The sequence below is a fragment of the Periplaneta americana genome, chromosome 4 (genome assembly GCF_040183065.1).
Source record: "Periplaneta americana isolate PAMFEO1 chromosome 4, P.americana_PAMFEO1_priV1, whole genome shotgun sequence".
Taxonomy (NCBI): Eukaryota; Metazoa; Arthropoda; class Insecta; order Blattodea; family Blattidae; genus Periplaneta; species Periplaneta americana.
Genome location: NC_091120.1, coordinates 34,400,647 through 34,689,004, shown reverse-complemented (window position 1 = coordinate 34,689,004; position 288,358 = coordinate 34,400,647). Strand labels below are relative to the sequence as shown.

The following is a 288,358-nucleotide window of genomic DNA, read 5'->3' as shown; positions in this document are numbered from 1 at the left end:
TGATTACTTCGTGTAATCACAGACATTCAAGCGGGTACGAGGAGTTTCCTGTACATTGCTGTTTTTTTCATTCACGTACTGAAGGCAAGCAATGGCGGTATCATGAAGCTCTACAAACTCTGTCTCTACAAACAGTATGAAGTTGTTTCGTAAAGAATGAGAAGGAGAACTTTTTTTTGTTCTATCGGACAAAATGTAATATGTTTACTTTGCTCAACGGTTCAATTAGGAGTATAATTAACATTAATTGCCACGTTGAATAATGTATTATCATTATTATTATTATTGTTATTATTATTGACCACTAAGTATGTGTTTCTATAATTCTTCTGTACGTGCATGAATATTGATATTTTTAGATATTCTCTCTAGAAGGATAAAATTATTAGGTTTTATCTCAATTTTAATCTTCTTAATCTTCAGATGATGGTAACTGTTTTTAATTATTCATTTAATAATAATATTGTAGAAAAACTGATTCAATATTATGTGCCAACGAACTGTTAAACGTCAGAAATTGACATGTCTTGAATCATAGCCAGGAAGAGAAAGATGAGATAAATAAATGTAAGGAAGTCAGCTACCTAATGGGTTGAAATATCTCGTGCTCTGGAGCCTTTTAATAGAACAGAATTTCTCAAAAGAGTAATGATTAAAATAGCTTAAATAACTTGTTCATAAGAAGTTTTTAATTTTGAAAAACTACGAATTTCTCGACAAAGTATCGAGAGAAGAATCTATAAAATTCCTGGTTATATTCAAGAGAAAGGTTAAAAAAAGAAACAAGAAAAGTCGTATATTATTCACTGGCTCTTGATGATAACAGTGACATTACTAATACAGCAAACTTGAGATTTTTATCCGCGGGATTGATCAAGATGTTAGTACAGGAACCACCACTGTTTCTAGTTTTCATGCCAACTACCTTTCTTCCGTCTCCTTACTTCATAAGCTGTCTGTCACATGTAATCACTGCAGCTCGAGTTTTGATCACCGCTGGTCTAAGGCATCATGCATAGGATTCGGATTACGGAATGCTCGCTCGTTCGAGTGCTAATGGGTAAGAAATTTTCTGGTGAAAATTCGACCAGTGTTTGGGACCGGTATCCACCCAGCTGTGAAGGTTAAGCAATAGCTCAATAAGGGCCATTTGAAAATAAATAAATGAAATATAAATAATAATTAAGAAAAGAAGGATTTGAAGGAAGAAGAAGCGAGGAAACAGAGCTGAGAAGTTGTCTGAGTATAGTCCTGGTCAGTTTACTTAATACCCTAAGGGTGAAACATAACCATTTTCCCCATTACTACATAAGCTAGTGGATTATGGTGATTTTCTAGTTTGCAGGTTGAATTTTCTTTTGCCAACTTCGTTTCGAATTTCGATACTGAGAAATACTACAACTGGTAGTGATTTTATAACTGTTATGTTGGCAGCAGTGATACAAGTTGTCAGTAGTTTAAATTCTGAAAATTCAAATTGTTCTAGATTTCTGAGCCCATTACTCGAAGCTAGTGAAATTTGAACATACTAATAATTAATTAATATCAGTATTAATATGAAATTTGTTTAAACAAATAATAGTTATTGTATGTGTTGCTTTGTGTTGTGGTTACAATTTCAAGATTAGAGTCAGGTAGGCTAAGTGTAAATAAATATAACATATTTCGTGTGATACATGCCCTTGTCTGATCGATAGAAATATCATTTCACATTTTAATTAATTTATTTCGTGTTTGGACTTTTATTACAATAAGGGAGTAAATATTCTAAAGCATACATTTCAAAGTGGCATTCGTTTTCGGAATTCATACTAATCCTTTCACGTGATCAAAGAAAATACATTTTTAGGTTAGGTCTCGTGATTTGTAAACTGTTTAATCAAAGCAATCAGTTTCATGTTGTTAGACAAAATACATTTTAATATTAGATCACACACTAATCTACTAACATAATGTGCGAGAGGTTCAGAAGAAAAATATACTCTTTCACAAATTATTGCATTGAACCTTTTAGAAAACACCTCCCCAACATAAAGCTGAGATGTGGTAAATAAACAAGACATCGTTATTGTTAATGCATTATTATTTTATTATTATTATTTTTATTATAGTACATGGCATTGTGTGATTTTATCTTCTTTTAGCGATATCTAGTATTAGTTGGCAACATTGAAGAGACGGCCAAATTAGTCTTTCAGAAATTGAGGCAGGGAGATCAAAAACCCACTAACTCCAATTTTTGACAAAATTGAGTTATGGGCTGGATGATGCTTTTTAGTTTGTCCCGCATGCGTGGAAGGCAAGAATACACTAATATCGACATTCATCTGCATTCTGGGGGCTGTTTTAAAACTCGTGGAAGTCAGAACTCCACTTACTCCATGTAATAAGAGAGTTTTTACATTCCAAGCTTAATTTCCCGGTAGGTGGCAACACTATCGCTCAACCAGCTGAGTAAAGTGATACGATACCACAGTCTACTATATACAGTCGCGAAGCTTGAGGTGATTTTTTGCAAATCTCATGACAAAGCGCTCCAAGCGGTTAGCAACTAGAAACAATAGACTCTCCAGGTCGACTTTGGACTGTGTCGTATTTCCATCGAGTGCTAGCTCGTTGCGTATTTCACATTGATGCTTGTGAAATGTTCGTTATTGGTTGTAATGAAAAGGTTAATGGCTAAAATACAATAATTGTAATAATAATATTTTACTAGAGACGTAGAAAAATTAAGTTTGTTTTAATGAAATTTATTGATCACGTTTTATTTTCAATTCTGGTGGGATTATTATTGCATAACCTCATCCCACTTTGTTAACTACGTAAGCCTACACTACAAGTACCGGTACACGTAAGTTACTTCATTAATTCATATTTCCATTATTATTGTTGTAAAGGGAAATGAAAATTAATATTTATTGGTTTCATAGTTAATTATCGCTATAATCTTGAATTAGTGAAGCGTTTATAGTAAACTTCAGTTCGTTTTGCACAAACAAAAATAATATTAACCTATTTCTTGCAGGTATCTTCGAGTTTATGGTGGAATTTAATATACTTACTTACTTACTGGCTGTTAAGGAACCCGGAGATTCATTGCCGCCCTCAGATAAGCCCGCCATTGGTCCCTATCCTGAGCAAGATTAATCCATTCTCTATCATCATATCCCACCTACTTCATTAAAATAATAAATTAACTTTATGCATTTAATATTTCAATAATGGAAGGAAGGTGTTAATTTTTCCAAAAGAACACAACGAAAGTGTAACATATTTTGTCGTCTACTAGGAGAGAGATCTGCGATGATGAGGCGATAGTAGCAATCCTAGTGGTGGGCAACTACCCATGTTTGCATTTTTACTACATATTGAGCTTCGCGACTGTATATAGTAGACTGTGACGATACGGTATTCAGAATGTCACAAAAATCTATGAAATCCATGTAAGTAAGACTATTAAAGGCACAATATCGAGTTAACTTCCAGAAACTCAATACAGATGCATCATTTCCAGTCAACTAAAGTACAATTCAGCATTGCCATTGAAAGAAGAAAGTAAAAGGACTTGCAAAATTTAATGCAGTTTATTTCTGAGGAAAGTAGGATGAATGACCAAACTCTGTTTGCGGACAGTAATAATCTAGAATCTAGATGCACAGGAAGAACATGAGAGTGAGAGAAAAAACAGAATCTGTAACATGAATCAGACTGTGTTAACATTTTAATATTGTTTGTGGTTTTATTTGTGTATTTTGATGTGCTTTATGGTAATTTGTGATTTTCTGTCTCATATAGTTGAAATTTTAAAAATGTAGCAATGTTAATCTTAATAATAAACTTCAATTTTCTCGTATATTCCAATGTTTCATAAGGGAATTATGATATACCGGTACTTCTCTTTTTTCTTCACATGGCTCATATTTATTCACTTTTCTTAATTCATACACTGTGGAAGTCAGAAAACCACTTACTCCAGCAGTGTTTATTTCAAATTGTAGCGTAAGATAATGTAAAAATTTAGGTTTTGAAGTATTTAATTGCTAAAAAATGTAATTTTACACAATATTAATAGATAAATGTATAATATTTAAAGTTAGTAAGAGAAATAATAAGTTTTTTCTCTCTCCTGTAAAATTTGGTTTATTGGAGTTAGGGAGTTTTTGATTTCCCTGTCACAATTACTCTTACGCGATCCTCACTGTAGTTAAATTCAAATCCGAGACACACGTGGTGATGAGACAGCGAGGTGGCGCGTGACGAAGACAGTAGTTGTACGGTACTTAAAATTTATGGAACTCGTCTGAAATCAGTAAAAGCAAACATCGGAATGTGTTTCTCCGTTTGAACAATGGAAGCATAGCTACAATTTCACGAGATAATTTAATTTATGAGTAGTCATGTGAACTGTGTGATGCAGGCGCGGATTAATCAGGTTACGAAACAGACTAGCAGGTGTCGCCTGACTGAGTTTTGTCACATCGCGCTCCACTAAGCATTGCAGTGTGCCTAACCACTTCCAGCGTGAAGAGAGAGCCGTGTAAGGTTGCCTATGTCGCACCAATTTTCACATAATTTTTTATGTTGTATGACAGTACAATATCTTTCCTTCCTTAACTAATTTTTGACGTAGAATACGTCTTTTCCCGTACTGAGTACGGGCACCATTCAGGAATCAGTGGTGAAACAAAAAAGTTGCAGAATTTAAAATGCTTACTATAACAACTTTATGAGCCACAGCCAAATGCTAATGTTGTTAGTAGTTAGACCATGGACCAATGTAACTTATTGTCACCACGCCCAATGACGCCACCACCTCTCGTTAAAGACATGAGAGCGCCGAATTTGTGTATAAAATTAGCCGTGCTACTCTGCCTCGCTCAGTAATAATTGAACATCAGCAGCAGTTACGGACCTGTGTCACCACTAGTTTGATTTCTAATCGCAATTCAGAATGTGGGATACAGAGCAACGCACAGATATCACTTTTTTTTTTTTGCACAAATGAATCGATTATTATTGAAAGGTCACACGTCCACTTTTTTGACAGATTGAGTTATGACCACCATCTTATTCTTCTTAGTGTTGCGCACCGTTAGCCGAAGAAAATGCACAAGTATGTGCACTCTACCGAATGTTACAGTGGAAAGAAGTCTCCGTTTAGTATTGAAAGGGGACGTGTCCAGGACATGTGACCTATCAATAACAAACTCTCTTCTTTTCCCATCATTCTTTGCATGACTTACAATATTAAAATCTCATGATTCCATTTTTTGTTTACAACAGTTAAAAAATGGCGAGTAGTTGAATCATTAGGAAAAGGAGTGCCTAAAGATCAGAAAATATACTTTCAAATTTGACAGTATTCAGTGATGGTTTTTGATGCTAAGTCCCCGAGTACAGTGGTTGTATATGAATATATTGGTGAAGTAAAGTCACACACATTCAGTTTACTGCATAGAACTAATGGGATGTATTCTAATGACTTAAATTTACTTGAAAGTAAATCATATTATGGAAAAGTTCCAATAAATAGGAAGGAAGTTGAAGATGTCAGTAAAGTTATGCAGTATGTACAGTATTTCCTGAATACCTTCAATTTTATGAAGAAATTCCCCAGTGGCCGATAGAAGAAAAAAACAATGAAGATGACTGAAACCTTCAGAGGAACTGTTTAATGAAGAAACTTAAAAGCTTTTATACTTTTAAATTACTTTATTACAGATATAAGAGATATTGCCTTAGCAAAATAATGTTCTTAACAGTAAAATAATTCTTAAGTATTTGTTGGTCAATAATAGTTAAAACACATTTAAGGACTTAAAAATTATTTCATTATGTTTTACTTACTGTTTATTATTAAAAAGGCACAAGTCCATCGTTTTTTTTTGCAGTTAAGTTTTAGTGATGTTACCATTAGTTTATGCATGTAAATGTAACTTTACACCTTTGTCGTCGAATACAAATATTTGATTAAACTACAAAGTACCGTTAGCAAAATAAACAGTTCTTTGCTTCTGCTGTAAAATTGACAGAAGTGGTCATGTGACCTTTCAAAAATAATTGGTTCAAATCTCCTTCAGAGACATTAAGAATGCTTGAAGCTTTTGGTGAAGCAGCAATGAAAAAACGCAGGTGTATGCCATATATAAACGTTTTTCTGGAGATCGACCGGAGCGCTGATCGTTTTTGATAATGCGACGAACGAATGTCACACCAACAACAACAACAGCCAGTTGCCAAGCAACAATAACAATGACTATGATCTTGAAACTAATACGGAACAGGACCAAATATTATACGCAAGATCTTGCGTTCGAAGCATCTCAGAGTTTTCATCATTCTTTGTTAAGTCCGTATCTCTGAGCCGTAGATGACAACAGGCCGGACCAGTGTTCTATAAATTTTAACCTCCTTCATTCGTAAAATCATTTGGTATTACACAAAAATACTCGTTACGAGCCGTAACTGTTGTAGCTTTTGAGTCTCACCTCCAAGAAGAAGATACATGCAGCCAGAAGAAGCGAACGATAATTCAGTGAAAGTTAAATTTGTAGAATGTAACACATGAGTGCGTGACGCATGTTTTATGGCTCATTTCGACATTTGTCTTTGTGCCTGGGGCGTAACCACGTAAAAACAACAGGTAGAGCGAAGGGTGTCCTACACTTAGTCAATCCACTAATTTTTTTATTCCACTAAAAGTTTTATAGATGTGTAAGTTCACGATGGGCTTCGGCTAGCTCAGTTGGTTGAACAACTGGCTATGGATTAGACGCCTCAGGTTCAATCCTAGGTGGTAGTAGGATTTTTTTCGTTATCACAACGCCCTACTCCTATAAAATTGAATTGTGGGTCTTTCCAGCGATAAAAGTCTGTCGGAGTGTGATGTCGACCACGCACCTCATTTTGCAGGATAAATCAAAAGTCTGGAACCACCTTATTACAAAAGTGATGGTAAAAAATTTAGAGATGGGAAGTAAAAATGAAAAGAAGCGAAAAGTTCCAGTAAACATGGATTCCCAAACTAACGAAATAATGTCTTTTTTTTTTTTCTGGTTGAGGTCGCCAGTGAACCGAGCGCTTGGATAGGTAAAGCGGCAATATTTATGCTTCATATGTATGCCGCACTCTCCCCATCCCATTTCCTTCTAAAGTGTGAGACGATATCTAAACAGACGATGTGGCAAACGGTGGATAGGTAGTGGAGGACCCGTACCTAGATTTAAATCCTTTGGATTTCTATATGGGGTTATGCAGAAAGCCTAGCTTACACAACAGACATCACCACACCTGAAGAATTGCAATATGGGACTGTAGATTCCTTCCAGCCAATGAAGAATTACCCAGAATTGTTCGAGTGCATTCTTGGATCTTTGCAGAGAAGACTACACAGATGCTTTCAAGTGCATGGTCAGTATTTTGAACGACTGCTGTAAAATTCTTCAGTTAACATATTCATACTGCACTGTACCTTGTTAATGCACAAACTTTACTGTTTTTCAAACAAAAATGTTTTTTTGTGAATGTTTAATCACATTTCTGTGGTATTGAAGCCAAAATTATATGTTACTGTCTCATGATTGATAAATTAAATAAAATTGTCACTGCTTTTGTTGGAATTAGTACTTGGTATTCAGCGGTCCCCAACCAGCACAAAATGGCATTATATCGTAAACGGTTAATTTGCGGATCCATGTTTACTGAAACTTTTTTGCTTCCCTTCGTCTCTACATTTCATCCTTAAATTGTTGACCATCACTTTTGAAACACCCTGTATGTCTGACACTGTATGCTAGGTAAATATAAATGTTTAACAGCGGGGTTAATGATTTAACAAAGAGAGCCTTGATATGCAGCATGAAATGCTAGAACCAAAATAAAATAGACCTACAATACAAAATCTGGGCAAATTCATTCGTCATGTATGGACCAAGATTATACCATCAATTTATTAAAATAAATGCAAAATTAAGTGACTTTTTTAATATTTCTTACCTCTAATTGAGGTTCTGGTTGATATGTACATCTATTGTCGGGCAGTACATCTCACCTGACGATATGTGTGTCATAGGAAGAACAATTGTTTGTATACATCTGACGTTTGTTCAGTGTAATGTGTCTAGTTAACGATATATGCAACGGAGGGATAGGGAACTGGCACCCTATCCCATTTTCTCCTGATACCTTATTAGTGAGGTTCAAACCTGTCTTCGTACAGTTGACTAAACAACAACAATAATATTTCCAGTATGAGAGTTAAACGTTATACATAGGTCGAGAAAGAATAAAGTTATGTCTGTTAGAGGCAAATTTCGTTTTGCAGATTATAATTATTAGATAATTTCCAGTAAAATGTTTCTCCATTTGTTGAATATGATTACCAACAAATCTTGACGTATTGCATTCAACTTCCTTGGATTGTGAGATTTAAATTCTGCCGTGTTAAAAACCGCTCACCAAACTGCACAACTCCACTACAAACGTTAGCTCGTAATGGAACTGCTTCTGTACTATTCATATTGCCGTTATGTAGTTACGAAAGTGATTCATCCACACGTCTTACGAAAATACTGTGAGTTGTTTCTGTGAACCGAGTATAGTATAGCCTACGCAGAAGACCTCTAGTGTAACAGAATCGGCTGCACTCAACCTGAAAACTAGGCCTATATTTTGATACGAACTTTCTAGCCCTAATCACCAGGGAAAGGATTTATATGTAAATACATATTTACTTATAAAGCTAATATAATTTATATTTTGCATTATCTTTATGTTTCACAATGTGTAGGGTTGAAAAATCCTACTTTTATTTTCCATATTTTTCCATATTTTAGAGTTTAGTACATATTTTCGTTAATTTCCATATATTTTCCATATTTCATATAAAACAGTCCATATTATATTAGGTTTAACAATAAAACAAAACAAAATTCCATTAACTTTTAAAAATACATTTCAACAATAGAGATTTAAACACATGTTCAGTAATCCCTTTAACATCAGAGTTATTTGAAAATTAGCAGTCCTATCAAAAATGGGAAAGTAAGTTACAAAACTGTATTAATTTAATTTAAAATTTTTAACAGACTTCAGTTGTGCAGCTCAACAGTTAAATGCCAGTCAGAGTACACATAGGTTCAGTTTTGTAAATCATACTATAAAGACGGTAAATATGCCAAAAGTACGTCATTCAGTCAATTTAAAATCAAAACTAACAAGTTACATTTCAGAATTTAAAGAAGATGGTTTATCAACTGACAATAAAATATTATTTTGTAATTTGTGTCAGTGTGCAGTATCATCTACACAAAAGTTCCTGGTGCAACAACACATTACAACTAGTAAACATCAGGCCAACAAACAACTAAATTCCAAGCAGAGACAATTGTTTTTAACACAACCAACAACATCGAATGTAAGATCTGAGTTTAACATCGACCTGTGCCGTTCTCTCATCTCTGCTGATATTCCTCTCTACAAACTAAAGAATAAGGTCTTCAGGGAATTCCTTGAAAAATATACTCAACATACAATCCCGGATGAGTCAACACTTAGGAAGACGTATGCTCCATCCATCTACGATGAGACAATACAGAAGATAAGAGATGAAATTAAAGATAGTTCAATTTGGGTTTCCATTGATGAGACTCCCGACAAAGAAGGTAGACTTGTTGGTAATGTAGTTATCGGTTTGTTAAGTGAACAATATTCTGAACGAATTCTTTTACATTGTGATGTTCTAGAAAAGTGCAATAACAAAACTATAGTTAAACTGTTCAACGAAGCTATGGGTATCCTGTGGCCAAAGGGTATTATGTACGATAATGTGTTATTCTTTATTAGCGATGCTGCCCCTTATATGGTCAAAGCTGGACAAGCATTATCTGTTGTATATCCTAAATTGACTCATTTTACTTGTGTGGCGCATGCATTTCATCGTGTGGCAGAAGTGGTCAGAGACAATTTCCCTAAAGTAGATTTGTTGATTTCATCAGTGAAAAAAGTATTTCTCAAAGCTCCCAGTAGAGTTAACGTGTTGAAAGAAATGTACCCTGAAATTCCATTGCCACCAAAGCCAATTTTAACTAGATGGGGTACATGGCTAGAAGCAGTTGAATATTATGCCGAACATATAGACTCTATTAACAATGTTCTCCTTGCATTGGACTCTGAAGATGCAGTCTCAATTGATACTGCGAAAACAGTTACCTGTGACATAAGTGTGAAGAATGACTTAGCTCACATTCAGCATACATTTTCATGCATCATAAAAACGCTCAAAAGTCTCCAAAATAGGCACCTTTCACTATCTGAAAGTTTTGAAATTATAAATAGTACTGTGGAACAACTGAATCGTGGTAGAGGTAAAGTTGCAGATGCAGTAAGAGCTAAGGTGGACACTGTACTTTCAAAAAACCCTGGATATGAAGAACTACAAAAGGTTGTTGCTGTGATGAGTGGTGAATCAACAGTGAAGATTAACTTGGACTTATCCCCAGCAGACATTGTGAAATTGAATTATGTACCAGTTACTTCTTGTGACGTCGAACGCTCTTTTAGTCAGTATCAATCTATCCTCAGAGACAATAGAAGAAGATTCACTTTTCAGCACTTGAAAGAAATGTTTGTAACCTATTGTTATGGTAACAGACAATAAAAATTGTGTTTTGTTGAAACTACATTGGAAGATAAGGTACGTCCATTATATTTTTTGTTTAGTTTGATTAAAATGTACCAATATTTAACGTACATAGTCATTTTTTTATAATTTTAAGTCCATATTTAATTCCATATTTTGGTAAAAATCCATATTTAATTCCATATTTTGGTAAAAATAACTACATATATATTTACATATTTCATATATTTTTAGTCCATATAAACCCGTTCCCTGCTAATCACAAACCTGACGTTTCGTATTTTTTATTTATTTATTTTTTTTTTTTGTGTACACTTCATAAGATTATTGTTGCTGTTGTGTCAACTGTCCGAAGCAGATTTGAACCTCACAAATGTTACCAAGAAGGCGCCACTTATGAGGCAACTAGGTCAGGAGATAATTGGGTAGGGTGGCCAGTTTCTTTCCCTCTCCATGCTTTATAAAATTAAGCTCTTTTAATAATTCCGTTTACATATTGATATTCGATATTTAACAATGAATTCATTATTCTTATTTTCAAAATTTAATATGATATTTAAAAAAAATGCAGCGTTTCGATGTTGGGCAGAAAGTCAGAAAGCCATCTCATCCTGTCATCATCATCATCATCATCATCATCATCATCATAAATATATCATCACCATAAATTATTTGTAACTAGAGTATGTGGTCTTATTTCTGAGACGTATGGGATGGAAATATCAGTTGATAAGACTAAAGTACAGTAATGGGTTTCATAGAAAAAAATCAGCGAATATAATCAGCTTTTACAATAAACCTTAAAACAAATTTAATGTTTAAATATATAGACTATCATTTGAGATGTGAATTTGAAAAGGATATATCAGCAACATTAAATAGGTTTAATTATGCAATGAATGCTGTTATGAGTAATAACATTTTTAAACCCTCTCTTGTTCAAAAGCAAACTCGAAATTGAAGACTATAAAACATCGCCGAGAACAATTTATGATTTATGGTAGTGAAGCTTGGACCATAGTCTACGTAAATGTGATGAACACCGAATCACTGCCAATGAAATGAAGTTTTTAAGAAGAACTACACTGAATCAGACAAGAAGAAAACTACTGACGTTTTAGAAGAATTCAAAATTGACCCGGTTTTACAAAATCTTAAAAATTATAAGTAGAACCAAATGGATATCTCATGTCACTACTCTCCGTTATTGAAATCTGTAGAGTAAGTCGACGCATTTGGGTGGAGCCTATGATAAGCGAATGAGCGGAGCCTATCAGTGCGGAAGTGTATTGCGGGATGCATCGGCTCACGGCCGCTAAGGAGTAAGATGCGCGTTGTTGAAGGTGATAGGTAGGGTTGGCATTATAGAGCTCATCTTCAAGCAATGCTTTCCACCAAAGCGGTCATTAGACTGGCCCCCTCCACTCACCATTTGCGCAAAGGTCTTATTTCGGCTCCTATACTCTACAGATTCCAGAAACATAGTAGAATAATTTCTGAAAGAATACCTTGCCAAAAGCTAACTTATCATCCACGAGGAAAAATATCTTTGGGCTGTCCGCTAAAACGGAATGAGACGGTAACAGGCCACTGGGCCTAATACATGAAAAGAAGAAGGCGTCTGTGTGAACCGTTTCTATGACTGAAGAAAGATGTTCATGTGAGATTCATGAGACCCTTATTCAAACAACGCTCGAGCGCTTGCTTCAGTGTTTTGATTGATTGCTTGCGTATTATATACAAAGTACGAAAGTTGAACCCATTCTCTATAACAATACGCACGTATCATGCACATAACACTTTTGTACGGCTTCCGGCTGTCATGTATTTGTTAACGGATACATGCAAGGTCGGCACTGCTATTCGTGAAAATAAGAAAAAAATCTGTGCAGTGGAAGAGTGAACTTGAATAAAATAACATGACGATTGTGATGATGGTGAATGGACGTAGATTTATTGAGGGACCTTAACTAGTTTCCTGATTCAGTTCTGCTAATGTGAAATATGTCATATTACATTTTACTTCATTACGCTAGCATCAGTTCGTTAGGAAAAGACATGTACATCGGGACAAGAGGTAAGTCTATTTGAAAGGGAATTTCTCTTGTCGCTCTTGTTATTGCTATTCTTATTTTTATTAATATTAGTATTAATTTTTAATTATATACTTTTATCACTAAAGATTTGGTAAATTTGTTACATAAACATCGGACAAGCTGGGAGATATTTTTAAACATGATAAAGGGACACATCATAGCCATAACCAAATCACACAATACTCCACATACTGTTCTCCAACCAGAAGATTAACCGTGAAAGGAATGTGCTTACTATTGCGTCATCTATTGGAGCGAAGCAGATAGATAATATTATCGTTATAACGTCAGTTTAAAAACATGCGCGCCCCTGCATATGTTATTTTCTGTATGGAGAGATTAAAAGACTAGGGGCCGTATTCATAGACATTTTTAGCGCGGGTTTCCGGTGGATGATCAGCGTTTTTCGTATTCATAAACCAGTGTTAGCGATAGGATATGATTTGAATTCTGTACAAGTAACCAGTGGATAGCCGGGGCTAGCTAGCGCGTGCTGCGAAATGTCTATGAATAGCACCCTAGGAGATTAACTGTGATCTAATTTTGTAACTAGGGAAGTATAAGCATGTGTATATCAGTGTTATCGTTTGTGCTTTGAGAGTTAGCCAATAGAGATGCGTGTACCCACGTGTGTGACCTTATGATATCTTATGACATCAACATTCATTCACATCATTACCCCGCTGCGTCTCATTCCTCTGAGACTTTCTCCTTGTCGGAGTACAATACACAAAACACACCATCATCACCAACTACAACTAGAGCAACAAAGAAACAGGCGTGGAAAACATACATATTGAACCAAGGACAAAAAATTAAAAACATTATAACAGTACGAAATATATACGCAGACACAAAAACACATCCACAACATAATCAACACACAAATTTCAGAACGCACACCCTTTTGACACAATACTACCAATCACAAACGCACCCATCACCAACGCACCGTACGAAGAAGCCGAAAATAAGGAAATACCTCACTAGAAATTTGAAAATGGTCAAAATCAAACCGAAACAGGCCATTAACTAAGATAAATTACCAGTATATGTTCAATTAACACAAGAGAAAGTTGTTTATATAACAAATTTACCAAATCTATTATTATTATTATTATTATTATTATTATTATTATTATTATTATTATTATTATTATTATTATTGTTATTATTATTGTTATTGTTATTATTATTCGATTAATTAAAATGTGTTTCAGTGAAACATACAGCATAGTTCGTATAGGTCAGTTTCTGTCAGATGCGTTTCCAATTCTCTGTGAGCTAAAGCACTATCACCTCTACTTCTTAACTTTGCTCTAGAGTATGCCATTGGGAAAGTCCAGGATAACAGAGAGGGTTTGGAATTGAAAGGGTTACATCAGCTGCTTGTCTATGTGGATGACGTGAATATCTTAGGAGAAAATCCACAAACGATTATGGAAAACACGGGAATTTTACTGGAAGCAAGTAAAGAGATAGGTTTGGAAGTAAATCCCGAAAAGACAAAGTATATGATTATGTCTCGTGACGAGAATATTGTACGAAATGGAAATATAAAAATTGGAGATTTATCTTTTGAAGAGGCGGAGAAGTTCAAATATCTTGGAGCAACAATAGCAAATATAAATAATACTCGGGAGGAAATTAAACACAGTTTAAATATGGGAAATGCGTGTTATTATTCGGTTGAGAAGCTTTTATCATCCAGTCTGCTGTCAAAAAATCTGAAAGTTAGAATTTATAAAACAAGTATACTACCGGTTGTTCCGTATGGTTGTGAAACTTGGACTCTCACTTTGAGAGAGGAACAGAGATTAAGGGTGTTTGAGAATAAGGTGTTTAGGAAAATATTTGGGGTTAAGAGGGATGAAGTTACAGGAGAATGGAGAAAGTTACACAACACAGAACTGCACGCATTGTATTCTTCACCTGACATAATTAGGAACATTAAATCCAGACGTTTGAGGTGGGCAAGGCATGTAGCACGTATGGGCGAATCCAGAATTGCATATAGAGTGTTAGTTGGGAGGCCGGAGGGAAAAAGACCTTTGGGGAGGCAGGGACGTAGATTGGAGGATAATATTAAAATGGATTTGAGGGAGGTGGGATATGATGATAGAGAATGGATTAATCTTGCTCAGGATAGGGACTAATGGCGGGCTTATGTGAGGGCGCCAATGAACTTCCGGGTTCCTTAAAAGCCAGTAAGTAAGTATTATTATTATTATTATTATTATTATTATTATTATTATTATTATTATTATTATTATTATTTCCCTAAAGTTTAATTATCCTCTTAATAATGTGATAATTACAAGAAAAGATTGTATTAGAGATATTGGTGTCTTACTTGATTGTAAATTATATTTCCATGATCATATTCATACCCATTCTATAACTTATTCTTTTTTCACTTCTATGTGTCTATTAATTTTATACTATACGTTTGTTAGATTCAAGCTTGAATATGAATTTGTTGTATGGAACTCCATTACTTCCACTGACTCTGCTAAATTGGAGAAATTATTAACATGGTGAAAGGAAAAAAAAAAACATTTTTATCTGCCTCCATCAGAATGCTTGTTAGTTTCCTCATGAGTGATGCCTTATTGGTGTTACGAGTAGGGCTCGGAAGTTGATGAAATGACATATTTTTTTCTGAGACATCACAGACAATGCAGATTGCAATATAAACTCGTTTCATCCACACCTGTGGAGTAAAGACTGGTTCACAATAAACCGGAAACGAGAATCGGAACGAAAACGAAAAAATGTGTACATTTAAATATGAGTATTCACAATTAACGAAAAGCTTGCCGGAGCCCGGGATCGGGAACGGAAAGTTGGCCAAGTTTCAACTTCGGCGTTCACGTTTCCGATCACAGCCCACTAGATTCATTCTATTGCCATCTAAAAGCTATTTTATCGTCGTATATTTTGTAGCAAGAAGACATAACCTATGCATTATTTTGTTCTGTGCTTTGCATCATGGAGCAAGTGTTATTTGATGAGATTCTAATATTGAGTGTTGAGGAAAATCCTCACGTTTACGATAAGCGGCGCGCCTAGTATAAATATGAGATATAGCTGCATCTTTGAACACCGATCGTAAGTGAATCATATTTTATTACTGTATTACATGTTCATGCTTCAATTCAATAACTACTGCTGTGTTAATTTTTGTTCTATTACAAATGTTTCTTCTCTAATTATTTTACGTCATGGTAGACTTAAAATAGGTTGTGATAATAAAGATGCATGGGCATATTTATAATACCGTACCTAATGAAATGTTTCAGTTGGAATTTCGAAGTTGCTTAACCTGTGTTTATGTTGGCTGCCTTGTACTCATAAAAATACTCCATTGATAAATTATACGCAAATAACATCAGAATGCGTAATATCGACTTTACATATCGTTATTGACATGCATATCGATATGCATAGTCGTCTACGTTCTCGGTTTATTGTGAATCAAAAATTTTCATATTCACGTCCTCTGCTTCTCGCTTTCATTCTGGTTCTCGTTCCCGGTTTATTGTGAACCAGCCTTAACGGTTAGCGCGTCTGGCCGCGAAACCAGGTGGTCCGGGTTCGATTCCCGGTTGGGGCAACTTACCTGGTTCAGGTTTTTTCCGGGGTTTCCCCTCAACCCATTATGAGCAAATGCTGGGTAACTTTCGGTGCTGGACCCCGGACTCATTTCACCGACATTATCACCTTCATCTCATTCAGACGCTAAATAATCTAAAAGTAGATAAAACGTCGTAAAATAACCTACTAAGAAAACCAATAGATCCTACTATTATTTTGAGTTCTTTTTTACATTTTTTGGTCTGCTATTGTTTATTGGTCATTTTGTAGGAAATGTTCTACTTTTTGTTGCTTCTTCTTCCTTCTTCTTTTGAACGGACTTTTTTTTTACGATGTAATCGTAACCTACATACATTTCAGAAGTAATTGCAGATTGTGTCATGCAGGAATTTCCTTATGGTTGCAACAACCTTAACTCTTGATAACGTGTGTGACATGATTGTCCCCATTCAACGTAACAGTGCAAATATTGCAGCTGCAATGCTCGATTGTATCTTACAAGTGAAGACTACTGCATCTTTAGCAGTTTCTCAAGGCTTGCTGGCGGATCCTAAAATTAAGGTACGTTTGTCATATATCAATGGTAACTTTTCAATTTTCGCAACAACATTAGCATGACCAGAGAAAAGAAATGAGAACATTCATTTAGCTGTTAAAGAGATTAAAGACTTCGAAGAACACTTGCAACAGTGAGTAAGAAAAATTGGACAAGAGGTTACAGAGAAAATGAAAAGTATTGGAAAACAACATTGAGTATCAGTCAATGTCCAAAGTCGAGTAAGTTCTGCAAGGTGAAGATACTGACTTCAGTGTTTTTGATTAAGATTTTTCACCAGCGGACTTTGGCCACTTGAAGTACAGTGGAAGCTCTTATGTTCGACATGTTATAGTTCGACCGCTTACGTTGGAAAATTAGATACGCCCTTATACGGGCACTAAGAAATGGGTTTGCCATTTAAATAGGAATTGGTTCTGTGTCTTGTAGTGATACTTTTGTTAAAGGAAAACAGAATATTTTATTGATTAGGACATCGATATTTAATCATTGATTTTAAATTAATGAACTCTTCTTTTTCTGCAAATCAGGCTTTCAGGTATAACTCCCTGTAAAGTTGATTTGAATAATTTCGAGGGAAAAATTGTTCCGGGGTCGGGCATCGAACCCGGGACCTCGAAATTATTCAAATCAACTTTACAGGGAGTTATACCTGAAAGCTTGATTTGTATAATACACGTCACTGTATGTTACAGAAGTCCACACTTGTGGAGTAACGGTCAGCGCGTCTGGCCGCGAAACCAGGTGGCCCGGGTTCGAATCCCGGTCGGGGCAAGTTACCTGGTTGAGGTTTTTTCTGGGGTTTTCCCTCAACCCAATACGAGCAAATGCTGGGTAACTTTCGGTGTTGGACCCCGGACTCATTTCACTGGCATTGTCACCTTCATATCATTCAGACGCTAAATAACCTCAGATGTTGATACAGCGTCATAAAATAACGCAATAAAATAAAAAAAACGTTACAGAAAACCACAATTTAAATCACACAGAGTTAGTGTGCACTCAATGTTGGTTACTTGACGGTTGTCAGCCCACTTTGAGGTCTGTGGATATAGAGGCAAAAATTGGATCGGTGTCTGGTAGAGTTCCCGGGTAGCTCAGTTGGTAGAGCGTTGGTACGTTTAACCAAAGGTCCCGGGTTCGATGCCCTGCCTCGGAAAAATTTTTCCCTCGAAATTATTCTTCTTTTTCTATTTGAGAATTGTGCCGTTTCTGAGACGGAACTGTCGAAATCCACTGTGGTACTAGAAGCGCATACACAAGTCTCGGGGCGGGCAGGAAATGTAAGTAGTACTGTATTCGTTGTTGGATAACCAATAAGGATTTGTATTCATTTCACCTGCTAGACCCACTACCCTTATTGAACTGAACTTTCAATTCTGTTCAGACGAACTTAGGAGAGTCCACTGTATGTTTTACCATGACGTCAGTTGATGTAGAGAGGAGGTTTTCAACATACAGGAATGTTTTTCAAGACAATCGGCGATCCTTCAAACCCGAGATTCTACGAATCGTTATTATCATCATCAATATCATTATTATTATTAAAATCTTGGTCATTTTCTTAAATTTTTATGTCATATTTTCACTAATTTAAGATCATTTTAAGCCATTTTCCTGTGATTTTTAGGTAATCAACTTCCTAGCCCTACTTTTTTTTATTACAACACGAAATTATATTATATACAACTATAGCAATAACAAAACATTTCAAACAGGCAATACTTAATAAAATAATGGTCCCAAAACAGTGTTGAATAATCTGAGTAAGAATCACCTAGTACAACAACAGCAAATATTCCTGTACATATGATACAAATATTATACTCCTACATATTACAATTCATACAAAAAACATTGTGACACTGTAAGAGTATATGTATTACTTTGTTCAATTCAAAATAATTTTCAATTTCTTTACTTAGTGTTATTAGTTATCACAGAAGTACAAAAAAAAAAGTCTCAAAAAGTTAAATAATCTTAAGTACGGTACTTGTTTTTATTTTATTTTATTGGGTTATTTAACGACGCTGTATCAACATCTAGGTTACTTAGCGCCTGAATGATATGAAGGTGATAATGCCGGTCAAATGAGTCCGGGGTCCAACACCGAAAGTTACCCAGCATTTGCTCGTATTGGGTTGAAGGGAAAACCCCGGAAAAAACCTCAACCAGATAACTTGCCCCTACCGGGATTCGAACCCGGGCCACCTGGTTTCGCGGTCGACGCGCTGACCGTTACTCCACAGGTGTGGACCGGTACTTGTTAAACATAATAAATAATTATAGTAATCATAACAATAATAACAAAAATGTACCCCAAAAATATATTCAGTGATCATATTACCAGTCAAACAACAACAATTACTGTACTGATATAGAAAATGAAACCCTTCCTACATATTACGATTTTATGAATTCATACTTTTATTACATTATTTCCATATAAGTGTGTGGTCATTGCCTTAACATTTATTCCAATATTGTTTCCATACAAAGTGCTAATCGCTTCACAATAGCTGTCTGTGTTGTCTTTGGTTTATAATAAACACTTTTTAAGAGGTTCCAAGCAGTCTCCGGCCTGATGACTAAACATCAGCTTCTTCGTTAAACCCCACTATAGCTCCTGTACCTCAACAGACGATGAAATATCATAGAAAAATAAATCTATAGGCCTACGCGCGAATATTGGTGCGTTTTTCTACGATCTGGTGCGATCGGTTACTAACAATAGCTATAAATTATGCCTGGACGATGATGGACTTAGTCACAGCGAGTGCCAGGTGACCTTGACTGACATAACGACCAGTTTTTCTCGGTTTAATTAGTGTTCGTGCCGTGGAAGGTGGTTCAGAGTAAGCTACCAGCACATTGCACAGGTAATTAAAAAGACAGTGCGTCCTGCAGCTTAGCTGATGCGTTAATTGTTGTTTTTATACTATGTAACAGTTCGCAATATATAGCTAAGTTAGTTTCTTGCTATACAGAAACATGATGTGGCATTATGGCTTGGTCAGCCCATTGCCAAACCATCACCTTATGGAAGAACTTGACCTCAGAGCTTTGACCAAAAGTTCCGCCTTGTAGGTTGCCAAATTATTGTTTTATTGAAGTTTAGCGCAAGAATTGATGCGTGGAAGCTGACTCGACAGTTCGCACGAAATAATTATCTTCGGTCACCATTAATGATTTCAGACTTATTTTCCCGAAAAATGGAAAAACAGCTGTGGAGACTGAATCGGGCCGATCCCATACTTTTTGAAGGCGCGACACACTTTTTGACGAGACTTCTGTATGCGACCCCCACTACCGAACGGGAAAAATACAAATTCCTTTAAAATCAAAAACAATGATCATTTTACTCAAAATTAATGGATACCATCCAAAGAACGGCCAAAATAGAAAGATATAATGCAACAATGACACCAAATATTATATGAACATAATTTCTAGTAGCCTACTTTACTGATATTTTTGAACACTTATACACTTTGAATAGTACGAGTTCATGACACCAAGATGTTAACATGATAACAGCCAGGGATAAAATCAAAGGATTTGTAAAAAAAACTTGATTTCTGGTGGACTTGGTTGACAAAAAGGAATGTGATGCATTTCAGTGCATTAAAGAACTCCTGAAAAATTAAGCTACATGATACGACAAAATACTGAGTTTGTTTTTGCGAATATGTAATTAAGTTTTCACAATTCTCAACAACAGCTTTTTGAGTGTTTTCCGAAAGAAATTAAAAAAACGACAGTCACAGAGATGATACTAAATCCATTTTTAGACACTTGCGTTCAACTGGCTGGAAAATATATGGGGAAAGGAACTGGCCACCCTACTTCATTATCTCCTGGCCTAGTTGCCTCATAAGTGGTGCCTTGTTAGTATTTCTTGTGACGTTCAGGCCTGTCTTCGGATAGTGTACTAAACAAATATATATAATAAATTAATTAATTAATTTTATTGAATTATGTACATACTTAATGGTCGAATGTTGAAAATAGACTTTTTCGCAGAGTGCAGACCAGTTGTGGATCAAAAGAATGCATTAATGCCTAGAGCTTCCAAAATAAAGTTACACTTTTTATATTATTTCCAACCTCATAGTTATGCAAAATAAGCTTCTCGTGTATGATTGTCATCAAAACAAACACGAAAAAATCTCGTTGAACTTGAAAGTAATAACACTGTGTGTGTATCGAATGCAGAGTCCAGATTTGAGAACTACTTCATGATAAACATACACATTAATCGCAATAATATAGGCCTACATATTTTTACTTTAGTGCAGTGGTCGACAGCACTCGCTGAAATGGGTAAAGGGTAAGCGGAGCAATCCCGTGTGCCCCGTCGTGCAGCAGGAAGAGGTAGAGAGCATACCCGCTAGCAGCTACGAGTGCACCATAGTGCAGTGTGTTCTCCGCGGGTGAGAGACGCTAGGTCCAGGGTGCTCTGTGCTGATGACCGCTGCTTTAGTGTATAACCACTGAATTATGATTTTTTTTCTTAAGTTATATGTTGTTTATGTTTCTGAACGCAAATGTATGTTAATATTTTTGTTTTATTTTGTGAATAAGGAGGACTGCCGACTATAGCTTGCTTGACCACAAAAGGAATGAACTAATCACAAAAGAATTGAAAATTACACCTATTCATGAACATCTCAACCACTATAGACAAAAATGGCTTAACCATGTCAATAGAATGGACCGTTCCAGACTCCCAAGACAAATTCTCCGCTATATACCACATGGAAGACGATCTTTGGGACGCCCCCTGAAAAGATGGACGGAGACCGTAACAGGCCACTAGGCTTAATACCTGCAAGGACGATGATGATGATGATTATTATTATTATTTTGTGAATCATCTCGCGAGCCCCCTCGGCTATTTACACGACTCCCAGTTTGGGAACCACTACTCTATAGATATTCTTGTATAATTGTTGATAATAGTAATATACGTTACAAGAGCGGTATGTTGACGTTTTCATGGTCGAGGAAAAGATTGAAAAAGCGAAACGTAGTTGAGCTTTTTTAATTTCCGAGAACATGAAAACAAACATACCGCTCGTATATCGTACATTATTTTGTGCGAAGATCGTTTATTACATACCTGAAATACTAATTTCTAATTAGTTGCAATGAAATATCCATGTTGTTTTCTGTTTAATGACGGCAACTTCGGAAAACCAAAATATCTTTCTTCAACATTGTTGCTATAAAATGTTTTCTGTGTTTACTATACTCCAGCAAGCCGTGATATACGTCTGTCTTTTTTTCCCCCAGTCTATAAATGCGAACTTAAAACAAACGGTAAGGTTATGTAATGATTTATTTTTCATTTTAATATTTTAACAATATTATTTATATAACATATTGCAGTAATAACATCCGCATCTGGAATCTTGTTGATTTTTTCACGGCTTCCTTAATGTTACTTGTATCAGGAATGCAATAAGTTTCGTGGAGTAGTAGACTTCACTTAATTTTTGCAAATATCTGAAAACAATAATTAACATTGCAATTTAGGTGAAATTGCAGTGGTAAGTTTCCAATTTATAATTATTACTATGTTAAAACTCTAAAAATAATATGTTAAAAGCCTAAGCAGTAAAATGAATGTCGCGCATAAGCGGTAAGAAGAGGGAAATTGTTGTGTGTGTTACGTTGGAAATACTGAATGTGGTATTTCACACTTACCGCGTATTGGTTCTGTGCGGAAAACAAGCAAATACGCACGATCTCGCACAAAAATTATTACAATTAGGTAGAATCTTTAATCCCTACAAACTGTAGTTGAATTTGAAGTGACCGTACAGAAAGCCGTGTAAATGACTTGGTCGACAGAATATTTTGATTCGATGTAATTTTTATATCATGCAAGCTTGGTGGAGGGATATGCAAAATCCCTGAATAACGCACTCAAACAGAAACGATCAATCATATCGGTTGCACTGGAGTTTCGATTATCTCCTAAACCCCACGGAAGTTGAAGCTCTCGTTTAAGATTTAATGTCAATCCAGCCGTCTGAAATTTCTTTGTTTTACAACTGGTGGAAAACTACATCGATTCCGAGAGGCCTTTTCTTCCAACAATGTGGACTTCCTCTGACGTGTCTTTGAAAAGAACCACTTATTATTCTCGTCAGTTTTCCACGTTAATATGTAGTAGTAAGTTCAGTGTTCCACATCCTAATACAGGGAGATTATTGTACTGCAGGACTCCACTCAGCGGCTCGGGCGGCATTCGCCGGAGCTTATTAGCACAGTCTAGTACAGCAAGCGCATTTTTCTGACCTTGACGTCGTGCGCGGGCAGTAAGCGCTAAGTATGGAAAGAGGAAGGGTTGTGTATATGAATAAGCAGCCTGTAGGATTAAGAAAACAGTGGTGCACAAACTTCAAATGGAACGTGAAATTTTATGTCATTATTTTTATATGGCTTCTTTCTGTTTTATATTATCTATATTGTCTGTAAAATAAAAGTACTAATACCAATTTCTTAATATTGCAGTTTTATTTTAAATCTTAATAACATAATAAAGAGATAAGAAGGAATATTCACATAAATTCCATAGTAGTACAACTATACTGTACTAAATGGATGAAACACATCATTCATAAAGAAAGTGATATCCCCCCCCCCAAAAAAAGAGATTAAGTATGACATGATAAGCTGGAATTGATATTGATATCTTTAGCCTCATAAAAGTAATCAATAAACTAATCAAAACAATATTACAGTACAAAGCAAAGTTACCTAGGTACTGTATACGTTTTAAGTGTAACTAATATTCCATAACAAAACTCTTATCGCATTATGCTTTTAAGGTGATATTGGTGAGCAACTTCCTATCATCAGAATATTAAATTAATTTCTCGAAATGTGCTGAAGCTATAGAGCTGACATTTTTACAACAGATGGGCACGTATGTCTTGCTTATGATGTAACAGTAGTTGCTTTGTTAATTCATTTCCTTACAAACAATTTCTATGCGAATATTTTCAAAACTTTCAATACACTATCTTCAGTAATACTTATTTACGGTATATTAAATTTACGAAAACATTCTGTAAGGCTACTAAATAGGCCTATATCTGAAAATTTCATTTTTCTATAAAGAAAGTTGAGAAAATATTTCTTTTGAACAAAAAAATCATACTTGTGAAAAATGAACATTAAAATTAAAACTTACATTCTTATAATGCACTTATACTTCTCAGACAAATCTAAAAATTAACATGGATACGGTTTTAATAAGTTCTCTTCCCTTTATCTATTGAATCAGTGCTGGCCATCCCTGAATATAGCTCGACCAAGCGGCATATACCACCTCTTTCGTCTGTCTCTTTCCTTTCCGCTGTAAAGCGCTCAGGCTCTCCTGGGCTTTAAAGCGCGCGCTTGCTCCTGTGGGCATCAAATTCACATGCCTGGCCTAGGTCCAGTATAGGTCACGAAGCTCAATACGTAGTAAATATGCATCCATAGATAGTTGCTAACCACTAGGATCGCTAATATCGCCTCATTACAGACAATGCAAAATAGTACCGGCATAGTCTATTGTTCCTAGCACACTCACAACTCAAGTTTCGTGACTGTATATACTAGACTGTGTTATTAGCGTCTGCCTTGCATTTCATACGCGCTCCGTTCCACAGCGTAATAACTTCCCGTTATTTGTTGATGCACTGAAATATGGAAATCGACGCGTACAATGCCATCAATACTGCAACAGCACCAAAACGTAAATACAGATCATGTTTAAATAATCAAAATCATATTCTTTTAATCTATAATATAATAAGTATGAGCCTACATTAAGTAGGATGAACTTTTTAAAGAATGTGGTATATCATTACGCTAAAAATCGAACTATTATTTATATGAGGTTTAATGATGTGTGCGTATTTGAAGGGAACCGTATGTTTTCTAGTAAAACCTATGCCATATTAAAAATACGATATTTACACTTCTGTTAAAGATAGGTCGGTGAAACTTCATTCACTAAACAGGCCTCAAATTACACATACGTATGTGAAAGTTAAATCTGTGGTGCTATTTGGTTTACCATCAACATAAATTCTAAATAGTCCATGATTAGTACAAAATTCGAAAATTATATTTTGACAGAATTATATCAGTACACACAAACATAAAAACTACTATTCAGTTCTTGTTCAAAATTTTATGTGTAACTTTTTTTAATTGGTTACTTAACGACGCTGTATCAACTACTGAGTTATTATGGGATTGATGATAGCGAGATGGTATTTGACGAGATGAGGCCGAGAATTCCACATAGATTACCTGACATCCGTCTTACAGTTGGGAGAAAAAACCTCGGCTCAAGCGGGAATCGAATCCACGCCCGAGCGCAGTTCCGAATCGGCAGACAAGCGCCTCAGCCGACTGAGCAACGTCGGTGGCTTTTGTTTGTTGTCTTTACCTTGGTTGATATGTGAAATGGGTTCCTTTGTTAATTAGTGGCATCAGCATCAATTAGAATAATAATAAAATTAATGGAGTTTTAATTTTCGTATAATTTCTTCATTAACTTTACTTTAATTGAAACTGATACCATAAAGGAATTCGCCTCCCGTATCAATCAAGGTATGAACAATAGAACATAAAATTCTGAACAAGATCTGGATAATAGTTTCTATGTAGTAGCCTATGTAACAGTAATATACAGGGTGATCCGTTTGGGTATGGATAAAATAAAAACACCGTAAAACATTTACTGCTAAACTTTATTTGTTGAAACTTTGTGCATACAACACTGAAAGATGGTAGATTTCTCAGAGCTCAACATGACCCCCATTGCGCACCCTGCACAACTCATAACGGTGATGCAATTCAGCCCATATCCGTTGTAACATAAGAGGAGTGATTTGTTGAAAAGTTTGAGTAATTTTTACTCTCAGATCATCAATGTTCCTGAGTTTCTGTGAATAGACAATGTCTTTAACAAAACCCCACACGAAGAGGGGTTAGATCTGGGGAGTTTGGGGGCCAAGTCAAGGGATAGCTGCTTCTCGTACTGGGTTTCGCCTGCGACCGCTTGCATGTTTTTTTAGCACAGAACCTGTTTCTACAAATGTTCGATACCACAATATTATGGAATCGTACTTAGGTACATTAAGTACACCATACTCACATCGAAATTCCCTTTGAGCTCTTTTAACACTCTCAAATTTAGCATACCAAAGAACACATTGTGTCCGCTGTTGATTTCTAGTAGCCATTTTAATCATCTATGATTTTCATTTGTCCTTTCATATTATAGATTGTTGATTGTCATATATGGAAACTCCCAACTTTTAATCATACAATATAACCAGCAAGAAAATGTTCCTACTATCATAATACGGTAGCTTTATAATAATAAATTAATATTATCCATATCCAAGCGGATCAGAGTGTACATCAAAACATAATTTTCAAATTCTGTACTAATCATATCTAATACGTATATTAATTATGCCTAAACCAACAGCTTCATACGTTTAGGTCTCACACGTGTGTATTATTTTAGGTCTACTTAATGAAAGGTAAAATTCAATTCACCTATATTTAATAGAAGTGCAAATATTAGAGTAAGGGAGGGTATTGTCCGATACCATTTTGATGTTTCAAAATAAAGGTTATTGAAAAAAGTTATAACTGGAATTACTTAGTATTATAATAACCTCTTGGGGTTCCTGCAGATTGTACATGAGTATTAGGTAATTTACATAATATGTATTTGCTGTATAACTTGCAAAGACAAAACAGAAATAATATCATCACTGACAGAATGGGAAGCTAATGTCGGATACATTAGACATTATTATGTAAGAGGTATGATAATGCATTTAAAATAATATATTGCATATCAGAAACTATTACAATAGTGTTCTGTTTAGCCAACTGATATGCAAACCTTTTAACATCATTTCTGGTTCATCCAAAATATTTTCTCTCCATCATTAACACATAGTCAACTAGCTTCTCTTCAAGTGAAGCTGGGAGTATTGGCTTTCGTCCAAGTTTCGATTTAACGGCTTTGGTGGGCTCAGAGTTGGACCGTACATAATCAAATAATGTTGATCGAGGTACATTGAATCTTTTGGAAGCAGCAAGATAGCCCATTATTTTCTCCCGTACTGCAACAATGGCATTTACCATATCTTCAGACTTCCATTTTTTTTAGACTGAATCCCTTTTTTCTTTTACTTTAGGCATCTAAAAATATCAGAAGAAGAAACAATTCGTTACTTCATAATATTCGATTAATTAGAAAATTAATAACTTACATTAATTAAAAATACCCATGAGTAAAAATGTAGTGGTTTGTTATAGAAAACATATAAATGGGTTTAAGGCAGCTTTTATGTAGCGAGCAGCATTGAAAGACAGCCGACAATGCCCTCGGATAGTATCCGACATTGCCCTCGGCTAGTATCCGACATTGCCCTCGGCTAGTATCCGACATTGCCCTCGGCTAGTATCCGACATTGCCCTCGGCTAGTATCGGACATTGCCCTCAGCTAGTATCCGACATTGGCCGACTCTTCACAAACAGTAAAACAAGCCAGCTGCATGAAACATGTTGTCGATAGCATTTCTGCATTTAGAGAATTAAGAAGCCTTATCTATGGTATATCAAACAGTGCATACCATGTTGTGTAAATATAAGAATAACTTGTAACGAATAAATCACATTACTTACCCTCAAAAAGTTTTGCAGAAACGTTGAAAAAACACTATTCACACACAGTGAAGCACTCAACAGTAATGGTTATTCATGCAGATGTTCGTCTACTTGTAGAGAACGTAATGCATTATTTTCACATCAGATTGCACCATTCGATGGAAAAGAAATAAGTTATCCGAGATTATCCGACATTACCAGACCTATCCGACAATCCCCTCCCTTACTCTACATATGTAATACGGCATAGACTTTCCTTGAAAATACAACTGAATCACTACCCAGTGCCCTTAAGGTTGTGCTCATTTGAGGGGCTTTTATGAAAAGACCTGTAAACATGTGAAGACGATTTGGCGGGGGGGGGGGAACTTACCATATGCATATTTAATGACTCCCGTCTGTTACGTCGAACATCTCATACGGATGCGAGATGTTTCCCACGACAAGGTCATATTAAATATCAACCGGAGGTCTTTAAAATTTGATGATTTTAATATAAGTGTTATTATATAATGTAGTCATACAGGAAATGAAGCTTAAAACTACGCAGGCACTATTCGTTAAGACTATTTTCATTTAAATGGTAGATTTTTCACTCCAGGCACCAAACATTAAGTACCGCACCGTGTGATCATTTTGGAATTTCCCATCTTGAATAATTTTAGATGCGCAGGGACACAATTTTAAGGAAAAACATTTCGATTTAGTTTTCGAGGGGAAAGTTCAAAACCACTGCTGATTAAATTTTCTGTTTCATCCCTCACACCTACTTTTGAATTTCAAATTGTACTCTCTATATTTTCTCTCTCTTTACGGAGGAGAGACCCAAATGCTTACACTGTAGCCTGAGGCTTTTTGTGCTTACCATTCCTATTTTGTGAATGATACTTGTAGCCGAACGGCCGCGCTCTTGTACAAGTACAGCAAGCCGCACCGTGAACTTAACCTGGGCATTGGTAAAGGAAAAGGCGTTTGAATGTTATTGACAAAACAAAATCCCTAAAATATTATTTTTAGCACGTTGTTCCTCTTTATGTGTATTTTATTTCCCAATTCTAAGTTTATACACATACATCATGTACATTATACAGGGTGTAAGGGGTATAAGTACAGTCTAGTATATACTGGGTGTTCATTTCAAAGTGTGTCATGACGTCACTGTTGTTGGGTCACCGATTTGAAGCGAGTTTCAGCTTATATGTTAGAGAAGTTGCCTATTATTTAAGGCGTTCTTCAATCTGAACTTGAGAACGTGTACGGTATAACTTGAACGTCGTAGCAACAGATGGCGGTCTGTACGGTCTGTGTGCTACCATAACCTCTTTCGAACTGTGTTTTGCGCCGGCAAGTCGTACGCAGGGTATTTGTTATCATCGGTTGCGTACGGTAACATTCCACAACACAAATCAAATGCTCCGTGTTCATGTTTACCGTCGAAGTTAATGTCAACAAATACGTAAGTAATCGTCTTAACCCTCTCCCCCATATCCCGACAGTAAGAAAAAAACTCACTTCAGTACGTGTTTCCAAACAGTTCACATTCTTGCCACTACTGGCGTGACCGTACGTATCGGTAAGTAATCTTCAGGATGAACGCCGTACTTGCTAGGCAACTTCTCTCGCATTTAGGTAATACGCCTTTGCGGAAGTGTAGGAAGATTGAATTCTCTAGGCTCATCGGATAGCCACATGACGACATACAGCGAGCCATGACACATTTTGAACTGAACACCCAGTACAGTCGCGAAGCTCAATACGTAGTAAATATGCAAACATTAGATAGTTGCTCACCACTAGGATCGCTAATATCGCCTCATTACAGGCAATGCAAAATAGTACCGTCACAGTCTATTGTTTCTAGCACCCTCAAAATTCAAGCTTCGTGACTGTATATAGTAGACTGTGGTATAAGTGTCATTATTTTAACTGATTATTATTCCTGTCATAAGGAACAAAAAATGTCCTCACAATTTTTTTTCTAATTGCAATATTTAACTAATTACTAAATTGTATTATATTAGGCGTTTGGCAACGTTGTTGGATGGGGAGGAGAGGGTTTACAGGTACAGTACAGCTGAAGCGGGGACAGACATACAAAACAGTTGATCTGTTCCAATGCATGGGCAACTGTTGTTTACATAAAACGCGCAGCAAATACAAACTTTCAATCTCATTAATAGAACACTATGGCAAATTTCCATTTTATTTAATAATATTGCTCCATTTTTATTGTACGTCTAACAATAAACAATAATGGTTTACTGCACAAAATCACATGAACGTTTTTTTCTAATGCAAAATTTAATCTCGCCCGCTTCCGTAAAGCAGTATCATTTTCAAATAAATTTAAAGTTTGCAGTTTGTCATATTTTAGACTTGACGAAAAATCATTTCTTACAGATAAACCATTCGTAAGTGATTGTCTAAGTTCAGTTTGTTTTCGTGTCAATACGAACTCGTTAAATTATATTTGATAATTGTACACACCGATTTATATCAGATTTTCCATGTGTCCACCGTCGTTGATGTTTACTATTTTCGAAACGGGGTAAGGGAATCCCAGTTTCTAATAATCGTTGAGAAACTGGTACAAAAGTACCTTCTTTGCGGAAAACGTTTACAGTACATCCTTCTTGTTGCACTTGAATTACGATGACTTTCTCCATAAATTATTAACATATCATGATATTCCAGAACTGTAAATGACATTGTAAATTGTTTATCGAATACCTGTACTGAACTGCCATCCGCTCGGCAGGAGACCTATGGACAGGGAGCTTGAACTCAGCTGATCTGTATGACTGTGCAGAGTACGTCCTGCTGAACGTTGTCACGTCTCTCACGCCAGAAAATTAACAAATTTAAGCATGCATTATTATTTAATTTCACGAAAACGTAATAGAACACAAATATTTATTTAAACTAATATTAATTCTTTGCTAGATGTACCTACTGATGTAACGGTATAAGCAGTATAATGCAAGTAAAATAAGGAAAGAAATATTGTTTTCTGGGAAAAGTATAAAGTTTTGATTCTATGTAGTATGGACATTTTTTGATCTTGTAGACTGTCCCAGACGACTGTGAAAAGGACAGCACTTATACCCCTTACACCCTGTATAGCTACGCCATTTTTTCTGAAGTTATATTTTTGACTTAATATGTTTTATTGTAGATTTATTAATTTGTCATACAGAATAATACTTGTAATATTGACAATTAATATATAATATTCTCATAGCTAGCAGTGCATATGTCTGTACAGATTACTGTGCACTTAACTGCGGAATCCCGGCCAAATAAGTCACTCAGCTGAGTACGCTCCTAGTATAATGGCAGTTGACATTGGACATATACGTCAGCATATATGACTAACTTGGAGTCAGGCCATAAAGGGAAAACATTAAAAGGAGGAAGGTTCGAACTGGTGCTGTGGATTGAATTCGGCTTAGCTCAGTGGTCAGAGAGCTTAGTACGTAGAACTAAGGACCCGGGTTCGATCCCCGGCGCCGGAGCGAATTTTTCTCCTCAAATATTAATTAATATGTTTTGCTTGTAAACCGACGATAATATGAAATAATTGATAAATGAGTCCCGAGATCCAACGTCAAAATTACCTAGCAATTCTGCTCACTTTGTTGAGGAAAAACCCCGGAAAAATTCCAATCAGGTAACTTGTCCTACCAGACGTAATACAGTTCCTTTATTATATCTGTGTTGGTGCGCGACCGGTAAATTTCAAGTGGTCTATATTGGTTAGAGTAGGCCCACAGTCTACTATATACAATCGCGAAGCTTGAGGTGATTTTCTTGCAAATCTCGCGATAAGCGCTCCAAGCTGTTAGCAACTACAAACAATAGACTGTCCACTGTCGACTTTGGATTTAGAGTCGACTGTGTCGTATTTCCATCGAGTGCTAGGTCGTTGCGTATTTCGCATTGATGCTTGTGAAGAAAAATCCTAACATCTATTACTTATTTTACTTCTAGATGCAAAAAGTGGTTAATAAACAGCAGGAGGGAAGATCTAATGACAAAGAATGAAACATATCTTTATAATAATATAAAGTTTTGCTCTCTTCATTTCGAAAACACACAATTTATGAATGAAAACAAAAATAAATTAATCTGGAATGCAGTTCCAACTTTATTTGATGTTTCAAATAAACCTGTTCTGTTATTACCTGCAGCTGAGAAACAAAAGCTCTGCATTAATTGTACGTCTGTATCAGCTGATTCCTTGAATAATTGTACATTTTCGGACAACTTAGGCCTACTTTTTTTTTTGCAAAGGATATGTTTTTAATTATAACTGTTAATTCTGTTGCTATTTTTATTTGTTACTTTACTAAAAACGTAGAAAAAGTAAGTCTGTTACAACGGTTTATTTCCAATTCTGGTGTGATTATTATTGCTTAACCTCATCCCACTTTGTTAACTACGTAAGCCTACACTACAAGTACCGGTACACGTAAGTTACTTCCATTAATTCATATTTCCATTATTATTGTTATTATATTATTGTTGTAAAGGGAAATGCAAATTAATATTTATTGGTTTCATAGTTCATTATCGCTATAATCTTGAATGAGTGAAGCGATTATAGTAAATTTCAGTTCGTTTTGCACAAACAAAAATAATATTAACCTATTTCTTGCAGGTATCTTCGAGTTTATGGCGGAATTTAATATACTTCATTAAAATAATAAATGAGCTTTAGCCATTTAATATTTCAATAATGGAAGGAAGATGTTAATTTTTCCAAAAGAACCCGACAACGAAAGTGTAACATATTTTGTCATCTGCTAGGAGAGATCTGTGATGATGAGGCGATAGTAGCGATCCTAGTGGTGGGCAACTATCCATGTTTGCATTTTTACTATATATTGAGCTTCGCGACTGTATATAGTAGACTGTGGTAGGCCTATTAAAAAGCATTGCAAACTTCTGCTATCTCTCTTCCTCTCGCCGCAAACTAATCTTTCACAGAGGCAGAAATATAAATAATTTAAAAGCACTGTAACAGTTACTCCACAGCGGTGAACACACCCTATCTTTAGAGATACAGAAATGTAACAATGTTGTATAAAGGTGGATTAACAAAATTACGGATCACTTTGTTATTTCATGGTCATACTTGTAACTCTTTAGACCACATGTGCATTATATTTCTGCACAGTGTAGACTGTAGACCATACCTGGTTCACGATGATGATAACTGATAAATGTTCTTGATGCCATTACTAACAAAATAGTGAAATTATCTACTTCTTAATTCATAATCCGTCATGGCACCTCTCATATTTCCAGGCCGCTAACTGCTGTAATGAAGCATGCTACGTGTCTTATGGTGAAACATCTTCGGCATTAACTGTATAAAACCCGCTTTGGCAACGGCTTTCGAATAGTGTAACAAAAGAAGTTGGAAAGCGTACGTACGTCAGCTATGACGTAAACGTATTCATGCTCGTATTTTGCCACTCCGGAATAAGAGCATCCGTTACTTCTGTTTCGTCCATGCAATGAGACGACTTGTATACTGGTCTTAGGTGCTTTATTTTTTGCTAAAAGGGTAATACAGTTAAATTCTCGTCAAGAAGTAGGCTATGAACATTTTGTCGGTGTAGCTACATTTTATAGAATATTTTATTTACAGATAATTATATTTTTATCCCTTTTGTGGTTGAAACGTTTGGATCATGGTGTAGTGAAGTCAAAGCTCTTATCTCCACCAGAGGCAGAAGTTTAGTGCAGCTTTCTGGGGACCCTCGAAGCAGTCAATATCTACGTCAGAGCATTGGTATCGCCATTCAGCGCGGTAATGCCACAAGTATTCTTGCATCCTTCCCCGAGTCCTCTTATTTAGATAAAATTTTCTTTCTTTAATTAATCAATTTATATTAATACACCATAATGTATTTTATTATACTCTGATTCTGTATACAGAAAATTTTTCGCTAGCAGAGTTAACACCATAAGGTCTTATCTTCCTCTCAGCCAGCCTTACTGAATACAGCACTGACATAATACATATTTAAATTATAAATATTTACAGTACACTAAAGATTCTACAGAAAGAGCCATTAGTTGAATTCTAACGACTAGTGTATTTAATTGTCTCTATTTAAGAAATAAAAGGTATGCGAAAAAGTAATAACTTGATTTATGAGCTAATATGACTCAATTCAATCTAGCCTATATAAAGAATTATAATTAAGTTGCGTTAGCTAATTAGTTAAATGATTAAAATTAATTGAATAGAAGTTTACTGCAACTTTGCTGTAATGATCAAAATATAAATATAAAATATATGGATATAATGAGAATAGCATTTAACCACTAGAGGTTTCGTATTCTATTTAAATAAATTAATGGTAATAATAATATGTTAAGCAAAAATTTATGTAATTTTTATCTAAATGAAGTCATTGTCCGACAACCCATTACTTCAGTCGGAAGCGAGTTCCAATTTCTAGCAACAGACACTGTACAGGATGAAGAATATGAAGATGTCTTGTGGCAGGGTATAATGAGTAATTTGTTGTGATGAGACATGATGCTTAGTTGATAATGTGCGGGTAAATTTTGAAATAGGAAGTCAAGTAAATTGGGGTAACGGTGCGTAGAATTTGAAATAAGAAATTAAGAGAACGTTGGGCTCGTCGATCACTTAGTCTTGAAGACAAGAGTTCGGAAAGACGGGGAAACACGATCATACTGTAAAAAAAATAACGAATATTGTAAATGTAACGGACGCACGCATTTTGCACACGTTGTAGACTGTTGCTGAGATTTGTATTTAGGTTACTTAAGTCCACACCTGTGGAGTAACGGTTAGCACGTCTAGCCGCGAAACCAGGTGGCCCGGGTTCGATTCTCGGTCGGGGCAAGTTACCTGGTTGAGGTTTTTTCCGGGGTTTTCCCTCAACCCAATATGAGCAAATGCTGGGTAACTTTCGGTGTTTGACCCCAGAATCATTTCACCGGCATTATCACCTTCATCTCATTCAGACGCTAAATAACCTAAGCTGTTGATAAAGCGTCGTAAAATAACCTACTGAAATAAAAAAAGTTACTTAATATAAAATCGCAGTACTCGTGTGGCGTGCCGAGTGTTTGTACAAGGATTAATTTTAGTTTATCAGGAAAGAAGTACTTCAATCGCTGTAATAAATGAATAACCGTATTTATTTATTTATTTATTTACTTCTTTATTTATTTATTTAATTACTTATTTATTTACTTGATTATTTATTTACTTACTTATTTATTTATTTACTTATTTACTTATTTATTTATTTATTTATTTACGTATTTTTTACTTATTTATTTACTTATTTACTTACAGTTTTTTTATTTACGTATTTTTACCTATTTATTTACTTACTTTACTTATTTATTTATTTATTTATTTTATTTATTTCGTTTATTCATACGTTTGTTTATTTCTTTCTTATTTCTTTATTCATTTGTTCGCTAATTTATTCACTTATTTACTTATTTTTGTTTGTTTGTTTGTTTGTCTCCACATTTCAGAAGTATTAAATCCACCAAAATTTTAACGTCGAAATGTTTGTAATTTTTGTCGTAGGCCTACTTTGCATTTAAATGGGTACCCTTCATAAAATTTTGTAGACAAAAAAGTTATTCTTTTTACGATACATAATGAACCGACAAGTCAATACTAACAAATAAATTATAAAAAGAACCTTCATTTGACTGCCTATTTATTAAGAATCATTCAATAAGTGAACAGCATGTAAAAACAAGTAGTGGCTACAAATACTTTCGCCTTATCCGGCATCATCAGCTAGCATAAGAAATTAAATATATATGAACGTAAAAATAGCAAGTACACCAAATAGGCATCTTAAAGTATCATAGAAACATGTTAAAAGAGCTTAAACAACACTGAGTTAATAAACATGTATAAGAATGGTGAAACATAAAATGGTGTACTTATAACGTGAAATATCAGGTGAGACAAGTTAAAATTAATTAGGAATTCAAAACCACTAAATATTAGAATGTGAGTCACTGTTCGTGTGAAGCATAATGACTTAGTACCAATAAATTAAATTCGAGTTCGTGAGGTAGGATGTTGCCGGAGAAAAGCTTAGGGGAGAGTTGGGTAGTATCGGACATCGGGTAATATCGGACAGTGCGTTTCTTTAATCTACCACCAGATCGTTGTACCTGAATGACATGGTTACGTTTCTATATGCGACATCACAGAAACGTAACCATGTCATTCAGGTACTATCATCTGGTGGTAGATGAAAGAAACTCAATGTCCGTTATTACCCGATGTCCGATACTACCCAACTCTCCCCTAATGATAATATTCTCCTTGTAAACATTCTTGTAATCATTCTTGTACACATTTATTAACTCAGTGTTGTTTAAGCTCTTTTAATATGTTTTTTATAATACTTTAAGATGCCTATTTAGTGCACTTACGTTCATGCATAGGCCTATTTAATTTATTATGCTACCTGATCATGCCGGATAAGGCAAAACTACTTGTTGTAGCCACTACTTGGTTTTACATGCTATTCACTTATTGAATGATTCATAATAAATTGACAGTCAAATGAAGGCTCTTTTTATCATTTATGTGCAAAAAATTATTTCTGTATTTCAACCCACTTTTAACTACAACATTTTATTTGACTATTACACTTTTACTACGTCATACTACTTTTGACCAATAAAACGGTACGAAAGGACGTCTTTCAACCAATCATGGCTGCTTATCGCACAATTTTATCGCGTCCCTAGCATTTGTTTTTTTTTTTCTCACTACCCTAGCATTTGTTTCTTTGTTTGCCAACATTTCAAACTGCATTGGTCTGGACGTCAAAAAAAAAAAAAAACCACACACACACACACACAAATTACAAAACACTCCAGTCGATGCCCAGCACTTTCAAATATGACTCGCATTGGCATTCAAGAACAAGAATTAATAAAGATCACTGGTCATAGCTATGAATCTTCCCTGAAACCCTATTTACAAATAAATGAAGAGCACCATTCGGAAATTCCGAATAAGTTGAGGAATACACCATGTACATCAACGAGTTCACTCCTTTTACGCACACGTCCAATATAACATCAACTGAACCACCAACCACTAAAACATTCAAATTTGAAAATTGTACTTTCAATAATTGTTTCTTTTAAAATTATTCATGTTTATTTTTTATTTCAACATCGTTAATTAAAACGTTTCTTGTTTATTTCATCATCCCTAACTAAAACTTTTCTAACACTCGCTTATATTACTTAGGTTACGTTTGTTATAGCTTCTGCTATATGATATTATGGATAGTCACGTATCAGAGATTGTTTAATACTAAGATTTATTGAAAATCATCTGTCAAGTGACATTGATTACTGGGATCCGGATGATTGAAGTGGAATGCAAATGTTTTAATAAAAATGAAACTGAATCAACAAAGCCTTCTTGACTAGTAACCGTCCACAGAGTTCAATGAAGATTCTATAGTTGGCACAACTGATAACAAGAAAACAGCTACTGCCATCTAGAGTAATGTTGTGATGGTACAATAATACATTTGAAGACAGTTTTATTTTCGGAAACCAATTAATATTTTATTGTATTGGAGTACTTTGTTACTTCTAATCTTTATATACTTTCTTCTAATCCTGTAATAGGCAATTAAATCCCACTTGAGTTTTGATTTTCTCTAGATAAATCAAAACCTCTAGTGAGACTACTGTTGATAAAACTGTACAGTTCTTTGTCGTGTACTTAAAAATATGAAATCATAACTCCCTTGAGCTGTTCCAGCTAAAGAATTGATTCTTTCATAATAGTCTTCAATTTTGAACTTAAATTACAATGGAATTAGGCTATCAGAAAGTTGATACAGAAATAATTATCAACCTAGTAGGGATGATCTTAAACTTTTTCCGAACACTACAATCTACTACTGAGGAATAACGATTAGCATGGCTGACCGTGAAACGAGCGGGCCCGAGTTCAAATCCTAGTTGAGACAAGTTACTAGTTGATGTTTTTTCGCCGTTTTCCCTCAATCCATTAAGAGTAAATACTGGGTAACTTTCGGCGCTCATTTCGCTGGGATTATTACCTTCATTTTGCTCAGACGTTAGATAACCAACGCAGTTGTTAAAGCGTCGTAAAATAAAATCATTTAAATCATTGTACCGATAAGTGATTATTAATTTTCTTATATTTCGTTATATTTAATCATTATATACACTAAGATGATTGCGTTATGTCAGCTAGAAAGTAAATTATGCATATCTTAGTAATTTATTTATTTATTTATTTATTTATTTATTTATTTATTTATTTTGCTAATAATTGTAACATAAAATATAATCACAGTCTACTATATACAGTCACGAAGCTTGAGTTTTGAGGGTGCTAGAAACAATAGACTGTGACGGTTCTATTTTGCATTGCCTGTAATGAGGCGATATTAGCAATCCTAGTGGTGAGCAATTATCTAATGTTTGCATATTTATTACGTATTGAGCTTCGCGACTGTATATACTAGACTGTGATATAATATATACAGAAAAACTTTAGCTCGCCCCTGAAAGAGTAGAACTCGTGCTCAGGGACGGATTCCTGAATTGAAATTAATAATTATACAATACAATTTGTCTTATGTCTACTATGCAATTATAGCATAGGTATAAATTTAAATGTACAATTTTTCAATTTTTATAAAATCCATACCTAACTTTTTAAATTTAATACTAGAACTATTAGAATTGACAAGATTAGGATATTTAAATATAAATTTGTTATATATTCTTGGGGCTAAATTACTACTATGATTAAATACTGTAAAGTGTTGCATTTTGGTTCAAACAATCTTAAAGAATTCATACCTTTTGTTTCATAACTATGAGAATACAATTCAAAATTATTTCGATTTTTATGTATGAATTTTATTAATACAATATAATAAATTTGTCTTACGTTAAGTACATTAACGTCTAAAAACAAATTCTGAGCTGGAAAATCAATAGGTTTATGAAGACATATTTTAATTATTTTCTTCTGTAATAAATAAAGTGGATTAAAATTGGATTTAAATGAACTACCCCATCCTATAATTCCATACATAATTACCGATTGAAATAAAGTTAAATATATTGTGCGTAATAAACTTATTGACAAGTAATTCCTCAATAAAACAAAATAATATACTATTTTACGTAATTTATTACAAAGGTAATTAATGTGTTGGTTTCATTTTAAATGATTATCGAAAATTATGCCTAAATACTTAACTTCATAGGACTCTTTAATAATCGGACATTTACACTGTATAAGACAACAATCAGAATTATGTAATTTAATACTTAATATACAGGGTGTTTAAAAAATACGGGGCATAATTTCAGGTATGTATTTCCCACATGTAGACAATCAAAATAGTTCATTACAACATGTGTCCGGAAATGCTTTATTTCCGAGTTATGGCCTTCACAACATTGAAATTCACCGGAACTATACCTCATGTTTTAGAAGACACTCCACTGATCAATCGTCAACACATTCACTTCTTGCATGATGGCGCTCCTGCACACTTCAGTCGTACGGTTCGCCGGTACTTGGATCGAAGGTTTCCTGATCGATGGATAGGTAGAGGTGGCCCAATTGCTTGGCCTCCACGCTCACCTGATCTGAACCCTCTCGATTTCTACTTGTGGGGCCATTTAAAATCATTGGTTTATTCGTCTCCGGTGCCTGATTTGGAATCCTTTCGGAATCGAATTGTGGCATGTTCTGAGGACATACGCAATACTCCTGGAGTTTGGGATCGTGTTCGCAGGTCAATGAGACATCGATGTGAGGTCTGTATTCAAGCAGGAGGTGGACATTTTGAACATCTTCTGTAATGACAACGACCTGCGGAAAGAAAAACGTTCCGGTGAATTTCAATGTTGTGAAGGCCATAACTCGGAAATGAAGCATTTCCGGACACATGTTGTAATGAACTATTTTGATTGTCTACATATGGGAAATACATACCTGAAATTATGCCCCGTATTTTTTAAACATCCTGTAGAATAGTATAGAATATAGTAATGGGATCGTAGATACAGAAACTGTTTCCTTGTAGTTCACTCTTAATTTAAAAGTCATCTGGCGTTCTGCACTGCAGGTCGTGGTAACTTCGTGCACGTTAGAGTGAAGTCGGGACTCGAACGCTGAATCTGCTTTATATTATGCTTTACGTTAATAATCCTTGAACTTTGTCTGAATCGGCGTTTTCTGATCACTTCATGAGAAAGTTAAGTAACTGACTACAGTGTAGCATGAATATAACCAAAGAAGGGAATTACATTAGAGCGGCGACTGCATCATATCACGCTAATATAGAACGTTCTCTGTAGCTTCTAATAATAGCTTGATAAATTTAATGATCATAATCTTCATTCACGAGTTAGATCATTAGATGTGTCTCGACTTCAGCCCATCGCTTCATAGGCCCGCCTACATCTCGTTCTCCTTGTATTGTATTATTTGTTTAGGATATCTTTCTCCATTCATCCTGTTTATGTGATCTTTCCAGTTTGTCGATATGTTCCTATTTTGTCTGTTATTGCAAATATTTCAAGACCTTGTTCGCGTAGGCTTCCGCGGCTGGTGTACATGGAGTGTGGATAAGCTTCAGGGCTTCTACGAGCTCGCAGACTATTTCCTTATCCAACAACTGCTCTGAAGATGACCACAACACAGCGGTCGAAACGTCAGCCACTAACACCAAGACAACGCGGTAGAAGCCCTGAAGCTTATCCACACTCCATTTCAAGATCTTGTCTATTTGTATGTTTTAAATTCTGTCTTCCCTCGTACAGCTTTTAACAGAAGATAAAAATTCGTTTTCTGCTGCTGTTATCTTACACTTTGTTCTTTCTGCACCCAAGATTACTGTAGAGGCGTGAGTAAGACTGGTAGTCCGGATGTTTTATATAATTTTAACTGTCTATTTTGTTGCTTTATTTAATGATCGTTTTATCGTTCCACATATTCCTTGAAATGTTTCTATCTTATTCATTACATCTCTGTCGTATTCAAATGAGATGTCACATCCTGGTAATTAAAACGGCTTACTTGTTCGATAATTTTGTTTTCTATCCCTATTTTGGATCTAATTTGTTGTTTGCCTTGGAATGTCATAACCTTGGTTTTTTCAATGAGCACTACTGCTACTCCTGCTACTGTTACTTCTGCTACTACTATTACTACTGCTACTTCTACTATTATTATTACAACTGCTTTTATTATTACTACTGATACTGCTACTACTATTACTACTGCTACTACTATTACTACTGCTACCACTATTACTACTGCTACTCCTGTTACTACTACTATTACTCCTGTTACTATTATTACTACTGCTACTCCTCCTACTACTATTACTACTGCTACTCCTGTTACTATCATTAATACTGCTACTCCTACTATTATTACTATTGCTACTCCTGTTACTACTATTACTCCCGTTACTACCATTACTACTGCTGCTACTATTAGTACTGCTATCTCTGCTACTACTATTACTACTGCTACTATTGGTACTAGTATTACTACTGCTACTCCTGCTAATACTATTACTACTGCTACTCCTGTTATTACTATTACTATTGCTACTTCTGCTACTCCTGTTACTACTATTACTACTGGTACGCCTATTATTACTATTACTACAGCTACTCCTGCTACTACTATTACTACTGCTACTTCTGCTACTACTATTACTACTGCTACTCCTGTTACTACTATTACTACTGCTACTCCTGTTACTACTATTACTACTGCTACTCCTACTACTACTATTACTGCTGCTACTCTTGCTACTATTACTGCTGCTACTCTTGCTACTATTACTGCTGCTACTCCTGTTACTACTACTACTGCTGCTACTCCTGTTACTACTATTACTACTGCTACTCCTACTACTATTACTGCTGCTACTCCTGTTACTACTATTACTGCTGCTACTCCTGTTACTACTACTACTGCTGCTACTCCTGTTACTACTATTACTGCTGCTACTCCTGTTACTACTATTACTGCTGCTACTCCTGTTATTACTATTACTACTGTTACTATTATTACTACTGCTACTCCTACTACTATTACTACTACTCCTGCTACTACTATTACTACTCCTACTCCTCTTACTACTATTACTACTGGTAGGCCTGTTACTACTATTACTGCTGCTACTCCTGTTACTACTATTAATGCTGCTACTCCTGTTATTACTATTACTACTGTTACTATTATTACTACTGCTACTCCTACTACTATTACTACTACTCCTGCTACTACTATTACTACTGCTACTCCTCTTACTACTATTACTACTGGTACGCCTGTTACTACTATTACTACTGCTGCTCCTGTTACTATTACTACAGCTACTCCTGCTACCACTATTACTACTGCTACTTCTGCTACTACTATTACTACTGCTATTCCTGTTACTACCATTACTACTGCCATTCCTGTTACTACCATTACTACTGCTACTCCTGCTACTATTATTACTGCTACTCCTGCTACTACTATTACTACTGCTACTGCTATTACTTCTGGTACTCCTACTACTATTACTACTGCTACTCCTACGAAATACTGCTACTGCTATTACTTCTGGTACTCCTACTACTATTACTACTGCTACTCCTACGAAATACTGCTACTGCTATTACTTCTGGTACTCCTACTACTATTACTACTGCTACTCCTACGAAATACTGCTACTGCTATTACTTCTGGTACTCCTACTACTATTACTACTGCTACTCCTACGAAATACTGCTACTGCTATTACTTCTGGTACTCCTACTACTATTACTACTGCTACTCCTACGAAATACTGCTACTGCTATTACTTTTGGTACTCCTACTACTATTACTACTGCTACTCCTACGAAATACTGGTACTGCTCCTATTAATATTACTGTATATAATACTATTTCTTTGTGATAAAAATAACACTAATGAAAGAATGGATGTTGCATTAGGCCTATATTAATCAGAGAGAAAATTGAAAAGATCTCACTTGTAGTTGTCAGCTAAGAACAATTAAGTCGAATATTTATTTCAGACGTATTCCACATCTTTTTCATTGACAGAGCGATTCCTGTCAGTTCTTCGATCGCTCTTTCCAGTTATAGTAACCAGTATTTTATTAAACTTACATTATCATATCGTCTCTGAGTAGGCCTACTCTAATTCAAGAGAAACCACAAAGAATGTCCTAGTTAAGCCAAGACGATCGTGATCGTGACGCTACTTCAAATTTTGGTAGTCACGTTTAAGATTGTTGTTAATTTAAGTGACAATTTAAGTCCTTTACTTAACAATGCTTTATCAACTGCGAGTTATCTAGTGTCTGCGGTGCTTTGGCGAGATGAGTATGAAGTTGTGTATTGTTGAGATTATCTGGCCTTAGGTCTCTCGTTTGGGAAACCCTAGGAAAAATCCAACCAGTAAATAACTCAAGCGAGACTGAAAACAAACGCCCGGGCCAAGGTTCAGAACACGAGTCCCACAGCACCAAGCCGGTGGTTCATAATCGCAAAGTAAATATCACACAAATATGCCTGAAGGCAACAATTTCTACTTCCAGTCTGACTTCGTGAAAGTCCTAGTACTAGAAAAGACGTTGATGCCTTCTTTCCAGTATTATAAGCATCAGGTGCGCAGACTTGCAAAATAGCTTGAGGGGCGTTGACTCGTCTGAGGGCATACATAGGTGGCTTTTGCGTTTAGGTAGGTCAACGCAAGATATAAAATCCGAAGTAGAAACTGCAGCACACGCTCAATGCCGCTGCGGGCGACGACCTCAGAGCGATATCACACGGGATTGCGTATCGTGGTTATCTGGAGGCCTCGACCAGCTGCGCCGCGCCGCAACAGTGTGGGCCTTCTGTCAGGTTCAGCGATGTCAAGGCCAATATCGACCCGATACCAGTTGTAGCAATCACCGTTAACTTTGATGGATTATCCTTCACCTATGGCCGTGTGCACCATTCTCGATCATCTAGCCCGTTTATCAGCAATCACGGAAACATGGTTAATTCTTGACAATTATCAAGTTACAGATGCGGTGCACCGACATTTTCCCTCGATCAACTCAATACCGTCAGCTGACGGTACGCTCGCTTGAGAAGAATCATCTGAGCGCTAGGTTACCGCGTATAAAACAGCGAACGAACGCACTCTGTGAATTATCGCTTCGTTTTTGTTTGTCGGACTGTTTCAAACATCCTCGCAGTTTTCAAATAAGTTTCAATAATCATGGAAGAAAAAATGAAAAGAGCACCGAACTTCTCACAGTTCGAAGTGGGAATTCTTTTAGAACTCGTCAGCAATTCTGCATCGATATTAGAGAATAAAATTACTGACGAAAGTTCTCACCTAACCTCACAATTCAACATGAGTTATACGTGTTTACATAATTCGACATAATTTATACAGTGGTTATTTCATATTATTAATAATAATTGGGAAAATTTCAGTATACGGAAAATTTCAGTGACAATTATCTTGAAATAGGCTACTAAAAAGAGCAGATTTGTTTGTGTTTGTCGAATGCTCATAATCTTGCTTACGAAAAGACACATTTCAGTGCCAAGAATTTAATTGGGAAAATTTCAGTATACGTATACCTCGCTAAGAATTATTAAAAAAAAAAAAAAAAAAAAAAAAAAGCAATTCGTCTGTGTATGTCGAATATGCATCATCATGCATACGAAAAGGAAGTTTTTAGTGCCAATTTATTTTGTGTGCACAAGGTTGTAATTTTGGAGTAAAAGGGAAGGGAAAGTATCCTTGTTCTGAAATTTATCCATTTATGTTGTGTTCACAAGGTTGGAATTTTGGAGTAAGAGGGAAAGGAAGTTATCCGTGTAATTTCTCTTAATTCAAGCGTAAATAGCCTAATTGTCCAAAACGTCTTGTAGGTCCTAATAGTTTCAAACGGCAAATCTATAGCTAATAAGTGATAATCTCGCATTCTACAAAATGGTAATTTAGTTTTACTACATTATTACCAGCATAGAATAACTACTTTATTATTATGTTAACAAAATTGGACAGTTCAAATAATATTTTGTCTTCAAGTAAAGTCCCGATCTTCCAAAGCAGAAACAAATATAAAACATTAGTCTATTTTGAGAAAAAAACATTTTTATTATTCATCTACAAACTTACTCTTTTTACAATAACACCAATTCTGTTATTTCCGCAGTGATTTGCGTGTTCAAGATACAACATTTCATCTTCAATTCCATCAAGTAGTACGTCAAATCATGCCGCCATTTTGGTTTTCTCGTCTTGACCATGTTCAATTTAAGATAATCGGTCCCACACCCGTGATCATATTTGATCATCAACTCGCTTGTTTAACTTTGATCGAGATTGATACTCCGCAAATTGGCGTTGAAGATGGTCAAGTGCCGACTTAGCCATAGTCAAATTTTAATCGAGAATGGTGCACACGGGCACTAGTCATTCTTCTTCATCTCCTAAAATTCAGTCAAGTAAATGTATACTTTGCCGAGCACAATGTCGGCACCTGAGAAGGCCTAATCAATAAATTCTTACATTATCTCTTCAAAAGAAAGCTTTCTATTTAATTCCCGCCTGGGTATTAAATGAACGCTGGGACTATCTCACGGTTTCTTCAACTTTTGTTAAAATGCACCTAATATAGCGTTAATTAACTGTAAGTTAAAAGTATAAATTTCTGTTAAAAATATTGCGTTTCTTCAACTTTGCATTTCACATTTTAACATTCTGTTTGTTAACTCTCTGTTAGAAGCAGAGATTCTAGAGTTTAACCATAACCTGTAACCAAGTTTCTGTTCTGTTTTCTGAACTCTGACAATTTATTGCGATTTTCGTTTGTTTCCGTTGTTTGATTCAGAGATTTCTATTCTCTCAGGTTTTATTTCTGCTTCTTTCCGTCGTCTGTATCACAGTAACGTGGAGCGGCGTATTGGTATTGCTGTTGTGAAATGGAAAACACTACAAAAAGAAATCGTGTGACTAATTTCTCTTCGTTGGAGAGAAGCCTTCTGCTGGAAATAATTTCGCAGTATAAACCAATTAATGAGAATAAACAAACAACCGGATCTACGTTGAAAGCGAAAAGTGAGGCTTGGCAGACTTCTGTTCTGTCAAATCACTGAAATCATCCGCTCTGTTTATGTATTCATGGATATCATTTTCTAAATAATCAAGATATAAAAGTTCAGCATCTAACACACCAGCCATATTAAATACTTCTATGCTAACAGATAGTTAAATGATTTAGCTGCATGAAATTGGGCAGTTAAATTAACATGGGTTTTAACAGGCTTGTTAGTACTAACATGAGTTGAAGAATGCTTCATCTGTTAAGTTTACAGTTAAAATGGAATGCCACACTGTTATAATTTAACAAAGGTCGAAGAAACTGGGCCTATGATCGGTAAGCTGACAATGTTAGCATACAGCAGGTGTTATTTTGATTTGAAATATGAGCTTCCATGTAACAATAAAATGACTTACAAGCTTTAATTCTGCTACGCACGTGCGACAACAGAGTTCTGAGTGATAAAACGATCAGAGAACTCTACTTTCCATTACGTAGGCCTATTACTTATATAGTCAATTACCCGTTGTTTTGGATATTATACGAATTAATATAAAACGTTTGCGTCATATGCGCGCTTGTATTAAATTTCTCAGATTTCCATACCTCGAGTACGATACAAAATTGTCGCCCCGGTCTATGGCCCATGTTGACCCATGCGTAAATATTACACTGGCGCATCCACACTATGCCGATCGGCAGGGATCGGCATTGCCGCGCGGCAAAGTCAATCGGCTTTGTTGAAAATGCTTCGTACGTCCACACATGAGTTAGCATCAGTCGGCATCAGTAATTAAAATGTGCGACGAGGAGGACGTTCTATTGCCTCAGCAGCTTTAATAACAATTTTAAGTGCCAAACGCTGTAATTTCCGAAAGTATATATTTTGGGTACGTCCTAGTCTCCAGAGTCGAAAGATATATCGTGGAAGTGATCTGATGAAAGACTTGATATTGGACGATGTAGACCAGTTAAATCTCGGGTACAGATGTGGAGGGGGTTTCAGAATTTTTTTTTTCGAATGTCCAGTGCTCACTATGATTGGGCCGAAAATCAGCAAGTGTGATAATTCATACAGGAAAGCCATTCCTGCCAATGAGAGTCTTGCTGTAACGTTACGGTTTCTTGCAACAGGGGATTCCTACCATTCTCTCATGTACATACTTTTAAGATTTCGAAGCAAGTGATTTCAACTATTATTCCAGAAGTGCGTGATATACTTATAGAAGCTCTACAAGATTTTATTAAGATAAGTGAATAAAACAACAAACATTTGTATAATGGGTTTATTTATTAGAAAATCCACACAGTGAAATAAAATTTACATGACAATTATTGCAAGTGAACATAATAAAGATTGACGAGAATATTATCAATTGAATCACTATCCATAGTTTCTGGATCGAGAGATTCTGTAGAGGGAGAAGCATCAGAATCTGATATAGGGACTGAACAGTGAGAGGAGACATTGAGTAGCACGGGAGCGAAGTAACTGTAGAATTTGGAAACACTGGTCATATTGTGCTTGAGGAAAACCAAACACTGGCATTTGCGAATTCATGGAGGTTAGGTATTGGGGTCCTGGTGGATTGTTGTACTTCCCCATCTCTGCTTCGAATAGTGTAGCGTTTATTACATGTTGAACCAGGATCCTAGCATGCGGTGGCGAGAGTTTGCATAATTTCATTGCGACATTTTCGACAAACATAGTGTACTCATCTCTTTCTTGTCTCCTTGCCATAATTTCCCTCATAATTGAAAGTGCCTCATCTTGCTGCATTTTGCTCGTTCTTTTCCTTTCTGTGATGCAGTACAGCCTTTCTCCGGAGATATAAATGCCCTTTTCTTTCCTCTACCTTCGGGTTGCGGCGATGGCTCGGGTGTCTGGTCTTCATGTTCAGGAAGAACACCTACATCAGGTATTTCTTCTGGCTCTGAGCTCTTCTGAACCTTACAACGAACATTTTGTTTATAATCAAATCATTTCATTGTTTCAAAACTCCAATTTTTTATTTTAAATTCAAATTATATATATATATATATATATATATATATATATATATATATATAACAGCTAATATTTCTTTATCATCTTTTTTTCAGATGCCCCAAAATGAATCTGAATGGAAAATGATAGCAAAGGTTGTGTGATAGCAATGGATGGGAAACATAAATTTGCAAGCTCCAATCAACAGTGAGACTGAATATTTTAATTATAACGCTTTCGTCATTATTGTCTTATTTGCAGTAACCGAAGCAAGTTACAACTTCACATACGCAAGTGTAGGATGCCAGGGAAGAATATCGGATGGTGGCGTATTCAATAAGATGAAATTCAAGAAATATCTAGAAGTTAACGCAATTAATCTTCCACCAGCCTGCGCCCTTCCATGGAGAACTGCTGGTACTCTGTTTATTTTTCTTGCGGATGATGCATTTCCCTTATCCCATAACATAATGAAACCATTTCCTGGAGTGCAAGACTAAGGATCCAAGAACAATATTTTTAACTATCGATTCAGTACCTAGAGGACGTAGAGTTGCAGAAAACGCTTTTGGGTTAATATCTTCCGTCTTTCGAGTACTTCGAAAGCCAATGTTATTGGAACCGAACACAACAACAAAAGTAACACTAACAATACTTTATGTGCACAATTTCCTCAGAAAGAGTACGTCAAAGGCCATTTACAATCCGACTGGAACATTTGATACTGAATGTTCGATTACAGGTGAAACTCTTCCGGGAGTATGGAGACAAGAAAATTCAAGTTCGCAAGGATTCATTAATATTCCCAGAATGCCTCGAAGAAATACAGTGGATGAACAGACAGTGAGAAATGGATTTAAAGAGTACAGTAGAACCTCTATTATCCGTGGTAATGAAGGAGACGGACTGAACGGTTGATCGAAAAAAATCGGATAATCCTTTCCATGAAAAAGTTTGTAATTTCCTCCAAGGTCTTGTATTTAACTCGCTAAGTAGTGGATCAGAAGTTCACTAATTTAAGACTGGTTGTCAACGACGGGTTTTTAGGCGGCAAGGAAGCCCTTTGTAATGACTGTCTCAGGAAAAATAGGAATAAAGAGGTCTCATGTTGTAGATTTACATATTTTTTTTACACTTTATCCTTGTTTATTTTATTAAATCGCCCAGTTGTAACTCCAATCTCGTATTCTGATGCGAGATGAGCCACAGTTTCTCTTTCTCAAACCATCCAATTATTTCCATTTTTTTCGATACTTAGCAACAAGTTTTCTGTTAACACCCGTGGCTATGCAAGTTATATTATAGAACGGCAATTCGTACAGTAGACAATGCTGTGTAACGATAAAAGCTCGTAATAACACTCTCTAGCAAAAACATATGTAGAACCTAGTAATATGATGTACAAAACAGTACTTCATATAAGTTATTTATTTCTGAAGAAGAAAAAAAGATCGAGAAATAGACCGTCGGATAATCATCTAATCGGTTAATAGGTGACGGATAATCGGGGTTCTACTGTACTTTATTTCTCCTGAAGGGAAGTTGGACTTTCAGTAAAACATGAGAAAACAGCCTATACTACGTTAGAAAACTAGTAAAATTTGAATATGATTATACATACCTCTGTGTCTGTAACTCCTCTTGGTTTATTTCTTCTTTCAGGAACAGCATACTATCGTAACAGAACCATTTGCTTTTATAGGAGGTATCACTACCGGAACCCGACTTATTGGTGTCCTTCTCCTTTTCCACTTCCCTAGTAAAATGGCTTAGCAATTTTTTTTCTCACAATTTCTTCTTTGCCAACACCGAAAGAGACTGTGAGTTCCATAAGGGCATCGTGTCGTTTATTACGGTCTTTATATCCACTGAGCCTTCAAACCCATAAAACAGTACGACTGCGATATAGATCAAGTAATTTGGTAACGTGTTCCTTGGACCGCTCCATAGCGCAAACAGTGCTCACATTTCACTGATTCATACTGATGCCACGCGGCACTGGTCGGCACGTCCACACATGCAATTCGGCTCGGCTTCCTTTCATGGAGACCGACATCAGTCGGTTTGAATTCGGCAAGCCGCTCGGCACAAATCGGCCAGTCGGCACAGGCCGAACGATACGTCCATACCTATTTCATATTGCCGAGCGGCACTGCCGATCGGCATAGTGTGGACGCGCCTTTAAGGCGATGCGCTACTGAAATTTCTAAAATCCACAAATTTTTAGCTAGAGAGTTGAAATTTTTACTGAATTTGCGTATCAATATCATAATCATACATTATAAATTTCAGTTTTTTTATCATAAACATTTTTTAAAAACTGAAACTTATTTTTTTTTTATTTTCTTGGTGAAAATTCTGTTTATAAAAGAACGACTTTTTAATCTAATTTTTTCTTAAAGGTACCACTGTATATTGTGCAATGGAACATTAGTAATGTCCTACTCTTAGGCCTATTTGTTCGTTTGTAAAAAAAATTCTCCAATGATCAAGCGTTAATAAAACAATACTGCTAGCAATAAAACTACGCTGGATACAGCCAATCAAATGCTCCAGTTCACAACACAGATATTAATAAATAAGTATGCTTCATCACTCTAGCTTTAACCACTGAGAAATAAAATGAATACTTGTGGTTGAAAACGTAGGAAATTTATTTGTTAAGATAATTAGCTAAATTTAAAGCTTTGGTTACATATAACTCGTACATGAACACAACTTCTACTAGCGTAATTATGTAAAAGTAGGGTCTATACTTGTAATTAAGTTATTGACGTAAACTTTTCATCAAACCGTTCATTTTTAGACCGAAAATAAAAAATATGATAAAACTTGTTAAAATTCGACTATTTTCAGTAGCGCATCGCCTTAAGAAACAACGCTAAATGAAAGTAATAGAACGATATTTCATGTAATTGTCGTTTAGTCAACTGTCTAAGACAGTTTTGAACCTCATAAATGACGCTGATAATTAACTAGAGCATTACAATAATGCGGGACTTTGAGTATCCGAGTACGCGCAAGAAGCGGTATAAGTAACAACGATTTTCAAGTCAATGTATTTCGTAAACGAGAAAAAAGCGAAATGAACTATTAACACCACGTTTTTTAACGAGCTTGAATTAGCTTAAATGTGCGTTTTCATTAAATTCAAGTACCATGACCTGGGACGGTTCCCTTGGAAGTCGTTAGGGCCTCGGGAACTTTATTTTTGTGTAATACTTCCTACAACTTCGATTGGTCATATTAACGCTCTGTGTATGTACATACCCCTGATCTGTAATGTGATCACGCCCCGCGTTCAAGGTCAGACATTTCCTCTTCATGTTGTGATAAGTCAGATGATGTGGCGACCGGCAAGGTCAAGGAATTCCGGCTTCTGGAGCGAACGCGCAGTGATCATGATGATTGGGGAACTCTGCAATGATAAATCTGTACTGAATCCAAGGGCAAAGTAGCTTCCTTAACGTCTCTTCCGCGTCTTCTTTCTATCTGGAGCACAAAATATGATACAAGATACGATATATATATCAGAGGCAGGCAAGATGTAAGGAGCAATTGAAGCAGCCTGCATGGCAACAAAATGGCAAGGTAGGGAGAACAAGAAATACATCACTGATATATATATATATATATATATATATATATACACGGTTGGTTAAGGGGGTGCCTGACTTCACGGCGATTACAGAGTTTGTTTTGTGTTACAACACGTATTTTGTCCGCCTGTATGATACACTGTGGGCGGAATTCATAGTCGTCACTTATAAATGAGTGAACCCTTAAGTGGTTACTTATACTCATTTCTAATTCATAGTTGTCCCTCATTCACATAATGAGTGATTACTTAAGTGAGCTGATCTGTACCCTTAAGTGACCACTCATTTTCAAAATGGATACTGAGAATGATTTTGAGGATTTTGTGGAGTTTGTTGAACGAAATGAGGAAAATATACGTGTCCCAAAAAGGTATATTAGAGACATGGAGAATCCTCTGGAAATGTATAGTGAACTGAAATTTAAGAAGCGATATCGTTTTCAGATCAATTCGAAGTTGTTGCTCTAGCCATATTGATCGTTATTTATTTATTTATTTATGTCTATAACAGGGCAAAGCCCCAATTACAATAGACAGTACAGATATTTGTTAAAAAAAACATAGAATTGCATATAACATGAAAAGAAGAGATAAAGCAGATACAAGTGTAATTACAAATTAAAAATTAAAAAAAACAAGTAGATACTACCTACATAAAAGACACAGATCTACATATAAATGAAAAATATTAAATAAAAATAAATTAAAAGGGGTTAAGTATAGATATCATAGCCAAAAATTAAAATGTAGCTATAATTGGCAAATTATAGAGTAAATATAACACTATGTTAATAAATTCAATATACAGCATTATATAGTAGGCCTAATAGGCTTAATTTATTTATTTAAGAAATTCACTACTACAGAACATGTGTTCCAATTAGTAGGATATCTGATTATAACTATAACTAACATGCAACTAGAATTTAAAACATCATGAAACTATTGCTGTATATAACTTATTCAGTACAATAATATTGATAACTGGTTGTTATAGCAACTCCACATGTAGAGCTGCTTTCGATTAGTTCAATGAGAGTCAGCTTTTGTTATGACGTCATGTCCGGCAGCTGTAAGTGAGCACTCATTACGTGAAAATAAGTGTTGTCTATGAATTCGGAATTGACTTAAGGGTTCCCTTATTATAAGCAAACACTTATTACTTAAGGGTTCACTCATTTTTTAAATGACGACTATGAATTCCACCCTGTATGTTGTGTGGTAGACCTATACAGTGTGTTAAAAAAACATTCAGTATTTTGAGAGGTGGTAATATTCGTCAAACAAAGAAGACAAAATCTAATAAACATGGGTCCTAACATTAATAAAAAATACAGTAGGCCTATGCTCTTTCAGATATTAAGAAAAAATTTTCAGATACTAAAAAATGCTACAGGGTGTCGTTTAAAAATGTTCTCGTCGTTATAACTCTCACAACAATAGTCGCAAAAGTATTTTGTTTCCATGAAATTAAACATCTAAACAGACCAGTATTGGGCTTCCAGGGTCCGTTTCGAGACTAAATTTGATCAGATCATCTCCTGCCTGGTCTTCTAATATCATTTTTTCCTATGGGCTTGTACTGTGATGCCAGTTTTGGTAACCTAAATCCCTCCATTCTCTCAAAATGATTTTTCCACTGTGACCTGTATCTTTCTTTGTCCGCTACAATATTGGTCTCCTCAAGCATGATTCTTATATTTTCATTTCTAATATGATATATTCTGTAGGATCCTACTAACGGTATTATTTCATTTGTTGAGCTTCTAATTGTCTTTTATCTTCCTTTTTAATACCCAGGTTTCAGAGCCTAAAAGTAAAGTGGGTTTTGATGTTATTTTATATAATATTAATTATACAGTCCTAGATATGAATTTTCCAAAAATCTTCTGTTTGTTCCGTTTATTTTATTGAAGTTATTAACTCTTAGAAGTCGGAAGACTTATGCCACTATTATACGCAAATGTCTAACTCTTAACCAAGGGTTCGCATACCTGCATAATCGGGTAAATTCGTGTTAGGTTCGTTAGTAGAGCGGTTTAAGTCGCACAAGATATGTCCGGCCAGCATATCGTGCCTAAGTTCGCAGGTTCACGTCCCGGCCACTGCAGTCAATTGAGCCTGTGATAAAGGATGGGGAGGGCCCATGTAAAGCAATCGGTGTAATGGTACGCATGAAAGCTGACGTGGTTTCAGTTGACTGCAGTTGAAATGATTTTGCTCCTTTTTTAAGAAACAAAATTACAAAAAAAAATGTTTTAATCAAGTGCAATGTCCTTAATGTTATATATAATTAAAGAATATCAACGTATTTTATATATAACATACAATTTATAACATATTATATCACGTCATGACCATAATACTAGCTGGTCACTATAATGGATGCACGGCTCCAAAAGTTAATTTTATTCTCCAGTTTGTTTTCCTTATGTCTGATATTATATTTGTTAAGTACTTGAAATTTCTGGCCTGTTCTGTCATATTCCCAACAATAACTTTTTATACCGTATTATTTATTTTCCGTAGATGAAATTATTGGGGATCATCAGTGTGGTTTTAGGCGTAATAGATTGACTATTGATCAGATTTTTTGTATTCGACAGATATTAGAGAAAAAATGGGAGTATAGTCCTAAGGGTACAGTACATCAGTTATTCATAGATTTCAAAAAGGCGTATGACTCGGTTAAGAGAGAAGTTTTATATAATATTCTTATTGAATTTGGTATTCCCAAGAAACTAGTTCGATTAATTAAAATGTGTTTTAGTGAAACTTATAGCAGAGTCCGTATAGGCTAGTTTCTATCTGATGCTTTTACAATTCACTGTGGGCTAAAGCAGGGAGATGCACTATCACCTTTACTTTTTAACTTCGGTCTAGAATATGCCATTAGGAAAGTCCAGGATAACACAGAGTTTGGAATTGAACGGGTTACATCAGCTTCTTGTCTATGCAAATGACGTGAATATGTTAGGAGAAAATCCACAAACGATTAGGGAAAACACGGAAATTCTAGTTGAAGCAAGTAAAGCGATAGGGTTGAAACTAAATCCCGAAAAGACTAAGTATATGATTATGTCTCGTGACCAGAATATTGTACGAAATGGAACTATAAAAATTGGAGATTTACCCTTCGAAGAGGTGGAAAAATTCAAATATCTTGGAGCAACAGTAACAAATATAAATGACACTCGGGAGGAAATTAAACACATAATAAATATGGGAAATGCCTGTTATTATTCGGTTGAGAAGCTTTTGTCATCTAGTCTTCTGTCAAAATATCTGAAAGTTAGAATTAATAATACAGTTATATTACCGGTTGTTCTGTATGGTTGTGAAACTTGGACTCTCACTTTGAGACAGGAACAGAGATTAAGGGTGTTTGAGAATAAGGTTCTTAGGAAAATATTTGGGGCTAAGAGGGATGAAGTTACAGGAGAATGGAGAAAGTTACAAAACGCAGAGCTGCACGCATTGTATACTTCACCTGACATAATTAGGAACATAAAATCCAGACGTTTGAGATGGGCAGGACATGTAGCACGTTTGGGCGAATCCAGAAATGCATATAGAGTGTTAGTTGGGAGGCCGGTCGACCTGGTTGGCAAGTTGGTATAGCGCTGGCCTTCTATGCCCACGGTTGCGGGTTCGATCCCGGGCCAGGTCGATGGCATTTAAGTGTGCTTAAATGCGACAGGCTCATGTCAGTAGATTTACTGGCATGTAAAAGAACTCCTGCGGGACAAAATTCCGGCACATCCGGCGACGCTGATATAACCTCTGCAGTTGCGAGCGTCGTTAAATAAAACATAACATTTAACATTTGGGAGGCCGGAGGGAAAAAGACCTTTGGGGAGGCCGAGACGTAGATGGGAAGATAATATTAAAATGGATTTGAGGGATGTGGGATATGATGGTAGAGACTGGATTAATCTTGCTCAGGATAGGGACCAATGGCGGGCTTATGTGAGGGCGGCAATGAACCTCCGGGTTCCTTAAAAACCAGTAAGTAAGAAAGTGTTATTTATTTTCCTTCCATTGCCATTGTTTTTGTTTTTTCCTCTTATATTATCATAAATTACTTGGAGACATTTAAGGGGACTTGGTCATTATCGCATGCAAAATAATGGTAAAAATAGCCTATCTTCAAGCAGTTCATAACTATAATACTATTTATCAGAGATTTTTCATTTTTGTTAGCTATGTGTGTATACATTTTAAGCTATAAAATGAAAAAGAATGGTTACTCTAGAGTAAATGTCTATCCTTAAATTATTTTTTTAATTAAGCACATTTCTTTTTATAAATTCATTACTTGTCTGTAATTAGGTACACTCTATTCACTTATTATAGGACATGTTGAATTAAAAATTTGACCACCTACTGCTAATAGATACCAAAACATATCCTACTAAAATTATTCATGTATCTGTAATATTATGGGCATAGGGCTTATAGCAATCATCACCGTCGGTAAAATAAAAAAAAATGACGAAGATTAGTATAAGCCCTATGCCCATAATATTACAGATATTTTAATAATTTTAGTAGGGTATGTTTTAGTATCTATTAGCAGTAAGTGGCCAAAAATTTTAATTCAATGTGTGCTAAGATAAGTGAATAGAGTGTACCTAATCACAGGTATGTAGTGAGTTTATATAAAAAATGTGTTTAAATTAAAAAATTAATTTAAGGGTGAGATTTACACTAGATTAACCATTCCTCTTTCATTTTAAAGCTTAATGTGTATACATATATCACTAAAAAAAATGAAAGAGCTGTGATAAATAGTATTACATTTATGACTGCTTCAAGATAGGCTATTTTTACCATTACTTTGCATGCGATAACGTCCAATTCCCCTTAACAGATTGTGGGCTGCTTTCTGTAATTCATCTTTGGTTCTATGTAATAGGACTTGGTCATCAGCATATAGTAGAATGAGTGCTATAATATTTCGCGATAATTTAATCCCTGAATTGCTTATTCCCTTCCATTCTTCTATTACTCCATGAAATTACTCCTTTGTAAATACAAGGTTTGACATGTCTCATTGTCGTTTTTTTTCCCCCCAAAATCTCTTGATTCAAGTTTAATTATGCGTTTATGTTATTATGCGTTACTTCTATAAAATCCTGTTTGTAGTTTAAGCAACGAATAGAAGTACGACAAAAGGACTGATTTCTCTCACTTCGATCACAATTCTTGTGTCTGCGATGAAGCGACACAAATACTAGAGCAGAGAGTGATAGTCGAACGCATGTAAACTTTAACGGCTGGCTCCTTATCGTACATCACTACTTCGAGATGCAGTGAGCATAAGCAGTTCCTAAAGGGGACCGTGTCAGACTTCCTCAAGATAAGATGATGAGTAGGTTCAAGGTCTTTCCTAATGTGTTTGTCTGGGAAACACTGTGTGTGGAAGGATAACGGGTTACGAGCCAGGCAGCTTTCTGTGAGAACATAGTCTCAAAGCCGACTTGTGGTGTACCAGATATCTTGTAACTTACATATTAACACCAGAATTCGTGTTTCTATAAGGGAAGTTCCTTGTTATCGCATGCAAAATAATGTTAAAAATAGAATACTTTCAGGTAGTCATGCATAGAATACTATTTATCAGAGCTGTTTCATTTTTTTGATCATGTGTATACACTTTAAGCTTTAACCCCTTCAGGCTTGATGTACATTATAATGTACATTGTTTATTTTTTTCTTTTTTGGAATGTCTTCGATACTTTTAAATGTTTTGAAAAATTCAGTGTGATATAAATGGAGAATATTATTTTTGAAACATTTCTATATCTGAATTAAAAATAGAATTTAAAATTTTGGGGCCCCAGGGATCAAAATTGTCCCCAAATTTTGATTTTCTGTGAAGACTTCATTTGGGAATTTTAGATCCCCAGAACGATTATGTAACCAGTTTTTTTCAATTGTTTTAATATAAATTCAGGTCTGAAGGGGTTAAAATACAAAAACAATGTTTACTTTAGAGTAAATCTTTCACCTTAAAATAATTTTTGAATTTAAACATAATTTATTTATAAATTCACTATATGCCTGTGATTAGGTGCACTCTATTCACTTATTATAACACACATTGATTTCAAATTTTAGCTACTTACTGCTAATAGATACTAAAAATCTCTACCAAAATTATTAACATGTCTGCAATATTAGTCTATGGGCATAGAGCTTATACCAATCTTCACCGTCAAAAAAACAAATATATATATATATATATATATCATTCACTTTGCTAAACACTTTCAAAACTGTATTATATTGGTGGCTCATACAAAATCCTTTTTATAGTGTAGTCTTATAATACTTCTGTAAATGTAACATTATTGTATTTGACTAAACTTGTATTATAATTTGTACATTTGACTATATCCATAGCACCTACTTGATGGTTATGACAAAGGTTTCACAAAAAATGGTAAACAAATCAATTTCGTTTTTTTTTTTTTTTTTTGTATAAAAATGTTACTTGGATACTTAGGAAGTTAATAGTAAAAGGGTTTGTTTGTTTCTACGTCTTCTTTGCGTCCCAGGAGCGATTTTTATATAGATCTGATCCATACGTCAGTATTGTATCCTCTTTCACAAATTTGCCTTTTTTTTTCCGAAAGTGGTTGTTTAGTGCGCATGTAGTTTTCAACAAATTCAACTAAAATGTTCGTACGTGTCCATGCATTTATTATCTGAGTTCTAACATTGAGAAATCTTAAGTATCTTGAAAATTAAGAGCTAGAAAATATTATGTAAATTTAAAATATGAATGAATAAATAAATACCTGATTTTCAAAAACGTATCGTGCCTAAACTAAACTAGATATTATGAATTTCTCAATGTTAAAATATTTCTAGTGAATCAGGATATATACGAAAAAAAATGAACGTGCTATATTCAAATGTAACATACATGGAACATTTTTATTTTAGGCCTAACACTAATTTGTATAATTAAAATAAAATTAACTCCGATTAAGCTAGACATTTGCATACACTTTATTCTTAATGCATCTAACAAACGGTTAGAAATGAAAAAAATCAGATTAAAATATTGTAAACATTTTAGAAATCAATCCTAGTATTCTTTAACGTTACCGATAAATTTATGAGCAATGTTAATTGTAAATACATTTATGTAGAGGGATCCCAGAAACTCGTTAAAACCGGTTAAGTCCACGCCTGTGGAGTAACGGTTAGCACGTCTACCCGCGAAACCAGGTGGCCCGGGTTCGATTCCCGATCGGGACAAGTTATCTGGTTGAGGTTTTTTCCGGGGTTTTCCCTCAACCCAATATGAGCAAATGCTGGGTAACTTTCGGTATTGGACCCCGGACTCATTTCACCGGCATTATCACCTTCATCTCATTCAGACGCTAAATAACCAAAGCTGTTGATAAAGCGTCGTAAAATAACCTACTAAAAACCGTTAAAATATCAAGTAGGTGTTAAAAATTATAAAATCATCCGTATTATGGCTTCAAAGTTAGAATTGGTCATCCCAGTGTCTTTCAGAACGTTCTTTCTTCTCTCGGTGAAAACCAATATTCAAGATAGCAAATAGCACGAAGGTCGTGGATTTAGAGAAGATTTTATCTTGGAGAATATTCAAAATTCTTGTGTATACACTTTGGAATGCAAATCAGGACCTGCGTACGTTGCCGACCCCGCCAATACGGATGGAGTTGCAAACGAAGTGCTTCCTCCCACTTGCGCATTACTCACCGTCCGAGACGGACTCGCCCGGAGGGATCGCATTAATTCAAACCGGTGCGGTGGCAGGTATTCGAGATTCAAATTGGTCGCTGTAAACAGGATCGACAAAAAAAACTGAAGACGTCCGGTTCGTTATTTTGTTAGCATTTCCTCTCTTTAGTCACTTCTTTCGCAACTCATATCCTGTCTTCTTTGATGTTTTTACTCTTCTGAAGGCTTGAAATTTTTATCTTCTGGGCAAATTTGACCTTTTACACTGGAGAGAGATACATGACTTAAGGTCCATTCACAATGAAAATTAAACATAACGTAATCTTTAACTTAAAAATGTAAAAGTTACAGTAAAATCAAGAAGTCATACCATCATTCACGATGGGAACATAAACATAACCGCAAAGATACTTGGTAACCATGGAAACATAACAACGACTTAATTTCCTCATATTCTGTCGTATACTTCAGCGCACCACAATTGCGTATTGTTTGCAAATCACGTAAGCATAAGCATGAAAGTTTGGAGTTTGCAAACTTTCATGTTAACGTCTAACGGCAATGTTAACGTCAGTGTTTATGTGAATCATTGTGAATGATCCCGTTTGGTAACCTGACCGCAAACTTCTGTGTTTATATCACGGTTATGTTTAATTTTCATTGTGAATGGGCCTTTATTCTCTCCTGGAGCAGCCGGGACGCAGATCTCTATGTAAGATAAAGTAAGACATGGCTGACAATATAAAAAAACTATAGCCTGGACGTCCACCGCTATGGAGTAACGGTTAGTATGTCTGGCCGTGAAGCAAGCGGGCCCGGTTCAAATCCTGGTTGCGACAAGTTCCCGGATTGAGATTTTTCTCTCAACCCACTAAGGCCTATATTACACTTTAAGAGATTCTATTATATATATTTTATCAAACTTCTGTGCGCCGTATACTTCGTTAGACTATGCCGTGTAGTTTAGAAATTACAGGAGCGAAAAAACTGGCCTGAAAATGTGTGGAGTGGCAACCTAGTAATGTACCGAATTTACAGACATCGAAGTAATTATAGATTATAAAATGTCATTTAAAGATAATTTAAATTATTTTTCTGATTGGGTGAGTCGGGGTAATTTGGGTATAGTGAGGTAATTTTGGTATGTTACAATTTATTAAATAACATTTTACTTAGGCTAATCTTCAAACGCATGCTAATTTAATATATATTGTCTACTTCACAATTGTCTATCCTGGAGTGTTAAAAATTTGTGTTGGAGACACTGATACTGCCTGCTTCTTGTTTGCCAGTTTATGAAATTATTCATCACATTTAAAACAATAATGTTGGGAAACCAGCTGTGATATATTAACCAAGTTCATGTATGTGTAGATCTACATTACAATGTTTAGAACATGTTTTTAATAAATGTAATATGTCATTCATAGTTTGTTTGTAAATTACAGTTTATAAACGTGGGGTAATTTGATATAATTATAGGTTAACTGGTAACTAACCTAGGTTTCGTTCCGAATCATGCCACCTACACAAATTTATGAATTGGTGAAAGACAAATATCTGAAGTGTTTTCTGTCCCTGATTTTTGTGCTAACTTATACAAAATTGACTGGAAAATTTTTACCATGATAACGGTAGTTACTAGTTATTTACTGGCTTTTAAGGAACCCGGAGGTTCATTGCCACCCTCACATAAGCCCGCCATTGGTCCCTATCCTGAGCAAGATTAATCCAGTCTCTACCATCATATCCCACCTCCCTCAAATCCATTTTAATATCATCTTCTCATCTACGTCTCGGCCTCCCCAAAGGTCTTTTCCCCTCTGGCCTCCCAACTAACACACTATATGCATTTCTGGATTCGCCCATACGTGCTACATGCCCTGCCCATCTCAAACGTCTGGATTTAATGTTCGTAATTTTGTCAGGTGAAGGATACAATGCGTGCAGTTCTGCGTTGTGTAACTTTCTCCATTCTCCTGTAACTTCATCCCTCTTAGCCCCAAATATTTTCCTAAGAACCTTATTCTCAAAAACCCTCAATCTCTGTTCCTCTCTCAAAGTGAGAGTCCAAGTTTCACAGCCATACAGAACAACCGGTAATATAACTGTTTTATAAATTCTAACTTTCAGATTTTTTGACAGCAGACTAGATGACAAAAGCTTCTCAAGCGAATAATAACAGGCATTTCCCATATTTATTCTGCGTTTAATTTCCTCTCGAGTATCATTTATATTTGTTACTGTTGCTCCAAGATATTTCAATTTTTCACCTCTTCGAAGGATAAATCTCCAACTTTTATAGTTCCATTTCCTAACAATAAGCCATGATAACGGTGTAGGTCTAAACTAAAAAGTCTGTTTTATACCCAAATTACCCCAATCTACCCAATTCTTTATGTTACGTTATATTTGTAAATGAAAAATAGTTTTCTTCGTATCTCGATTCTTCGATTACGTAAACAAACATGTGAATAGAAGCAGATGCAGTGTCCACTTTTATAACTGATATCGAGGCAGGGACTAATATACGATTTCTGACTACGGCGGCATATGTAAATTCTCATCTAACTGTGAAACTAAGCCACTGTAAAATAATAAAACTACAGATTACATAACCGACTGCGTAATAGGAGTTGAAAGAAACAATGTAAATAGAAAGCACCACGTTGTTTTCTGTGAATACATATGAGGAACCATAGTAAAGTTACAACTAGCGTAACCAAGGAATTCAGGCAAGATAAAATCTAAAACCTGTTCGTTACACAACGCCCAGATTACCAAGGTGCAGGTGTTGATGTCTCAATGGAAAATTATTAGAATGATTACCCAAGTTTTAGGTTCATTGTCATGTCTCGATAGAAAATTATTAGGATGATTTTCCAAGTTCTAGGTTCATTGTCATGTCTCGATAGAAAATGATTATCCAAGTTCTAGGCTCATTGTCATGTCTCGATAGAAAATGATGAGGATGATTATCCAAGTTCTAGGTTCACTGTCATGTCTCGATAGATGATGATTAGGATGATTACCCAAGTTCTAGGTTCATTGTCGTGTCTCCTAGGTCATTGTGATGTCTCGATTAGAAAATGATTAGGATGATTATCCAAGTTCTAGGTTCATTGTCATGTCTCGATAGAAAATGATTAGGATGATTATCCAAGTTCTAGGTTCATTGCCAATGCTTGTGTTATGCGTTGCTTAAAGCAAATCGGTCACAGCACATGAAACAAAATTCGTAAGTACAATGTTGTTTTTTTAGGAGTGTCCTTTTGTCCATTCCTTGGTTAAAAAACCGACAGAAGACATTCACAAAAAGCTATCCTTCCTTGTTGTCTTATCAGGTTGGGACACGGTCACGCTTGAGACAACATTGGACAAACATGAGATCTAAAGATAACCCACCACGAAGAAAAAGTAGAAATGTCCAGTTCTATGGCCAGGGATCAAACCAAAGTCATATAGTTTGTTACTGTATGCATTTTTACGTACCTGCAGAGGAGTACACAATTCTACTTGAAGGAGAAACTTGTTTCTTATACATTGTAAGCAGTGATTCTATGTAGTAATATTATTAGTCACGGTACACTTAATGTAAGAGCACGTAATTTACTTTAATTACTAAAGTTATCGTGATTCTGTGAATGATCTTCAGACATCACATCTTCCTTTTTAATTAAGCAATAACGCCTATTGTAATAATGCATATTACAATAAATAATTTTAAATTTTAAGATGGAAGGTGAGTTGGAAGAAGAACATTTTGGCTTCAGGAAGGGAAAAGGTATGAGAGGTACTACTGGACTGCTGCGAAAAATCGGCGAAAGATACCTACAGAAAAATAAAGTAAGCCTATGTAGTAACGAGTATTTATGGACTTGGAAAAAGCCTTTGACGGAGTGGATTAGAATAAACTTAGAAAAAATGGTGTGAACTGGAAGGAGAGGAAGCCAATTATAACATGAAACAACGAGTCAAAGTCAGAGTAGGAGACGAAATATCAGAGGGAAGTGAAATAGGGAGAAGAGTGCGACAACGATGACCTTTATCACCTACCCTGTCCAACATCTACTTGAAGGATTTAGTGAAGAACTCTTTTCAGAACATGGAAGATGTGATAGGAGGAAGAAGAGTAAAGTGCTCCAGATTTGCTGATGATATGGCGTTGTTAGCAGAAGAGAAGATGATACTAAGGGATATGCTACTGGAGCTAAATTACAGCTGTGAGCAGTATTTAACATCCTTGATTACCTACGTGTCTTATGTCACAACTTCAGTGGCAATTTTGGTTGAAACTTCATAAAACAGGATGAATATATGCAACTTCAAACTCCATGTTAATACAGAACATTATAGGCCTAATAATTACACAGTGATGGTTTTGGACTCATAATGAAAACAGCCTAAATGTAATTTTCTGCATTATTGTGGTGACGAAATCCCATCAGTATAAAAAAATGGTCACAAAATGTATATGATGACGAAATATCTTCGGTGACAAAATCTCCTCAGTGACAAACCTTGATGACAAAATGTATTTGATGACTAAAAAAAACTAATGTCGAAAAATAGGTGACATATTATAACGGTGACGAAATTTCCGGTTACGAAATGCCCTAGACCCGTTTTGAGTACCGGTATCCTCTTTTTTCCATTATTGACCGGAGTTTGTTTTGGTTAATACTACCGAAGGCTTTTTCATAACCTACGAAGGCCAGGTGAGTCCCTAAATCAGTGGTCGTCAGCATTCGCTGAAATGGGTAACGGGTAAGGAGTGTATCCGGACTGTATCGCAATATGCACCGTCGTGCAGAAGGTAGAGAGAGAAAGCATACTGGCCAGCAGCCATGGATACCCGAGGGTGCACTGTGCTGAAGACCGTTGCTCTTAAATTAAACAATCTCCGTTTATGGATGATCTCTCGTAAGGTGAAGTACTTGGAAATAATTACAACGCATTAATAATGAGTAATTATAATTGAATTTTATTGCGTATTTATACCAGAATGATTAATTAAAATAATAACTAGTTGCAGGACGGTGGGTTGTTGTTCTGGCTGACTGGCTTTATACAATGGTCGATGTTATCCTAGATATGATTCTCTTGTATTCTGATTTTCTTTTCATTTTGTATGGCTGTTATTTGGTAATTGGCACGGTGGCGAAGTTTATGGTTTAATTTCGACGCCATGCTAGCCGGATGCGCTGCTTGTTTGGAGCTCTTGATGACTCTGATGTAACGTAGAATGTGACTGCGTACGTGAGAACCCTATTCCTAATGTAGAGTAGGCCTGTATCAAAAGTTGAGAGGCACAGAGGGAGACATTAAGTGCAAAGTCTTGTTCTTCAGATATGCTGAAAAAGTTGGCATAACAGCGAAAATAAAACAAAAGGCTTAGATACTACATAAGGTACTTAAGGTTTTCAAACAGTAGTCGACTTTGTTACTATTAAATCTAGAGTGCAGAATTTGTTGCAAGTATCCAGAAAAAGATAACATAGGCTATTGATAGTTATAGAATAATTCTTTAATTTATTAGGCCTACTTGAAATGCAGGATCTATGGCCCGGATCCTAGTATTCCACTTGTTCTCCTAGTATTTCCTTTCATCTCCTAGTATTCCACTTGTTCTCCTAGTATTCCCCTTGTTCTCCTAGTATTCCCCTTCTTTTCTTAGTATTCCCCTTGATTTCGTAATATTTCCCTTGTTCTCCTAGTATTCCCCTTCTTTTCTTAGTATTCCCCTTCTTTTCTTACTATTCCCCTTGATTTCGTAGTATTTCCCTCGATCTCCTAGTATTTCCCTTGTTCTCCTAGTATTCCCCTTCTTTTCTTAGTATTCCCCTTGATTTCCTAGTATTTCCCTTGATCTTCTAGTATTTCCCTTGTTCTCCTAGTATTCCCCTTCTTTTCTTAGTATGCCCCTTGATTTCGTAGTATTTCCCTTGTTCTCCATGTATTTTCATTGTTCTCCTAGTATTCCCCTTGTTCTCCTAGTATTCCCTTGTTCTCCTTGTATTCCCCTTGTTCTCCTAGTATTCCCCTTGTTCTCCTAGTATTCCCCTAATCTCCTAGTATTCCCCTTGTTCTCCTAGTATTCCCCTAATCTCCTAGTATTTCCTTTCATCTCCTAGTATTCCCCTTGTTCTCCTAGTATTCCCCTTGTCTTCCTAGTATTCCACTTGTTCTCGTAGTATTCCCCTAATCTCCTAGTATTTCCTTTCATCTCCTAATATTCCCCTTGTTCTCCTAGTATTTCCCTTGTTCTCCTAGTATTCCCCTTGTTCTCCATGTATTTTCATTGTTCTCCTAATATTCCCCTTGTTCTCCTAGTATTCCCCCTGTTCTCCTAGTATTCCACTTGTTCTCCTAGTATTCCCCTAATCTCCTAGTATTTCCTTTCATCTTCCAGTATTCCCCTTGTTCTCCTAGTATTCCCCTTATTCTCCTAGTATTCCCCTTGTTCTCTTATTATTCCACTTGTTCTCCTAGTATTCCACTTGTTCTCGTAGTATTCCCCTAATCTCCTAGTATTTCCTTTCATCTCCTAGTATTCCCCTTGTTCTCCTAGTATTCCCCTTGTTCTTCTAGTATTCCACTTGTTCTCGTAGTATTCCCCTAATCTCCTAGTATTACCTTTCATCTCCTAGTATTCCCCTTGTTCTTCTAGTATTCTACTTGTTCTCCTAGTATTCCGCTTGTTCTCCTAGTATTCCCCTTCTTCTCCTAGTATTCCCCTAATCTCCTAGTATTTCCTTTCATCTCCTAGTATTCCCCTTGTTCTCCTAGTATTCCCCTAATCTCCTAGTATTTCCTTTCATCTCCTAGTATTCCCCTTGTTTTCCTAGTATTCCACTTGTTCTCGTAGTATTCCCCTCATCTCCTAGTATTTCCTTTCATCTCCTAGTATTCCCCTTGTTCTCCTAGTATTTCCCTTGTTCTCCTAGTATTCCCCTTGTTCTCCATGTATTTTCATTGTTCTCCTAGTATTCCCCCTGTTCTCCTAGTATTCCCCCTGTTCTCCTAGTATTCCCCTTGTTCTCCTAGTATTCCACTTGTTCTCCTAGTATTCCCCTAATCTCCTAGTATTCCTTTCATCTCCTAGTATTCCCCTTGTTCTCCTAGTATTCCCCTTGTTCTCCTATTATTCCACTTGTTCTCCTAGTATTCCACTTGTTATCGTAGTATTCCCCTAATCTCCTAGTATTTCCTTTCATCTCCTAGTATTCCCCTTGTTCTCCTAGTATTCCCCTTATACTCCTAGTATTCCACTTGTTCTCGTAATATTCCCCTAATCTCCTAGTATTTCCTTTCATCTTCTAGTATTCCCTTTGTTCTCCTAGTATTCCCCTTGTTCTTCTAGTATTCCACTTGTTCTCCTAGTATTCCACTTGTTCTCGTAGTATTCCCCTAATCTCCTAGTATTTCCTTTCATCTCCTAGTATTCCCCTTGTTCTTGTAGTATTCCCCTTGTTCTCCTAGTATTCCCCTTGTTCTCCTAGTATTCCACTTGTTCTCCTAGTATTCCACTTGTTATCCTAGTATTTCCTTTCATTTCCTAGTATTCCACTTGTTCTCCTAGTATTCCCCCTGTTCTCCTAGTATTCCCCTTGTTCTCCTAGTATTCCACTTGTTCTCCTAGTATTCCCCTAATCTCCTAGTATTCCTTTCATCTCCTAGTATTCCCCTTGTTCTCCTAGTATTCCCCTTGTTCTCCTATTATTCCACTTGTTCTCCTAGTATTCCACTTGTTATCGTAGTATTCCCCTAATCTCCTAGTATTTCCTTTCATCTCCTAGTATTCCACTTGTTCTCCTAGTATTCACCTAATCTCCTAGTATTTCCTTTCATCTCCTAGTATTCCATTTGCTCTCCAAGTATTTCCCATGTTCTCCTAGTATTCCCCTTCTTTTCTTAGTATTCCCCTTGATTTCGTAGTATTTTCCTTGTTCTCCTAGTATTCCCCTTATTCTCCTAGCATTCCCCTTGTTCTTCTCTAAATCCCCTTGTTCTCCTAGTATTCCACTTGTTCTCCTGATATTTCCCTTGATCTCTTAGTATATACCTTGTTCTCCTAGTATTCCCCTTGGTATCCTAGAATTCCCCTTGTTCTTCTAGAAATCCCCTTCTTCTAGTATTCCCCTTGTTCTCCTAGAAATCTCCTTCATGTCCTAGTATTCCCCTTGTACTCCATGTATTCCCCTTGTCCTTTTAGAAATCCTCCTGTTCTAGAATGCCCCTTGATCTTCTACTATTCCTCTTGATCTAGTATTCCCCTTGGTCTCCTAGTATGTCTGCCACTCTGTGCTACACAACACCGTGATATCTTTCGTACGTTCTGGATTCCTCGTAGCACTTCAGCACTGTTGAAAGACAGACAGGTTAATTCTTCCTTTCTGTCTTCCCTTGTTTGACGCACCTGGTAATTTCGTGATTCTGAATTTCATACCATGACACAGTTGAAAAATATGTAATTCTTCTGAAGGTCGTTTATGCCATTAGCTGCGAAATGACGAAATAGACGAGGAAGTAACCTCCTGAAATGGGCACATTCCTATTCTGTTAATTCATCAACTGTCACTGGAAGATGAAGATTAAGAATTCGAAAAGAAAAAAGTAGACGAATTAATCCGGTTGTATTTAGTTTAGTCAGTAATTTTATAGACAGATTAAAACACGAGCCATTATTTATTTCTAGTCGGCGCTTTCCATGTTTCGTAAACTCCACAATTCTCATTAGCTTTAAAAGAAATAGGTCGGATATTTTATGACGATTGCTATAATACTATAACTGCTGTAATTAGCTATGCCTTTTGTCAGTGGCGGCTTGTGGTTATAAATACCACTTTCAGAAGCACTTTGTATCATAAAATAAAAACCAGTAATATTAGAATGTCATTCTAAGAATTATTTTAGGAATTAGATGTCGCGTCTTTCAAAAATGGCGCCAATATAACAATTTAAATCGTGAGAATGATATAGTCCTAAGCCACAAAGACAATATTTCACAGGAGAGAGTATTAAAAAGTTTATAGTGCAATGTGCGGTATCATAGTTAAGTTTATTTGTCAAGCAAATTTTGTTTTACAAGTAGCTTCCCCATACATGTAAGACATGAACTGGCATAAAAGGCTACAGTATTGTATTGAATTTATTTACATTCCATGGTGTTCATACATCCCTTCACAGCTAGAATATGGAAAATGTCAAAAAAATTGCAGTAGTTCTACAAAGTCTTAATTATAGTCACAGTCTAGTTGAAAATATATTATACAGAAGAGTTTTACAATATATTAGTTCAACATAAGGGGTTAATATCGAAACTTACTTAATACAAGAATAAATTTACCTACAGAATAGACGGCGTGAGAAATTAGGTCTTCTTTAATTTGGCCCTAAATAATCTTATGCTTTTGAGTTTGATCTTTTATATCCATAGAGAGATTATTAAAAATTTTTGCTGCCATATAACGCACTCCCTTTTGATAGCATAATAGATTTGTCGATCGAGTATGAAAGTTATTTTTTTACGAGTGTATGAACTGTTGCATTAGTTACAAAGTTTTCAGGATTACATACGAGGAAGTTTATTAATGAAAACATATATTGACAAGCGATGGACATTTATTTATTTATTTATTTTATTTATTTATTTACTTACTTATTCATTCATGCATTCATTCATTCATTCATTCTGGTAGAGTTAAGGCCATGAGGCCTTCTCTTCCACACTACCAGAAGTAAAATACATTATGAAACAATGACAAAAATAGTACAGTAAAGTCACACTTAAATATAAAATCATTTTCAGGCACATTAGCAAGCTTACATAGGCTATAATGAAATATTAACTAAACATGATACATAATTAAGTTATGATACATAATTAAGTTAAGTTAATTAAGTTATTTGTAGTTTCTTGAAAATGGTCCTACACGATTCCCTAGATTTGGCACCTACTATTTTTCTAATTAGCCTACTCTTTTTAGTAGTAGGAATATTCTGTTGCTATCTGTAGAATTTCCCCAGAATATTATTCTAAAACTCATTACCGAGTGAAAGTACGTTAAAAATGTGGCTTTGAATATTTAGGTGCAACAATCCTGGTGAATATATTATTATTATTATTATTATTATTATTATTATTATTATTATTATTATTATTATTATTATTATTGCTGCTGCTGCTTAAATAATTTTTCGATTTACTCGTTTGATTTAAATAATAATAATAATAATAATAATAATAATAATAATAATAATAATAATAAGAATAATAATAATAATAATTATTATTATTATTATTATTATTATTATTATTATTATTATTCCCAAAACCTTATTTTTGGCATCATGGACGATGAAAAAGACTATTTCCGGAAAAGATTTTTTCGATTACAGTAACTCCTCTATTCACAAAACATGACGCTACTTATATTTTATGCATGACTGCAGAACTTACTGCAAGTGTTCCACTATGTGCCAAAAATCTAATGGAACACAATTCCTTTTAGGCTCACAGACAGAGATTTCGCTATAGCCTGACATCAATCAGTTGCGGTCTTCATACGGTAACACGAAATGCTGTTCAGGAATGTGAGATAGTTTACAACGCTCCTTATCTGTTCATAATCCTCAAAGATTGAAGGAAGGACTCTATTCTTGAAGTAGGTGGCGATGTTTTGTTATCGGATTTGTCAGGTGTCTTGGTTTTTCAGACAACGGTATAATGCAGTTCGTCCTTCGAAGACAGGTAAATAGATTTTGAAGGCCCTTGCAAGGCGGAGAGTTTTCGGCTCTGAGCAAAACAGTTCTTGATGCTGGACAGCTTTTGGCATGTCTGCTGACTAGTTTGAATATTTGCTCGATTTGAATAACGGCTTCCGGGAACTTCTCGAGTTGAAGCGTGAGTCATAGTATTTGCTTACCTCCACGCTAATGCATATTGATAGAGTTGCACTGGATACAGCGACCTTGTGCAGAGTCGTATTCCACATCAAGTGGACCTTGCCTGACATCGCAGCCTCTCAATCAAAACTCTAAATTTTGAAATTCCGAAACTATTTTGAAGTATCTGTGTCTGTCGTTTTCCCTCTTTATATCTGCGATAATTTTTAGTTCTATTCCATCATTCCGTATATTATTTTCAGTCCCATCTTACTTACTTACTTATTTACTTACTTACTTATTTACTTACTTACTTACTTACTTACTTACTTACTTACTTACTTACTTACTTACTTACTTACTGGCTTTTAAGGAACACGGAGGTTCATTGCCGCACTCACATAAGCCCGCCAATGGTCCCTATCCTGAGCAAGATTAATCCAGTCTCTATCATCATATCCCACCTCCCTCAAATCCATTTTAATATTATCTTCCCATCTACATCTCGGGTCCACACCTGTGGAGTAACGGTTAGCGCGTCTGGCCGCGAAACCAGGTGGCCCGGGTTCGATTCCCAGTCGGGGTAAGTTACCTGGTTGAGGTTTTTTCCGGGGTTTTACCCTCAACCCAATATGAGCAAATGCTGGGTAACTTTCAGTGTTGGACCCCGGATTCATTTCACCGGCATTATCACCTTCATCTCATTCAGACGCTAAATAACCTAAGATTTTGATAAAGCGTCGTAAAATAACCTTACTTACTTACTGGCTTTTAAGGAACCCGGAGGTTCATTGCCGCACTCACATAAGCCCGCCAATGGTCCCTATCCTCAGCAAGATTAATCCAGTCTCTATCATCATATCCCACCTCCCTCAAATCCATTTTAATATTATCTTTTCACCTACATCTCGGCCTCCCAAAGGGTCTTTTTCCCTCCGGCCTCCCAACTAACTCTCTATAGGCATTTCTGGATTCGCCCATACGTGCTCCATGCCCTGCCCATCTCAAACGTCTGGATTTAATGTTCCTAATTATGTCGGGTGAAAAATACAATGCTTGCAGTTCTGTGTTGTGTAACTTTCTCCATTCTCCTGTAACTTCATCCCTCTTAGCCCCAAATATTTTCCTAAGCACCTTATTCTCAAACACTCTTAACCTTTGTTCTTCTCTGAAAATGAGAGTCCAAGTTTCACAACCATAAAGAACAACCGGTAATATAACTGTTCTATAAATTCTAACTTTCAGATTTTTTGGCATCATACTGGATGATAAAAGCTTCTCAACCGAATAATAACAGGCATTTCCCATATTTATTCTGTGTTTAATTTCCTCCCGAGTATCATTTATCCCATCTGTAGACAAAAAATGTCGACATAGGAAGGACTTCTTTTAACGGCATATCTGTCCGGAATATGTATCATATGTCTTTCTCGTGTTAAATTTTATCGTACCTGGTTAACATGACATGTCTGTTATTGACCTTCTTCAGAACTGGTTGTTGCTGGTCTTGGCGCAGTATGACCTGCGCTATATCCGAATTCACAGTATAAATTACAGTGCTATATTTAGGCTTGTAATGTTGGCGACCGATTAAACAAGTTGACTGCAGCATGATACATAGGCCACGGAAGTGAGCTAGTATACGAGGAGATTGACTTGGTTCTGCGATCGATTAAACGAATAACAAGTTGCACATAAATCCGGACAGCTCTAAAAGTAAACATACGCTATATAGCAGTCTTGGAATGGTGATTAATATTTGCGGGCGAGAGCTATTTTATGCCCGCTGCGCACGCGCGGAGCTCTTTTACCTGTAAACATTGCTAAAGGATGTACATATCTTAGAACACAGCGCATCATGACGGAACGGAAACGCTTAAAGCTTTCAAGGAAGAGTGTAAGATACAATATGTATGCTTCGAACATGGTGATGAAGTCCAATGTTTGTTGTGTAAAAAAAAATCATTTGCAAAAGAAGCAAAACATAAAACGGCATTATGAGACGCAACATGAAAAAATATAGGCATTATTCAGGAGAAGAGAGAAATAAATTCATTTCGGAATTGACATCGAAGGTAAATTAATTTACATTTGGGTCAGCAGATAGTATCTAGATTCCTTTTATTTCTATATTTTAAATGTATTGCTGATTTTTATTTTTGGTAGGTTATTTTACGACGCTTTTCCAACATCTTAGGTTATTTAGCGTCTGAATGAGATGAAGGTGATAATGCCGGTGAAGTGAGTCCGGAGTCCAGCACCGAAAGTTACCCAACATTTGCTCAAATTGGGTTGATATATAAACCCCGGAAAAAACCTCAACCAGGTAACTTGCCCCGACTGGGAATCGAACCCGGGCCACCTGGTTTCGCGGCCAGACGCATTAGCCGTTACTCCACAGGTGTGGACTGTATTGTTGATGTTTTATTTGTTGCTTGTTTCTGGATATTTACTTTTATTAGACTACGTGTTTCTTTAATTTAGAAATAATATTTTATCTTTGATTGCACTTTAACTTATACTATTACTAAACTCAAAATGCTAATTCACTTTTATTCCAATAACTATTTTCAGGATTTTTATCAAATATGAACTAAATATTTTGAAAACTTTGATGCAAGGAACTTTTTTAGTAACTTCAATATAAAATATACTTAAAAATATAATTTCAAAACTATTAGACCTAATTGCACAAAATTTTGTACAGTTATTATGATATTATTATAGCTCTGTTTATATAGTTTAAATTTCACAAATTTTGGCCGAAATTGTGGAAGTTTTAAAAGTCATACATATCCCCTTAAATGATTGACCCCAAAAATTACGACGACTCTCAATATCTTAATTTAATAAATTTGTTTTTTTCGTGTTACATGCATCTCACAAATCACTCTAAGAAAACTCATTACATAATCACGACTGGAGAGTAAGGACTACATTTTCACAATCACACAATCAATATACTCTATTTCAATCAATATTGCCATTATTATTTTTTCAACAAATACTCAAAAGTACTTAGAGATCACACACGTCGAGCAGGTAAACCCTATTAGTTTCTCCTAACCAATGAAGTGAAGTATTTACATAATGAATAATTGCTTTTAACAATAAAATGGTTTACATACAATTAACTTTTCCTATTTCTCTTTTTGTTCCTAAAAACCCTTCCCTTTGCGATTTGTTTATATTAAATAACTGAGTAATTAGCCCTATTACATAGCCAGAAATTTAGTAACGCAAGTTATTGTAATAATTGCTGCCTTTATTCGTTGCATGTGCATGTACATCCCTGTTGTCTGTTACAGTGAATGCGCTATGCGCTCGTGATCAAGGTCGAGCTCTTCTACCATGATTGGGAGCTAATATCGTCTCATCCCTGCTATATAGCATTACAAAGATATATTTTTACGTACCTTTCGTTATGTGCAGAAGAATTATCATAGAATTATTTGTGGGTTTGAGTTTTCTCCTTTCTTTTCTTGTGCTACAATGTCTCTGTACATAATATCGCTTATCACTTGTATGTTTGTATTACATAATTTACATGTAATGTTCCCGTCATTCATTTCAAAACACTCGCCAAATTCTGTGTGCGCCTGAGAACCTTTAACCTTCAGCATTAATATTCAGCAGGTATAATGTTTACGCATGCTAGAGTAGGTCTACTTACTGCTGAACGCATGGTCAATTTGAAACCACCGTAACACATCCTATCGATCCCCAACATTACAAGCCTACTTATATCAGGGTTACAGGTATATTCTTTTTTGGTATTTTCTATCATATTCATTCCCATTTGTATTAGTACTACTTTCTTTCAACAAATGATATTATGCACACAATCTTTAGTATGGCTGACCAATTAAGATTCTTCCACAGGGTGATTCAGAAGAAATAGTAAATATTTAAGGTGGCGGTGATAGTATGGTCTATTGTGAGTTTAAAAATATAGAGACCTATACAGGATGAATCGTAAATAATGTAATTAATTTCAGGGGGTTATCCTTTGAGATATTTCAAACAAAAATTATAATAGAATTTTTCTCATTTTTTTTTTCATCCTTTTCGAGATAAAAATTGTTTTATATGAAACAGTTCAAAGCGTGTTTTGGTAAAGCCATTGAATGAATTCCCAATATACTCAGTCGATTTAAGAGAACAGTGTATTGTGATAATAAGCGACTGAAAGAATTTTAGTTTTGTCCTTTAAATGTGCAGAAATTTGATCCGAATAAATGTAACATTGAAAAATTACTTTGCAGAACGAAAAGTTAAGGCCCATTCACAATGAAAATTAAACATAACGTAAGCGTTAACTTAAAATGTAAACGTTACGGTAAAATCACATCATTCATGATGGGGACATAATCATAACCGCAAAGGTACTTGGTAACCATGGAAACATAAGAACGACGCCATTTCCTCATATTCTGTTGTATACTTCAGCGCTCCACGATTGTGTACTGTTTGCAAAACACGTAAGCATAAGCATGAAAGTTTGGAGTTTGCAAACTTTCATGTTAACGTCTAACGGTAATGTTAATGTCAGTGTTTATGTGAATAATTGTGAATGATCCCATTTGCTAGCCTGGCCGCAAACTTCTGTGTTTATGTTCCGATTATGTTTAATTTTCATTGTCAATGGGCCTTTACATTTGTCCGAATCAAATATCTACCCATTAAAAATTGGACACATATTTATACAGAGTGATTTATATAGAACTAACACATTTCTTTCATTAATTGTTTCAAAACGAATTGTGCTAGCGACAACTTATTATACCTAAAATATAGAGGAATTTTGGGAGATTATTTACCTCTATAGCAAATGTTGTCCGGCATTGTCAAATCCGGAGATCTCGGTGGCCGCAGGTTCCTGGAAATTATTCGGTCGTCAAATAACCGGACAAATGGAACCATGCTTCATCTGTGAACCATGTGATGGACAATATGACAGGATTTTGCACAATGAACGTCTGAAACCAACGACAATAATTCAATCTTTTATCCTTATCTGGTTCCTGTAACTGATGAACAACCGTAACCCTATATGGCTTTAGGCTCTCTGACACATTGAGTAGGTGTACCCTGTCTCCTGCGACAAACGTCTTAATGATTTTTTGGGTGACTGCTCCATCAATTACAGCTACTCAAAGGGCATACCAGAGAGAATTTGGTGTTCGCAATCCTCCAAAAAGAAACACAATACTGGGACTGGTAAACAAATTGGAAACAACTGGATCTCTGGTGAGTGAAAAGGGCAAGCATCGTTCATCTAGGCTTCCCACGGTTGTTGTTGACGTAAGAGCACAACTGGAGCAGTCACCCAAAAAGTCATTAAGACGTTTGTCGCAGGAGACAGGGTACATCTACTCAATGTGTCAGAGAGCTGCGAAAAGTCAGGCCTAAAGCCATATAGGGTTACGGTTGTTCATCAGTTACAGGAACCAGATAAGGATAAAAGATTGAATTATTGTCGTTGGTTTCAGACGTTCATTGTGCAAAATCCTGCCATATTGTCCATCACATGATTCACAGATGAAGCATGGTTCCATTTATCCAGTTTTTGACGACTGAATAATTTCCAGGAACCTGTGGCCACCGAGATCTCCGGATTTGACACGCCGGACAACATTTGCTATAGAGGTAAATAATGTCCCAAAATTCCTCTACATTTTAGGTATAATAAGTTGTCGCTAGCACAATTCGTTTTGAAACAATTAATGAAAGAAATGTGTCTGTTCTATATAAATCATTCTGTATCACTTTTTTTTTACTCAAAACAGTCCATATTACCACCCTCTAAAATATTTGCTATTCTTCATTAAACACCCTGTGTATCGTAAATTGTCTCTACGAAGACATTCTACACATGAACTAAGAAATCGTCAAACTGAAGGACATCCATTACTTGCTGATCATATGTTAATGAAACTGTTATTTTAACGATCCGTTTCAAAATTGATGACTGTTACGATCTTCAACAAAATCTGACTGAGTCCACACCTGAGAAGTGACGGTTAGCGCGTCTGACAATGAAACCAGGTGGCCCGGGTTCGAATCCCGTTCGGAGCAAGTTACCTGGTTGAGGTTTTTCCGAGGTTTACCCTCAAACCAATATGAGCAAATACTGGGTAACTATCGGTGTTGGCTCTCGGACTCATTTCACCTTAATTTCATTCAGGCGCTAAATAACCTGAGATGTTGATACAGCATCGTAAAATAACTCACTAAAAGAAAAATCTGACTGATGTTGGTAAACCCTATCGTTAAGACTGAGAAAAGACAAAACATAAATTCAAAATGAGAGTCTTGTTTCAAAACTTTCAAGCCTACAGGATGTGAAAAACCTATTCTTACGCAGTTTGTGAGGTAATAAATGGAAACTGAGAAGGATCTATTAAGGTTGGAAGTATGGGTAAAAAATGCGTTATTTTTTTAATTACCCTGCTAAAGTAGTAAATTCCATAAATGTAGTGCCTGTAATGGTATTTTACCACATTCATTGTACTGCAATAGGTTGTAGTAAAAATTAAAAAAAAAAAACCTATTACACCGGCTTGGGCAGATATCGTGAATGACTTTCTGGTTGGTTCTTAACTATTTACACCAAGACTTCACAACATTATTAGATCTTTCCACAAGAAGTGGCATCAGAATTGTTAGAAAAAATACCATTGCATGTAGGCCTATGTGAATTTATGTACTTCCAACATGATGAGCGGAAGCCGACAACAACTCTGAGTAATGTTTGGCAGGAGACGGATCGAAAGTAGAGGATCAGTTTTCTTGTCTCCCAGGTCTCGAGACTTCTCACTTGGATTTCTTTTTTGGGGGAAATCGAAGATGATATCGATCGTGTTGTTGACGTTCACAACCATCAGAGACGTCTTTAGAATTCTCAATCGATACAACAGTCTTAGCTCCGCAAATAATATACTCTTTTTGTCTGCAGTCTCAAAGTAGAAATATTAAGTTTTTTAGTAGATTAAGTCTCTCTAGTTTTAAGTAATCGATGTGTAATTGCTCTAAGGCCAAATAAACTCAAAACACTCTCACAGCGTATCTGTAATCTTAAACACTAAATTGCAATGTAATTATTCTGTTCCAGACCCATACGACTGAATTCCCACAGTGAATATTAAGATGGGGACGCCGTCTAGCAACATGGTGTGGGACTACATAGTCTTCGCAGTGTTCATCCTCGGATGCTCCATGATCGCCATCTACAGCAAGTTCGCAGGTCCGAAAGAGAGAACGAAAGCGGACTATGTTTTCGCAACGGGGAGAGTTTCAATGGCCGCCATGATGCTTTCGATAGCGAGGGGTACGCTGGGAGTGAGATCATTTTTAGGTGAGAAACATTAAATTTGTTGTTTGTGTAATAATGATTACAGTTTGTAATGGCAATGAATCAATAATAGTGGAATCCTGTAAATTATAATAATTAAAATTATTTGTCGAAGTGCCTCAGTGGTAGAATACTAAATTCGCATTCAGGATGTCCGAGCTTCAGATGTCGGTGTCGACGAATGTTACCATAGTTTTTGGAGGTCTCTTCAATCACAAGTACTGTAGGAATTTAAATACGTGTTAAAAAGACAAATGCCAGATTATCTCCCACGTCTTCTCCAAAACAGATACAGAAACTGATTCACAAGACTTGAATAAATCCATAGTTGTACACGCTGGACATTTCTGCAGACTACTCATATATAGCCACTAAACTGCAATCTATGAATAGTAGACGGGAACACAAAGGTAAGAACATGTCTGGGGTGTAGCCGGTAGGTAGAATTTAATAATAATAATAATAATAATAATAATAATAATAATAATAATATTTATTTATTTATTCCAATGGCAGGTACATGGATAACTTATCTTTTACCTAAACACAACCTCAAGATTAAAAAAAATAAATAATAAAAAAAATAAAAAAATAGTAATAATAATAATTTATTCAACCTGGCAGAGCTAACACTCAACCAGGAGTAAAACTGCGTTACAAAAACACTACAAATTTACAGAGTACACTACAATTTTACACACAACAAGTAAGTAGAAATCAGACATAATACATAACATACAGAAAGAAACGAAAAAGCATAATAAAATGTGAACAACAGGTCAAAATAAATGGGACTAAGTATAAAAAAATAAGACAATTATTAATAATAATAATAATAATAATAATAATAATAGTAATGATAAAAAATAAGAATAGTAATAATAATAATAATAATAATAATAATAATAATAATAATACTTACTTACTACTGGCTTTTAAGGAACCAGGAGGTTCATTGCCGCCCTCACATAAGCCCGCCATAGGTCCCTATCCTGAGCAAGATTAATCCAATCTCTACCATCATATCCCACCTCCCTCAAATCCATTTTAATATTATCTTCCCACCTACGTCTCGGCCTCCCCAAAGGTCTTTTTCCCTCCGGCCTCCCAACTAACACTCTATATGCATTTCTGGATTCGCCCATACGTGCTACATGTCCCGCCCATCTCAAACGTCTGGATTTTATGTTCCTAATTATGTCAGGTGAAGAATACAATGCGTGAAGCTCTCCGTTGTGTAACTTTCTTCATCCCTCTTAGCCCCAAATATTTTCCTAAGAACCTTATTCTCAAACACCCTTAATCTCTGTTCCTCTCTCAAAGTGAGAGTCCAAGTTTCACAACCATACAGAACAGCCGATAAGGGGTGGTCCTCCAGCTTGGGGGTTGGGAGAAGGGCTAACAACCCATCACCGTAAAAAACAGTTTGTTACGAAACCTAACGGTAATAGTAATAATAATAATAATAATAGTAATAATAATAATACTAATAGTAGTAAGAAAATAGTCCAATGAATACAATATTTTTAGGTACACACAGTAAGGAAAATTATGATTTTATATATATATATATATATATATATATATATATATATATATATAGCTCAACTTATCACATTATAGATATACCATTATCGGAAAATATGAATACAAAAACATAAAATAAGTTAAATATCACTGGAACATAAAAAAAATGTGAATACGTGGAAATATGCAATACAACGCTTGTCATAATAGTAAGTTAGTTTCGCAACTCGTCATAAGATAATTTCTAACTTGGATTTGAAAGATTTCAATGTTCGGCAGCCCTTGACTTCAGGCGACAGAGAGTTCCAGTGACGAGAGGTAGCAATTTCTTGGTTACTTGCTGCCCAAATTCGTTCTGGGAAACAAAGTGCGGTTTAAAATAATACGTGACTACTGAATCAGTATTTGGTTATGAATAAATAGTAGAAAGAAGGCAAGGGAATCGAATATATCCCTAGAAAACATATCTTTGTCATGACAAATTTCACTTGAATCTCCCGAGACTTACACTCAAGTCTCTGAAGTGGAAAGCCGTTCGCCAAACTGTTGTATTTTATATTGCAAATTAAACATGAAATGACCTTTGTAAAATTTATTCGTCAACTTCTTTCTATCTGCAGGAATAAGGAGAAATTTTAAAGCACTATGCTAGCCCAACGGCACAAATTTTTAACCAGACGTCAGGTTACATTTGCACCCGGATGTTTCTTACTTTTTACTCACACTGTTTTCCCACACTTCCATAGAAAGTAATTCGGTGGTACGTGTCATAGTTTTCTACCCACGGTCACTTCATCATCTTAATAGCTTAGGAAATAATAATTTATCATTGTCTGAGAAAACTTACGTTGTAATGTTGCGCACAAAGTTAGGTTCTTCTTTCATACATAACTTGCCTGGTGAAAATATAATCAAGAGTTCCCTCCTTTGCTTCCTCTCGGTGGGCTAGTCTCAGAGCAAAGTCCTGACTTACATTCTAAAGGACCAGAGTTTTATGCTCGAGGTCGGTACTCTGTCAGAATTGTTACTCGTTGCTTTCTACCGACATGCAGGGAAAGTAACCTGCAACAGAACGCCCGGCTTCTCCCGAGTTCTCATTCTTCTCGTTTACCAGGTTCTTCTCGTTTGTGTGTTGATGGTAGTAGCAAGGGAATCCGTGTTTCGTTATAATTATTATAATATATTTTTATTTATTGTTATTATTTTGATGCAAGTTATTCCGGTTTATTACCACCTTCTCCTTCACTGGGTTTCCTTCACTAGATTCCTCTCCTTCACCGGGTTCATCTCTTCTTCTCGTGCGTCGTGTTCATTTCCTTTCGTGCACTTGGTTCATCTCTTGTTCTCGTGCACCATTTTCTTCTCTTCTCGTGTACCGGATTCATCTCTTCGTCTCGTGCACCGGGTCCATCTCTTCTTCTCGAGCACTGCGTTCATCTCTTCTTCTCGTATAGTGCTTCATCTCTTATTTTCGTGCACTATGTTCTTCTCTTCTTCTCGTGCACCAGATTCGTCTCTTCTTCTCGTGTACTGGATTCTTCTCTTCGTCTCGTGCACCGGGTCCATCTCTTCTTCTCAAGCACTGCGTTCATCACTTCTTCTCGTATAGTGCTTCATCTCTTATTTTCGTGCACTATGTTCTTCTCTTCTTCTCGTGCACCAGATTCGTCTCTTCTTCTCGTGTACTGGATTCTTCTCTTCGTCTCGTGCACCGGGTCCATCTCTTCTTCTCAAGCACTGCGTTCATCACTTCTTCTCGTATAGTGCTTCATCTCTTATTTTCGTGCACTATGTTCTTCTATTCTTCTCGTGCACCAGATTCGTCTCTTCTTCTCGTGTACTGGATTCTTCTCTTCGTCTCGTGCACCGGGTCCATCTCTTCTTCTCAAGCACTGCGTTCATCACTTCTTCTCGTATAGTGCTTCATCTCTTATTTTCGTGCACTATGTTCTTCTCTTCTTCTCGTGCACCAGATTCGTCTCTTCTTCTCGTGTACTGGATTCTTCTCTTCGTCTTGTGCACCGGGTCCATCTCTTCTTCTCGAGCACTGCGTTCATCTCTTCTTCTCGAGCACTGCGTTCATCTCTTCTTCTCGAGCACTGCGTTCATCTCTTCTTCTCGTATACTGCTTCATCTCTTATTTTCGTGCACTATGTTCTTCTCTTCTTCTCGTGCACCAGATTCGTCTCTTCTTCTCGTGTACTGGATTCTTCTCTTCGTCTCGTGCACCGGGTCCATCTCTTCTTCTCAAGCACTGCGTTCATCACTTCTTCTCGTATAGTGCTTCATCTCTTATTTTCGTGCACTATGTTCTTCTCTTCTTCTTGTGCACCAGATTCGTCTCTTCTTCTCGTGTACTGGATTCTTCTCTTCGTCTTGTGCACCGGGTCCATCTCTTCTTCTCGAGCACTGCGTTCATCTCTTCTTCTCGTATAGTGCTTCATCTCTTATTTTCGTGCACTATGTTCTTCTCTTCTTCTCGTGCACCAGATTCGTCTCTTCTTCTCGTGTACCGGATTTTTCTCTTCGTCTCGTGCACCGGGTCCATCTCTTCTTCTCGAGCACTGCGTTCATCTCTTCTTCTCGTATAGTGCTTCATCTCTTATTTTCGTGCACTATGTTCTTCTCTTCTTCTCGTGCACCAGATTCGTCTCTTCTTCTCGTGTACTGGATTCTTCTCTTCGTCTTGTGCACCGGGTCCATCTCTTCTTCTCGAGCACTGCGTTCATCTCTTCTTCTCGAGCACTGCGTTCATCTCTTCTTCTCGAGCACTGCGTTCATCTCTTCTTCTCGTATAGTGCTTCATCTCTTATTTTCGTGCACTATGTTCTTCTCTTCTTCTCGTGCACCAGATTCGTCTCTTCTTCTCGTGTACTGGATTCTTCTCTTCGTCTCGTGCACCGGGTCCATCTCTTCTTCTCAAGCACTGCGTTCATCACTTCTTCTCGTATAGTGCTTCATCTCTTATTTTCGTGCACTATGTTCTTCTCTTCTTCTTGTGCACCAGATTCGTCTCTTCTTCTCGTGTACTGGATTCTTCTCTTCGTCTTGTGCACCGGGTCCATCTCTTCTTCTCGAGCACTGCGTTCATCTCTTCTTCTCGTATAGTGCTTCATCTCTTATTTTCGTGCACTATGTTCTTCTCTTCTTCTCGTGCACCAGATTCGTCTCTTCTTCTCGTGTACCGGATTTTTCTCTTCGTCTCGTGCACCGGGTCCATCTCTTCTTCTCGAGCACTGCGTTCATCTCTTCTTCTCGTATAGTGCTTCATCTCTTATTTTCGTGCACTATGTTCTTCTCTTCTTCTCGTGCACCAGATTCGTCTCTTCTTCTCGTGTACTGGATTCTTCTCTTCGTCTTGTGCACCGGGTCCATCTCTTCTTCTCGAGCACTGCGTTCATCTCTTCTTCTCGTATAGTGCTTCATCTCTTATTTTCGTGCACTATGTTCTCTTCTTCTCGTGCACCAGATTCGTCTCTTCTTCTCGTATACCGGATTTTTCTCTTCGTCTCGTGCACCGGGTCCATCTCTTCTTCTCGAGCACTGCGTTCATCTCTTCTTCTCGTATAGTGCTTCATCTCTTATTTTCGTGCACTATGTTCTTCTCTTCGTCTCGTGCACCGGGTTCATCTCTTCTTCTCGAGCACTGCGTCCATCTCTTCTCGTATAGTGCTTCATCTTTTCTTCACGGACACCGGGTTCTTCTCGTGCACAGAGTTCTTCTCTTCTCGTGTACCGGATTCTTCTGTTCTTCTCGTGCACCGGGTTCTTCTGTTCTTCTCGTGCACCGGGTTCATCTCTTCTCCTCGTGCACCGGGTTCTTTTGTTCTCCTCGTGCACCGGGTTCTTCTGTTCTTCTCGTGCACATAGTTCATCTCTTCTCGTCCGTCAGGTAAACATGTAAATTACAAGTCATCAATGCTTAATCGGTTACAACTCTGAAGGCAGACTTTTATTAATAACTCAGTTGTTTGAAAAAATAATATGAGTAGTGTGAGTACACATTTTCAATGGCTATTTACTTGCATTTAATTTTGTTGCATAACTTGAGTTTAAGTAAATCTTCACGGCTTTCAAAGTACCGTATCTATGGCGTTACATAATTGTGGAGAATATGACGTAATAACTTACTCAACTTCCCACATTTGCATGAATCATATTTGCTTCCATTTTTTTTCTGCTGGTTTGATGTTCACTCCACAACAGATTCACCACTTCCGATATGTCAACATGGCCAAACAGTCTACTAATAGCGAAGTAATACGAGATAGCTCATTCCCTGAGAATTGAGAGAAATTACTAATTTTTACTTTCTTTTTATTCCAAGTAAAAGTAGTAAAGATAGATTCAAAGACTTTTCATGGCAGTAAAGGTTTTCGGCATCCGTGATATTGGAAAAGTGGTTTTGGGCAGGCTCTCCATCAATGTGCAGTGATTTCTTCTGCACTGCTGGTCAGATTTTGTTCAAATTCAGTATCCACGAATCGATTTGTCGTGGATTGATGCACATGAAATAGATAATAATTTTAGTGAAAAAAAGTTGGTTCTTTGTATGAAATGAGGACTTACAATGGCGAATCACTCTAAAAAAATCGTAATTCTTTTTCCTTTGATATTTTCTATTACGTAGAATAAAGTGACAAAATAAACGTTACAGTTCCTATGGAACTAAAAATTATTTCCTCCGAAAAATTGAGTATTACATACAAGATTATTTCAAACTTTCGTTGTCTTTTTAGTCCAAGTTTTTACATCTCTGTCGCCGGATGATCACATAGACAAGGAAGCGTTCCTCCTTACAGAAAATTATAGGCTTGTTAACGGTTGTAAATCCACCTTCCTTATTTGGATGGATTTTCACACAAGCAATGAGTGGTACAGACATCTGACTGACATTCAACTCGAAAAGAAAGGAGATTTTCATAAATAAAAACTTTAGAAAATATTATAACATTCGAATGTGCTACAGAAAATCTTTTATGTGCAATTTTTATAAATTTAATGACATATTCTGCTTAAGAGGTTAGGTACAGCTTGCAACAGTAAATTTTTTTGAAATATTCAACATTTTTTTACTCCATTACTGTATCTTGTACAGTAATAAAAATTGGTATGTGAAAAACATTGTCCTTCTGCTTTATGAAAAAAAAATATTTTTACGATTTAAAAAAAATATTTATATATTTTTTCAAAATTCAAAATGGTGGCAGGTTACTGTGCAGTGATGAAGCGTTTCATAACTCATAAACTTGTTAACTTTTTCATGTTCTCTCTCTTTTATTTTAGTGCTGAAACTCATGTTTACAATATCATGCTCTTTCAACTATATTCATTAATAAATAATATTTTTTTTATTTTGTGTTACAGAAAATACTGATATTTGATCATTTTTTAAATGAATTTATTTTTCATGAAACAATCTATCAAAGGCAGAGTTGTGATCTTGCATCATATCGTAGATACGACATGCATAAATACACACGAAAAATTTCATCACAGAATGTTGGATAGTTGTTGAGTTATGTGGAGAAGCTTCATCGCTGCACAGTGAACTGAATTTTGAAAAAAAAAAAATGTAAATAATTTTTTTAAATCATAAAAATATTTTTTTCATATAGCAGAAGGACAGGGTTTTACATATACTAATTTTCATTATTGTACAAGGTACAGTAATAGAGGAAACAAATGTTGAATATTTCCAAAATTTTACTTCTGTAAGCTGTACCTAACCCCTTAAACAGTACAAAATAATTATATATGTGAAGTCAATTGACTGAGTGATATATAATTTGCAATATGATTAATGAAGTGTTACAAAACCTGTAAAAGCTATAATGACAAATTATATTTGTCATTTTGGTGAATCACTTTTTTTTCTCTTTCAGGATACCCGTCGGAACTCTACTACAGGGGCAGTGCAATGTGGGAGACGTTGTACGGGATGATTTGTGCTTACCCGATAGTAATTTTTATATTCGTCCCGGTCTACTACAGCTTGGGAATAACTTCAGTCTACCAAGTAAGTTCTGTGGCTCATTCTGATAGCAGAAGGACTTTTTTTTCGACTTATCATTCATTACATCGTACTGTTGTTCAGTTCGTTAATGCTTGCTGCACTGACGCAGAGAGGAGGGTTTTGGGGGTTAAAACCCCTCCAATCCCCACAGAAAAAAAAATGAAAAAAAATACATAAATAAATAAATACCGTTAAAGTTCTGCAAAGTGACTTACTTCCGGTAATAAACAACCAGTTTACAATAGTGACAGCTCTCCATGTAGCTACATGTACTCCTGAAAGGTCCCTTTTATCACTAAAAACATTGAAAACTTATTAGGAAGAGCACAGGGAAGGAGCACCTTAATGGACTGGCTCCCATGTACATACATGAGAAAATTTCTGTAAACAAAATTGAGATGCTCGAGGAAGTACATAGCTAAGAAATGTAGAGGTTCAAAATTATGTGTCCGGTTTAAAAGTAGTAGCAGAATAAAGCGATTTGTAGTGTGAAAGATAAACTCGAAATGTTTCTTTGATGGTACGGTACTATTATGTCGTGATAACGCATTGCGCATGTGCAAACAGGGTGTTAAAAATAACGTTTACAACGTTTCAGGGATAATAGAGGAGGTAAAAAAAATATCTTGTGTGACAAAACTTTGGCAGATGCGCCGTTTATTGTGTACGTAAGTGTTAGTATAATCCATAAAGAACAAGACCAATTGTCGTTTTAGAGGTGGTGTTCAAACCGCCGTCCATTGAAGGCATTGCACAACTGGTACCTTCGTACTATGGAGTGTCTGGAAAGCTTAAAAAGGCCAGCATTGTCTCTAATAACATGTGAAGCTTCAACAACGCGAGCAACTAAGTCTTCTGCCGTGTCGATCAGTGTCTCATACACAAAACGTTTCAAGTCTCCTCACAAAAATAAATCCAGTGGGGTTAGGTCCGGTGATCGAGGTGGCCACGGTACCGGCCCACCCCTGCCAATCCAACGATCGGGGAATGTAGCATTTAGGTGGTTTCTGACACGACGTTGAAAGTGTGGAGGGGCACCGTCATGCTGAAACCATATTCGTTCTCTGATGTTCAATAGGATATTTTCTAAAAGTTCCGGTAGGACGTCGCGTAGAAAAACAAAATAATTACCACACAGAGACTGTTAGGCAACAGATAAGGCCCTACAAGGTTGTCGTGCACAAACAGAACTAACCAGTGTGTGTTGTGACGGAAGTCAAATCATCTAGCTTTCAGGCCATCTAGCGGCAAAACGGCGCATCTGCTAAAGTTTTGTCACGTAAAACAGAGGTTTGTTTTTACCTCCTCTATCATCCCTTAAACGTTGTAAACGTTATTTTTAACACTCTGTATATCCATTCTGCATCTGTGGCCTGTGGACTCCGCAGCAAATGGTTTTCTGCTTTTGTTAGGGACCTATATAATCCGATAAGAAGTTCTGTCTCATACAATGGAACATTGAAGTTTGTTACCGTATATATTATAGTCAATTAAAAATGTTCAGACTTCCACAGAACTAACCCCTGCCTACGCCACTGCTTGCAGAATTAATACAACTCCTGAGTCAATTTCCAGTAGGAGAGTCTATCTTGTGATGTCTTAAAACTTCCGAATCCAGCATTCCGAAGACCCGTATTTACGAAGGACGTTATTTCCATGTGGTCTTCAGTCCGAATGCCATATTATCGAATCCGTATTTCCGACACATTTATTACGAATGCTACATTTTCGAAAGTTTTATTTCCATAATTTCTGAATGCTTAGTTCATTGTTGGGTTCCATTTTAGTCTGGCATACATGTCCAAAAGAGCATTGAAATAATAGTAATAATAAACAGTTGTAAGTAAGCCTACATTATACATTTGCTCGTTGTTTCTATCTGGTGCTACTTTTTCGCAGTCCACTATGTATAACACTATAAATTATAGCCTATAACTTAATATGGTAACACCACTGTTACACTGCGAGGCAGTATCGTCCAGGAATATGATACAAAAATAGCAAACGCCTACTGGACTTCTTGGAAACATTAGGACATCAATTCACACTGTAAAAAATCCTCTATTACGAATTATACATTATATACGAATTATTGCTTTCTCTGAGATTCTGGCGGATATGTATAATAGTGGCAAAAAAAAACCCAGACCGACCCTTGTAGCTGATTTCAGAGCCTTGCTCATCCAGAGCATGATATACTGGTAACCAAGACTTTCGTGGTTCGAATCCTGCCTGGGAAGGAAACTTTTTTTTTGTTCCTTATTCACATTTATTCCCAATACTTTTCGATTGTTAATAAAATGCATGTCCTGGGAATAATAAGTTAATTAAGTAGTAAAATATCGCTGCGATGTTCATTTGTCCAGAGTTCAAACTTGATTGCCAGATTTGCAGCAACGAGTTTTACAGAAGAGTATAATAAATATAAATAAATGCTACACTGAGCTTTCAGAATTGCTCTATTACTCTTCATAGGAGAGTTTCGGATATATAGCGTTGAATACTTCTTACGAATCCGGCATTTCAGACGTTTACTCTGTTAATGAAAACAACGAGTTATATAAACATATAGTAAGTACAATAGAAACTGCAATAATTTAAAAGAAATGTCCCTGTTATTGCACAATCTTTGTAATCATGTTCGTCTTGCTTCAGAACCGGAGGTCCGTTACGGTCTCCTGCCGCCTTCTCCTTGGCTGTCATGAGCATTCTTTGCTTTCAGCTTGAAGAATCCTGCAAATTAAACTCATAATGAACGGGAAATACACGCGGCTATTCCGTCTTCAGGTTATTTCCATCTGTTCTGTCAGGAGAGCTGAACCAAGCGTCACGACTCAAGTAGAGAAATTTCTCTTATATTTTGTGAAGGATCGCTATTGGCCCAGAGAATATTTTAGGGGGTTAACGACAAACAAACGTTATTCATGTTCATACTTCTGACCCCTTTCCCCACTGTATACAAAATTCACTACGTAGTTAAAAACGAGGCGAGAGCGATGGATTTTGAGGGGCAGTAAAATATTTAGCATGTTTTCTTCGGGGAGAAAAGTAAAGCTGAGAGTTCCGTGCTCTATATTATATTTTTACAACTTGTAAAAGAAACCTGTCCGTTGTAGAGCGCTGCAGTAAAATTTGTCGGTCATTTCCGTCCACATTGAATAATCTCTGCAGTTGAAAACGTTAAATGGTACTATTGCCGCTGCCGATGGATATTGCTACTTCTACTACGAGTATTAATCACTACTATTATTACTACTAATACACAGCTTCGCCTATTCAGTAGAATGTATTCGAGTCTAAAGAAAGCAGCAAAGCACTACAACGTGGTTTGTTATTGTGACGAGAATCAAAGTTCTCGCATAGCGATAAGGTATCATGTCATTTTTTTTCTTGTTAGGAGAGAGGGAGAGAACATCCCACGCACTACGACCTGAGGTCTATTGTTCACCCCCTATATGGGATGAGTTGCGTGCCCACCGATCCTCTACGCGCACCGACCTAACCACTTCACCCCCTTAACGACCGGTCCCTACAGCCAACAGAGTTCATGTACCACTCCTGCTTCGGCAACTCCCCCAAGGCTTCCTCAACGATCCGAGGCGGAAGTCCTCCCCTGGGTTCTGTTGCAGAAGCTAATCGTCATCGCATGAATACAATCCACGGAGGCCGGTCGAGAGAGCCAGCAGCTTCGGAGGGCCGCCTGTAGAGCGATCTGAAAACCAGAAGAAGTAACGGGATGATGAATGAAAGGATGATAGGGGAGGAAAGGAAGTGGCGAAGATGAGTGAGGTTCCAATAGCCTGATAAAGTTACCTGATATTTATCCATAGGAGTGAGGGAAAAACTCCGAAAAAAAACCTCACCAGGCAACTCGTCTCGACCGGGGATCGAGCCCGGACCCGCTGGGTTCGGAGTTAGACTCGCTAACCTCGCAGCCACAACGGTGGACTATCATGTCATAAACATGTTCATGTCTGAGTATTTCTGACAAAGTAAATATTATTCAACGCCTTGAAAACGGCGCAAATATTAAAGATATCGATGGTTATTATTATTATTATTATTATTATTATTATTATTATTACTATTGTTGTTGTGTTGTGTTGTGGGAATGTCCATAAAACTGGCATGATGTTGCAGTACCTGGACCTGCGGTTCAAGTCCCGCCTTGTGCGCTGCATCGCGTCCTTCACGTACGTGATACGCAGTCTGCTCAACCTCGGAGTGACCGTGTTCACCCCCTGTGTGGCTCTCAAGACTGTCATCGGCCTGCCTTACTGGGCCTCCATTCTCAGCATCACTGTCATAAGCATCATCTTCACAATCATGGTAAGTTGCTTGCTCTGCTTACCAGTCAGGATTCAGTTTTCGATATTCGTATGACACAACAAAAAGAGTTTTACTTGCATAAAATTAAAGAAAATGTAACTGTTTTGTCAGAATTTATTTTTAGTAGGTTATTTTACGACGCTTTATCAACATATTCGGTTATTTAGCGTCTTAATGAGATGAAGGTGATAATGCCGGTGAAATGAATCCGGGGTCCAGCACCGAAAGTTACCCAGCAACCAGAATTTGTTGTACCGTGTATAAAATGTATTTACATAACATAGAGAGTATACTTTAGCCTACTAGGCCTATTAGAAAATATATTCTTCTCAGCGTTTTTGTCGCTTAAGACATAAAGAGAAAAATAGGATAGTTCAAACGGTAGGCGCGTTTGATTATCTATAGTCTCGTCGCTCCTATTTCCGGCAGCTAATCACGTTGCAGGTCGGCTACATTTAAACGTGTGCGTCTTGTGATCCGCTGATGATGACATTATGCATTTCCTAATACTTAATATAGTCGCCCGCCATTTTGGCTCTTTCGTTGGCGTTCGCAGAAAGCACACGAGGACGTTATTTGCCGCTCAATTATTTGCTGAATTACAGTGAGTTTGATTTATTATCATAGGAGCTACGACATGATAATGTTTAACGGTGCGGCAAATAGATTCCTCGTCTGGTAGCTCGGCAACGAAAGAACAAAAATGGCGAACGATGCTACCTACCTAGACTTTATAGAGCCTTCACTTCCTAAGACGTAAGCAAAGAGGAGGAGTCATGCCGGGAATAACAGCGTTGCGACTATAGTTGTTTTCTTTCAGAATTCTTTTTACCAATTATCAGGCGAATGATAAGTAATCACATGGTGATTCCTCGACCCCATCTCACCATCACCAATTCCATCGACGCTAAGTAACATACCAGTTGATATAGCGTCGTTAAATAACAGACTGAAAAAACTAGGTTTTTTATTGTTTAAGAAGCAGGACCTATGAAAACACTTCTTTTTTGTACCTGTAAATTATTTAAATGGCTACAAATAATGAGAAATCTTGGAAAGTACGATTAAAATGTTAGTTCGAATTTTTGGCCAACCACGAGTCATAAACGTTAAAAAAAAAAACCTTCGACACAAATGCATTTTCTAGTGCTCAAATGAAAGTTTATGAATCGCTAACAAATCTGTGTAAGGAAATTTTGAAAACACTTGATTGAGAGTTTTTAAAAGTTATCAAATATCACATTAACATCTAACTTCTTAAATAAAAAAAATTATATTTGATACAAAAATGAGTCCACACCTGTGGAGTAACGGTTAGCGCGTCTGGCCGCGAAACGAGGTGGCCCGGGTTCGATTCCCGGTCGGGGCAAGTTACCTAGTTGAGGTTTTTTCCGGGGTTTCCCTCAACCCATTACGAGAAAATGCTGAGTAATTATCGGTGCTGTACCCCGGACTCATTACACCGGCATTATCACCTTCATCTCATTCAGACGCTAATAACCTAAGATGTTGATAAAGCGTCATAAAATAACCTACTAAATTAATTAAAATTACAAAAATGAAATGTAAAAAGTTCCCGACTTGAAATTTTTTATTAAGCTTCGTTACAGGTATTACGAAAATTTCAAGTGAATATTCTACAATAGTGCCAGAGTTATTGCATTTTGAACAGTGAAAAATACAGCATTCTATTCTATAGAAATGCGAAATACGAAAAGAAGAAGTTTATACCGTTAAATGTCGAAGCGCATGACCAATTTTAAAAAAATCGTTGTTTAATGACAATTAGGTTTTCTTTAATAATAGCTACTTAAATCAAACGATTTTGTTTATTAAAAACAGCTTTTGTTCTTTCATATAGGTCCTGCCCCTTTACTTTGTTCCATCATTTTTACTGAAGTCTTGTTTGAGAATGAGAATAAAAATAATCAATTTAGGCTACAAATATATAATATTTATTTCGTATAATTAAAAGTTTACTACTTAATCAATGATAGGCCTAATCAATTTTTGGGCATTAGTTCAACAAGGAACTATGACAAAATTCTAAATTCCAGAAATAAACACGGTGAGAAATCCGTACGTGATGTTTTTTTTTTACTTCTACGTTTCAGGGAGGTCTGAAAGCCGCCATAACAGCTGATGTCGTCCAGGGTCTTACAATGATTACCTGCAGTCTTGCCATTATAATCCAAGGTTGTATACAGAACGGAGGCTTTGGAGAAATAATCAACGTGTCCAGTGAGCGTCAGCGGCTTCAGTTCTTCAAGTACGTAACCACAAGATTTACTCTTAGTCTGTATTAATTAATTAAACATGTAGGGCCGTATTCATAGACATTCTTAATGCGGGCTTTCGGTGGATGATCAGCGAACTAACGTTTTTCGTAGTCATAAACCAGTGTCAGCGATATGAAAGAGTGTCTTTTAATGTGTATGAATCCTGTGTAGCACGCTCGTGGCGCGGGCTAGCGAAATGTCTATGAATAGCACCCGTATTCTCTACTAGCCGTACCCGTGCGTTCCGCTGCACCCGTTAGAAATAAATATAAAGTAATTACATAATTAAAATAGGACATTTGACCCAGGGAACATTCGTGTTTGATAGAAGGATAAATCGTTTATTATGTTACTTAAATTGTATTAAAAAAATTAAAATACGATCATTTTGATCCAGAGACACTCATTTGGTCATAAAAATTATTTTAGGAAATACAGGAAACGAATGCCTATCAAGTTTTCTGTGCGTAAGAAGGTATTTTAATCTTACCTGTCCTCGATTCGTTCAGAAGTTACTGTAATAACATTATAGCATTATGTCCATCTAGAGAAACTACACTTTCCAATGGTGAATTAATAATTAATTATACAATTCGGTTAATTTAGCTTCCGATATTAGTTCATACAAACACAGAAACATTCTCTGTAGGCTATGTTTCATAGCTTTCGATTGTTGTTGTCCAAGGCCCCTTATAGACGAAGTCATTTGTTTTTTATTTCATTACACCGCCTTAAATGGCGTTGTTATTGTAATTTTGAAACTCATTTATCTCATTAAATATCAGTCCTATCGAAATTTTGTATGGAATAAAACTTATCGGACATTAGTTTTAAAGAAACGTTTGCTATGTAATATTTTTCATGAAAATTAATAATAAGGGAGATATTTCGATTTATTTAATTCAAGCCCCCTTATAACCGCCCTAGTAAATAAAATATTTTGAATGCCATATAGCCTAAATTCTAAGTTACAACGAACTTAATTTATATTCCAATTTTCATATAAATCGGTTCAGCCATTATCACGTGAAAAAGTAACAGACAGACAGACAGACAGACATACAAACAAAAATTTCAAAAAAGCGATTTTCGGTTTCAGGGCAGTTAACTATATATGTTAGGACCAATTATTTTTGGAAAATCGAAAATTACCAGAAAAATTTCGGCTACAGATTTATTATTAATATAGATTAATATCCAAATTCTTTGAACGAGAAACTTCATTTTTATAGGGTAATGTATGCAATTAAATTCCACCAGTTTGTGTGTGTTGATTATCTTCTACTATTGTAGACTGTTTTATTTCTTTATATTGCGACAAAGATTGGGTTTACGACTCTTAAATTGTTAACAGTAATAAGGATGTGAAAATCGTGACGCTAGTACGTATAATTAAGGTAATTCTCTCTAATTCGTACAAAATTACTTTCCATCGCATTATGGAATCATTTCTACTTAGTCATGCGGTTATACGTCCCAGAGATTTACAACTACCCTAAGAGTAGGATTGCAGGACTAATGAAATATAATTTGAAGGCGGGCTATCACATTAAATGCAGTGTTTCTTCATTTGACTCTGTGACCTCAGATGTACTGCAGCAAACAATTCAATAAACTGTACTTGTTATAAACACACGTTACATAACTACGAAATGCCGGTTTGAACTAGACTGTGACGTTATTTAAGGATCCTTTCACACTAGACCAGTAGTTGCCAAACTTTTTGAAGACACGGTTCACTCTTGCGCCGAGGCTTTGTTTGCGACTTCACACTACCATACCAGTTGGGTTATTTAACATCGATTGAATTGTGATAGCGAAATGGTATATGGCGAGGCCGAGGATTCGCCACAGATCACCTGACATTCGCCTTACGGTTGGAGAAAACCCAACTAGGTGACCAGCCCAAGTGGGAATCGAACCCACGCTCGAACGCAACTTCGAATCAGCAGGCAAACACGCTACCGCCTGAGCTACGCCGGTGGTGACACTGACATGTCAGTTGAGAGATTTGAACTTATTAGGAGAGACCGGAAGTTTAGGCATTATGAATCATTAAAATAGGCAGGCAAAAAGGCATCATAAATAGCTAAAATAGGCAGGCAAAAAAGGCATTATAAGTAGCTAAAATACGCAATAAAAGGCAATTACAAAAACCTTGCAATAGACCCACAACCTTGCACTTTCCACAAAGGGATTTCGGCAGCAAGAAAAGCTTTAAGTCGAATGCAAATTGAGATTTTCGACTCGATATTGCAATTACTGTTGGAAGCAAAGCAATCTTCTTTCCAGTAGCCTTGGAAAGTGCATTTTTGTGTTTGGTTGTACTGATATGTTGCGACATGAAATATTTAGCTAAATAGCTACAACAACGTCGCAATGAAAACTGAAAGAAAAATAACCGTTAAAAATAACGTTAGACCTGCACTCATTGTTGCCTTGTCAAATAAACACAAGCGATAATTAAAACGCTTACTATTATACACATTTGCACTGCAGCACTCACTGTTGCAAAGAGAATATGAACTGACTGAAAGACAATAATATACATTCGGTGAAGTCACTTTCATTGTAGCGGTTATGGATATAAATTAAAATATACCTGTAGGCAATTTTTAATAATAAATTAATAAATAATAGATAAATAATCAAATAAAGGCAAAAAAGCATTATTTTGTAAATTAGGCATTTATATTAGAAAAGGGCAGAAAAGGGTAACATAAAACTGTGACGTTTCAATCACAACAGTAATATACGTTACAAGAGCGGTATGTTGACGTTTTCATGGTCGAGGAAAAGATTGAAAAAGCGGAACTTAGTTAAGCCTTTTTAATTTCCGAGAACATGAAAACAAACATACCGCTCGTGTATCGTACATTATTTTGTACGAAGATCGTTTATTACATACCTGAAAGACGAATTTCTAATTATTTGCAATGAAATCTCCATGTTGGTTTCTGTTTAATGACGGCAACTTCGGAAAACCAAAATATCTTTCTTCAACATTGTTGCTATAAAATGTTTTCTGTGTTTACTATACTCCAGCAGGCCGTGATATACGTCTGTCTTTTTTTCCCCCAGTCTATAAATGCGAACTTAAAACAAACGGTAAGGTTATGTAATGATTTATTTTTTCATTTTAATATTTTAACAATATTATTTATATAACATATTGCAGTAATAACATCCGCATCTGGAATCTTGTTGATTTTTTCACGGCTTCCTTAATGTTACTTTAACAGGAATGCAATAAGTTTCGTGGAGTAGTAGACTTTACTTAATTTTTGCAAATATTTAAAAACAATAATTAACATTGCAATTTAGGTGAAATTGCAGTGGTAAGTTTCCAATTTATAATTATTACTATGTTAAACGTCTCTAAAAATAATATGTTAAAAGCCTAAAGCAGTAAAATGAATATCGCGCTTAAGCAGTAAAAAGAGGGAAATTGTTATGTGTGTTACGTTGGGAATACTGAATGTGGTATTTCACACTTACCGCGTATTGGTTCTGTGCGGAAAACAAGCAAATACGCACGATCTCGCACAAAGGTATAATTCGTACAGATTTACTTTCAAAATGAAGATGGATTTAACACATTTAAAAAGGCATTCTGACAAAGTTCCGGTCTCTGCTTATTAGTTTACCAGAATAGTAATATATCCAAGTAAACTGTACTCATGCTGTGTCCCGCCACTGTAATGTACTGGGCCATATTTTATAAAAACAAGAAAGCATTGAAGCTATCGCTTCTTCCTGAGATGTGGAGTGACTCTCACCCCTATTTCCAACCTTTCTTATATACGATACAGTGATGTACAAGATTAAAAAAAATATATATTTTTGGATGTCGAAGAAATGATTCGATTAATAAACTGGAATAGATAAATTCCGATATTATAGAAGTCGAGCAAAAAAGTGAAGAAAATTGAACTACCGCACATCTGTAAGTGCAAATTTGACTCTTCACTTCAACGTTATCAGTGACTCGGCAAAGGCGACGAAGCATTGATATGCGTCAGGTGTTGCGGACAGTATCTGCTCCTGATAATATAACAATGACGGCTGTAAATTTTATGGTTCTTCATGTCACACGCAATTGACAAGCCATGCAGGATTTAAATTTCCAAGCGAATTACATAGGCCTATGTTCGTATGTTTCATACATATGATGTGTTATTTTTATGATCGGGATGGTCATAGGAGTCTAAATTTTTCCTATAACAAAAATTAGCGTTTTTCTCAACAGTTTTGAATATGAAGAGTCTGAGGTTCTCAACACCGTGAAATAAAATTACTTTGTTGTTGTTGTTGTTTGTCGTTTAGTCAACTGTCCGAAGACAGATCTGAACCCCACAAAGTGATACTAAGAAGGCACCACTTATGAGGCAGCTAGACCAGGAGATAATGGGGTAGGGTAACCACTTCCTTTTCCCTTCCATTGCATACATCGCCTACTAGCTACATATTACACTAGTCAGACTTCAGATGTATACAAACAATTGTTCTCCCTCTGACACATATCGTCAAGTGAGGTGTACTGTTGATAATAGATGTGCATATCAGCCAGAACCTCAGTAAGAGGACAAAATTACTTTATCGCACGCTTAATGGTCTACTATAGGCTACATTCTGTCCGGGACGAACACTAAGATGTCTATCGGTAACGAAAGTAACCAAAAAGTAAATAATACCTGTAACGAAAGTAACCAAAAACTAACTAATTTAAGCAATTGGTAAAGAAAGTAACGAATTTAAAAGATTCGAATGAACATAGATAACGAAATCATGCATAATAGAGTGAACGTATTGTAGGTAAGGAAATCATGCATAATATACGGTACTTCTGTTTCACTCATCTCGGCTAAAGTGAAGCTGAAACAACTGCAGTTGCAAAAACAAATGTCATTGATAGGAAAAGCTGAGGAGTTGAAGCAGTGGCGTATACTGGTTAAAGAGTTTGGGCTACCGCTGACTCTATTATTACACAAAATATATCTAACAATTACTTTAATTTTAATTACTATGGTAAAACTAATAATACAAAATTATTACATTATGTTATATTATAAACTTTTTCTTTTGTAATTTCCTTGGGCTACCGCCGGTAGCCCCGGTAGCCCGCAAAATACGCCCCTGAGTTGAAGTCCATTGAAATGAAGATCAGAGAACATCAGTGTTTTTTATCGTGCTTATGAGTAATTATTAAGTTGTATTAACTGAAGTGTAACTTTTTTCACAATTTCGGTAGACACCCTGCGATAAAAAAGTTTTGTAACTCAACAACCAACAAATGTATCCAGATGTTGTTTCTTATAAAAGACAAAGGAACTCTCCAAATCCTTGTGTTGGACAAGGCCGTGGTCCACAGGTAACACAGAGATTTTCTCTGGGAGCTCCGATTCCCTGTGACATTCCAACAAATCTCATCATCTCATCTCATCGCGGATGTAGCGTAGAACAGCCTCCTATGGCGCAGACTATGCAACTACTCTTTCGGTAAATTGATCTACATAACTGGTTTCATATAGGTGAATGACGAACAGTCAAGTACCCGCCATTAGTAAAAAAAATAATTCGGTGCATTTATTTAGTTAATGAATTGCAAAACTGTCTTATCGATTGTACTCCTCTTGGGATACCGTGTATTATGATGACTAGAGGGCGGATCTGTGTGCGTTGACTGAAGTTGGTATGCATGGACTGTGTTGCTACTGCTCGCGTCGCGTCTAACCTGTTTCGTTTTCTAACCGCACACCAACGAGTTAGAAAGAGAAACCGCACACAGATCCGCCCTCTAATGATAACATTACGTCATCAGGTCGTCTGAACATATTTAATGAACAGAAAAATTTGTTATTTTAATAGTACATTATGGAAAGAGCCTATAATGGTAGTAATTAAGACGCGAGTATGTTTATGAAACGAGCGCAAGCGAGTTTCATAATTTTCACACGAGCGTCTTAATTACCATTATAGGCAAGTTTCATACGACTTTTTATGCTCGACCATATTTCTAACTTGAAATTATTCATAAGTATTCATATTATTCTTATCTGACTGGGGAGCGGAAGTGACCTTGTGCTATATCTCATAAATTGTGAGATGTGCGCAGACGCGAAAGTATTGATTTTTTTCGAGGAACAAATGTCATTGACCTTGATATAATCTAGACAGTAAAATGAACATTAATCTTGATATAACCTGGAAATTGGTTTAGACATTGAAAAACGAGATGACAAATTGAATTTATTTTAATATTATTTACAATTAACGCTAATTATTATAGTAACAGAACATAACCTTCTGCGACAGTATTGGATTTCCAGCCTCCGTGACATTTCGCTAGTTGTCTTTCGATTGCTTATCCGAGAATAATCGATACTTGCGTTTTCATATTGCTACAATGATGTTTTCTGATTGGTGGAACACCTGAACTTTAATGAATAGGTGTACTTTAATGAAGTCCATTAAAGGGCTACTACCAGGTGTATAATTACTACATTTCGGCATGGTCGAGCATAAAATACATTTTGTTTCTGTTTAGTTTAGATAATATTATTTATTTTTCTTTACAGTTTCGATTTGGATCCCACAATTCGTGTAACAACTTTGTCTGCCCTTTTTGGTCAACTCTTCATGTCTTTATCCATTTTTGGTTGTCAGCAGAACTTTGTGCAAAGATATTGCAGCATGGACTCTCAACGAGCTGTTACCAAGTACGTTTGCTATGTAAACACACACCTATTGTAATTCACAAATAGATGTATTACATTTGCTTACATAAAAACTAACTGTAAATTTAGTTTTCCTGCAAACAACTGGTAATTAATACAGAATGAATGGGTTATAAATGCTGTCAATGCACAAACTGTGAAAAATCTGTTTAGTGAAAAAAGTCCGTAGAGAATGTTCATTAATATGCTTTACCTACAATTCTCCATTTTTGAGTTGCGAGAAAATATGTGATAATATTGAAATGACTGAAATTTTGTAACTTTTAATTCTTTGTTGCTATCAAATGAAACAATGTTGTTTTAGGAAATGAGTGGAGATTATAAGCATGCAGATTTATAGGAGATACTTGTTTTCTTCTAACTTCAATAACAAACCAACAGAATTAAATTTCTGGAAATTCTTTACTTCTAAAATACACATAAGTAAATTCCCTGATGTAATCTTTGAAATAGCTGATATTGTCTTAAGCACTTTTGTTGCACTATTTACGTACTATTTAATTATCTGAAAATGTATTTTTTGTTAAGGCGATATCTCGTCTATTAACTGCATTTAAAAGTAAATTTATTTTTCATTCTCTAATTAATTTTTATTTATACTTCTTTATTATATATAACACTTTGTTTTAAAACAATAATTAATTTCTGTAATTCATTTTAACGAATAGAAAATTAAAATCATTATGTATGTATGTATGTATTTATTAACACTACAATTGGCTATACACCCGGCGGCAAAGATATATAATATACAATAATACCATTACAATTATACAATAATTACGGCAATAAAAGAAAAATAAAATAAAATAAACCTAAATTTATTTCTAACTATAAATAAATAGATGAACTTAAAATGTATTTAACAGGAAATAACTTTAAAACGACATTTAATTAATTTCAATGAATATAGTATGAAAATCATTAGATCTATCATGGATTTTACATTTCCTGAATACAAGGAACAATTCATTTTTAAACCAGTGTTTAATTAACAATGTCACATAAAAATCTTTATTATCATAGGCTTTACATTGCTTTATATAAGGAATAATTTTAAAACAATGTTTAATTAATTGCAATGAATATCACAATGAAACTATGATTCTGGACTTCACATTTAAAGCAATCTGTAATTAATTTCAGTGAATATCACATGAAAGTCATCATCATTAACTTCACATTTGCCGAGTATAAGGAATAATTTTAAAACATTGTTTAATTCATTTTAATGAATGTCACAATAAAATATTGTCCTGGACTTCAAATTTAAAGCAATCATTGTATCTTTTCAGAACTATGATGGCCAACATACCAGTGATTACCGTTTTATTCAGCCTGTCATGGGTTACTGGAATGGTGATTTTCGCAAGCTACGCTGATTGTGATCCTTTGAGTTTGGGTTACATCAGTAAAATTGACGAAATTTTGCCATTTTATGTGGAAGACAAATTTGTATTTCTGCCAGGACTTCTGGGGCTCTTCATGGCCAGCCTGTTTAATGGAGCTCTCAGGTACCTACTTAACGAAATCCTTAGCTATAGCTAGTAAAATATTGACAGAATGAAGTAGCCTATACCGAAGTTTGAAAACGTTGCATTTGCAACTCAGTGAAGAACAATGTTGGCGGCATAGTTAATAGGAGAATTAATATTCTAAATGTGCTGAATGCCAATTTTTCAAATTTAATTTTATTCAATCTAATTGAAGGACATCCATATGAAAATATAATACTAAATTGTCTTAGTGTGAAAGCAGTATGTAGTGTATGTTTTTGCACGATCGTGTTTTTTTTTGTACTTGCAGCTATTGTTGTTAAGCCTTAAAAGTTGTAATTCCCATATAGAAACTTTTTTTTTAGAGAAAACATTCTTTATAACATAAAACTATGCTGAAATAGATCCATTACAGTACACTTATTGTTACTTAGTTACCATTACAGTGCAGTTTTGCGAATACTTTGGTATAATATTGCTCTAAATTTTCAAGGAAAAATATATTATATTGTCCACACCTGTGGAGGAGTAACGGTCAGCGCGTCTGGCCGCGAAACCAGGTGGCCCGAGTTCGAATCTCAGTCGGGGCAAGTTACCTGGTTGAGGTTTCTTCCGGGGTTTTCCCTCAACCTAATATGACCAAATGCTAGGTAACTTTCGGTGTTGGACCCCGGACTCATTTCACCGGCATTATCACAATTTCATTCAGACGCTAAATAACCTAGATGTTGATACAGCGTCGTAAAATAACTCAAAAAAATAAAAATAAAAATATATTTTATTTACAATTTTAAAATTATGATCGTGCAAAAAATGTTGTATAATACACGTTTGTGAAGTGCATTACAAAATGTCGGAAATTGAAAAACTCGCTCTCCCCGTTTTTCAAACTTTTTCTCAATTTCGTAAAAAGCACTTCTCAACCTTGTATCGTAATATACTATTGTGTAATCTGAAGATGCTAAAACTAATTTAGCTAATGTTTGTTTGGTTTTGATAGTCTTTCAGTTTCCAACCTCAACTCCTTAGCAACGGTCACTTGGGAAGATTTCGTCAGCCAGCTTCCTCAGTTCAGAGATGTCACGGACAGAAGACAGCTGCTTTTAATTAAAATAATAGGTATGTTGCGGCATAATCACGCTTGTTTACTCAATTTTGACAAAAATTGCAGTTTCAAAAAAAGTACATGTATGTATAAATAAGTGCTGTTTGTTGCTATAATATATTTATTTTCATTATAATACGCATAGATTAATTTATTAAGCTAACAATAATTTTTATTTATAATTAATTCACTCAAGGGCAGATCTTTCACTGCAAACCCAGCATTTGTTTGCAGTTTTTCTTGAAAAAGATAAATATGGTAGCTTCTCTTTGCTTTCCGCACACCACTCTCTCTTTCGCATCTTAGAAGTTCCCGGGGGGGGGGCAACGTGGAGATGAAGAGTGGATTTGAATAATTAAACCCTCAGGACTTCAACGAAATTCACTGCTGTGGTTAATTGTTAGTGCTATAATGGTTTTTAACCCAGTCAGAGACCGAAAAATCTCAAACATTAATAATTGTTTAATTGCAAATCATTGTAGATCTCCTTGCTTGTTTGCTTTATCACTTAGTCATTCATGAAACTGCTTATCATATTTGTTTTCTTGCTTGTTTATTTACGAGCATTTTATTCTTACGTTGCAGGGTCATTGTATGGACTTGCTATCATGGGCATTTCTTTTGGAGTTGCCACTCTCTCTGGTGTAATTGAATCTTCCATGCTGATGACCTCGGCCACAAGTGGACCATTGCTTGGAGTGTTCCTGCTAGCAATGCTGTTTCCCTGCGTTAATTGGAAAGTAAGACGATTTTTACGTATTAGTTCTAGCAGACCCCCCTATAGGAATTGTGAGCAACCCCCTACTAACATTTGTCGCGGCTCTTCCCCCTCGCCATTATTTTAAGGAATGTTGAAATTTTATCAAGTAAAGAGATAGGTTTGGAAGTAAATCCCGAAAAGACAAAGTATATTATTATGAATAATTTCAAGGGAAAAATTGTTCCGGGGCCGGGTATCGACCCCGGGACCTCTGGTTGAACGTACCAGCGCTCTACCCGGGAACTCCACCCGACACCGTCTCAACTTTTCCCTTTTATATCCACACAACTCGCGTGGGCTGACGAAACGCCAGAGACCCACAACGAGTGCACACAATCTCTGTGTGTCTTGGAATTGTGGTTTCCTGTTAACGTAACGCAAATCTAGTCTTTCCTGAAATTGCACTCGTTGTGGGTCTCTGGCGTTTCGTCAGCCCACGCGAGCTGTGTGGATATAAAAGGGAAAAGTGAGACGGTGTCGGGTGGAGTTCCCGGGTAGAGCGCTGGTACGTTCAACCAGAGGTCCCGGGATCGATACCCGGCCCCTGAACAATTTTTCCCTTGAAATTATTCAAATCTGCTTTACAGGGAGTTTCACCTGAAAGACTAGATTTGCATAATATATGATTATGTCTCGTGACGAGAATATTGTACGAAATGGAAATATAAAAATTGGAAATTTATCTTTTGAAGAGGTGGAGAAGTTCAAATATCTGGGAGCAACAGTGACAAATATAAATGATACTCGGGAGGAAATTAAACACAGAATAAATATGGGAAATGCCTGTTATTATTCGGTTGAGAAACTTTTATCATCCAGTCTGCTGTCGAAAAATCTGAAAGTTAGAATTTATAAAACAGTTATATTACCGGTTGTTCTGTATGGTTGTGAAACTTGGACTCTTACTTTGAGAGAGGAACAGAGATTAAGGGTGTTTGAGAATAAGGTGCTTAGGAAAATATTTCGGGCTAAGAGGGATGAAGTTACAGGAGAATGGAGAAAGTTATACAACACAGAACTGCACGCATTGTATTCTTCACCTGACATAATTAGGAACATTAAATCCAGACGTTTGAGATGGGCAGGGCATGTAGCTCGTATGGGCGAATCCAGAAATGCATATAGAGTGTTAGTTGGGAGACCGGAGGGAAAAAGACCTTTAGGGAGGCCGAGACGTAGATGGGAAGATAATATTAAAATGGATTTGAGGGAGGTGGGATATGATGATACAGAATGGATTAATCTTGCTCAGGATAGGGACCGATGGCGGGCTTGTGTGAGGGCGGCAATGAACCTCCGGGTTCCTTAAAAGCCAGTAAGTAAGTAAATAAGTATGTTGAAATTTTATAATTTAAATGCAGTACTAAGACAGCAAGCTAAGGAAATTTTATTACAATGTCTGGCAATCTTGTTTTGTTATTGACATTGAAATACTACTTCGGCAAGATAAATAAAAAACGCTCAGTTTATAAACAAGTTTAATAATGAGTCTCATGGCCAGTTTGTCCAAGTAATGTTTAATTTTGCTTAACGAATGTTAAATTAACAGTCTGTTTATTTTTAACGTTTTGTTAATGTATTTTCCATTTGTTCAGCATAATTTTGTTTAAGATAACCAACACTTAACTATAACGTCTGTTAGCACTATTTTAACTACTCAACAGCAGTTGATAATGATTCTACATATGTAAGACAATTTTTGATTGGCTAAAATTAATCTTTAAATTCTATATTATAGAGTTAGTTATGAATCTTGCATAAAATGATAACGTGTTATAGTAGGCCACGCTTCATAAACAAACAGTTGACAAATGAAAGTTGTAGGTGACGTGCTGAATAATAATTACAAAGTTAGGTTATATTTCCTCATTGCTATTATGGATACGAAATACGAAAGAAATAAAATAACACTGATGTATTTAAACAGTCCAAAGTATTTCTTAAATGTTATATTACCAGTCATATGCTAAACATTCCCTACAGAGAGACAAAATATTAATTTCGCAACTTCTGTTCGAACAGCTGTGGAGACATCGGCCATATTTAACTAACTGTTAAACCAGTTAAATGCCCGAAATCCTACATTTAAAATTAACAAACTGTTAACAGTCTGTTTAACCAAACTGGTGTTGAAAACATACAATTTTATTAATTAACAAACTGTTTAGAGTTTAACAGTCGTTAAATTTTCTAACAATACTTGGATAAACGGGCCATTAAAATCATAAAAACATGTAATTTTAAAAATAAATGTAGACATCTTTTAGTAAAATGTTATAATCAAGTCAGTTTAGTAATAATAATATTTTTCATTTATTTAATTTATTATTTTATTTATTTATTTATTTACTTACTTACTTACTTATTCATTTGTTTATTTACTAATATTTATTGTGCTGTGCAACAGCCAGGGCCAATAACAGTTCAGCATAATAATAATAATAATAATAATAATAATAATAATAATAATAATATATTCAAATAAAAATATACACATTAAAACACAGTGAATTCTGAAAGAGCATTGCTCTTGTTCGAGAGTCACTGCAATAGATGCAAACATTTATGAAAGCTACAAAGCTACAAAATGTCAATGATTTTGCCTTGAAAAAAGAAAGAAAAAATGTAGCCAGTACAAAATGTAGAATCATTAAAAAATGATTAATTAAGGTACCGTATATTTAATAAAGAACAAAAATGATAAATAAAATCCAGTAAAAACAAAATATTGAATCGTTTAGTAGCCTATTTATTAATTATAATTAGGAAAGAATAAAAAGCGAAAATGCAGTAGAACCATTTACTAATTGTTAATTACAATAATTATAATTATTATTGTCGGACCATCGGATCTGTGCCCCCGTAAGATATGCGAACTGAACCCTAATTCCTTCTCAGCCTCGGTAATTCATTTCTCTCCTTGCATTCCTATCTCTCTCTTTTCTATCTCTCTCCCTTTCTCTCCCCCACTATTCACAATATTGAGCCTTCTTGCGGGACAGTTTATTTGCACTTGCAGTCCACTTGAATACTGCAACACGGAGTCACAGTGGTGAAAAAAATATTATTAAGCAAGTAATAGCATTTTGCGATGAAGAGAAACAAACAGGTCATCTCTTTTCTATAAATAAGGCAACGATAATAGCAGCTGCGATCACTGGTGAGGCTTATTTTATTTCAATTGATTACGTATTAAAATTACTTACTTACCTAATACAGTACTAATACAATATGTTATGTAATTTATATAGGCAGGTCAGAGCGCCTAATAAAGAAAATCAGGAGAGAGGGAGTCTGTGCAGGAGATGAAAAGTTAGAATCACCAGGGAAGAACAGACCAAGAGAACCTTTAATTATTGTAGATCATATGAACCGATGTATATTTTAAGAAAAAAGATACAAGAATTTAATACCTTGCAGAAAGAAGTTCCGACATTGAAGAAATTACTGAAATTACTGAAGGTTGCGAGAGAAGCAATAATTTCCAAGGTTGGAGAGAAACGCTACGGAAAGTGATTCGAGAGATGCGATTTAGGTTTAAAAAAATGTAGAAATACAAGATGTATTTTGATTGAAAGAAATGATATTGTAGTATGGAGGACCAGTTATTTATGACAACTTTTGACGGAAGTTTGGCAACATCCCTATTCGGCAAGGTTCGTGGCCTGCTGTTTGACATTGTGGGAGGAAAGCGGGTGGAATGGAGTGAGTACAGGCGTTAACTTTTTCAAGAACGACAACAGCGCTGAAGGGGCACAGTCCGATGGTCCGACAATAGTAAAGGATAAAAATAGTAAATTGCACTCTCACGAATGAACATCTATTTGAAGGCTCTGTATTATAAATATAGCTACATACACGTTAAGTTCACGTATAATATATTACTTGTTGTATGTTACAGGGAGCTGCCAGTGGCATGATAATCAGCCACATCGTCACTCTTTGGATCACGTTCGGCGGTTTGACTATTGACAAGCCCCCAATTCAGCTGCTGCCTCTGTCCACTGCTGGATGCACAAATGATTCGTACAGCCATGTTATTTCTCCAGGCGAAATCCCAGTACCATACTCACAGTCACGCTTTGAATGGGCTAACCACAGCAACTCGGAGCAATCTCTGTACAACTACCGCATTTTTAACAACATATCCACTGATATGGAGAAAGTGGTACCCATCAACAGAGGACCCGAGTAAGTTGAAGATATGTTCATAAGTTAGAATATAACTTTATATCTATTTATATCAAAATGTTATTGTCACTAAAGAACTTGAATATTTAAGTAAACAAATACATCACTGTGTTAATGTCAAACTTCGTTTGTATTTTACCTCAATTGATTAGTTTCGATGTGGTTTACACCATCTTCTGAATTCTAGTGAAGTTCCGTGTGAAGGACATTGATGGCAAATCCACTCTACAGTGTCAATGAATTTAGCAACATTACGTTTTAGATACTATTTTGTTTTAACCTCATGTAAGTGACAAATCTGTACATTTTAACCTGACTTTATACTATTTCTTTTAACACTCTTAACTTGTTTTTGTAATTATCTGGTGATATTGTATATTTATTTTTTATTTTATTTCTACATTTAATTTGCTGAATGACATTAAATTCATCTATCTATCTATCTATCTATCTATCTATCTATCTATCTATCTATCTATCTATCTATCTATCTATCTATCTGTCTGTCTGTCTGTCTGTCTGTCTGTCTGTCTGTCTGTCTGTCTGTCTAAATCTAATCTTATCTTATCTATCTAAATCTAATCTTATCTTTATCTATCTATCTATCTATCTATCTATCTATCTATCTATCTATCTATCTATCTATCTATCTATCTATCTATCTATCTATCTATCTATCTATCTTTCTATCTATCTATCTATCTATCTATCTATCTATCTATCTATCTATCTATCTATCTATCTATCTATCTATCTATCTATCTATCTATCTATCTATCTATCTATCTATCCAGCCATGCATCCATCCATCCATCTTCCGGTTTCCTGTTATTGTATTGGTAGGGTGTGTCCATGATTGGTAATGTTGTAACAAAGAGGGTGTGTGCTTTGAAATTCAGTTGAGTGTTGAAGATGTGTTGTGCGTGTGTTTTTTGTGTGTTTATAAGTTTCGTATTGTTCTAGTGTGTCAACTTACTGTACAAAAACATCTCAACACACAGACAAGACATTTAAACAGGCCTAAAACTTAACAGGTGTATACAAACTAACATACAGTAGTTGTAACGACTTCTACATCGGACAAACGGGAAGATATTTTCAAACACGATACAAGGAACATAGGTTTTTTAAAATTAACCAATAGATAGATTTAACGACGCTGTATCAACTACGAGGTTATTTAACGTCGATGAGATTGTTGACAGCGAGATGGTATTTGGCGAGATGAGCCCGCGGATTCACCATTCACCTTACGGTTGGGGAAAACATCGGGAAAACCCCAACCAGGTAATCAGCCCAAGTGGGGATCGTCCACACCTGTGGAGTAACGGTCAGCGCGTCTGGCCGCGAAACCAGGTGGCCCGGGTTCGAATCCCGGTCGGGGCAAGTTACCTGGTTGAGGTTTTTTCCGGGGTTTTCCCTCAACCCAACATGAGCAAATGCTGGGTAACTTTTGGTGTTGGACCCCGGACTCATTTCACCGGCATTATCACCTTCATTTCATTCAGACGCTAAATAACCTAGATGTTGATACAGCGTCGTAAAAAACCAATAAAAAAAGCGAGGATCGAACCCGGCAGGCAAGCTCCTTAATCGACTGAGCCACGCCGGTGGCTGGAACATAGGTCTATCACAGCCATAACTAAGTCACACAACAATTCAATCTACGCAGAACACATCAGAAACTCCAACCACAACTACAGCAATATAGAAACTTACATGCAAATCCTACACATTCAACCAAAAAGCCAGAAACTCGACACAGAACAATACGAAATTTTATTTAGTTGGTTATTTAACGACGCTATATCAACTGCTATGTTAGCGATATGATGATATTTGGCGAGATGAACCCAAGGATTCGCCATAGATTACTTTGCATTCACATTATGGTTGGGGAAAATCTCGGAAAAAACCCAATCAGGTAATGAGCTCAAGCGGGGCTACAATACGAAATTTATAGATACACAAAAACAGACGCACAGCACATCCTCAACATTCAACTGAATTTCAGCTCACACACCCTTTTCGATACATTACCAATCATGAACACACTCCACCAAGATGATAACAGGAAACTGAAAAATAGCGCGGGAACTCGCTAGGATACAGAAGATAATGCACACATCGAAACTAGTCAATTAAGGTAAAATACAAACATAGTTTAAAATTAACACACTGAAGCAGTGGTGATATTCGGCCGGTTCGGGCGAACCGGTTGTTGAACTATTTCTAGGTAATATTTGCAATTACCGTATATGTTTAACATACGCAGATATGAGAGAACTGGTTGTTAAACTATTTCTAGGTAATATTTGCAATTACCGTATATGTTTAACATACGCAGATATGAGAGAACCGGTTGTTAAACTATTTCTAGGTAATATTTGCAATTACCGTATATGTTTAACATACGCAGATATGAGAGAACCGGTTGTTAAACTATTTCTAGGTAATATTTGCAATTACCGTATATGTTTAACATACGCAGATATGAGAGAACCGGTTGTTAAACTATTTCTAGGTAATATTTGCAATTACCGTATATGTTTAACATACGCAGATATGAGAGAACCGGTTGTTAAACTATTTCTAGGTAATATTTGCAATTACCGTATATGTTTAACATACGCAGATATGAGAGAACCGGTTGTTAAACTATTTCTAGGTAATATTTGCAATTACCGTATATGTTTAACATACGCAGATATGAGAGAACCGGTTGTTAAACTATTTCTAGGTAATATTTGCAATTACCGTATATGTTTAACATACGCAGATATGAGAGAACTGGTTGTTAAACTTTTTGAATATCACCACTGCACTGAAGCAGTGTATTTAAATAATAAAACATTTATTTAGTGATACATAATAGAGACAATAGAGGAAGACAAATTGCAAGCATTACGGAAATATAAATAATAAGTTTATCAAAATATGTCAAGAATATGTGAATGGTTACGAACGCCACATTAAAAAACTCGTATAACACAGGTTAGTACTAAGTATGAAATAATAGTACATTATGCAACGAGCCTATACTGATAGTAATTAAGAAGCGAGTATGGATGTTTATGAAACGAGCGCAAGCGAGTTTCATAATTTTCATACGAGCTTCTTAATTACTATTATAGGCGAGTTTCATACGACTTTTTATGCTCGACCATATTTCTAAATTGAAATTATTCATTTTATTTGTATCTAACTGACCTTGAGTAATACCTCGTAAATTGTGAGATGTGCGCAGACGCGAAAGTATTGATTTTTTCCGAGGAACAGATGTCCACATTGACCTTGATAGCCTATAAGAACCTACAGAGTAAACTAAATATTAACTTTGATGTAATATTGAAATTAAATTAGACATTGAAAAACGAGATGACAAATTCAATTTATTTGAATATTATTTACAATTAACGCTAATTATTATAGTAACAGAACATAACCTTCTGCGACAGTATTGGATTTCCAGCCTCCGTGACTTTTCGCTAATTCTCTTTCGATTGCATATCCGAGAATAATCGATACTTGCGGTTTTATAACGGTACAAAGCTGACTTGTCATTGGCTGAGTTTTTATAACGGTACAAAGCTGACTTGTCATTGGCTGAACACCTGTACTTTAATGAGTAGGTGTACTTCAATGACATGCATTAAAGGACTGCTACCAGGTGTATAATTACTACATTTCGGCATGGTCGAGCATAAAGATATGACTGTGTGCATGCTAATATTAATCGAAGTTACACGAATAACAATACGCGGAAGGTTACGGATAGATAATGGCGCAGTCTGTGCCGGCCATGCAGTACTGTCTTATACGCGTTTTCCTCGCCTAAAGTGGAGCTGAATGCTCTTTATATTCATCATTATTTTCTGTTCACGAGTTAGAAATGTACGAATTTGTTACACTTTGGAACTGTTACTAACATTTTTTTTTCTTTTTCCAGGGATGTTCTAACACAGCTATATTCCATAACATACATGTACTATTCACTGATCGGTTGTGGGATTACAGTTTTCATGGGAATAATCATCAGTTATATCGCTGGTAAGTGTTAATGATTTATTCACACAATATCATATTCAATTGTTGCTTTCGCACTTTACAGTCTACTAAATTTCACCAGTACCCAGTGGCCAGCTATGTATATTCATTCATTCATTCATTCATTCATTCATTCATTCATTCATTCATTCATTCATTCATTCAGTGTTCTGCCCAAGGGCAGATCTTTCACTGCAAACCCAGCTTTCTCTAATCTTTCCTATTTTCTGTCTTCCTCTTTGTCTCCTCATAGACTATTACCCGTATATCTTAACGTCGTCTATCATCTGATATCTTCTTCTGCCTCGAACTCTTCTCCTGTTCACCATTCCTTCCAGTGCATTCTTCAGTAGGCACTTTCTTCTCAGTCACTATGTATATTATATTATACTCGGTGTTCATTTCAAAGTGTATGTATGTATTTATTCACACTGCAATGGGTATATACCCGGTGGCAGTGATAACTAATTTCACTCAAATAAAGACAATAATAAACACAATTAATAAAAAATACAATTAATAATAATACTAATAATTAATACTAACAATAATTAATAATAATAATAATAATAATAATAATAATAATAATAATAATAATAATAATAATACCTGGGAACATCCTAAATTAAATGAAAGTGTGTCATGACGTCACTGTTGTGAGTCAGCGATTTGAAGAGAGTTTCAGCTTTTATGTCAGAGAAGTTGCCTATTATTCAAGGCGTTCAATCTGAACTTGAGAACGTGTACGGTATAACTTGAACGTCGTAGCAACAGATGGCGGTCTGTACGGTCTGTGTGCTACCATAACCTCTTTCTAACTGTATTTTTGCGCGGGCAAATCGTACGCAGGGTATTTGTTATCATCGGTAACGGCTTCATTCCACAACACAAATCAAATGCTCCGTGTCCATGTTGACTGTCGAAGTTAATGTCAACAAATATGTAAGTAATCGTCTTAACCCTATCCCCATAAAGAAAAAAAAACTCATCTCAGTACGTGTTTCCAAACAGTTCACATTACTGCCACTACCGGCGTTACCGTACGTATCGGTAAGTACCCTTCAGAATGAACGCCTTACTTGCCAGGCAACTTCTCTGGCACATAGGTAATACACCTTTGCGGAAGTGCAGGAAGATTGAATTGTCTAGGCTCATCGGCTAGCCACATGACGGCATACAGAGAACCATGACACACTTTGAGCTGAACACGCAGTATATTTAACGTAAATATATTGATTGTAATGCCGCTTGCATAATTTTATGTTCCAGGAACTTCCCCGGAAGATGCATATGATGAAAAGCTTATTCATCCCTTGGCACTGAAAATCAGTACATTGTTTCCTGGAAGACCTCGCAGATACGTCCAGGACAAAATCACAAGCCCAGATAAATTCGGCAGCAATAATTCTGAAATTCTTCAAACCAGAGCTGAACAAAAGCCATGCGACTTTTCAAAAGAACCTACATACCGTGCAACGGAATTCACAACTGCCTGTGAAAAGAGTCCCATATGACACCTCTATCACTTGTGTCAAACGTTCAGTGTTCATTGTCTCTGACAATTGAGAACTCTCACATTACATCTTCCATAATGGAAGCTATTCAGTACTTAGACTGGGGCAGCTTGCGTTGCTAGGAATAGAATGTACAAAAGCAGAGCCAGTTTCGAGAAATGAAGGCAAAGATCTGTTGCATCTAGCAGTAGGAATCGCCTAAGAAGAAGTTCAGTTGCATTTCTTTATCTGTATGGAACCAAAGAAGATTGTTGTGGTCAAGTTGAATTGAAGATAATTTAGGTGATGTTGAAAATCTGTGGATATTATTTGCCATAAGAGTATATATTTCTAAAGATACTGGTGATATATTTATTTTTAGAAATGTTCAATAAGGTTTCATACAAAATCAAGTAGACCTTCATGGTATTTTGCTAACATAATGAAGGACTTCGTAATTTTCCCTTAGTGACGAGAAGACAGATGAGGGAAGTAAAATGTATTATATCAGGGAGCACGGCCTTCTTTGTGCTGACAGGACAATAATTATCAAGGCCCTAGGATCTAATGTGGTTATATGTGGTTATATGTTCCATCATTAACCTACACAGCATGTTAGACTTTTTAATACAGAAAAACAGCTGTAGTATTTCGGCATGTATTAATTATTATTTTAAATGGCTTTAAGATGCAAACGAGATGCCTTTATTATGTACAAAGCCCCTGGTGCAGTGCCTATTTAAAAATGGACGTTTATAGGCCTACGTTAAATCGAAAAAAAAGAGTGTTTTAGTAGTTATAGTATATTAAGAATTCCAAGGCGTCCTCACTTTAAATATTTTGAGTCCGCTAATACAAGAAAAAAGTACTGAGTATCTTTTTTCTAATCCCATCACCACATCTACGATATATTTCTAGACTACGCGTTTTATTAATATTCTCATAAATGTATTTAATTTTAGTAAGTATAAAAGTCTTTCATTAAGTAAGTTCAAACAATTTTGAGTTCTTCAGTCGGCAGTATGGTGTGTTATGAACTTTAGGCCTATTTATTATGACAATTATGTACTAGTATTGTTACGTACACTGGCTCGCAAAACTTTTGTCCTATGAAATAATGTGGAAGTGAACTTTGTGAGATATTATGTTGGCAATATGTCTACATACCCCACTCTACATGTCCTGGGAAGGGAGGTATTTGAACTCTGAGTTGCAGGTATTGTAGGACCATCGGATCTATGCCCCTTCAGCGCTGTCGTCGTTCTTGGAAAAGTTGACGCCTCTACTCACCCCATTCCTCCCGTTTCTCTCCCACTACGTCAAACAGCAGACCACGAACCTTGCCGAATAGGGATGTTGCCAAACTTCCGTCAAACAGTGTCATGTCTTTTGAATATTGCTTATAATAATGTAAGGTTAATTATTACTTATCCATAATTTAATTTAAGTAGGTCTAATGACGCTGATTGACTTATGCAAAATGCTATTACTTGCTTAATAATATTTCTTTCACCACTCCGTGCTACAGTATTCATGTTGAGTTGACAACACTGGACTGCAAGTGCAAATAAACTGTCCCGAAAGAAGGCTCAAAATTGTGAGTAGTGGGGGAGAGAAAGAGAGAGTGATAGAAAAGAGAGAAATAGGAATACAGGGAGAGAAATGAATTGCCGAGGGTGAAAAGGAATTAAGGTTCAGTTCGCATATCTTACGGGGGCACAGATCCGATGGTCGGACTATATATACCTACTCGAACCAAAGACAACCTTTTAGAGCAATAACGGTATATGTAACCGACAGAAATAAAACATTGAGACTATTTTGCACTGAAATATTTAAAACGTGTTTATTTTTCTTGAGTATTATATAATGTTCCAGGAATTTTTTTCATCTTCCCTCCACGTATAAATACCATGTTGGATCATAAACATAGAATAGATCACATCGCGTTTTGACAAGAATATTATGAACATACATGAGAAAATGTAATATTTTCAGATTAAAAAGATTTTCTCAAACGCTAGTCATAGGCCTATTCAGATATTTCGTCCTATTGGGTCCACAAGGTTCCAGCAAGAATTATGTAACATCAACACAATGGAGTGGACGTATTTCTGTCACTGTTTGGGGATGGATTTCCAGGCTATGAGGAGGAACTCTATGTAAAATTGATTTCCCAGCAATATATCCACATACTGGAAAATACAGAATGCTATCTAGCATGCATATGTTGCAACCTGATATAATTATATTTTTTTCAACAGGACAATCCCTCCATCTACACATCTTTGTTGTATCGGATACGGTCCCAATAACATGTTTGGTGTTGAAAGCACAGACATTTGCTATTTCTAAATGCTTTGCTAATCTTTTAGTTCGTTATCCACATTTTCGTTTCATTACTATATGAGAGTAAGATGCAAACCTCTTTTTTATGTGTGCAAAATGTAAATTTAACTGCTGTATCCTACGGGATATAATTGACAATCAAGTTTTAAATTAAATTTGTCTTAATAAAATTATTTACCCGATTTTTTAGAATATCAATCTAGTGATTATTAGTGCCACCTTTAGGGTCGAATTCATAGTCGTCACTTATAAAATGAGGAAACACTTAAGTAATGAGCATTTCCTTAGCACTTATTTCAGATCGTATTGCAGAGACGCTACTCATTCATATACTCTGAGCATTCCCTTGACATCGAAAGAAATATGGCAACATGGCTATACGTGAGCGCTTTCCTACATTCAATTGTTTTCCAGCGCCTTCTAATTGTTAAATCGGCGTTATTGTCGTACACAAATACAGAAGTAAATATTATAGAGCTAAAAATTATACAAAATGTCGAGAAAGCATTTTACAGAAAAGAAAGAAGTGAGCTAAGATAACTAGTTATGAAATATGGAGATATCGTCGAAAGTAAAAAAAATTGATAATTATTGTTCTCTCCAAAAGAAGAAATTGACATGGAACAAAATTGCAGTTGAGTTTAATGCAAACTCCGGACATATTCCTGTAAGTAAATCATTTTAATTTATTGTTCAGTTATTTTTATACTAAACAAAGTGGAAGTGATGTAATTACGCAAATTTTAACAGCTTATTCCTTGGGTACAATACAAACAAAAATGCAAATAACACTTTGTTGGGACGTGAATAGTTTTCGAAAAAAAATGCCACTTAAATCTACTTGAAATGCCGCTGTATCATAAAATCTCAAAGCAACCAGTACTTTCAGCAGTGGCGAAATCGGTAAGCCTCATGGTTGTATTGTGAATTTAAATGAGAGACACCAGAATATTCACAACAGTATTCTTGTCGAAACGCTGTCTCCTCTTAAATTGTTGATCATTATACATCTCTAAAGGGTTTTCCATATCTCTGATATATCTTTTGCTTGCCGAAACTCATTTTCATGTTAATTATAGAACTCAATAAATTACATTAAATCATCGTCATCTCTTGTATACCGAATCAGCTGATCACAATGCATATGAGGAAACACTTAAGTAAGCCGACAAGCTACCTTATTTGAATAAGTGTTCACTTCAGTGGGATTTATGAATTGAAAATTATTATAAGCAACTGCTTAAGTGTTTCCTTACGATAAGTGTTGACTATGAATTCGGGCCTTAATGAATGTAATTTTATAAGCGTGATGTTATTAGTTATTACCATGACAACAGCCAAAGAAAAATGAGCTGTAGGCGCATTATAACGCAAAGAACCGTGGTGTGACTAGGAGCTACAAAATGCCGTGTTTATTAAATTTATCTGTATCACTAGACCACTAAGTAAACATATTCTCTTTAAGTTTACTAAGTAGCTTGGTTCAACTTTTCTGTTGTGAGGAGGGGTGGTTTTTATCTGCGGAGAGACTACCTGCCGCCTACGCTAATGTCCTAGAGCAGGACGAATCTTCCATTCGTCCTGCCTAGAGTGAGTACTAATACCAACTTAAGAACGAGAAAAACTGTACAGTATATGGGACAAAAGTTATGCGAGCCAGTGTACATCAGTAATGCCTCACTAACGTACTCATTCTTTATAAGTAAACTCCAACATACTCATCATGCTTTATAATGTTCCTTAGAGACTTCTATGTTATTTCATTCCTCCTTTCTATGATGAGGACGGAAACGGTATGTTCCTCCAAAATATTAGTATATAAGAACTTAGAAACCTCATATATATTTTTATTATTGTGTAAGCCATAACTCCACTCAGAACATTGTTACTTCGCCTTACGAGACTAGGAAATGCTTCAGGGTTTTAAGTCCCTGATAAGTAGTTGTGATCAAAGAAGACAAATAAAGCATATTTTGTACAAAAATACAGTCTTTCTTTCTTTGTGAATTTCTGTAGGGGAGATCGGGGCAAGTTCGGCACGTTAAGCTAAACATTCATGTAAGTATAACAAAAATTCAATTTATGTTTCAAAATTTTAATCATAAATCCAATTGGTATATTTATATTATGTATGTGGATTAGAATTTACAAAAAGTGAAGCATTGAATTACTTACTTACTTACTGGCTTTTAAGGAACCCGGAGGTTCATTGCCGCCCTCACATAAGCCCGCCATTGGTCCCTATCCTGAGCAAGATTAATCCAGTCTCTACCATCATATCCCACCTCCCTCAAATCCATTTTAATATTATCCTCCCATCTACGTCCCTGCCTCCCCAAAGGTCTTTTTCCCTCCGGCCTCCCAACTAACACTCTATATGCATTTCTGGATTCGCCCATACGTGCTACATGCCCTGCCCATCTCAAACGTCTGGATATAATGTTCCTAATTATGTCAGGTGAAGAATGCAATGCGTGCAGTTCTGCGTTGTGTAACTTTCTCCATTCTCCTGTAACTTCAGCCCTCTTGGCCCCAGATATTTTCCTAAGAGCCTTATTCTCAAACACTCTTAATCTCTGTTCCTCCCTCAAGGTGAGAGTCCAAGTTTCACAGCCATAAAGAACAACCGGTAATATAACTGTTTTATAAATTCTAACTTTCAGATTTTTTTTACAGCAGACTAGATGACAAAAGCTTCTCAACCGAATAATAACAGGCATTTCCCATATTTATTCCGTGTTTAATTTCCTCCCGAGTGTCATTTATATTTGGAAGCATTGAATTAAACACAAAAATAAATTAAAGATGCTACATTTGCCGAAGTTGCTCCACATTTTGGGGCATCTTCGTCAGTATTTGTATCCTCAACAAAAAACGTATTTCCAAGTTCAGATTTGATTTGCAATATAACAAACTATCATAGGGCTAAATTTAACATCTGCACATATCACAAATGAAGTGTCCAAATACATTTTCCATATCTGTACCTAATCCTGCGCCCATGACTTGCACTCTTTACACGTAATCCATTCTTCCTGTGTAAGTTCATATTGTTCGCTGCAATATATTCAAAATATTTCTTCGTCTTCAGTGTTACGTTTAATTCTGTGTAGCTAATCTTGTATTTTTTGTTTGTGTTGAAAGTGTGCTCTATATCAGGGTTGCAGAACTGGAGAAGAGAGAGGTGGAAGCAAGGGAAAAGAGTTTGTTCCCCTGTCCACAAGGCTGGAGCCTTATTAATCTAAAGTTACGGTATATGAAATCGGCCAAATTTTGATATCCATTACTGGTAATCGCCACTGCACTAATTATTTGCGTCAACGCTTAAGTATAGCTATTCAACGCGGAAATGAATGAACGTTTTAGATACTCTTCCCGAATTCAGCCCTTTGGATGAAATTTTCCTTCCTAAAGGCCCATTCACAATGAAAATTAAACATAACCGTAACATAAACACAGAAGTTTGCGCCCAGGCTACTAAATGGGATCATTCACAATGATTCACATAAGAATTGATATAAACATTACCGTAAGACGTTAACATGAAAGTTTGCAAACTCCAAACTTTCATGCTTATGCTTACGTGATTTTCAAACAGAACACAATCGTGGAGCGCTGAAGTATACGACAGAATATGAGAAAATGGCGTCGTTATGTTTCCATGGTTACCAAGTATGTTGCGGTTATGTTTATGTTCCCATCGTGAATGATGGTATGACTTCTTGATTTTAATGTAACGTTTACATTCTTAAGTTAACGCTTACGTTATGTTTAATTTTCATTGTGAATGAGCCTTTAAAATTTATTAAGTATTCTGTGCGTAAGTTTATTTAGTCTACTATTAACATACGACAGAAAATCAGTTTTTTACATCCGAACAAAAAACTGGTTTTCTATACCACATGAATTAATAGTAAATTACGTAAAAAACGTAACAAGTAAATTACCTACATTGCCAACCCTGCTCGTAACAGTATGCCTCATTGCACCTTCTACTGGATCCTCTTGTTCACTCGTTATATTGGAAGGAGAATGTTTCTGCAAAAAAAAAAAATACAAGGAAATAAGTTAATTCCTGAAGAGACAGGAGTTGAATTCATTGAATTGACTACTATGAATAACCACTGGCTTGTAGAAACTTGTTCAGTAGGAATGTACTGTAGATTAGGGGTCGTCAGCACAGAGCACGCTGGGGCTAGCCTCTGTTACCCGCGGAAAACGCAGTGCACTATAGTGCTCTCGTAGCTGCTAGCGGGTATGCTCTCTATCTCTCCCTGTTGCACGGCCGTGCACACGGGACGGCACCGCGTTACCATTGCACATTTCAGCGAGTGCTGACGACCACTGCTGTAGATTGATATGCGAGTATACCCATGTCGTTATAATCTTCCGCCTGACAGCTTTGCGTAATGTTGGTAGCGACAGATGCGACGGTGCCGCAATGACCACTCACTATACAACAGTAAACATAATTTATGTGGAGTTTGATATTCTGCTTAATTAATTCAAGTGGCATTTATTACGTAACCACAGTCTACTATATACAGTCACGAAGCTTGAGTTTTGAGGGTGCTAGAAACAATAGACTGTGACGGTACTATTTTGCATTGCCTGTAATGAGGCGATATTAGCGATCCTAGTGGTGAGCAACTATCTAATATTTGCATATTTACTACGTATTGAGCTTCGCGACTGTATATACTAGACTGTGACGTAACTCCGTCCTTAATTGCTGCTTTCTTAGAGAGACTTAAAGTTTTTGATGTCCGATGTATTACATGATCTGCAGGAAACAAATTCCTTCTTCTGCTTGTAAAATTGGAAAGTCATTCGCATCAATTTTGACACCTATTTACGCAAAGAATTCTCACTACGTCTTTTGTGAACGCCATTTGTTTTCGCAACATTTCACAGCAGCGCTACAAATTATTTATAACTTTATAATAAAAATCACAAACGCACGTGGTAGTAACTCAGCATGTATCAAACCGACAACACAGCAGAGCTCCGCGTAGCAGCATGAGGCAGCTGATAGAAAATGTTACGTTCTGATTGGTTCAAAAGGCTACCGCACAGCGTTCTTCAACTTTTTAATAGGAAAAGTTACGCAAATAATAACTGTCAAGTGCAAGGTTACAACGGTAAACAGATTGAAAGGAAGGAAAGAAGTTAGTTGGGTAAATGGATGAATGTACTGTATATATACAGAATGTTTCAAAAATACGGGGCATAATTTCAGGTATGTATTTCCCACATGTAGACAATCAAAATAGTTCATTACAACATGTGTCCGGAAATGCTTTACTTCCGAGTTATGGCCTTCACAACATTGAAATTCACCGGAACATTTTTCTTTCCGCAGGTCGTTGCCGTCAAAGGAGACATTAAGAGGGCACTCTGACAGTTCATTCCGAGGCGAAGGTTACATTCAGTGTTGTGTAGGCGTTAGACTGTGCGACATGTATTCAAATCAAGAGCTGGCAGAGATACACTTCATGTACGGTAAGGCGGACGGCAATGCTGCGCTGGCTCGTCGTTTGTACCAGGAGAGGTACCCACAGCGACAATGTCCAGATCGGAAGACATTTGTACGTCTCCATTACCGTCTGTGCGAGTATGGAAAATTTAACTCTCCTGGTTTGGGAAGGAGACGACCAAGATCTACAACTCCAGAAGTACAGGAGGAGATTCTGGAGGCTGTGGACATGACTCCTTCTATCAGCACACGAAGGGTAGCGTTGCAAGTCAATGTTCCTCATACAACTGTCTGGAGACTGTTGAAAGAGTATCAATTGTATCCTTATCATTTGCAACGTGTACAGGCCCTGTCACCAGCAGATTACCCTGCACGAGTTAGGTTCTGTCAGTGGTTCTTGCAGCAGTGTGGTGTAAATCCGAACTTTCCTGCCTTAGTATTATTTACAGATGAAGCACAGTTCACACGAGATGGCATAACAAATTTCCACAATCAGCATGTATGGGCGTATGAAAACCCACGTGCAACTGTTCCATCTCATCACCAGGTGCGGTTCTCCCTCAACATGTAGGCCGGTATCATTGGTTATCGATTAGTTGGACCACATGTACTTGTAAACAGACTTACGGGGCAGGCGTACACAAACGTCCTGGAAAACACCATACCTCATGTTTTAGAAGACACTCCACTGATCAATCGTCAACACATTCACTTCTTGCATGATGGCGCTCCTGCACACTTCAGTCGTACGGCTCGCCGGTACTTGGATCGAAGGTTTCCTGATCGATGGATAGGTAGAGGTGGCCCAATTTCTTGGCCTCCACGCTCACCTGATCTGAACCCTCTCGATTTCTACTTGTGGGGCCAGTTAAAATCATTGGTCTATTCGTCTCCGGTGCCTGATTTGGAATCCCTTCGGAATCGAAGCATTTCCGGACACATGTTGTAATGAACTATTTTGATTGTCTACATGTGGGAAATACATACCTGAAATTATGCCCCGTATTTTTAAACGCCCTGTATGTATGTATATATATATATATATATATATATATATATATATATATATATAGATTGTTTGGTAAGCATATACATTAATAACTTGATTGATCCTGTTTTAGCCAAAGAAGGATGCAATTAAAGATGTACAGCCAATATTAATAGCAGTTCAAAACGAAGTTTTCAAGCATATAGAGCGAAGTGCAGTATTCTGCTTTGGGCACATCGGTTCCAGGAAGTTGACAGCGTGAGTCTTTGGTACATTTTAAAACCTGTATCAAATTAGCCCGACTTTTTTTAGTGTATCATATTAGCTCTACTTGACTCCATTGAAATTACATTGTTATATCTATGTCCATGTCTAAAAAACAAATTTTGAATTGGGTTGGATCATTCTCGAACCGTCTGAATGATATTCAATTTTATTTTTCGGTAGCCTAATAGAAATGCTGATAAGAATACTTGGATTTTAATGGCATATGACCATGTAGTATTTAATTTGCCATTTTGTATACTATGCGAACTAAATAAAATTATAAATATGTTTCATGGTATTCGAATAAAAAATGGAGAAATTTATTAAATCCCTTGGATTGCGTGAAACGTCTTTATTCTTGGCTTATGTCGTTTTTAGGTTATGTAAATATCGATTTTTAGGATTAAATAAACTCTACCACAGGCAGGATGAGTAGGTTTACACCCTATTCAATAATGATAATATAATGCCCCGAAACGGATCGTGTGGAATGACGCAATGAAAGCAGAGGAAATGGGTTGAGAAATAATAATTAAAAAGTATGTAATGTGACTGCAAAATACGTATTACTGGCTCGATTTACACATAGCATGCTGATAATGGGAAGATACAAACTAGGCCTACCATGTTTTTTTTTTAATTATGTATGCAATCTGCAAACAGTGTTGGAAGACTCAACTAGTGTGCAATTGCAGATTGTTCGTAATTTTTATGTACCATCTGTAGTATTTTAAAAGAGAATAGGCCTACTTTTTATAGAATCAGCAATATTTTCTGTATTTTTCCCATAACGATAAAATGAAATAACTGACAATTTTGAAGGATCTTTTGGTAATGACTAAACATTTTGGGGTATGCATCATTCTTTGTTTCACCCGCTCGCCACGTTGAGGCACAGGATACAGAGCATTAACAATAAGCTGTTAAATCTATGCAGGTGGTACATCGATATAACAGTCCACTGATTAAGAGCGATTAATACCGGATGATTGAGAAACTCATCTCAGCAAGGTCACGGAATATGAACCAATAACTCTTAGGATCGCCAATATTGAACAGCTTATATAACTGAAAATAAGTTACTTGAAATAATATGACAGGGTTTTGTGGTTTTTCTGTTCACGAACATTCTGATATGCGTAATTTTATTACAAAGAGAAGAAAGTACAGAGTGTTCGACAAGTCCCGCATCATAGGCGATATCATAAAATTTGTAGTGTGTGGAGCTGGCTCGACGATAACTTCCGTAAACGGTGGATAGGACGCAGAGGACTCAGAGAATGGACTCCAAGGTCTCCAGACTTAAACCCCTTTGACTTTGCCTTATGGCGTTATCTGAAGGAAAAGGTGTACGAAGTAAAAGATTCGTGATCTGCAACATATACGAACACGGATCGAGGAAAAGTGTCGTGAAACCACCACTGATATGTTACACTGCATTCTCAATAGCATGAAGTTTCGCCTCCAGACATGTTATGGCCTTGGAAGCGCTCATATTGAGCACATATAATTTACCCTATGATGTGGGACTTGTCTGACATTTTGTATAACGCTAGGGCAGTCCTTTATCAAGAATGCTTTCTGACAGTGGTTTCCTGCACATTCAACATTTTTTGCTGTTCCCAATAGTTTAAGATGAAAATACATTCGGTGATGCGATCTATATGGCACTTAACACCCAAGCCAAAAAATATTTTATTAGATTAAAGTTGAGGTGCAAGACAGAATAAAATTTTGTAAGTTAAAACTTTTTTTTCAGTGGATTGTGGTGTACCGCCTACATAACTTTGGCAGCTTGTTGTTTATCGTTTAAACTCTGCAGAGCGGGACCTGAAAAGAAAAGAAACAAAACAAAAAAAAAACAATGAAAAACATGAAAACAAATGAAGGATTAGACTAAACATTCAACTGGCTGTGATACATACCTTTCTCATCTTCGTATCTTCTTCTTCTTCTCAAGTTAAAATTGCTATCTATTACGCGTTTTTGTAAACTGCGTTACAATTTGAAAAGAAAGTAAAAGTTAAACACCGATTATTTAGAAAAAAAACAGAACGTCAGCTGTACAAATGTGTCAAAACTCTATGAAGCCTATCGGTCTCTAAAATAAATTATGAACATGTATAATTTAGTTAGCGTGATATTATACCTATCCTGTTCCTATTTGATACGTATATTACCTCTATTTACTAATCCTAACTGTCCTGAGAGAGCTTGCCAAAAAGGAATTTATAAACTCTATGCTCTCTCCATCACGCATTGGTTATAGTACTGAGAAATCAGTGTTGTCCTGTGGAGAAAAGACACAAACATATGAAACACTACAGGCACATGCACTTAACACTAATGTACTTAACCTGTTCCTGTGAAAAGAAAACAAACATATACAACACTATTCACACATCCACTTAACACTAATGTACTTAACCTGTTCCTGTGGAGAAAAATACATAAGTACAAAGAAAAATATTCTTTATTTAACATTTACCACATGTTCTGTACCTGTAAAAGTAAAGAAAATACACAATAAAACTCTACTAAATGTGTTAACATGGAACAAAAACTTTATCACTGGCCTTTATCCAGTCCGATGACTTCTTATCTTCACAGCGTACTCCAATAATCCCTAGGAACATTTCAGCATACTCCGATAATCCAAATGTTAGGCGCAATAACACAATATTCTTCACACACGCGACGCGGATGAATATCATATACGCCTGCCTGCCTCATCACTTACCAAATTCACTGTGTTTCATCCACTTATCACTTATTGTTTTTACTCACCTAGACACATATTTGTTTCATTTATTAACACTTTTCTTTTTCCTCATTCATCTAACACAGTTTCATATTTCATCTATAACACATCCACTATTTTTCCCAAGCTAGACTAACACGATTGCCTGTTTCGCCTACCTAACACGCCTGTCTATTTCGACTAACATTCCTGCCTGTTTCGACCTACACGCCTGTCTTTTCCGACTAGGCCTAACACGCCTGTCTATTTTGACTAAAACTCCTGCATATTTCGACTAACACGCCTGTCTATTTTGATTAACACTCCTGCCTATTTCGACAAACACGCCTGTCTATTTTGACTAACACGCATGCCTATTTTGACTGACAGTCCTGCCTATTTCGCCAAACACGCCTGCCTATTTTGACGAACACTTCTGCATATTTCGACTAACACACCTACCTATTTTGACTAACACTCCTGCCTATTTCGCCAAACACGCCTGCCTATTTTGACGAACATTTATGCATATTTCGACTAACACGCCTACCTATTTTGACTAACACTCCTGCCTATTTCGACAAACACGCCTGCCTATTTTGACTAACACGCCTGCTTATTTCGACAAACACGCCTGCCTATTTCGACAAACAATCCTGCCTGTTTCGACCTACACGCCTGCCTATTTCGACAAACAATCCTGCCTGTTTCGACCTACACGCCTGCCTATTTCGACAAACAATCCTGTCTGTTTCGACCTACACGCCTGTCTATTTCGACAAACAATCCTGCCTGTTTCGACCTACACGCCTGTCTATTTCGACAAACAATCCTGCCGGTTTCGACCTACACGCCTGCCTATTTCGACAACACTTCTACCTCTTTCGATATATACGCTTGCCTATTTCGACAAACACTCCTGCCTCTTTCGATCTATACGCTTGCCTATTTCGACAACACTCCTGCCTCTTTCGATCTATACGCTTACCTATTTCGACAACACTCCTGCCTCTTTCGATCTATACGCTTGCCTATTTCGACAAACACTCCTGCCTCTTTCGATCTATACGCTTGCCTATTTCGACAAACACTCCTGCCTCTTTCGATCTATACGCTTGCCTATTTCGACAAACACTCCTGCCTCTTTCGATATATACGCTTGCCTATTTCGACAAACACTCCTGCCTCTTTCGATCTATACGCTTGCCTATTTCGACAAACACTCCTGCCTCTTTCGATCTATACGCTTGCCTATTTCGACAAACACTCCTGCCTCTTTCGATCTATACGCTTGCCTATTTCGACAAACACTCCTGCCTCTTTCGATCTATACGCTTGCCTATTTCGACAACACTCCTGCCTCTTTCGATATATACGCTTGCCTATTTCGACAAACACTCCTGCCTCTTTCGATATATACGCTTGCCTATTTCGACAAACACTCCTGCCTCTTTCGATCTATACGCTTGCCTATTTCGACAACACTCCTGCCTCTTTCGATCTATACGCTTGCCTATTTCGACAAACACTCCTGCCTCTTTCGATCTATACGCTTGCCTATTTCGACAAACACTCCTGCCTCTTTCGATCTATACGCTTGCCTATTTCGACAAACACTCCTGCCTCTTTCGCTCTACATGCCTGCCTATTTCGATAAACACTCCTGCCTTTTTAGACCTACATGCCTGCCTATTTCGACAAACGCGCCTGCCTATTTCGACAAACACGCCTGCCTATTTTGACGAACATTTATGCATATTTCGACTAACACGCCTACCTATTTTGACTAACACTCCTGCCTATTTCGACAAACACGCCTGCCTATTTTGACTAACACGCCTGCATATTTTGACAAACATGCTTGCCTATTTTGACTAATACACCTGCCTATTTTTACTAACATGGCTGCCTATGCTCGGTTACCTGAAATAGCACAATGCCGTATAAAATATGTGCGTGTTTATTTTGTAAAACTCAAAACTGAATAGCCAATATTATCCTTAGTACTTGATATTTAACGTCACAATAAATTAATTCCATTATAAAACATATTATGAAGAAAATGAAATGGGAATCAAGTGAAATAGGCCTAAATTTGAAAGAGTTCGTAACAGATGGACAAAAATGTTACGTTTAATTGAAATAATCGTAGAACTACAAAATTATCCATAATGTTTCAGCATGTTGCTTTATTAATGAGTATTTATATCATATCGTTGCAGGAACACCGCAACATAATCCAATAAGTAGCAAATAAAGATCACAGAAGATGTGTAGACTACAAGATTAAGAAGAAATAAACGAAGAAAAAAAATTACGAAGAAGGAACTAATAACAATAACGAAAAGAGGATAACGGAACTGAAGCGGAAGTGAAGAGTTTGATGCATTGATGATTCTGCTGGAGGCCCTTGAATAGTTCATAGCGTTTAACTGAGAAATAATGTGCGATAGACTTTAAATAATTCGTTGGTAATTAATTAAAACATTGTGGAAATACAAATTTGACATAATTTTCCTTAATGTTGTTTGTGTTTCTGAGTCTTCATGAGCCTTTGAAGGAATTCTGTAATATAACCATCAAAGAAGTCGCAAACGAAGATCACAAAAATAACACTCTGCAAGATCTTAGAGATAAAAACGAAGAAAATAATAATACAAATATGAAATAGACAACAAAGATTACTAAAAATAACAACAAAATAGATTGATGGGGATGATAACGAAAAGAAAGAGAAAAATATTCTGATGCAGTGATGATTTTGTTGATGGTGTTTTAAACAACGATATCGATAGCAGAATGGAATAGTTTGTGCCCCTTATATTTAACATACGGAGTATCTTGAAAGCAGTTATAAATTTTGTGTGGTGCAATCCTTCTGGACACGTTATGTCGAAAATTCTAATCAAAACATCATGCCCAGTACATTTACAAGTAAAATGTTCATGTACCTATTCATTATATCACGCTTACGATCATTTTTATGCAGTGGATGTTTTTGTTAAATAGGATAATAATTGAGATACAAAATACTATGGGAAATACTAAACTGAAAGTTTGGTAACAGAGGAACGTGGATGAAACAGATCATAATATTAGGCTATGTTAGTTGATATGTGCCGGCCATGCAAAGAAAACTACGAAAGACGAGAGAAACTACAATAAACCCACGCCAGAAAGGAAGAAGAAATGTTAGTTGTTAGTAACTAATAGGTAGATGATCTGTTCAATGCACGTTCGTATTACCAAGAAAAATTTTCAGATATGCTAAAAATAATAAAGTTGATGAATTGATCATTTAATTTATAAGAGAGCGAAATATAGTAATCTCAGAATAAAAGTCGGCAAATTAATGCATTGGGACACAGTTCCAATAAGTAACCTTCTAAGAGAATAATGCTGGAGACGACTTACATAAAGTATTATTTATTATTATTACACGTCTAAGTTAACTGAACTTTTTTTTAGAAAAATGTCTCGCTTAATCCACCAACATAAAGTTAATTGGCATTTTTTTTAAATGAGTGCCTACCTCTTATATAGTTTAGATGAATGTAAAAAATTATTCATTTGACTTAATTAAATTATTTTATTTCATTACCTCTAATAATTAGATTTCATGTTCCTATATATATATATATATATATATATATATATGATTGAAAAGTCTGAACAACTTCATGTGAGGCACTGATCAAATTATGACATTGAAGATTGACTGAAGGCGCCCTTCATGTAATCGGATTTTGCGAAGAATAAAAACTAAAATTTCCTTGAAAGATCAGCAAAGAAAAGTAAATGTTTACTCAGGGCAACAAACCAGAAATTGTCAATGAGCATTACTCGCATAAAGATCTATTATGATATAAAATATAGGTAGATTTTTAACACTAGAATATGAAAAATCAGGCTCATGATTTTAAATGCGACAGTTTAAAGAAAAATAACATGTCGGAAATATTCAAATTATAATGATCATGTGGATAGGAGACCTCTGGAGATTGAAAAAAACTATGAATATTACAGGAACAAGTACTTGATGATTGATGTTGATGATAATGATGATGATGACTACGACGATGAAGACTATGACAACGATGATAATGGTAAATTATAATGTAGGCCTACATAGCAACTATTATCTTCAGAACACCTTTTAATGTTGTATGAAACCTTACAGATAAAGTGTGTTGTTACGTACGTAGACTATAATTAACAAGTAATTTTAAAATAGGTGATGACGCTGATAACACTGTCTACCCTATCTCTTCACTAGAAACCTCCTGGAAGATCACATGATCTAGCACAAGTTGGTAGCAATAATGAAACTAGAAATGATGAAATTAATTCCAAAGTTCTTTAGCACTGACACGAAAGTAAGAAAAGTGAAAGAATATGTAAATTTCTTTGGAAGTTAAATATATCAAGTAACAAAAATTCAGACTCTTCTAAAGCCAGATTTTTATGAAGTCTGCTCACAAACACAACCTTAGAATTTACAGTTATGTAATTTCAATTTACTTGAAATAGGATTAATATTTTTTTCTGAAATTGTCATGTTTCTTTTTAATATGTTCACAAATAAATGCTATACACGATGAATAGAATCCAATGTCATTATAAATGTATCTACAAAACACACAATATGCGAAACACGCCTCTTATACCTTAATAATTAGTTCATTAAATAATAACTAAAAGTTTTAATCAAGTAGAGGCATACATATCAAAAGTACAGCCACTGAAGAACTTCCTTCCTTGATTTAGTTGCCATCGCAACAAAAGTTTATCTTTAAGGTTTTTTTTGCGTTAGGGAGGAGTGTTTTCTCTGAACCAAAAAAAAAAAAACCAAAAACGAATATTTTCCTAATAAGCGAGTATTTCCTCTGTATTAAATAAAAATTGAGTAAAAATTAGTATTTTATTGTAGACCAAAATAAAATGGAGTAATTTTCCTCCTATAATTAGCGGCATATATACACATCCCAAGCCAATGGTTCTGGTTACTTTAGAGCAAAAATTACATATATTAATTAGCCTCCTTAGTTAAGGTGAGATCACCAAAGTGTCACCACTAATGACTTTTAATATTCATAACAAATTGAATAAACGCAGTAACTTATATTCATAATCTTACCTAAGTTTCTTGGCAGACAGGCAGGAGGAACGTTTGCAATTAAGAAAAACATGGCCGACGAAACAGATGCGTATTGTTGGCGCCACAAACTATGCTGCAGGAGTTACGAACTATTTCTAAAAACTGTAAAAATATTAACATTTTACAAACAATATTAAGGTATATAAACACAATGTATTATTCAAAATTTCTTGCAGATACTGATAAATTATAAAACAAATTAGTAATTAGTAAATGACCATACGTAGTGGGTTACTGCAAGTCTGTTGGCGCTACTTTATAAAAAAATCGAATACGGAAGATGGCGTATCGCGCACTTACTATACAATTTGATGTTAAGTCAGTAACATATACGATTTTAATAAATGATTTTAGAAGAGGCTGTAGAAGTTACAAGGAATAAACTTAACCGTTATTTAAACAAGAATAATTGGTGAAAATGGCCCTAGATATGTAAATTGCCAACGAAAATCAAAATAACTTGAGTTAACAAAGCAACGACATTCACAAAGTAACATGAAAGACTCGGAAACTAATTTTTAAATTTTTAATTAGTTGATTTCGAACGAATGGTATTTCCACATTAAAATACAATTACAAAACAATTATAATTAGCGTTACGTAAAAATTATATAACTAACAGAAATTTAGACACTCGTAACAACTTGATAGATCTATTAGGCCTACGCAGTTTGGTGCGAATTCAACATATACCTACGTACGATATATTATTCATAAAATAATTATTCTTACAATGTGATTGTGATTTTATATATAATTATATCACAACGAGTTTTAGGTAATCATTTACGTAAATGTACAACAACTATTCCTAAATATTTACCTCATCTAAATAATCGACGACAGGCAGACTTCGGGTGCTATGAAACACTACCAATAAACTCAACGGCAAAATGGCCGCTATCGAAATTCCAAATAACGCGAATGGACTCTTGAAACTAGTTTACAAATAGTTAGCCTAATTCAGAACTTATGTTTTCATACTAAAAATAAGCTTGCCGTTCTAAAAAAATACACTTTTACAAAACAATTATAATTATTTGCGTTACGTACAAGTTTTAGAAATTCAACAGGAATTTATACATGCCTATTTACTTGATATTATGGTAATGGATGAATTACGCGCCATCGAACTCAACGTACGTAAGTCTATACTGTATTAAGAAAATAATTATTCTCACTATGTGATTATCACAAAGAACTTTTAGCTAATTAATAACAACAATGTATAACAATTTTTAAATTTTTACCTTATCTAAGTTACTGAAGAAAGGCAGGCCTCGGGTGCTGTATATAAATCACAACCCTATTGTATCGAACTCAAAGACGAAATGGACGAGCAAGAAACCTAAAAAAAGCATTAATATTTCTTACCAGTTCAGTTAATACAACTATTGTGTTATTAAGATAACATACACTATTTATCAAAAGGCAAACGACATGAAAAAATGACTGAATGTACTTCTAATTAATACGTAAAATTTTAAAAGGCAAACTACTTTGTAACTAATTGTTACAGCGGATTCATAGGCCTCTAGTGTCACACGCAGATAACACTTTTCTAACAACCTAAAGCTGACGATGAATCGTGTTTGAGGTTTACATAGTCCTCATATCCACCACGTAAATGCTTGAATAGCAATTTAAAACAGATCACGACTGCCTCCCGAACTCGCAATCCCACACTGTTCTGTTAAAATAGAGACTGGATTAGTTCTACTCTTGTGAAAGTTACAAAAGCCGAAAGTTCTAAAAGCAATACTCTTAACTTACGGAAACTGTACACATTTGTTGACATAACACGGCAGTGGTAGAAAACGGCAACAGAGAACGGTGAACTCGGATAAGCTAAATCTTGTCCAGCTGCTTACCTATCACAATATCATAATATGATATGACGAAAATCGAACCGGATTTCCTTGCTGAGAAGTCATAAAGACTAGTTACGACTGAGTTCTATGTTGATGGTGTTAATGATGATATACCTAATGATAATGCTTTTTATGATATTGATGATCATATCTTCGATAATATTCTCATTTCCACACCAGGAAAATCAACATACGGATACGGTAGATAGAAACTAGCGAGATACTTGTAAATAATTCGACTACAATTTCTCGAAGTTCAGATTCAAACTTCGTCTCTTTATGGCACCCTTGAGAAATTCTATTACTTTCTATCACTTGTAGCTTAATGGTGTAATAATGCGTACGTTGTTCAATATTAACTGGAAAGCTATAAACTCAATAAGGCAGCAGTTTACAGACAGAACACTTTTGAACAGACAACTCCACCAAATGGAGTGACAATAGACAGAATATGCTTGCCCATTGGTCAGCGCACGCACGCACACACGCATGCACGTGCATGTTGGTGCAGAGAGCCCGGTGACCGTGAGAAAATCTGCGATCTAAGAGTTGGACCGATGAAGGTACTTACTAGTATTGACAGAGAGTTCTGTGTGACACAATTCTGTCCATGTGTTACCAGATCTACCTAACTTTATTTCCCTCTGCGAATTTAATTTTTCTACCTTCTTTTTCAGTCTAGCCTACTTTCTTAGGAGGGAACTGGGTAGATAGTAGGTATAGATAATTAAAAATCACATTTTCGGCTTCTGATCATAAAAAATTTCAGAACTTTTTCTAGATTAGAAATATATGAGCTTGTAGACTATTACTATTCTTAGACCCTAAACTGTCTTTTAAATAGGTCGCACCTCCAATTTAAATGCCAAATAAGAAATGTAGATCTACTTGTAGTAGGCTTATGTATGTGGATAAACTTCCATTAATACAATGCAAACAGTTGTCTAGATATATTAGAAAGTAGGCCTAACCATTTTAGTTTTCTTTATTCTTCACTTGGCGGACAGGCCTATTACTTTGACGAGGAACGTCTGTGTTCGAGGCACAAGAGAAGAAAGGTTTAATTTGACGTCACTTGTGGTAAATGAAAACACGTCTTCGCAAGGGAATTCGGGCCCGAGAAAAACTGAATATGTGAGCTCCAAACCTGTTGGCCACTTGTCTCACTCCGAGTTTTGATGTTCCACTGGAGGAACTCGAGAACTTTCAAGGGGAAAGGCAAAAATGGACCTAACCTAATAGCTGCCACATGAAAAGGGGGAGAGAGAAGCATGACAGAATAGCACTAGAACAAGGAACGCTGGGAAATCTACAAAGCCTGCACGTTGAAAGGTTCCGAGTCCTTTCGCAGTGCGAATGGAATTCGAATAAACCCGCCCATGTATGATCTGCGATGGATTTCTCCAATGCAATTCCATCAGGATTATAACAAGATTTATTGATTTCGCTAGATAGAAGTATACAGAAATTGATGAGTTATCTTGAAAGTGCATTAGGCCGATCAATCTTATGTGATCAGGGGTTCTACCAAGCTGTTCTGTCTTTAATTGTATGCAGTATCAAAGTAGAAGCATGAATATGTTGAATCAATAATAAATGCATCATCATCATTATCATAATCATAATCGATGTTCAAGTATTGACTTCACTGGCCTGTTACGGTCTCTAGTCATCTTCTTTTAGGACTTCCAGGAAGTCGACGACTTCTTGGTGTATATGATAAGAATAATTTAGGAAATCTAAGGTTGTTCATTCTAGCCACACGATATTTCCACTGAGTTCTATAACTATGTATGTAGCTAATCAACAATGTCTGCAATGGAAGGGGAAAGAAATTGGCCACCCTACCCTATTATTTCCTAGATTGGTTGCCTCATAAGAGGTGCCTTATTGGTACCACTTGTGAGGTTCAAAACTGTCTTCGAACAGTTGACTAAACAATAACTATGAATGTATTACAAAATTGGTTCAACTTTCAGTTCCTTCGTAAATGCATGAACGGGTTATCCAAATCTTTCTCCATAAAACAATTCTTGTTTATTCATCACAAAGAAAGTGCATAAAATGTTAAATTGATTATTTACACCGATGACACATATGTATAATGACATTATCGTGAAAATTTTATACTTTATTCAACAGCAAAAAAATGAATTTTTAAAGATGATACGCGAAATTTTAAGAAAATTATCACCATGAAAAGACGGTTATGTGCATAGCTATTAATAATGAACAAAATAATGAATGCATTGATAAAAGTGTAAGAAAATAGAGAAGATGAAAAAATTAGACTCACGCAGACGTGCGCAGAGTCCGTGGTCCGGACGTGTGAAACGCGTTGCGTCATCTGGTGGCTTGAACTGGAATAGACATCACAGCAGCATCTAGTGGCTCGCAAAGGAAACTATATTCAGAATTCGCCGGCTCAGTCGCCCACCAAGGACAAAAGCAGTGATGTCTAATTTGCAGAACCTATGAAGAAAACATTGAAGACGAAGATAGACCCAACAACTATAAAAGTAGGAATAAAAACCTTTTTCTTCTTCTTCCATATCAAGGATTGGGTAAATCCCGTTCTGAAGCCAAAGACAATCATATTGTTATCTCCATCTTTTCCTTGACAGCCCTATATCCCTTATGCCTGAAGGTTTATAAAAGTAAACTTGCGGGGGTACCGGTAGGCTATCAGGGGACATTCTCCTTTTATGGTTGTACCACTTATTCTGATATTTAACAACTGCTTCTATCATACTACTTCTTACGATAAGTTTTTTCTAATACAGTAAGCTTACTGGTAGTATCTTCACTTTTTATTTGATCTTTCAGGTTCACTCATAGCAGCGATCTCAGAAATTTCATTTCTGCCGTTTCAATGCGACTTCTGTCAATTGCTGTTAACATCCATGTCTCACTGCAATAACGTAAAGAGGGTTTTAAGACAATATTATGGAGCTTAAACATTATTTTCTTTGACATTTTTTCTCCAAGTATCTTAAGACATCCCTTTAGTTCATTATATTCCTGTACATTACTTTCTAAATCTATATTTGTTATACTGTAATTCGAAATATCACACTCCAAATGTCTAAAAGAGCTTGTTCAATCAATTATACAGTTGTTAATGACAATTTTAGTTCTTTTATTATCTTTACCTTGCATAGCCTTGTCTTAATGGATATTTCATATCGTATTGTTGAAGAAAATATATAAAAATGAACGTGAATATGTATGTATGTACGTTTTTATGTTCTCTATACAAATCTACACGCTTTGACCAATATGTGCCAAAGTTTGCACATTTAATCTTCATAACTAGGAGAGAAACATAGGCTACATTAAAATGGACGTTACATTGATTAAAAAATAAATAAAAATAAATACGATCAAACATTCATTTGCCCCGTTTTTCGCAAAAGGAATCGAATGTGTAATTTTTTAAGTCCTGCCACTCTCTAGGCCTCGCCAAAGATGTCGTCTGTCATCAAAGGATGTTTTAAGCGGAGAGAAAATTTTGCCTATATAATTTTTTTACAAAGACTTGTAATATTTACAGAAGCTATACCGGTATATTAAATGTTGAAAGAGAAAAAGCAGCGATGAAGTCAGTAGAAAGCCCTCTGTTGACATTTAAATCAAGAGAAGAAATGATCCATGTTGAATCTTTCGTACACTACTTTTAACACTTGAATATAAATAATTGATCAAATTCTCAACACACAGATCAATTGGATACTTTAAAGTAGAAGGGTGCAAAGTGCCAAAATGAAACATTGGAGATAAGATAAAAAAATTTAGCTATAAGAATAATTGTACACATATTTGTGTCATGTTTTTTTTACTGATAGAAAACAGCAATAGTACAGTGTTTACTCATTAATAAAAGTGGTATGTAAAGACATTGTTTCTCCATATTTAGTTATGTAACACAGATTGTGAAAAGGGTTAAGTAATGGGTACAGTTGCAGTACAATGGTGCAAAGTCCAATACCTATTTTTTCCTATTCTGGAGCAATTTTTACTCACAGATCTGCCTGTAGAACTGCCTATGCTCCTCATTTGGAAGATAGGGAGTCATTGCTAGTAGATCCCCCTTCTGTTTTCAGTAATTTCCCTATTTTATGCTTTAACTTGAAATAATGCTGACTGCACATCTTTCATGTTTTTTTTTTAATGGTATGCACTGCTTCATTATCATGGGACTATTTCACAGAAACACTACCTGCTTTACTAACATCATACTGAATGCAACATGCCTTAGAAATATTCAAGTTCTTGATGGAAATTACTGTAGTTGATCACCAACATCTTGCATATTAAGGAAATATGACTCTAGCATTGAAATGGTTTGAAATGGTTTTACAACTTTAGAGTCTTGTATGATTTTAAGCAGGTCACTAGGAATGAAGACTGCATTGTATCACATACACAAACTCCAAAGTTATAACGTGAAAGCTGACATCTGTAAAACATTTCGCTGTGTGTAAGTTTGGGCACAAACATGACCTGTTGAAGATCCATTGCATTCTATGATGCAGCTCAATAGGGTGCTTACCGTCTGAAACTGCATGGTGCTGGCAATGTAACATCTAAATATCTCGCTTAAGAAACACAAGTGGATGTAGCCTCTTTCATACATCATCCTCCTAGGCACATTGCACTTTTCTGCATAATAATTTCGTTTTCTATGATTTTGGCACTTTGCACTTTTCTACTTTAAAGTATCCAATTTCAGAACACACACACTATTTGACACCACATTTCAACACTTTTCAACAATCGAACGCACCCACACAACAGGCAGCGAAGTTCGAGATGATGCCAAGATCTAGTAGGCTCTGAGGATGGTGTGAAGAAGCACCGAAACAGCTGTAAGCCGCACATGCTTACACAATTAACACGAGTAAGATCGCCATTTAATCAATTATTTAGAAGAAGTGAGTTTCATTAACAGTGATCTTCTTAAGATGGAGGAAAGGTGACTGAAAACTCTTTCAGGAACAGGATCAGAAACTTCTACTCTTAGCAGCTAACTATTTATTAGAGTGGACTACACAATAATGGACTGGTTCAGAAAATTGAACTGGAGATCTTTTAAATACCCTGACGATTTGAATTGGCACAATGTGAAAGAATCCTACAGTACGCAAAAAGACACACTTTCTGCATCAAGTCACTCATCAATGAAAATAAATTTTTTTATTATTTCACCATTTTGAAAGTGTTTGTAGCTGAAGAAAAAATCAGAGAATGGGACAGTGCATCTAAAATTGTTACAGCAAGATGGCAGAAAACTTTCACAGACTTAAGTAAGGAAACCTTGACTCATATTCCAATGTTGTTATGCTTCAGCTTGAGTCTGCCTGGCTCAAATGCTCCTATTGAAAAGATTTTCTCTCAGATGAACACTTTGTGGGCTAAAGAGAAAAAAAGGCTTCAGGTAAATACCATCAAGCCAATTTTGTTCTTCAATGTTTGGTACACTCTTTTAACACTTGTATAATCACTGATTAAGAATGACTTCTTTACTTTGTTAATATTATAAAATACCTGGCTGACTAGTTTTGACTTGGTATCCGTCATGTCTGTAGGCTTCGGACAGTGACGGACACCACATCGAAACTAGTCAGCCAGGTATTTTTATAATATTAACACAACACAGTAAAGAAGTTATTGTTAATCAACCAATTTTGTTGTTGAAAACATATTACAAAGATCTTACTTATCTGAAGTTTTTTGAAATGTTATATATGCTTTTAAAATGATTACTAGTCTGTGTAGCTCTACTGATGAATTGTATATAGGCCTACTGTAAATTGAATGGTAGTCTGTATAGCTCAATTGATGAATTGTACATGCTGTAAATTGTATAGTAGTCTGTATAGCTCAACTGATGAATTGTTTATGATTATAAATTGAATTAATCTACTTAATATTAATTGCACAAATTCGTATAGCTTAATGAAAGTATGCTTGTAAATTAAATTATTCTGCTTACTTTGTATTGTATATATTTGTATGGTTTTGGCCGATGAATTTTATATGCTTTAAATTGAATAGTAATCTGTATAGCTCTGTTGATAAATTGTTTGTGTTTGTAATTTGAAGTAGTTTGCATGATATGTATTATCAATTTCTGTATATCACAACTGGTTGAATTGTTTATGCCTTAAATTTAATTAACTTACTTGTTTTGTATTATACATATAGCTCAACTGATGAATGATCGTTTGCGTTTGTAAATTTAATAATCTGATTGGCTATGTATTGTATACTTTTAGTAGAGCCATCGATGTAGCTCAGTCAGCAGACTCGCTGGGCTGCTGATCCGGAGCTGTGTTTGGGTTTGGGTTGGATCCCCCTTTGGTCTTTGGTTTCTTCCGAAGTTTTCCACAGCCGTGGGACCAGTGGCGTGTGGTGATAAATAATTCTGGTGGTGCACAAATATTTATTTTGATTATTATTATTATTATTATTATTATTATTATTATTATTATTATTATTATTATTATTATTATTATTATTATTATTATTATTATTATTATAGGTACTAACTACTACGTAACTATTAACATATGTTACGTAGGTATAGATTTAGCCTACATCATTTTGTTAGTCAAGAAATTGCAGTTAATCAGTTTCCTGTGTAGGTCCAGTAATAGCAAAGTAAAGTGTTCAATTTCTATTGCATCATACCGTAAATAATATTGTTTTCGCTATAATGCGTTTTATAACACAGTTCACAAGTTCACAAGCATTCGATACATGTGTCGTCTCATCAGCCTTAACTGCTAAAAAGTCAGCAGCTTTCTTTATTTCTTTGAAATCTCATCATGGCATACATCAAAATGGCTTGAAGGACTTCGTTCTGTATAGTGTCTGATGTGCTCTTAAACACTGTTCCTCTTTCCAAATGTTCCTTAAGAGTGCGTCTAATTCAGAACTGAAATTGACGAGGCCAAGAAAAATACTAGCGTTCAAAGATGAGTTTCCGTCTTCGTGACCTCTTAAAGCCAACAAAAAGCTCCACAAAACCGCACGCACTTATCTGTTCTTGGTAACTTTATCATTGTGAAGTGCAACAATCCAATTGAATCCAATTGTGTCTGTATGTTTGTTTGACCCAACACTGCTAATTTAACATTACAGAACGAAAATCAAAATTATTTAGTTACTACGCACAGTCCTAAATTCAAACAGAAAAATAAATACAATTCATAAAACGTACTTGTTTTTGTCAATGAATGTTCGCCGTCGAACAACAGGCAAGGAAAACAAAATACATCATCTTTTATATTGCAGCCACATATTGCATTTTTCGTAAATCCGAATGTTGAATTTTCTTGTCACTTCTCTATTACTGTTCTTCGTCACTTATATTTTAATTCATGTGTAGGTTTACCTAACTTCTTTACTTTGATCTTTTCGTGTAAAGGTTTTATAAAAAATTACAGATTTGAAAGATTTTGCACACTATTCATTGTAACATTTATGATGGAACGAGCTTGAGAACACATCTGAAAGTGCTCCTAACCCCTCCTACGCACACTGTACTGCCTCCCTACCATGCTCCAAAGCCTGCCATGAAACACTACTACTGCGCATGCTCGAATGGAACAGTGTGCCGCAAGTGTCGAGTAAACCTAAGTCCCAGGCGTCAACAAGAACAGTACACGTGCAGTGTTATTTTTACATAGTATTATAATAAAGAATTATGTCGCTCACATAGTCTACTGCAGCTCATTGATATAACTTTAAAAACATGTGTTATTTGAAGGGGTGGTGCACTGCTCCTGTGCTCCTTAAGAGAAATCGCCACTGCGTGGGACTGAAGCCGGATGGTCTATGGCGAGTCCTCGGCATCAACCCCTTTGATTTGATTACCCCCTTTGATTTGATTACCTGGTTGGGTTTTTCCGAGGTTTTCCCCAACAAAAAGGCAAATGCCGGGTAATATTTTGGCGAATCCTCGGACCTCACCTCATCTCACTGCATCTCGCCAAAATATTGTAAAAAATTGCACAAAATTGTAAAAATTGTAGAAAATTACTAAATTGTAAAACTGTAAAAATTGTAATTGTAATATTGTAAAATTTTGACTTGTTCCACATCTTAAAGCTTCATTGCTCATGTAAGATCTATGGAATAAAATAAATGAATGAATTCTGATATCATACTCTTGAAAGCTGTTCACCCTTCCAAGAAATATCTTAGCCCCCCAACATCCAAACTGAATAGCCGCCCAAAACAAGGTTGTGACTAGTAAATACGAATTCTTCAAAAATGAGAAAAAACACATTGCATTTTACATACTTTTAATTTTTTAGAGCAAGGTTAACAATCAGACATATGTGTTGATATTAATAGGAGTAGTACAAGTATTACACATAGCATATCACTAACAACTATTAATTACGAAAAAGTCTACTTATGAGAAATGAGGATTACAAACTTGTTCTGGACGGCTATTCAATTAACAAATGCATGTGACTGACACATGAATAACTGTTGTTGACAAAGACAGCACTGTGTTTACTTGACAACAGTACAATATTATCACAATTTTTGTAAAGCAGAATTTAAGTTGGTTTTATTTGTTAGCTACAGTTATCAATGAATAATTAAATTTAGCGAATTAAGTTAATTTTCAATTAGAAAACGTCCTATGCAAATTCTGAGGATTGTATCTAAACATTAGACCTGTATAAATTAAGCCTAACAAATACAGTCTACCGTAAAACCCCAAAAACTTAAATATAAGCCCACACTTTATAGACCTGCAATGGTATTAACATGTATTTGGAATCCCTATATTGTAAGGTGTAAAAAAACTATTTATATGGCATTACTGATAAACCACAGAACCAAATCGCTAAAAGTTAATAATGGTGAAGTTAATAAATATAAATAAATTAAGCTTCCCTTATGAAAAGGTTGCCAGATTTGACAAAGCGTATTACATATAATTTTTAAACACACCTAAAAGGTAAAATGATTTACGTTTGAAACGGTTAGGGAATCGGATATATAAAACGTCAGAAAAATTTACACCTAAGTAGCTTTTGTGCTCATTTGCAGTTAAGCAAGGGATAGTAGTATCATCACTATCAGATATGTTAGAATGATTTGAATGCTATATCAATCAATCAATCAATCAATATTCCCATCATTCCTAGGTGGAACATAGGGCTCTCAGAAAGCTTCTCCATCTGACTCTATTCCTGGCCAATGCCTTAATCTCACTCCATGTCTTCCCCATCGTTTTTGCTTCTGTGAGAACAGTTCGTTTCCATGTTATCTTGGGTCTGCCAATTCCTCTGCTGCCCTGTGGATTCCAATCCAATGCCTTCCTGGCGGGGTCATCTGGAGGTCGGCGAAGTGTATGTCCCAGCCATCCCCACTTCCTATGCCGAATTTCAAATTCAACTGGTTTTTGTTTAGTTTTTAACCATAGGTTTTCGTTGGATATCTGGACCGGCCAGAATATTTTTAATATGTTTCTCAAACATCTATTAATAAAAACTTGTAGTTGATTGATAATAGTTTTGTTATTTTTTAATGCTATATACCCGAGAAAAAGTAATAGCTATGAATTGATTGACATTGATATCTAAACCAATCAATAGACATCGGTTAAGATAACTTGAAATTTCCATTATCACTTCCATACAAGTGATTTCTCAATATCTGAACTGATTCTTTGAGGGCACTAATGGCTATTTCCTTCACAATGCTGTGTATTAGCCCTAGGTTTTTACATTTGTTGGCAAAGAAGGAGGGTATGGTACCCCGTGCTCCCACCATCAGACCTATTACATCAATGTGGGACAGGCTATATTTATCTTTATAGAACGGAATTGTTGGTTCAGAGATGTGTTTCTTTTCACTGTTCACCTCATGCGGCTGATCTGCATGTGTCTCAAATCTGATGGTAGGATCGAGAATGTATGTCGAGTTGTTCTTAATGGTAATGATATCAATTCGCCGAACACTTCCTTGTGTGGCTAGTCCCTGCACCTCTTGATGGAAACCCTACTTCCTTCAGTGCCTCGGACAGCATAGAACAGACAATATGGTGACGGATGTTGTGAAGGGCCTCACTATAGGGGCAGAAGCCAAGGAGATACAGAGATAGTCGTCTGCAGTGTTCTGATCGCTAATATAAACACTGTCAAATTAATAAATTAATTATGCGGAAAATTCTAATTCTTGTTCAAAGTTCGCGGTTCGACACTTTCTGCTAGAGTTCCTCGATAAATCGAAGAACTCGACTTCTTCTGCTGAGTTGCAGCGCCAAGCGGCAATATGTGCAACTGCATGTTACAGTTTTCATCTGCATTGACAGAGGGCCTGACTGTAAGAATCAAGAAAGCAAGGAGATGAATGCGCTGAATGCGTCTTCCGCGTTAAAAAGAAGTTTAGGTTAACTGGTTAGTGAAGGAAGGAACTAATATTTATGTTTGGAAATGGTGGATGAAATTCTGCGTTTGTGGAACTCGTCGTAACTGCATTTCGTAAAACTATTTTTATACAGAGATAGTCGTCTGCAGTTTTCTGATCGCTAATATAAACATCTACTGTTTATTCTTGGCGCGAGGAAGAATATGAATATGTGAATACAGTGTTTGTGTCGACGGAATATGGTAAAGGATAATGTGATTATTACTGGTATCGGCTGTGATGTGTTGGAATCGTTTTGTTGATTTTTACGTCGTTATATGAAGTGTGCCTGCAGCCGAAGAAACGAGTTATGTCGCAAGAGCAATCCAATTATTGTAGTTAGGATGTTAGTGGCGTCGTGGATCGCCCTAATAAGCTGTTTGATAACGTGCATAAATGGTAAGTAAATTCAATGTCAAAAAATAAATCTCGTATTGTATTATATATGGGATCCTGGCAATCGCACTCCAACTTTCTTCGTATTGTCGGGTATTTTGTTTTGCCCCATGCATACGGAGATTCATGTGGGTAGGTCGAATAGGGATCATGACATCTACAGTCTTCAACATGGATTGCAATGTATAGATGTATATAATGCCTTTAAAGTGACATGTTCTCATTGTTAAAGTTTGTCATTAGCTAGAAATGTGTGCAGGTTTGTTATTATCTTTAAAAATATTGAGAGTTAGGATACGAACTTTCAATGATGATTCAATTTATTTCAGTAGCACCTCTTAAGTAATAATTTAATGTGTTTGGAATAATAGTCTGATTTCATATTTTATTATAAAGCAACTACTGTGATAATTACTGTAAATATGAGTAAACTAGTAGTAAATAGGTCTAATTGAAGTTTATGTAAGTCTGTTATAGGTTACCTGTATTATTGAGACGAGTGTGTAAGTAATACATTGATATTGAAACAATTTTGAGTGAAACGCCTGAAACTAGCCCTGAGGTAGTTCCGGTGATTTCGGAAGTGAAAATCGTTTAATTTATAAGGATTTTATTTTTAGAGAGCAGCTGCAGTTGCAACGCGAAAGTGCCTAAACTGTCACAGATTCATATATTGTATATACAATTATATGCAGGGTGTATAAGTGAAGTACGAAGAGAACTACCTCAGCACTAGTTTAGGTTTAAATTTGGAGATATCATTCACCTTAGTGCGATATTTTTTCATTGAACTTTCAATTTCAAGCAATTACACAGCTCTTAAAGACGACCGTTCTTTTCATAGTTAATGCCACATATTGATGTACCTTCTGATCTTTGAGGTAAACAGATTGCATTTGGTGGAATTTTGTTTGATTTTAGCTACATCAAAAGTTTTGGGGCAAATTCCCTGACATCGTTTTGAATTGTTCAAATGAATCAGTGCAAATAAAGTATTACTTGTGGTCAATTTCAAGTGTAGGCCTATCATAATTGATACAGATCTTTTCACTTGCTTATGGTTTTGTTTTGCACTGTAGTACACTATAAAGATACAATATTCTAGCTTGTTTAATGTTAATAAGGTGATGGAAATATTTCCATAAATATTTTTAGGCTGCGTTGTTACTTCTGTCATGTATCAGTCAACTTACTATAGACTGTATAACACACGTAGGGCTAAGTTATTGTAGAGTTATTGGTTATCACGTTATATAGCCTACTACTGGAGCTTTGCAACAGTTTCTACATTCTAATTACATATAGGCTACAATTAAAGATTAATCTTTCTATAGGTCTAATTCGTTTGTTGCTATAGGCCTAATTGAGGACCGTTTTTGCAAAACTTGCTGACCGAAAAAACTAAATTTTACAGGAGAGACAAAACACTATAGTAAATAAGTTTTGCTGTAACTCTCACTTATAGCAGAAAGCAAGTTTTGAAAAAACGATCACACTTTGACACACTATAATGAAGAGAAATAACCCAATTTTATTAAGACGCCTTGAACATCATGTAGAAGCCTGCCTTATGTTAACGAATCCATCAAAATCTCAATCTGCAAATTTTGCAGTTAGCAAGTTTTGCAAAAACGGTCCTCAACGATTCACACTCATATAAGAGTGAGTAGCCTATTACCAGAGTTCAAGAAAATAAGTAAACGATAAAACTATAGCCCGTCATGACGGCCTTTTTTTTTTTTTTGTCTTCTTTCTTTTCAAAAATGGTCATGTATCATGGTTTTTCAGAAATTAAAATTACTGTTAGTTGAGGGGATTATTTAAGTGATATGATATCATATCTTTCATTCGTATTCATTTGTAAATTGGGGATTTTTAATGAAAAATTAATTATATAAATTTGACACAGAAGAAAATAATTAAGTTACCATTCGTAATTTCTAAGAACAAAATACAAAATGACTTACATTTCGCAAACGTAGCACAATTTACACTTACCTATATAGACTATAGATCTACCAAAGAGCGTATATGCAAGGCACACTAAAAGAATGAACAAACCAAACCTAACCTGTCACCTATCATCAAATTTACAAAAACTCGCTTCTTGTGTACCGTAGCCTATATAGGCTACCTGTCTACGAAAAAAAAACGTAGGTACATGAAAGACATATGAAAAATTTGAACAAACCAAACCAACCTATCACTGATCCTCGACCTTACAAAACTCGCTGACTATTGTATTGTACTGTAAGTACTGTATTGTATTTATTTACATTCCATGGTATTCGTACATCGCTTCACAGCTAGAAAATGGAACATGTCAAAAAATCTTAATAGTACTACAAAGTCTTAATTATCGTCACAGTGTAGTTGAAATATATAGGCTACAGAAGAGTTTTACACTATACTAGTACAACACAAGGAGTTAGTATCAATACGTAATGCAAGACAGAAATATTCATGAAGCGTTGTTGAATGTCATAAATTCACCTGCAGAATAGAAGGCATGAGAAATTAGGTACTTCTTTGATTTGGTCCTAAATAATATTATGTTTCGAATTCGAATTTTTGTGTCCATAGGGAGGCTATTAAAATTTTTTTCTGCCATGTAACGCACTAATTTTTTATAGCCATATAGCCTTACCGATGGAGTATGAAAGTCATTTTTTTGACGAGTATTCCATGCTATGGCCTGTTGCATTAGTTACAAAGTTTTCACGATTAGCCTACATACGAGGAAGTTTATTAATGAAAAAAGTATACTGACAAGGCATGGGCATTATTTATAGTTTTTTGAAAATTTTCTTAGATTTGGCACCTGCTATTATTCTAATTACTCTTTTTTGTAGTAGGAATATTATAATACTGTTACTACCTATAGAATTACCTCTCTACCAAAAACTCACATTATTACCCAACCTGGACAGAAAATTACATAAAAAATGTGACATTAAAATAAAATCAAAACTAGGCTAGTCCAAAAAGAACCAAAACTGACATAAACTATTCGTAGGCCTATCTTATTTGATACATCTGTAAAATTCAGAAACGTTATTAGTCATTATCTGGAATCTAGACTTCATCTGAAATGAGTTCATTGGATTACAATTTGAGTAGGCCTACCATAGTTTTGAAGCGAGATCAACTGCACTGTCTGTTTCAGTTTAAGATAGATTGAATAGCTGCTTTAGGGCCTCAAAGAATAAAAGTCATTGTGAATATTTTTATCCAAGATTTTAGATTTTTTACTTTCTCATTAAATTTCTTTGAGTCTAGTGAAATGACTTGTGCCACTTGTTCTCCAATTGCATGTGTTTGTGATCTTTCATCTTACTTTAATCTATTCTTTAATTGAAGAATGTTTTTGTTTCTTCCTAACGAGGTACCAGCTATCTATGTGATAATAAGAACCCATTGCAGTTCAGTATTTCATTACTACAAGTAGAGTTTCGAAACAAAGAGATATTTTGCTATGTTCTCTTGTTTCACTCAATTTTTTTTTTTTTGTAAATGTTTTTATAAGTTTCAAGTTGTGGGGAGTAACACTGGACTGTAATGAATGTTTCATGCTAGCACTCATTTTACTGGAATTTTTATTATTTTTGGAGGGGGGGGGGAGTGGGAGGACTTGTTTCTCAATTAGTTTCTGGAGTCATAATAAAGATTATTCTTATTACAAAATTATGGTATGTTGTTTTGGCAATTTGAGTAATTCTGGATGTATTTGAGTTGTGGTACGTATGACCTCAAGTGGAGTTGGTTTTAATCCTGTGATGATCCTCATTTTTTGGTTCTGAGTTCTGGTCCATATCTTATTTTGTTTTCGTAAGATTATCACATGATAGAAATAGTGTGTGATACTAAGGGTTCCTGTTGACGAAACCCATTTTGTCTTCATTTTGTAACATTTTTAGGAATTATGTCTGTTGCTTTTCCACTAACATTTCTAACGTACCTACTATATTAAATTGCTATACAGTGCATAAAATTTAAAAACTTACAGTTATGCAACACTTCATCTGCCTTCATCTGTGCTAAACTGACTTCTGTCATGTGGCCTGCAAGGTGGTCTCAAGGGAGTATTTGAACAGTCATTCATCATTATCATTAATCGACATCACATTAAGAATAAAAATAAAATACAGAGGTTATTAAAGCATTGACAGCTAAGAACGAAATTTATTAGCCTTGTTATTACTGGTACCCTGTGCATTTCGTCTCTTGCAGTGAATTTCTCAGTATGTTTTCCTGAAGCTGTCACAGAGTATGAAGTTTTGTCTTGGCATGCCCTGTGTGGTCTAAGAGGGATGAAGTTACAGGAGACTGGACAAAGTTACACAACACAGAACTGCACGTATTGTATTCTTCATCTTACATACATACATACATACATACATACATACATACATACATACATACTAAGTGTTCTGCTCGTGGGCAAGTCTTCCACTGCAAACCCAGCATTCCTCTTAGTCTCCACATATGATCCACATGTCTTAATGTCGTCTATCATCTGCCCCAAAGTCTTCTCCCGTTCACCATTCCTTCCAGTGCATCCTTCTGTAGACAGCTTCTTCTCAGCCAGTGACCCAACGAATTTTTTTTTTTTTTTTTTTTTTTTTCATTCTGACCAGTTTCAGCATCATTCTTTCTTCACCCACTCTTTCCAACACAACTTCATTTCTTATTCTGTCTGTCCACTTCACATGCTCCATTCTTCTCCATATCCATATTTCAAATGCTTGTAGTTGTTTCTCTTCACTTCATCGTAGTGTCCATGTTTCTGCCCCATACAATGCCACACTCCACACAAAGCACTTCGCTAGTCTCTTCCTTAGTTCTTTTTCCAGATGTCCGCAGAAGATGCTTTTCTGTTAAACTAACATAATTAGGAACATTAAATCCAGACGTTTTAAGATGGGCAGAGCATGTAGCACATATGGACGAATCCAGAAATGAATATAGGGTATAGTGTTAGTTGGGAGGGCGGAGGGATAATGACCTTTGGGGAGACCAAGGCGTAGATGGGAGGATAATATGAAAATGGATTTGAGGGAGGTGGGATATGCTGGTAGGGACTGAATTAATCTTGCTCACAATAGGGACCGATGGCAGGTTTATGTGAAGGCGGCAATGAATCTCCGAGTTCCCTAAAGGCATTTCTAGTAAGTAAGCCCTGTGTTTAGTATTTTCCCAATGTAAAAATTACAAGGAATCGAAGTTACAACATGTTTCTACTTATTAATCTTCCATCAGACATCTTCTGCTGTCTAGTACATATCTTCCTACTGCCTGGAGCTTTTATTACGAGTTTTCATTATATGTATCGCACTGTGTTTGCTGGCCCTGATTAAAGCCTAAGATGACACTCGGTATAAACGCCAAACAACTGGACCTAAAGCAGTTTTCCTGTGAATGAAAGTTAAGTTTTCTGCTGGGTCTGGTAGTCGATAACGAGTGAGAATTTCTTTTGTGGTGATCATATGATTGGATTGGTGTTTCAGAGTTACTGACACCAGCGAATGTTATTTATTATTCTCATGTACTCACGCCACCACCAATACAGTTCCACAACTATTGCCATCATCACTACCATCAACACCTCTGTCAGTACTACTGACACTATCACATCGGATCACATCACTACCGCATCAGATATGATCTTATCTATTTCCAATGAAAGCGTCTTCTCAGTTTTATTTCTACCAGTTGGAAACTATAGAATACAAGTTTAATTAGGTCTATTCATTGCAGTAGTATAAAAAAATTGTTTACATAATTAAAGATGTGGAAATACAAAGTGTAACATTATTTGTACCTAACGATTTTCTTGTCTTTCTCTTATAATTCAATTAAACATTTTGAAAATGAGAAAGTTGACAGCCTGAAGTTGGATGAGTTACTGCCCAGCCTTACATATTTGCTGGACAGAGGTGTTTCCATTGGTGACTGTTTCTTGATGAACAAACTGAAGAATTTTTGGTCAATTAATGCATGTTCAGTGGGTGCAGGTCTTTGAGAATACTGAAGAGTTCGATAATTTTTTTAAGTTTTGAAGATTTGTAAGTTTTAATTAGCAAATTCTTGTTCATTTCAGAATTGGAAGAGTTTTCTCATTAATCAATGCTCAGTGGACTGATGAAAGAAATACACTACCGATTGAGTGTGTCCAAGGTCTTGTTGCTGTAAAATTCAGCCTAAAACATCGTAATTGCCTACATTTTCATAATTACTTACTTTCTAGGCCAGATTTACTGCAAAAATTTGTTCATGTCGAAAGTATTAGGCAGTCAGGGAAATTCATAATGATAAGTTGGCTATATTGGTTTTATAAGTAGGCCTAGCCTATTTTAAATTTAATATCTCTGTATCTGTAATTAAGAGTAAATTGTCCTCCTTTTCACATCGTTGTCCTCTTTTATAAAGTAAACTGCCCTTGCAAATCAAGATTTCAGGTATAACTCCCTGCAAAGATGATTTGAATAATTTCGAGGGAAAAATTGTTCGGGGCCAGGCATCGAACCCGGGACCTTTGGTTTAATGTACCAACGCTCTACCAACTGAGCTACCCGGGAACTCTACCCGACACCAATCCAATTTTTCCCTCTATATCCACAGATCTCAAAGTGGGCTGACAACCGTCAAGCAACCAACTTCGAGTGCACACTAACTCCGTGTGACTTAAATTGTGGTTTTCTGTTAACGAACAGTGACGTGTATTATGCAAATCAAGATTTCAGGTATAACTCCCTGTAAAGTTGATTTGAATAATTTCGAGGGAAAAATTCAAGATTTCAGGTACAACTCCCTGCAAAGATGATTTGAATAATTTCAAGGGAGTTTCAATTTTCCTTTGAAATTATTCAAATCATCTTTGCAGGGAGTTATACCTGAAATCTTGATTTGCATAATACACGTCACTGTTCATTAACAGAAAACCACAATTTAAGTCACACGGAGTTAGTGTGCACTCGAATTTGGTTGCTTGACGGTTGTCAGCCCACTTTGAGGTCTGTGGATATAGAGGGAAAAATTGAATCGGTGTCGGGTAGAGTTCCCGGGTAGCTCAGTTGGTAGAGCGTTGGTACGTTAAACTGCCCTTGTCTGGAAAAACTAATCTGGCGCCCTGTTTAATTTGCTGATCAAATAATGTACTGTAATTTCATCTTTGAAATCTCAAGGAAATTTGTCCAAATTATCTTCTGCTCCCTCTTTCTTTGCTATCATATTGTTTTTACACGGTTGCTAAATAGCCTCAACCATTGAAATTATGTATGAGTGAAAATAACGAAAAAAAATATTAAAAAGTGAACATTTTGTTTTTAACTCCAAGAAATAAAATAATGTTCAGTTTTCTAAGTCTGTACTTATTTTGTCCCTATGGCAATTTAAAGCCCTCAGGACGAATTTAAAGGGACCAGTGCGTGCGTATAGCTGCAGTCCTTTAAACTGACACTCAGTTGTCATTCTAGCAGACTGTTCTTCATTCTAACTAATTTTGCTTTTCATTCAGTTCATATTTCGCGCTGTTATGTAGGAGAAAAATGTGTGTAGTAGACCTATATAGTAAGGAAGGATATCGATAATATAATATATAATTTACATCATTGGTCGTCAGCACTCGCTGAAATGGGTAAAGGGTAAGCATAGCAATGTGTTGTGCCCCGTCATGCAGCAGGAAAAGGTAGAGAGCATACCCACCAGCAGCTACGAACGCACCATAGTGCAGTGTCTTCTCCGCGGATAAGAGACGCTAGCCCGAGGGTGCAATGTGCTGATGATCGCTGATATACATGCTGTATTTTGATACTCGTTTTCTCGACTTTTCAATTTTCAACATTTTGTAACATTCAAAATGTTCTAATGAATGCAGTTTTTCTCCAATCTCAGTGAAATTTTGCACAGAAATCGACAAAAGCATGTAAAGTAAAGTGACACATCTGTTTTCTTCTGCTATTGGAAGTATTCACATCACCATGTGTTGAGGATGCAATAAGTTTGGAAAAATTGAAAAAGTAACAACTAAAAGAGTAAATATTTTTTCTCAAAAAGTAATTGGAAAAATATGAAAAGCATGTGCATTCAGTATTTTATATACATCTACCTATCAGGAATAAACTAAATAGGCCTACACATTTAAAGAAAAATTATGTAAACTTTGAAAATTGGGATAAGCTTAATTATAAGTAAACTAATTGGAATATCAAAGTGAAAATTTGTGTATTGCATGTCCACATTATAAGAAATATGTCGTAAAAGTTTCAGATTAATTTGTGTAAAAATTCAGAAGTTAGAAATTTCACAGATCCATAACCTTAAGCGACAGTACAGGCAACAGGTACTTCTACTGAACTGTTTTTTGCATTGCCAGTTCAGTCAACCTAATTTGTTAACATTACATGAATATCGGGTATGTGCTTTAAAATGTCTGTGAAAAAAGTTTTTGTTTTTAGGAATTTGAATTTCATTATTAATTGAAGTGGAAAAAATTTGGAAACTGAGACGTATAATTTGTAGTTAATGTAACAACATTTCTTACGCAGAAGGAAGAAAATTATTAAAAGCCGGCATGAAAGAAGTGGCTTCATCAGTAGGCCTACTGTAAAACAACGAAAAAAAATTTACATTTTAATTTTCAACAACCAGTATTTAAAAAGTGGATCATAGTTGATTCCAGTCATCTTTGTTGTGGAGTAACATGCTGTTGCTGTCCATTGTGCATCGTGAAAGGTGAATGATGATTAATGGTGGATTGTTGGCAGAACAAACGGGATTACCCACGGGAACTGTCCTAAACATGTCTTTGTCTAAATATTCTACTTGAACTTATCTCAATATGAACTCCATTCGCCAACGTTGAAAGTCATTCATCTAGACTGATACTTACAATACACAAATACAGAAAGGATAGTAGCATTCGGAGCCATCAGACTCTGTTCCATGCTTGCACTATACCTAATGCAATATTGTTTTGCAACCGAGAAAGGGAGCCAACTTCATTCTGGTGGATTAAGCCACAGAAATGTTGCAGCAGACTGGACGAACAGTTCCCTGGACATTGGATTGGTCAGCGTGGACCAGTAGAATGGCCGACCAGGTTTCCAGATTTGACACCCCTTGATTTTTCTTTTGGGGTTACATAAAGAGCCTGGTATATGAAGAGCAAATTGAGAATGTGACATTTAAAGAACAGTATCAATGAGGACACTTCAAAGTCATACTTATTGCATTTAAGAATGATGAGATTTTAAAAGACTGTATGGGCTATATGAAAACGATCAGTAAAAAACCTCGCATTTTTTAATACTCTAATTTTTTCCCTATTTATACAAGGTGCTGAGGAGAGTGCATTTGCAAAAATATACTATCGAAAGTCAAACGGTTTTCGTATTGTTGAGCGACAAATTTAGCGTATTTTATAAAAACAAGCCTCTTTCAGCACTCAGAACTCTGGAACCGTTTACTGCAGAACATTGAACGGGAGCTCATTTTAAAGCTGACATTTGGTAGGTTATGTTAAGAAGTAATCTTTATTTTTATTATATGCAGAGAGACAGATAATCTGATTTTACTTACTTTTAGGCTTTTTGCCCATTTGTAAAAATGTAAAAAGATATTGAGAAAAAACCTTGCATTATTAAGAGGGATTCGGCATTGTTTTCTTAGTGGCTCGGCAGTAAGTTTCGAGGGTATTAAATAAATTATATTCACACGCCTAGATTTGAACGAAGCAGTACCGCATGCACTGGCCGAGAGATGAAGATAAGCGGGCGTTAGGCGTCATTTTACTCCTGTGTTTATGAAAACTTGTGATAAAGCTAGCCCAGCTATGCGCTACTAGACGAAACATCACGTGTTTGTCTCCTGGCCTTGGTTGTCTCGGCTAGCTCCCGCCTCACAGTCAGCTGGTTACTTCACGCGCGTACTATTTATTTTCTTTATTTGATATTTTCAATACTTTCTTATCAACGGTGCACCAGTAAAAATATGTATTTATTTGTACTTTTAATGCGGAATCTAACCATATATTTTAAAAATATTTTTTCGTGGGCAAAGGCGTCTTAATGAAAAAAAAAAAAATCTAAATTTCTCCATTTCCATAAAAAGTAAGAAAAACTGTTTACATGTCAATATAAACTTTAATTTCTCAGCATGAAAATAAACCATGATTTTGATCATTGGGTGAAAGGGTTTCGGAGCCACAACAGTTTAAAGTTGCTAATTTTATGAAAATACGGTACATTTAAATATTTTTAATTTTTAATTTGAAGTTCTGATGCCTCAAACTTTGCACAAAGCATTGTATCACAGTTGCCAACGAACAGAAAAAGTTTCATTGTATTTAAAAATTGCAAGGTCAATTTTCTCTATATTTCGGTGCTTTGAGATGGAATAGCCCGTATGCATGAACCAAGAGATCTTCAAACTGACGGGTCGTCAATCATTTGTTAATAGGCTATATCATTACGTTTTTATGAAACAGCGTTTTATGTTGAGGCGTTCGATAACTGATAGTTGTTAATTTAAAGTTTCTTGAAGTAAAATCTGACGAACGTTGGTGGAACCGGCCGTAAATCTTACATCTTTAGGTAGGGTCTTCGAGCAGAGAACTTATACCTGCATGTTCCTCTGCGTCTGGAGAATGTGCTAGACTGGAGGGGTGGAGGAAGACTTCTGTAAACAACAGAAGCTCTCTCGAGAGTTTGCCGTACAGAGAGAAGCGAGAGAAAGGAGGGGAGGGCCAGTGTACTAAAACAAATCTGTTGTGTACTGGCAGCCTGTCCGGATCCCAGACTTTCGGCCACAAATCATACTGTTACAAAATCCCCAGTGTTTTGGTATTGCGTAGAGAAACACTTTTATTGCATGATGTCTTCCCTTACGGCTTACATGATTATAGTCGCAGTTCTTTTCAGAACCAATACTTGAAGGCAAAATACATTAGTATATTATCATATATGAAGAGTCCACTGCAAGAATGATGGGTGTCACTTTCTTGTCGAAAATGAACCAAGACTGTCAATGCATAGCTTAAGCCATATAGAATGTACATACAGAGTTACAGTATATGGCATTAACACTGATAGTCATTGTCCAGTAATGATCGGAAAATCACAGTTAAACTTTGAGCGCTAAGCATTTCAAACTTTCAATTGCTTCTCCTGCAAAATGTATTCCAAATGACATCCATCATTCTTGCGGAGGACTCTTCATATGGTATGTCAGTAATTTTCAATTAGGCAAGGAACAAGCCACGGACCCTCAACTTTCTAAATTTTTAATATTTATAGTTACCTATGTGAAGCAGTTTTTGTAGAAAAAGTGAATTAGTTAGAAAGAGGCCAATTTAATTTCACAGGCAAACAAAATATGTTTTACAACTACTGGGGGAAATCATGCTTTCCTTTTTCCTGAAAAATCTTTTCTACATCCGATTCAGTATTTCATATTTTTAGTCTCATATCTTTGGAGCAATAGTAACAAATACAATGACACTCGAGAGGAAATTAAACGCAGAATAAATATGGGATAAGCCTGCTATTATTCAGTTGAGTGTTTGTCATCCAGTCTGTTAAAAAAAAAAAAAAAAACTGAAAGTGAGAATTTATGGTGATCGAGAATAAGGTGCTTAGGAAAATATTTGGGAGGGTGAATTACAGGAGAACGAAGAAAATTATACAGCACTGAACTGCACGCATTGTGTTCTTCAGCTAACATAATTATAATAATCCGTGGCGCTACAGCCCACGAAGGGCCAAGACCGACCAGCCGGCTGCTGGCCTCACTGCCACATGCCGAAGCAGAGGTGGACGATCATCCGACCAGAATGGACGTATCGTGTGGTTAGCACGATGAGCCCCCCAGCCGTTATAGCTGGTTTGCGTAACCGGATTTCGCTACGTATCGTAGCTCCCCAAGTGCATCACGATGCTGGGTGGGCACCGGTCCCATACACTGGCCGAAATTTCATGAGAAAATTTCTTCCCCCATGAGGATTCGAACCAGCGTGCATTCCGTAACGCGAGTCCTAGGCAGGATGCCTTAGACCACGACGCCAAGGCGCGGGACACCTAACGTAATTAGGAACATTAAATCCAGACGTTTAAGATGGGCAGGGCATGTAGCACGTGTAGGTGAATCCAGTAATACATACAGAGAGTTGGAAGATCTGAGGGAAAAAGATCTTTGGGGAGGCCGAGACGTAGATGGGAAGATAATATTAAAATGGATTTGGGGGAATTGGGATATGATGATAGGGACTGGATTTTGATGTTGCTCAGGATAGGGACCGATGGCGGGCTTATGTGAGAGCGGCAATGAATCTCCGGGTTCTCCAAAAGCCAGTTATAAGTAAGTCTCAAATCTACATCAACATCGAGGCGATTTCTATGCTTGTTTTTTTATGAAGCAAAATTTCCAAAATGTTGAAAATAAGAGGAACTACAGGTTTGAAAGTTCTTAATCTAATTACAGTAGAACCTCTCTTAAATCGAAAACATCGGATACTCCGTACATGAAAGAGTTTCATGAATTAAGTACATAATTCTTACAGTTTGGTAATTTTCTCTGTTGCCATGTGTTCAACATGGGTTTTTAAGGGTGTGATGGTTGTTTGCGGAAAGATAGGAATAGCTGAGTTCGCGTGCTGTAGATTTACATAAATTATACACTTTATCTTTGTCTTTTATTAAATTTCGCACAGCTGTAACGCCAATCTCGTATTATGGTGCGACATGAGCTACAGTTGGAGAAACCTCTGAAATATTTTGTACTTTTTTCGATACTTAGCAAAACACGTTTTCTTTTGACACACATGGAAGATGAATAATTTCAAGGGAAAAATTGTTCCGGGGCCGGGTATCGATCCCGGGACCTCTGGTTGAACGTACCAGCGCTCTACCACTGAGCTAACCGGGAACTCCACCCGTTGTGGGTCTCTGGCGTTTCGTCAGCCCACGCGAGTTGTGTGGATATAAAGGGAAAAGTTGAGACGGTGTCGGGTGGAGTTTCCGGGTAGCTCAGTGGTAGAGCGCTGGTACGTTCAACCAGAGGTCCCGGGATCGATACCCGGCCCCGGAACAATTTTTCCCTTGAAATTATTCAAATCTGCCTTACAGGGAGCTTCACCTGAAAGACTAGATTTGCACACATGGAAGATATTTTGCATAGAAGTTATACATTACGGTCATTCAAACAATAGAACAAGGATGAATGGTACACAAGTTTGCAATTCTGTGAAAGTTCTTGGATTAATTTCTTTTAAAGCAGTAGTGACTATTTTACAAGTTGGGAAAAACAACCCCTCCCACAAGTAACATTTTCTGTTCTGTTGCTGGCAATGACGACATTCCTACTACATAGCCTACTGTACAACGATAGAACATTGTAATAACCATCTCTGGAAAAAAATGAGTAATAATATAATGTAGGGAAGACTGTTGTACCTTTGAACATTTTTTGTTTCTTATTTTGCTGCTACCTAGAGGACTCAAACTGAAGTAGATTGCAGAGAAAGCCGCTAAGTAGCTCTGGTCGTAGTTTCGGTTTGATTTATTGCAAAGTGTGAGTTCTGTGGGGGGGCGAAACAATTTTTAGTACCAAAAGTAAATATGTATTTCGTTCATTATTATATGTTTTCTAACACGAGACCAAATTGTATTTGTGACTATCAATCATGAACAGTGTGTTCTCTATCATCTGGTGAGTAATGACATATATGTTAATTTCCATTTTTATTCGTACCTCTAGTTTTGGCACCCATATTTGTTTAAACGTGCACCCTCTTGTACCTTTGAACACAAAACATCTTGTACCATGGAACATGTTCCAAGGTACCGATACTATCGGTTTTTTTTTTTTATTATTTTAAGATCATGCCACGAAGTAAGTCTGGAGATAAGAGGGCTCCAATTGATCCAGATGCGTTGAAGAAACCTGGTGAAGCCGTTATGGCTCCTCCAGGAAATAAAATCTCAATCAGAGAAGCCTGCACTGGTTTATAATGGCAGATACATTTTAAATATGATTATGAGTTTTTACAGCTATATTCCCACCTATATTCCATGTGTTTCAAGGTACAAGAGAGTATGTTCCAAGGTACATGAACCTTTGAACACATTACATATCCCGACATTTTATTTTTTCCATCCTTAATAGATCTACAAAACAGGAAAATAGATACAGGAAGTTCTAAAGGAATCTTCAATAATTATTTCAAGGGCTTTTTAATTTTAAAAATTTCATTTCCCAAAATAAAAATAAATAAATAAATAAATTGTGAAAAGTGTTCCAAGGTGTACAACAGTCTCCCCTATAGTATTTCTTACTTTTTCTGCGAAAAAAGAGCAAGAGGAAGACAGTCGGATAATTCGCCGATCGGATAATAGGGTGACAGATAACTGTGGTTCTAACTGTACGTACAATGAGGAAAATCGTCACCCAGAATTATTCTAGTGTACATAATAGAACAATGTAAATCAAGATTTCAGGTATAACTCCCTGTAAAGTTGATTTGAATAATTTCGAGGGAAAAATTGTTCCGGGGCTGGGCATCGAACTCGGGGCCTTTGATTTAACGTACTAACGCTCTACCAACTGAGCTACCCGGGAACTATACCAGACACCGATCCAATTTTTCCCTCTATATCCACAGACCTCAAAGTGGGCTGACAACCGTCAAGCAACCAACTTCGAGTGCACACTAACTCCGTGTGACTTAAATTGTGGTCCCGGCCCCGGAACAATTTTTCCCTCGAAATTATTCATAATAGAACAATGTTTCCAACAAATTGCCACATTTTAAAATTTGTGCGACTTGGTCTTTCGCAGATAGAGTTAATTGCGTAACATCATATTCAAAAATAATTATTTGCCTTTGAGTTTTCAGTATTTTGTACAGGGACATAATTTCTCAAGCTATGCGCTAAATCACGCATGTAATTAATGATATAGGTACGTTTAACATCTGGTAGAAATTCTTTATCAGTAAACTCTAGAAATACTTCCAGTGTTCGGATATTAACGATGCTACCATCTTTAACTCGGCTTGTCAATTGTTGTAATTATTTAATTACCGCCTCACTTCCCTCTTCAACATAAATCTTCATATAATTAACTTGAAGCCTAATCCTGAGAGTAATCTTCTTCTTCTTCTTCTTCTTCTTCTTCCTCCTCTCAGTTTCTCTCCCTTTTAGATGTATTTACACGATCCACGCCACCCGGGCCTTACAGGGCCGCGACCTGTCGGGGGAGGAATTAATCTATGGATCACATACATACTTTTTTGACCACACAAGGACATGGAGGGCCTCCCCGGATGAGGGATCAGCTGAATGCCAGGGCCACCTCCGATACAACACAAACATTTAAGACATTACACAGCATTCACTCACACATATGAAAGGATTAAGGGAAGGATCACCGTCCATGGCCGGACTTTCAAGAGGTACAATCCCGGCATTTGCCTGGAAATAACTGAGGAAACCATGAAAAACCTCAGTTAGGATTGCCGGCCCCTGGGATCAAATCCCGGACCTCCCGAATGCGAGGCCAGCCCTCTACCACGCCGTTAGCCCGCTCGGTTGAGAGTATTCAAGCATGCCATAATATCTAATTAGGATGACGTACACAATTACATAACATTTGTTTAACAGCGGAAAATTTTGAATCTGTAATTTTGTTGTGTGAAAAGTATCGCGGACCCTCTGAATGGGTTACGTGAAATTCTGGGAGTCCGCGGACCACCAATTGGGAATCACTGAAGTCTGTTAGTTCATTGTCTGTCGAATCATTTCTATTCATCGTATATTTATCATTAAATCACACGAACTCTTATAATGTTTATTTTATAAATTGTTGTTAACGCAAATTGTGTACTGGTCCTGAGAAAAATGGCCGGACTCTTGTTCGAGTCAAAATGCAAAAGTAGAAGTTTTAACACGTGGTTCACTCGTCGTTTCAAAGGAAAACCGGTATGTGGCCTCCTAATCGATAATAATCGAATGTGAATTGAATGTCACTCGGATCTTCACAACGCCGTCTGTGGTGTAGCCACCTAGTATCTAGAAATTTGGTCTCATATGCTGCAGATGGAAGTTCGGCTGGAATAGTTTTTTAATTGCATTTTTTTTTCATTTCCTGAAATTTATCACTTGTAAGTTTATACGATTTTGTTGTATGACACACCATCAACACAGGACAGTATTAAAAAAAACTCTAGAACTAAACCACGTTGGTAAAGTCTTTGAAAGACAAGAGCATCTCCTGAAATGTCTGTGTATATTAAAGGCTTGCGCAAACCAAGGAGAATGCTAACACGATCTATTCCACACTCGGATGGCAATGCAGTGATACAGACCAGCACACGAGCAGCCTGCGCGATCAGTTGGGTGGTCAGGCAAACAGATCGCACATGTAGGGTTGATCGCCCAGTTTGCCTTATCTTCCCTCGGCTGATGGTACACATTCTTAAACTGTCCTTTCATCTGGATCATTCCATGTAAAAAAGTATGTTTTTGAACCATGATGTCTCAAAAGTTAAAAATATTGTAGTAGGTTATTTTGTATGTTCTAAATATGAATTTCAAGCAATACTGTATTTATATCTTTCATAGTTTGGCAGCAATCAGAATTTAAAATATTGGTTTAACAAAGAACACTGTTTTATTCATTGAAGTTTTCTTACTATGTAAAGGAAGATGGAAAGGTGATTTTATTGCAATTCGAAGAAGGAGAGCCTTGTTTATAAATGCCCTTAAAATGAAAAAATATATATATGTATATATATATATATATATATATATATATATATATATACAATTTTTTAAATAGTTACCCACCGTAAAATAATTTTAAAAATGTGGAACACAAAATGCAATTCATTTTTACAGACGAAAAAACATGTGTTTAATTCTTTAGGGTATATTGATTCCACTGTGAAAATTTTAGAATGTTGACTTAAATATCATGTCAGTTTTTAATAAAAATAACTCACCGGAACAAAGGAGCTCAGCAGGTAGGCTCTCCCGTCTTACAGAATGTTGCGAGATCAAGGTCTGGGAGACGGACGCTTGAGATTACTCATCGTTATGAAGTCTCGCGAACGCTGCGACCGCCACACATAGCAAGCGATTTTTAACTGTCTGAACAAAAATTAATAATTTTATTAATTTAATTATTCACAGTTTTTTGAGATAAAGTCATAAAACTTGGGAGATGGATTAGGAATAAGATTACCTTTAATACGAATGAAATTCGCATCAATTTAATTTGTTGCATTGAAATATAAAACTATTTCTTTTTTTAAATGAAAGGTTTTATGAGCATGACTTAATATTATTCGGATTAGTCTTTAAGGTATTAAAATATGGTTATTCAGGTTTACAAAGGCGTCTGTTTAGTTTAGATGACACTTCATATAGGGTGTCTAGAATATTTTAAATTATGGATAACATGTAACTGCCTCCCATTTGTCAGTCATCCGTATGACTAAAATATTAATGATATGGCGGTCATAGTTGTTGGCAGTTTAATTTATTTTCATAATAACATTATTATATTAAAAGCCCAAAAAAATTCATGACACTGCTGGCATATTCTTAAATTTTGTATGGAATGACTCATTTTTCTTGATATGTTAATTTCATGCACCCATAGACCTATTCTACGGCGTTTCTTCCTATTAGGAAAAAAATTATGGTCTGGACAGAGAGAGAAAAATATTCAATTTATAATGTTCTGTGGTATCACGCTGTACATTAAGTTGACGAGATATTTCAATTTTTACAATACATCTATAAATGCAGTTATTTTCATCCAAGACAGCTGCTGTTACAAGAAGACTTTTCTTCAAATTGAAGGATCCTGCCCTCAGAAAGCTGTTCGGTCGCGGAGATTTCGCGTTGGTGTGTGCGCCTAAAAGTTCCCAAGTTTGTGATTGCGTTCACATTCGCAGTCGCCTTAGGCCTTTAAAACGCGTTCTCCTCAACGCCTTGGAAGAAACGGTCATATGCAACCCCTGCGATTGCCATGAATGACAGCTAATTCAGAATGTCTGCGATGCCCCGACAGAAAGGCCAGATTTAATTTCATGTATAGTACAGTCCATGCCCTAGAGATTGGAGGAAGTCATCCAATGACATGAAAGGCTTCCTACCAAAAATGTGGCTTTTTTTAAAGAGTTGTTTTAAAGTAATTTATTTTAATTATTGAAGATGATGTCGCCCTCGGTAGCGTAGTTGATATAGCGCTGGCCTTCTGTGCTCGAGATTGCGGGTTCGATCCCGGCCAAAGTTGACGGCATTTAAGTGTGTTTAAATGCGACAGGCTGGTGTCAGTAGATTTACTGGCATGTACAGTAAAAGAACTCTTGCGGGACAAAATTCCGGCACACCGGCGACGCTGATATAACCTCTGCAGTTGCGAGCGTCGTTAAATAAGCCATATATTTTTTATGAAGATGTTTTTATTTTGTGTCACAGTTATATATTTTCTGTTATAAAATAATGCTTTCCTTCTTAGCTTCCTATGCCAGTGTGTGGATAAGCTTCAGGGCTTCTACCGCGTTGTCTCGGTGTTATTGGCTGACGTTTCGACCACTGTGTTGTGGCCATCTTCAGAGCAGTTCAACACTTAACCTTTTAATATTTCATCAGTAACATGTAGTAACTTATAATGCCGTTTTATGTTAGACAACCGTTTTCCTAGTAATACTTGTGAACAAATTATACATTTAATATTCTCATCATATTGTCAGCAAAAAAATGCATCCTCCCATCCTACTTGAAACTTTCGTTTTTATAGAGATACATGGTTTCGAGAGAGACATTGCGACGATACGCCACTCGCAGGTTAGAGACAAATACACATGGAACGGAGTTTGACTCCAGTGAGTGAGAGGGTGGGGGTTGTAGGTTGGAAGCAAGGGAAATTAACTGCGAGCCACAATGTGCTCGTGAGTCGCATTTTCGCCACGGCTGCTTTAGAACATGTAGGCTGTTACCAAACGTATCTTTGAAAGAAAATCCCTATGCAAGTGACTCGATTCCGTGAATCCTTGATTAGGCATGCTGTGCGTGAGCTAAGATGTAGAGTTGTAGTGAATGCCTTTTCATTATGATGATAACTCCGCTACTGCTGCTATGCCATAACGATTTAAAGACATAACTTAGTTTGAAATATGTTATTTTACTGCTTAATAATGTAAATTAAATCGTATTAAGGAAACATAGACCTAACAGACAATCATTTTATCTACTTAACTCAGTTCTGAAAATCAAACTCCCATTTCTGCCTTAAAAATTGATATAATTACGGAATTTTTTAGAACTTTCTTGGGTAAACTAAACATTACTAAATGTATACAATTATACTACATAGGTTTGCAAAAAAAAAGTATAATTAAATAATTAACGGATGGCAAAACGTAATAACGGACGAAAAAAATTATGTAGGCAACTCCAAAAAAGTACACTTGTACAAGTAAAAAAAAAAAAATGAGTATAAACGCTATCAAGTTGTAGGCCTACCTATTTATTTATACTAATTCCATTACCCTAATTCCTCTATAGGCGTTACACGCAATATAGGGTTTTCCTCAAATTTCCTGTCACTTTTTCATTCTAAATATTTAATTTATCTTGTTCCCGTTCATGTCAGACTATTGTCTTTACGTTTGTGCGTTGTGGTTGTGTCCCAAGGATCGAAGTCGGTGACTTTGTGTGATCGTTTCTCGACGGCACTGCATCCTCAACCTCGTCAACAGTGTTGCCAACACGTAAATTGTGTCCCCGTCAGTCTAACACCTGGAAATTCGTCAGAATCCTTCAAAAATAAAAGAAGACACACTCAATATATCTATATACAAATAAAAAGCAAATTTTAACACAACTTACTTACGAACCTTGATTAAAATAATAATTCGTCAACTTCTGACTTGATTACGAGGAAATCGGAAACGGTGGATTCTTTAACATGGTACGGCACTGGCAGGACTGTTCAAAGAAAAGGTAAAATCCCCCCAAAAATTAAACAATTAAAATTACAGCAGCTAAAAAAAAAAAAAATCCAAAGACGATATAAATCGTAATTTCCGCCGGAAAATCCATCCGTCACCCGTTGAAGCTATTCTTTTCCCGTCCGCTACGTTGAAATTCCGTCAGTTTTGACGGAATTTCCGTTCAGTTGGCAACACTGCGTCGTAAAGCAGAGCATTACGCTATACTTCTCTCGTCACGTTGATGCGGCTGCATTTTGTATGGAAAAGTTTAATGATAAGTTGACATTATCCATCTAGTGGAGTGAAGTTCTTATCTGTCAGACGCTTTTGTTCGAACTTCCTCCTATGCTGCAGAGATAACCCTTTGTGCGAACAGATACTTTACGCCTCCATGCCTTTGCACGTTATCACCAACTTCCTGTATCTTTGACGTTTCTAAATTTGCTTCTCGATCTCTCTGTGATGGAATAGTAAAAGGAAACAATTCTCTATACCAATAGTCGTCAGCACTCGCTGAAATGGATATCGGGTAAGGATTGTATCGGAATATGCATCGTGGTACAGAAGGGAGAGGGAGAAAGCAGCCATAGTTGGTGCGGGCGATCAGTTGAGAATAGTCAGTTGCTGTAGACAAGAATTCTAATTTCCGCACGGTTAAATATTATCGTGTCGTAGCTCCTATGATAGTCAATCGCGCTGTAATTTTTAGGATCCATAGAAAAATGTCTAAAGAAAGCATAGAAAAAATTCGAAAGCAAAATCTTTTTTTGGAAAGTGAGAAAAAAATACTAACTTCGAAGTGACTTGTTCAAAATAGACATTGACACCCTCAAAAGTTGGTGAGCGGCAAACTTTTTTATTTTTCACTTTAGTTGGGAGGTCAAAGCGAGAGAAATGTTTAGGAAGAATGAAAATTAGTTTTAAAATTGGTTGCTATTCAAAATCTTTACTAGTTTCCGTGTTACTGCGAATTATTATTATTATTATTATTATTATTATTATTATTATTTGGACTGAAGCTGTCTTGTTTAATTTTTCTGCCCTAGCACAAGAACCATTCCACTTTAAGCCTATCAAGATTTCATGCTGCTATCTGGATTTTTTTTGTTTTCAATTTCTCGGGCACTTTTAACTCTAAAATAATTTTGATTCGTATATTTTTTTTTCTAGTAATCTAATTTCGGCATATATTAAATTATGAAATTTTCGAAAAACCGCTTGTACCAATTCCTCGGATCTATCTCCGGTTCTAATCATTCATATTATTTAGTCTTGGGCTCCCAGGGATTTCCAGAAGTCCGCAGAAGATGCTTCTTTCTCTATTAAGAGTCCTTGCCATAGCTGTCCTCCGTTTGACTTCTGGCAGCAAATTGTGTTACTACTACAGTACATCCTAAGTATTTGAAGCTATCCACTTGTTTCACTGCCTTATTTCGAATTTGCAAGTTAAACTTTCTTCCGATAAGTATGGTCTTTGTCTTGTTTGCATTTATCTTCATTCCATACTGCTAAAAGATGTCATTTATCTCCAGTAGCATATCTCTTAGTATCATCTCCTCTTCTGCTAACAATGCCATATCATCAGCAAATCTTATGCGCTTTATTGTTCTTCCTCCTATTATTACCCCTCTCATGTTCTGAAAACAGTTCTTCACTAAACCCTCCAAGTAGATGTTGAACGGGGTAGGTGATAGAGGGCATCTTGTACTCCTGTCCTTGTTCGACTTTTCTCTGACATTTCTTCTCCTGTCCTGACTTTGACTCGTTGTTTTATATAAAGCTTCGGAATATGTATGGTAAGATTTTCCTGTGTTAAATTTCAACGTACCTCGTTTACATGTTTCGACCTATTTATGAGTCATCTTCAGAACTGGTCGTTGTTGGTTTTGGCGCCACTTGTTCTGTTTTCTGTGAGGGTGTGTCCCTGTGGTATAGTGTAGAGTCAAAGCGTGTGTGTGTTTTGAAGTTGAGTTGTGTGTTGAGAATTTCGTTGGGGTGTGTTTTTGTGTGTCTGTATATTTCATATTGTTCTAGTGTGTTAGTTTCTGGCTTTTTGGTTGGATGTGTAGTATTTCCATTTCTGTGTTGATATCCCTGTGGGTGTGGTTAGCATTTGTGATGTGTTCTGCTTATGTGGAGGTGTTTTGTAATTTTGTTATGGCTGTGATGTGTTCTTTGTAACGTGTTTGAAACGATCTGCCTGTTTTTCCTATGTAGAAGTATGATCGTTAATCGTTATGCTAACCACACCCACAGGGACATCAACACAGACATGGAAATACTACACATCCAACCAAAAAGCCAGAAACTAAACACACTAGAACAATATGAAATATACAGACACACAAAAATACACCCCAACGAAATTCTCAACACACAACTCAACTTCAAAACACACACACTCTTTGACTCTACACTATACCACAGGAACACACCCTCACAGGAAACAGAACAAGTGGCGCCAAGACCAACAACGACCAGTTCTGAAGATGATCCATAAATAGTTCGAAACATGTAAACGAGGTATGTTGAAATTTAACACAGGAAAGTCTTACCATACATATTCCGAAGTGATACAGTGTTAAAAGTTGTGTAATCAAGATGTATTTATATAAAGGTTACTGAATAGCCTCCTCTCTTTCCAGTCCACACCAGTTTTCTTCAGGATCGTCATAAGTTTATTCCAGTCCACTCTGTCAAAAGTCTTTTCCAGGTCCACAAATACTTGTTCGCAGCACTACAATTGCATCTCTCGTACATTTTCTTTTTAAGGGGAGGCAGAGGTGAATATTTCAAAATCCACAAAATTTATCCGATTTGTTTGAAATTGATCATGGATACTAAGCATGTTATTAGTAATGGACATACCAAGTTTCAACTTTCTAAGTACAATAGTTCTGTAAATATTAATAATTTTATAAAACTTTATACCGTTTGATATAAAATGCTCCATGCACCATATTGTAAGAAATTTTCAATATTTCTTTTTATTTATATGTTCAGAGAAGGTATATAAATAATGATAAGTATTAGTTTATTATGGGAATAATATAGTAATATAGTTTATCTTGGTTTTAATTTCATACTTTTAAGCGCACAAAATCAAAAACTACCATCGGAATATGAAAATAAAGATAATAAAACTGGAAAAAACCAAATTTTCATTTTTTCTTCAGTTTTGTTCGAACATTTCACCTCTGCCTCCCCTTAAGAAGTTTTTATAGATCATAGCTCTAGGCATCATTAATAAATCTGCATAAAGTCTCGTCGTATACAAATGTGAAAATGTTCTTAACAAAAGAATGAAAATATTGCAAGTTATTCTCAAATTCTGGTAATTTTCTGGTAAAGGATTTCGACTTTGAGCTACTGGAGCAATAAAGTAACTTTTTGTTTATTTTGCAAATAAATTTTAGTGCGATTAACATTACATATTGTAGCCTAGCAAGTCGTTTAATTAAGCATGCAGCTAATTTCTGCGAACTTGTTTGAAGTTGACCATGACTGATTACTATTCGATCGAAGTAACACATTATTTGGAGTTAAGCCACTCGCGCATGGAACTAGTTTCTGTGGATGGTATGTTGGATAATGTTGACGTCACAAAGGGAAGCCGACAGCCCCATGCTGGTGTTGAATCGGGCGGCAGCCTCTCGCATCTCAGGTTGTTAAGGATCAGTCGGGAGGAGGAAGGATACTAGCGTTAGACCTTGTCTATTGTATCACCTCCAATGTAAATTTCTCTTGATTGTAAATCAAGGCCATAACCTCAACTCAGTTCTTTATGGGGTACCAAGAATATCATTAAGATGCGAGTTTTCGTGATTAGTTAAAAAAGAAAGGTTTTTTTTTGCTGTAATTTAGTATATCTAAAGCTAGAGGAAAATAATGGAGATGCGAAACGTGTGGAAAAATCAGAGTTCGTTAAATTGAGTATCCAATTAAAACAATGGGTCTAATGAAAATGACATATTCCTTTGCATTTAAAGATAAGTGCACTATCACCTTTACTTTTTAACTTTGCTCTAGAGTATGCCATTAGGAAAGTCCAGGATAACAGAGAGGGTTTGGAATTGAACGGGTTACATCAGCTGCTTATCTATGCGGATGACGTGAATATGTTAGGAGAAAATCCACAAACGATTAGGGAGAATACGGGAATTTATACTTGAAGCAAGTAAAGAGATAGGTTTGGAAGTAAATCCCGAAAAGACTAAGTATATGATTATGTCTCGTGACGAGAATATTGTACGAAATGGAAATATAAAAATTGGAAATGTATCCTTTGAAGAGGTGGAAAAAATTGAAATACCTGGGAGCAACAGTAACAGTAGTATAAATGATACTCGGGAGGAAATTAAACACGGAATAAATATGGGAAATGCCTGTTATTATTCGGTTGAGAAGCTTTTATCATTCAGTGTGTTGTCAAAAAATCTGAAAGTTAGAACTTATAAAACAGTTATAATACCGGTTGTTCTATATGGTTGTGAAACTTGGACTCTCACTTTTTTTTTTATTTTAGTAGGTTATTTTACGACGCTTTATCAACAGCTTTGGCTATTCAGCGTCTGAGTGAAATGAAGGTGATAATGCCGGTGAAATGAGTCCGGGATCCAACACCGTAAGTTACCCAGCATTTGCTAATATTGGGTTGAGGGAAAACCCCGGAAAAAACCTCAACCAGGTAACTTGTCCCGACCGGGAATCGAACCCGGGCCACCTGGTTTCGCGGCTAGACGTGCTAACCGTTACTCCACAGGCGTGGACGACTCTCACTTGGAGAGAGGAATATAGGTTAAGGGTGTTTGAGAGTAAGGTGCTTAGGAAAATATCTGGGGCTAAGAGGGATGAAGTTACAGGACAATGGAGAAAGTTGCACAACGCAGAACTGCACGCATTGTATTCTTCACCTGACATAATTAAGAACATTAAATCCTGACGTTTGAGATGTGCAGGGCATGTAGCACGTATGGGCGAATCCAGAAATGCATATAAAGTGTTAGTTGGGAGGCCGGAGGGAAAAATACCTTTGGGGAGGCCGAGACGTAGATGGGAAGATAATATTAAAATGGATTTGAGGGAGATGAGATATGATAGAGACTGGATTAATCTTGCTCAGGATAGGGACCAATGGCGGGCTTATGTGAGGGCGGCAATGAACCTCCGGGTTCCTTAAAAGCCAGTAAGTAAGTATAGTTTCTCTTATTAACTGTGTTGTGCCATCTGCCAGTAATAATCGAGTATAATAGAGAAGGTTCAAAAGGCAATGAATGGAGTGAATAAAAATTAAGTAAATACTTGTATTAATAGTATTAAGTAGTTACAAGTACTAGTTATTTTCTTAATTTTGTGTGAATCTTACTAGTACTTGTAAGCAGTCAATACTGGTTAAACTCCAGTAACTACTTTCTATTCAGTTGTACAAACCGCACAATGTATAGTGATTTTTTTTTACTATACTATCAACACTGATTACTTAAAACTGGCTGAGTCCACCGCTGTGGAGTAACGTTTAGCGTGTCTGACAATGGAATGAGCGGGTCCGGGTTCAAATCTTGCTTGGGAATAGTTACTTGGTTGAGGTTTTTCCCGAGATTTTTTCTCAACACATTAAAAGCAAATGCTGGGTAACTTTCGACACCGGACCTTAGACTAATTTCGCTGGCATTATCATCTTAATCTCACCCAGACGCAAGATAACCATCGCAGTTGATAAAGCGTCGTGAAATAACCAGTAAATAATTGGTAGTGGCTTTTTAAAACAATCAAGAGTGTAGGATGAGATTCATATATTCTAAACTCTATGTTCATTTAAGAAATTTTAACAGTAATTTATTTACCAGTATCTGTTTTCAGTAAGTTAATGAATTTTAGTTTTTCAGTATGAGTACTGACTAAGAAAATAGTGTAATGAAAATTATACTTAGGCTACTTACAAATGGCTTTTAAGGAACCCACAGGTTCATTGCCGCCCTCACATAAGCCCGCCATCGGTTCCTATTCTGTGCAAGATTAATTCAGTCTCTATCATCATATCCTACCTCCCTCAAATCCATTTTAATATTGAAGGGTTCAGAGCCATAGTGGGCCAAGCGCCATTTATTAAAAACGGAGAAAGCAAAGGTTAAAATCAAGTGAATACCACAGTTTAATGAAGATTGACATATCATTTAGTTTTAACGTGTATACTCTATGTTACTTGCTATATTTTTTATTTTGTTTTATTGAGTTATTTTACGACGCTGTATCAACATCTAGGTTATATAGCGTCTGAATGAAATGAAGGTGATAATGCCGGTGAAATGAGTCCGGGGTCCAGCACCGAAAGTTACCCAGCATTTGCTCGTATTGGGTTGAGAGAAAACCCCGGAAAAACCTCAACCAGGTAACTTGCCCCGACCGGGATTCGAACCCGGGCCACCTGGTTTCGCGGCCAGACGCGCTGACCGTTACTCCTCAGGTGTGGACTACTTGCTATATGTTTCCATTGGATTATGGTAATAACTTCATTTTAACCCTTGTTTTCTACGGCTTTAGTAAATGGCGCTTGGCCCACTATGGTTCTGAACCCTTCTATTATCATCCTATCTACTTCTCGGCCTCCCCAAAGATCTTTTTCCCTCCGGTCTCCCAACTAACACACTATATACATTTCTGGATTCACCCTTACGTGCTACATGCCCTGCCCGTCTCAAACGTCTGGATTTAATGTTCCTAATTATGTCAGGTGAAGAATACAGTGCGTGCAGTTCTGCGTTGTGTAACTTTCTGCATTCTCCTGTAACTTCATCCCTCTTAGCCCCATATATTTTCCTAAGAACTAATAAAAATTATACTCAACTTTAATTTCTTCAAATGGTAAAGAAGTATTCAGTATTGTTAACTAATGTCAGCTTCCTCACGTTAAGATTGCTAAAGAAGTCTTATTTTGTAACAATATGCAACAACTTTTGATAAAACTATAACTGTGAAACAGTTGAAGAAGAAAATGAAAAACATGAAAAATGAGGTTAAGGCAGAAACTGATAGGAAGCTACCGGTAAGGAAATGATGAAAGCTGCCGGGAAGGAAATGATACAGTTTAAACTTTTTGAAAACATTCCACGGGATATGTTGACATCATATGAAAATATTGTCTTCCGTAAGGTTGCAGGGGCGTTGTGTTTTGGTGTGCTTGTTTCCAGCTTTCGATTGATGTACTCATTTCCATGTTCAAATGACTTCACTACTCTAATACGAGTGAATTCAAATTACACAAAATTATAGCACAAGCCATAAGAAAAGTTGTAACGATGTCCCCAATCTAACCTAACAGCATTGATGTCATTGCCTGTGGGGAAATTTTAGCCACAGATAGACTACTCTAACAATTTGGGAAGAATAAAGCTTATTGTCTTGCATATTGTTGTGCAGTGAACACCAATATTTTAACAACACTAATTTAATAGCCAGGACCATTTAAAAATCTAAGACGAATTTCCATAGTATGTTTGCTGGTTAAGGTATCGCCACAGTCTAGTATATACAGTTACGAAGCTTGAGTTATGAGGGTGCTAGGAACAATAGACTGTGCAGGTACTATTTCGCATTGTCTGTACTGAGGCGATAGTAGCGATCCTAGTGGTTAGTAACTATCTATGGATGCATATTTACTACGTATTGAGCTTCTTGACTGTATATACTAGACTGTGGTATCGCCTCATAAGTAAGATGCAAGCCACTCCAGTTATACCTCCGTGAATCTAAACAAACTGCGGTAATCTTCTCGAGTCTTGACTCGTTCTCTGTTCAATTTATGCCTTCTTACGTTCATGAAAGTTATTATTATGGATAAAGTATTGTAATTACTTCAAAATATAAGCATGGACTATACCATAGTTGAGCATTTCATAGTACTTACTGGCATAAACAAGCAAATACTTTTACTCACATAATGATTAAACTTAATAAGTAGGTATCAATTATACCAGTATTTCCTTACAGTTGCAGTACTTACTGATAAATAGTAGTACATATTGAAATGTTTTATCACAAGAATGCAAGTATTTACTTAAAAACTAGCAGTATCTAATAGCACTTACTACCTTCTTATCACTCCACCCAATGTTTGCATTTCATTTACGGGTTTATCAGACGGGAATCGAAGTATCATGGAGAGCCGTGTCAATCACGTGTGTTGCAGCAAACTGACAAAAGGGTTACTAAACGCAGATTTTAATCTGTTTTGGAAATCTGTTTATTTTTCTTTTTTCAGCTTTACAATCCGTGTAACTTTTTGTGTCTTAGTACAAAACGAATTTTCAAACTGGATACCACATAGTTTTTTTTTTTTTTTTTTTTTTTAATTTCTCTTGTAAGAAACCATGAAACTGAGAGACCGTCAAAATTATTTAGTGATCCCTATTGATGACACAGTTCATATTTTAGCGATATGTTAAAAACTTGACAAGTCAATTTCACGTTCATCGGACAAAATCTGACGAACGTTGATTAAACCGTCTTTAACCCCAACCAAGGATGAGAAGATTTAAACGTTGTAGAAGCCACAGAATTTTCCAATGCCAGAACTGTGATGTTGAACTATATATTAAATGTTCCGTTAACCCTTAAATTGACAAAGTATCCTGTAGGATACAACAGGTTAATAGGCTATCTATATATATAATTTGAACTGGTAATGGAAATTACGGAAAAACGGCTGAACGGATTTTAATAAATGGCTCCTCATTTTGAAGCTTGGAACCCAAAGTTTTTCGGAAAAATAGTAGTTTTCAGTGAAATGTCAATTTTCCTACATAATTTTCCTATTTTCCAAAATCCATCTGTCGTCTGTTTTGAGAACTAGCTAATTGCATTCAGGAGAAGCGAAGCGAGCATCAAGTCGGCCGTGTTACATTTCAGAATAAAACAAAACACACACTACAGTAAACAATATTACACGAAGGCCATGATCTGCAAGAATCCTGACATATTTAGAGCTCAAATTAAATTGGTTATTAAAAACTTAACTTACTAAAAATAATTTACAGGTTCGATTCTGTGGTGTGTAATTTTCTGGGTACAGCTGTGTATTGGATATTAAAAACTACAAAACTTGAGGTGGTTTGATGACATTATTATTATTAGAAATGAAATATTATTGTAGTTAATGCCCTGATGTGACTATTTTTCATTAATTATACATATTAATGCTATATTGATGATATGAAAGTGAAACGTTTTGGGGTTATATAAGTAGATGTAGAGAATTACTTAAATTAGATTTTGATTTCTATATTTTACTGAGTGGCGGCTATATAGTATATATAGTGTATGTTACTGAAATCTATAAAACGTACGTAAGATAATATTATTAAAAATCAAATATTTTTATAGTTATTAATCAAGTGGGGTTGGGTCTTTTTCATATATTTAATGGCGGTGTGGTGTAGATATTTATATGCGTGGTTCTCTTCAGTATTGCCTCGAGAGAGAGTATCTTTCATTATTATGGAAGGAAATAATTAGAATGTCTGGTATTCTTCATTGAAAATAAATCTGAAAAATGTTTATTTGAACGTCTAATGAACTTAGTTTGCAGCATTTGCTGCACAAGTCACTAGTATGCTACAATTTTAATAGGACAATATAAAAAAATTGGTAGGAAAATTAAAATTTCACAATATTATAATATTGTACAATAAATAAATAAATATAGCTTCCCTTATGAAAAGGTTGCCAGATTTGACAAAGCATATTACATATAATTTGGAAACACATCTAAAAGGTAAAATGATATACAATTGAAACGGACATTGCGGTAGTTTTCTTTACAGTCCGACAAGGTTTAATAAACTAGTGTGAGAAATGAAGTTTTGCCAATTTAAGGGTTAAATTATAGTCGAAGTGAAAATAAATAGCACCCTTAATTTTTCACTAAGTTCTTAACAGTTTTTATTTTACTGTTTCTTCATATATTAGCTCATTGTAATCAGTTCACATTTTGTTAATGTTTCATTCAGTGATAATGTTTTTGTTAATTTTATTTTCTGATAAAAATTAAATGTGCATGGCTATGTCTTGCTACTGTAAGAGCCTATAGGTGTCATATGATATCGGGCATTTTTCTCAAGGTATGTTATATTTTGTAAAAAGTCTGTGTTTGATATATTATTAATTAGGCTAATAATTGAATTGAATAGAGTAAAGATTAAGAAAAAGTCTCCAATAAAAATAATACAGAATTTTCAGAGTTAGGAAATACCAAGATCGAAACAAGAATTACAGTGGTGTGAGTGAATAGATTAATTAATTAATGTGTGAATGTTAAAAATTAACTCATACGCATAGGATCGACTGATCACTCGCTTCTGGATCACTTAATGTACGATTGTTCAAATTTAACTCATGCGTAGGTATTACCGATCACATGTTTCTAGATTATAGTATCGGCTCCGAAAATCGACTCTCATTTTGTAGACCCTTAGAACAAGGTGTATAAACTATTAATAACTGTAGGAGGGGCTATCAGCTGAGCTTAAATATTTAAACAGCGTACCACGCCCATATTTACACACAGAAGCTACTAAAATTGTGTACAGAATAAAACACCCTTTTACGTACGATAACTGTGTAAACAATAGACTTGTCCTGTACAAGCGGAAGAAACAATTAAGTTAAGCGACCGGAGTTGATATGCATGCCTAGGGTAACACGAGATGACTGTGAGAGACGACATTGCCGACACCCCGCTCAAATGAAATATTACACCAAATTGAATCCGTCCTTCCTGCGTATTTCACAGCACTGCGCGTGCATGTGTGAAGTTTTAGCATTTCGTGTACACAAAAGAAGAGACTAACTGGAAGAAGCGAACTGAAATAAGTGAGGACATTACAAAATGGTCAGAGATCCCTATGATAATCATGAAAAAAAGCTGAACATACTGCCAAACTCGACATTTGACTTAAATTTCAAGGCGAGAATATCTACTTGTCCGTTTAAGTAAAGTAGTAAACTGGCCGGTTATCGCCAGCCGCATCACCGAAACTCGTATAACTTACCCTGAAACCTCTTCTTCCTAGCAAAGGACATTAACAACCACTGAATCACTTAGGCACGGTACAGTCCACTGTGTACCCAAATGAGCTGTATTCATTACACTTAATCGTAGTTTCATATTTGGGCAATAAGTCGGCGACATACCACTGTATCCTCGGACCCAAAAGAGCTGCACTTCATTATTTCTGGATACAGTTTCAGGCGTTTTCAGGGTAACCCTGAAACTTCACCTTTTTCAGAAAGTGATAAGAAAAGACAAGTAGATGGAATAGTGCGTATTGTTGGTTTGAAATTTGTTGAGGAACACTGGAGAACTCAAAGTAAAACCCTAGATCATATATGTAACCAGATAGGTCGGCCTTATTGGCTTTGACGTTAACAGCTTTTGTCAGGTTTACTACGCTGCCATCTAGTTGTTACATAAGGAGTCATGTCATAATTCCCATTTGAATTGCATTAGCGACTGTACTGCCATCTCGTCTTCGTTTACGGCGGATGGGTGGCGATCCTGGCGGTTGTTCTCTTCAAAGTGCTGCCGATTTTAACATAACGATGATTTGTCTGTTACATATATGATCTAGGGTAAAACTTTATTCTTTCACCTGGTACACCAAAAGTGTCATTTCGCGATGCTTAGGGCAGATTTCGATTGGAGGATGTAGACAGATAATTTAAAAACAACAGGACTGATGGAAAAAATAGCAAATACTCGTACGAACAAACATAACAAGGGATTTCAGGAAACGCATTGTGAAATGAACCTCTTGTATAAAATGTAGAGAAAATTCCGTAGTAATTGCTGTGAATGATACCGCTTTTCATGCGACTTACTTCATGGAGGTCGCGGCTTTTTAGCCGCCCAGAACAACACATGGAGCTTGGTTCGATGTTCATGCATATGATGTGCAAAACAGTCATGTCCTGTGGTTAGTGGAAATTGTGCTACAGTTTCACTTCTAGGGGAATTTGGAATGCTTCGTATGGTTTCTCTCGTCTCTTTTCCTGATGTTTTTATTAATAGTCGATTCTGACTATTGGATTTGAAGATGTTATAGGTATATGCTTTTTCTGTACAGAATAAATTGGTCTGTTGTTTAGCCGCAGAATATTTCGTCGTTGTTCTGCAATAACTTTTATGTGCAATATATACAATTTTTCAGTAGGAGGAAAAAACACATTTATTCATCCTATGGCAGCCGTACATAGGGGATTGTGAATTATTATATTTTCGAAAGAAAGAAAGGAGGTTTTATTATTTGCTGTATCACTATTTAAGCTATTTAATAGAGCAAAAATCTAAAAATCGATAAATATTTCACATAGGAATTGTTGCAGGAACGACGACGATTTGAACTTCTCCTGGCTAGAACATCAGCGATCTCGTTGACCTTTATTCCACTGAAGACTAATGAATTTATTCTTGGATTTTAACTGCTTGTAAAGTATCTAGCTTTGTGGTGGAAATCTACATTTGCTATTGCTTCATTGGCTGATATTGAGTCAATAAATGGGACTACGTTGTCTCTTTTTTGTGGAAGTCACATTATATTTAATATAGATTAATCTGTAATGATAAATAGTTTGGTTAAACCATAGAGCTTCTCCTCCTAATTAAGGATCGTAAAATCTATTTAAAGAGTAAATCCCGAAAAGACAAAGTATTAGTATATGATTGTGTCTCGTGACCACAATATTGTACGGAATGGAAATATAAAAATTGGAGATCTATCCTTCGAAGAGGTGGAAAAATTCAAATAACTTGGAGCAACAGTAACAAATATAAATGACACTCGGGAGGAAATTAAACGCAAAATAAATATGGGAAATGCCTGTTATTATTCGGTTGAGAAGCTTTTGTCATTTAGTCTTCTGTCAAAAAATCTGAAAGTTAGAATTTATAAAACAATTATAGCCTATTACCGGTTGTTCTATATGGTTGTGAAACTTGAACTCTCACATTGAGAGAGGAACAGAGATTAAGGGTGTTTGAGAATGAGGTTCTTAGGAAAATATTTGGGGCTAAGAGGGATGAATTTACAGGAGAATGGAGAAAGTTACTACACAACGCAGAACTTCACGCATTGTATTGTTCACCTGACTAATTAGGAACATTAAATCCAGACGTTTGAGATGGGCAGGGCATGTAGCACGTATGGGCGAATCCAGAAATGCATATAGAGTGTTAGTTGGGAGGCCGGAGGGAAAAAGACCTTTGGGGAGGCCGACACGTAGATGGGAGGATAATATTAAAATGGATTTGAGGGAGATGGGATATGATGATAGAGAGTGGATTAATCTTGCACAGGATTGGGCTTATGTGAGGGCGGCAGTGAACCTCCGGGTTCCTTAAAAGCCATTTGTAAGTAAGTAAGTAAAATCTATTTAAAGAATAAAAAGTATGGCGCGTGTTCCTATTAGATGTAGGCTATATTTATTAGATTTTGTAGACATAAACTTCAGGCCCATAGTAACGAATTTAGATTTATTAGTAAGCTAGATATTTTATGTTATGCCACTTTGAAATCGTACATAGGGAAATCTCCATTGAAGTGCGTTATTTTGTACACGAAATTACGACTTTTTTTATGGGCACCCAGCCATTTTGTTTTCTTGTTGAAAGGTCTGCATGTCGTTATAATAACCGTAGCCACAGGCAGCAGCCGAAATAATGAAATCAGCCTTCTTTGAGCTTTGCTCTCGTCTGTAAGTGGAAGACTCCGAGAAGCTCTTCCCAGCCCACTGATAGTTTGACTTCAGGCCATTTCGTCTTGCCCCCGATTCATCTTATTTGTCATGTGAAGGATTAATCTGGTTAGCAGAACTTCATATTTCAAAGACCGACGCACAACTGCGTTGTATATAATCATAGAAATTGAGTAAAGTGGCCAGTCCGCTTATTACCGTTCACGTTATGCATACAAAGGGTATCTGCCTGAGATTAAAACTGGTCTATCTCTACAGAGGCATCGGAACTCCTCTCTGCGTGCAGTTAATGTGTGGTTCGAGGACGGACACTTCTCCGACAAACGTGAAGAAGAAATTAACGTCCCATCGGTTAGTTTTAGTACATGCTTAGATTGGTATTGTTTTTAAATATCAGCACTAGGGCCAAGCGATGGGAATCGAAAAAAAAATCCTTATTCAGTTGTTTTGTATCATTCGATAATCAATATTTATAATAGCAATTCACTCACATCTTTAAAAATACTGATATTTGACCATTTTGTAAATATTTTTTATCAGACAATCTATCAAAGATAGAGAAGTGATCTTGCATCATAGTGTAGATATGACATGCATTAATAAACACAAGAAATTTCATCACAGAATGTTGGATAGTTTTTTAGTTATGTGGGAAGCGCTTTATCATTCCACAGTGAACTCAGTTTGAAAAAAAAAATGTAAATAGTTTTTTAAATCGTAAAAATATTTTTTTCATATAGCAGAAGGACAGCGTTTTACACATACTAACTTTCATTTTTGTACAAGATACAGTAATGGAGAAAATAAATGTTGAATATTTCCAAAATTTTATTGCTGTAAACTGTACCTAACCTTTTAAATCATTTTCCGCGAAAATATATTTGTTCTTGCAAAATTTCCAAGTTGCGCATATGTAGAATTTCGAAGGTCGTCAGAAGCTGCATTGTTATATTCATTCATTCATAGTGTTCTACCCAAGGGCCGATCTTTCACTGCAAACTCAGCTTTCTCCATCTTTCCTATTTTCTTCCTTCCTCCTCGTCGCCACATATGATCCATATATCTTAATGTCATCTATCATCTGACTTCTTCTGTCCCGAACTCTTCTCCCGTTCACCATTCTTTCCAGTGTATCCTTCAGTAGGCAGTTTCTTCTCAGTCAGTGACCCAGCCAATTCCATTTTCTTTTCCTGATCAGTTTCAGCGTCATTCTTTCTTCTCCCACTCTTTCCAACTCAGCTTCATTTCTTATTCAGTCTGTCCATTTCACACGTTCCATTCTTCTCCATATTCACGTTTCAAATGCTTCTAGTCGTTTCTCTTCACTTCGTCATAATGTCCATATTTCTGCCCCATACACTGCTACATACCACACAAAGCTCTTCACTAATTTCTTCCTTAGTTCTTTTTCCAGAGGCCCGCACAATATGATGTTCTTTTTCTATTAAAAGCTTCCTTGTCCATTGGTATTCTCCTTTGGACTTCCTGGAAGCAGCTCATGTTTAAATGTTATGTTTTATTTAACGACGCTCGCGACTGCAGAGGTTATATCAGCGTCGCCGGATGTGCCGGAATTTTGTCCCGCAGGAGTTCTTTTACATGCCAGTAAATCTACTGACATGAGCCTGTCGCATTTAAGCACACTTAAATGCCATCGACCTGGGCCGGGATCGTATCCGCAACCTTGGGCATAGAAGGCCAGCCCTATACCAACTCGCCAACCAGGTCGACGCAGCTCATGTTACTGGTTATAGTACACCCCAAGTATTTGAAGCTGTCTGCTTGCTCTGTTATCTCATTTAGAATTAGTAAGTAGACCTTCCTATTTTTTCGTTTTATGACCATGCGTATTTAAATACGAATAAGTGAAAGTGTTAAAACAGGAAACATTAGGAAAGTTCAGGATAACAGAGAGGGTTTGGAATTGAACGGGTTACATCAGCTTCTTGTCTATGCGGATGACGTGAATATGTTAGGAGAAAATCCTCAAACGATTAGGGAAAACGCGGAAATTCTACTTGAAGCAAGTAAAGAGATAGGGTTGGAAGTAAATCCCGAAAAGACTAAGTATATGATTATGTCTCGTGATCAGAATATTGTACGAAATGGAACTATAAAAGTTGGAGATTTATCCTTCGAAGAGGTGGAAAAATTCAAATATCTTGGAGCAACAGTAACAAATATAAATGACACTCGGGAGGAATTTAAGGCAGAATAAATATGGGAAATGCCTGTTATTATTCGGTTGATAAGCTTTTGTCATCTAGCCTGCTGTCAAAAAATCTGAAAGTTAGAATTTATGAAACAGTTATATTACCGATTGTTCTGTATGGCTGTGAAACTTGGCCTCTCACTTTGAGAGAGGAACAGAGGTTGAGGGTTTTTGAGAATAAGGTTCTTAGGAAAATATTTGGGGCTAAAAGGGATGAAGTTACAGGAGAATGGAGAAAGTTACACAACGCAGAGCTGCACGCATTATATCCTTCACCTGACATAATTAGGAACATTAAATCCAGACGTTTGAGATGGGCAGGGCATGTAGCACGTATGGGCGAATCCAGAAATGCATATAGAGTGTTAGTTGGGAGGCCAGAGGGGAAAAGACCTTTGGGGAGGCCGAGACGTAGATGGGAAGATAATATTAAAATGGATTTGAGGGAGGTGGGATATGATGATAGAGACTGGATTACTCTTGCTCAGGATAGGGACCAATGGCGGGCTTATGTGAGGGCGGCAATGAGCCTCCGGGTTCCTTAAAAGCCAGTAAGAAGTAAGTAAGTAAGTAAGCAAGTAAGTTAAAACAGTTGGTAATTTTCTTTGAAAGTTCAAAGAGTTTCGTGAAATAATCGGCTTGCAAAATTTAATTAATCCTTCTCCTGCTTCTTTAAATAACAAAATTGTTAGTGCCCAAGCCTTTATACATATTATACATTAGATTTTTCACAAATTTTATATTGTACTGGTAATTTTCAAAGTAGGAAATACAATAAGTGCTACGTTTTGAAATTGAATGCGTTTTTGATGACATACCGTTACTTTCTACTAGTTCTATTATATTGAAAACTATTCTGCTATTTAAGGAACCGATTGTTTTTTAAACGAAGGAAACCGATTGTTTTTCTAATAGAAATATTTTTTTTTTTCGAATAAAGAGGTTGAGTATCTGATAACGTATGGACTATGCTGTGTTTGAAAATCTTGTGTCTCATAATAATTATTAAGTGTTTTGAATTATTTTCTCTCATTTCATAGCTCAACTGCAGGAATTATCAGGAATTAATTTCACTTAGTATTTTTGTCTGCTCTCCAGTTGGTGTATCTTGCAGCACTGTTGAAATCTCTGTTTACAAGTGCTTAACGACCCAGTACATATTTCATATCTGTTCTATTATTTTTACATTCTAATGATAACCACTGCGGGACGTATTTCAGCTACTAATCCAGGTCTTATCTGTTCAGTTGATAATTCTAGTCTTAACAGTACCGAGAATATTGCATTATGTACTGCAAACTTAAGCACGAAGGAAAATATTTAAAAATTAATATTGGAAGACAGGAGTTCACTAGAATGGGATACGTACAGGTGTGTGGAAAGTGAATAAGTAACAAATTTGAATTTGAAAATTATAACATACATACATGAATACATTTATATGGGAGTTAATTTGTAAAGTGAATTTAAGAAAATTGTACAAGGAAAAATAGCATTGAAGTTAAAATAAATTTAAAAGTATCTGGCGTGTTTCCATGTGCTTTTAAAAGAACATTGATATCTCGGCAAATTTTTCCAGGCGCTCATAGACCCAAATAAATTTATCAGGTACAGGTCCGATCCCCGGTCAGGTAGTAGTGAACAAAGCAGACGTTACAGACGGTTTTTCTGTGGGTATTCCCGTTTCCCTCTATCATTCCACCAGAACTCTCCATCTCTACCTTATTTCATCTGTCACCTGTAATAGCTAAAAATAGACTGGGGTGAAGTCTTGGAGGCAGTTAATAGGCCTATGGGTTTCCGATGCTGATAAAGAAACAGGCTAGGGCTTCGGTTCCTTACCGTAGCTTATCAGGCTATTCTTTTGCATATGGGATTTGGCTTTATCAGAGCTGAGGCAAGATGGCCTGTCTGTCAGCATCGGATACACGAATGCTACCCGCCCCCTGTCGGACTTGGACAATCATGGTTCATACAAGGTGTTTCAAAAGTAACACGTAATTACAATTGAAGTTGAGTGAAGGGATTTTGGACAAAAAGCTCAGACGCTCCAAACCTTGTACATAGAAAGGAATATTTTTATGGAAACAAATTATTTTTGCGATAGTTGTGCGAGTTATGACGTCATCGGGAATAATGGCACCTCTAGCTTTTTTAATATATAATTTTAAATAGCATATTTTTATGTAGGTCTAATATTTCATTTGTTTTCTACAAAAGCACTACCGTTATGGTTAATATGTACGTATTTATTCACACTGCAAATGGGTATATACCCGGCGGCAGTGGTAACTAATTACACTCAATAATGACAATTAATAATAAACAATTAATAAAAAATATAATTTATAATAAATTAATAATAATAATAATAATAATAATAATAATAATAATAATAATAATACAGAGAGCATCCTAAATTAAATGAAGCACGATCACTTAAAATAACATTTAAAGTAAATCTAATTTGTATCTTAACGCTGAGTTCGAACAAAAACCCGCGAGTATGATATGTTCATATCTGCACAAGTACCTGTCAGCACTACACTCATTTCGCTGATAACTCACTCACTGCACTGGAACTACGACACATTTCACTGATTCTATTCTGATTTCACTAACGCTTCAAAAACATTCCACTGTTCAAATACTTTGCACTGCCACTATAAACTATAAAACTTCACTGACAGAAACACACTTCACGTACACAACACACTTCTTCACTGATACAACACTTCAAATAACAAAATATCAATTACACCCTTTAAATAGTATGTATAATATACTACCGGCTATTAGTAAAGTCCTTATGCCTATTTTTAAATGCATTTTTGGTTATTGGTAAAGCGTTTAGTAAGTCTGCAGGTAAAGCATTCCAGTCTCTGATAGTAATAATAATAATAATAATAATAATAATAATAATAATAATAATAATAACAACAATAATAATAATTCTTTATTTATACTGGCAGAGTTAAGGCCATAGGGCCTTCTCTTACACTCTACCAGGTCACAAAGTATACAAGCAGTTAAAATTTAACAAAAAGTTAAAGAACAGAATACTAACATATTACAATAATAATAATAATAATAATAATAATAATAATAATAATAATAATAGCATAATAAAATCGACACTAAACAACATGAAAATAATACCATAATAGAAAAAAGAAAGTAAAATACATTGGAATATACTGTAGTAAAAGCAACTCATTTAGTACAAATGGTTAATATGGAAAACGTAAGGTAGAATATAACAAAATGGAATGTAATAAAATAATAATAAAAAAGAAAAGAAATACGAATATTAAATAAAATTCACAATAAAATGGCTATGCTATTAAATTCATCGGCTGATAAAGAGTACAAAAAGGGGAAAGGAAGGAAAGAAATAGTACGATTGAGAAAAGAAAGCTTTCCTGTGTCCGTCCTCTGTCTTCTTTCCCTCAGTTTATATAAGTATGTATTTATTTACACTGCAAGTGGGCAAGCACCCGGTGGCAGTGGTATATACAATATTAACAATACACAATAAAATGATAACCAATACACAATAAAATTTACAATACACAATACAATTTTACAACACATATACAATTTCACACACAATACAATAATAATACACAATACAATTTAACACAATAATAATAAAACATAAAATAAAATACCTAATTTTACAATACAACCTACATAATTATCTATAGGTCCTACATAAGTTTCAATAGTCTTTCACTTTACTCTCATCTCATTCCCTGTAGTGGCACTATGACGCATTTCACTGACACTTTAGCACACATTTCACTGACACTCTGTAACTCATTTCACTGACACTATAGAACACATTTCATTGACGCTATAAATTATCACTGATCGGAACTGTTCACTACACTGTAAAACCATAACTTCACTGACTCACCTCGCTTCACTGATACAACAGTTCAAATAAGTCAAATAATTACATCCTTATGCATACTTATAAACAGAACTACATTTAAACTAAACATTTCTAGTCTAAGGCCCTCTTACACGCTAGTTTTAAATAATTTACAATTCAAACCAAGGAAGTAAACTCGTCAGCCTAGATAAATACATGTCACCTTAAAAAAATTAAATGTTGAATGTCACCTTAATTTTAATTTTCACTTTATATACAACTTTTTAAATTATTCTTGAATCTCCTTAAGGTAACAATTTTATTGTTGATATATTATTTTGGTAGTCTCTGTATTATGAAATCATTTTTATTGATGAACTCAATATAAAACAAGATATTCTTAAGAGAAAATGATATTTTTATGTCTCTAACATGTCCATGTTCTCTGAATTTCGCTTCTGTTCTTTTCATAACTGAGAAATAGGACCGATTTGGATGATTTTCGTTAAAAAGTGTGCACACCTCTTGTTGTGTACGTCTTCTGTCACCATATCCAATCATCATCAGAATCTCAGTTCTCTCATTTTATATTTGCTCTAAGTTGGGCTATCGGAGATGCGACAGTGCTGTGTTAAATTGCTGGGTATTGGTTGTTGAAGCCTGCTGATATGATACGACTGCGTTCTTCAAGCATCAGAATCACCTCGATATAGAGTGGAGGTGTGACAGCTACGGAAAAACCGCTGTGACAGATAATAGCGATTTTGTCACAGTGTGATTTTTGTGTTCGGATTATTCTTGACGGTTGCGAATGTTGTAACGCCCTGGCTGCTCTCCTCCTCCCCGTATGTTGTAGCTAATATACTCGTAGGTTACGTCAGTTTTCAGTTTTTCTCTTCAAAATGTTTTAGAGCTCCTTCAGTGGAACAGCGAAACCCGAAGTGAGACAAGTGGCCAACAGACTTGGAGCTTACATATTCAGTTTTCACAGCCCCAACTCCCTAGCAAGGACGTGTTTTCGCGTACCTTTAAAGTTTCTCCTTTCATTTCCCTCTCTCTTCATTCATTCATTCATTCATTCATTCATTCATTCATTCATTCATTCATTCATTCATTCATTCATTTATTTTATTCCATAGATCTTACATGAGCAATGAAGCTTTAAGATGTGGAACAAGTCAAAATTTAACAATATTACAATTACAATTTTTACAAATTTTTACAGTTTTACAATTTAGTAAATTTCTACAATTTTTACAATTTTGTGCAATTTTTTACAATATTTTGGAGAGATGTAGTGAGATGAGGTGAGGTCCGAGGATTCGCCAAAATATTACCCGCCTTTTGGTTGAGGAAAACCTCGGAAAAACCCAACCAGGTAATCAAATCAAAGGGGGTAATCAAATCAAAGGAGTTGATGCCGAGGATTCGCTATAGCCCATCCAGCTTCAGTCCCATTCATTCATTCATTCATTCATTCATTCATTCATTCATTCATTCATTCATTTTGACTCACACTGTAATTCCTAAATATTTATAAAACTAGATGAGTTTCGGCTGCCAGTGGGAGCCAAACTGTTACGCTGATGATGGACAGCGGTCTGTGCCACAAATTGGTAGCGTAGTACTTTGCCTTCTTTTGCGGTGTAGCCTGTGCATATGTCACAGTTGCTGTCATCACGAGCGAGTTTAATTAAAGCGTGCGGGATCTCATTTCACAGGAGGTCACTTCGAACCGCGTATCTGTGATCAATCGGTATGGCGACTGTACTGTACGTACATGCCGATGTGGACTACACATGGTCTTATTCAGTGTCGTCAGAAGGTACATATTGTATGGCATGGTATTGAAGTCAAGGAGGACGCGTTTGAAATCGCTGAGACTTCGTGTAATTTAAAAAAATCACAATGTGATGAGGTTTGATGTCGCCACATTTTTATTTGGCCGTCTCTCCTCGCAAATTTAATCCTCCCGGTGTGTGAGTTATGCCTTTTGTCTCTAGAAAACTGTGTAAGTAGAGGTGTGATTTTTTGGTATTAACGATATACATGAAATTTTACTTACTTACTTACAAATTACTTTTAAGGAACCCGAAGGTTCATTGCCGCCCTTACATAAGCCCGCCATCGGTCCCTATCCTGTGCAAGATTAATCCACTATCTACAATGATATTCCATCTCCCTAAAATCCATTTTAACATTATCCTCCCATCTACGTCTCGGCCTCTCCAAAGGTCTTTTTCCCTCCGGCCTCCCAACTAACACTCTATATGCATTTCTGGATACGCCCATACGTGCTACATGCCCTGCCTATCTCAAACGTCTGATTATGTCAGATGGAGAATTAGCCCCAAATATTTTCCTAAGAACCGTATTTTCAAACACCCTTAATCTCTGTTCCTCTCTCAAAGTAAGAGTCCAAGTTTCTCAAAAAAAAACTTAATTTTATGCATACAAAATTCATATTCGTTAATGAAAGTCCAAAATTAAATGAAATATATCCGCGATTGTTCACGAAAATGATATAAATCTACGAAATTGCTTCACGATTTTCAATTTAAAAAGAGGTTGCATGGAGAATTGACACGAAAAATGACTCCTTTCAAATAAAAAGTGAACATTTTCTTCGTTACAAAATATACATGAATATTTGTACATATTTGATCGTTCAGCATTACAAGCATGTGGTATCTGATACGATGTACGCATAGTTTCAGGGACTACTTCCAGGGAGCAGTGCTAGCAGACGAGGTTAATTTTCTCTTTCCCGCAGTAACTGTATTCGTGTGATTAAGAAGGCAATGCCATCACTCCCTCACAGTCGAATGAAATTGAATATGAATATAATTAATGATGCAAAAAATTTTCTGTTGGTTTTAAAGGGATTGTATCAATAATAATTAAAAAAATGTTTTTTTACGAAGTCAAACTATTTTAATCATCGAAATTAGGGTAAAATAATCAGCATAAAATCACACCCCTATGTATAAGTAAACTTTACGAACGAAAAAAAAAGGATACAGAGTGATTCACGAGGATTACCGGCCCTTACGGAGCTTATTTCCGAAAACATTTTGAGCAAGAAATGTCACATAAACATTTGTCCTAATCTCAATATTTTCAGAGTTACACTAATTTAAAATTGTTTGTAAAATACCATTATTCTTTACTTTTAAGGATAAAAGAATACTCGTATTGCAGATGAAGAATGAACTATTCAAGAGTACCATTTCTTTAATTAGCTAATATTCTGAAGCTAAAAATGTGTTGTGAATTCCATAGTTCTTCGTACATTTTTTTTTCGGTTTTTAACTACAAAATTACATTTTCTTACGCATATCTCTCACAATTGTTACAAATCACGCCACTCTTGTAAATTCTTCAAGACTGTACTTTAGGATGCATAATTAAACTGTAAAGAATCAAGTTCCTAAAGTCGTATGATTTGTAACAATTTTTGTTTTAAGTGCGTAAGAATAACATTTTTAGTTAAAAATTGGAAAACAAAATTTGTACAAAGCAATTGAAAACACATTTTTAGCTTTAGAACACTAGCCAGTTAAAGAAATGGTACTTCTGAATAGTTCATTCTCTATTTGTAATATTCTTTTACCCTTAAAACTAAAGGAAAAAGGTATTTTACAAACAACTTCAAATTAGTGTAACTTCGAAAATATTGAGATTAGGACAAATGTTTATATGACATTTTTTGCTCAGAATGCCTTCGGAAATAAGCTCTGTAAGTGACGGTAAATCCTTGTGAATCACCCTCTATATACCCAAAACCATTTTGACGTGCAGCGTTTCTATTCGAACTGTATTAATAAACAAAATGAGCCTTCGACGTAGCTCAATCGACTGAGGCGCTTGTCTGCTGATACGGAGTTGCGCTCGGATTTGAGTTCAATTCCCGCTTGACCTGATTATCTGATTGGATTTTTCCGAGGTTTTCTCCATTCGTAAGGCAAATGTCGGGTAACCTATGGCGAATACTCGGCCTCATCTCACCAAATACCATCTCGTTATCACCAATCGCATCAATAGCCTAGTAGTTGATACAGCGTTGTTAAATAACCAACTAACAAATAAGACTAAATTGATTTGGTGAAACGAAAACTGCATTGACGTCATTCGATTTCATTCGCTAGGGAAATGTTTACTACGTCTTATGTAATAAACTCAACAATATCAGCGAGTCCATTTCTATACGTAATAGTAGTCCGCAAATATGCATAACCTATTTCGAAGAGTTTATTTATGTTCTTGTTTAGGTCTAACCTCACAAGCGATACCCAGAAGGCACCACATATGAGGCAACTAAGCCAGGAGATAATGGGGTAGAGTAGCCAGTTCCTTTCCCTATAACCCATGGGGAGTCGTAACATAGTTAAAAATAAAGTTATTAAATTATTCTTAGACATGGGTACGAAATTGAAGCGTGCATAATACATACGTATCTATTGAAAGTTAATACAAGGTTGGCATGACTCGCATACAAATGGATAAATAATAATAACGATATTTACGGAATATTTTCATGTGCTTATATACAGGGTGTTCGGAAAATGTTTGTCAACAAAATTAGGATGATAATAGAGAACAAAATGAGTGACATGGAAAAGATCTCAGAGATTTGCGATGCTTTTCCTAGGATCTAGGGAACTTCAAAGTGAAGCATGCAAACCTCTTATCATTTGCGTAATCACAGTAAATGTTGAAATGTCTCCTTCCTAAATAATTACAAGGGTAAAACGCCGAAGTAGTGGCTGACGAACTCGTACAAACAATCTGGCATTGTGCGAACATCAACTGCAATGGCGATCCTTCAGGAAGGAATACAAGATCTTATTGACATTCATTTGGCGTCTCATAAACAATACTCTTCATGTGACCGCAAAGAAGAAATCGATAAGATTGAGGTCCGGAGTTCGAGGTGGTCAGGTAATTTATTCTCCTCTACCTATCCATCTGTCCTGGAATTTACTGTAGCGTTGAGAGACTGTCGTACCTGTAGAGTGAAGTGAACTGGAGCCCCATCAGTCTGAAACTACATTTGCTGTCTTCTTGCGAGAGACACATCTTGTAGTAGGTCAGGGAGGGTTTCCTCAAGAAATATCCTGACATATCTACCATCAAGGCGATTTGGTAGTAGGTAAGGTCCGATCAAGCAGTTTCCAACAACACCCGCGCACACATTAAGAGAGAATCTGGGTTGATTGCCATGTTCAATAGTAGTGTGTGGATTCTCTTAACTCCATATGTTGTTATTGCAAGAATTGTACATTCCCTTCTGACATCCCGCGTAAACGTAACTTCATCAGTAAATAAAACTGCAGATGCAAAATCATATTCATGTAGTATGCGCTGCAAAAATCACTGACAAGCAAACGTTCTGATGGGGGCAGATAAAAAAGTTAATTTTTTTTCTTCCACCATGTTAATAATGTCAAAAGAAGTGCTTATACAAATTTTGGCCACTCGACCGCAATTACGAGGCCGTCCGGAAAGTGATTTTCCCTGGAGCCGTTTATAGAAAAGAAACACAATTTCATGGAAATATTTATTGAAACAGATACAGCAATTGTTGCGCTATTTGTCAACATATCCCCCACTGAAATTGAGACATTTGTCATACCATGGGATCAATTTTTGTGTCGTAGAAGTCAGCCGCCTCAGATCGGAACCAGCGTTTGACTGCGTCTGCACCTCTCTCTGTCGATCCCATGATATGAGAAATGTCTCAATTCCGATGGAAAATATGTTGAAAAATAGCTGAACAATTGCTGTGTCCGTTCCAATAAATTTGTCCAATGAAATTGTTTTTTTTTCTGTTAGCGGCCCCTGGTGAATTAATTTTTTACGGCCCTCGTAATTGCGATCGAGTAGCCAAAATTTGTATAAGCACTTCTTTTGACATTATTAACATGGTGGAAGAAAAAAATTTAACTTTTTTATCTGCCCCCATCAGAACGTTTGCTTGTGAGCAAAGCGTAGTCGAGAGGGATAATCATCGAACCCCACAGCTTGCACCTGCTGCTTACGGGATGGATAGTGTTGATTTTCATGGAGAACCTCCCAAACAATAGAATTGCTAGAAGTACACAGTTCCTTTGCAGTCATATCTATTACAGCCTCTTTAAAGTGAGCAGTACACACTTTCGGACACATCCTCATGTACGTTAGCCTGTAAAATGGAGTGAACATTTGAGAACTCTAAAATAACAGTATTCGCATGGGGTAATATACAGCTACAGAAATAAAATAGTGAAATAGTTTAGATACAGATGGAATCCTATCAAGACTCCCTCCAAATTTTAATTCCGTATCTGTACTGTACATTAAAGTAATTTACAAGTTAAGGCTAGTTCACAATAAACCGGGAACGGAAACGACAACGAGAACGAGAACGGAAATATTGTTAAAATAAAAGTATTTAAATGTTAGTATTCACAATTAACTATTGTGAATGCTCACATTTAAATACATTTATTTTAACATTATTTCCGCTCTCGCTCTCGTTGTCGTTTCCGTTCTCGGTTTATTGTGAACCAGCCTTTAGTAAGAAAGCCGAGCACTTCTACTGTATTTTATTCGTATAGTCGGAGGCACCAGTTTTGGCAGATGACCTCAATGACATTTCCAGTAGGCGAGCCAATATTTTGTGAGAACTGCAAGAATGAATTGCGATAAGGCTGTCTGTCGTTGTTTATATGTTTATACTCGCCTCTTGTATCGTCATTATTAGACTAATTAATAAACACACCACAGTACAGTCCGATTCATGGGAGTGCCGTAAATGACTTTCGTTTGCCTCCTGCAATTTCTAAATTAAGAGGAAAAACGAAAACCAAGAAATTATTGCAAATGTTCATTACTTCATGAAGCGACAGGCGAAAAATAGGGTTGTGTCGAATTGTCTTCATTAATAACAAACATTCATGAAGTTCGAGAATAACTTGCGGAAGTGACAGGAATCGACACGTTGGATAAATAACCGAAAGAATAGGTATGCTGAAATAAGGAAATACGTAATTCGATAATCTACGAGATTCGATCCGATACTTTGGATTAAGTCTCGGCGTAGCTCAGTGGTTAGAGATCCTAGTGCATGTAACTGGGAGTCAAGAGTTCGATACCCGGCCCCGGAGCGAATTTTTCTCAATTAATAACCTGTGGTAATTCGATAAACCAAGCAAGAAACGTTATGTTCCAAATGTCTTAATGGAAGCAGATGAATATGAGAGCTTAATTTAATGATTTAAATCACGCGTAGCATGTGTTTACAAGGAATGATAATAGGTCACGAGAAAAGCCGTGGATTCGTTTCTTGTGTTTTTCAGTCTGAACCTGATAGTTGTCGAGCTTGATGGATGAATTTTTTATACCGTACACCTGTCGCATCCGCCGTTTACCGATTTAAATCTTTATTTATTAAGACGCTCCCATTATCAACTACGTAACGCAGATTACTGCAGTTGTATAAAAGTGGTTATATGTGCATTATTTTTGGAGATGACTGTCCATCCGAGTCCACTAGGATAATCAGGAATGTACTGTATGTTTACTCTTATGTCTCACCCATCCCAGCTCCAGTTTGCTTGCGACGAAGATAACAACCGACCTTGCAGCTAAGAGTAACTCGCTCTGGAGTTCTGATTAATAAAATCCATCTGCCTAAATCGATGGCGTCAACTATACGTCTTATCTTAAATGCACATTGTACGAGTTTCTCGAAGTTGGTGCAAGGAAATGTATGTACGATAGTCACGACATTGTCTGAGAGGAAACAATCTCCTGTGAATACCCTGAGCACGTCATCCACCACATGACGGAGGCTCTGCTGTATGCAAGATGTATGTCAATGTTTTCTGCCCGAGTATATCTATTGCAGGGGTCCAGGCAGATACGAAACGTGTAGCAATGTCATATGTGGTGAATTCGTAGTGATGGTTGCCTAACTTAAGGGAGTATGAAACCCCACTTTGAGGCCTTGTAGATCCTTGGAAAAGTAACAAAGGACCGTGGACCAGTGTTGAATTCAGACCCTTGAGATTTATACTGTACCGGAGGGAGAGAAGTGGGTTCGGCAGAAAAAAAAACGGATCTTACCTAACAAAAACAGAGGCAATCTATGTAAAAGGAACATAGAAAAATGAGATCAGTTAAATAAAGTTTCCATTCGCTTCTATTTTTTTTATATTATTTAGGGGTACTAAGTGTTAATATAGGTATTAACTTAAAAATATTATTATTTTTTTTTGTAAAACATGGTGAATATAAACTATCTTCCTGTATGAAATTGTCATTTAAAGCTGGTGTTAAGTATCCTTTTTACATAAACCGTCAAAATCTAGTACAAGTAATAAAATTACGTAACGTTTTAAGGGCATTTGATATGAACACCCCACCTGCTTCAAAAAAACTTGGAACGAAATTGACTTTCGATTAAATATTGCACGGGCAACAAGCGGCGCACATGTAGAAACTGTGTAATAAAACTCCCAACATCTGTTAATCTCACAAAGCAAACAGAATAGAAATATGTTCATTGGTTTCAAAGTTATTGCTGTGTATTTTTGTTACATTATTTTATGTACATGGTGAATTATTTACGTAATGTTAATATTATTCATGATTCCAAAAAAGTAAATTCATTTGTTATTAAATAATTATGCAAATAGGAGTGTGCAACACGTTTATTTTTTCACTGATTATTCTTCGTTAGTAAGCTAAATTGTATCATATTTCAGATTTGCGCCAGTAACGTCTTGTAACGTAGAAAGAATATTTTTAGAGTACAGATATTGTTTTTTTTTCTGAACATAGGAGTATTTCTTTTGATAAAATGAAAATGTTCATTGTTATTCAGAAAATCAAGCTTTCAGGTATAACTCCCTGTAAAGTTAATTTGAATAATTTCGAAGGAAAAAGTGGTCCGGGGCCGGGCATCGAACCCGGGACCTTTGGTTAAAGGTACCAACGCTCTACCAACTGAGCTACCCGGGAACTCTGCCAGACTTCACTTTACAGGGAATTATACCTGAAAGCTTGATTTGCATAATACACGTCACTGTTCGTTAACAGAAAACCACAATTTAAGTCACACAGTTAGTGTGCACTCAATTTTGGTTGCTTGACGGTTGTCAGCCCACTTTGAGGTCTGTGGATATAGAGGGAAAAATTGGATCGGTGTCTGGCAGAGTTCCCGGGTAGCTCAGTTGGTAGAGCGTTGGTACGTTTAACCAAAGGTCCCGGGTTCGATGCCCGGCCCCGGAGCAATTTTTCCCTCGAAATTATTCAAATTAACTTTACAGGGAGTTACACCTGAAATCTTGATTTGCATAATACACGTCACTGTTCGTTAACAGAAAACCACAATTTAAGTCACACAGTTAGTGTGCACTCAATGTTGGTTGCTTGGCGGTTGTCAGCCCACTTTGAGGTCTGTGGATATAGAGGGAAAAATTGGATCGGTGTCTGGTAGAGTTCCCGGGTAGCTCAGTTGGTAGAGCGTTGGTACGTTTAACCAAAGGTCTCGGGTTCGATGCCCGGCCCCGGAGCAATTTTTCCCTCGAAATTATTCATTGTCATTTTTTATGAGGCTAGACTCATAATTAAGTACTTTGCATGTTATTTTTATATGTATGGCTAAGTTATTTTAGTTTGAGAGTTACGAAGTTTATAATTACAAATTATTGTTTTGTTAAATATATTATTCGTTTATTCTTTTCTTGTTCTAAGGCTGTGGACGATTGGAGCACATGTTTGGCTACCACCCGGCTGTACATGTTTGTCGTTCTGGTTCACTGACATTGAGAGATGCGCTATTACTTTTCATTCGGTAGAGATATAGCCCAAGCTCACACAACAACAGTTTTGGTACCAACTTCCTAGCTCTGTTTACAGCTTATTTCATTCCGTTCATTAGACATACTTAAATCTTACAGCAAATTGTAGCCTATTAATTAATTAATTAATTTATTTATTTATTTATTCTAATTCCATTACCCTAATTATTTTAAAATGTTATGTTTTATTTAACGACGCTCGCAACTGCCGAGGTTATATCAGCGTCGCCGGTATGCCGGAATTTTTGTCCCGCAGGAGTTCTTTTACATGCCAGTAAATCTACAGACATGAGCCTGTCGTATTTAAGCATATGGGTACTTAAATACCATCGACCTGGTCCGTGATCGAACCCGCAATCTCGGGCATAGAAGGCCAGCGCTATACCAACTAAGCCAACCAGGGCGACTAATTATTTTATATACGTTACACGCAATCATAGGGATTTCCCCCAATCTCTTGTATTTTTTATTTGTGTCATTGTTGCTGGGAAACAAACACGTATTTCCTCGAAAATCTCGAACTGTACTTATGTTTTGCAGTATCATAATACGTTTCCTAATGAAAATGTAAACATTTTTACCTAAAAATATCATCAAGGCCTGATTCCCGTCGCTGGAACTCCTTTGTGAGCAAGAGATCTGAATATATATCACTGAAAGATGTGTACATACAGTGAAATAATTATTAAATATTTTATAACGTGTCAAAATATAATCTTACAGCTAAAAATAACATCGTGGAATTGAGTTGATCCGCTAAATATTGCATGAGCAAGTCCAAAGGCTTCCTTTGAACACAGTCCGATATAGGTCCATAACTACAGTAGGGCAGGAAACTGTTGCATTGTGTGCTGAAGACAAATCGAGAACATTCCTAGCTGCAGCGCGTACGTGCGATGCCTCGCGTGAACAAAGATGCTGTTTCCAGACTTTCCGATGCTACAGCTACTGCTGCTGCTGCTTTTGAGGGATCACGAGCTCTAGGGCCTGTTAACTGTGAAATTGCGTTTCTTTAGCTCGTTTTTACCCGTAAGAAATTTATACAAGCAACCTGGGTGGCTAACCAATCTTGTATGATTAGAGGGAGGAAGACAAACAGCAAGTATACTAATTTTTATTGGACCACCATTTTGTTGTCGACAGGTATCGTTATACAACATTCCGTGACCACCGGTATAAGTCATTAAGTTGCCAACATAGTCTCCAATTTGTTGCGCAAGTGATGAGAGTAATGCCTGTCACTTAGTATTAAACGAAAGGTTCTAAATTAACCATTTATATACGGTAATATTTTTATGTCTGGAACGTTGGGTTTCTAATCGTATTTTCAGCCTTCATATCTTCGAAGTTTTGTAGCCTAATTACTTACAGTCAGGGCTCGAAATGAACGTTGTCACGAATCTGAACGCTCTATTGTTTTTGTGGACACGGTGTTGTTAATGGAATTAATGTCCAGTGAGATGACGCCGAGTATTACCATGAAGAATTTATATACACATCAATTAATATAATAGTTTCGAACATGTTTTGGAATATTGTCACCCCTTTATCATATTTACACAGACGAAACCATGAACGGTAGTTAGGGGAGTAGTGGGTACAGTGAGACACAAAATATTAAGGGCCGATTGTATAAACCATTTAATCTTAGATCAGAGGTTAAATTGATCCTTGTTTCAGCTGAACTTGGAATTTTGTGTTGTATAAAGTTTAATCTGAGATTAATTTGTCTAAAACTAAAGTCAACTTTGACTGAAGAAATTTCTCCGATTAAGTTAGATGATCCAAGTTCAGTTATTTCTTTTCTGTTTGAAATATGCGAGTGACAGATTGTGCAAATAAAATATCCATTATTATTAATATTAATAGATATGTTAGGTACATTTATATATATTTCTTTCAATTTCTTGCCTTAATACACAAACATTCTTATATTTTATAAGGCTCTATCGTGTTCAGCAGTATCAAATAACATAACCTATAATTATATTATGTTTATAACAACCATTAATTAATAATGGATATGATAGGTACATTCATAAATGTTCAATTAACTGTATTACTAAACGAAAATTGTCGTTTTATAAAGCTTTATTATGTTTAGCAGTATCAAACACCATAATATGATAACAACTTGGAGAACAGTCAACCTTCTTCTTATTGTCCGCCATTATTTACATTGCACAAAAAAACCAGTGTCTCCAACAGAGTGTAATACGGAAAATCGCCAAAAAGTAGTTGTAACGTCGCTAGATTTCTCATTATCAACAAAGAAAGATCAAATTTTGTCACTATGGGGTGCTAAAAAGGTCACTAAATCCCTATTTAAGCAATATAAAAGTTAAAAGAAATTGTTGTTGAAAAAGAGTTAAAGTCGCTAGATTGGCAACACTGAACAAACCTGTAGAACATGGTTCGCGCATCACGTATTTCACCTGTTTATGCGATGTTGCCAAATCCTTTTCACGTGAACTTAGATTGCATTTGAACCAAGGTAATTTGATCGCAGAAAAGTTTTATACAATAGATTAGAAGAAGTGTCTGAACTCGGTTCACTTTTCGATCTTCGATCAAAGTTGATCTTTAGTCAGGGAGTTTTATACAATCGGGCCTAAGACATATGTATGCAAGTGATAATTCAAGTATTTTTAAAATCAAAATCAAGTGCAATAGAAATAGACATTAAAACATGGAGTATAATAATACATAAACAAAAATGTTAATAGATAAAGGGCATAATATACAATACGTGTTTGTCAAAAAAATGCAAATGTCTCACTGTTCCCATTCAGGAGGGTACAGTGGGACACCACAATGTCTATTAACGGACATTGAAATGATTTACATTTATTTCAAAAGAAAGGAAAGCTTGCTGTCTCTTTATCTTGCCACGTTCTGTAGGCTTATTTGTCTGATGTCTGACTTCGAAACCATTGAAACATCTGGAAAATTTGGAAAAGCGAATTTTCCATGACATTTCAAACTTTTGCGAAAAAATGAAATGAATTTTTGGTGACAACAAAGCTTATAATTGTAAGAATTTAATGTAATTCTTTATTATTTTGTAACATTTTCTTAAATTTTGTGAATAATTTTTTATTTATGAAACCATTAAAATGTAATGTATCCATTATTTTAAGCTACAGTTCCTAAATTGGTTACTAGTGTGTTCATTTTTAATATTAGTTATTGGTAAATGTAATATAATTACAGTTTGTTTTTGCAAATCATTGGTACATGGGAACAGTGAGACGTCTCAGTGTACCCTTCAATGGCATGTCTCACTGTTCCCTTTACGCATAGTTCATTTAAAAATGACGCCATCACTTCAAAATTAAAACAAGAAAGACGAAACTTTGCCCAACATAATCTCAAATACCATAGTATTAGGTAACAAAACGTTCATATTTATATCTCATTTGTATATCCAATATAACCTTCATTAAACACAAGCCAAAATTTTACTTCTAGAGTGAAAAATTACGAATTATTTTTTCATCACTCACCTTTATAAGTAGAATCAAATCGAGTATGAAAATACTGTTACTTTACTCATGCAACATACAACTCCACTGTTACCAGCATCTCAAAATCAAAATTTACCATCTAATAAAATATGTGACACTGTTCTCCCTGTCTTACTGTACCCACTTCTTCCCTACTTCATTCAGCCGAAAAAAAAATAAAATGCACATCTTTAATAATAATAATAATAATAATAATAATAATAATAATAATAATAATAATAATAATAATTTGCTTCGACTAGTATATTAACTACTTACAAATGGCTTTTAGAGAACCCGCCTTCACATAAGGCCGCCATCGATACCTATCCTGTGCAAGATTAATCCAGTTTCTACCATCATATTCCAACTCCCTCAAATCCATATTATTATTATTCTCCCATCTATGTCTCGGCCTCTCCAAAGGTATTTTCCCTCGGGTTACTCAAGTAACGATGTATAAGCATTTATGAATTCGCCCCACGTGCTACATGTCCTGCTCATCTCAAACGTCTGGATTTAATGTTTCTAATATATTATGTTAGGTGAAGAACACAAGAACATATATTCACACACACACACACAAACTATCCAAGACCACAACATATGTACCTATTGGCCAGGTTTAAATTTAAATTTAGTATCATAAATACATCTGAAGATGGTACACTGAGGTACCGAAAACGTTAATGTAAGACATCAATAAATTATAATTGTAATACAGATAAGCAGAGACGGTCTAATTGAATTTTCATTACTTATTAGTCAGCTTATCGGAACAATCAATACAAGATGAAACAATGTGTGAAGTTCTGCGTTGTGTAACTTTCTCCGTTCTCCTGTAACTTCGTCTTAGCCCAAATATATTCCCATGCACCTTATTCTCGAACACCGTTAACCTCTGTTTCTCAAAGTGAGAGTCCAAGTTTCACAGCCATACAGAACAACCGGTAATATAACTGTTTTATAAATTCTGACTTTTTTTTTTTTAAGCAGACTAGTTGATAAAAGCTTCTCAACCGAATAATAGCAGGCATTTCCCATATTTATTGTGCGTTTAATTTCCTCCCGAGTATCATTTATATTTCTGCAGTGCCTGGGAAAAGTGACATAAGTCATTTTCCACAAATCTTTTTTGATAATTTATTGAGAACTTACGGAACCCATGCTCGCTTGGAAAAAGAGACATAAGTATTTCTCTCATTACAGTAATTCATACAGAAAAAAAATCAAATCGACATAAACCAGTGTAGTAACGGTCAGCGCGTCTGGCTGTAAAACCAGGTGGCCCGGGTTCGGATCCCGGTCGGGGCAAGTTACCTGGTTGAGGTTTTTTCCGGGGTTTTCCCTCAACCCAATACGAGCAAATGCTGGGTAACTTTCGGTGCTGGACCCCGGACTCATTTCACCGGCATTATCATCTTCATATCATTCAGACGCTAAATAACCTAGATGTTAATACAGCGTTGTAAAATAACCCAATAAAATAAAAAAAGAAACCAGTGTTAGTTGTCAATAAATTATATATAAAAAAAAAGGTTTGTGGAAACTGACATTTCACTTTTCCCAGGCACTGCAGAATTGTTACTGTTGCTCCAAGGTATTTGAATTGTTCCACTTCTTTAAAGGATAAATTTTAATAGCAAAATAAAATGATTTCCGGCTGTACACTTAAGCTACGGTTTGTTTACGGCGATCATCGCCGGACGCACATCGTCAGGAAGTAGTTTCTTTATCAACGTACATCGCCGTCAGCTGTCATTTGTTTTGCTGCCATAACTCGATTCAATATTTTCAGATGACCTTCTCTAAATATCGATTATTGAACATGTATGCAGCGATGTGCATCCTGAATTTGCTTCAGAAGCAATCTCCAGCGATCTGCGTCGCGTCCAACGATCTACGTTGGCGATCATCGCTAGAAACCGTGCGCATTCATTTTAATTGCTAGTAATTCCAGGCGACAATCGCCAGCGATGTGCGCCCAGCGATGATCGCCATAAACAAACCGCAGCTTTATGACTGGAACCTTTGTTCCGCAGTCTTTGAAGTGGATACTCAGGTCGCAAACAATAAGAAATTCGACTCACTGCCTAACAGTGGCCTATGACATCTGATCATTAGCTCAGAATGGAGTGACAAAGTGTTGCTGAGTTCCGGTCCTTTTAATTTCAATAGCGTCGCGCTATTATTCAGAACCTCAACGATACTCATTGAATAATCAAACGTATCAAAAGCATGCCGCAAGAGTATTATAAATTAGCGAGAGCTTATACGAATGCTATGCTTAATACAATAAAGCAGTGCCGTTGTCAATATTTTTTATTTTAAAAAATGTATTGAAGTGTACTATAATTAATACCAAATCAAAACGATCCGAAAAGGACTAGCCATTTCTTACGAGATGGAACGGAAAGGTTCCTGAAGGGATAAATTACTGTGTTGTACACAAGTAGGCCTATTCATTCATTCTTATGTGACTGGGGAGCGGAACTGACCATGTGCAATATCTCGTACATTGTGAGATGTGCGCAGACGCGAAAGTATTGATTTTTTCCGAGGAACAAATGTCATTGACCTTGATATAATCTAGAGAGTAAAATGAACATTAATCTCGATATAACCTTGAAATTGATTTAGACATTGAAAAACGAGACGACAAATTGAACTTATTTGAATATTATTTACATTTAACGCCAATTATTATAGTAACAGAACATAACCTTCTGCGACAGTATTGGATTTCCAGCCTCCGTGACGTTTCGCTAGTTGTCTTTCGATTGCATATCCGAAAATAATCGATACTTGCGCTTTCATATTGCTACAATGGCGTTTTCTGATTGGTGGAAGACCTGAACTTTAATGAATACGTGTACTTTAATGAGGTCCATTAAAGGGCTGCTACCAGGTGTATAATTACTACATTTCGGCATGGTCGAGCATAAAAGATGTTTGTTTATTAAAAAGGGAATTGTTAATGAGTCATGTCGGAACTTTCCGTAAAAATGTACACGTAGATCTCCACAACAGATATTCGAATATAAAAAAATAGTTGCCCATATGGAACCAAATTAAGTTGATAGTGCTCATTCATCTGGCAAAACGCGTGCGTGCACAAGATTACGTCGTATGTTACGTGACAGCGTAGGAAATTACGTCGGATATCAACGCGTCGTTACATGTTAATGTAACATTCCAGATAGCATGACCAGCAGATTTTTTTATACTTGTCTGTGTGCTCTGGAGATATAAGTGATCAGTATGAGGGGATACTTCGACATGAAGTCATTAACAGTTCCTTGCAAGCAGTTTTATTGTTGGTGATTGATTTAATCATTATCATCCTTTTTGTTTATGTTTTGTATTTCGTGAAATAAATAATGAAGTGGCAAGTCTTATTTTATAGAACAAAGATTTGAGCCTTTCTGTGTATAGCATTCCCACTCGAGTTTTGATTTTCTCTAGATAAATCAAAACCTCTAGTGAGATTAATATAGGTAATGAAACGTATTTAAAGTCAAGAGAATTAAAATTATTTTTACAGGCAAATAGTACACATTAGGACAGTCATGTCAATTGATGCCCATAGGAGTAAGCGCGCGCTTTAGAGCTCAGGAGAGCCTGAGCGCTTTACAGCGGAAAGGAAAGAGACAGATGAAAGAGGTAGCATATGCCGCTTGGTCGAGCTATATTCAGGGATGGCCAGCACTGATTCAATGGATAAAGGAAAGAGAACTTATTAAAACTGTTTCCATGTTAATTTTTAGATTTGTCTGAGAAGTATAAGTGCGTTATAAGAATGTAAGTTTTAATTTTAATGCTCATTTTTCACAAGTTTGATTTTTTTTATTCTAAAGAAATATTTTCTCAACCTTTTTTTATAGAAAAGTGAAATTTTCAGATATAGACCTATTTATTTAGTAGCCGTACAGAATGTTTTCGTAAATCTAATATACCGTAAATACGTATTACTGAAGATAGTGTATTGAAAATTTTGAAAATATTCGCATGGAAATTGTTTGTAAGGAAATGAATTAACAAAGCAACTGCTGTTACATCATAAGCAAAAGATACGTGCCCATGTGTTGTAAAAATGTCAACTCTATAGCTTCAGCACATTTCGAGAAATAATTTAATATTCTGATGATAGGAAGTGCTCACCAATATCACTTTAAAAGCATATGCGAAAGAGTTTTATTATGGAATATTAGTTACACTTAAAACATATACAGCACCTAGGTAACTTTGCTTTGTACTGTAATATTGTTTTGATTAGTTTATTTATTACTTTTATAAGGCTAAGGATATCATCAATATCAATTCCAACTTATCATGTCATATTTAATCTCTTTTGGGGGGGGGATATCACTTTCTTTATGAATGATATGTTTCATCCATTTAGTACAGTATAGTTCTACTACTATGGAATTTATGTGAATATTCCTTCTTAACTCATTATTATGTTATTAACGTTTAAAACACAACTGCAATATTAAGAAATTGGTATTAGTACTTTTGTTTTACAGACAATATAGATAATTCGAACAGAAAGAAGATATATAAAAATGACGACATAAAATTTCACGTTCCGTCTGAAGTCTGTGCACCACTGTTTTCTTATTCCAACAGGCTGCTTATTCATATGCACAACCCTTCCTCTTTCCATACTTAGCGCTTGATGCCCGCGCACGACGTCAAGGTCAGAACAATGCGTTTGCTTTGACATCACTGGATTAGGATATTGTGTAACATTCTATTATTTCCTTGCATCAAATTGGACAGGCTGGACGTATGGTTCAAACTACAAATATATTTTTAGAAAGTGTTAACTGATGGTGATTGGTCAACTAAACTAGCAAGATTTTTATTGCATCAACATACAACGCATTCAGAAACGAAATTATTAATGGGAAGGCAATGAGAATTTTATTAGATGCATTTAAATCGGAAGAAGTTACGAGGAAGAGTCAGCAGCTCAGAGTAAGGAAGGAGGAGAATAGAAAAGTTGGAAATTTCATTGTTAGGGAAAGAATATATTATTGGAATTATCGCAGTGAAAAGAAATGGTTACCAGGGGTGGTTCAAAAAGTTGTGGGACCAAGGAAGTAAAGACCCAGAAACAGAATTTGGGCCACCTGAATCTTCCAAGTTCCAATTACTGCGCATGCTCAAGGCCCAGATTTTGTTTCTGGGCCTGTACCTTATAAAATCTTCTGGTGGAATAATATTTCAGAAACATACTGATAATTTATTTTGAACGAGAGGAGAGTTTGAAAACTAATAAGGGAAGATATTATATGTATTGACGGCCATGGATTGCCATATTATTGTTTTTTTTTTTAGTTTATTTATACACGCTTTAACATCTGTGGTCGTATCGCGTGTTTAGGATATGTGGGTATACCAGCAGGCCGTTGTTACTTTTGTTGAGTTCCTGTTTAGTTGTGTTGTTTATTGTTGTAATAGACAAATTCATATTTAACAAGTACGAGCAATTATTTTCTAAGCAACAATTTATTACCCTCTCAGCACCTGCGCCACACACCAGGAAATTGAAATCAGAAGGAATGTTCGCCACACAGTCATCAATTTCCAGAGACTTAACAGTATCACGACACCGCAGCAGTGGTGCTGAAAGACTGAAGAAAGAAGTACCTATGTATATTTATTTGTGCGGTCATTTGTCTCCTTATGCTCAATACGAGTACTACGTACATAGATATGAAAGCATGTATTGTGGGTGTTTGCTTACCCGGATAAGAGTTGCTTCGCGTTGTGAGTTCTGCACTATAAACGTGGCTACAAAATGTATTCACGATCTGGACGGAGGTCATCGTCACCTGATTGGATCTGTCTTAACTAGGGGCCGCAAACTTGTTATGAAGAGTTCTGCTTAACCACTCTGGACCCGTGGTTGGGATAAGACGAAATACTTTGAAGATGTCTAGTTCTGTCCAATGGTGCTTACTTCCTATATGCTTTGGTTTCGTAAAAAAATATTAGTACTCGTATATCAGACAACTGTATGTTTTGGGACTTTCGGAGCATTCGAGGCATTCAGACTTGAAAAGAGCAGGCTATAAACGATTACAGTAGAGAAAAGAGCTTATTTTGCGCGATTCTTGTTAATATGTTATCTAAGGCATCTTGAACTGTTAAGTTATGGCTACACTTAAGCGAAAAGCAGGATTAGCGCCATCAGTTTGATTCCAGTTTGAGATGATTACCATACACCTGCTGCCTTACTCCAAGAGAAGAAAATACGTGCTTGTTTGGTTGAAGTTTATTGGGACACCGATACAGTTGAAAGTTTTGAAGATACGCTCCATAGTTCTCTTAAGGGGAGAGGATGGTATTTTTTTAAACTTTTTTCCTATTTGATGTAAATTATTAATTTTTTGTATGTAGAGAGCTCATAGCTGTGGCAGCTCAACCAAATAAAAATATTTTGAAAAAAAAATTATGTAGGGGCCCAAATTTGAAAAAAATATACCCAATGCAGGATTGTACTAAAACCGATATATCTAAACCGTTTTTAAAGATAGATTCAAACAGTTTTTGCAATGTATTTGCAAAAGCATGTTCTACAAACTGTCTGTAACAGAATTTTGATATTAGTCCCTACGTTTGTAAAATAAACAATTAAAATTTAGTAACAATTTTCTGATTTCCTTTCTTACAAACAAACGGACGTATTTTTAAAATGAAATCAATTAACAAAATTCTGTTACAGAGAAAAGTTTCCTAATAGTCTAAAGAATGTGTGTTCTAAATTTCATGCATGTATCTTTAATAGTTCAGAAATTATATCCATTTTTTTGGCAATGTAGCAAAAAAAATTAAGTTACTGGAAACCGATAAAAGCGGGCGTGTGATTTAAAAATCCATAGCGCAGGAAGTTTAAAAATGACGTCTCAACATCCGATAAGGGCACAAATACCCACAAAATGTTATGCAATGTATTCCACACATATCAAAGGGTATTTTAAAGAAAAAAAAATTTTCAAAATTCAATTTACCAGAAACAACAATAAAAGTGGGTGAGTGATTTAAAAATCCATAATGCAGGAAGTTTAAAAATGGCGATCCACACATATCACAGAGTATTTTAAAGAATATATATATATTTTTTTAATTTAGTCATTTTTCATCAAAAATACCATCCTCTCCCCGTAAGACTTTAGGTGAGGCGTGTAAGTGCAATCCTATGCGGATAAAATTGTCCTGTTATGTTTTAATCGTGGCTAACGAGAAAGGCTTCGGTACGAATTAGAGTCACGTGGTTATCATGGTCTAGTCATGGTTATCTTGACAATCGCCTAATATAAATACATGTTCAGAGTTCTAAAAAACAAAGAAATTGCTATATTAAACTCATGTTAAACGTACATTGATATATAAACTTGTTCAATGTTGGCCATGTTATGGTTAAGAATGTGACGTCATGCCATAGCCTTTCTCGTTAGCCACGGTTTTAATGCAATGGCGTCGTTCGTGGTACCATGGAAACAAAAGCGTGGGTAGTTTTCCACGCGGTCCGCCTCGCCCACAATAACCATGGAAATGTTGGGTATACAGTATTATAGAAAGAGGCAGCGAAAAGTTACCACACTATGCAGGGGAGTGTTTGTTGAGTGCACATTATTACGTGGTGTTGCATTACTACACTTGTTATGGAACATTATTTGTGTTATTTGTAACTCCACTCGTCAACTAAACGCTTCCAGCTGTCCACACACTCCATCCCTACCACTCCGGAATTTTAAGAGAGTATAGACACACACACATACACTTTTCGCTGCCTCTCTCTGTATATGATAAACCTACATGTATATCAAAGTGTAGAGAAAGTACACTTGGTCAAAATGAAAGTGGCCGGTCTCTTGAGCAGCGAAAATTTTTCGAAGTCCCTTTCGGGTGAGCGCGCAGTTCACTACCGTAAACTTCCGTACGCCGCTTTATTTAACTCCATAATACAAGGCGCTGATTTGGGCTACCTCCACAGCATGCTTCGAATCTCCGTAGTGAATTTTTTGTTTTGTCCTTTCTTTTATTTTTTACAACTCCTTTTAGTGTAATATAATCAAATAATTTTGCTTATATTAATTCATATTACAGAGAATTACAAAATTGGTGAAAATTTGTGGTTATAATTTCAGGGAATCAGGATATATTTTGTCATCAGAATTATGGTTTTTCTTCTTGTTTACAATTACTACGTTTAAGCCCTGATGATCACGGATTTAGATTAGTATAATAATGATATTCCCTGTAGCTCAACTTGCAAATTAATTATTGCCAATTATTTAACCGTCAGCATATTTACTGAATGTTCCTTAGGCAATAGCGTGCAAAGCAGCAGGGATTAATAAAATAATTAACACAGCATATTAATATGAAAAACCCCTACTTGTCGTATTTAGTGTTACTTCCATCTAGCGTCAAAAGTTTCTATTAGCACGTAAAAAATAATAAAGCGAAAAGTATTCTAAGGATAAAAAATTACGAAAACGTGTTATTTTTCACTGAAAAAAAAAAAAAACTTTCGTGACTACGAAGATTTGAACTTGCAACCTCAAGAACTATTAGCTAACGCTCTACCAACTACGCTAAGAGTTTTACTGCAGTCAGAATGGCATTGTAACGAGCAATAGTCGTACTCCACTTGAAAACCTGTTATATAGTATGAAGTGTTTGTGTTACAATATTCACTGTTTAAACACTCTGAACGGTCTGCCTGTTTTAAATCTTGTATATGAATTGAAGAGTCCACTGCAAGAATGATGGATGTCACTTTCTTGTCGAAAATGAACCAAGACTGTCAATGCATAGCGACATATAGAATGTACATAGAAAGTTATATGGCATTAACACTGATAGTCATTGTCCAGTAATGATCGGAAAATCGCAGTTAAGCATTTCAAACTTTCAATTGCTTCTCCTGCAAAATGTATTCCAAATGACATCCATCATTCTTGCAGTGGACTCTTCAATTATTTTCTCGGGAGATTTTAGTGATTAATAGTTGTATTCCCCATTATAACTACTGGAAGAATATACGCAATCGTTTGAACAAAGCCTGGCTGTCCCGAGCGCTCACGGAAATTCCCGATTCGAACTTAGTCTCTCAGACGCCGGCCACTCATTTTGACCAAGTGTACAAAAAGTTTATTTTTTAGCGTTTCAGAACTGTGCACACAGGTTTCATCCTCACAGTTCCCAATTTACCTACAGTCAACGAACAGAGAAATTGATTTCCAATGCACTTTACAATATCAAAAAACATCACTAAAATCGTGTATCATATGCATGTGATTGACGATATAAGCCAAATTCTATATTATTCAGTATACGTTTTTTTTTTATATATTTTGTGGAGAGAACAATTTATGAATATGACCCTGATGGCCGGTTTGTCCAAGTATTGTTAGAAGACTTAACGACTGTAAAACCTTCAACAGTTTGTTAAATACAGTTTTTCCATTTGTTCAACACCAGTTTGGCTTAACAGATTCTTAACCGATTGTTAACTTTAAATGTAGGATTTCAGGCCGTTAACTCATTTAACAAACAGTTAAACATGGCGGATAACACCACAGCTGCTCAGACAAAAGTTGTGGAAGTAACATGTTATGTTTCTCTTTGAGGAATGTTTAGAGTAAGGGACGGTTTCACCAAGCTTCAGTAAATCAGTCCAAATGAAACATTAACTAATACTGAACATTGAAATATTTACACGATTACGTTTGTATGTGAGCTGTGTCCGTAGACTTCAAGCCTAGCAGCTATATGTGCCTCGTCGCGCTGTTTACGTCATGGTAACCAGATGGAGTAGTCAGTAGCGTGTTGGCGTGCTATCCCAGGGGCCCGTGTTCGGTTCTCGGCGATAACTTTTTTTTAACGTAACTAATTTTTATACATGTTACCTTTCTTCATTTTTATAATTTTGTGTAGTGGAACTTATTATTTCGCAACTCTGGCTCCACTAGGAGAATTTAAAAAACTCTTGGGAGATCAATTTTCTTCCCGAAATAAAACAAAGATAAACAAACAAATTAAAGAGAAATAAAAGAAATACACATGTGGATCTAATACATTGTCCACATGCCATCGGCGTCTATCACTGCCTGGCATTTTCGGGGCATTGAGTCCACCAGATCGCGAAAATAGTTCTGGTCCTTAGCGAAATCTTCCCAGGTAACCAGAACTTGATCCCAGAACTGATCTGGATTTTGATGTGGGATGTCTCGATATTTGTCAATCCTCTTTTTCATGCTTTTCCGTGAACCGTCTTTGAACGTTTATGGCGGTGTGCGCGGGGTGATTATCCTGCTGGAAAATTAAATTTCCATCGGAAAGAAATCGATTATAAATTCCAAGAATCCAGCTCTTTCGCTTCTGTTTTAAAGCCAGTGCAAACATATCTTATCGCTAGCTATAATATAATTCTAATAAATGAAAGTTAATATACCAATTAAGTTTTGTTACGTTTGAATGCACGTTATGTATTAATTTACTAATATTTCTTAGGTACCGGTATGTAGTTATAATAATCACTTTCATGTCTTAAAATAAAACTCAGTTGTATGTTACCTAGTTGAAATAGGCCACTTGTTTCAATTCACTAGCTACTATTAACTCTAGATTCTATGTCACTAGCTCTTCAACTATAGCCGATGTCAATAGTGCTTCAAAATACGCAGTGAGTAAATAATAAAATGTTTCAGCAGCAATTGCTTCTTTAGGACGAAATTACATATAATTTATACATGAACCTAAATTAGAAAATTTTATATGATACGGAATTCTCCTCGGGGTTTTCTGTACAGTTGACTACACACACATTCGTGTAATTATTGTCACCTGGTGGTCATAATGCGGAGATTTTTCTAAACAGAAATTCATATTTAGCATTATAAAATGTAACCATACATAATAATAATTATTATTCAATAGCAGTCAATGCAACTTTCATTTATCAATTCTCTGTACTGTATGAATCATGGCTACTGTAATAGGTTACGATTTTACACATGTTTCATGACTTACTCCATAGTACAGAATTTAAATAATAATATCAGCCAATAAGAAGTTGTCTTATATATGCAAAATCATTACCAACTGCTGTTGAGTAGTTAGAATAGTATTAACGACAGTTAAAGTTAAATGTTGGTTATTTTAAACAAAATTATGTTGGAAAAATGGAAAATATCTTAACAAAACGTTAAAAATAAACCAGCTGTTAATTTAACATTTGTTAAGCCAAATTAAACATTACTTGGAAAAACTGGCCATTACAGTGCTTATTTTAATAATGGACGCAAACTAGTATAATAGTGACGACTGAAAATTTCCTGTAATAGATCATGAACAGTTACACGGACAGTCTTTGATACAAATGCTGCCGCCACTAACGGTATCGACAACCAATACTGTCACGTGTTGGTGATTATTTCGGTAAGTGTGTCGGTGATATTAATATCAAAGAAATTATTTTTCTTAACCAGAAAGGAGAAAAGAAGAATTAAAAAAGGAAAATGAAAACGATTGAGATAATGGTGAAGAACAACACCACTAACTTACTATCCTTGGATTCTACAGCCCTTAAAGGGTCTTTTGTTTCCCGCCATTTTTCTTACAGTTTGTGTTTCTTGGAAGGTCGAGCGAAGTTCCTTAAAATCACAAACAAACAAAGAATCACAGAGGGAACATGATTATGTACGAGCATAAACCGGATATAACGTTTATATATGCTTATAATTCTTCTCATTGTGTTCGCAGCACAGAAAATCTGTTTGTTATGAACCCCATTATAGAAAGCTTTGTTTATCGCTGAATTTGTAGTAATTATAGTGCTGAGCAGCTTTAGTTTACGTTATCAGTCACATATGTTGCCCAGGAAGGATATACGCCCTTGTATTTACAGTTGGCAAGGAACAATGAGCACTTTATGGGACTAAAAATGGCTTGAAAACATGTGACATATTACACGTTCATCCTTCTGATTTACTACATTACATAATATTATGACAATAAATATTACTACTGGATGCAGAAATAATAACGGTCGGTTTTGCGTTGGTTGATTTATTAGGTGATATGTTTTGTTTATTTGTTGATTGCTAGTTCGTTGGTTTTATTTGTTGTTGGTTAGTTGATTGTTGAATGATTGTTGGTTCGTTTATATTTATAGCTCATCGGTTTGTTTGTTAATTTGTTGATTTTGTTTGCTGATTCATTCGTTGGTCGTTGTTGATTCAATTAGTTTACAATATATTGTTATGAACTAGTTTTGAATTCTAAAAAATATATTTCTGAAAAACGCGGAACATAGATGAATATAGCTCATGATCCAATGAACTTTGCTATAGTCATGGTGGTTTCCAAACTTTTTGAAGGCGCGACTCATTTTTGGGCGAGGATATTGTTTACGATTCCCTCCCCCCTCCTCTTCACTATTGTACTGGTTCTTGACCTCATTCCAAAAATACAAATACTTTTAAAATCGTAAACAGCTATAATTTTAATCAAAACCGTGGTTATCTCCCAAAGAACGATTTTAAACAAAAGCTTTTTTACTATTTTCAGGAATAACCTCAAAACAATTACGACAGTCACGGATATTGAATCCGTTTTTTAGAGAGTTGCGTTCAATTGGCTGAATTTCCAAAAAAAAAAAAATGAAGGAAAAACTCGTTGAAATTTGTACCTAATGATGGAATATTGAAACTAGACTTCTTTCGCAGAGCGTAGACCAGTTTTGGATCACAAGAACCCCTCGAGCTTGCAAAAGAATTTTCATGACATATTCAACCTTATATTTATAGAAAATGTATGATTGCCATGAAAACAAAGCGAGCAATCTCCATGTACTTGAAAATGATATCACATTGAGAAACTGCTTTCTGAAAAACAGACACATTAATTATTTTTTATTTTACAACTGCTGAAACTTTCTTATTATGTTCAACGTTGTTTATTTTTACTGTGTTTATAAATATAAAATAAATGTATGTATTAAGGCGTTTTTTGTTTTGTTTTATTTTATTTTATAAATAATTTCGCGACCCTCTCAGCTTTTTATACGAACCCTCAGGGGTCGCGACCCATTCTTTGGGAACCACTGAGTGGGAATCTAATCGCTGAAACGGGGGAAAAAAAAGAAAGTAAAAAAAGAAGAAATACAACCCTCTAAAAACTAAGAAGTATGAGCCCATTTCCCGAAAGTATCTATCGCTCCCGATTCTTCCAAGTATCGGGAGTATCTAGGATTCAACTCTAATATAATATAAAATATTAGACTCTACATACCGTGCGTAAATAAATTTGTAAACACAAACCACGTTTTCAACGACAGTTCGCTTGGCCAACCAGATAGGGCCATATTGGTATACGTATTTCTGATTACATAATTTGAGACTAAGCTCTTTTCTCTTGCATTACTCTCATGGCTCTACCTGGTCATCATTTCTTCTCTAACATAGAAACCTTACGGAGCTGTCCACACCTGTGGAGTAACGGCTAGCGCATCTGGTTGCGAAACCAGGTGGCCCGGGTTCGATTCCCGGTCGGGGCAAGTTACCTGGTTGAGGTTTTTTCTGCGGTTTTCCCTCAACCCAATATGAGCAAATGCTGGGTAACTTTCGGTGCTGGACCCCGGACTCATTTCACCGGCATTATCACCTTCAGCTCATTCAGACGCTAAATAACTAAGATGTTGATAAAGCGTCGTAAAATAACATACGAAAATAAAAATTTACGGAGCTGATGTCGAACCCCTCAAACTGTGCATATTGCTAGATATCCACAGCGGATTGTATTGTATTGTATTTATTAACATTCCATGGTATTCATACATTGCTTCACAGCTAGAATGTGGAACAAGTCAAAAAGCTTAATACTAGTATAAATTCTTAAGTTATAGTCACAGTCTAGTTTAAATACAAGTATACAGAAGAGATTTACAATATAGTCTACTAGCACAACACGAAGTTTTAGTATCAATTTCACGAAGCGTTGTTGAATGTCATGAATTCACCTACAGAATGGAAGGCGTGAGAAATTAGGTCCTTCTTTAATCTGGCCCTGAATAATCTTATGTTTTAAGTTTCATTTTTTATATCGATAGTGAGGCCATTAAAAATTTTTACTGCCATATAACGCACTCCTTTTTGATAGCACGATAGACTTGCCGATGGAGTATGAAAGTCATTTTTGACGCGTATTTATGCTAGTTTAGTTACAAAGTTTTCACGATTACATACGAGGATTGTTAATGGAAAAATATACTGACAAGCCATGGGCATTATTGTTACTATCTGTGGAATTTCTACAGAATATTATTCCAAAACTCATTACCGAATGGAAGTATGCAAAGTATATCGTTTTTAAGGTATTGATATTTACTATCTTTTGCATAGATCTAATAGCAAAACATGCTGAATTTAGTTTGGGGTCAATTTCTTTAATATGATTTTTCCAATTTAACACGTTATCGATTTTTAAGCCAAGAAATTTGGTTGTTGTTGGTGGTGGTGGTTTGTAATAGGGACCTTTTGTTAATTATTGCGCTTGAAATTTGCGAGGTTGAATTTGAACAGGATTTAAATTGAATTATGTTATAGATAGACACACAAGAAGAAATTAATTGTCAATACTGTGAGGTCAGTGTATGTACTTGCATTTTAATTTTAGTGGGTAACTGGGCCTCAAAGTTTTTGATTTACAAATTCCTTCAATCCTATAAGTTTAGAATGATTGTTTATTTTCTTTAAAAAAGTTTCAAGTGAAATGTATCAGAAAAGTATCACATTTTCTTCCCACCTTTAAACAATCTTTTGCAAAGTGGGAAGTCACATGTTTGGTGTTTCAGACCTTGAAATGGTTAAGTATTGCCAACACCAAAAATAAATTTCCTCGTATGCACAGTAAAAGTGTTATGAAGATACGTCCCAAGTTGCCCCCGTGGCCCACTTATACCAACTCACCTTACAGCAAAAGATGTTTAACTTGGACTTTTTTTTTGTCATGCTGGTGAAGTAACCTATACAAAAATGCTCGATGTTTCGAAGGTTCAATCTGCCTTCGTGTCCAGGCGAATAAAATAATTAGAAGGGTATCTTACTTTAGTTAGTGGTGGAATAGTTACAAATGGATAAATCCACCTGAGTTGTGCAGTGTCTGCCAGAAACGTCATTTTAATAGTAATGCCTGCAAATTTTGTAATTATTTGTCTGTTAAATTGTTCAAATTCATCCGTACTTACATATTTGTAATTTTACATTTATGAAACACATGTATTTCTACTAATTTGTAGGAAAAAAAGTCTGTGGAATTATGTGTATTTGTACTTTTATGAAACAGGCCCAAAATCTTTAGTCTTAGCAGAATCTGCCCAGTAATTCAGAGGGACAAAATGGACAGACACATGCCAAAAATCACTTCTTCGGTGTTAAAATTACTAAATATGTATATATCCCATAAAATGTTTCGAATTTTTTTTACTGTGTCTTGGTACAATAAGAAAATCAAATTTGAGACATATTATTTGCATATTCCCCCAGTGAATAATTCACTTGAGTAATAATTCACATAATTGAGTCGTTGATGTGGAATATATTGTATATTTTTAAGACAGCTGAATATACAAAATTGTATAATAAACACAAAGAGAAAAATACAGATGTGCAGAGATCGTAAACAACCAAAAACGCATGGCATCAATAAGTATAGACTAAACTGGCAACAACATATCCTGAAAACATTGGTAGGAGACCGTAACATGCCACCAGGTGCTTGCCTGCCGATCCGGACTTGCGCTCGAACGCGGGTTCGATCCTCGCTTGAGCTGATTACCTGGTTGGGTTTTTTCTGAGGTTTTCCCCAACCGTAAGGCGAATTTCAAGTAATCTATGGCGAATCCTCGGCCTCATCTCGCCAAATACCATCTCACTATCACCAATCTCATCGACGCTAAATAACCAAGTACAAGTACAGGGACATCATTTTATTTTTACTAACATTTTTAATATTAACTTGGCTATGCCTTTGGTTTAATGGTTGAGACGCGGAAACACCGTTTGCTACCCCCTTCCACGACTGGAGTTCGGTGATACTGGCGTAAAATGCAAACAAATCACTTTATTAGGTATAGGAGAGGAAGAAAAGTAGTTCATCCATTTACGTAAACTAGGAAATATCGCAATTTTGAGTTTGATAATTTGCATTAGGTTTTGTTTAATCAAAACATTTATAGTACAGTGTTAACAATAAGTGTTTTTACTCAAGAACTGAGTTATCAAATTTACATTTATAAATTTATATATTGACAAATGTAAATACGGTATTACTCAAAATAGTTTTCTATGCTTTGCTTTTAAATTATTTAATAGTCTACCTGTTGATATAAGGAATCTTCCAGTCGGAGTGTTTAGGACACGAATTAGGACTATATTATTGGCAAATCCATTGTATGATGTCTGTTAGTTTTTTAATATTCATGTATCTTAATTTGTATCCATTGTATGTAATCATGTATTTTAAATTGTATATGACGATGCCATACATGTTCCACATGTTTTTGCAAAATAAACTATCTATCTATCTATCTATCTATCTATCTATCTATCTATCTATCTATCTATCTATCTATCTATCTATCTATCTATCTATCTATCTATCTATCTATCTATCTATCTATCTATCTATCTATCTATCTATCTATCTATCTATCTATCTATCTATCTATCTATCTATCTATCCATCCATCCATCCATCCATCCATCCATCCATCCATCCATCCATCCATCCATCCATCCATCCATCCATCCATCCATCCATCCATCCATCCATCCATCCATCCATCCATCCATCCATGCGAACGTATTCATTATGCAGTGTATATTATACTGTCTAAAGCACTTTAGCGTACAATGTAGAAAATTAAGTTAAAATGAAAAATAATCATAGTATGGATATTTAAACACATTTTTGAAAATGGTGGTCGTTCATTTCGATACAGGCTTCAGTTCTTTTGTGCATATTATCGTACTATAAACTATTGCATCTAATTCCAGTTACCAGTTTCGTCCTTCATACTTGGTAACTCATGTTGAAATAATTCTGTACCTACTCTATAAAAGAGTACCTTACGTACTGTAAATTCAGTCTTCACTTCTGCCCGATCCGCACAGATAAAATTACTCAGACATGCTATCTAATGTCCGTCCAAGTGGTTATGTCGTAGGATCGTAGAAAGGTAGAGGGAATCACGTGATAGTTAATTACTTAACGAGGCCCTTTTATTTAAGTTATTTTAAAACAGTTGCATAATATTACGTAGACGTCCAATTAACTCCTAACAGAAATTAATGTTTTCAGAAAAGAGCAAAGAAAGCCCAGCCACTAGTCTTTACAGTGGAGCTAGCAGAAGCAGGTTGGGAAAATCGAGATGCGACGTAGTCAAACTGACGACAGTACCTGTAACGAAAATATGATTCAATATTAGAAGTTTTCGTCACTGGAAAACGCGAACATATTTCTGAAACATACTATACTCACTAACTCAGTACTGCTTATTCGTATATGCGGCCTTGGTTCTGTGTGGAGGACAGTTGGAACTTCGGTAGTAGAAGGGGTGGGAGCAGGGGGGGCCCGTCCTTATGTGCTACAGTGCTACAGCGCAATGATAATTTTTGCTCAAATGTATTTGCAATACCATAGTATTTGATATGCCATTTGACAATTTCCCGTGGTTATGTTCATGACGCGTTATAGAGTGTTTAGTCTTCGCTCTTCGGTGCCTCAGGCGGTACGTTGTGCTACTCAAAACTCTACATGAGAATGTAGACAACTAACGCGCATGTGCGAAGCTGAAATCACTGCCCTGATTGGCTATTTTTACGCGGGGAAGTGCTGTAGTCAGCTTCAGCACAACACAGCTTGGAGATTACAAAAGTAAAGCGTAACGAAAGAATGCTTGTTTGTGGAAGAGCTCGGAACTATGTACAATGTGTTTGGTAATTCAAGTGTCCGACCGCTGCTGCCATTACCTGGTTTTTGAGATTCCTCCTGAATCAGTCAGTCTAGAAAATTGAAGCCAAGGAATTATGTGACAGTATAATTCAGGAAACTACTTATCGTTTCAGCCTTTAACATACCTAGACGCAACAAAATTGTTAAACAGCAAATTTTTTGACAATTTTTCGCATAATTTTCCTGAACGCGAACTTGAAGTTGCTGTCAACAGCTATACTGTACTGAACAAAAGAGTGTTAAAGACACAACTTAGAGTTCTATATGAAAGACCCGACTTCCGAAATATAGATGGAGCTGTTCAATTGTTACAATACATAACATAGCCTCCAACAATTCACAGGATCCATTCTGTGAAGTAACGAAGTTGTTAAATATTTTGGTTACAACACCAATGACCACTGCTGAGCCAGAAAGATGTTTTTCTTGCTTGAAACGCATAAAAACGGTTTTAAGGAACATTATGTCCCAGGATCGCCTCACTGCTTTTGCAATACTGTCAATAGAAAAGAGTATGGTGTCCAAGATGGAGGGGTTTCATACCAGGGTGATTGACAAGTTCTGCAGTAGGAAGGAACGTCGTATGGACTTCATATTTCGTCACTAGGCGAGTCTCAAATTAAGATAAATACATATACTCTCTTTCCAGCTAAAGATTGAAGTAAATGTAAATAAATGCACGTGGCTTAATGGTTCCTGATTGGCTATTGGACGCACAACGCCTCCAAACTCATGCTTGTCATCTTCTTCCTCACATTAAAATAGTTCCTTCTAAAATAATAAAATGTATAATATACATGGAATATGAGTGAATTAAACATGCTTATAAGAACACTTTCTTACGATTTAAACATGTTTATATTAGTACTTTCAGACATTGCATGTTAAATCATTGTAACGTGTATTATGGCAACGCGCATGCGTAATAGGCATTAAATCCCTCCCAAGGTGACTTGCAGCTTCACAGACCACATCAGCACAGCTGGTATAACACAGTGCGAGATTCAGTGTTGCCAATCTCAAATAAATTTCTGTAGAATTAAAGAAATTCTCCACTCTCCAAAGAATAACATTTAATCACGAATCTACAGAAAAAGAAAATCCACGATTCCCAGTAGATAAATAATAAATATTAACCCTCTGTGAGCATTTTACGGGTTAGTTCAATGAATGTGTTGAAATGTCTGTTTCAAAAATACGGGGCATAATTTCAGGTATGTATTTCCCACATGTAGACAATCAAAATAGTTCATTACAACATGTGTCCGGAAATGCTTTATTTCCGAGTTATGGCCTTCACAACATTGAAATTCACCGGAACGTTTTTCTTTCCGCAGGTCGTTGCCGTCAAAGGAGACATTAAAAGGGCACTCTGACAGTTCATTCCGAGGCGAAGGTTACATTCAGTATTCTGTAGGCGTTAGACTGTGCGACATGTATTCAAATCAAACAGACTTACGGGGCAGGCGTACACAAACTTCCTGGAAAACACCATACCTCATGTTTTAGAAGACACTCCACTGATCAATCGTCAACACATTCACTACTTGCATGATGGCGCTCCTGCACACTTCAGTCGTACGGCTCGCCGGTACTTGGATCGAAGGTTTCCTGATCGATGGATAGGTAGAAGTGGCCCAAATGCTTGGCCTCCACGCTCACCTGATCTGAACCCTCTCGATTTCTACTTGTGGGGCCATTTAAAGTCATTGGTTTATTCGTCTCCGGTGCCTGATTTGGAATCCCTTCGGAATCGAATTGTAGCATGTTCTGAGGACATACGCAATACTCCTGGAGTTTGGGATTGTGTTCACAGGTCAATGAGACATCGATGTGAGGTCTGTATTCAAGCAGGAGGTGGACATTTTGAACATCTTCTGTAATGACAACGACCTGCGGAAAGAAAAACGTTCCGGTGAATTTCAATGTTGTGAAGGCCATAACTCGGAAATGAAGCATTTCCGGACACATGTTGTAATGAACTATTTTGATTGTCTACATGTGGGAAATACATACCTGAAATTATGCCCCGTATTTTTGAAACACCCTGTATATCAGACGGTGGCTGCCCTGCGTGCTCACTTGCCGAAAATAATGCGCCCTTGTGGCTGCTTTGGTAGCTAGCTTGCGATTGCGGAGTAATACATTTCGGTTTTGTTTACGTCTACTTCAATCTTTAGTTGGAAATAGAGTAAGTATATAGTAGCCTAGATCATATATGTAACAGATAACTCCTCGCTACGTTAAAATCGGCAGCACTTTGAAGAGAACGACCGCCAGGATCGCCACCCGTCCGCCGTAAACGAACACGAGATGGCAGCACAGTCGCTAATGCAATTCAAATGGGAATTATGACGTGACTCCTTATGTACCAACTAGATGGCAGCGTAGTAAACCTGACAAAAGTTGTTAAACCTTAAAGGCTATAAGCTCGACATATCTGTTACATATATGATCTAGGATAGTAGGCAGATATAGAGATTGTAACACACACATTATTTTGACCACTGGGTGGGAGTGAAGTACATTAAAAAACTCAGGTATAATAAAAATTGAAGTAAAAATAAAATGATGTCCCTGTATATACGTAGTTGATACAGTTGATTTTTTTTTTAATCTTAGTGTTCTAGTTTTTAGCTTGAGTTGTCCGCGGTCCTGGAAATTTCATCTATCGGTAACGTTTAGTCGAGTGTTATGCTGCAGTGAAATTTGGTGTACCCGCGGCAGCAGCACGGTGTGGTGGTTTCTTCATTGGAAAGAGTCTTGTGAAATGCCTTGACCTTGACTCGTTTGACTCGCTAACAAGGGATACCTATACGAGGTGGAGGAAGCAAGCGGGAGAGGCATGATGATAATTGGATGAAGCTTGAAAGAGCGTGCCAGCATGCTAGTGCCCTCCCCATCTTTCTTCTCACTTGGTGCCTTGTCCAGATCAAAATTGTACTAAGTCCAGCCGCGTCATTTATGTTGAGAACATGCGGAGGTGACCGAATATCACGCCACGGCGGGCTGCACGAGAGCGAGTATTCAGATTCCACCGTTTTACTGTGCTTGCGTCACACAACATGGATGCTGGGCGAGAGAAGCTGCACATTTTAACTTCGTTTCACAGACGAAATGTTATTGTGAATTGAAATAGAACTGTTTGTTTATCCCCCGCAATTACGCATGAAGGAAATACCGGAATAGTACCTTGAAATATGTTACGAAGCCTTTCTTTGTAAATCCTTTCCTGTTAATGTTGTAAATTTATTGTTTTGTCGCCTCGTCAGTGCAATTAAATATTATTTTTAGGGGACGAATGTTGACATAAGAATAGCTTTAAAATTACTAATAAAATTCCATTACATTTACATAAAAATACCCGAATAGTTTTTAAAATGACCTTAGAAGTTACTAGATTAAAGGCAAGGGACTGTATATGGAAAAATAACAAACATAAAACAGCTGGGGTCCACACCTGTGGAGTAACGGTCAGCGCGTCTGGCCGCGAAACCAGGTGGCAGGGTTCGAATCCCGGTCGGGGCAAGTTACCTGGTTGAGGTTTTTTCCGGGGTTTTCCCTCAACCCAATACGAGCAAATGCTGGGTAACTTTCGGTGCTGGACCCCGGACTCATTTCACCGGCATTATCATCTTCATTTCATTCAGACGCTAAATAACCTAGATGTTGATACAGCGTCGTAAAATAACCCATTAAAAAAACGGCTGATAGTTTTTAAAAGAAATCAAAATTGCTCTCTTTCTGTTTTTATTCTTTTAACCCTATCATTACGATTGGGTCCATTCTGAACCCAACTACTTACTTACTTACTTACAAATGGCTTTTAAGGAACCCGAAGGTTCATTGCCGCCCTCACATAAGCCCGCCAGCGGTCTCTATCCTGTGCAAGATTAATCCAGTCTCTATCATCATACCCCACCTCCCTCAAATCCATTTTAATATTATCCTCCCACCTACGTCTCGGCCTCCCTAAAGGTCTTTTTCCCTCCGGTCTCCCAACTAACACTCTATATGCATTTCTGGATTCGTCCATACGTGCTACATGCCCTGCCCATCTCAAACGTCTCGATTTTAAGTTCCTAATTATGTCAGGTGAAGAATACATTGTGTGCAGTTCTGTGTTGTGTAACTTTCTCCATTCTCCTGTAACTTCATCCCGCTTAGCCCCAAATATTTTCCTAAGCACCTTATTCTCAAACACCCTTAACCTATGTTCCTCTCTCAGAGTGAGAGTCCAAGTTTCACAACCATATAGAAGAACCGGTAATATAATTGTTTTATAAATTCTAACTTTCAGATTTTTGGACATCAGACTGGATGATAAGAGCTTCTCAACCGAATAATAACACGCATTTCCCATATTTATTCTGCGTTTAATTTCCTCCCGAGTGTCATTTATATTTGTTACTGTTGCTCCAAGATATTTGAATTTTTCCACCTCTTTGAAGGATAAATCTCCAATTTTTATATTTCCATTTCGTACAATATTCTGGTCACGAGACATAATCATATACTTTGTCTTTTCGGGATTTACTTCCAAACCGACCGCTTTACTTGCTTCAAGTAAAATTTCCGTGTTTTCTCTAATCGTTTGTGTATTTTCTCCTAACATATTCACGTCATCCGCAAAGACAAGAAGCTGATGTAACCCGTTCAATTCGAAACCCTGCCTGTTAGCCTGAACTTTCCTAATGGCACATTCTAGAGCGAAGTTAAAAAGTAAAGGCGATAGTGCATCTCCCTGCTTTAGCCCGCAGTGAATTGGAAAAGCATCAGATAGAAACTGACCTATACGGACTCTGCTGTACGTTTCACTGAGACACATTTTAATTAATCGAACTAGTTTCTTGGGAATACCAAATTCAATAAGAATATCATATAATACTTCCCTCTTAACCGAGTCATATGCCTTTTTGAAATCTATGAATAACTGATGCACTGTAGCCTTATACTCCCATTTTTTCTCCATTATCTGTCGAATACAAAAAATCTAATCAATAGTCGATCTATTACGCCGAAAACCGCACTGATGATCCCCAATAATTTCATCTACGTACGGAGTTAATCTCCTCATAAGAATATTGGACAAAATTTTGTACGACGTCAACAAAAGTGATATTCCTCGAAAGTTACCACAGTTGGTTTTCCCCCTACTAGGTTTTTTTTTTAATATTATTGAAATCTTGAACCGCAATCTTCTGTTATTTTTTCTATATCTTAGTTGCACTAAAATAAATATATATTGAAAATAATTCTTTCTTCCCACTTATGGAAATACTATTAAAAAATATGGCCCCCTACCGTAATAACTGTGATGAAGCTAATATTCACAAAAAATGACTTTACACAGCTGCGTAACACATTGTTGATAGATCACAAACTGTTTATTGCCCTTTATATTGGCTGCAGTTTTCCCTCTTGACGTAAATGTCATCGACAAACTGGCAAAAGAGTACAAGATGTGTGGGAAACGCGTCGGTGACCTTTCAGACTTTTTTCCAACATGGTGGACATAAGTAGCATAAATGCACACATACTTTGGCTCTTGAAGCATCTAGATTGGAAAACTAAGGTGTCCACATCTGTGGAGTAACGGTTAGCGCGTCTGACCGTGAAACCAATTGGCCCGGGTTCGAATCCCGGTTGGGGCGGGTTACCTGGTTGAGTTTTTTCCAGGGTTTTCCCTCAACCTAAGATGAGTAAATGATGAGTAATTATCGGTGCTGGACCCCGGACTCATTTCACCGGTGTTATCACCATTTCGTTCAGATGCTAAATAACCTGATATGTTGATACAGCGTCGTAAAATAACCCACTAAAAATTAAAAATACTAAGGTACGACATCGTCGACGGCATTTCTTGTTGGAACTTGATTGAAGACCAAATGGTGCGACCATATGTTATAGAAAGGGCTTCGAATTGCAGCCTCAAGATGATTCGCGTAGCAATGGAAGCTATCGGAGTGAAATCAAACACCTTTACAGTAATCACGCCACCCTATCAAGGGGGAAGAAAAAGAGGTCGTTGTCACATGTGTCCCAGAATACCAGACACCAGCACTGAAAATTGTTGTATTGCTCATAACAGGCCCTAAATAAACTCCATGCAGTAAAAATTATGAATAATTTTGTTCAGTAATTCGAAGGTTAAAAACAATTTTTAATCAATATAAATTCACAAACAAAGTAAGAATGAATAATTTAAAATATGTTTGTTAATTTTTTATCTCATCGATTGAAAATCGCGAGTGCTTGTGTAAAGAGGGTAAAATATGAATTGGCTAAAGTGGGATAAGTACAGATTTGAACTCTCTACAATTACTAATAAGACGAAGACCATGGTCATAGGAAGAAAAATAAAGAAGGTGAACTTGCGAATTTTTAAATGAAGGGGTGGGAGTGATGTACCGTATATTCTGTTTCGTTTCCCATAGTTCTGATGTTCAGTGTTCTGGTATGGGGTGTAATATACACGACAGTTGTGATGGCATTCCACACAAAAACATCATAAAATGTAAGCAAGATTTAGAGAAAGAGCTCTAACAAGGAAATAAAGCATTTTGGGGTCTGTGTTCATGTAACATAATATTTCCATCCTCTACATGGGAGGAATGTTTCCTTGAGGGGACATTCCACTAAAAATGACAACTCTTTGTCATCTTTTTTTTTCAACCAAATTTATAGAGCATGTTTACTAGTAAAGAACTAACAAAATCCAAATTTTGAACTTCCAAATGTTTTTGGCTTTTGATATTTCCAAACCCAAATTTTTAGTACAAGATCTCAATTTTCAAGCTTTCTTTTTTTTTTTTTTTGGTTACTTTCACAAGACATAGATAAATATTTCTGTGCATTCATTTTATGAAATATCTCATTTATTCACTTTCAAAAGTTTTTATTTTATTTTAAATTTTATTTTATCTATAATTCCTGAAAAAAAATCTAATAAAATAAACTAGCAGCATTTCTTACAAAATAAATATATAGAAACATCTATCTCATAAAACTTGCAGTAAAAATTTCATCCAGATTGATTAATATCTGGCTTAAAAAATTGGTGCTGACTCAAGAAAAATAAACTTCGGGAAAAATTGATTTGAAAGTAAAATTAATATTTATGTAACACATACCTACTAAAATTCTCCTCCGTTACATTCGTCTAGTAACTTCAGGGAGCCAACTTTAGAACAAAAAGTTACAAGATTTGTAATCAGAAATTTGTAAAAGATAATTATTTTACTAGTAAAGAACTAACAAAATCCAAATTTTGAACTTCCAAATGTTTTTGGCTTTTGATATTTCCAAACCCAAATTTTTAGTACAAGATCTCAATTTTCAAGCTTTCTTTTTTTTTTTTTTTGGTTACTTTCACAAGACATAGATAAATATTTCTGTGCATTCATTTTATGAAATATCTCATTTATTCACTTTCAAAAGTTTTTATTTTATTTTAAATTTTATTTTATCTATAATTCCTGAAAAAAAATCTAATAAAATAAACTAGCAGCATTTCTTACAAAATAAATATATAGAAACATCTATCTCATAAAACTTGCAGTAAAAATTTCATCCAGATTGATTAATATCTGGCTTAAAAAATTGGTGCTGACTCAAGAAAAATAAACTTCGGGAAAAATTGATTTGAAAGTAAAATTAATATTTATGTAACACATACCTACTAAAATTCTCCTCCGTTACATTCGTCTAGTAACTTCAGGGAGCCAACTTTAGAACAAAAAGTTACAAGATTTGTAATCAGAAATTTGTAAAAGATAATTATTTTATGAAAAAGTAATTTTGACAGTTCTTTAAATGCCACGCCCCCGTACAACCTTTATTTAAAAACATTTTAAACATGTTTGTAATCAGAATTGAACTAAATCCATTTGGAGTATGAAAATATACATTCTAAAGACGTGAAATAGCAAAATAGCAAAATTTTCAAGATTTTCAGTGGAGTCTACCCTTAAAGTTTAGACATACATTTTTTTTACACTCTGTATCCAAAACACTCGCTACAAAACATTAAGAAAGAGAGAGAATAGTCAAATCACTAGTGATTTGTTTTATTTTGTGGTGTCTATTCTTTTAAATGTTAAATAATTTTCTTTAAATCATTGTGTATCCTCTGTTAAGTTCACAGTTAATTGTTCTTTTTCTCTTGTTCCAGCAAATCCAAATCTACTTTTCTCAACATCAAAAGATATTAGAGTCGTCAGTGTGTCAAAGCCCAGCAAGGTAGTGACGATAGTTAAGGTAAGTTTACCTCCTAACACACATCAACATTATAAAGTTAGGGAGTGAAAAGATGTGGGTCAAACACCGCAGAAGTTGTCAGGAAAAGTGTAAGAACTTATTGAATTTAAATTAAAAAGAAGATGTAATGGAATTATAAAATAATCGTCTTTAATTGTGTAGTGGCCGCCATTCTAGCCATTTCTAGGTTCGTAAGTTCAGACCCCGCTGAGGACCATGGATTTTGAAGGTCGATAGAATACTTAACAAGTAAAGCTTTGGGTTTGGTATCTTACATTTGCAGCACATTACAGAACCCTTTGCCTGATAGAGGTTCCTGGCAAGATTTATCGACCATTTCTCGCCCACGTTGAATTTCAACACTGAATACCCTCTTGGTGTAAAGCATCTATACTGATAATAAATCTGTAGCCGAAATTTTTCTGGTAATTTTCAATTTTCCAAAAATAATTAGTCCTAACATATATAATTAACCACCCTGAAACCGAAAATCGCATTTTTGAAATTTTTGTTTGTATGTCTGTCTGTATGTTTGTTACCTTTTCACGCGACAATGGCTGAACCGATTTATATGAAAATTGGAATATAAATTATGTTCGTTGTAACTTAGATTTTAGGCTATATGACATTCAAAATACGTTATTTAAAAGGGGGGTTATAAGGGGGCCTGAATAAAATAAATCGAAATATCTCGCTTATTATTGATTTGTGTGAAATATGTTGCATAACAAAAGTTTCTTTAAAAATGATTTCCGATAAGTTTTATTCTTTGCAAAATTTTGATAGGACTGATATTTAATGGGATAAATGAGTTTTAAAATTAAAATACAATGCCATCTAAGGCAGTGTAATGAAATGAAAAACAAATGACTACGTCTATAAGGGGCCTTGGACAACAACAATCGAAAGCTATGAAACATAGCCTACAGAGGATGTTTCTGTGTTTGTATGAAGTAATATCGGAAGCTAAATTAACCGATTTGTATAATTAATTATTATTTCACCATTGGAAAGTGTAGTTTCTCTAGATGGACATAATGCTATAATGTTATTACAGTAACTTCTGATTGCTCTCTGGACCAAATGATCGCATTTTAATTATTTAAATACAATTTAAATTAAGTGACATATTAAACGATTTATCCTTCTATCAAACACGAATGTTTCCTGGATCAAACGTCCTATTTTAATTACCGGTATGTAATTACTTTATATTTATTTCTAACAGGTGCAGCGGAGCGCACGGGTATGGCTAGTTATTAAATAAATTACTACTGCTTCTACATGGAAGTGCAATTCATTCCCATAAAAAATATTCTTTAGCGTATGAACTTCAGTCTGCCCTGTTCTTTCATCTCTCTCCGTCGTAAGGAAACTAGTCTGAAATAATAAATTAATTTGAATATGAAGAGTCCACTGCAAGAATGATGGATGTCATTTGGAATACATTTTGCAGGAGAAGCAATTGAAAGTTTGAAATGCTTAGCGCTCAAAGCTTAACTGTGATTTTCCGATCATTACTGGACAATGACTATCAGTGTTAATGCCATATAACTCTGTATGTACATTCTATATGTCTTAAGCTATGCATTGACAGTCTTGGTTCATTTTCGACAAGAAAGTGACATCCATCATTCTTGCAGTGGACTCTTCATATACACACAGTACCAGGAAAAAGTAATGGCCCACTTGAATAGTCTAAATGAAGTTCACCCAGTGTGCCCCGTTCTTTCATCTCCCTCCTTTGTAAGGAAACTAGTCTGAAATAATAACTGAATTTGAATTTACGTACAGTACCGGGAAAAAGTAATGGCCCACATTGAATATTCTGAGTCGCAGATATAAGACACTGCGCATGGTCAGAGAGCCAGAGCACAGATACACAAGTAAACGCTTAGTTATTGAAGCTTGTTCTGTTTCGAGTGTTGTCTTAATCCGTTACGAAACGCACTTGTAAAGGTGCAAGGAAAATGTATTTGCTGTAAATAATCTATACTAATAATAAATCTGTAGCCAAAATTTTTCTGGTAATTTTCGATTTTCCAAAAATAATTAGTGTTAACATGTATAATTAACCATCCTGAAACCGAAAATCGCTTTTCTGAAATTTTTGTTTGTATGTCTGTCTGTCTGTCTGGATGTTTGTTACCTTTTCACGCGATAATGGCTGAACCGATTTACATGAAAATTGGAATATAAATTAAGTTCATTGTAACTTAGATTTTAGGCTCTAGGCATTCAAAATACTTTATTTAATAGGAGGGTTATGAGGGGGCTTGAATTAAATAAATCGAAATATCTCTCTTATTATTAATTTTCGTGAAAAATGTTACATAACAAAAGTTTCTTTAAAAATAATTTCCGATAAGTTTTATTCTATACAAAATTTTTATAGGACTGATATTTAATGAGATAAATGAGTTTTAAAATTACAATAACAATGCCATCTAAGGCGCTGTTCTGAAATAAAAACAAATGACTTCGTCTATAAGGGGCCTTGGACAACAACAATCGAAAGCTATTAAACATAGCCTACAGAGAATGTTTTTGTGTTTGTATGAAGTAATATCGGAAGCTAATTAATTGTTTAATTATTATTTCACCATTGGAAATTGTAGTTTCTCTAGATGGACATAATTCTACAATGTTATTACAGTAACTTCTGAAACATACAGCAAGTAATATAAAATATACACATTAAAACTAAATGATATGTCAATCTTCATTAAACTATGGTTGCATGTAATAACAATTAAGAGACATGTTAAAGGAATTGTCATTGCACCAAATGATTGCTCTCTGGACCAAAATGATTGCATTTTAATTATTTAAATACAATTTAAATTAAGTAACATATTAAACGATTTATCCTTCTATCAAACACGAATGTTCCCTGGATCAAACTCCTATTTTAATGATGTAATTACTTTATATTTATTTCTAACGGATGCAGCGGAGCGCACGGGTACGGCTAGTCGATGAATATAATACATAAACCATGCAGTAAAATCTGATGATGATAAGTGAAATGTAACCTCAATAAATGGTATTAAAAATTAAAAAAAAAAAAAAAAATCCTTCTGCAAGTTCCGAGCTTAGGACCTTGGAGTCTGCGATCAACGAGCCTGCCACTGAGCTATTTGAACGGCTGTGATGAATGTCACTTGAGCTTGTCTACTCTAAAAATTGTTTACATTATGAAATTTTGAATGTGATCCCATTAATTTATTTACATTTTTTATTCCAAATAACCTCAGGAATCACCTCCATAAACTGGGGGAGAACTTTGTGAATCACCCTTTACGTAATCTCCATCAACTTGTACATTCTTATGCCAGCATGAAACAAGTGCATGAATCAGTGGCGGCTCCTGCATATTTCTTAAGAGGAGGAAAGACGTTAACAGCGCAAAATGACACCTTGAGAAAAACATGCTACAAATTAGCCTACATGCATACATGTAAGACCAGTTATTGTTAAGGTTGGCCTTCCCTTTTGTATAGCAATAATCTGTTTTTGTAAACTGAGTTTCCTAAATTGTCCAAAATGTAATATGTTTTCACTTCCATTCATTGTTGAATAATTGCACAAATTAACAATTACAAGAAAATTCACAACCTCGCATCATTTTTCACGCACACTAGGCCTACAGCATCACACGTGTTGGAAGAGACCAGCTACTAACACGTAACCGAAACCGTTTTACGGAAATGGGAATGAGAAATAATCTGTTAGGAAAGCGAGAACACTGCACTCACCCACGTGGTCTGTGTTGCCACATGTACTTTTTACAAGTTCAGTATCACATGCTTTTGAAGAATGTCAGTTCTTGTAAAGTCATACTACCATTATTGTTCAAAGCTGCCGGTGGCGGATTAATTTGTTTATGTTAAAAATAATGTAGTTTGCAGTACTTTCAATTTCAAAGATATTTGTGCAAAACTGACAACTTGGCTGTTGTCCTGTCTAGTAGACAATGAATGGAAGTGAATTTCAGGGGCCAAAAAGATCTGCGATACTAATGTAGAACTACTTCCTCTTTGTTTTATATAAATCCAACTTCAACTTTCAGATATGCTCGAAAGTTTCAAACCATGAATAGTAGCTTTTATAAAGTGCAATGAATAATATATTTTGATCTATAATTAAGAAAAAATTATATGGTGTCTTTCATAGCTTTGCGTTAAAACTGTTTTTATTGTGTCTCCTCCTACATGTGTTATAGTCTGGTTGAATGCAGCATCGTTAGATGACAGCGGTAGCGAGCTTTGTTGCAAGACCAGTCGGTTTCTATTTCCCGCCCATGCGCTGATTCAGAGGAGGATCTCCTCCCTAGCCGTTCATTTACTTGCTTTAAAACTCTGCTTCTTTCTCTGGCCGCTAGCGCGCTGTTGTGTATGTGTGTTAACTGCAGTAAAGGAGGAATGGATTGACTTTCCTTCACACAAATAATCTCGCATCCTTCTCACAGTTTTCTAGCAGCACATGAGCGCACGTGATTTAAAACTCGATCAACCGAGGTTTTCTTATAGCTGTGAACTTAAAAGTTATCGAATCTTCCTCGAATTTCAAGGCATATATTTCATTTGATATTTACTTTCAAAAGAAGAAAAATGTGAGGAGGACGTTCCTCCCTTCCCTCCCCTGAGGAACCGCCACTGACATGAATGCCTTACTTGTACCAGCTCTTGTCGTTTTATCGTTCAGTCTCCAGACTTTTTCCTCACAGGTATCATCTTTAATTGTTTCAAAAACGTAGAAATCGGAGAGATCCAGATCGTGACTGTATGGCAGTTGAGGCAGCCACCATCCAAAATTGGTGATGGTTTCTCAGGTTTGGCACACTTGCATGTGGGTTTTTATTGTCCTACTGGATTCTTGTGAGGCTGAACTTAGTGGAAGTACTCTGTCGGAGTTTTAATTGTCTTCATTGTTGGTCTCACCTCTTGGCATCACATCCCAAGAAAGAATAAACCAATCACTGACAATTAGGAAGGAGGAGATGAATAGTATGTCATTCTTTAAGATTGAAGCATGCGCAGACCAACAGAGTTTTCTAAGTTGTTCACCTATAAATGGAAGAAACGAGAGAGAATTTGGAGCATTGCTTTCTGAGTAACCTTAATATGTCTCTGCCTCACTCATCTCATAAGCAAATGACTTTTCATTCATTCTGTACTGTAGTAATGTTTCTAGCTATTGCATTCAGAAAGAAATTGTTTACAATCCTTTTATAATTATAGGACTTGGAAGAAGGAGCAGCTATAGACTTCTATTATGAGGGCAACCTGGTGTGTTGGACTGATCATGGGCTTGAGATGATCCAGTGTATTTCTTATAATGGCACATATATTGGATCTAAGGTACGTACGCCATAAGAGATGTTGAAATGTTTACGGTGGCACACTTTGATAGTTTAGAGATCCTGGTTGATGTACAGTGTGTTTTGGGTTTAATATTCAGTTACTCAAGTGTATGTTTCACAATTAATTTAGTGTTAGTAGACTATAACTCAATTTATCTGCATCCAAAGGTGAGTTACACAATGAGAATAGCATGAGAAAAGCGAGAATCTCTTGTGATTCCAAATTTTATACCTTCAACTGCCACTTCAAAGTTTTGCGAATGAAGAACGTAACATAGTTGTAATTTTCTCTTGCCAATAGCGGCAATATTCTTACTACATACTGTGTAAATCATCAAGCTTGTAATAACCCTCTCTAGAAAAAAAATACGTGCAAACCTATTTTTTCTGCAGCAAAGAAACGAGAGAAAAACAGTCGGATAATTCGCCGATCAGTTAATCGGGGTTTTACTGTAATGAATATTGAAATGGAAACTGATGATAGAATGATGGAGAGAAATGGGAGCACCCCAAGAAAAACCTTCTTTGTCCACTACAAATATGATTCTGCCATTACCAGTATTCGAGCCAAAGCCTATAGCCATTGTAAGCCAGTGTTCTGCCAACTGAGCTACCAGGGCGATTTAAGGGCCAAATTACAAAAAAAAAAAAAATAAATAAATAAATAAAATAAAATAAAATAAAATAAAAACCCCAAAATTTTTGGGCGTGTTTGTTAGATTGCATGTATAAAATCTTTAGTTATCAATTTTCAGATATTGGAAATTTGGTTTTGATTATCACTTTATTTCTATGTTTATCGTAACACAATCAATGACTTTTCATTGGTGAAACTTTGTTTTTCGCATGTACTTCGTAATATTCAGTTGTATGTTTACTTGCTATTACAATTTGTTGATGATTTCAGTGAAAGAACTTGCAGACATGCTGTACAGAGTTTTTCTTAACACATCATGTAACTTATTTTCAGTAATACAGACTTCACTGATACTGATACTGTACTCCTGGAGAAATAATAATAATAATAATAATAATAATAATAATAATAATAATAATAATAATAATAATTGTTTTGTAGGTTGATGTAGTTACAACAGGTCTCATCTCACCAGCCGGTCTTGCCTGTGATTGGTTAACACAAAAATTGTATTGGACTGATGGCGAGACCAATCGTATTGAAGTGGCCACCCTGAAAGGAGATCATCGGAAAGTTCTTTTCTGGGATGATATCGATCAACCACGTGCCATCACTGTTGTTCCTATGAAGAGGTAATGTGAAGTAATCAGAGTTGTGTGTGTTTGTCACTCGTCCTGCTCTTGGTGGTTCAAGTGATAGCATTTATAGCTACAAACTCAATAGGAAAATGGACATTTATCTTTCTCTGATAGGGGTTCTTGTGTGTTGTATTAAGGGAACTAGGATGCCAAAAGGATTTAAAAACGTTTTCTAAATGCAGTTATATTAAGTGTTTAATTCTGGACCAATTGATTCCTACAGAATGATTAATTTGTCCCCTTTCCTTATACAGTCCTGCAGTGGCGGCTCGTGAACTTGTGGATTGGGAGAGCTGCAGTAGATTTTGATACATACAAATTTCACTTCTTGATACCATTACTACTAAGTATAGGACAAAAATAAATGCACTACATATCGAAAAACCAAAACTTCCTGACTTAGTTGGGAGATGTCTGTGGCATCATTTGCTAATCGCTAAAAAAAACCAATATCGATTTCAGATCGGCAGACACTCAACTTGCAATCAACCAGTGCATTGTGAATTCTCTTAGAATTACCTTTCAACAGTGGCATGTTCCAAATGATTTTTGAGAGGCTCATTTAGATTACTCGCGACCTGTAGCAACCCACGAAATATACCAGGATTCTTCGAATCGTTTTTTCATCATGTCCTCTAAGGGGAAGTTCATATTGGCCACAAAATTTGATACAATCAATATTAAAAAAAAAAAAAAAAATTAACGATTTTTTCTCACTTCTTGATTATGTTTGAGAATGTTTGTTCTGTTCGTTTCACTTAATTGCACTGCAATATTAGTTTTGCCTAACATAGGCAATGAAACAACATTTTCAGGCGAGACTGTGAAGATTCGTGCATTTTGCTTTTTAGAGGCAAATGTCCTAAATGTGTCACACCACTCCTAGTCCATGCAGCATCACCACCGAAGAGGAGGCAAGGAGAACAAAATACAGATTTTTTTTTTTTTTTTTTTTTTTTTTTTTTTTTTTTTTTTTTTTTTTGTTCACATCCACGTAACCACAAATGCTTAGCGTAAATTTCATTGTTATGCTTCCTAACATATATGCACTATTTCGGCTGGATGAAGCTTGAGTAAGATTTAAGTCGGGTAACGGACGACCCTTTAATTTCACTTCATTACATCAATCTTCTCTGCAAGGGAAAGTTAGAAAAATAAAATTAATATTCTGTAATTCACACACACTCATGCTTGCAAATTTGCACTGGTTAAGTTACGGTACTAAGACATCACACCAAAGCAACACTCAGATATATTCTGATGGTCAACAATTTTCTAAAACTGGAAAAGAAATCTCTTTCGTATTTTACGTGCTATATCAAAAGGATTCTACTCGTGCAATCATTTTGAGTTAAGGCAAATATTAGGTTCTGCTGGAGGCTGGATATGTACGTAATAATAAGGCAAAAGAGAATATTAATTTCGTTATATTAACTCGATAAGATTCTACAACAATAAGTATGTGAAAAGAAAATAAAAATTTTGTCATTAAGTTTCAAGGGAATAGAGAATCCATTTGACGCAGCATTACGCAGGGGAGGAAAGATCCCTTGTGGCCTGGCTCTGCAAGCCACTGCAGCGAAATACGGGTTTTAAACAGAGCAGTTTCCCTCTGCTTCCCTTCACCTCTCTACCCCCTGACCATGCAAGACACATTCTCTATGATCTGTCCCACCCTGCAGATCCCAGGACGACTTTGAATGCAGTGTCAATTCCAATACAGTCGATGCGCAAAAAGATTATGCATAAGATAATAGTACATATCCCCGGCCAGATGAAATATGAAGCAATTTACCAATAAAAGGTGTAACAATTCTTCTACAAATTAAAATAAATATTTTTATTTTCCTGTCAAAGCAGGGAGTGCTGCAGCTCTGCAGCTCTTATGGACGAGCCGCCCCTGCAGTCCTGACAATAGTAGGCTTTCCAGATTACGTCACCTGTTTTCAGGAGATTTCAATGCAAGCTTAGATGTGAAATTTCTACATCTCTGTGTTGAGTAGTGCCAGGTTTCGTATGCAAATGCATATATTTACAGACTCTTTGAAAGTCATGCAAAAACAGTTCTATATACGTTTTGAACATCTGTGATTACGAATATGCAGAGAAATTTTTCTGTTGACGCCCTGTATGAAATGCAATGCATTTAATCATTTTTCATTAGATTAAATCAGTGTGATAATATTTAGGGATGATAAGTAATAGCATGATTCAAAGTTATAAACTAAAAGAAAGACATTCATGTGTGCGCTTGGTTCTATTTTTGGAAGAAATTGTCACTATAACATGGATTTAAATGATTCCACGATAACCATCACAGTTTTGTAGAACGAATTAACAATAATTCTCGAAGTTTCTATAGTGCTGTGTTATATTTTTAATTATGTTTTGTCTTTTTTTTCTGTTAACAGCTTAATGTTTTGGACAGATTGGGGTGAAATTCCAAAAATAGAACGTGCTGGTATGAATGGTGATCCTACTACTCGCAAAGTTATTGTTTCTGAAAATATATTTTGGCCAAATGGTTTGACAGTGGATTATGACGCAGAGTTAGTATATTGGCTAGATGGAAGACTGAAGTTCGTGGAAGTCATGGATTACGAGGGTCGCAACAGGAGGACTATAGTCAAGGATGGAGTTAACTACCCATTTGCATTAACCATATTTCAGAATAAGCTGTATTGGACAGATTGGAAAACATGGTGTGTATACATTTCATTGTGTATGCATGTGTAAGTTTGGTTGCATTTCACAAAACTCTTTTATATGATTGTTTCTCATAAGATATTCTGTTATCTTGTTAAATGTAATTCCCAAGACGTTTATTTCAGTGGCTTTTATTTGATTTTGCAGTATCAGCTGTTGTTTTTATTACTTGTGTTAATACTGGCCAAATTATAATTTTATATATTTTTACTTTAGTTCTGTTCGTAAATATTTATTTTTCCATATGCAATGGTTTATACATCCTGATAGTCTTGTTGCTTTAATCACTTGCTGAGTGACCTCTTCTTTCAGAAATACATTGTTTGTAATCATTACACCTAAGTAGTCACAGCTCTTAATCGCTATTTTATAATAATTATCACATCTTGGATAATATTAATAAAAATGTACAAAACTGTAACAGAGAATTGCTCACTCTTTAAAATACTCTTAAGAAAGAGAGAGAGAAAAAAAACTTATGAAAAACTTCCATGTCGTAGCACAGAGAAACAGAAACTCTTGTCATTGTTATCGAGATACCTCTGACAATGTCTTTTTAAATGCCATTTTGAAGTGTAAAAACCATGCAGAAAATACATGCAGAGGTTTCTTCTCATCCTTTCCAGAGACATGATATCAACCATTACGTCCATTACAATAAACATTTTATTTTTATATCATTATTTATTTAAAATGTATTAGTTGACAAAACTATGTTCCTGTTTAGTTTTAAATGTCAAAACTTTACAGTTTTTTTAATAATTGCAATAAATTGATTGAATTCAACTCTTCTGATACTATTATTTTTATTACGAATAATGCAATACGTTTTATTATAATATACTTTAATTCTAGTTTCTGCTCAAAGAGCAAAGTATAAAACAACTCTGCCTAAGCTAAGATATGTCACATAAAGGTAATAAAGTTCCCAGAAAATTTTGGGAGTACATGTAGTAGAAGCTGAAGAGTTTATCACCCTTTCAAATCCTTTGCACTTGGCTGGGTTTAAACCTATGAAGATTGGGTATTTAGAAAACCAATAGACTCGAAAGCTCATGTATTTAGGATGTCAGACAACACGTTATAATAGTTAAAGCCACAAGAAATGGAAAGGAGATCGAGGAAGGCCAAGGAAGGGTTTCTGTCTTTGCATGAACAGGCAACTAACAGAGAAAATAGAAGGAAAATAAATATTGGGTAGATTTCTCCTGTTTATCACCATTACACTATTATTGTTTTTATTAATAATGAAATATAATTTACTTTTCTTAGTTCTAATAATGTTTGATTTAGTTCCTTACTGCAGAATGTTGTTCATTTAAGAAATGCTTTCTTTAAAATTTTGCTGTATATACTATATAAAATTGCATTTACATAAATATATTGTGATTTTATTTGAAGGTCAATCCACGTGTTTGATAAAACATCTAATGCACTTCCTAAAGAGATTATACATGGTGGTTATGTTCCAATGGACATTCATGTTTGGGATGCTCAAAGACAACCACCAGGGGACACTCCTTGCCACCACAACAATGGTGGATGCTCACATCTCTGTCTTCTAGCTCCCTATCCACCAGGATACACGTGTGCCTGCCCCACTGGCGTCAAGCTCATAGACAATGTCACATGCGCAAATGGTAATAACTAATAAGCGTTATACATCTTGATTACACAGCTTTTAACAGTATATCACTTAGGAATAAAAATGACTTTCACGTGTTAACTTGAACTAAGTTTAAAAATACCTTAGTTCAAGTTAACACGTGAAAAATCATATCTATATATTTTATTATTCCTAATAAGCTTTATGTTAATTGAACGGGTTACATCAGCTTCTTGTCTACGTGGATGACATGAATATGTTAGGAGAAAATCCACAAACGATTAGGGAAAACACGGAAATTCTACTTGAAGCAAGTAAAGCGATAGGGTTGGAAGTAAATCCTGAAAAGACTAAGTATATGATTATGTCTCGTGACCAGAATATTGTACGAAATGGAACTATAAAAATTGGAGATTTATCCTTCGAAGAGATGAAAAAATTCAAATATCTTGGAGCAACAGTAACAAATATAAATGACACTCAGGAGGAAATTAAACGCAGAATAAATATGGGAAATGCCTGTTATTATTCAGTTGAGAAGCTTTTGTCATCTAGTCTGCTGTCAAAAAATCTGAAAGTTAGAATTTATATTACAGGTTGTTCTGTATGGTTGTGAAACTTGGACTCTCACTTTGAGAGAGGAACAGAGATTAAGGGTGCTTGAGAATAAGGTTCTTAGGAAAATATTTGGGGCTAAGAGGGATGAAGTTACAGGAGAATGGAGAAAGTTACACAACGCAGAGCTGCACGCATTGTATTCTTCACCCGACATAATTAGGAACATAAAATCCAGACGTTTGAGATGGGAGGGCATGTAGCACGTATGGGCAAATCCAGAAATGCATATAGAGTGTTAGTTGGGAGGCCGGAGGGAAAAAGACCTTTGGGGAGGCCGAGACGTAGATGGGAAGATAATATTAAAATGGATTTGAGGGAGGTGGGATATGATGGTAGGGACTGGATTAATCTTGCACAGGATAGGGACCAATGGCGGGCTTATGTGAGGGTGGCAATGAACCTCCGGGTTCCTTAAAAGCCAGTAAGTAAGTAAGTAAGCTTTATTTTACTTTATTACGGAATGGCTATATCATGTCATGCCACATTATTGTTGTGTTACTGATTTCAAACCATTTTTAATTAGATTCCCAAGAAAGTATTAACTTTGTCTTCTAAAGATTATGATGACACAAGAAAATATGTAAACATGATTGGAATGTGGGTTGTTGGTTTCTGGGCTTTTGCCGCATCATCTTGGTTGCTGGAGTTGATGTTTCGACCCTCTTGCTGTTTTATTTCTTTTGAACTGGGTTTATTATTTTTTCTTTGTTGTACTAGTTTGGGTGTATATACTGTTATAATTGCTAGTTGATCATCGTCGTCCTCAGAACTGTAGATCTGAGGACGACCACACCAAGAGGGTCGAAACATCAGCTCCAGCAACTGAGACGACGTGGGAGAAGCCCGGAAACCAACAACCCATGAACACCGGCTGCGGAAGCCTACGCCAACATGATCAGAATGTTCTTGAAATGATATTTGATTCTCTAAAGAATGAGAGAAGTCAGTGCACATGCACGAAATCGTGATTGTAGTTCTTTAGACGAAATATTTCCAAATGGTAATAACTTTTAAACACTCGTACATTGTGTTAGTACCCAATTGCATATGAAGTTGTAATCAAATATAGATTCGAAGATAGTACTTAATTACTCATTGCTCAGTTTTAAAATACAATTGTTTATAATTTTCAGGTGCTCAGGAGATGCTCTTGTTGGTGCAAAGAACTGATATCTGCACAATATCATTGGATTCACCTGATTACACCAACTTTGTGCTGCCATTGGTTGGAATTAAGCATGCCATTGCTATAGATTACGACCCTGTCAATGGATATCTTTATTGGACTGATGATGAGGTGAGTGCAATATGATACATTTGACAAATGCTAGGTTCTAACTAAAGCTTCTACTTTGTGAAATAAAGTCTACTCGTGCTAATCTGGCCATTTCTTGCACAGAAGAGTGCCAGATTAGCGAGAATGCTGGATTACTGAGAGTACATAGAAAATGTTGTTTACTTTTTTATTGAATTTTATGTTACAAGCTTCACCAACCACTCCACTTCCGCTTCTAAATCGAAACTAGAACATTCCACATGTGGCCGGTGTGGTATGCCTCACAACTTGTGATGTCACAAAGAAGAGTAACCTTGCCTTTTCTATGCCACTGCAGTTGATAATTAATATCCATTGCAGTAACAATACAAGCTCATACTGATATACACTCATAATCCTATTTGCTTAGAAGCTAAGGGGAGGGTATGGTGAAATATGTAAATTCTAAACTAATAATGTTAAAGCCTTGGTTTTTTGTATGCTTATTACTCATATGTGTTGTAATAAGCTGTATTAATTTCAGATTGATATCTCTTCAGGTTTTCTCATAATAACATTTTAAATATTAATTTTCTTTTGGTTCAGGTAGAAAATGTATTAAACAGGGTTAAATTGTGACGGTGTCGTGTATAGTTCCTGGGGTAGCTCAGACGGTAGAGCATTCGTGCACTAAGCAAAGGGTCCCGGGATTGATACCCAGCCCTGGAACAATTTTTCCCTTGAAATTATTCAGAAAGGGTTAAAATTTGACATTTTTACACTACACCTATTCCAATCATAAACAACAATAAATTATAATCAAGCCAATGGATACTTTCAAAAGCAGTTTATTGGTAATCCAGTTGGTTATGCGTGCAACATATCTAACAAATTATAGTTTATAAATGCCAAGGTAAATTGTTTTAATACAAAATCTAATATTTGACGTTAGGAACTGGCCACCCTACCCCATTATCTCATAGCCTAGTTGCCTCATAAGTGGTGCCTTCTTGGTATCAGTTGTGAGGTTCAGATTTGTCTTCAGACAGTTGACTAAACAACAACAATTCGATATAAGTGGTGTACGCAGAATTTTGTCAAGTGTGAGTGTTTATTAAAATTCTTTACAATTTACATTATCGATATTTTAAATTTTGTTCGTTATTATTATTATTATTATTATTATTATTATTATTATTATCATCATTATCATCAGCTGGGTTTTCACAGGGGGATATTAAACTATAGTCCCGACGCTGTTATTTCCAGCGTGACTCCGCCCCTTTGCTTACGTCTTAGAAAGTAAATGCTCTATGAAGTCTAAGTAGGTAGTATCGTTCGCCATTTTTGTTCTCACAATGCCGAGCTACCATACGAGGAATCTATTTGCCGCACCGTTAAACATTATCATGTCATAGCTCCTATGATAATAAATCAAACGCAATGTAATTCAGCAAATAATTGAGCGGCAAATAACGTCTTCGTGTGTTTTCTGCAAACGCCAAAAAAAGAGCTAAAATGCCGGGCGATTATATTAAGTGTTTATCGAGCCTTAAGAAATGAATCAGCGAATCACAAGACAAACACGTTTAAATGTAGGCGATCTGCAACGCGATTGGCTGCCGGAAATTAGAGCGACGGGACATTAGTTACGGGAAGAACGTTTGCAACAACATCGTCACACTAGAGCTGCGACAAAACATTTGCCAATATGAAATTTTCACTAACCTCACGAGAATTACTATGCGACTTTTTGCAAAAAGAAATTGTAAAATTGAGCTTTGCGGTTGCTTAAATATATCAAAGAACCCAGAAAGATAATGTGAAGTTTATATTAAAAATATGCACAAAAAATTAAGTGAACGTTTCACAGTAAAGTCAGAACTCAAACTAACGAAGGGTGAATACTGCTCTTAAAATGAGTATAAAATCAATAATTCACAATATTTTATATCTACACTGCAAAACTGCCAAAACAACCTTTTCAGTTTCTTTCATAACAAGTTAAATTTTATATTGTATCAGCTTCATTTTATTATAAAGGAGGACTATGTCTTATGTCGATGTAGATTTTGTTATTAATTACATAAGTTAGGTCAGATGCAACAGTGTTCATGAGTAAGATAGTTATATCTAATAAAAGTAATATAATACAGTTATATGAACACTTTTTAATGATTGAATAAAATTAATAAAATCAGTTAAAAAGTGTTCATATAACTGTATTATATTACTTTTATTATGTATAACTAGATTTTGTTACTTTGACAGTGAAAAATTAGAGAAAGGAAAACGATTATGGATAAAAAAAAATACTCAAATCTAAATATATCATTTTTTTTTAAGTTCGGGGGGAGGGGGGAGTTCAAACCCAGTAACCTCCCTTGCATATGCCTCTGTTCAATGTTAATCCTGGAACCAAGGTTCCCTAATAATTTTTTTAAGGAGTAATGATGTAGGAGTATAATCATTATATTGTGAATAAATATTTTGTTTTGTTCTTTTAGATGAAATATTTTGTTCTATAATAAAGATTGTTTGAAACAGGCCAGGGCAATACGGAGAGCTCGTCTAGATGGATCAGATCAAGAAGACCTTATAGTAACAGAAGTTGAACATCCTGATGGAATTGCTGTGGATTGGGTTGCTCGAAATTTATATTGGACAGACACTGGAACTGATCGAATTGAGGTAGCTAGACTTACTGGAGCTTCGAGAAAGGTAAAGTAAATACTTAGTTTCTTCACAAATTAAATTTACTAATTATTTACGTTGGATAACACTAAAATGTATTGTTACTGTTATATCTCAAAGCATATGAAATGCATGGGACGAATAGTGTAATGATTTTTGGAAATTATATTAATTCCTGCATGAATCAGTTCTTTGAATACTTACGTGTAAACTGCAGTACATATATTGCGATTATGAAAGTCTCATTACATTGTTCCTTTTGTGTGTGTAGTAAAGCTGGAAACTGGATCTGAAATATATGGGTTAGAATAGAATAGAATGTTTTTTTGCTAGCAGAGTTAAGGCCATAAGGCCTTCTCTTCCACTCAACCAGCCTTAATCAATACAATACATATTTAACGAGTATTTACACTACACTTAAAAGATTCTCCAGCAGTATTCTTCAGTTAAGTTTTAACGACTAGTACATGTTCATTTAAATTTAGATAAACCTATAAAATAAGTAATAATTTATGAGCTTATTTAATTCAATCAATTATAATTAAGTTGAGATAGCTAGTAAAATGATGAGAATTAATTTAATACAAATGTACTAGAACTATGTTATAGGGAGAAAAAAAAATAAATCTAAGATATATTTATATAATGAGAATATTAATGTAATGAAATTTTGCCATTAGAGGTTTTGTATTCTATTTAGAGAAATTAATGATAATAATAAGAATGGACAGACGTTAGTTTCATTATAAGTAACAAATATTAATAAGTAATCAATAAGACTCAGAATGAGCTTGTCTTTTTTACGGAGTAATTTTTTAAATGGAAATATATGAAGAGTCTGTGGAAAGAACATGTTAAGTCACTTTTCATAAATTTTACAGGAGAGCACAGAAGTTATAAAAATGATAGATACACAACAGTGTGAAATAATATTAGTTCTGTTTTTCATCCCTGAATGTATGATATCTGTTGTGTGCATCATGTTGCCATTGTCTATTCTACTTACACTTGTAATCATTTTCATGAGTGTTTGCATTCTGTTTGCTACAGGTGCTGATTAACGAAGACTTACATGAACCTCGTGCCATTGCACTGGCTCCAGAGAAGGGATGGATGTTCTGGTCCGACTGGAATGACAAGGTTCCTAAGCTAGAGCGTGCAGCTCTTGATGGTTCTGATCGTGTAGTATTGATTAGCAAAGATCTTGGTTGGCCTAATGGCATTGCTTTGGATCTTGATAATAATAAAATATATTGGTGTGATGCTAAGACTGATAAAATTGAGGTAAGAATAGTGCGTACTTCACAACAATGTAAAAATTTCCTTTGTACTAAAATGAGGTTATTGTTACAAAAATCCCAGAAACAAGTGCTTCAATAAGTATGACTTCTATTTCCAAGTAAAGTTCTATATTTATAAGGAAAAACTTGTAATTTCTCCCACTTTTAGTAACTTAATTACTACTCGTCTGTAAGATACATTGTTCTCCCTTCCGCATTGCTGTATATATGGTTGACTGAATGAAGATGTGGTCTATACTCAAGACTTTTAGAGTGAAAAAAAAAAAGTATCACATATTTTTACATACCATTTCGTAACAATTCAGTTCCTTTACCACAATGCGAATGATATTACTCTTTATAGTAAACGATATTTTGACCTGGAAGGAATTGAAAGATAGAATTTTTGCTTTTATCAGCTGAAAAACTGTATTTCGTGAATTTATGGTTTGCGAGAACTAGGTATCTCTACCAATTACTTTTCTTCAAGGCCCATGTGGAATTTTTTAGTGTTTCATTGTGGGCCAGAGTACAGATATCATTTAAGGGGACACTCAACTTAAAAATTGAAGAAAAAGTGTCATAGAAATGAAAAATTAAATTTCTACACTAATTTACATAACAGAACTAAATCAATACGCAGAATTCTTCCCCTATTCATTGAGAAGTCACAGTCAAATGCACAAAGCCAAAAAATACAAAATGATAATTAAAAGTGATATTTCAATTAATGATTAATTAAAAATTGAAATATTTTTTTATTTTGAAAAGTATTGGATCTAATGAGCTGAGATTTTGCATGTTACTTTCCATGTGTATATTAAACTTTTTCTCCAAATTTGAAAAAGATTGGTCAAATAGGAAAAAAGTTCCAAAATATAGTTGAGTGTCCCCTTAATACTCAAATGCTTAGAAAAATATGTTTCTATTTTTAGTTAATTATATATTAAAATGTGTTTCAAGTTCGGGGTGGTTGATAATCTCAGAGCAAACTTGAAGGTGACTGACAGTCTGTTTCTGCAACAATTTTTTTTATTACTCATGTGAAATAAGCTTGAATCACATTTATAGACTGATGCAATCACAAGATCACTGAGGATGACGAAGTGGTTTATACATGAGCAAACACAGCATTATAAATATATAACAAATATGTTTATTCTCATAATGTTAAAGGATAATATCTCAACTCTTTTAAGTTGATATTTTCTATGCTTTTTGTCCCTACTTATTTTTCTCACCGTCTTCTTACTTTTGCATTGAGTGCCACATTTTCCATGTAATGCGAGTACCTTTTCTTTTACAAGGTTGCCAACATGGCTGATGGAGAGGATCGTCGTGAAGTTATTGGTGATAACTTGCCACATCTTTTTGGACTGAGTCTCCTTGGTGATTACCTGTATTGGACAGACTGGCAAAGACGAAGTATTGATCGAGTAAAAGTCAGTGGGGATGGAAGAGAAGTTATTGTTGACCAGATACCCAATCTCATGGGTCTGAAGGCAATTCGACTGGGTGAGGTTAAGGGAAGGAATCCGTGCACAGAAAATAATGGAAACTGCAGCCACTTATGCCTCAACAGGCCAAACAACAATTACATCTGCGCCTGCCAAATTGGTTAGTATTTTTCAAATTCTTAACAAAGAATTACGTATATTTAAATAATTGTGAGATATACATTGCTGTAATATTTCTTTAAATTCGAAAAAATACTGTTATATTAATTGTAAATTATAGCATCTTCTTATGTAAACATTCACACAACCAACTCTAAACTTCTATTCCTGTTCTTTTGTTACTGCTATAGACATTCATAATTTCCTTCCCCTTCATTCTCAAAATGGCATCACAGTCCAACATTCTCTTCTTTTAGTCTGCGATGAAGAACACGAAGTTACAATCTGTATTTACTAACTCTTGAAAACATGCTTCACATTTTAAGAATGTTAGCCTTTTATTATGGCCTGTCATTTGTGAATTGGATACCACACACATATACAAGCAAAGAAAAAAACAGTGGTTCTTTAATAGTGTTTCAAATTGGGTCAGTGTATGATATAAAGCAATTACAATATACAGTGGACCAATCAGTTAAAACTTTCACCAGGCATACAAGAATACATGTACTGCGTGTTCAGTTCAAAGTGTGTCATGGCTCGCTGTATGCCGTCATGTGGCTGGTCGTTGAGCCTAGAGAATTCAATCTTCCTACACTTCCACAGAGGTGTATTACATATGTGCCAGAGAAGTTGCCTAGCAAGTACGGCATTCATTCTGAAGAGTACTTACTGATACGTACGGTAACACCTGTAGTGGCAGGAATGTGAACTGTTTGGAAACACGTACTGAGGTGATTTTTGTTTCTTACTGTCGGGATATGTGGAGAGGGTTAAGACGATTACTTACGTATTTGTTGACATTAACTTGGATGGTCAACATGGACACGGAGCATTTGATTTGTAATGTGGAATGTTGCCTTACGCAACCGATGATAACAAATACCCTGCATACGACTTGCCCAAGCAAAACACAGTTTGAAAGAGGTTATGGTAGCACACAGACTTTACAGACTGCCATCTGTTGTTACGACGTTCAAGTTATACCGTACACGTTCTCAAGTTCAGATTGAGCGCCTTTATTAATAGGCAGCTTCTCTGACATAAAAGCTGAAACTCGTTTCAAATCGCTGACTCACAACAGTGACGTCATGACACACTTTGAAATGAACACCCAGTACTTTGGCATAATGTATTCTCTTACTGAGGGAAATAGTCTTTCAAGAATTGGATGTTTAATATACAGGGTGATTCAGAAAGTTCTCCCCTGGTTTATGAAGGTGATTCCTGAGATTATTTGGAACAAAATATGTAAATAAATTATTCATACTTACGGAATTACAACACATGCGTCATAGTGAATGGAATGGTAGGCATGTTTGTTACCATAACTACATGCATCACTGCATCTGGGGGTGAATGAAAGACATCATGTATCAGGTTAAGGTACAAACACTGTGCCTGAACATTTACCTCCACTTTCTCCTTGCTTGGGAATGAGAGTGTACCTTTCACGTTGAGTTGTGAAGAGTTGCTTCAACGCATTCTGGATGTCGCAGCGACAATAAGAAACAAATGTGTGAAGCTGCAAAATGCTACACATGCGGAATGTTGCCTTGAGATTCAGGGAGGCATTTTCGAAAATGTGATTTAAATCTAAAAGAAAGACACTGACTGATACATAAGCAATCAGTTGTTTGTATTTTAATTATTTTTTACATTTTTGTTGGTGAAATTCTGAAATAAAAGTTTTTTATTTTTTTGCCGTTTTCAAACTACTGAAGCTTCGTAATTAGACTGTGACCCCATTAATTTATTCACATTTTTTATTTCAAATAACCTCAGAAATCACCTCCATAAACCAGGGGAGAACTTAGTGAATCACCCTGTATAATCTTATACTGAAAATATAAAGTGTTCTCAAATAAATCGTAAATAATGTCAGTAGTACGAATATTTAGTGGGGAAAGAGTTCTTTCAGTTCCAATGTGTTCTTCAGGTTCTTCACGTAGATTTATTGTAACATATAACTTCAATTGTTTCAGGGTATGAATTGGCAGCTAATGAAAGAACGTGTGTTGTACCAGAGGCATTCCTTCTCTTTGCACGAAAAGAGAATATTGGTCGCATAAGTATAGAAAATGGAAACAATGATGCAATTATTCCTGTAACCGGAGTGAAAGATGCCAGGTATCAAAGTTCTCTAGTTTTAATTTTTCGTATATATTTCTTTGTCGAAACAGACCTTGATGACCTAAGCCGAAATTTATCTTATGATAAAGATATCATTGTTTCACTCATTACAGGATAATCATTCCATAAGTCGTGGTAATGTTCTTCCTCTCCCGAAAATGCGTGAATAATGAAACTTTAGTGTATTCGGTCGAAAGTGCATGCCATGTACTTTTTAATGTTACCATCAAATATTGAATGAATGCAAGAGCCACTAGCCAGGGAAAGAAAAAAAAACATGCGTATTAAAATCATCGTTTTATTGTGACATGAAACTACAAACAGAACACAACAATGCACAATACAATCAAGACTTACAAGTACAAACTATTAACTATGGCAACCTTCAAAGTAGTTTCTCAGGTTGTCCATTGCCATCAATTGGGAAGTTGATGAATACCATTGTTTGTGTGAGATTTGATACATCATGACACCTCTTGCTCAAATGCTATTAAAATATCCTTTCTGTTAGCAAAACATTTCCAACACAACGGCTTCTTCATTTTGGTAATGAAATCGAAGTCTATAGACTGTGGTCAGGGGAATATGGAGGATGTTCGAAGACATCTCACCCAAAGATAGGATTATGATTGTGTAGGAGTTCTGAATGTTTCTTGATTCGATCTGCACAGCACAGTTGGTATTGCAGCAAAGACTTGTAACAGTGCACATTCACAATGTGCCTCCCCCTCCCCCATGAACTGTATGACACAACAGAATTAAAAAGTTCAATTCAAATTAAAATTTATTCACAATTTACATTTGAAATGATACATATGAATATATACCCGAAATGAGCATATGCTCGTGCTCGGGTACAGTCCAGTAGTCTACATAAATTTTAAGAGTTCAATAATAAAGTTGATGTTAGAAATAATAGTAACAATAATAGTAACAATAATAATAATAATAATAATAATAATAGAATATCCGTGACGGAGATGATACAAAGATAGTAATACAAATTAATTCATTATTATTAATAATAATAATAGTAATAAAACAAAAATATTTACAATAATAAAATAAATACTAAGACGGATAAAATAAAATATAAAACCACTAGCGAGAGTTAACACACTTAAATAAGCATATAATAACCAGAAAAAAAAAATGACGAACTCGAAAATCAACAGAAAAGTTCGATGTATCGCAGACGACAGCAACTGCCGTATTGACATTGTGCTATGCTTTATTGGTAGTAGGGGGGGCCGAAGGTCTACATAACTGCCATTCTCTTCGAATCTTCTCATACAATCACAGGAAGTTAATGCTGAAAAACAAAATGTCTACGAGTCTGTTTATTATTACCAGCATAAATATAAATAATACTGAAATATATTAATAGAATACAGAATACATTTGTGTTGTATGCCAAAATGATCACGACCTTCATGGATGACAAGTCTTGCTGGATCAGTAGCAGAGCTTTGTGTTTTAGTGGTTATTTTATGAAAATATCACATTGTGTGTGTGCGAAAGTTTATTATCAATGTGTGTTTGCTAATAGTAAATTTAATGGGTATTAAGCATATAAAATGTACTGCATTTAAATGATCTAGGAGAGTTTTATTTTCTACTATTAACTTTTACTTGCTTTATCAAGTTGAAAAACGCCTTTTAAAAGAAACCCACATGTAAAGAAATGATGTAATGTGGAAAGCTAATGACGGAAGCAAATCATAAAATTAGTGTATTAAAAATATTAAAAAATTGAATAAATTGCTCAAGGATTCATTTCAATTGTTTTTATAGTTATATATTGTCATATTTATTGTCAGTTAAGAAGTTTTAGTTAACAAATATTAAGTTGAAAACCTTATTTCCTGTCTCGTCTTTTTCTAGTGCTTTGGATTTTGACATCAATGATAATCGTATCTACTGGACAGACGTCAAAGTGAAAGCTATAACACGTGCCTTTATGAATGGATCAGATATGGAAAAGATAGTTGAATTTGGTTTGGATTCTCCAGAAGGTATAACAGATTTTATGTTAGGATTAATATTAAATAAGATAAAATAACTTTCATATTATATTGTGTATTGTTCTTAAATATCTATAATTCACTATTTTAGAATGTTTAACAAAGACTCTTAAAAGTGATCAATATGTCATATGTAAGCTTATTACATGATTCATATTATCTACGTAATTGTGCTCAGGTATGGCTGTGGATTGGGTGGCGCATAATATATATTGGACTGATACGGGTAGTAAGAGAATTGAAGTCGCCCGCTTGACTGGACGATCAAGGAAAGTTTTGATTTGGAAAGGTATAGATGAACCTCGCAGTTTAGCTCTGGATCCGAGAGAAGGGTAAGTTTTTTCCATGTAACGTCTATATTTTTGTATTGTAAACCATATTTACTCATTTTAATTGTTTCTTACCTCTGTCCTGACATTCAGTATACAATTTCCTCTGTGTATAATGTAACAGTTACACTGCCATCACCCTATATGACCTACAAAGTAGTGATGGGGTGTGATTTGAAGACCTGTGGTAGGTTTGTCACTAGATCCAACTGTGACTACCTATAGTTCTAAAATCACACCTCAAGAAATCACCATCTCAGAACGATACATGCTTCATAGCGATGGTGACTGATATATGTACATATATGACAGCTCCAGTATTCAGACAAGTGAAAGTCAGAAGGCAAATCAAGCTTTCAGGTATAACTCCCTGTAAAGAGAGAAAAATTGTTCTGGGGCCAGGTATCGAACCCGGAACCTTTGGTTAAACGTACCAACACTTTACCAACTGAGATACCCGGGAACTCTACCAGACACCAATCCAATTTTTCCCTCTATATCCACAGACCTCAAAGTCAGAAGATTCACTTGAACAACATATCTGGAATCTAATTAATTATCACATTGTAGACTAGAGATCAACGTCGGCAACTCTTTGATACTTAGTTCACTCGCTATATTCTTCCACAAATGGCTGATCTTCGTAAACATTCTTGGGCGCATAATACATATTGGACTGATACAATAACACAGGTCAGTGTGTTTTGTTTTTAGTATACTCCCTGTGCTAATCACTTTTATTTATGTAAGACATTGCACTGTATATCAATTCAATCCACAGAAGAGCGGTAAACATAAACATCTGTCAACTCATGATGGGAAACATTGAAATGTTTTGATTAAATATAGTGCTATTTTATAGTCCATATTGATGAAGGCAATTAATTTAGGAGAATTTAACAATTTAACTCTCATTACTGATTTCTATAAGATCTCAGTAATCGAATGTTATGGAATATGTGAAAGAGAAGACTGAACACATCACTGGCCACCAGTTAGAAGTAATGGTTTGGATCTCAAAACAAAGATTTGTATTCAGTACATTATGGGGTGTATTATGCTTTTTGAGTATAATTTTCGAGTTCATTCTGGCTTTGTTCCGATACACATAACCCTTGCAAAGAACAGCTATATTCCATAATTTTGTAAAATGACCACGAATTGAAGACTTAAAGAACCCTGACAAACTTAGACTTTCAGCAACAAAAACTTCTACAACTGATGATGTCATTATCCTTATCCTTAGAATGTGGCATGTAATCTTTAATGAATGACTCTGTAAATGTCAGGGCGTTACAACATTTACAGTCTCCAAAAATTATCTAAATACAAAAATCACACCGACAAAATTGCTATTATCTTTCACAGAGATTTTTTCGAAGCTGTTACTGTTTGGAACTGTGATGGCAAAATGCTGTCACACACCACCTCTACTACAAAGGACAGTATATGAATTGCACAAAATTGGAGCTCAATATGATATGAAAATGTCTACTTTAGAAAGGGGATGTGTGGGGAAACATGTCCAATGGGTTAAAATTGTAATTGACAACAAAATAATAGAGTAAATATCCCAGTGTTTATATTTATGAAACATAATGTAGTATGAAAATGACAAAAGTATAATAAAATGAATGGTATAATAAAACACCAGTATGGTAAAGAGATAATATTTAATATGAAATTACGTTTCTGACGACGTTTGCTCAAAAACAATCCTGCTATATGATAGTGAAGTATTAGTAGAGGTGACGCAAGAAGAGCTTGCCACGGAAAGCTGCGTGAACTTTCGGAAATGTTCGGGTGCTTCGATTCGATTGGCAGTTCTCAGTCGTCTGCTGGCTTGATGTTTCGAGTGAGATTTATCACAGCGCGTGTAACGTAAAGTAAACCTTGTTGCAGAGTAACTAGTAACATAACATTGTTGAAAATACAGAAGCACGAAATTTTTTACACATAAAATCACTGAATGAAATGACAAAGATGTTATAAGAAATATGTAATCGTGTAATAACTGATATTTGACGTTGTAATAAAACACTAATACTATGTGATTTTATTAAAATGTTCCGACAACTAGGGTACTATGGTCAGTTTATTTTAATCTGTATATACTCCTTATGTTACGAGCAGAGCCTGTTTCGTTTTCCATAAATTTATAAACGTTATAAATAATTCCCTAGTTTGTCTGTGTAACGTTGTATTAGCACTTCCTAATTTAGAGCGAAACAGGGGCATTGTTAAGTACATAGAATGTTATACAGAACTCTGTTATTTAACAAACACACTTTGAACTACATAAAACTACTGATATCAGGGATAAAACGCAGAAAATGTAATGCACACGCTGGCTTCTACCCGCTCTGCACAGCAACACTCCACGATACGAACAGCCCAAGACTGCGCTTTCGAATGCGCCCTGTAATCAGCATTAGGTGATTCATAGCAGTCCTGTAATGAGCATGGCGGCACGAGGACCGAATATCGCTCTCTGCGCATCAGTCAAATGGGCGAGCTTTCTTTGCGCTTCCTCTATTAAGTAAGGTGGATAGGCAAACATTAGAGGCAGCATAAATGAGATTTTCACGACCATTATTAATCTTTATAAGACTGGAGTATTAGTGAAATTTTGAAATTAAGCAAAAATAAAACTACAAACTATATTAGAGAATATCGAGAAGTCTCAGAAAAATTGGTGTAGATACCAGGAAATGAAGAATATGAACTGGATTCCGAAGTTAGCACTTAAATACTGTACATTCTCAAAGGAAGAAGAGATCTGGGATGCCCTTGACAAGGATGAAAGGACCAAGTACCTTCATGAGCAGTAGAAAGAGCTGGTCTAGCAGTGGCGTAGCGTCAATGTAAGCTAAAAAGCTTAGCTTCCCCAGTTAATAATAATTTCATAATAAACCTGCAGTTTATAGAGAAAATTATTTATTAATTTTAATAGAATTTATATTTACGCGTTAAATATTGTGATGCGGTAGCTCAGGATTATTTGTGATGCAGCAGCAAACAAGAAGCCTGCACACACCAGCTTCCAAGCAGACTGGTTTCTTCTGTGTAATCCACCCCGCAGATTTTCCATCCCTTTTAAACTACCCTAGTCGCAAGGCTCGAAAAGAAGCTAGCTTTAACATTTAAAATAAGTAGTTTCCGAGTTATCCCTATTCGTCAGTTGTGTTCAGTTGAAGTGTTAGTGTGCATTGTGGCTGATATAATAAATAATGAGCGAAATAACAGTTCCTGACACTAATTTACTTGAATTTTTTGGGACAATTGTATTATCAAGACTGACTTACGAACAAAAGTGTGATTTAAAAAACAAATGACCGACTCCCTTGCTGTCAATGAAGGACACAACCAAAAGACAAACGCATACTTACGTAATGATACTAATATTGTGATTTCTCTAAGTATGACAGAGAGTGAGCTAATGTTATACGTATACGTGTCTATTTGTTAGAGATATGTGTAAACCATGAAATCGTATTTTATTACGTCTCATTTGAGGTCATGCCTTACTGGTGTTACGATGTTCCAACCAATCTTCGACTGCTGACTTGAAATCGACTACTATTTATTTTAAGACTGTATTTTTGTAGTACATTTTCTCATATTGCATGAAAGACAACTTGAGTTAGCTTCCCCTGCTCAAAATTTCATGCTACGCCACTGTGGTCTAGGAAGACTTAAACTGTAGAAGTTCGACGACAATGACGACGATGATGATAATGATGATTGTTATTTGTAAACATCTAAATTAACCTCGACTATGACTGATAATATTGTAGTAACCAGATTGAAGTTATGGTCGATTGCATCCTAAAAACATGATTTTACTGTGTACCTACACCTCATTTTATGTGAACTGTATTTTGTATCTTTATGGTAAATCACAGTATTCTTCCCGACATCATGTTCCTTTGCCTTGTAAAGTGTATAAATATATTTGAAACATTTATTCAAGTTATTGGGTAGTAAGTTTAGTGGAAATAAATATTTATTTTTATTTCAGGTTCATGTATTGGAGTGACTGGGGATCCAAGGGGTCCATATCAAAAGCTGCAATGGACGGAACTCAACGCAGTATCATTATAGCTAAGTTAGGACGTGCCAATGGCTTGACGATAGATTATGTTCAGCATCGTCTTTATTGGACAGAACTGGAACAACATGTAATCGAGAGCTCTGATCTAGAAGGGAAACAAAGGATGACAATTATTAATCAAAATGTTGAAAAGCCATTTGGATTAACTCAGTATTTGGTAAGGATTATTTGTATAAAATAAATTAATTAAAAATATTAAAATTGTTAAGATTTATTTGCTGCTTGAAATTTGTAGAAAGAGTTTTTACTAGAATGAACAAAATGGACATTGGAGAAAATAAAATTGTAGGCTGACACATTACCATAATTAATTTCAAACACAGTTTCCTTGACTTCTTCAATTTTTTAAAGAGAATAAGAAACTTCGTATGGAAATTCATTCACCATAAACATTTGTCCAATAGATCTGTTATGAGTAAGCAATAATATGTATTTTGTGTAATGAATGAATACAGTACTATAATTTTGTTTTGTTTTTGTAGTGTTGTTACATATCGAAGGCTTAGTGTGAAACTAATTGACATTTTTAGGTTCCGCTAGCAAATTCGTTTTTCTACTTGGTCACAAAAAATCGTAACTTAGTTCCAAACAGTCTTGTATACAATACATTCGTAACTACAAAACATGATGGTATAGTTCATGTGAAATAAGCATATTGCCTGTTAAGAAGTTTGTTGTGAATAAAACACCGATTATAATTACATTAGTTTCACATTAAGTCCTCGATATAATATATTATTATAAATATTAAACAGTTAATGCCTACATCGTGTTCGTATTGTTTTAAATTCAAATAATTAAATATCTATTTCTAGTACTGAGTGATATATGACTAGGAGAGGGAATTTTCTGCAAAGCTGTATCATTAATATGTTCAGAAATTTTGGTCACATTACTTAAAGTCCATCCTGAAATCAATTAAGTCTGTCCAATGAAAGAATAAAGTGATGTAAACACATGCAGTCTTGAGATCTCTGAATTGGCAGTGAATAGAAAATATGAGTAGTTTAATATCAAAGACGGACATCTGTCTTCTCCATAGTTTTGATCTTGAGGCACTTTTTTGTTTCACAGTGTTCTTTGTAGTATTTTAAAACAATTTATTTTTATAAATGTAATGTGAGAGTTTGTATATAGTTTCACCACAACTGAAAAAAGCATTAAAAATGTATAAGAATCCACATTATCTAAATTTCATCTGAAGGTCAGATGTCCGCCTTTGATATTAAGCTACTCATATATATGTACAGACGTGGACAAATTATTAGACTAAATTGATTATATGTGCAACAAAGCTGTATTTATCGGTAGAAATAATGAACAAAAATGTATTTTGCACAGATATAATGAAGAGAAAATTGAGTCTGGAGGTTACTAATATTTTGTGAACATTTCCTTATTCTTTATTAACATGTTGATTTTGTCAGGAATGCTGGAAACCAAAGTTTGACACTTTGTTTGAATATCAGCATCATTTAGCCAGATATCAGACAGTGCTTAAATGAGTCCATGTTTTGTTGTAAGCCTCTTTTTGTTCACTTTCTTCTTCAGTATAGATCACAGATTTTCAATTTCGTTCATGTCCGGTCTTCTTGCAGGCCATGGGAGAATATCTTCTGCAATATATAATTAAAACACCAATAGCACCGACATAGCAAGAAAAAAATATACCTAACCACTGGAAAAATATACCAGAAGATGTAAACAATCATATTTACAACAATAGAGACTCTGTGAATTATACTGATAGTTGATATGACGAATTACATTACGTTTCCAAGAAAAAGTTTTAGTCTAATAATTTGTCCACGTCTGTATATATACCATATTTTCTCGAATACCCCTCACATCCCACTTTCAGAAGGGGGGAGGATACAAAAATAAAACTTTCAACAAATTAATCTTAAAATGTAGACTTCCACGGCCAGAGTCATTAGGATTGCTATTTTTCGGGCTGGAGGGCCATGGTCTGTCGGTAATACAAGCAAACATTTCGTCCACTACTCTGGTGCACATCTTCAGTGATGTGGTACACGTGAGTGGAGAGATCTGCTGTGTGTATCAAGGATGACTGGTACTGGGACTGGTCAATATTTAAGATGTGGGAGAGTTGTGGGTTATCGTTGTTGCCGCGGTCTGCACCAGTGGCTTCAGTGTTCTGATTGGCTGTCATAGTGTCCAATTGTCAGAGAAAGAGTATGCCACACTTCTATGCCAGGTTACATCAGGAGGCTATTGAAATACACAAACACTAAAACAACTTCAATCTTAAGAAAGAAGACTCACCGTCAACGAAGCTTGGAACCTGGGCCTGAGAAGCGCACACACACCAAACCCTTCCTCCGACAGTTGAGCACTAAGACAGCCAATCAGAACACCGAAGCCACTGGTGCAGACAGCAGTAACAACGTTAAGCCACAAGTTTTTCACTGCTAGTAAAGGAATCTAATCTCATACCTTCAGTACTCATTTTCAGAATTGAAAATATGACGAACTATATACTTAGCACACTTGAACTTGATTCTGACACATGTACAATCTTAGAAAAAAGTTTTGTTGCACAGAACTTTATAAACAACGAAACAAAACTACATAATTTTATTACCTCAACTAGTAGTTCTCTTGTGAACCAGGTCTTTCTTCCTCTGATCATGCACACTGCCTCCTTTCTCGAACTTACAGTAGAAGAAACAAATTTCAAAATGTTTGTTTCCACACATTGGAACGGATTTTGTAAAACTTCAGTTTCACATTTTTGGTTTCGTGGAATTTAATTGTATTAATTGATTTAAGAATTTATATTATTAAAAATAAAATTCTTTGCATATAAGAAATCAGTTGTGTAGTTGTGTTAACTGGTTTTCAGAAAGATTTGTGTTTTGATAACATTAGTACATCTAATAATGTGTACTGTTTAATAAATGTAGCTGCAATTTATTTCTGGAATCATTTCCATATTCTCTCTACATTAAATAGTCAATAAATATTTAAGGGAATATAAATAAATATGAATTAAATTTAGCAACTTATGTGCAACAGCAAGAATCAGTAGCAATGAGGAATAATGATGTCGACTATGTACATAAATTGTTATTGTATTTCTTTGCAGATGATGAACTATTGTATTTGTCGATGTTCATTGCTTTAGATTGTGTTAGCATGTTTTGGGCATACTGAATTTGCTTTTGTATTGGTATATAAATTTTGTCATCATTATAATATATTGTTCCAGTAGATATTTTATACGTATTATCACTTATTATTGCTTGAATATCATTTTCAGGATTATATCTACTGGGCTGACTGGAAAACTGGCAATATTGAGAGAGCCAACAAGACAAATGGCACAAACAGGACAGTGATACATAGGCATTTGGAATCAATCACAGATATCCTTATTTTTCACAATTCGCGACAATCAGCTTGGAACCAATGTGCTGTGGGAAATGGTGGATGCTCGCACCTGTGTTTGGCATTGCCGTCTGTCTCTAACCCATCTACAGCTGTCAACAGGCAGTCCAACACCCATCGCTGTGGCTGCCCTACTCATTACACTCTTGGAGATGGCAATAAAACTTGTATAGGCAAGTGTCTTTTGTTACTTAATACTTCTGCTTGTCAAAACTTGCTAAGTCTATACGTTTTTTCTTTCAAGAACATTTTTTTTCTACTTGTAGAGATCGAGTACAATTTATTTGCTGCTGGTCACCGCATCTGGTTGCGAAACCAGGTGGCCCGGGTTCAATTCCTGGTTGAGGTTTTTTCCGGGGTTTTCCCTCAAACCAACATGAACAAATGCTGGGTAACTTTCGGTGCTGGACCCCGGACTCATTTCACCGGCATTATCACCTTCATCTCATTCAGATGCTAAATAACCTAAGATGTTGATAAAGCGTCATAAAATAGCCTACTAAAATAAAAAGTAAAAAATTTATTTGCTGCAATACATTAACTTTATTTTTCAGTAGTTGGGCAGGAATATGGCTTTAAATATCAACAACTGTTGCCAAGAAGATATTTTAGAGATAGTGGAAATCCAGTAGAATTTTACAATGATCAGCAGGTTTACAAACACTACAGTTTCACAGAGAACACTGTTCTAAATGACAGCCAAATTAGTTTGTTACGAGTTGAATATTTTAATAACAACACGAAGTAATCCACGATCATAAAAAATGCTAATTTGTAGACTCTAATTAAGTGATCAACAATGATGACAAAAATGTATGAAAACATTTGTGTTAAAAGCGATTTTTCTGAACATAATCTTGGATTGAACAATTTCAAGGGAAAAAATTGTTCCGGGGCTGGGTATCGATTCCAGGACCTTTGGCTGAATGCACCAATGCTCTGACCGACTGAGCTACCCAGGAACTTCACATGACACCATCAACTTCACAGGGAGCTTTACCTGAAAGCTACATTTGCACAATCTCGGATTGTCTCAAGACCAAGACAGGGCAGACTACACGACTGTGCATACGAAAATTGAGACCCGTCTTGACATTCTTGGTATTGGGAAAGTCTTTAGAATAGCTTTGCGTTGACTATGCATATGGGTGTAAGAAAAAAGTGATGTGTGATGTGATGACTCAGGAAAAGTGTCATTGATGAGCAAGTAACTTTTTTCTTGGAGGATCATTTTATCTCCTTTTACACATTACGTAGATTGTATATGTAATATAACCAGTTTTTTTTTAATATGTTTCACCAGGTCCTAGGTCATTTCTTCTGTATGGTCAGAGGAATACACTGAGTCGCCTGTTACCTGACAGTGATGACTGCCCTGATGTTGTGTTGCCTATACACAGTGTCAAGAATGTCCGAGCTCTTGAATATGATCCAGTTTCACAGTACATTTATTGGGTATGTGCTACATAGAGGCAAAAATTCAGTTTACAACTTTGCGACTAGTTGTTGAAGTAGTAAGTTGTCTTCAGAAAAAGAAAAAAGCAGAAAAAATAACTTTTACAAATTCTTAGACTCCATTTCTGTTTAACCTCTCTCCATGTAGTTTCAATCTGCTTTTATAATGAAGATGTGACATGTTACAATTGAGGGGCATTTTCATAAAACTCCTTATCTACAAAATCTTGTTTTTTTTTTTTTTTCAAGAGATCTCTTTTCTAAAATACACAACTGTAGATACCGAGTTTTGAAAAATGTCTTTTATTTCAAGATCAATTTACTGATATACTTGCCAACTTTAGCTTAATTCTGATAGCACCATTGGATTCTCCTGACCCAAAAACATGAGGATATACTAAGACCTCAAAATCGAAAAAAATGTAGATAACGAGTTTGTGAAAACGCCCCTCAATTACATTATCTGCATTATACATTACATACTCTCTTAAAAGAATAATAAGATCAGAATATAACAATTTAATAAAAAATTGCAATGCTTCTAAAGCAAATGGGGAAAAAATGGGAGATACAGTAAAACTTCTTTTACTGTATATGTTTTTATGCTCGACCATGCCCACCTGGTAGCAGCCCTTTAATGGACCTCATTAAAGTACACCTATTCATTAAAGTTCAGGTGTTCCACCAATCAGAAAATACCATTGTAGCAATATGTTGTTGTTTTCTAATGCCAGGCATTTGACAATAAAGTCATTTGAGCTCTTGCACTCCAATATTTTTCAAAGATATTGTCATGGTTAGCCACTGATTTTGAGATGTTCTGAATCCATTTCTTGATTTGAGTTGCACAATGGTCAGTTACTTGTAGCAATATGAAAGCGCAAGTATAGATTATTCTCGGATATGCACTCGAAAGACAACAATAAATCAATAAATCACCTATATTTGAAATAAAGTCAGTTCTGTTACTATAATAATTAGCGTTAATTGTAAATAATATTCAAATAAATTCAATTTGTCATCTCGTTTTTCAATGTCAAGGTAAATGTCGACATCTGTTTCTCGGAAAATATCAATACTTTCGCGCACATCTCACAATTTACGAGGTATTGCACAAGGTCAGTTTCGCTCCTCAGTCAGATAAGAATAACATGAATACTTATGAATAATTTAAAATTAGAAATATGGTCGAGCATAAAAAGTCGTATGAAACTTATCTATAATGGTAATTAAGACGCTCGTATGAAAATTATGTAACTCGCTTGTGCTCGTTTCATAAACATACTCGCGTCTTAATTACTACCATTATAGGCTCGTTGCATAATGTACTATTATGGGGGTCTGGAGAAAAGAATTCATAAGTGAAAAAACGTATAACTAAAGTTATATTTAATAACATCTGAAATAGCATTGAATACTATACAGGAAGATCAAGTTAAGTCAATTTAGTAAAAATTTCATTAGAGAAATTTATAACTTCATAGTTAAACCATCTTTGAGTCTATAAATACAGTACTCAAATTTATAACACATATGCTTGAAGAATGTAAGATTATTTCTAGGATATCTTGGTTGCTTAGAGCCTAAGTTAACTAATGTATTACCAGTATATTTCAAACTCGAGTCCAGAAAATTTTACGACATTGACTTATCTTGTTCTTACCGTGTGATTTTCATTTAATAACGTGTGATTATTTAAAAAAAAAAATTGTTATTTTGGACTGCTTGCTGCTAATGAATAAACCATACCCTCAAATTGTGTCACTGTTTTCTAATGCAGTAACAGTGTCATTGAAGGACACAATATTGTTGGAGACAAGCATGCACAGCTTCGAATTTCCACAAATTTCAATGAACACGTGCTGTATTTTCGTGTTCTTACTTTTTCACTGGGAACTTAATTTCGAGTAAAATTGATGTAGAACGTATAATTGATGTTTCATATCTCCTAGGGTTTAAAATACGGTCATATAAGAAAAAAAAAACCGATAAATTAAAAATACACATCCAAAATAATTGAACATGTAAAGTATATGATTTTTGCCGGGATCTCAGAAAAAAAAATGTTATAAGTGCAAAATGCTTAAAAGAAGTTTTACTGTAGTTGATAATTTAAGAATATCTTTTACATGTATGATTCTTTACCTTTTGTTTGATGTTACTGGAAAACAGATTGATGGTAGAGCTCAGTCCATCAAGAGATCATACGACAACGGCACTCATACTGGACCAGCCTTTGTACCTGCTAGCAGTATCCATTTCCCATATGACATGGCATTGGATCCATATGGAAGAGTACTTTACTGGACTTGTGCAAACACAAATGCTATAAATGTTACAAGATTGGATAATGGATCAGCTGTTGGTGTTGTGGTCAAGGTCGAGGGAGAGAAACCTCGAAACATTGTCCTTCATCCAGAAAAAGGGTATGTAAAGTGTGTAATGGATGTACATACTTAGTAGATATAATAGAGGATACAAAACAAGAATTTCCATCCACAATTGCCTTTTCTTGATACTGTCGAACATCAAGATAGTCAGTATGATTCTGAATATATCGTATGGTTGTTGCAAAAATTTACTCCCCTCTAAAGTGGATACTTTGATTTTACTTTTTACTGAATCAGTGTATACATTACCCTTTATGCACTATGGGAGGTGGCTTAATGTTAACACTGGAATTAGGATGATGATTAATGGATATATGATCTAATTTTGATGAGGTAATGGAAGCACCCTATGAAAACTTGCCAAACTTTGTCTACCAGATTAATATGTTAGAGCAGAATTGTTATTAAAAACAGCAAAGCAAAACAGTACTCTGCTCTCCATATATTCTTTGTATAATATTCTTGTATTAAAAAATGAAATCAAGTATATTTTAAAAGTTTCTGAGACTGATGGAGCTGTTTTTGTGCTTACGTTGATATTTAAGTTAAATGTTAGTTATCTGTAATCTCAAGCCTTTTGCCACATTTACTCGGTTTCTTTTAACAAGTTTTGATACACGAAAGATTAAAAAATGCCTGTTCACACAATTAGGTCGTGGGAAATGGCATTAATTGTTACAAATCACGTCATTCTTGTAAACTCTTTAAGACTGTACATTAGCATGCAAAATTGAACTGTAAAGAATCAAATTGCTAGAAGTCGTGTGGTCTGTAACAATTGAAGGGTACACGGGAATAACGATCAAGGTCCATTTTAGAAAGTTTCGAGAAAAACGAATTTTAAAGTTTAAGCACTTAATACTTTGTTATGTGTGTATTTAATAGAAATTGACGTAGTGGAATGTCAAGAACGATGATTTCTTATTACTAGCTAGACCTCATGATAGTACTTCCTTTCCACTATAAGATAGCATTATTAACTCAATTTCGATTTTTGATGGACCTTGATCGTTTTTCCCGTGTACCTTCAATTGTTGTGGTAAGTGTGTAAGAATAATATAATTTTCAGTTAAAAATTGATTGGAGGAAAAAAAAAATCTGTACTAAACAACTAAGGAATTAACAACACATTTTTAGCTTCAGAACACTAGCCAATTAAAGAAAGTATACTTCTGAATAGTTCATTCTCTATTTATAACATTCTTTTACCTTAAAATTAAAGAATAAAGGTGTTTTTAACAACTTCAAATTAGTGTAACTCTGAAAATACTGAGAATAGGACACGTGTTTATATGACAGTTTTTGCTCAGAATATCTTTAGAAATAAGCCCCGTAAGTGGTGGCAACTCCTCGTGAATCACTCTGTATATATAAAATGAAACAAAATGTGTATAATTTTACGAGTCTGTATGTTGTTTAATTTATAGTTAATTCTATAACTGAAATGGATAACCAAATAAAGTACTTAATCACAAATACACACATGTACATATACACTTGTGCACGTAACTTTGTACATATCTCTTTCTTTCTTCCCCCTTCCCCTTCATCTTCATTTTATACTTGAGTTTTGAAGAGTGGATTATGCTCTTGTAAAATAATGGTAGCATTCATGAATGTTACAGAAAAAGAAATGTATCGTCTTTTATTCTGTTTCTGTATGTGAAGTGACTATATTATATTGCTGTAATTTTTATTATTGTACATTATGTCTTAGTGTCAAAGTTTTTGTATTTCTTAGCTAATATACAAAGAAGTACAATTCCCTATATTGCTTTCTATTTTTCCAGTTTAATGTTCTGGACAGAAGTTGGTCAGGCACCGCGCATCTTACGAGCTCGAATGGATGGCAAATCTCGTATTGTTATTGCTTCAGAGATTGAGAATTTGTCTGCCCTGGCAGTTGATAGAGTGGCTGACTTACTTTTCTGGGCTCAACCCAATCAGATTGAATCTTCAGATCTGAATGGGAAAGGAAGGTAATAATAGTATTTATAACCATTTCTTAAGGTAAATATTAGATGAAGTAGAGCCAGGCAACATGTGTTAGAATTGTTTGGGTACATTTTTAATTCATCTTTGCTCATTTGAAACTGTTTTTAAATCCATCGATGCTCATCGGACTGACTGCAAGATAGATGAATCTGATAGATTGTACGTACAAGGATCATTTCATAAGTCACAGCAACTATGTTATATCTTCCAAATAACGGAAAACGTGGTTAGTTCAGTATATAGTTGAAAACCTGTTTTACACTGTATGGGATACTATGATCAGATTGCGTCTGTGTGCATTGATGGCAAGTTAACAGCACACGCAGAAGTTAGTATGCTAGAGGCTGTGCTCCAAGATGGATGTAAGTAAAGTTGAACAGCGGTCATACATGAAAATAATCCTCCATGATAACACAACAGCCCACACTGCATCTCCTGTCAGGAACCTTTTGCAGTGGTGGGGATGGGAGATCTTGGAACATCCTCCCTACTCGCCTGATCTCAGTCCATGCAACTTTGATCTCATTCCGCAACTGAAGAAGCCACTGCGTGGAAAGTGGTTTACAAACAGGGAGGACATCTTAACAGCATTTGTGCAAGAGGTGGTATACATATACGAATCGCACACAGACAATGGTATTGAACACCTGCATCATCATTGACAAAGATGTGTGGAAGCCTTGGGGGATTATTAGCTGTGAGTAATGTACTTTGTTTCCTTTCGTGCATAATAAAACAATGATTTCTATTTACGCATCTTTCAATTTCCCTTATCCATTGCCGGACCCAATTTGGTACTAGCATTGCGAAGCACATTCTGGTGACCTTCAATCGCACATAGTGAATTTCTATTCCTGCAGCTTTATTGGCTGATATAATAGAGTTTCCATGACTTATGAAATGACCCTCTTACAAGGCATGTGATTGGTTGCCCTATGTAGTGCAGGTGACAGAGTTGTATTAAAGAGATTAGTACAAAATAAACAATATGTTCAAACGTCATGGATAATGTCTTATGTTCTTGCCAAGGATTTAGACTGTTCATCAAAGCAGAATTTTATTTATATATATATATATATATATATATATATATATATATATATGTGTGTGTGTATATGTATAAATGAGTGAATAAGTGCAGAAAAACTGTTACCGTGTCCTCAGAAATTTTACAAAGGTAATGCAACCGAGAATCTAATTCTTCTCTCACTTCATCTGAACATTTTACTCAATCTTTAGATAGAAATTACGTAATGCGCACATGAATTATGAAATTATTTTATTTACAGGAAAATACTAGTGAGCAAACATCTGGTTCAAGTGACGAGTTTAGCTGTTCATGGAGATTATTTGTATTGGGTCGACAAAGACCAGCAACAAATTGAACGAGTAAATAAGACAAATGGTAACAATCGTACAACCATGTTGCTACGATTGGCTCACCTGGTGGATATTGTAGCAGTAACTTTTCCTAGTGAAAAGGTAAGATTTGTTAGAATGTTATAGTCCTGACGCTGTTATTTCCGGCGTGACTCCGCCTCTTTGCTTACGTCTTAGAAAGTGAAGGCTCTATAAAGTCTAGGTAGGTAGTATCGTTCGCCATTTTTGTTCTTACGTTGCTGAGCTACCATACGAGGAATCTATTTGCCACACTGTTACACATTATCATGTCGTAGCTCCTATGATAATAAATCAAACGCAGTGTAATTCAGCAAATAATTGAGCGGCAAATAATGTCTTCATGTGCTTTCTGCGAACGCCAACGAAAGAGCTAAAATGGCGGGCGATTAAATGAAGTATTTATCGAGCCTTAAAAAATGAATCAGCGAATCACAAGACACACACGTTTAAATGTAACCGACCTGCAACGCGATTGGCTGCCAGAAATTAGAGCGACGGGACTATAGCATAGGAGACTGGCTGTCTTACACTTTAATAGCACTGCACTTTATTTTTTATTTCTTCAGTTGGTAATATTGTTTTTATTATTATTACTGTATATAAGTCTTTATTGTGTATGAACTATGTTACACATTTTAACTACTACTCACCTATATTGAGTATGACCAATTCAAACCCAACTCCTCCTCCTTCTAGTATAAATTAAAATAAGGTATGGTTACCGTGTAACAATAATGTAATTCATACATAAGTACATTGAAGCGTCCAATTCCAAAACTGTCTAAATCCATTTTTTTTTAAATTGAGATAATGGCGGTTTCGTCATCTACCTAAATGTCTCTAGCAATTTTGTAATGAATGTTGTGCCTAAATTCCCTCTTTCCTTCCATAAATTAGCTTCAAATATGACGAACACTGCAAACAATTAGGAAAAAAGTTATTAGTTTTTGGCATTTCCTGAAAATTGTTAAGAATGGATGTAGACAGTTTTGGAATTGAAGGCTATTTTTTCAAATACTGTATAGTGTTCGTTTACATTCCTTAAACCCATCTTAGAAAAAGCAAGAAGGGTAACATGTACGTAATTTTATTAGTACAGATTTTGAAAGAAAATGCGTGTGCTGTTGCTGAGTTATTGAGCTTTGAAAACTACTCACACTTTCACATTACCTTCCTGGCATTACATGGAAGTCTACTTTGTACCCACCAGATATACATATTCACATTAGGAAGACTACTAATTTTGAAACAGAGAAAACTAATTCAGTGAAAAAGCTACTAGCATAGCTTAGAAGGTAGTGAGTTGAACTCAATATCTAAGGCTGTGCTTGGGCATGAGTTTTGTTACTTAGTTGAATATTTTTTTTCGAAGTTTTCCCCAACTGTGAGACAGATGCTCTTGGGAAATTCTGTTACTCGTCTCACATCATCAATTCCACCAACAAGCACGGTAAGACTTCAGGCTTTTGTGCGTTGAGCCATAAATGTAAATCCTGGTAGGACCACGCACCCTTGAAGCAGGTAGAATTCTCTTGTAACACACTCCTTGCACAGAATGTTAAGATCGGCCAACAAAAGTATAAATAAGGGTAGGCGAAATAGTAGCGAACATGAAAACCAAATAAATTATAAAAACATTATTATAATGATTTTATCATTCCATCAATGTTTCTAAAAAATTTTACCACCATTGCAATGAAGGATTATATTTCATCGGATAATTGTCGCAATTTTTTATTACTTTTTTTTTTGTGTGTGTGAAAATATACAGTGCGACCATTATGCGAAGAATAAATTAAAATGATAATGATTGGTCACGTCAACTCTTAAAGTGATCAGCTTCCATGTAACAGGAGAGTTTGCGAGCAAGAAGGGCCAAGTTGCGTGATTCGTAGTAGAAGAGAAAGGGAGAGGGGAAGAAAGGGAACTGGAATTAGTGTGTGACACTGGAACTGTAAAGTGAATAAAACCTTAAAAAGAATTGCTGTGGCATTATTGAACTAAAAAGACTTTTTTATTGACTAAAAAAATTCACAGTATTGTTGAATCACGTGTAACGGTACATCTGATACTCGTATACTCAAGTCGATATTATCAGACTACTGGACCAGTCCATGTAAAGATGATTGGTCTAGGCCTAAAAAAAAATACTTGAACACTCGTAAACAACTACCACTCAGAACCAATAATTGTACTGAACTGAAGGCATATATGATTATTGGCTTGGTGCTAACATTTCGCACCTCCATTCCATTCACTTTCGTCAGCGAGGCACTACTGTTATTTTAAAATAATTCTTGACCATGATAAACAAAAATATTCATGTGACGATTATGCGGTGAAATTTTGAAGTCCTGATCAGTTTTTCTATAAGTAAGGGTGCAACCATTATGTGATGGTGACTATTACGCGATGAAAGACGGTATTTAAAATATAGGAAATATGTAGGTTCGAAAATGGAGGTTCGACTGTTTTACTTAAAAGTACTATATTGTTAAGATTTCGCAAATAAAAAAATACGAATTCGCATTATTTCGCGATTCAGAAGTGCGGTTTTTTGGGGGATATTACGGGAAGAAGTATAAACGATTTGTGTATAAAATAGGGAAAATGACAACAGTTCGCATTATTGCGTCTCAAAAATTTTATGAACAATTTTCTAGTACAGTCCGCGTCACTGTTTTTGGCATGTGAAATAAGTAATGGGAACGTTAATTGCTAGTGTCTTACCTTTACCGTAGTCAGTCTGACAACTGTGTTTGGCAAATGGCTGATGTGACGTATATAGGAAGTGCTCTAGCAACATGCTCACAAACTGGGCACTATACTCTAGGATACAAGCCAAAAACGCTGGCACCAGCTGTAATACATAAACTGTTGATAGTGAGAATGGATTTGATAATGTCACTTTGAGGTCATTTCTTTTGTGGTTAGTAATGTAATCTGCAGTTATACACAAGACTTACAATAATTACATTAAGTTCCGTGACTAAATTTAATTTTTAAGATTGTTTTGTGTTCACAGATGTTCTCCAGCCACGGCTGCAGCTCAAGTCACCATCAAGGTGGTTGCTCTCATCTGTGCATAGCCTCACCACCTGCATCACCTACTGGCTCCAGTACTATTCCTGCCACCTGTTCCTGTCCACAAAGTCTGGTCCTTCATGAGGATGGACGAACATGTAGTGCAGTTCCTGCATGTGGACCAGATCTCTTCACTTGTGCTGCTCCTTCAAATTCCAACAAAGACTGCATACCAAGCACCTGGCGGTGTGATGGACAGGATGACTGCCCGGATGCCAGCGACGAAGCTGGCTGCCCAGATTGTAAGCCAGACGAATTCCGCTGCCAGACTGGACAGTGTATAGGTGAGGACTGCTGTCTGTCTTCCCTCACTCCCTTTCTTCTTTTTTTTTTCCTATTCTCTCTTTAATTTATTTATTCATTTCTTAGATTTTCTCTCTTTTCATTATTGTAGTACTTTTTATATTTCTTGTTTCATCTATTCCTCCAGTCTTGACACTGAATTGCTAGCTATTGATGCTGCTCTTCAGTGTGTTACTCAAATTTCTGAAAAATCTATTTGCATACTTACTGACTGCAAGGGAGCTATATTTAATATAATTAAATATGTACCAAACCTATACGCACATAGAATTATTCCAATTCAGAAACAACTAAGTAAACTAAAAGAACACCAAAAGGAAATAACATTTCAATGGATACCTGGTCATTGTGGTATACCTGGAAACGAGCAAGTCGATAATATTGCAAAACAGGCAACATATTTGCAACCAGCACCTCTTCAAGTGATATCTCTATCCAGTGCTTTTGCTTCAGTAAAGTCTCATTTTACAAACCTATGGATCAACAATTGGCTCTCTTCTGACAAAGGAAAAATTTTACAGTATGTACAAAAGAAACCAAATGACCTGGAAATGTACAAAAACTTGCCCAGACATGTTCAAACATTTTTAGCAAGAGCCAGAACAGGTCACATTGTCACTCAATTGTACCTACACCGATTTCACATTTCTGATAATCCTACTTATCTGTGGTGTAATAATCATGATGAAGATCTGGAACACATTCTTCTATACTGTCCATCCATAAACCACAAAAGAAGTAAATTAAAATCATCAGTACCAGTTGCAGAAGACACAGCCCTGCAGTATGTATTGACTACACCCCACCTCTGGCTACTAGCAACAGGCATCTACAATGAACACCGATCAAACTACCCCTCATTTCTAGTGAAAAACAACAACTGAATATACTGCAGTGGACTATAGTGGACTTTATGTTGTCGGCAAACAGCTGGATGCATTAAGAAGATTGATTGATTGATTGATTGATCGATCGATCGATCGATCTATTCCTCTTTCCTTCCCGACCATTCCTTTCCTTCCCTTTTCTTCTTCCTCTTGTCTTGATTCACTTTATTCCTTTATTTTTCTATCCCTCTCTTTCATTTCCCTCTCTCCCCCTCTCTCTCTCCCTCCCTCCCTCCCTCCCTTAAAAGTGATACACATAGGTTGGTGTGATTATAATATTAGGTCCATTGGAAGTCGGCTCTTGAATCTGGTGGAAAATGTGGACTTTCTTCCGAGAAAGTAGTGGATAGCACCTGGAACATTTTCAAGGTTGTCATAGAACCTCTTTGCTTGTAAATGAATAAACTGTTTGATTGTGTCAATACCACTTCTGTGTGTAGTTGACTGTTATGGACAAACCAAAGAGAATTGAGTGAAATTCGTAGGACTTTATTTTGAAATGACTGTATGCGTTTGATTTCACTTATTGCAGCTCCTCTCCAGACAGGACAGGCGTAAAGCAGTAGAGGTGTAATAGATTTGTGTAGAGTAGCATGCAGTTTTGTAGCTTTAGAGATGATTTCTTGTTGAGAAGCGGATATAATTTAGTGAGTCTTGAGTAGGCCAATTTAAGTTTGTTGTTGATGTGATGTTTGCTTGATAGTCAGCGATCTAAGTGCACTCCAAGATATTTTACAGCTTCATCCTTTGGTTTCCACGGTATTACATTGGTTGCAATATGTTTGCAAGGAGGATTAGCAGAACGACACAAAGTAAATATCATTGCTTCTCATTTGTTGTTGTTCAGTGCGATGCACCAATTTTCAATCCAAGGGCATTATAATGTTCTTTCTTTCTCTTTGCTGTCTTTAATTACTCTTTTCTTCTTTATTCATCTGTTTGTTTTATTTCTCTATTTCTCCCTTTCTCTGTCTCCTCCTTTTTTTCTTTCTTTCTCTCCTCTCCCCTTTGATTACATTTCACTTAATATTACTGTTATTTCATTTTTGTGTAAAATGTAACTCTTTCCTGTGTATCTTTTCTAGATAAATCTTGGGTGTGTGATGGAACTTCACAGTGTCCAGACAATTATGACGAGAGCAGATGCTGTGATTTCCAGTGTGCGAGAACTGGAGTGTGTATTCCGCATACTGCTGTATGTGACGGATATCAGAACTGTCCAGATGGCAGTGACGAGGCAGATTCAGAATGTAGAGGTATGTATATGTATTTTTGCTCCCGTAAGTTTTGATCGCAAGATTGTTTGTAATCGTAAACAACCTATGAGTAAAGGTATCTCACTGGTATGTTAGTATTTCTGTTTAATTGTCTAATTTATTGTTTGTTGATCAAATCTGTTTGGGAAGTAGAACTTTACGGTATATTTTACTTTACCAGATTCTAATTTCCAAAGCCTTCAAATTCCAATTCCAATAATACCCTAGGTAGTAACAGAGACAAAACAGGACAACATTCAGATATTTATATCGTGGAACAGGCATGTATTTTATTTTATAAATCAAGTGCTTCCACAACAACACTTCATTGGTTTGACATCACAGTGTTACTTTAGTGTACAATAACCAGTTCAGATGCAGTGAAACTTTTCTTCACTTTATATACTGTCAACATTCTTGCTAGTTGCTTTTTCATTAACAATAACAGAAATTCATTATGACATCTGTTCTTGCAGTGCTGGGCCATAGTGCCCCCTTCCATAAATTCCATTCCACTCCATATCTCTTCTGTACGGTATGAAATAAAAAAAAAACACTTATAATTTTGTGACATTTAAAGAATATCCCAAAATATCTTCCCTCAAAATCTGAAACGTCTAGATGGATGGATGGATGGATGGGTAGGTAGGTAGGTAGGTAGGTAGGTGGATGGATGGATGGATGGATGGATGGATGGATGGGTGGGTGGGTGGGTGGGTGGGTGGGTGGGTAGGTGGATGGATGGATGGATGGGTAGGTAGGTCGATGGATGGATGGGTGGGTGGATGGATGGATGGATGGATGGATGGATGGATGGATGGATGGATGGATGGATGGATTAGTTATGGTGTACCACAACTTATGTATACGGGTTTCACCATAACTTTCTATAATGATATTAAATGTCCACCATCTGTTCGTTCCACACTTACATTCCTTTCAGCATTCTAATCTTGCTAACTAAATTTATACATAATTCTGTCTTTCTACATTACATCTAACTCGTAACACTCCACCCGGTTATATTCATTGGGATCTTTTTTCTACCTAATACACGTCATTATTAAATCTTGACATGAGTATCTTGTGCACTTTAGTTTGATCATTCATTTCTTAACCACAATCATCACTCAGAAAAAACCATAGAAAATTGTAAATACTATCACTAAGATCATCTTTCATAACTTCACTACATCACTTTCGAAGATTTACTTCTTTACAGTAAACTTCAATTGGTAACTATATTTATTAACTAGCCACTTTTTAATTTCCCAACTATCTGAAACCTCTAGATATGTTTATGTTGAAACATCAAGTCATTAAACTTAAACTGTGCAATTTTTGGGTTAGACTTATCCCACCTGACCTTACAAAAAATTCTGTGAAAACAATTGCAAACAAGACTGTTTCACATAGTGTTTATCATCTCTTTGATAGGTTCAGTATAACAAACTTGTGAATGAAAATGTCTATGAATAATAAAAGTGTATTAAATTTGTTTCAGGAGCCAATCCTCGTGTAGACGTTATGTCATATGGTGATTCAAACAAATCCACTTACGTAGTGAGTATTTTGGTCACTATAGCATCTGTTATCATGTTAGGATCTGTTGGATTCTACTGCCGTCGTCGTCTTATAAGTTCAAACAATGTAACTTTAAATGATGACCTCGATGATTCGGCTGGTGATCCTCTGTCACCAAAGCCGATACATGGTATTGCTAAGCCTATCTGTCCAGTGGCTGGAATCCAAAAGAATTGTCGACTAGACAAATGTAATAAGAAACCTGGTAACGATGCTGTTCGTATGTCGATGCTGAATGGTAGCACAACATCCAACAGTTATGACAGGAGTCATATCACAGGTGCTTCAAGCTCAACCACTGAAGGTGGTCCAAATGGTGCTCCTTTACTTGTATCCTCTTCTTCGTTGCTGTGCTACCCCCGCGAGACTCTGAATCCTCCACCCAGTCCGGCTACTACAGCAGACTCAAATAGAAAATTGCATCACAATTATAATGAAGACTACTGCTGTTCTTCATCAGGTGCATCAAGATATCGCCCCTACAGACATTACAGAGCGATCAATCAACCCCCACCACCCACTCCTTGTAGTACAGATGTATGTGATGAATCTGATTCGAACTACCCTCCGCCCTCTAGAGGGAGGCAGAGGTATTATGCACCTCCTGGTTCAGAATATGATTCTGATCCTTTCCCACCTCCTCCAACACCTAGATCGCACTACCACAGTGATGGGGGAGGTGTGGGAGGATTGCCTTCTTCTTGTCCACCTTCCCCTTCATCCACAGCAGGGCGTTCTTCAACATACTTCAATCCTCTTCCACCGCCGCCCTCGCCTGCACCTTCCCCCGGCAGTCGCTGTGATTGCTGACAGTAAAGCAGGGTCCGATTGGTTGCACAATTATGTCCAGAATTTTTCTTGGATGCTGTTAAGTTATTCCTGCAATCTTCTGCTGTTGTATGTCGGACCCTGAGTTTCGCAGTTATAGTTGTACCTTCTTGCATTACTCAGCGAAATTGTCATACAAAAATATACCGTATCTAGAGAACTACAATATTTTGTGTGAAAATGAAACATTCTGTCAGGATTCTAAATGCTATTTTCACACATTGGAATTGAGCTTAATATAAAGTTTAAATACATTGTAAATAAAATATTTACACTTTCGTAAGATAATTTTATGCAGTTAAGTGTAGTCTTGTTGCAGAACTCACATCACATACATACTCTTTATCTAATGTTATAAGGTGAACAATAGACAATTTCTCCGTAAGACTAACTTTGGACTTCTAAAAACTACGTGTATTAACTGTAGTGGGAATCACGAAATGAAGTTACGCATAGTACAAACGTTTTTTTAGCAACATATTTTAATGTTTGACTGTAATTATATGTGTACAAGACCGCCTTTGCTTATCATAAAATAAATAAATTCTCATTAACGTTTTCGATACATGTGTATCATCTTCAGATGTGAAATGTTAGATTAATATGATGAAAACCTTGCCTATTAGATGGAACTTAATGTGGTGATTTTCGGGTCATATTAGTGTGATTGCTCGGACTTAACTTAGGTTGATCTATGATATATATGCTATGTTAGTTAAATCACTGCGAGTCATATGATATGATCTAAAATATAAAATAAAACTGTTTAAGAATTGTAACCACTATTAGCGTAGTTATTGAAATGTGAACACTTTGTATAAACACACTAAAAGTTTAAATCACTTTGAACATGTGTTGGCTGTATTTGCCGATTTAAATCACTGCAAGTCATGTGATATGATCTAAAATATATAAAAATTAAAACTGTTGAAGAATTTTAACCACTATTAGTGTAGTCATTGAAATGTGAACACTTTGTAAAATCACTTTGAAAAATTATAATCACGTTGAACATATGTTGGCTGTATTTGCCGATTTAAAGTTCGTTGAATAGGGCAGTTTCTGTTGATCTTGATGTTTGACGTTGAACTAAAGCGCAGTGTCGTTTTGTCACTAACATGTTTATATTTTGTTAAAATGCGTGTTGTTAAGACGTTTCATCCTATTGTAGTTGATGAAATTGATGTAAATCATAGATATATTACTGATACAATATGGAGGTTGTCAGGTCCATAAATTTAGTACAGCCTGGCGTGTGGTTTGACATGTGTTGGTCTGCTCGTGCTTGATGCTGGGCTGGTACATAGCATGTATATCATAGATCAACCTAAGTTAAGTCCAAGCAATCACACTAATATGACCCGAAAATTACCACATTAAGTTCCATCTAATAGGCAAGGTTTTCATCATATTAATCTAACATTTCACATCTGAAGATCATACACATGTATCGAAAACGTTAATGAGAATTTATTTATTTTATGATAAGCAAAGGCGGTCTTGTACACATATAATTATAGTCAAACATTAATAGCTTATCGGCAAACTTCAACATGAAATTAACATATTTTAAGTTTTATTAAAAATGACAACTTGTCACATTACAGAAGACCTTTTCAGAAGGAATATGAATGTGCAACAAACAAACCGTATTACATTATAAGTTCCTTATTTTAACATGTTGCCTTTTATTTTCATCTGAAATAATTATTTCTTACAATTAAATAGTCTTCATTTGTTGCCTCATGATTACCATGCTGGTCATTGAATCTGAGGTTCATGGGTTCAAACATGATCAAAATTAATAGATTTTGAAAGCTGATAAAATCATTAGCATGGCTTTCTCTAGGAGGGAAGTAAAGCTGTGGATCCTGTGTTGTAGATTTATGGCACATAAAGAGAACCTTGTTCCAGATAGAGGACTCGAGGCAATATTCATCAGGCATTTCTCGCCAGCATTGAATTTCAGTGTTGAAAAACCTCTGGAGTTGAAATTGTTATTACTACTAAATTAAATATAATTTATTTTATGCTCGACCATACCGAAATGTAATTATACACCTGGTAGCAGCCCTTTAATGGACCTCATTAAAGTACACCTATTCATTAAAGTTCAGGTGTTCCACCAATCAGAAAACACCATTGTAGCAATATGAAAGCGCAAGTATCGATTATTCTCGGATATGCAATCGAAAGACAACTAGTGAAACATCACGGAGGCTGGAAATCCAATACTGTCGCAGAAGGTTATGTTCTGTTACACTAATAATTAGCGTTAATTGTAAATAATATTCAAATAAATTCAATTTGTCATCTCTTTTTTCAATGTCTAAATCAATTTCAAGGTTATATCAAGATTAATGTTTATTTTACTCCCTAGATTATATCAAGGTCAATGACATTTGTGTCTCGGAAAAAATCAATACTTTCGCGTCTGCGCACATCTCACAATTTACGAGATATTGCACAAGTCAGTTCCGCTCCCCAGTCAGATAAGAATAACATGAATACTTATGAATAATTTCAAGTTAGAAATATGGTCGAGCATAAAAAGTCGTATGAAACTTGCCTATAATGGTAATTAAGACGCTCGTATGAAAATTACGAAACTCACTTGCTCTCGTTTCATAAACATACTCGCGTCTTAATTACTACTATTATAGGCTCGTTGCATAATGTATTATTTTGCATCACATTATAAATATAGAATAAGTCATTGTTTTTCATAGCTAATTTATTGGTTACATCAAAATGGAAATAAGTCTGTTTAATCCATTACCATGTATGTTTACCAATATTGCTGTTAATAAAAAGTACATCAAAAGGTCTGTTCAAATTATGTAGAATAAAAAACAATGTTTCATTAATCATTGCTTAATATATGTTCAGTACATTTTTTTTATTTTTAACCTTATATTTTGCAACGTGTTTTAAATACAGGTGCATTATTACTATTAGACACTGTGTTTAGTAGTTACGAATGCAAGTGGAGACTGCTATTGTTCACCTTCGTTTTAAACCTGTACATATCAACCTCACGTGCCTGTTTAGAGCCAAGCTATGGTGTGAGATCAGCAATGTGATTCATATTGCTCAGGGATTGAAAAATGTTGGGGATAACTGACTGAATAATCTATAAACTTAATGAAAAATGAGAATAGCACAATTCAACAGAATAGTTTGTAAAATCTGTAAAGCGACTTGCTTAACTGTGATACCACCAGTTCTCCATATTGATGCAAGCTCATAGTTCAGACACAATCAAACTGTTGATAGAAGTATGAAACTTTATGAATAGGGTTTTAGAAATTTCTGGGATAGATTTACTTAAGAACATCTTGGTAATAGAAGTAAAAGTTCTTGAATAAAAAAAGAAAAATCTTGAATAAGATAAATTAATTAATAAAATTATACTGTGTACTAATTACATTATTTATAGGTAAGACTAATATAATCAATTACACAAACTGAAAGAATGATTCCAATCTTAGTTGTATTACTTTTGAAAAATATGACAAAAATATTTCTAATTTGAAGTTTGTATGTGGATCTGTTAACACAGAAACTTGGTGGGGGAGGGAGAAGGGTGAATTGTAGTGTATTGCACAGGGTTAACCTAAATTCGCGCAAGTTCTCTCTGTTATAATTCCCATTATAAAATAAGCAGGCGCAGTCATTACAAAGTTACAAGCGGTATTTTAAGTGACTTCTAAACATTTCAAGACTTTTTTTGTCGATGCACCATATTACAATATCTCAATTGCACTGTAAAATTTTGTCATAAATCGTTGCCGTGACTTGCGGTTAGATCTTCGATAATACTTTGTGGTACCTCACAGATAGTCTGGGAAAAAAAATCGTGGGAGTCAAATTTGGTGAATGAGGTTGCCTTGAAATTGCTTCTTAGCGTCCAGTTCACTTTCCTGGATATGTTGAATACATTCCCTGTAATAGACCACTCACAGCTAAAGACATCTTTCAGCAGCCTCACTAGAACACTGTCTAGAAATACCTGGAAGGAATAGGTGTACATTGAGCTTCTGAGGTAGAAGATAAGAGACTGAAGGCAGTGTTCCCATCAGTACTAACTCACATATTGATGCTAAATCAACCTTGATGTCCTTTGTGAACAGCATGTGGATTTACATGAGACCAAAGTGATTGTTATGTCTGTTAAATATTCCTTCACACATAGAATATACTTCGTCTGTCCAAAGAATGTGATTTTAAAACTACAGTGGAACCTCTATTATCTGCAGTAATGGAGGGAGTGAACTGAACGGTTAATCGAAAAAATCTGATAATCTGTACCATGAATGAGTTTCATCAATTAAGTATATAATACAGTTTCGTATGTAATTTGAAGTTCTTACCATGCTGCAATCACTGATCTCTTCATACTAGAAGTATGAAGTACAGTAATATGTAGCACTTTTATCCTTTTTTTCTATTAAATCGTGCACAGTTGTAACACCAATCTTGTATTCTGTTGCAACATGTACCACAGTTTCTCTTTTCCAAAGCCGCCCAATTATTTGCACATTTTTTCAATAATTAGCACAACAAATTTTCTTTTGACATTCGTGGAAGACCTTTTGCATACAAGTAATACAGTATGGCACTTGAACAGGAAGACAATACTGAATGGTGCACGGTTTTACAGTTGTGTGCAAGTTCTTGGGGACACATCTCAGAAAGCAGATTGTAACTATTTTACAAGTTTGGAAAACATCACCTCTCACAAGTAACTGTTTATGTTGCCGACAATGGCAGAAGCATTCCTACTACGTGCTGTGTAACGTCTGTAGTAAAGGATTATAATAACACTCTAGAAAAAATACGAACAGACGTACAGTACTAACATAATGTACAGAACTTGGTATTTTTTCTACAGCAAAAAAAAAAAATGCATGAGGAAGACAGATCATCTGCCGATCAGTTACTAGGGTGACAGATAATCGGGGTTCTACTGTATTCACTTGCAGTTTGTTGTTCTTATAGTCATACACAGCACATCCTTTGAGGTTGATTGACTGGAAACAAGTGCACTCTACGTTAAATGGGACAGATACATGTCTCATCATGAAGCACTCAAAGGGCACGTGAAAGAAACAGCAGAAAGTCCCCAAAAACATTGCACAAGCTTCTCTATAGTTCCTATTTATTGGATGGAATCAGTTTCTTTCATGACCTGTATTCACATGAATACTAGAGGAATTGCACTTCTCTGCCATGTATTGAATGTATGTAAACTCCTAAAGAGTCTCATTCATTATTCAACACATGATGTCATAACATCTCAACCTGACCTAATATGAATGAGAAATTTACTATCTCGAAAACTAGAGCTCGCAGTTGTATGACATTTTCTGTTCTTATTTTATAATGAAGAATCATACAGAGAACTTGCGTCCAAATTCATACAAGTATTATATATATTTTCTCAGCATATATAATTTTTCTGCTTTAGATTAGTTTCGTGAATTCTTGTTGAAATTAATTTATTCTCTTGTTTTATGTATTCACAAGTCGAAAACCTGAAAACAATCGGTAGACTTTCTTGAAATTCGTGAATTCTTGTTTGAATTACTTTTCTCTTGTTTTATATAATTCACAAGTTAAAAAACCCTGCATACAAAGTTTTTATAATAAAAATAATAACTCCTGTAGTTATTCACTCATTTTTAATTCTCTTTAAATTCACTAGTCACGAATTTTTTGGATCCCTATTTATGATGTCACTCAGGCTACTTCTGAAGTCCTAGGAAAATGGCTTTAATTGCGGTCCGAAATATTCCATAGTAATATTTTTCAATCCCTAATGTTGCCTATAACGTAACTTTTAGTTTTAATTTGTAGTAAGTTATCCAGTTAAACATGTAAATAAAATTTTATTTGTAATACCAGCTTGCAGAGTTGTATATTGTCATTTAGCTATGGAGAAAATTACCTTGTAACTGTGTACTTTTATTATTATTATTATTATTATTATTATTATTATTATTATTATTATTATTATTATTATTATTATTATTATTTAAATACCTAATTTAACTGAAATGCAGATGAACACATTGACTGTTTGAAGCTTGATGATTAAAAATATTTTTGGCTTTGAATTATCCTCAGTTATGAATTTCAGTGAAATTAAATTAATTTACAATCTAGATCTTTTATACAATTAATTGTTGCTTGATTTTAAATTTGGTCCTGGAGACTGGACTTTGATTTCTTTTATGTATTAAACTAATCATCCCAATAATGATCCTATAGAAATACAATTTGAATTTACTTCAGATTTTGAGAATGGATCAGATAACTCTTGTGAGAGAATTTTAAAAAATCTTGTTGCTGCAAAGTTTTGCATTCAGTACCAGTATTGTACACATACAGGACATTTAGTTATGATTCAGTAAAGTGTAAATAATGGTAAATTAATTATAATTTTACTACTGCCGAGATTTGAACTCTGGACTTAGCCTTAGCTAGGACTTCACAGTCACACAATAAATGCTGCAAACAGTCCATCAACTTTACTAATAGCCATTTACCAAACTAAGTAACTTCCATGAAATCTCAATCAGACAAATTATTGTTTATCTTCATTAAGAATGCTTCTCTGTGTGCAATACAAGCGCTGTATTTTACAAAGATCTCATGCCAGAAGCAAAGGTTCCCAGTGGACTTATGTTGACCAGCCTTTGCAATCAAAACCAGAGAATTAGTATTCTAGCATTCTCATTCTAGAAAATTCGATATAAACCCAATAAAAGTTTCAGTCAGACTGTGTGTTTGTATCTCCCTGTTGATAAAAACTATCTTAAAACTCCAGAAAAAATTATATTTAATATTAGATAGTGTATATATCTCATAGCTAAATGGTAATGTTTCATCTCTTGGGTTTGTACAGTGGTATAATACATTGGTTATGACTTAAATTATTTCAGGGCAGTAAAACCTGACTTAATGCACTGACAAGGAGAGAATACACATGTAAAACCACTGATTTTTATTATGCTTCTTCAGATTGAAATTAATGTTGTAAAAGTGCAAGTAGAAGTTATCACGTCAATATCACAGATTTTTTTTTTAAACTAAACTATATATCGAAAATAAGAAGTCACAATTCTTGATTCTTGGTTTTCGAATTTTAAGTATGTCCAAAATAGCATTGTTTTTAAATCCAGAACCTTGGGAATTCCTATTGTGTAAGATTGTTAAAAAAAAATATGAGGACATGTGTCATGGTCACTAATACAACTTCAGTTCGACAAAATACATGTTTAAAAATTATGTTGTAAATACTGAAGAACAGGGTGATATGCATGTGCTTCATCACCTACTTGCATTATGTTGGACAAAAAGATTACTACGTGAACTGAAGATATACAGTAAAACCTCTCTAAAATGAAATGCGATCTCCAGAATATTTTTTCCGTTTTCACATGTTTTCATTTCGGCAAAGCTTAGAATAGACTACTGCAATATGCTCACTGTAGGAAGAACACAATGAAGAAATAATTTGAAATAAAAGTTACTATGGTACATGCAAAGTGAATTTTATTTTCATAATTATTAACTTACGTAATTGCAGCTTCTCTCTCTTTCTCTCTATCTTCACCCTAGTTTCTTTGCATTCTGCATCAATTCAGAGTGTAAATTGCACCCTGATCCATCGGTTTGTAACTGAAGTTGTGTTTAATGGAAAATAGATTAACTTCACGTTAGACAAATCAATCCTTGGATGGCAGGTAGCATTGTCTAAAAATAGTATCATCTTACGACCTTGATGTTTCATTGCTCCATTAAAATTATGAAGCCATTCTTCCATAATAGAACTGGTCATCTAGACTTTTTTATTAAATCGCACAATTTTACTTTATTCACACTGTTATTTAATACTACTGGCATATTAACACAAAATGCAGAATAAATAAATGGAAATGTGAAACTAAATTGACACTACACTATAATTATTCACAGTTTTATTGTACTGGCACTGTCCTTTATCACTGCATGGCTTGTTAGCACAAAACTGAGAATAAATGAAAGAAAATGGAAGAGGGCTGGAAGAAGTAACGGTACAGGAGGTCAGTAACCTGCCCTGTCCTTGACAATAAGGACAGGACAGTGACATGGTTAGAGAAGCTTCACCCTCAACGCCTGACAAAGAATAGCGAAAGTCTTCCAGATCATTGCATGTACAATCACACAAAAAAATTATGTCACGCTTCGTACAGTATTAACGCAAAGTTAAAAATGGTTTGAAAGAATTTAGCAACAGTTACACTTAAAATTATCTGTTTTAGTCAGGTTTTTTTACCTAAATGGTGCCCAAAAATGATTCTGTTTTTGCGTTAGGCAGTTTTCCGTTTTAAAGTATTATTTTACATAGGAAATCATTTCGTTCTCAAATTTATTTTTCGTTTGTGCGGGTTTCTTTCTTATAGAGGGTACATTTTAGCAAGGTTTTACTGTACTACCTTCCAACTTTCAGAGTTAATATCTCAGAACATCTCCCATGCTATGTACTTAGATCACTATGGTTCTATAGTCACGACACTGTTATTCCCGGCATGACTCCTCCTGTTTGCTTACGTCTTAAGAAGTGAAGGCTCTATAAAGTCTAGGTAGGTAGTATCGTTCGCCATTTTTGTTCTTTCGTTGCCAAGCTACCAGACGAGGAATCTATTTGCCACACCGTTAAACATTATCATGTTGTAGCTCCTATGATAATAAATCAAATGCACTGTAATTCAGCAAATAATTGAGCGGAAAATAACGTCTTCGTGTGCTTTCTGAGAACGCCAACGAAAGAGCCAAAATGGCGGGCGATTATATTAAGTATTTATCGAGCCTTAAGAAATGAATAACGTCTTTGTCAGCGAATCACAAGATGCACACGTTTAAATGTACCCGACCTCCAACACGATTGGCTGCTGGAAATTAGAGCGACGGGACTATAATGGTCTGAATTACTGTATTTAATTTTACATCATTAACTTCTGTTCTGAATGGTATCTTTAAAATTGATGGTTCCAAATCTTATTCTCTCCTTGTGAGTTTCGAAATGCTAACATATTGGCCTCAAAAATGTCTTATTGCATGGTAGATGGACCATTTTAGAAGTTCTCTTTCAAAGCCTTATGGATTGTACAGTAATTAAGTACATATTGAAATAATTATTTTTAAGTCATTATTTTGGGAGACAATTTAATTAGGTTTTAGACTTAAGTATAGTCCGCGTCACCGTTTTTGGCATGTGAAATAAGTAGTGGGAACGTTAAGCACAAGTGTTTTACATTTGCCGTAGTCCGTCTGACAACTGTGTTGGCAAATGACTGATGTGACGTGCATAGAAAGTGGTACCATTCTCAGCTACACTAGCAACATGCTCACAAACTGGGCACTATGTATCTAGGACACACGCCAAAAACGCTGGCGCTATATTTAATAGTGTATGTATTTTTATTTGTTTCGATGTTGATGTGTATAGTATTCTACTTAATTTCGTTAAGTTCTGTTGCTTCGTATATTCTGCTTTATCACTTTTGTTAATTGGCTTACGTGAAGATATGTAGAGGTTTTCATTTGAAACCAAACTAATATGTTTATTACGTGAATTCACCGGTACAAGCAGAGTACTGTAACACACAACCTCTCGTATTTGTAATTTACACGTTCTAGTTGGTCTTCCTATTTCATGTATTAATATTATTATAAGTTTATAGACTGTGTAAAACAATAGCTGTTTGTCAACGGGTTCTTGTGGAGCTTTGAAAAACACTATATAGTAACATGAATACAGAAGTTGTTATGAGAAAGTAAATGTAAATATTATACCCTGTGTCATTTTGAAAGGCTGCAAGCATGACGGAAATAAGTACCATTATTTATGATCATTTGTGTAAAGTGCACTGCAATTATATTAGTCCATTTTCTTGAACAGTTCCCCCCCCCCCCCCAGTTTCGTGTTAATTAGAAGGTACGGTCACACGTCGCTACTTTTGCTGCACAACTTTTGTACTGCAGCTGCAAAAGTTGTGTGTTGTGTTCACACGTAAGCCAAAAGTAGCGCGCTGCATGCTACTTTTCGTGCTGCGCAACCCGAGTGCAGCAAAAGTTGCAACTGGAGGTTGCAAGTCTGTTCACACACAAGGCGCTACTTTTGCAGCCGCAGTCATGCTGCAGGTTTCCATCTCCATGTTGACTTCTCAATATACATTTTGTGGTTATGTTCGCATTATTAATAAACTCATGCGAAAGCTTACTTATTTATTATTTGCTTTTCTGTCCTAACTAATATTCAGAAATTGGCATTATTTTTACTATAAAGCTTTTAAAAACGCCTATATACTTAAATAATAACCAACAGCATATTCACGTAATCAATGTTGGCAATCCTCCTGTTTGAAACTACGCTACAGAAAATTAAAAAAGTGAATTATATCGTCAGCAAATATGCTCAGACTGTGTTGTGCTTTTTAATAACTGTTACAAATAATTTATTTTCATCACATCTAACATTAAAATACATCCAAACAATAAAAGTATCATTGGCACATTTGGGTGGCAACACTGATCGCAACCGCAGCAAAAGTTTCAACAAAACCGATATGAAAAATGCTGTGGCTGCAACCCTGAGAACACTGTTCACACGTCGCTACTTTTAAGCTGTGCGCAGCATCAAAAAGTAGCGAGCAGCAGGTTCGGCAGCCGCTACTTTTCGGGTTGCACCGTTGTTCACACATCGCAGTACGAGAGTTGCGCAGTTTTTTGTACTGCATCGCTGCAAAAGTAGCGACGTGTGACCGTACCTTAGTCCGTCAGTGAAAGAGAGACCACACATAAGCACTTCAAAAAACTGCGAAAACCATAGTTCCTTCTCTCTCTGTCTTTTTAGTTGCAACAGCGACATGTATATGTATTTTGTACAAAATTTGTGAGTTTAATTAACAGGAAGAATGCAATCACTGCACATCACAACTAATTTATCATATCATTTTAGAATTGCAAGTAAATCTGTCTTTGTGACTTGGTTGTCTTCCATGAATAATAGAGAAAATATACTGTATTTACTCCAATATAATATGCACCTGTGCTAAAAACCACTCAAGATTAAAATTATATTATCAAGACAGGTTATAAAGGCACTCTTAGCTCTAGCTATACATCACATTCATCCTCACTTGCAGTATCAGAACTGGAACTACTGGTGAGCAGGTCTGGGTTACATGAGAATATTCACTGACAATTTCATCAATAGTTATTGGTAATTTTTTTAGTTCATGTAAAGACAGTCCCGCGCCGTGGCGTCGCGGTCTAAGGCATCCTGCGATAGGTAGCGAAATCAGGTTGCAAATACCAGCTATAACGGCTGGGGGGATCATCGTGCTAACCACACGATACCTCCATTCTGGTTGGATGATCGTCCACCTCTTCTTCGGCATGTGGGCGTGAGGCCAGCAGCCGGCTGGTCGGTCTAGGCCCTCCACGGACTGTAGCGCCACGGATTATTATTATTATGTAAAGACACGTGATTGTTAAAAGTTGTATACATAAAATTTCAGAATAAAAGAAAAAAAATTCACGTCAGAAAATAAAATTGATAAGATTTCTCTTTGAAAAGTGGAACAAATTAAACCTTTATAATTAACTTTAGATTCTGTGTGTTGTGCTTAGATTATAACATTAATTTATGTTAACTGTAGATGAGAATGTATCTTCCATCTAATACACCTTAAAACAATGTAAGCTTGTTAATTACAATACTATCTCACTTAGTCAATATTGTTATTCATGAACAAGTTCCACGCATTTGTCTCTGATGATACCAGTGAGAGGTCAAATCTGTTCATCACACATATATTAATAACGACTTCATTTTGTTAATTGTATTACAAACCATTTATTTTTCTTATTCTCTTGGAAATTGGCCACTTAGGCATGCTGTATAACCTGTGTCGTCATTTACAAATAATTCAGAAATAACTTGTTAAGAAAAAGTTCCTGTTCATTGCTATGGAGAAAGGAAAGCTAGTGTATCTAAGAACAATATGATTAATAACACTCAACTGAGCTGACTGTACTCAAATTATTGCTTTGAGAATAGAAATAACATTGTGAAATTTTCATTGTTACAAATATGCAGAAATGTTATTCTTGTAACTAATAAGTTAAATTGATAATGTGTGTGTGTATCTAATGCTCTGGATTTAACAATGAAGTCAACATCCTTCTTGCTTCCCAATATTTTGATGGAAGGTCCACAAATGTCCTAAGAGTTTCACAATTAGCCAGGTGCTCCATCTCCATGTCCTCTTCTCTGGTGACAGTAAGCATTTAGGTGAATTCAGTACTCCAATACGATAGAGGTGTTTACTGAGACAATCATGACCAGTAATCAGATTTTCGAGGTAGATCAGGAATTAGTTTTGGATCTTTGAATGATTCTTTCCATTTTCAATTTTGATGTTTTGCCTGTTTGCTGTTATTCTTTTTATGGCTCGTTTTATTGATTCATATGGGAACTTGAAATTTGTTTTTAAGTTGATTTTAGTTCCTTTCTTGGACTCTGTTTCAATATCCATTTTGGCTCTCTCAACAGAAAAGGCAGGAAGAATGAATTAAAATGAATGTACCTCTGTTTTAGGTAAATATATGATATAATGACAATAATATCAAGTCTTTCAATTGCAGATAAAGATTTCAGTTACAGAAGAGTTTTATTTTTTCAGTTCAGTTATCTGCAAAAGATCAATAATCATTTATAAAATATATCCATATCAAAATAACGTATTTTTTCCCTCTAAACTATTGTATTTGTGAATTTATGGTTTGCAGCCAATGCAAGAAACCTCTTGCACACTGTAGGATTGCTATATTTATTTTCAAAAGTTGCAGGAAACATAGTTTAGAATTACAACTTTATTCAAAATAGAGATTTGCTAATATGCACTTCAGATTATTTTTTTGTTTTATCTGTTTTTCATATTCATTGTGTGATCGCTAACAAGCAACATTTACATCATGCATACTTTTTACATTTTATTTGGAATGAAGAAACCATTGATTTATAATATAATACATGTATGATACAGTTATCACCTGAATAGATGAATAGTGTGTGTTTACATTTCATGTTTTACAATAAGATTACACTTGAGGTATGTGTATGACATAGATGTGAATATCATATCGTGGAATATGTGAAAAAAAAAAAGTTAGATAGTTGACTACAGAAATAGAGTAATTAGGATAACAAAAGCTTCCTTTACAGATTATTTTTATTTCATCCATTGAGAAAGCAACATGATAAAAAGTTGGGCAATTACTGTTTTTAACCACAGATGTGGGTATTATTTCCTGTCACTTTGTGACTAAAAGAACTCAAGGAAAGATTGCATAAAATTACCAGCTATGAAATTGCATCTGTTTTGTATGTAATATGATTGTACACTTCAGTAGCAAGTAGTATTTACTTTTTACCTGCTTTTTCTGAACCATATGGCACTCATTTTCAAGACAGGGTATCTTCTACTGGAAAGTTAATGTTGTGTATTGGGATGAATATTTAATTTTTCAAGTATAAAATAAACTGTGGATTTCTACAGTGTGTCCCAAAAGTCTCCATACATAAGAAATGTTAGTTGAAAATAGAAATGTCACATAATGTGGCAGCCTTCGAGAGTCATAGGTAAATGTCATCCAACCAGTTCTGACACACATTCTGCAACATGGTCAGCATCACATGATGACAGATATCGATGATACAGATCTGTAAATGATGCAAATCCCGGATATTCTCCTGGTAGACCTGCGACTTTAATTAGCTCCAGAAGTAAAAATCAAGCATTGTAAGATCTGGGGAGTGAATTGGCCACATTCAGCAGAATATGTGGCATTTCTATTTGAAACTGACATTCTGTATGTATGGAGACTTTTGGGACATTCTGTATAATGCTTTCATAAATAACTTCTTCTTCTTCTTCTTCTCTTGGTACTACAGCCGTTTGCCAGCCTTGACCGCCCCAACAATTGTCCTCCATCTCATCCTGTCACCTGCTGCTCTCCTCCATGCCCCCACACCACTGCTCAACAGGTCATCCTCTACAGACTGCAACCACCTCACTGGAGGTCTTCCAACTCTTCGGTTGCCATAAATAGTATTGAAGGTCAACATTCTAGCTGGGTATTGTTCCTCTGTTCTATATAAATGGCCCAGCCACTGTATTCTTCTTGCGTTAATTTCTCTTACTATGTCAGGGTCGTTAAATATTTTATATAGTTCAGAATTGTATCTTATTCTCCACTTTCCCATTTCGCACACAGGGCCGTATATTCTTCTCAGAATCTTTCTTTCAAATGCTGCTAGCTTATTTTCATCTTCTTTATTTATAGCCCAGGTCTCGGCTCCATACATTAGTACAGGTCTAATAAGGGTCTTATATAATTTTATTTTAGTTTTCCTCTGTATATATCTGGATCTCATTTGTCTATTTAGTCCGTAATAGCTTCTGGTAGCTGAAGTTAGTCTATGCTTAATTTCTTGCTGTATTTTTCCATCATCAGCCACTTTCACCCCTAGGTATTTAAATTCCTTTACTCTTTGAAACCTATGATGTCCAGCATCTAAATGTTCATTATTTGACTGATTTTTTGTTATTTCCATGTATTTAGCTTTCTCTTCATTTATCTGTAGTCCCATATTTTTTGCAGCTGTTTCCAATTTAATGAAAGTATCTCTTAGATCCCTTATTATTCTGCTCACTATGTCCAGGTCATCGGCATATCCTAATATCTGTGTTGATTTATTCATAAATAACTAGTTTTGAAATAATTATCCATAGCATTTATATTGTATGGTATAATATACATATAAACAAGTGGCTATATTAACAATAAATAGAAATCAACAATTTTTTAATGTTGGAGTTGAAATGTTACATGTTGCAAGTTTTATGTAACATTTCAATTTTTCACTTCGTTTTTGACACATCATAGCCTTAACTCTGCCAGTTAAAAGAAAGCGTTATCATTATTATTGAAGTTAACAGACCATAAACCCCCCTCCACCCCACAGAGGAAATTTTCGTTAAAATGGTTGTGTGCCATATGGTTCAGAAAATACCCTACATAATATCATTGGTGCCTTATATATGCTACTGAAAACATTATGTTCATTCACTTTTACTGACAGACATTTTATTTGGTAATTTTATTTGAATCATTTTGTATCTTAATACTGGAGGAAAACTGACTCATGACTGCACTATTTAATTTACATGTTCTGTTCAACAAATTATAGATATGCAATGTGAAACAAATTTGAAGATAATTTAAAGGTTTGTTTGAATGTCGTTTTCGTGCGTTTTTATTTTGAAATCATTTAGAATGTCAATCATACTCTTGCCTTTACAGCAAGTATCTGTATTTATGATAATATAAAATTGAAAGTCAGTTCCACACCAATTTGCTTAATACATATTATAAATATTTTGTAACATAAAATTACCTTATCGAAATATACTGTAACTCTTCATAACATGATAGAATATTTGCACAAAAAGTAAGCTTTCATATTGCTTATCAAAGTATAACTCTTTTTCATGTATGTTGCGGAAGTGTATTTGATAAGATACCTACTCAAAATTGAGGATTTCTTCACAGTATAATACAAATACCCAAGAATGCCTCATGATATATTATCTTTTATCTCAAATGTCCTTTTGTTTTTAATGAAGTTGCTTTATTAACAACTGCAAGACTGTCCCTGTGTATGAATACATTCAGGAATTAGTATGACTAATTTCAGAACTTCTTATACGAACTCTAAAAACTCTTTAAATACGCAACATTTTCCACTGATTACTTATGCTATATCCTTTCAGTACTACAGTTGGTTTATCTAAGTCAGGGTTGGGCATTGGGAGCGGATCCAAACTCTAAACGGGGACACTTACAGTGGCGTATGCTGAACCTGGAGTTTGGGTGTTCTGTTAAAAATATATAGTTGGTCTATCTCGCACAATTATTATAGGCCTAAGTGAAGTATCGGGTCAACATTAACTGCCATTTTTAATGTATAACTTATTATTATTTATAAATAATAACTATGGGGCGGATGTTGATGACCTAAAAATCTACTTAAAATGATCATTAAAATGTCCTTAAACTAAAGGAAAAATGACATAAAATTAAAAGAAAATGACATTTAAATATTATTCAAAGTATTCGCACCACAACTTCTTAAAAATTAATCACCTTGTTTCAATGACTGCCCTGCAAATGATGGAGAAAGGAGGCAACTACAAATAACGTTATTCAAAATTGCATTATTTATAATCAAACAATAACCATGGCCAGCAAAATAACCTGTTTGAAGTTCCACAACCCGCTAACTATTCTACAATTTCATATTGTGAAATAGAAAAATGTCTATTATATTGTTCGCTTTTTGTTTTATATTGTTGCACTAAATTCGGAAGTGGCGGTGTAGGCCTACCCTTATTCACTATATGTAATTTCTCTCCTAGTGGGCGAGAAGAGAATGGCTTTTGCAAAAGATCTTTTACAGTGTACATTTCCAAGTGTTATTATCATTAAATAAGTAATTTAAATTGTTCACCTGTGCTGGCACACAACTATGAACCCTAGTAAAACCTAAACACAGTAAATTCACTCACACAAACAGTAAACACACGTCAAACACAATATTTTGTAACGCTATTGACAAGTTGAGCTGCCTGTATACAGGAAGACCTGCCAGCTTGAGAGAAGCGAGTATCCCCACCATGCCACCTTGCGCGCGCAAAGAATTATAGCTGTAACTCTCAGCAGGGGATGTTCTTTTGTACGGACAGGACAACCAGACCAGAACTCATCCCACTTCGTCAGGCAGAGCGTATGTTATAAAACGAAAGCCGTTCTGGGGATGGTGTGCACATTCAACCAGCAGGCATTTAAAATATATAAATGGTAATGAATTAAAATTAGTCTTGAACTATATACGTCAACTTCCAATGAGATTACCACGCATTTAAATTGTGATAAATTAAAATTATTGTTGCATTATATAAAACAACTTAAAATAAAAAAATGAGATTACCGAATTTAACAGGGTGTCCAGCGCACACCTTGAACATCCGCAATATACACCCCTGGACGCTTAATATTCATCCGTCACTGAATCAATGCTGCACAGTGTTCGGCGGGGAAGAAAGGGGATGAAGAGAAATCATATGGCTCCCCGTGAGAGAGTAGAATCCGCTCTTGCTGCCCAGTCCTGATCTAAGTGATAGATATCCCAGCATTATTTTGAAATTTTGTAAATAATCTATTTTTTAAAAGGGCCGGATATGTAAGATATAAGGGTAAAATAAAGGTTAAAATTTACACTAATATTACTTTATTTATAATTTTGTAGTCTATATATTTTTCTTTCTTCCAAAAGTGCATCATACAGTCAATTACTATTGGCCAATATCTGGCATCGACCAAAATACATATTACACGTTACTGAAACAATACAACCACATTTGTGTTCCTGCAGCTCCTTTGGGATTCTGGCAGATAGATTAGCCCTCCTGAAGTCATTTAGATACCTGCCCCATTAACAGATCTGTCTAGGTAGCGAACCGTGTAAAATAGCTTACATATAATATAGCAGTGTCAATTATGATACTTCTGTTTTATGTGGTCTCTGTAAAATGAGTAATTGTTAATTTAATTTTAACTCTGACTATGTGAATGAGGTATATTTTAAAATAACATGTAAATTGTTATTTAATGTAATTTGTTATTATGTCTACAATGTAGAATGTCCAGTTGTTATTACTCTTCACGTTTATTTATCAGAAGTGCCTGTGCAAATAAGCCTGTTTTACAGAGATGTAAAACTCACTCAGGTTCCGTACATGACTCTAGGTCACTTTCCTTTTAAGATACTTGTTTTTTATTACATTTCTGAGCTACAGCTTAACATTATGTTCCTTTGACAGGATATCTGTTGTGAATTTGTTTCTTAGTGCCATAATGTATACAAATAACTCCATTTTTGTAATATTACAATTATTGTTACTGACATATTTGATCTTACTTTGAAGTTACTACAAATATTTTGTGGGCAATGCCTCGTTGCACATGTACATTATATTGATTAAAGAAAATTTATATGCATATAAATAATTGTCTTTTTCTTTTTAAGATACACTGAAACTATGTATTGTGGGTCCTATCACCATGGCATGGTGCATCCTTAGGTTGCAGATAGAAGAGATTGCCTTCAGATATGGAAGGTAGCTGCAAATATATTGAATAATCAATTGCAGACAGCCGATAAAGGGTGATCCTCCAGCTTGGGGGTTGGGCGAAGGGCTAACAACTCATCATCATCATCATCATCATCATCATCATCATCATCATTGGCGCTACAGCCCTTGGTGGGCCAGGGCCTCCCTTAGTAATTGTCGCCATCTGTCTCTGCTAACAACCCATCATCGTAAAAAAAAAAACAGCTTGTTACGAAACCTCAACATGAGCCTCGGATCCTGAAAAGACAAAAGTATATAATTATGTCTCTTGACCAGAACATAGTACGAAAAGGAAATATAAAAATTGGGAATTTATTGTTTGAAAAGGTGGAAAAATTCAAATATCTCGGATCAACAGTAACAAATATAAATGACACTTGAAAGGAAATTGAACGCAGAATAAATATGGGAAATGCCTGTTGTTATTCAGTTGAGAAGCTTTTGTCATCCAGTCTGCTCTCAAAAAAAATTGAAAAAATTTATGAAACAATTATATTACCAGTTGTTCTGTATGGTTGTGAAACTTGGGCTATTACTTTGAGGAACAGAGGATAAGGGTGTTCGAGAATAAGGTGCTTAGAAAAATATTTGGAGCTAAGAGAGATGAAGTTACAGGAGAATTGAGAAAGTTACACAATGCAGAACTGGATGCATTGTATTCTTCACCTGACAAAATTAGGAACATTAAATCCAGGCGTTTGAGATGGGCAGGGCATGTAGCACATATGGACGAATCAGAAATGCATGTAGAGTGTTAGTTGGGAAGCTGGAGGGAAAAAGACCTTCTTAGAGGCCGAGATGTACATGGGAGGATAATATTAAAATGGAATTGAGGGAGGTGTGATATGTTGGTAGAGACTGGATTAATCTTGCTCAGAATAGGGACCAATGGCGGGCTTATGTGAAGGTGGCAATGAACCTCCGAGTTTTATAAAAGCCATTTGTAAGTAAGTAAAATACACTGAAGGTACCCAGTCAATGTTATGGCAGTTACTTATATGCGACCTTCATGTCTAGTCTAGGATAACCAGATATTTTTGGCCCAACTGAGGACACCATCCAGAAATCTAGAATAATCGCAATAGTTCTGCCAACATACTTATCATCTACAACTGAAATGTTAATACAGCAAAGTAAAGTGCATGGGACAAAAATGGAAATGTTTATTTTTTTAGAACAATTGAAAATTTAGCCACCATGATGGCTCACTGGACTTATAAACCAGGGAACCTGGGTTCAAATCTCTATCCACCCTGAATTTATACTTGTGTTAAGCAAGCCCAGGCAACACAGGTTGTTTTCTTTGGGTACATGGTTTCCCTGTGACGTCCCAACTATTTTTCATCACATTGTGTGTACTAAATTTAATCACATTGGTTTCATCAACATTAAGTCTTTGTTTATTTGCTCTAAACCATTCCTTCATTCAACACTGCATTAGAAGTGTTCATAAAGTGATGTTATTGTTTACTTGAGGTAACTACACTTGTATCATTGGGAAAACTATCGTCTTCCAATGGATCCCTGCCCATGTGGAGATAGAGGGAATCAAAATTACAGGTAGGCTAGCCAAGCAAGGCATCGAAGTCGAGATAAATGGAAGACCCCCTCGAGGTGAATTCATTCAAGAAAATTATAATGCAGAAAATTAAAAGAGTAAGTATAAAATCAACAGAGCAGGTAAAGGGAAAAAATTTGGGAATATACGAGAATTATGGGAAAGCAACAAGAAAAAACCTAGAAAAGAAGCTGTGGCAACGTGACAACCAGCCATGACTGCCTTGCAGCACAGCTTGCATGAATGAAGAGCGCAGGTGGCAAAATGATAAGAGTTTCTAGGGGACACATTAGGTCAAGTGATCTAGAATAAAAAATATCCACTGTTAGAAAAAAAACAGCTTTAAAAATAAGGACAAAATAAAAGATTTGTTGCGCGACAGCTTATTGAGGATAAAGGCCTACCAGACGACTGTTCATTTATATTCCTCAGCTGAAATGAACGACCATCCAACCACTACAGAGATAACGTGTGGTTAGCACGATGATCCCTCCCTGCAGTTATATTTGACTTGTGAAACTGGTTGTCGCTACTTATTGTAACTCCTCAAATTCACCACGATGCTTTGTGAGCATCGTCCCATACATCGGTTAAAATATAAGAAAATTTATTTCCGCTTGAAGACAAATCAGCATATATTTCGTAATTCTGGTCCGAAATATACGCCTTAGATCACACAACTACAGTGCGAAACAAGGACAGAATAGCGTGTCAGTCTGTGATCTGTTATTACTAATTAAATGAGAAAAGTATATCTTTAACATTATATTCATTATATTGTTTTTGCCGAATAATATGTTGTTTGTTACATAGTTGGTGCTATTGCAATCGGAGTTCTGTTGACGCTGTTGTCACTCCTGTAGGCACTAGGCAACAACATTTGAATAATTGCATGTTGTAGCAGAAGATAAATTTATTACAATACAACATGACTTTCATTGATATGGAGAGTAGAAAATTGCTTTTGAGAGGAGTATTTGCAGTAAATAAAGTAAAAAGCATAACTTCTGTAGACGTACTCGAGATAATTAAAGATATAATCGTTAAAGGTGATTTTCAAAATGTTCTAGGTTATTCTCAGCAATATAATTAAAGAGTGGAAAGTCAAGTTTGTTTAAAAAATAATCATCGTAAAGTGTGTATTCACATTGAGTTTTTTTTCTGGCAATATACTACAATTTATGTTTCACGTCAAAATGTTCACCATATCTAATTGACTCTCAACTAACCTAAGAAGTGACAAGTTAGGTTAGAACATGCCTCTATTTTTTTTATCTGACCAAGTGAAATTAAAGCAATGCCAAATTAAATAGCCACCTTGGCGCAACTATGTTTAACGAGTCCATAAATAATGACATTCAGACACATGGATCAGATGCATCAGTTTTAAATAGCGGTCCTACCTCTATTAAAGCCATGCAATCTTTTTCTTGCCTAATAGGCCTAATTAGGTCTATTAGGGACTGTAGAAAATGACCACTGTGTAAAGAAAAAGGTATGAATGATCCCTAAAAAGGTGATGAATTACGAAAGAAAACATGATTATATAAATGATTTACCAGATTCGGTAAACTTAGTGAACTATTTTTGTGTCTTAGTTTTATATCTTCGATATATAGGGAGTTATTTGAAATTGCATATTATTTTAACATGTGACTGACTACTTTTAGGCCTATACATTTAACCGAATTAAAATAGTATCAATACATGTTGTTATCTTCTTACAGGCATTAAACCGAAAATGAATCCTGGAGCTCTAAGAGTTGGGCATGGTGGAACACTAGATCATACAGCAACTGGAGTTTTAGGTAGGCTTATTGGACAAGTCATGTATTACCTATTATGTACCTAGCAATATCGAACATAAGATTTTGGGTTTATAGCAGTCATATTTCATAGTAACTTAAAATATACAGAATTAAATTACAGACAAATCCTATCCAGTAGGTATTGACAATTGAAGTGGGAAGGGGGAAACATGGCATCGGTCCCTCTGCCATACTTTCTGGCACCCAATACTTTCCACAGAATAACCCAAGCATTTTTAGTGCCAGTGGAGATAGAAATTATTGTCGAAAGAGGTCGTATTTCGATATGATTAATTAAAAATCGTGTTTTACATTTAAATCGTGATCTCTTCGCTTGTGACGTCTGATTTGGAAAATATGGTGATGATCAGGGTGCGGATTTTGATGACCTGGAAAACCTAAAAATGATCTATAAATTGACCCAAAACATGTTTGAAAATGACCTAAAATAAACAATTCTATACATCAGTAGTAAAAATCCTACCTCAAATTAAAAGCTTTCCTTTCCATTGCAATAGATGACAGTGTACACCCGAAGATTCTGGAGTGTGAATGACCGGCAGTTGCCGACAAGGACATTGTTATACACTGAGAAGCTTCTTTCCACATTCG

General features: G+C 35.7%; 3 protein-coding genes across 7 annotated transcripts in view; all 3 read left to right on the top strand.

Moving 5' to 3' along the window:
* Window positions 1-115,631, top strand: part of LOC138697692 (sodium-coupled monocarboxylate transporter 2) — a 340,251-nt gene extending 224,620 nt beyond the window's left edge. For all 3 annotated transcript variants that reach the window (XM_069823160.1, XM_069823161.1, XM_069823159.1), the window contains 11 exons: window positions 77,079-77,321; window positions 84,731-84,864; window positions 89,002-89,190; window positions 91,305-91,459; window positions 98,048-98,188; window positions 99,502-99,720; window positions 100,703-100,821; window positions 101,393-101,547; window positions 105,469-105,758; window positions 109,708-109,808; window positions 111,075-115,631. In XM_069823160.1, the coding sequence (XP_069679261.1) occupies window positions 77,114-77,321; window positions 84,731-84,864; window positions 89,002-89,190; window positions 91,305-91,459; window positions 98,048-98,188; window positions 99,502-99,720; window positions 100,703-100,821; window positions 101,393-101,547; window positions 105,469-105,758; window positions 109,708-109,808; window positions 111,075-111,319 (1,956 nt within the window). In that variant the 5' untranslated portion in view covers window positions 77,079-77,113 and the 3' untranslated portion in view covers window positions 111,320-115,631. The remainder of the gene's footprint in view (window positions 1-77,078; window positions 77,322-84,730; window positions 84,865-89,001; window positions 89,191-91,304; window positions 91,460-98,047; window positions 98,189-99,501; window positions 99,721-100,702; window positions 100,822-101,392; window positions 101,548-105,468; window positions 105,759-109,707; window positions 109,809-111,074) is intronic.
* Window positions 115,632-140,502: 24,871 nt separating this feature from the next.
* On the top strand, window positions 140,503-266,622 carry arr (low-density lipoprotein receptor-related protein 6). Its single transcript, XM_069823158.1, has 22 exons — window positions 140,503-140,983; window positions 220,375-220,460; window positions 225,704-225,823; window positions 226,904-227,094; window positions 229,512-229,802; window positions 231,208-231,446; window positions 233,164-233,327; window positions 235,833-236,006; window positions 237,030-237,263; window positions 238,567-238,876; window positions 240,861-241,005; window positions 242,893-243,023; window positions 243,211-243,364; window positions 247,383-247,632; window positions 250,759-251,059; window positions 252,190-252,341; window positions 254,514-254,767; window positions 256,522-256,710; window positions 258,016-258,208; window positions 261,153-261,495; window positions 263,487-263,657; window positions 265,162-266,622. Exons 1-22 carry the CDS (start codon window positions 140,863-140,865, stop codon window positions 266,049-266,051), a joined length of 5,103 nt encoding a protein of 1,700 aa, XP_069679259.1. The 5' UTR covers window positions 140,503-140,862; the 3' UTR covers window positions 266,052-266,622.
* A 20,157-nt stretch (window positions 266,623-286,779) lies between these two features.
* LOC138697689 (pseudouridylate synthase TRUB1-like) overlaps window positions 286,780-288,358 on the top strand; it is an 8,072-nt gene continuing 6,493 nt past the window's right edge. The window contains exons 1-2 of one of the 3 annotated variants that reach the window (XM_069823154.1): window positions 286,780-286,987; window positions 287,666-287,746. In XM_069823154.1, the coding sequence (XP_069679255.1) occupies window positions 286,867-286,987; window positions 287,666-287,746 (202 nt within the window). In that variant the 5' untranslated portion in view covers window positions 286,780-286,866. Of the gene's footprint in view, window positions 287,074-287,141; window positions 287,434-287,665; window positions 287,747-288,358 lie in introns of those variants that run through there. The other 2 variants (XM_069823155.1, XM_069823156.1) reach the window with 2 other exon arrangements.

What these genes read in the sequence shown, in the direction of transcription:
- arr (XM_069823158.1), top strand. Translation starts at nt 140,863, where the DNA reads ATGAAGTGTGCCTGCAGCCGAAGAAACGAGTTATGTCGCAAGAGCAAT. An exon ending in TTTCACAGTACATTTATTGG is followed by an intron (nt 252,342 to 254,513) that starts GTATGTGCTACA and finishes ACTGGAAAACAG; the next exon opens with ATTGATGGTAGAGCTCAGTC. An exon ending in GGCAGATTCAGAATGTAGAG is followed by an intron (nt 263,658 to 265,161) that starts GTATGTATATGT and finishes AATTTGTTTCAG; the next exon opens with GAGCCAATCCTCGTGTAGAC.